Consider the following 288,358-nt stretch of genomic DNA (forward strand, 5'->3'; position numbering starts at 1 on the left):
GTACAGAACAGCGCTGCACTTCTACACAGCCAACACTTCAGTGAAATGCGAGCCGTTAATTTGGACGGAAAGAATTTCAGAGTTGGAAGGAGTCGGCCTTTCTAATTCATAATAATTAACGGTTCTGATTCTTTTTTAGTTTGAAATATTTCAAGTGTGGCACAAAAGAAAGCAGATAAGAGGTCTCAGTCTTCTATAGATGATGAGTTGTGTAAATTGATGACGTTGGTCTATATTGCAACTAAAGTAACAATTTCGATAGGTATAAGGCTAGATGACAGTTTAGTATGTCAAGTCTTAAGTTTGTATGAGATTTCCAAGACAATGTAATGGTTCATAATTAATGACAACAGCACAGAAAATCTTTTGCATGGGCCTATACTAGTTAACCTTAAGCTTCTGTATAGATATCAGAAGAATACTGGCTTCAAATAAATAAATAAGAACCCAGGAGAATCAGATTTTCATTATTTTGTTCTTTCCACTGAAGAATTTAAACTGAGGAAAATCTAAAATATAACTAATTGAGATACTGTGTATTGAATCAGTGCTATTGTTCCAAAACCTAATTTCTTCCTGAGACAGGATCCAATGGAGCTCAGGCTGGCCAGCAGGGATTACAGGCATACATGCACCATAATGTCTGACTTTCAAAATCTCATTGCAATAACTTTTACTGTCAATATGTATGTATGTATTTAGATAGATAAAGTCAGCATTTCCCAGGATCAAACCTAGAGATTCACTTATAGTAAGAAAATACTCCATCACCAAACTCTACACCTACTGCCCCAAATATGTATTTTACACTTAAAATTACCAACATATATTTTAAGATTGATTTATTTTCATGTACATTGGTGTTTTGCCTGCATGTATATTTCTGTGAGAGTGCCAGAACCCCTGGGATTGGAGTTCAGTTATGAGCTGCCTTCTGGGTGCTGGGAGTTGAACTTGGGTCCTCTTGAAGAGGCGCCAATGCTCTTAATTGAGCTATCTCTCCAGTCCCCTTCCCAATGTACATTTTAAAAATAAACTTTCATTGTTATATCCATTTCTCGTGTGTGTGTGTCTGTCTGTCTGTCTGTCTATCTGTCTTTGTGCTTGAGCACAGTGTCATTCCTTAGCTTTATTACATTAATAGATGATTATTACTAGGAGTTTTTATAGAGAGTTACATTTTTGGCTAAAGCATCAAAAATGTTTTTTCTCATTAAATACTGGAACTTACTTTGTGAGAAATTAGGCTGTGCTTCTGCAAGATCAGTAACAACTGTCTTGAGGCAAAAGAAAGAACGGAATACTTGAGAGCGTGTGAAAAGCAACTGATGTTTCCAAGGAATTGCTATTCAAACAAGAGACTCCAAATCCCCACCCCCATAAAATCTTTTGTCTTTTTTTTTTAAATTAATCTTCTGAAATAGGGAAAAACTTTCTAAAATTTTATTTCTTAGAATATTCAAACATGGATCATGGCTTTCTTGGTAAAAAATTAGCAAATGTTTGTGTTAATCATTAAGAGTATGTCCTAACACATCTGGAAAAACCTGTTTTTCTTTCAACTACATTTTATTTGATTATTAAAATAATCTACTTCTTGGCTCTACTTCTTGGCTTTCTGTTATAAACTTTTCAGCTATGTTATATTTTATGTGAGCTGTAAGGCTTGATGGAAAAGACAAGTGCTAGCAGTAGTTATAAATCAGTGTTTTTTTCACTTACATGAAATGAGCATAACAAGAACTATTCAGACATGGGTATAACCATTCCTGTTCCTCCTGCCTTGTGTGATTGTGAAGACCATGTGAAAAATCGTACATGAAAGAGAGTTAAAAGGAATAAACCCTCAGTGAGCCTGAGGGATCCGTCCTCTAATTAGAGTGTATTGAACTAATTACAGGTTCGTTTGACACAAAATGGAGCTGTTGAGGACCTGTGCCTGATTAATCAGGGGTCTAGGATGATGAAATGCGTTCGTGGCCATTTTCATAGCTCTCAAAATGCTTTACATCTAGTTTCTCTTTGCGTGGTCATGTGTTGTGCTTAAATCAGAAGAATGTGTAATGGCTCGGGGCGGGGGGCGGGTTGGGGAAAATTGTTGCTCTCTGAAATCATAAAAAACTATGTTCTTAAATCCAGACATTCAATTGACCGTCACATAGGGAAGTAGGGACATAGCTCAGTGATAGAGCACTTTGCCTAGCAGGTTTGAGGCCCTGGGTTCAATTCCCAGCACTGTAAGAAGAGCAGCAAGCCAGTAGTGACCCTCACATAAGAATTTGGGGGAGTCAAATCACTTTTCTAACATATGATCATGAGAATATGTAAAACATTTAGGCATGATAATTTGTGTCCTCACCGGATTTCTTGATAATTTTCAAAGTGCTTTACCTACTTCGTTTTACAACTTCCCCCTGAAATGAACAGTTATTCATAATTTTGAAAGTAGTGAAAAGGCCACAGGGAAGTTAGGTAACTTGCCTAACTCATGCAGGCAAATAGAGGCAAAGCCACAAGAGCCTTTACTCCTGTTGCATTTATTCATTTATTTCATACCTATGTGGGTGTGCATGCCACAGAAGCCATGTGGATGTCAGAGGACTGCTTGGGGGAATTGGTCTCTACTCCCACCATGTGCGACCCAGGATTTGTACTCAAGTGGTCAAGCTTGGCTACAAGTACCTTTACCCACTGAGTCATCTCAGCCACCCAAGAGCCCTTACTTGGTTACTCTGGTACTCTTAATACCCTGCCATCATGCGTCTCATTTCTTATATTTGCACCATCTATGTAATTTACAGTCGAGGAGCCCTAGACATAGAGGTTACATGACTCACCTAAATCATATGGTGAATCACCAGTCAAGCTGTTCTTATAGGTAGTAAAGCTGTTTCTAGCTAATGTTTGGCATGAATTAGCTAAATCGACTACCTTGCTGTCTGACATGTATGCATTCAAATCCAGGATTTGTTTTTGTTTTTGTTTTTGTTTTTGTTTTGTTTTGTTTTGAGTCGACTGCCTTGTTGTCTGACATGTATGCATCCAAATCCAAGATTTTGGTTTTGTTTTGTTTTTTGGTTTTGTTTTGTTTTCTTTTCTTTTTTTTTCGTGAAAAGACCTGGCTTCATATGATATCAAACCACAAAATTATAGGAGCAAAAATGGGTATGTGGAGTCCTTAATCTGCCTTATTTAATTTAAACCTTCATCCATCTAAGTGATTAAATTTAAATTGATAAGATGACTCTAAAAATCCAAAAGATGTAAGTATATATCTAATTTCAATTGGGAGGGTTGACACTGATGACACCCTTTTGGGGATCAGGAATTCGAGGCCAGACTAGGCTACATAGTGAGACTGTCTAAGAGCAAATAAAAAGAGTTTGGAAATGGAGGCTGAGGGTAAGTAGGTCAGTGGCAAAGGGCTTACCTAATGTGTTTGAGGCACTAAGTTCCATCCCTAGCGACAGAGAAAAAAAGAAAAAGGAACTCTATAATTACATCGATAAGGCAAACATTGGAAGCCAGGATGTTGCTGCTTATCTCTATAGTCTCTGTGTCCCCAGTGCTGAGGACACTACCTAGTCCATTAGTAGGCCATCACTGAACACTGAGTTAATTATTGTTCAGCATGAAGAAAATATGTTGAATGAACATTATGTGAAAGAATGAATGAACACATGAATAAATGAATGGGATGCATGGAAAAGAAATATATTTTCTGAAATCCATACTGATTTTTTCTTTAAAAAATTGTTTTCTTTGGGGAAATTGTATTAGTGACTTTTTTTTGCTGTTGTCAAAAGAAACTTAAGGAAGGGTTTCTTTGGACCACTGGGAGTATTGTCCATTCGGACATAGAGAAGGTAACGTTGATGCTCAATTTGCTATGTCCTATTCTCTGGTTGTATTTAGTCCCAGACCTGAGTCCATGGGATGGTGCCACTCACATTCAGGTTAGGTCTTCGCTCATTAGTTAAGCCCTTTGGAAATACTTTTTATAGACACCCTCAGAGGTGTGTCTCCTAGAGTAGATCATGAAGATTAAACGTCACGGGGGGACACGGTTTCACTGTGTAGCCCTGGCTGGCCTGGAAGTCTCAATCCTGCATCTGCCTCCAGAATTTAGTGATTGCAGGCACTCTGACATATTCGATTTATTCTTTTTAAAACAAACATAAGCCATCTACTGTGTGCCAGTAGGCTGTGTTCTAGACTTCCTGTCATAGAGCAATGAAGGGCAAAAGGTTCAAACAATGTGGGGGAAGGTATGATGGAAGTGTTCCAAGAAGAGATCATTAACGTCCTGGAGGAAAAGAATCCTGGCTGGAGGGAAACGGCAGAGCTCAGAGTCACAAAGCTGGGCTATCCGAAGAACTGAAAAACGGGATGATTTGTCTTGAGACAAGATCTCACTATATGGCCTGTGCAGGCCTCTCCCCACTCTTCTGCCTCCAAGGTAGCTAGCATTACAAGTGCCCAGCCTTAAAAATGGAAGTTCAAAGAGGTCTGAAGGCATTTACTGAGAATTTTCCAGGCTATTTTGAGTTTTCTTTTTGGTAGTACTGGGACTGGGAACCAGTGGTCTTGCATATGTCGGGCAAACACAGTATTCCATTAGCTGTGTCTCCAAGCCTAAGGCTCTTTGTGTACGCTATATCTTTTGGGATATCTGTTTAAGATAAATTTTCTCTGATTCCCTCTTCTCTTGTTGTTGCCACATTCAAGAAACAAAGATTAAATGAGGTATACTGAACTTCAGAGAAACAAACTAGTTATTTTCTCAAGCTGTTTGGGGGATTTATGCTAAAACATAAGGAAAAGAATATTCATTCACTTGGCACCTGTTGTCTAAACCATTTTCGGGGCTGGATGAACTACACAAGCCTGACATAGGTTCCCCTTTATTTGAAATATATCTTTAAATAAAACTACTTTGGGGCTGGAGAGATAGCTCAGTGGTTAAGAACTCTTGTTGCTCTTCCAGAGAACCCAAGTTTGATTTCTATCACCCACATGAGGTGGCTCGCAATCCACTTGCAACTCCAGTTCCAGGAGACGGTGCCCTCTTCCGACCTTTTTGGGCACCTGTGCACATGTGGCACACACGGGGAGGGGAAGAGAGAGAGAGTCACAGATACATGTACACATAAATAAAAATAAATCTCTCTTTTTTAACATAGTCTTATTATGTCACCTTGGTTGGCCTGGAACTCAGTATGTAGAGCAGATAGGCCTCAACCTCACAGAGGTTCAATTGTCTATACATCCTTTGCTGGGATTAGAGACATTAACCCCCATGCCTGACCATTTCCGGGGCTGGATTTTGTCTACTGATCTTTAATGAAACTATGGTTAGTCTTTTAATCTTATTAAATCAAACTATGTATTATGTGCTTGCTGGAAATTCTGGAAAGTAGGATAGAAAAAAGAAGTCTTAGAGGGCTGGGGTAAAGCATGTACTTAGAATTCACAAGGTCCTTGGCTTCATTCTCAGTGTTGTGCAAAAAGAGAAAGAAGGAAGGAAGGAAGGGAAGAAAGAAGAGTCAAAGTTTGTTTGTTTCTTTCTTTCTTTCTTTCTTTTTTGAGACATAGGGTCTTTTTGTATCTTTGGAGCCTGTCCTGGAACTCTCTCTGTAGACCAGGCTGACCTCAGACTCACAGAGATCCACCTGCTTCTGCCTCCCGAGTACTGGGATTAAAGGCACATGCCACTACCGCGCGGTAACCTTAGCTTCTTATACGGTGGGTAACAAGCACATATGGGATCATATAAGTAAATGTGCGAGTCATGAAAAATTTAGCAACAGCAAAACGTTTCTGAATGTTCAACAACAACAGCAAAATTATTTCAAAATGAATGCGCAGTGAATCCAAGTGGGTGGTGTTCACTTGCGTTGCATCACACGACTCCATTGCAGCCGTGCTTCTGAGCATACAACATTTGCGAACAGTTTTGCGCTGTGCAAGTCAATAAGCATTGCATGAAACACCCTGACTCAGATTTGAAACTATTGGGCTATGAATCAGTGTTTTGTGCCGTACATAGAAAGTTTTCTGCTCTTTTAGAAATGTAATGGCATAATTTTATTAAACAAAAAGTATTTTCCTACCATCGCTCCTTATCAAGTAAGTATCAGGTCAGGAGATCATTGTATTGTGTTGTATTGGAATGTTTAATTTGGGTAATTGAAGTGATGACTCATTGGTTAGCTCTTCCAGAAGACTTGAGTTTGATTCTGCCAGCGCCTAGATGGCAGCTCACAGTCATTTGAACTCCAACTTCAGTGGCTTCAAGGCCGTCTTCTGATGGCCTCCAGCACACAGCACACCGGGGGTGCACAGACATGTGGGCAAAACACTCGTTTACATAAAATAAAGATTAATTAATCTTTATAGAAAAACTAATTTTAAAAATTGATGTTAGAGTTGCTGACTTGATATACATAACAAATTGTTCAGGGCGCTGGAGACCTGGCTTTAACAGTGTCTACTGCTCTAGCAAAGAACCTGGGTTCACTCCCCAGTACTCACATCAGGTGTCTTGTAATGCCAGTTCCAGGGGGGATCCGATGCCTCTGGCCTCCAAGGACACCTGAACTAGCATGTACAAACCACACACATGCACATAATTTTAAAAATAAAAAACAAATCTTTTTAAAATGTCATTCAGTGTATGAGGACATGACATTAGGAAAACATTTCTAACAATTTCCAAAATTGCCTTAAACATACTTCTGGTACTTGGTGCTATATATTTATTTGAAGTGTCATTATCAGCAATGAAAGATATAAAATCAAAACACTAATCAACGATGAAAAAGTTAAGTATACATTATGTCCTGCACCATTCAATATTCAGCAAGCTATTTTCTTTTTGTGTAAAAATACAAACACAATCATCTTGGTATGCAAATTTTGTTCAGTGTATATCAAAGAATTATTGTTTAATACATTTTAATGATTTATTATCAATGAAAGTTTTATTTGTGTGCCTCTTTAATATCCTATATTCTCAAGGTTATGTAGAAATTTCCTGCATAAAAAAATTTCATAGGTCATGAGTGGGAAAAGATGATGAAACCTTGGTGTATACGGTCACGACAGAAAAACAAGGCAAATGACTTTGTGGGCCAACGACTGCAGGAAATTTGATAAAAATAATGCCATCAAAGCTAAGGGATCTGAGAACATTCCAACCCTTATAACCTACTATTGTGTGTGTGCTATTTTGTTTTGTTTTCTATGTGAGGTTAATGATGGAAAACAACAAACCCCGTACACGCAGTATAGACTTGTGTATGTGTGCTGGCATGCATCTTCAGTATTTAAAATGCATTTCTATAAATTTCATCTCAGGAAGAATTAAGCCTCCCTTGCTTCCAACCACTACCAACAAACAAAAAAGAAGCCACAATTCACTTAAAGCACAGTTCAAACCACTCCTTCATTTCGAAATGGTTCATTAGTTCAGATGACAAATTGGGAATAGTAGCAACTGAGCAAGTGGAGTGATTCATGATGATGAAGGTTCCTCATAACCTTTCTGTCTCCATGTTCTCATTGGTCTGCAGGGAATAATGGTTTCATGGAAGTGTTATGAAAAATAATTAAGATGGGTAATGCGCTTTGAGATCCATGGATGAATCGTGCTTTCAAAGGGCATAATTACACACGGCAGTGAGTCTCAGACTTGCTTGCTCTTTAATAGGTATTCAAAATAACACGGCTCAGGTAGGTTTTCCTGTTCTCAAGTGACTACTACGTTATTTAGCCACTGATACCAGATATCTTTAAAATAATATGTAGCAGTTTATGGTGTCACGCACTTGCAGCTCTCACACTCAAGAGGCTGAAGGGAGGTGATCACTGCAAATTTGAGGCCAGCCTGAACTACACAGGGTACTCCAGGGCAGCCAAGGGGCTATGTAGTGAGACCTTTCTCAAACACAAACACACACACACACACACACACACACACACACACCATAGAATAAAATGAAGACCACAATAATGGTAAGGATCACTAACTCTTTTGGTTTTCCTTTGGCTGATTATAGTTTTCCAGCTATTCCTCCCATTTCTCAGTTTTTCCACTGAACTTGATTCATCCATCTGCTCTGTGAGAACAGGCTCCAAAGGACGCAAAGATCAGCTCAATCACTCCATTAAACTCTAAGGCTGGGCTTCTTCTTTTGAAAAATTAAATAATTTTTAGCTTTTCAGTGCTAGGGATGCAACTTGGGACCTCATGCTTGCTAAAGAATGGCCTCTACTAGTGACATGGTTCAGCGAGTAAAGGCTATTTGTGACCAAGCCTGAGTACATGAGTTTAATACTCCTGATCAACACAGTGGAAGAACAGAACTAATTCCCACATGCTGACCTCTGACCTCCACACACATACAAATAAATAAATGTAGTTTTTAAACATTTTAAGGAGTCGGGCATGGGTGACTCATGGTTTTAATCCTAGCACTTGGGAGACAGAGAGAGGCGGGTCTGTGTGTTCTAGGCCAACCTATACACTGAAAGCCTGTGTGTTTGTTACTTTCCTATTGCTGTGATAAAGCACCACGACCAAGGCAACGTATAAAACATTTAACTGGAGCTGGGCAGTGGTGGTGCATGCCTTTAATCCCAGCACTCGGGAGGCAGAGGCAGGTGTACCTCTGTGAGTCCGAGGCCAGCCTGGTCTACAAGAGCTAGTTCCAGGACGGGCACCAAAAACTACAGAGAAACCCTGTCTCGAAAAATCCAAAAAACAAACCAAAACAAAATTTAACTGGGTAACAGTTCCAGAAGTGTATGATGGCAGAGCAAAGGCATAGCAGCCAGAAGAGTTGAAAGCTCACATCTCATACCTCAAGCAGGAAGCCGAGAACACACCGGGAATAGCACAAGTCTTTTGAAACCTAAAAACCTGCCCACAGTGACACGCTTCCTCCAGCAAGGCCATACTTCCTAATGTCCCGCCCCCCCCCCCCCCGCCAAAATCACCTGAGGATCAAGTACTCAAATGCCTGAGACTTACAGGGGACATCACTTTGTAGAAGCCACAGGGATCAAGAACACCACAAGAACACAGTCCATAGAGTCAACTACCCGGGATTCACAGGGGCTCAGAGACTGAAACGCCTGTCAGAGAGCATGAGCTAGGTCTGAGGGTCTGAACTAGGTCCTCTCCATGTATGTTATGGTTGTGTGACTTGGTGTTGCTGTGGGACTCCTAACAGTGGGAGCGAGGGCTATCTATGACTCTGTTGCCTGCTTTTGGGACTCTTTACCTCCTACTGCGTTGCCTCAGCTAGGCATGATATGAGGCTTGTGCCTACTCCTGTTGTAACTTGTTACGGCATGTTTGCGTGATAGCCCTGGGAGGCCTGCTCTTTTCAGAAGGGAAACAGGGGAGTAGATCAAGGAGAGATGAAGTGGGAGGGTGGGAAGAGAAGAGGGAGAATAAATGAATAAAATTCAAAACAGATCACCACGCCTTGTTTTTTAAAAACCATTTTTTTTAATTTTTTTGAGATTGTATCATTTCCCCCTTCTGTTTCCTCCTTCCAAATCCTGCTATACATCCCTCTTTGCTCTATTTAAAATTCATGCCTTCTTTCCTTGTTAACTGTTGTTATATGTGTGTGTGTGTGTGTTCAAAATGTATACATTCTCAAATAAATACAGCCTGCATAGTCTGTTAGTTGTAGATATGTTTTCAGGACTATTTGTTAGTGGATAACCAATTGGTGTGCTCTTCCCTGGAGAAGATTATTTCTCCCACTCTCAGCATTCTTTTGTTCACCATAATTCTTTGTGTAGGGTTGATGCCTTTGGAACTTGTCTCTGTCCATTTTAGCAAGTCTATTGTTATCCTTTTCCAACTCATATTTAGGCAATTATGTTGGCAACCTGTGCTCTTTTTTATATACATTTTATTGATATTTATTGAGCTCTACATTTTTCTCTGCTCCCCCTGCCTCTCCCCCAAGTCTCCATGCTCCCGATTTATTCAGGAGATCTTGTCTTTTTCTACTTTCTAATTCCCATGTAGATTAGATCTATGTGAGTCTCTCTTAGTGTCTGCATTGTTGTCTAAGTGCTCTGGGATTATGGATTGTAAGCTGACTTTCTTTGCTTTATGTTTAAAAACCACCTATGAGTGAGTACATGTGATAGTTGTCTTTCTGTGTCTGGGTTACCTCACTCAAAATAATGTTTTCTAGCTCCATCCATTTTCCTGCAAAATTCAAGCTGTTGTTATTTTTTTCTGCTGTGTAGGGTTCCATTGTGTAAATGTACCACTTTTTCTTATCCATTCTTCGATTGAGGGGCATTTAGGTCATTTCCAGGTTCTGGCTATGACAAAGCTGCTATGATCATAGTTGAGCGCATGTCCTTGTGGCAAGATTGAGCATCCTTTGGATATATTCCCAAAAGTGGTATTACTGGGTCTTGAGGAAGGTTGTTTCTTAATTTTCTGAGAAATCGCCACAAAGGGGCTATACTAGCTTGCATTCCCACCAGCAATGCAGTAGTGTTCCCTTTTCCCCCACAACCTCTTCAGCATAAGTTGTCATCAGTGGTTTTGATCTTGGCCATTCTTACAGGTGTAAGATGGAATCTCAGAGTTGTTTTGATTTGCATTTCTCTGATGACTAAGGATGTTGAACATTTTCTTAAGTGTCTTTCAGCCATTTTAGATTCCTCTGTTGAGAGTTCTCTGTTCAGGTCTGTACTCCATTTTTTTTTATTGGCTTATGTGATCTTTTGGTGTCCAATTTCTTGAGTTATTTATATATTTTGGAGATCAGACCTCTGTCTGATGTGGGGTTAGTGAAGATCTTTTCCCATTCTGTAGGCTGTCATTTTGTCTTGTTGACTGTCTCCTTTGTTTTACAGAAGCTTTTCAGTTTCAAGAGTTCCCATTTATTAATTGTTTCTCTCAGTGTCTGTGCTGCTGGGGTTATATTTAGGAAATGGTCTCCTATACCAATGCGTTTAAGTGTACTTCCCACTTTTTCTTCTGTAAGGTTCAGTGTGGCTGGCTTTATGTTGAGGTCTTTGATCCATTTGGACTTGAGTTTTGTGCATGGTGATAGATATGACTCTATTTTCCTTTTTCTACATGTTGATATCCAGTTATGCCAGCACCACTTGTTGAATATGCTTTCTTTTTTCCATTTGATATTTTTTGCTTCTTTATCAAAGGTCAGGTGTTTGAAGATGTGTGGATTGATATCTGGGTCTTCTATTCTGTCCCATTGGTCCTCCTGTCTGTTCTTATGCCAATACCAGGTTGTTTTCAGTACTATAGCTCTGTAGTAGAGTTTGAAGTCAGGGATTGTGATGCCTCCAGAAGTTCTTTTATTGTACAGGATTGTTTTGGCTATTCTGGGTTTTTTGCTTTTCCGTATGAAGTTGAATACCGTTCTTGTGAGTTCTTTGAAGAATTTTGCTGGGATTTTGATGGGCATTGCATTGAATCTGTAGATTGCTTTTGGTAAGATTGCCATTTTTTACTATGTTAGTTCTACCTACCCAAGAGCATGGGAGATCTTTCCACTTTCTGATGTCTTTTTCAATTTCTTTCTTCAAAGGTTTAAATTTCTTGTCATACAAGTCTTCCACTTGTTTGATTAGAGTTACGCCGAGATATTTTATACTATTTGTGGCTATTGTGAAGGATGTTGATTCTCTGATTTCTTCCCCAGCCCTTTTATCATCTGTGTACAGGAGGGCTACTGATTTGAGTTAATCTTATATCCTGCTACATTGCTGAAAGTGTTTATGAGTTGTAGAAGTCCCTTGGTAGAATTTGTGTGATCACTTATGTAAACTATCATATCATCAGCAAACAGTGAGAGTTTGATTTCTTCTTTTCCAATTTGTATCCCCTTGATCTCCCTTTGGTGTCTTATTGCTCTAGCTAGGACCTCAAGAACTATATTGAATAGATATGGAGAGAGTGAACAACCTTGTCTTGTTCCTGATTTCAGTGGATTCGTGAGAGTTTCTCTCCATTTAGTTTGATGTTGGCTGTTGGCCTGCTGTATATTGCCTTAATTATGTTTAGGTATGTTCCTTGTATCCCTGTTCTCTCCAAGACTTTTATCATGAAGGGATGTTATATTTTTGTCAAATGCTTTTTTGGCATCTAATGAGATGATCATGTGGTTTTTATTTTTCAGCTTGTTTATATGGTGGATTACATTGACAGATTTTCATATGTTGAACCATCCCTGCATCTGTGGGATGAAGCCGACTTGGTCATGGTGGATGATGGTTCTGATGTGTTCTTGGTTTCGATTTGCTAGTATTTTATTTAGTATTTTTACATCAATGTTCACGAGTGAGATTGGTCTGTAATTCTCTTTCTTAGTAATGTCTTTCTGTGGTTTGGGTATCAGGGTAATTGTAGCCTCATAAAAAGAGTTTGGCAATGCTCCCCCTGTTTTTATTGTGTGGAATAATTTGTGAAGTATTGGTATTAGTTCTTCTTTGAAAGTCTTGTAGAATTCTGAGCTGAAACCATTTGGTCCTGGGCTTTTTTTTGGTTGGGAGACTTTTGATGACTGTTTCTATTTCTTCATCAGTTCTATGTCTGTTTAATTTGCTTATCTGGTCTTGATTTAATTTTGGTATGTGGGACTTATCCAGAAAGTTGTCCATTTCCTTTAAGTTTTCCAATTTTGTGGAGTACAAGTTTTCAAAATATGACCTGATGATCCTCTGTATTTCCTCCATGTCTGTTGTTATGTCCCCCTTTTCATTTCTGGTTTTGTTAATTTGGATATTCTCTCTCTGCCTTTTGGTTAGTTTGGATAAAAGTTTGTCTATTTTGTTGATTTTCTCGAAGAACCAACTCTTTGTCTCATTGATTCTTTGTATTGTTTTCTTTGTTTCTATTTTGTTGATTTCAGCTCTCAATTTGATTATTTCCTGCCATCTAGTTCTCTTAGATGAGTTTGCTTCTTTTTGTTCTAAAGTTTTCAAATGTTCTGTTAATTCACTAGTGTGGGATTGCTCTACCTTCTTTATGTAGGCGTTTAGTGCTATGAACTTGCCTCTTAACACTGCTTTCATTGTGTCCCATAAATTTGGGTATGTTGTGTGGTCATTTTCATTGAATTTTAGGAAGTCTTTAATTTCCCCCTTTATTTCTTCCTTGACCCATTGATTTTTGGGTATGTTGTGTGGTCATTTTCATTGAATTTTAGGAAGTCTTTAATTTCCCCCTTTATTTCTTCCTTGACCCATTGATGATTCAGATGAGCATTGTTTTAATTTCCATGTGTTTGTGGGCTTTCTGGAATTGGTATTGCTGTTGACTTCTAGTTTTAGACCATGGTAATCTGATATGGTACATTGGGTTATTCCATTTTTTTGTATTTGTTGAGGTTTGTTTTGTTACTGAGTATGTGGTCAATTTTTGAGAAAGTTCCATGAGGTGCTGAGGAGAAGGTATATTCTTTTCTGTTCATTTTTTGTCTTATTGACCTGTCCAGTGGTGAGAGGAGAGTGTTGAAGTCTCCCACTATTAGTATGTGGGGTTTAATGTATGATTTAAGCTTTGGAAGTGTTTCTTTGACATATGAGGGTGCCCTTGTATTTGGGGCATAGATGTTCAGTATTGAAATTTTTTCTTGATAGATTTTTCCTGTGATTAATATGAAATATCCTTCTTTGTTTCTTTTGACTGATTTTAGCTTGAAGTCTATTTTGTTAGATATTAGGATAGCTATACCCCCTTGTTTAGGTTCATTTGATTGGTATATTTTTTTCCCCAACCTTTTACTCTGAGACGATGTCTGTCTTTTAGGTTGAGATACATTTCTTGTATGCAGAAGAATGATAGATTCTGTTTTCTTATCCAATCTGTTAGCCTGTGCCTTTTTATAGGTGAGTTGAGTTCATTTACATTAAGGGCTATTAATGACCAGTGGTTGCTAGCTCCTGCTAATTTAATTTTCATCATTAGTGATGTTAATTTGTGCATTTGTTTCTTCTTCGGGATTTGCTGTAATGAAATCATCAATTGTCTGTGTTTTTGTTGGTGTGGTCATCTTCCTTGGGTTGGAGTTTTCCTTCTAGTATTTTGTGTAGGGCTGGGTTTGTGGCTAGGTATTGGTGAAATCTAGATTTGTCATGGAATATCTTGTTTTGTCCTTCTATGGTGATCAACAGTTTTGCTGGGTATAGTTGTCTGGGCTGGCATCCTTGGTCTCTTAATGTCTGCATAATTTTGACCATGACCTTCTGGCTTTCATTGTCTCCAATGAGAAGTCGGGTGTAATTCTGATAGGTCTACCTTTATATGTTACTTGGCCTTTTTCCTTTGCAGCTCTTAATATTCTTTCTTTACTCTGTATGTTTAGTGTTTTGATTATTATGTGGCGAGAGGACTTTTTTTTTGATCCAGTCTATTTGGTGTTTTGTAAGCTTCTTGTATCTTCATAGGCATATCTTTCTTTAGGTAGGGAAAGTTTTCTTCTATGATTTTGTTAAATTTCTGTGCCTTTGAGTTGAACTTCTTCTCCTTCTTCTATATCTATTATTTCAAGATTTGGCCTTTTTATGGTGTCCCATATTTCATGGATATTTTGGGTTAAGCTTTTGTTAGATTTAATGTTTTCTTTAACTGATGAGTTTATTTCCTCAATTGTATTTTCAGTGCTTGGGAGTCTCTCTTCCATTTCTTGTATTCTGCTGTTCATGCTTGCATTTGTGGTTCCTGATCTTTTTCTCATGATTTCTGTTTCTATAATTCCTTCGGCTTGTGTTTTCTTTATTGCCTCTATCTCAGTTCTCAAGTCCTGAATAGTTTCTTTTATATGTTTGAGTTCTTTTTCTTGTTTTTTTAAAGTGATTTTCTGATATCTTCCAATTTTTGTTTGTTTTTCCTCCATTTCTTTAAAGGAATTTCTCATTTCATCTTTTAGAATTTCAAACATTCTCTTGAGGTTATTTTTTAGGCCATTTTCTTCTGGTTCATCCATATTTGGTTGTTCAGGTCTTGCTTTTGTAGGGTCTTTAGGTTTTACTGGTATTGTGTTGCTCTTTGTGGTGTAGCATGTGATTTTACCTTTTCTACTCATCTTTTCCTCTAATAGGTGTGGTTGGGGCTGTCTGAGATACTGTTGAATAATCTTCTAGGTGCCAGTGAATCCAAAGCTCAGATGGTTGTTCCTCGTGATACAGTCAGTGTCACAGTTCTAGTTACCTCGTTGGTTACTCCTGTTCCTGGAGATAGCTCAGCACTCCTGTGCTTTGGTCTGCTCCCTTGGAGTTTGCTGTCTCAAACCTACTTTGGCCTAGGCTGCTGGCTTTGACCTGTTTCTGTAAATCTTGGTCTGGATCCCCTCTTGCAGAAGTCCCTGGCTTGGAGCTGGACCTGTTCTGGTGGAGATCGCTGACTCTGGATCTGGTCGTTGGCTCAATCCTGGTCTGCCAGTGTCCCAGGACTGTGTTGGCTCCCAAGACTGGATTTGCTCCTGGCTTCTGTTCCTCCCTCCTCCTTCCTTCTGTATTCATTTATCTTCCCCTCCTTAATTTGAGGCCCCACTTTTTCCCATTTTCCCAATTAGATCATGAGTACCTTGCTATTCCCCTCTCCATTGCTCCCCCACCCCCTACCTAGGTAATGGTCCCTTTCCTAGGTTCTGTGTTCATTCCCTGTTGTATATTCATGTCTAAAGATTTGGAACTAGGAAAAAACAAATATTTGGAGCTAGAAACTTTGGTCATGAAAAAAATAAAAAATAAATAAATAATTTTAAAAAAGAATGTAAAATGTCCTCCATGTCTTTGCAGAATACTAGATTTCTTCTTTACTGGGCTGTTTTGTCTGTTTTTTCTTTTTTCTCTGTTCTTGCTTTGTGGAACCCACAGCCAGTGACTTCTTTAGGTTGATAACATCACAGCAGGAGAAGAAAAGAGGTGCTGAAATAAGAATATTGAGATTAAATAAGAATATTAAGTGGGGGAGAGAAAAGGGCTGAGATTCATGAAACAGAAAACAAAAGGGAATACTTAAGGCAATATGAGAGCCTCTATGAAGGGAGACCTGGAACCCTTCTAGTGGAAGGAAAGGAATATTTTGACTTTTAACTCAGGCAGCCTTCCCATGAGCACCTTTTACTATTTTGCCACTTCAGAGAAATGTAAAAGAATAGCATCCCTTCCAAGAACAAGCAAAAATGTTCTGAAGCTTACTCCTCTTAATGTGCTTGGATGCATTCCAGGAAAACATCCTCTCTAAACAGACTCTCCTCCAAATTAGATTGTTTGGTTCCCTCAAAAAAAAATTGAAATAGAATGGGAAATCATGACTTTTCCTTAAGCTAAGTTTCAGCTGTCTGGAATCAATGTGTGTAAACACTTCGATAAAAGAATCCCAGGCAAAACCCAGGCAGTGGTGATGCATGCCTCTAATCCCAGCACCCAGGAGGCAGAGGCATGTAACACCAATTCTAATTGGTCTTAATAATAAAAACCCGGAGTCAGATACCATGGTAAATGCTGAAAGATCAGAGAGACAAAGGAACCAGCCACAGGCACTTCTTAAGTTCGCCAACTCCTCAGCTGAAAAGGGCTCAGCTCCTGTGTCCTGTCACAGCAGCACAGCCTTATCACTTCCTCTCTCTACTCAACCAAATTACTTCCTGTTTCCTTTTCCCACATGCTGGGATTAAAGGTGTGTGCCACCACTGCCTGGCCTCTATAGTTAACTAGTGGCTAGTTCCACACTCTGATCTCCAGGCAAGCTTTGTTTGTTAGAGCACAAACAAAATATCACCTAAGAGGCAGGTGGATCTCTGAGTTTGAGGTCATTCTTCAAAGTGAGGTCCGGAACAGCCAAGGCTACACAAAGAAACCCTGTCTCGAAAAAGAAAAAAAAGGCAAAATACTTTCTTTTCTTTCTCCTCAGCCCAAAATTCTGTGTAAAGTATCGGAGGGAAGGGAGCTGGTGTCCTTTCATAGAGCCTATTGCTTTTCTGTATGTGTGTTTTGAGACATGGTCTCAGGGAGCTTGAATTTGCTATGTAGCTGAGGGTGGACTTGAATTTCTGATCTGTTTGCCTCTATCCTTCAAGTGTTAGGATGACAGATTTGTGATCACGCCTAACTGGAAACCACTGCCCAAATCAGTCCCATTGCTAAAGGGCTCCAGTAGCCATTACCAGCTAGAACTGTGTCTGTGATGGCTAATCTTGGTTTCCAGCTTGAGTACCTCTGAAACCAACTAAAACCCAAGCATCTGGGCACATCTGTGAAGGATTTCCTTGATTGGATCATTTGAGGTAGGGAGACCCACCCTAAAGCTGGACCACACCTCCTGGTGGCAGCCCACATAAAAGGACGTGGCAAAAGGAAACTTGTGGGTTTTTTTTTGCCTGTTTGCCTTCACTCTGGCTGCCAAGTTCTTCTGTTCTGCCACTGAGGCTTTCCTTTTCTGTTATTAGAACCTACATCTTTGGGATTCCAAGGAAGACTGAAGACCAGCTGAGACAACCAACCTCAGGGGCTGAACTACCAGATTCTTGACTTTTCAATCAAGAGACAGGCATTGTTGAAGTGGTCAGACCACAACCTGTAAGGCATTCTAATAAATCATACAGTGCAAGTTCTGTTCCTCCAGGGAATTCTCACTAATACAGCAGCCTGAGTTGGCCAGCTTTACTAAATTGAATTTGTAGCTTAGCTAAGCTGAATTTTCTTTAAAGAAAATATATTGGGGCTGGAGAGATGGCTCTGTGGTTAAAAATGCTTGCTCCTCTTCCAGAGGACCTGAGTTAAGTGCTCAGCACCCACATCAGACAGTTTATAGCTGCCTGTAATTCCATCTCCATGGAGTCCAACACCCTCTCTGGCCACCAGATGTAGCATCCATACACAATACACAGAAATAAAATTAAAACAAAAGAAAACATTTTTCTTCAAATGAAGTAAGTTGGCATTTATCTACTTTAATTGCAATTCTGCATCACTATGTGTGTTTCCCATGTATGAAGAAAACTTCTGAAAGTTTCTTAAGAATAGAAATTAAGAAATGGGGGATTAAGGAAGATTCAAAGGAGGGAGCTGAGTGTAGTTATAAAAAAGCAACAATAAAGGCAGCAGGAAAATTCTCTTTCCTGCCTAAAGATTTTATTGAGTGTGTGTCCATGCATGTGTTTGCATATGGAGGCCATTGGTTGTCTTTGTTATTTTCCTTACATTTTCACATTTTATTTATTTGTTCTGTAGAGGCTTATGTATGGAAGTCAGAGGACAACCTATGGGAGTTGGTGGTCTCCTTCTACCATGTGGGTCCCAGGACTTAAATGCAGGTGATCACATTTGGTGGCAGGTGCCTTTACCCATGGAGCCACCTTGCCAGCCCAACAATCTTTTAAAATAATTCATTTAAGTATATGTGTGTGAGTATATGACTTTGGAGGCCAGAAGAGGGTTCAGATGCCCTGGATCTGGAGTTACAGGTGTTTGTGAGCCACCTAGTGTGGGTGCTCAGACTCAAACTCTGGTCCTCTGGAAAAGCAATAAGCTTTCTTAACTGCTGAGGTATCTCTTCAGCCCCCTAACCATCTTTTTGAGACAAGGTCTCTCCTATCTATCATCTATCTGTCTGTCTGTCTATCTATCTATCTATCTATCTATCTATCTATCTATCTTTCTAATCTGCCTCTCAACCTGGTGCTCACTGATTTGTCTAGGTCAGCTGGCTATTGCAAACCCCAGTGATCTTCCTTTCTGTGCCTTCTCATCTCTGGCATTGCAGATGCATGCCATCATTCCCAGGTCGTATATGGCTTCTGAAAATCCAACCCCAGGTCCTATTGCTTGTGCAGCAAGTACTAAACCGTACCCCTAGCCTCTAAAGGTTTAATTTATAACGCATTATACACACAATGGGTGTGCATGTCATTTCCATAATGTGCACATTGTATTATGATCATATTCACTCGCCTTACACTCTGTTGTCCCCCTCCCACTTCTGCTGATCCCTAAACAAGAAGACTACTTGTGATGCGCAATCTGTACAGATCCCTCCTACATGGAATTCTTGACAGGCAAGAATACATTCTTCTTTGAGCTGCATTATCAGCTCATTTCAAAATCTTGATGGGTGGTAGATATATGAATTGGATGCAAAAATTCACCTGTCTCCACTTTCCCATCACTGGGATCACAAGCACATGCTGTAATGCATAGCTTTTTGATGTGGGTTCTGTGGTCAAACTCAGTTTCTGATCTTACACAGAAGCACTTTATCAACAGAGGTATCTCCTCAGCTCATGATACTATAGTTTTACAAAATATTATTACTGGTGGAAAATTAGACAGAATGTATGCATTTTCCTTGTTGTATCTTACAATTATAGGCTAACTTACAATTATCTCAATAAAGATTTCTATGAAAAATGAACCAGGAGGACTGATCAGATGTTGTGAAATAACTAAACAAAGAGGAGTTACATTTGTTTATGCTGTGTAATATTACTTTAGCTATGTGAAGGTATGTTACATTTGCTTGTGCTGCATTTGTTTAATTATGAAAAGATGTGTTGCTGTTTCACCTTGCCTGCCTAAGGTACCTGATTGGTCTAATAAAAATCTGAACAGTCAATGGCTAGGCAGGAGAGGAATAGGTAAGGCTGGTTGGCAGAGAGAACGAATCAGAGAAGAAAAAGAGAGAAGAGAGGCTACACAGTGGTGGCACACACCTTTAATCCCAGAACTCGGGAGGCAAAGGCAGGCAGACCTATGTGAGGTCAAGGCCAACTGGGTCTACAAAGCATGTTCCAAGACAGCCTGAGCTACACAGAGAAACTCTAAAAAAGAGGGAGGAAGAGAGAGCGAAGTGAGGACGAGGGAGAAGGAGAGGGAAATGCTCAGGGCCAGCCAGGCAGCAGCTAGCCAGCAGACACAGAGTAGGCTGAATATACAGAAAGAAAGGTAGAAAGGCCCAAGGCAAAATATAGGTGAAGAGAAACTGATAAATTTAAGTTAAAGGCAAAAAGCTAGCCAGAAATGAGCATAAGATAAGGCCGGACATTCATAACTAATAAGTTTCCCCATCATAATTTGGCAGCTTGTTGGAACCCAAAAGAAAAAGCCTGGTAGAGTAAGGTGACTCAAAGGGTATAATACTTATCCCTAGGACCCATATGGTAGAAGAAAAGAATTGCTCCTTCCAGTCGGACCTTCATATGTGCACCTTGCCATTTATTCATACACACACGCACACACGCACACACACACGCACTGAAATAAATAATTGCAATTAAAGAATTTTTGAGACAATGTCTCTCTATGTTGAACTCACAGAGATCCACCTATGCTGGAATTAAAGGTGTGGAACACCACGCCTAGCCTAGGAAACAATTTTAAAAAATGAAACAGGAACTGGGGGTGTGATAGAGTGCTTGCCTGGCATTCACGAAGTCCTAATTCTATCCTCAGCATCACAAAAACTAGGCACATACCTATAATCCCACCACTGGGGATTTAGAAGTAGGAGGGTCAGGAGTTCAAGGTCATCCTTGGCTATGTAATGAACTCAGTGTCAGCCTGGGCTACATACAACTCTACTTAAAAATGAAGATATGAGTCTAAAATGTCTCATGTTTAGTGTGTATGTGTGATGTGTGTAGGATGTGCATGAATGGATTATATGAGGAGATCAGAAGAAAACTTGTCTACATTTCTAGCCAACTGAGACCAAGCATGCGATTTAAATCTTGATCCTTCAGCTTCCACTGATGGTATGGTAAGGATTGCATTACAGGCTGCTATGCCTCCACCACTCAATTTTAGGCAGTGCCGGGGACCATCAGCCTGAGGCTTCTGGTATACTAGGGCACACTCTCCCTACTGAGTTACATCCTCGCACAAGTATAGGTTTTGAATACTGTATTGGTTATTTCTGTTGTTGTTGCTATGATCAAATACCTGAGAAGAGGCAACATAATACAAGAAAATGTGGAGGGTTCTTTTGGTGGGGGTTCGTGGTTTAAAAAGAGCTAGACTCCACCATGGTGGGGAAAGCGTGATGACAAGGGCATGAGATCACTAACTGCTCACAGTGTTTCTCTATCAGGAAGCACACAGTAAGTGGGGCCAGGCCAGCAAGCCTTTCTTCCAGCGTGGTTCCACTTGAAGGACCTTCCAAAATACCAGCAGCAGCTGGGGATCAAGTGCTCAAACGCAGGAGCCTCTGAGAAACATTCCGTATTCAGACCATGAATGTACACTTGGTCAATAACAGTCACCAAAGGACCCGTGGATAAGATCAATGGGACAGAAGAAATGTGACTTTTAGCCTTTGATATTCTGTTGGGGAATTATTTTCTTGAGAGAGTAAAAAGAAAAATCTGCTAGCCCATGGTTTAAGTACTGGAACCTTCTCTAATTAAAATATTCTGTGTGAGTCAATAATGAGGTAATTCAAGTCTGATCAAGCTAACACCTTGATATAGAACTGAAAAGAATTGCAGGTCAAAGTCAAATCTGGTTTGTATCCTGCTGGTTTGATATGCAAGAATAGGTGTGGCTGAGTAATGAATAATGTATAAACTGAAAGTCCAACTAATGTGCAGAGATTCCTGTAAACAGTATTTTTTCCTGGAAGAATATGCATTCTTTAAAAAAATATATATTTTTATTCTTTAAGAATTTCGTGCAATGTATTTTGATTGTATTCATCTCCTACTACTCCCCCTAACTCTTCGCAGCTCCACTCTCCCCTCCTCACCACCCCTCACTTTTTAAATTAACCCACCAAGTCCAATTTGTGCAGTATGCTTTTTGAGGGATGGGATAATGCAGGGTCTTTCTATGGAGTCCTGGCAGCCCTGGAGCTTGATATGTAGGTTGGTCTCACTCAGAGATCTGCCTGCCCCTACCTCCCCAGTGCTGGGATTAAAGGTATGTACCACCATTCCTGGCCCTCAGTAGTCTTTTATGCAACACCTTGAAGACCTACAAGATGATATATTCCATCCTACAAAAACTTGAGCGATATTATTCAAGCAAGAAGTAAAATAATTTTCTAGAGTCTTAGAGATCTTAGCACCATCTCGGAATATGAGCGGGCTCATGAATTAGCAAGCCCAGGATTAAGATTACTGAGTGGAGAAACGAGAGAGGGCAAAAGGACTGATCTAGAATGAGGTGGCTTGCTGGATAAAGACACCTGCTGCCAAGCCTGACGACCTATATTTGACCCCAGGACCCACATGGAGGATCTACACAGAGAGGACTAACTCCTGAAAATAAATGAAAGTTAAATATACTAAAACTAAAGTAAAATTATATATCGAAAAGAAAACTATCATGCTAGGTGGTGGTTTATGCCTTTAGTCCCAGCGCTCTGGAGGCAGAGACAGGTGGATCTCTGAATTCGAGGCCAGCCTGGTCTACAGAGGGAGTTCCAGGACAGCCAGGGCTACATGGAGAAACCTTGACTTGAAAAGCCCCACCAAAAATGAATACTATCAAAAATGTAAAGTAAAGGGAAAGTCTGAATGGGAGGTGGTGACTCAGTGGTAGTACGTGTACTTAACTGTAAGCTGGGTCCCTTGCACTGCAGAAACTTGTAAAGGACTATATTTTAGGTGAATGTGCACACACATGCACTGAGTATGGAACCCAGGGCTGCAAACACAAGCTGTACCATTGAGCTACACCCTAGACTAATACTGTAATTTCTACATTTATTTTTTATTTATTTGCATGTTTCTCTGCCTATGTATGCAGATGTGTGCAGGTGTGTGTGTGTGCTAGAGAGAGAGAGAAAGAGAGAGAGAGGTAGAGAGAGAGAGAGAGAGGGGTCAACCTTGGGTGCCTTTTTCAATCACTTCTCACTTTATTTTTTGAGTGTGTCTCAGTGAACCTGGAACTCACAAATCAAGCTATCCTGGCTAGCCAGCAAGCCCCAGGAATCCTTCTGATTCCCCAGCATGGGAATTAAAAGTGCCAGGCTCTTTTTCCATGGCTGCTGGTTATCATATTCAGGTCCTCATGCTTACACAGCAAGCAATCTACTGACTGCACCATCTTCCCAGCCCCTATACTGTAATTACATCTTTAAATTTTTAATGCATGTGAGTGTAAATGTGTGTGTGTGTTAAATATATAAATACAACGTGCTTGATTTGTGTACATTACCTGTAATTATATGGTTTCAGGATTGACCATTTGGTATTGGATAGCCAGCCAGTTCATGCGCTCTTCCCTGAGTAAGGCAATTTTCTCACTCTCTCAGCATTCCCTTGTGCACTGTTGAGGCCCCCTTGAGCTCCCTTCCCCAAATGCATGTTCATATGCGCATAGCATGCTTATCGTTGTTGTCATGTTAAGCTCATGTTTAGGCCATCATGTTAGTGAGACTTCATGGGTGTAGCTTCTGACATTTCTAGGAGACAGAATCTCACAGCAGACTCGCTGATCCTCTGACTCTTACGATCTTTTTGTCTGCTCTTCAGCAATGTTCTTTGACCCTTAGGTGTGGGAGTTGTTTTGCAGATGTATCAGTAAAGACTGGGCTCCACAACTCTGCGTTTTGATAGGCTGTGGTTTTCTGTAATGGCCTCCATCTGCTGCAAAGAGACGTTTCCTTGATGAGGGCAAATACACTTATCTGTGAGTAAAAGAACAAATGTTTATAGATTGTTGCCAGGTCTTATGCTGGTTTAGTAATTAGCAGTTGTAGATTCTCCTCCAGTAACCATGACTTCACTAGCACCAAGTAGTTGACTAAGTTTCTGGTATCAGGCATGATGTCCCTTTGGTTGCGTGAGTTTTATGCCTTATTGGATAACTGTTGGTTACCACCAAGGTATGGTGCCACTAATGCAGTCTCAGGATTATCCTGCTATGATGGTTGCTGTTTACACACTATAATTTTTAATGACCTCAAAGAAATAGTGGGTGAAGAGTACTGAAGAAAATATTAACATTTTAAAAGTGAGGAAAAGTGGGTTTGGTGATGCACACCTATAGTTCCAGCATGTGGGAGGTAGAGGCCGAAGGATTGGGAATTCAAGGTAAGCTTCAGCTACATCGGAACTTTGGGCTCCAATAAATAATAAAAGAAGAAAAAAAGAAAGAAAGAAAGAAAGAAAGAAAGAAAGAAAGAAAGAAAGAAAGGAAGGAAGGAAGGAAGGAAGGAAGGAAGAAAGGAAGGAAGAAAATAAAAATAACAAATTAGGTGGAAAGAAGCAATTACCTTGAGACTCTGAAGCTGACAATTTTTAGCTTGAAATGTACTCCAAGACTTACAAATAGCTGTGAAATTAGACACAAAGCAAAAAAAATGTACAAAACATAAAACTGGTACTGAACTATAAGAAAATGAAAGGAAAATTATAAGAACTCTGAAAGTGAGCTCTTCAAAAGACATTATATAGGAACTTAAAAGGAAGTTTAACCGTGTGTCATGTGACTTTGGGGGAGCAAGGTTTATGCTGATCTTCAAGTACTTCAGGTGATGTCCAACTAAAGTTGGGGAGAGCAAATCAGCCTGTTCAATTAAGAATCCGGAGTTAGCTGGGCGGTGGTGACGCACGCCTTTAATCCCCGTGCTCGGGAGGCAGAAGCAGGTGGATCTCTGTGAGTTTGAAGTCAGCCTGATCTACAGAGTGAGTTCCAGGACAGCCAGGACTGTTTCACAGAGAAACTCTGTTTCAAAAAACCAAAATTTTAAAAAAATGAATCCAGAGTCTATTATTGCAGAAACAGATAAAATTATTCTTCTGCCATGTCCTCCTCCTCTCTTTTGAGAATATCTCAAAATTGTGACCCAGGCTAGCTAGCTTGTTATTCTACGTTTTTTTGCCTCTGCCTCAGAAGTGTTGGGATTACACCTATAAGCCACTACACCTGGCTCCAAAGAGGGATCTTGGTGAACGTTTTTTCAGGAAAGACCTGTTGTCTTATACAATAAGATTTTCTCCTGAAAAAAAATCTCTTCTGGGCTGTGAGGAAAGCTCAGTTGGCAAAGAACTTGCTTTGCAATCATGAAGACCTGAGATTGATTTCCAGAATCAGCTCCTTTTTCAAAGGTTAGGTGGGCTTGTGCTCCCAGTATTGGGGAGGTGGAGACAGGTAGACCCGTGGGGCTTGTTGGCCAGCCAGCCTAGCTTTCTTGGTGAGCACCTGGTACCAAAGAGCCCTTTCCCAAAAAACACTGTAGATGGATGACTCTTGAGGAATGAAACCTGAGGTTGTCCTCCGGCCTTCACACATACACCTTCACCCACCCCCCACTTATGAACAAACACACACATGGAAAGAGGGGGGGGAGGGAGAGAGATCTTTCCTTTTTCTGTGGGGTCAAGCATGCTGCACGTGTCAGTCTCATCAGACCACACCTAAAGTTCTAAAAAGGTAAAAACTGTGGCTTACTTTTTCTGAATACCCAGTGCCTGCCTATAGGTATATTATTTGTGTTTTATGCACACACCTTTTATCCCAGGACTCAGGAGACAGAGGCAGACAGATCTCTTTGAGTTCAAGCCACCCTGGGCTACACAAGTTGAATCTGTCTAAAAGAGGAAAAAGAGAAACAGAGCTCACACAAAGGTGATCCCAGCACTTGGATTCACATGCCTTTAATCCCAGCACTAGGGAGTTGGAGATAGGAGCGATATCGAAAGGTCTCTGTAGTGGTTGGCTCATTTGCTTTTCTGATCTTCAGCTTGAATCCCAATATCTGTGTCTGGGTTTTTATTATTTGCGCTACACCTGGCATATGCTAGGAACTCAATGTTTGAGTCATTCATAAATGAACAGCAAAGAAAAAACAAAAATGAATGCCAACTCTAAGCCACCTTCTGGAAGTTGACTAAATTCTGTACGTGATTCTTAGTGATCTCAACGTAATTAAAATGAAGGGAGCTATATAGGGACCTGATCTGTCCTTTGGAGAAGTTGGAAGAAAGCAGTTTGCAGGTAGAGGAACAGTAAAGGAGAAACGTGCAAATTTCATCACCAAATTACATATTTTCCTCCAGTAACACTTTTCCTCCAGTCTTAGATCCAGCTTACCCTACTTTCTCAGCTCCTCTTCATTCTGCATTATATTTTTTTCTTTAACTGCTCAGTGCAATTTGTCATTGTTGAGAGGTTGCATCCTTGTACATAACATTCTCCAGTCTAGTTCTTTATCCCATTATTTTCCTGGAGAATTCCTATTCGCTTTCCCATGGCCAGCTTGACATCCTTACCTACTACTATGTAACAAAGATCTCCCAAACTGAGTGGATTAAAACAGCTTGCTTTATTTCTCAAGACTCTGTGGTATGGCAGGACAGCTCTGCTGATCTTTCCTGGACTTCATGGCTGCAGCCTGCTACTGCTGGGTAACCTTCAGTTGGGGCTCAGATGGGACTGTCACAGAGAGGCCAATATCTATGCAAGGCCTCCTTTCAGCATGATAGCTTGGACTCGTTTCCATGGCAACTGTATACCAAAGACAAATGCAGAAGCTACTACTTTGCATGAAGCTTTCGTGGTCTCAGAAATTCCAGGGTGTCACATCTATGTTTTATTTGTTATGTTCAGCCAAATTTCAACCGGAGGAAAAATAAACTAAGTCTCTTAACATGAGGAGCAGCACAGTCAGATTTAGAAGGGGTGTAGACATCAAGAGAAGTAATTTGCTTGGGTCCAGTTTTTGAGATAGTGTCTTGACATCGTCCAGTGTAACTTTGAACTTGATGTGGAACAAAGGATGTCTTTGAATTTCTGAGCCTCCCGCCTCTACTCCCTGGGTTCTAGGATTACAGACATAAGTCACCACGCCTGGTTTATGGGACCCATTTCTATCAAACACATAGCTCATTATTACCTCTTTATTCGTCATTTGTGATATGTACAGATATATGTGTACACACACATATTCATCAAACTTTCCTATTGCTTCTTCCTATGTCTGTTTCCCCTGTTACAGTTTGACAATGCTCCTGACATCCGAATGCCCAAAAGGAAGTATAAGATTAGGAAAACAGACCCTGAAAAGGCAACTTTGGGTAGTTTCTTATGAGACGATCTATACTTGGTTTATTTTAAAGATTTTCTATTAAATCTTGTTTATATGTGTATGAGTGGAGATTCACATGCCATAGCACATATATGGAGAGCAGGGAAAACCGCATGAGAGTTGATTCATTCCTTACACAATGTAAGTCCTTAGGATAGAATTCAGGTTATCAGGCTTGGCAGTAAGCATCTTCATCCACTGAGCTATCTCATCAACTAGGAAAATAAAATTTAGGTTATTTAGAAATACAATTTTGAGCTGGGTGGTGGTGGTGCATGCCTTTAATTCCAGCACTTGGGAGGCAGAGGCAGGCAGATTTCTGTGTAGTAGGCTGCTTGTTCATTTCCTGGCCGCCTAGACTCCAAAAATAACCGCATAGAAACTGTATTAATTAAATCACTGCTTGGCCCATTAGTTCTAGCTTCTTACTAGATAACTCTTACATATTCATTTAATTCATTTTATTAATCTTTGTATTGTCACGAGGCTGTGGCTTAGTGGGTAAAAGTTCTGGCATCTGTCTCTGGCAGGGCTACATGGCTTTTCTCAACTCTACCTTCCTTCTCCCAGCATTCAGTTTAGTTTTCCCCACCTAGTTCTATCCTTTTGCCCTATCACAGGCCAAGACAGTTTCTTTATTAACCAATGGTATTCACAGCATACAGAGGGGAATCCCACGTCATCTCTGTGAGTTCAAGGCCAAACCTGATCTACACAGTGAGTTCCAGGACTGGCTCCAAAGCTACAGAGAAACTCTGTCTTGGAAAAAAAATATGTAATTTTGGATCCAGATGTGACTGATAATTCATCTTCACTGTTAAGTTGACTGACTTTAGAGTCACCTAGAAGACACAACTTTTGACATTCTGTGAAGGTATTTCTAGACTTAAGAATTTGAACTGAGGAAAAAAGACCAACCCTAAATGTGGGTAGTACAATCCCATGGGATAGGCATTTGGGATGACTGAAAGGAATCTTAGCATCAACATTAATCTCTCTCTGCTTCCTGACAGCAGGTGCAATATGACCATCAACTTCACACTCCTGTTGTAAATTCTTTCCTGTCATAATGGACTATACCCTTAAACTTGGAGCCAAAATAAACCCTTCCTATCTTAGTTACTTTTCTACTGCCATGAATGGACACCATGACCAAGGTAACTCATACAATAAAGCATTTACTTGGAGGCTGAATTACAGTTTCAGAGGGAGAGTATATGACTGTTGTAACAGGGAGAATGGCAGCAGGCAGGTAGGCATGGTGCTGGAGTAGTAGCTAGGATCTGATCCACAAGCAGGAGACAGACATACAGACAGACAGACTAGGCCTGGCATGGGCTTTAAATCCTCAATGCCCACTCCCAGTGACATACCTCCTCTAACAAGATCATGCTCCTTAATCCTTCCCAAATTGTTCCATCAACTGAGAACCACGCATTCAAACATACAAGCTTACAAGGGTCATTCTCCTTGAAGTCACCACACTTCCTTAAGTCGTTTGGGTCAGGTATTGTGATCACGGCAGTTATCAAAGCAGTGAGAAAAGCAAGTAGTAGTCTGATCATGAAGGATCTTGAAAACTATGCCAAGAAAATTGTATTGTGCCATCAAAAAAGTAAGCCCAGGGGAGGGGGGCTGTGCTATAGTTCACGTCTTAAACTGTTTCCTTAGCATGCTCTAAGGCATGGGTTTGTCCCCCAGCCCCACACACACATGAGCTGTGTGTGACAGCATGCCTCTAATCCCAGCACTTGGAAGTCTGAGGCTGGAGGATCAGGAGGACTGAAAGTTCAAGGTCATTTTCAGTTGAAGAGCAAAAACATGGCCACCTAGAGCTCCATGAGACCCTGTCTGAATAAAGTGCAAAAGAGAACAAAAGTAGGGCAGCGAAACAGGTATAGTGTCCCCCACCTTGAATCCTTGTAAACCGGGGAAGCAGGAGGAGGGCTACAAGCTTGAGGCTGGGCTAGCCTGGGCTGCTTAGTGAGACCCCATGCCAGGTATACACACAAACACACACACACACACACACACACACACACACACACACACACACACGATTTGCAGCTATTCCTCTCGCCTTTAGTCACTTGCTTTCAGCCATATAACATATAACATGTTAGCATCATGTCAAGGGTGAGCCTTTGGGCCATGTCTCTTTTGAGCTATTTGCAATACATACATACATACATACATACATACATACATACGTACGTACAATCCAAAAATAGAAGAAAACATTTGTGCTCTGGTTACTGGAGAAGGATTTGGTTGGAAGGGCTCCTCCTTTCACAGAATCATTCCAGCATTTGTGTTCCAGAGTGGTGATTGTACATGCCATAATGGAACTGGTGGCAAGTTCATCTAAGAGGAGATATTTGAGGACAAGTACTTCATCCTGAAGCTTAAAGGGTCTGCTTTCTCCATTGCAAATGGTGGGCCAAAGGTTCCCAATTTTTTATCTGTATTGCTGATACTGAGTGGTTGAAGGGCAAGCCTGCGGTCTTTGAGAAGGGGAAAGAAGGCATGAACACCATGGAGGCAATGGAGTGTTTTGGGTCCAGGAATACCAAAACTAGCAAGAAGATCATCATTTCTGACTGTAGACAATTCCAATACATTTAATTAATTAATTAGTTAATAATTTTGGGTTTTTTTGAGACAGGGTTTCTCTGTAGTTTTGGAGCCTATTCTGGAACTTCCTCTGTAGACCAGGCTGGCCTCGAACTCACAGACATTTGCCTGTCTCTGCCTCCTGAGTGTTGGGATTAAAGGCATGTGCCACCATGCCCGGCATCTTAGTTCTACCTCAATAGAAATCAAATGTATTTTTGAGGCAGAGACAGGCAAATCTCTGAGTTCGAGATCAGCCTGATGGTCTATAGAGCAAGTTCTAGGACAACCAGAGAAATTATGTCTTAAAAAAATACACAACAAAACAAGTAAAATATTTTCAGATACTCACTGCATTCCTCTCTAGTTTCTCTGCATAATATGTCTCTGTCGTCTCTTATAGTTTTGAGCAGTTGAAGGAAGGAAGTCTCACTGCTATACATTAACTGCCGTATTCCACCATCATATAAGTTTCGTTGATATAATGATTTGCCTTGCATTTTTCAGTTGCTGGCAGTATGTCAATAAACAATAAGTTAATCACTTAGAAACATTCATCTTTTCTTCTCCTTAATATAATTTGAATCTTCATCAAAGAGTGTATATAGTAATGTGAACATTTTTACCCTTAAAAATAGTTTAAAACAAGTTGGGTGGTGGTGGCCCACACCTTTAATCCTAGTACTCAGGAGGCAGAGGCAGACAGATCTCCGTGTGTTGGAGGCCAGTCTGGTCTACAGGGTGAGTTCCAGGACAGCCAAGGCTACACAAAGAAACCCTGACTTGAAACCCCCCCTAAAGTAGTTTAAAGCAACAGAACAATAAAAAAATTACCTATACACTTGGAAATCATTCTATAATTCATCTATGTATCTAGCAATAACACATTTGTTTGATTCTTTTGTTATTCAAGACAGTCTTGGCTTTCCTGGAACTCGCTTTATAGACAGGCTGGCCTCAAACTCAAAGAGATCCACTAGCCTCTGCCTCATGAGTGCTGGGATTAAGGGCAGGAGCCACCACTGCCTGGCTCTGTTTGTTTTGTCATACTCTTTGTTTGGTGTTAGCAATGGAATCCAGGGCCTTGCACATATTAGGTGAGCACGCTACCCTTGAACTACAGACCCAGATTTCAACACACTGTAGAGGGCACCTGTAAGGTTAGGTTCTGAGGATAAAAGATACATGTGGTGCTAGAGTGTAGCTCACAACCCTGTGTTCTATCCTCTGAACATACAGAAGAGGGATGGACACACACACACACACACACACACACACACACACACACACAGAGAGAGAGAGAGAGAGAGAGAGAGAGAGAGAGAGAGGACTATTGAGTGACTCCTATTCTCACTGGTATTCGCAGTAGGTGGAAAAGACCTCAAGCTAAATTGACAGTTACATTATTAAGTAATCAGTGTCATGCCTGAGAGTATAGTACATGTAACAGTTTCTTTTCTTTTCTTTCTTTCTTCAAGACAGGGTTTCTCTGTGTAGCCCTGGCTATCCAGGAACTCCCTCTGTAGACCAGGCTGGCCTCAAACTCAGAGATCAGCCTGCCTCTGCCTTCCAAATGCTGAGATTAGATGTGTGTGGCACCACTGCCTGGCTATAAATAGCAACTGCAATAGTTGGCCCGTGGGTCAAGTACGAAGGTCCAAATCCCAGCCTTGTTATTTAGTATCTGCCACCGTAAACATCTACCTCATGCAGATAGTATGTGATCTGAGTTATCACATGACTGATTAGTAGCCATCATGCTGAGTCAAATATGCAGCCCCCAAAATCACAAAAGTTATGGGATATTGGAAGCAGGTAGGGTGGAGGGCACTCTCTTAAACTACAGAAGGAATGATCTAGTGGTTAAGATTCATACACATAAAATATATTGGGCTGGGTGGTATTAACGGCCAACCTGGTCTATAAAGCATGTTCCAGCACAGCCAGGCATAGTGGTGAACACCTATAAAACCAGTACTTTGGGAGGTGAAGATTAGAATATCAAGAGTTCAAGGTTGTTCAAGGTCATCCTTGGCTACATAGTTAGTTTGAGACCAGGCTGGCCTACATTAGAGCATGTTTTACAAAACCAGAAAAAAAGTATCAATAGCATGTTGAGGAAACTGGTTTTAATTTCCAGTACCTCAAAATGGAAAAATATAAACAATTCGATCTTTTCACTTGATTATCTCTCCAGTGAGAAAGATTTTGAAACCATGATGGTGTGGCGATTTCTCAGAAAATTAGGAAACAACCTTCCTCAAGACCCAGTAATACCACTTTTGGGTATATATCCAAAAGATGCTCAACCATGCCACAAGGACATGCACTCAACTATGTTCATAGCAACTTTATTTGTCATAGTCAGAACCTGGAAACAACCTAAATGCCCCTCGATTGAAGAATGGATAAGGAAAATGTGGTACATTTACACAATGGAATACTACACGACAGAAAAAAGTAGCGACAGCTTGAATTTTGCAGGAAAATGGATGGAGCTAGAAAACATTATTTTGAGTGAGGTAACCCAGACACAGAAAGACAACTATCACATGTACTCACTCATAGGTGGTTTTTAAACATAAAGCAAAGAAAGCCAGCCTATAAACCACAATCCCAGAGAACTTAGACAACAATGCGGACACTAAGAGAGACTTACATAGATCTAATCTACATGGGAAGTAGAAAGTAGAAAAAGACAATATCTCTTGAGTAAATTGGGAGCATGGGGACCTTGGGGGAGGGTTGAAGGGGCAGAGAGGCAGGGAGGGTTGAAGGAGCAGAGAAAAATGTAGAGCTCAATAAATATCAATAAAAAATGTATAAAAAACCCAAACAAGGGGTTTGTCTCTAATGATATGCACCAATCCCCAAAGTGGGTATATAGGGGAAGAAGAACGGAGGATGGCTTAGGGTAGTTGTCAAGAGGATTCTGGTAGTTAACTTTTACATCAGCTCAACTGAGCTAAAGAGGATCATGATTTCTGGCCGAACACTATGTGTGAGGTCTATGAGGATGGTTTTAGATGAGAATATCATTTGAATTGACAGATAAAAGACAGTGGCTGTCCTCCTGTTATGGTTCCACTATGAAATGTCCCTCATGGACTTAAGCTGATAATTTGGGAGGTGCCGCAAATTCCACTCAGTGGTGTGATTGGAGTAGGCTGCTGGGTATGTGTCCTGGGGGCGATTTCTTGTCCCCAGCCCCATTTTGTCCTGCTTCCTGCCACGACGTGAGCGTCTTTACTTCTCCACACCCTTCTGATGTGATGTGTTGTCTTTCTAGCGGCTGAGAAACAAGAAAGCGTGCAGATCATGGAATGAAACCTCTGAATCCATGACCTAAACAAATCACTCCTTCTGTTGCTTCAGGTATTCGCCACAGTGACAAAAAGTCAAGAGTAACTCACCTGCCTAAGGGGGGTGGACCACAGGAATCAGGAAGGCTGACCTCAAGAGGAAAGGTGGAACTCCTATCTGACTGCTGGAGGCAACACACTGGTTCTGGGTCTGGAGCCCATTGATTGTCAGAATGGACTTGTACAACTGGTTTCGTAGGTTTCTAGCTTAGTAGGTAAGGATTTTAAGTGCTCCGTGATCATATGACCCATTGGATACAAGAAATTAAAACCAAACAATATACATCACATTGATTTTCCCCCCTCTGGAGAGCCATGACTAATACAAAGACTTCAGCTTTGTCTTTTTTATATACACATTCTCTAAAAATGTGCTTATTTATTTCCTTTCTAACTTATGTATTTGTGTGTGTTGCAGTGGGCACGCTGCAGCACTCCTTGTGGGCAACATTTAGGAGTAATTTCTTCCCCTCCAGTATGTGCGCCCCCAGATATCAAACACAGGTTGTCAGGTGCAGCAGTAGTACCTTTTACACACTAACCCGTCTCACTACCCATTTTGAACACTCATTTCGTGTGTGTGTGTGTGTGTGTGTGTGTGTGTGTGTGTGTGTGAAGACACAGAACCTGTGTGGAGGTCAGTGGACAACTTTTGGGAGTCTTTTCTTTCCTCTCACCCTGTGGTTTCTGGCCATGAGACTTAGGTTGGGCTTAGCAGAAACATTCTGACCCTCTGGACCTTCTTGCATGAAACAGCTTCCTCTCTTTCATTCATGGTCTGACTTTCTTTTTCAGGGAGAAGATTCATGTAGCCCATATTGGCTTTTAACTGAGGGTGACTTTGAATTCCTTGTCCTCCTTCTTCTACCTCTTGAGTGTTGGCAATATAGGCATTTGCCAACACATATGGTTGTATGTGATGCTGGGCATCAATCCCAGGGCTTTGTACACGGTAGGCAGGTCCTCTATCATCTGACCTCCTTCCTCTCCACGGTCTGCTCTTTGATTATTATTATTTTTTATTTTTATGTGCACTGATGTTTGACCTCCATGTCTTTGTGAGGGAGTCAGATCCCTTGGAACCTGAGTTACAGACGGTTGTGATCTGCCATGTGGGTGCTGGGAACTGAACCCAGGTCGCCTGGAAGAGCAGTCAGTGCTTTTAGCCACCAAACCATCTCTCCAGGCGCGATGTTTTGACATTTTAAAAGGATAGTGGATTCATGTATTAGATATATCATTGACTCTATCTTTAAATAAAACACAAAAAGGAGAAATGAGAACCAAACAAACGAAATCTATCTTCAAAACATAAAACAGTGCATCATGCCTGTATTGTTATTTCCAAATAAAATACAATAAAACTGCTAAGTTACTTCAGTCTTTAATCTTTCACATGTAATACAGGCTAGGAGGAGTAAGAGGAATTCTGCATGATAACATTTTGGAACTGCTAGTCAGGAAGTCTCCTTTAAAGGTATTCTCATTTCTCCCTGCCTCCTCCTCACCTCCTTTTCCCAGATCACCACACCAAAGGGGTGAGCTCACACACATTGAGGAGGAGAGAGGAGGCCAGGAATGTCTTATAAACGTGGTAATTAACTCTATGATACTTCTAAGATTTGGGAATGTGCCCCCCAGTTGTCTGCCCCTGGGAGTGTGGTGTGAATACAATGTTGGAAATCATTAGAAAGTTAATTTCTCAAAGTTGTTTTGATTTGCATTTCCCTGATCGCTAAGGAGGTTGAGCATGACCTTAAGTGCCTTTTGGCCATTTGGAGTTCATCTGTTGTGAATTCTCTGTTCAGTTCAGTACCCCATTTTTTAATTGGGTTAATTAGAGTTTTAGTGTCTAGTTTCTTGAGTTCCTTATATATTTTGGAGATCAGACCTTTGTCTGATGAGGGGTTTGTGAAGATCTTCTCCCAGTCAGAAGGTAGCCTTTTGGTTTTACTGACAGTGTCCTTTGCTTTACAGAAGCTTCTCAGTTTCAGTAGGTCCCATTTATTCATTGCTTCTCTTATTGTCTGCACTCCTGGGGTTCTGCTTAGGAACTGGTCTCCTGTGCCTATATCTTGTAGACTACTTCCCACTTTCTCTTCTATCAGGTTCAAAGTGGTCGGATTAATGTTGATGTCTTTAATCCATTTGGACCTGAGTTTTGTGCATGGTGATAGATATGGATCTATTTTCATTCTTCTACAGGTTGACATCCAGTTATGCCAGCACCATTTGTTAAAGATGCTTTCCTTCTTCCATTGTATACCTTTAGCTCCCTTGTCAAATATCAGGTGTTCATACGTTTGTGGGTTAATACCTGGGTCTTCTATTCGATATCATCTTACACCTGTCAGAATAGCCAAACTCAAAAACACCACTGATAGCCTATGCTGGAGAGGATGTGGAATGAGGGGAACACTCATTCATTGTTGGTGGGAATGCAAACTTGTGCAGCCACTGTGGAAATCAGTGTGGCGGTTTCTCAGGAAACTGGGAGTCAACCTCCCTCAGGACCCAGCAATTCCACTCTTGGGAATATACCCAAGAGATGCCCTATCATACTACAAAAGCATTTGTTCAACTATGTTCATAGCTGCACTATTTGTAATAGCCAGAACCTGGAAACAACCTAGGTGCCCCTCAATAGAAGAATGGTTAATAAAGGTGTGGAACATATACACATTAGAGTTCTACTCAGCGGTAAAAAACAATGACATCTTGAATTTTGCATGCAAATGGATGGAAATAGAAAACGCTTTACTGAGTGAGGTAAGCCAGACCCAAAAAGAGGAATATGGTATGTATTCACTCATATGTGGATTCTAGCCATAATTAAAGGTCTTTGAGCCTATTATTCGTGATCCTAGAGAAGCTAAATAAGAAGGTGAACCTGTTGAAATTCATGTAGCTATCTGCCTAGAGATTGGAAATAGACAAGAGTCCCAGGTAACCTCGGGTGCATGGGGGGCGGTGGGAGGGTTGTTGGAAGGGGAGAGGGTTAGAGAGAAGGGAGTAGGGGAGGAATGGGGAAAGCTAGGTGGACTGGGATGGGGGGAGAGAGGAAGGATGGATATGAGATCAGGGAAGAATATATTTCAACTAAGGGAGTCATTTTAGGGTTTACAGGAGACTTGATTATAAATGGGATCCCAGGTCCAAGGAGAGATCCCCAGACTGTTCTCTAGACAGAGGAGAGGGTGCCTGAACCGGCCTTGGCCTGTAACCATACTGATGGAGATTTTGCTTATCACCATAGATCCTTCATCTGACAATGGATGGCGATACAGACGGAGACCCACATTGGAGCACCGGACTGAGCCCCCCATGGTCCAAATGAGGGGCAGAAGGAGGAAGAACATGAAAAAAACTCAGAACCGCGAGGGGTGCGATCACCCACTGATACAAGGGGACTGATCTAATGAGAGTTCACCAAGGCCAGTTGGATTGGGACTGAAGGAGCATGTGATCCAACCAGATTTTCTGAATATGGCCGGATTCTCTGAATGTGGTTGGCCCGGAGCCTTTCTGAAAAGCCACTGACAATGACACTGGGACTTGTTTCCTCTGCATATACTGGATTTTTGGGATCCAGTCTGTTCGAATACTCACCTTCAGGGACCTGGAAGGAGGGGGGAGGAACTTGAACTTCCCACAGGGCTGGAAGCCCTGACTGCTCTTAGGGATGGAGAGGGAGGAGGAGGGGGAGGAGGGAGTGGGAGGGTGTTGGGAGGAGGGGTGGAAATGGAAACTTTCATAATTTAATAAACTTTGAAAAAAATAAAATAAAATAATTATATTTGATAGAAAAAAAAGAAAGTTAATTTCTGGGCACAGTGGCTACACAGTGGCATTTGAGGTGGCAAATTCCTCCCTGGTTAAAGGCCAGGGAGAATTCTTCTGGACGGGAAACATGCACTGAAACATGTGAGAGGAAAGGGCACAAACTTTAGCAGGACAAACAAGTTTCACAGGAATGTTTACAAAATCCAGAGCTCTTGGGGCTGGAGAGATGGCTCAGAGGTTAAGCGCACTGACTGCTCTTCCCGAGGACCTGGGTTCAATTCCCACCACCCACACGGCAGCTCCTTGCTGTCTAGAACTCCAGTTCCAGGAGACCTGACACTCACACCACACACATACATGCAGACAAAACACCAGTGCACATAAAATAAAAATAAATTTAAAAAAATCCAGCCCTCTCTTGACTGTCTTTCTTAGGAAGGACATATTGACAGCAAATCAATTTGGAGAATTTTCCGTTTTACTTAAGAGAAGTAAAAAGAAGGAATAAAATGTTTTTTTTTTTCTCACTCAGTTGTGAAGAACTATTTTTCTTGTGTCTTTGTCTTCTTTGGGTGCTCAGGTTGGCCTTGCACACGCCAGGCAAGGGCTCTGTTACTGAGTCACACCCCAAGAACTTCAGCAACCCTTTTACAGTCCTCCGGTCTCGAAGTAAAAGAAGAAGCAGTGGTGGCAGCAGCTGTATGTCAGATTTAAGGCCTCTTGTGTAACTACCTGGACGTCTGGACACATAGAGGAAGAACCTGTCTCTCTTTTCACTCAGATTAAATCAATTGTTTTAGGAGAATGGTGCCACTTATGGAAGCTGGGTGTTTGGTAGTGTACTTCCTGGTCTGTTTTCAGAATGCTTCTGTTTCCTCGATACGATTTCCTTTAAGCGATAGAATATACACATATAGAGCAGTAATACTGCAATCAAGTAATTCCAAAATTCCTGGGAAGCCTTCTGGTTTAAATTGGGGCATGGTCTTTCAAGAGACTTTATGTGTAGTACTTACATGAACATATGCTAATAAGATTTTAATGTGAAGTTTTCTTTATTTTTCTCTGTAGGATCTGATTTTTCTCAGGCTCCATCATGGCGCTTTTATTAAATATCCAAGTGCATTCCAACTGAAACACAAAGGTTTTTCTGACTGTCGTTTGCATTTTGATAAATATTTAAGTTACAATCTGAATTATTCATTACATTTGAGATCCAAAACAAATATTCTGGCTTAATATTATACCTTTTAGCCTGGGTGTGTTGGTATACAATTTTAATCCCAACATTTGGTAGGCAGAGGCAGGTAGATGTCTATGAGTTCAAGACCAGCCTGGTCTGTATAGGAAATTTCAGGGATACATAGACCCTGTCTCAACAAACAAACAAAATCATACCTTTTCATTTCTATTTTTATTTTTTCAAAAATCATAAAACATATTGTATGTAAAAAATAAATAATATTATTATTATACATCTCTATATACCTTCCACACAGCATTGTTAGACTTTTAAAATTTTCCATCTTTACAGGAGAACTTTTTCAAAAGGAAATTAAACTTTGGAGATAAGAATCAAAACTTCCTGTTCCCGTTCATTTCCTCTTCTCAGAAGTAGCCACAATAATGACACCTTAGCTTCCATAAATGTTTTCACATTTTACCACAAAAATACTTAACCAAAAATTTTATACGACATGGTTTTAAATAGTCTGACCTTTATATAAATAATATTGTACAATAAAAATTAGAGAGTTAGAACACAAACATTGAAGCCAGACCTGGTCGGTAGTGCATACTGTATCTGTGACTACCTCTATAACTTTATGGAAATTATTTAATCTTTGTGCACTTCGTTTTTCCTGGAAACTGGGAAGACTGAGAAAAACATATAAATTCATTTATCTATACCATTAAAAATTAAATACAATGTGTTAGCCTTTATTTTATACTTTGCTTTTTTAATATTTTGAGTGTTATCCATATTGATACACGTGCCACTGATTTATTTTACAATATTATTGCAGTATAGTCAATCTAGTCATGTTTTTGACAGCACTTAGGTGGTCTCCATGATGAAAGTGCTGAAATGAACATCTTTGAACATGTTCCTATGTGCACACGAGTATAACATTTTTTTTCTAGCTTTCTTTAGATATTGCTAGAAAGACATTAAAAATTATGGCTTTGGTTTTCTTTTTTTAATGTGCAAAGAAACTGGGTCTCCTCTTTTCTAATCTTTCCAAAATCAGTAATGTTTCCAAGTTTTTAAGGTGTACAGCCACCCTCTTGGGCATTAAAATCCCACTTTGAAAGGAGTAATGATGTCTTAACAAACTCTGGTCTTAATAATCTTCGATTGCCTTTTGATTTTCATGTGTTACCACCTGGAGATTGAAGGCTAGAACCTGACCTCCAGTCAATCAGCACACTATTTTTCTATCATGTAGAAAAATACTGATTGATCATTGTACTTCAAAGGCTTGTGAGCACTGTGTCACAACAGCCATAAAAATGAATGCCTTTTCAAATTCTGTTTTGTTGTTTCTTCTTGGAAAATAAGCCTGAGTTTGTCAAGTGGGTGTTTTATTGGTCTTAACTCCCTTTAAATGGTAGGCTATAAACCTTAAGAATGTTTCAGCAACTCATAAAGGAATAAAGACCCCAGTTAAAATGTCTCTGATGATTGAGAACTTAGATAGACTACTAGCTTCATTAAATTTCTTCTGGTAGTTCTTTTGAAATCGTGTCATATTCAAATTTTATAGTTTTCTTAAAGATGTGATGAAAGGGATTATTTATTTATTTTCTTATTAATATTTTGCCACATTGGGGTTCAGTAAGTAGGCACTCCCACTACTGATCTAAACCCCCAGCCCATGAAAATGTCATTTCAAAACCTTTACTGGCATTTATTTATTTTTTTCTAGTGTTGTGCTCACACACATACACAGGCATGTGCTGTCTGTCACAGCATGAACCCGAAGGTCAGAGGGTAACTAGCAGGAATTGGTTTTCTCAGTTCACCCCGTGAGTTTTGGGGATCAAACTCAGCTTGTCAGGCTTGGTGGCAAGTGCCTTTATTCCTGAGTTATCTCTACGGCTCCCAAAATGGTATTTTAAGACAAGGACAAAGCTGGGGACATATCTCGGTGCTAGAGTGCTTGTCTGGAATGTGGGAGGCCTTGGGTTCAGCACTGAAGAAAATAGAGACATCTCCTAGCAGTCTATATGGGTTGTCTCTGTCTGTCTCCTTGTGTTACAGATTCATTTTTTCCTCTAAGTAGAGCTTGCAAAATGTTCCCTAGCCTTATTTGAATCTGAAAGCATGAAATCTCAGTAGGTACTCCAAGGTTGATTGAAGTTTATAATTTGGCACCTAGGCATTTTGGGTGCCGACCGCCCTCTGTGAAACGAACCCTCTACTTCCATTGTTGGTAGCCAGTTCTTTACTTACAACTCGAAGAAAATACAAGGCAGATTTTATAGCTTGGTAAATCAAAAGCATCTTTGAACAAAGAGATTCCAAAGTACTAGTTATAGCAAAAATTTATTGAGTATGGAATTTTATGTTTGTGAGTATCTACTATATTAGATAGATGTTCCTATTTGTTACATTAATAAACATACTAAATTTTGCCAGAGTGCAGAGGAGGATGTTCATGTATCTGAAGTTAGTCCGGAAAATGTGTTCTTTTGTTGTTGTTTGCTTTTTTTTGTTTTGTTTTGTTTTATTTTGTTTTGTTTGAGAGAGGGTTTCTCTGTAGCTTTGGAGCCTGTCCTGGAACTAGCTCTTGTAGACCAGGCTGGCCTTGAACTCACAGAGATCTGCCTGCCTCTGCCTCCCGAGTGCTGGGATTAAAGGCGTGCGCCACCACCGCATGACTCCTTTTTTTTCTAAGACAGGTTATCCCTATGTATCCCTGACTGCCTTGGAGCTCAGTACTCAGAACAGATTCTCTAACTCAGAGATCCACCAGTCCCTGTCTCCTGAGTACTGGGACTAAAGGGGTATGCTACTGTGCCTGGCAACAATCTGTTCTTGAAGGGTTTAGGGAAAACTAAGGGATAAGAAGAAGATGCGATTTCTCTAGCACCATGTCTGCCAGCTGCCACAATGCTCTCTACCATGATGGTAATGGTCTGGAACTCTGAACTGAAAGCCAGCCATCACAATTAAGTTGTTCCTTTATAAAAGTTGTCACGGTCATGGTACCTCTTCACAGTAATAGTAACCCTAACCAAGACAGAAGTTGGTTTCAGGGACTGGGGTATTGCTGTGAGAGGCCTGACCATGTTTTTGTTGGAGGAATTCAGACTGTGATACTTCGGATTTAGAAAGCATTGCTTAATGGGCCATACTGGCAGGAACATGAAAGACATTGGTGCTAAGACTTATTTGAACTACGAGGGGCTCACTCAAGAGGTTTCAGAGGAGAATTTTAGTATGTTCCTGTGATATTTTGGTGAAGAATGTGGCTACCTTTTGTCCTTATTTGAAAAGTTTGCCTGAGGCTAAAGTGAAGAGTTTTGGATTGACTCCCGTGCCAGAGAACTCTAAAAACACCTTAGTATAGGTTCTGTGGTGTGGTTACTAGTGTTAACTCTAATGAAGATGGATAATGAAAAGGAGCAGGCTCAGCAAGGAAAAATCTGTGAGGAGAAAAAGAACACCAGAATAAGGAATGAAGGTGAATTCTGGGTTCAAGGAGATAAACAGATTAAGAAATGGAATATAGGGAGTGGTGACCACAGGGCAAGATCTCACCCAGCTAAGATTCAAACTTATGGAAAGGAATTAAAGAAAAGTTTAGAGCCAGATGTGGTGGGACACACCTTTAATCCTAGCCCTGGGAAGGCCAAGGCTGACAGCTCTCCGAGTTTGAGGCCAGCTTGGTCTAAAGAGCAAGTTCAAGGGTATCCAAGCTTAGGCAGTCAAGGAAAACAGAAAGTTGATGAAGATGTAATTAAACAGCAGGCCAAGTTCCAGGACCAGTAAGCAGCAGAACTTGGCAGCTTTGGTCATGTGGTTTATAGAAGAAATGAGACTGGCAGTGGTGGTGCACGCCTTTAATCCCAGCACTCGGGAGGCAGAGGCAGGCGGATCTCTGTGAGTTTGCAGCCAGCCTGGTCTACAAGAGCTAGTTCCAGGAGAGGCACCAAAGCTACACAGAGAAAACCTGTCTCAAAAAAAAAATAAACAAAAAGAAGAAAAAGTAGAAGAGGAGGAAGAGGAGGAGGAGGAGGAGGAAGAAGAAGAAGAGGAGGAAGAAGAGGAAGAAGAAATAGATTATGCAATTTTTCTCCAACCCTTAAGAAAGCTGCTGAGTCCAGGGGTGTCTCTGAATGGAGGCCTAGTAGCAAGGCCTTTGCACGAAGTTGTGAAGTTGAAGCATGGATTGCCTTGGAGAAGCCAAGCTATGAGAGATTCCAGAGTTGTGGAACACCCACCAAGGATATATGGAGAGCATTTTGACATCAGACATGGAGACACAGAGTTTGGAGTTTGTTCAGATGGTTTTCCGTCTTGCTTTGGTCCAGTATTTCCTTGCTATGCTTCCTTCCCTGTGTTTTTGGAATGTGTATCCTGTGACATTATAAGTTGGAAGTATGTGATCTTTTTGATTTTTACAGGTGATTACAGTTAAGAGATTGTAATGCGTCTCAGAAGATACTCTGGACTTTGAAATAAGTTTGAGACTGTTATAGAGTCTAGGAACTTTTGCAGTTGAACTGAATGCATTTTTGCCTTATGATCTGGCTATAAGCATTTGTAGGCTGTGAGGGCCAGCCATGACAATCTAAGTCTGGGCAGAAAGGAAGTTCTTTACTTCCTCTAACCATTATCACCTGGGACTCTGGCCATTGATAAATTTAAATGGAGTCTAGAGTCTCAAAAGCTTACCCTGAGACAATGCCTGGCAGACTGAGATTACCTGACCCCCACCCAAGAGCAGATCATACAAAGAAAATTCCTGGCATTCCAAGCACTGTAAATAAAAACATCTGCCAGCACAGAGACCCCCTCACCCCCACCTTTACTACTATAAAAACCCAATTCTGATTGAGCTCGGGGGCTCTCCGGATATTCCAATATGTTGGACATGCGGAGAGACCGAGTTTGCAAACTTGATTAAAGGCTCTTTGCTTTTACATATGGGACTTGGTCTCCTTTGTTGGCTTTTGTGGGGACCTATGGATTTGGGCAGAATATGGGCCAGGGAGTGGAATATGGTGATTTGAACAGAAATGGTCCCCAAAGGGAGTGGTACTATTAGGAGGTATGGCCTTGTTGGGGTAGGTGTGGTCTTATTGGAGGAAGTGTGTCACTGTGGGGGTGGGCTTTGAGGTCTTTTTCTCAAGCTTCACTCAGTTTGACAGTCAACTGACTTCCTGTTTCCTGCAAGACGTAGGTTACTTGGCTTTTTCCGTCACTATGCTGCCTGTCTGCCTCCCGCCGTGCTCCGCACCATGATGATAATTGACTGAATCTCTGAACTGTAAGTGAGCCACCACAATTAAATGTTTCCTTTATAATAAGAAAAAAAAAAGAGGGGTGCATTTTCTAAGTGTTATCCAGGACATCATGCTATGTTTGGGAAATTAATTTTTTTTATTATTTGTTGGTTTGTTTGTTTTCTGAGGTAGAGTTTCTTTGTGTTAACAGTCCTGGCTGTCCCGGAACTTGCTCTGCAGACTAGGTTAGCTTCAAATTCACATAGATCCCCTGCCTCCGCCTCCTGAGTGCTGGGATTGAAGGCGAGGCCACCACCGCCCAGTGAGAAGATCATTTCCTGGCTGTTGAATTTCTCTAAAAGCAGAAGGACAACTCTAGATGCTCTTCTATGCATCTTCCATCCAGTTTAAGGGGCTAGAATGAAGGGACAAGAGACAGAAGGCATTCAACAGAGGCCTTCTCAAAGTCCTGTGAAGCAATGGAGGCTTGCAAGGAAAGCAGTATGCTTGAACAAAGCCATTTTTTTTGGTTTTTTGAGACTGTAGTTTTAGAGCCTGTCCTGGAACTAGCTCTTGTAGACTAGGCTGGCCTCGAACTCACAGAGATCCACCTGCCTCTGCCTCCCCAGTGCTGGGATTAAAGGCGTGTGCCACCACTGCCCGGCTGAACAAAGCCATTATAGAATAAACTGTTACAAAGCTAGGATAATGCATATATTTACCTTCTCAGGAAGACACATTTCCAAGTTAATTTCAGATGACTGGAGGATGGCATATTACTATCATTAGTTGCATATTGAGCCGCAGCGGCGGGTTGTTTTGTTTTGAATTTGAAACAGGGTCTCGGGCTGGGTTTTGAACTAGCTCTCCATTCTACTCAGCTTTCTCAGTGCAGAGGCTATCAGCATGTGCCACCAATCAGAACCCAGAGGGATATTTTTATGACTATTTTAATAACTGGCCATGCATAGTGTGCGTAGCATTGATCCACTGTGCTTTCCGATTTCCATGGAGGTCTGTATCAATGTGCAATCATGGAGCCAGACTTCGGAAGACAAGTGCACAATCAGCTCTTCCAAGCTGCTGCTAGCAGGCTTTTGCACTGGTGAGTGCACTACTATAAAGTATACACAAGGATTATATTCATGCTTTCGTTCTGAATAGTTTGTATGTAACTTAAAGAAATAATAATATTTCTTAATAATATAATATTTCTTAATAATAATTAGGCTCCTCTAGCCTTAAATACTCCAGGGTGTATTTCCTCTTTTAAAAATTTTGTTCTGAGAGACTGGAGAGATGGCTCAGAGGGTAAGAGCACTGGCTGCTCTTCCAGAGGTTTCGAGTTCAATTCCCAGCAACCACATGGTGGCTCACAACCATCTGTAATGAGACCTGGTGTCCTCCTTGCCAGCAGTACATTGTATGCTTAATAAATAAATAAATCTTTAAAAAAGGAGGGGGGGATTTTGTTCTGAGCCGGGTGGTGGTGGCACACGCCTTTAATCCCAGCACTTGGGAGGCAGAGCCAGGCGGATCTCTGTGAGTTCGAGGCCAACCTGGTCTACAAGAGCTAGTTCCAGGACAGGCTCCAAAGTTACAGAGAAACCCTGTCTCAAAAAAACCAAAAAAACAAAAAAAAAATTATTCTGAAATGGGGGCTTCCTGTCCATCTACCTCAGGCTCTGAAATGCTGGGAATAGAGGGTTATGTTGTCACTCTTTGTTTTCTTTCCTTTTTGCAACAAGGTTGCCCAGGATTATGTGGGACTATTGAGCTCAAATCGTGACCCTGCCACAACCTCTTGCGTAGTTGAGACTACCGTGTACAGCACCTTGCCCTTGAGTTCATATTTCTGAAGAACAAATACACCAGTTAACATAACCACAAAGACAACCATCAACGGGAATACAATCCACTAGAAGTCACTCAAGTTTGGCCCATTTCCCTAGGAATGTCCCTAGCTGTTAAAAATAAATTGAAGCCAGGCGGTGGCACACGATTTTAGTCCCATCACTTGGGAGGCAGACACAGGCAGATCTCTGTGAGTTCCAGGCCAGCCAGGGCTGTTACATAGAGAAACCCTGTCTTTAAAAACCAACCCCATCCCCTCAACATGCCCCCCCAAGAATAAAATTGAGTATTGTCTGTATTTGGGAAAGAAAATATTTTCTCAGAAGTTTCTATCTCTAGCCGTCTTATACTTGGCAAATACCCAAGTCCTCCTCTCTTCATACCTCTTAATCTTTCCACAACATTAATTTCTAGTGTCTAACATTAGAGGTGTTATCATCAAACAGCAAACATGCTGACAGTGGTTCTGGTGTTTGAACATTTTAGTTAATGTTGGTAGTTAACGTGTAACAAACATTGCTCTTAAATTCAAGTAGTCTTTGTAGCGATTTGGTGTCCCTCGTAGTTATTAATATGACCTTTGATTTGTAAGCTCGTCAATGTGCCAAGAAAATAGAGTCTTTCTGGAGGTTCCTGTGACATGCTAATTTTAAGCAAATCCCTTTCATATTGTGGGGTGACAAGGGCCTTTGCTGCCTAAGAATAACATATGATTTTGCTTTCAAATTGAAAATACTTTCTTTAAAAAATACTTTTCATGTTTTTGTACAATATTGTATATTGAGCACATTTCCCTCCCTCTCTTTTGTCAGCCTTCTCCTTCCCATTATTTCTCTGTCACCCTAGTGGTTTTCCTTCCACTTTCGTGTCCTACGTGCATGTTATTTATGCATCGCTATAAAATCTAGGAACTACAAGTGAGAGAAAATATATCTTTCTGTGCTGCCTTCTTAAATTTAACACGATTGTCTCTAGTTGACCCCCATTTTCCTGCAAGCTACACAACATCATTCTTTCTTATGGCTGAAAAAAGCCCTCCCCAACTTACACACACACACACACACACACACACACACACACACACACACACACACATACACCATACACACACAGTTTTAAATAATAAAATTCTTCCCAGGTTCAGTAGCGATATGTGCTGAGATGGTTTTCAGGTGACCAGATCTTTTAATAACACTGGCCCCTTGCATAGGAGGAAACTGGACTAATGTAGGGAGGGGTTTCTCAGCACCTCTCAGGATGTCGGAGTTCTTTACATAGTTTTTACAAGAGTGTTTTCTCAACCTGTGGGTCGTGACCCCTTCACAGAGATCACATATCAGATCTTTACATTAGGATTCATAACAGTAGCAAAATTACAGTTATGAAAAAAGTAATGAAAATAGTTTCATGACTAGGGGATCCCTACAACACAAGGAACTGTATTTAAAGGGTCCCAGCATTAGGAAGGTTGAGAACCATTGCTCTAATGCCTACAAAATCACTGCTTTAGAAGGTAGGGTTCTGTATGTTCGGAGGATAGGAGTCTCTAAAATTAGCAGATCAGGGAAGTCACTAGCTAGGAAATAAAGCTGTACTTTAGTAAGTTAATCCTATTGACCCACCCTACCTTGGGGGTTGTTACAAACTAGGAGTTTAGCAGTTTCACATAGGTTGTAGCTAGGATATGTAAGGTGCAGCAGATCTCCCTCACAGGGAAGCTTCTTTGATTTAGCATACACCTTTTCTTTATGTATCCTCTTTTGTTGGATACCTACATTGGCTGGATAACCGAGCTATTGTGTATAGTGCTGCAATAGACATTGATTGCAAGAATCTCTAGGACACGCGGGACTTGGGGTCCTTTGAGTAATAATCCACAAGTGAACCACATGGCAGATCTATTTTGAGTTGTTTCAAGAACCCCATATGGGCTTCCAGAGTGGCTGAACTAGACTATATTTCCCTCCCACGGTGTTAAGAGTCCCCTCTTTGCCCACAAACTCACCAGCATGTGTTGTTTTCCTAACAACTGCCATTCTTATTGGAGTGGGATGAAATCTCAATGTAATTTTGATCTGCAATTTCTCTGACAGCTAATAAGGTTGAGTATGTTTTCATTTGTATATTGTGACTGCAATTTCTATAAGAACAAACAGCATAGTTAATTTGAGGCACTCTGGGTTGTACTAGAACCTACTTTGAAAAAAAAAAAGACTGTCAAAATAGTACCTTTAAAGTGGCTGATGAGCTTGAGTTGGTAGGTCTTCCCTTGCTCAGTTTATTGGAAACTGACACTAAAAATAATGCAGACGTAAACCCCATGTTGTGTTTAACTACTTAATACTGCTAAGTAGGATCAGTGACTAAAGTGTAAGGCGTTAATGGGAGTCAATTGTTTATAGTCTTTCTCAGATAATTTAGTCAGAAGTTCTTTTTATTAAATGTCCAGCGGTGAATTAGTTTAGGATGTACTTCTTAGAGACAGGTTCATTTGTTAAAATCTGTACCTCTACTGTACATGAAAAAAAAGATTTTATTTATTTATTTATTTGTGTGTGTGTGTGCGTGTGTGTGTGTGTGTATGTGTGTGTGTGTGTGTGTGTGTGTGTGTGTGTGTGTGAGAGAGAGAGAGAGAGAGAGAGAGAGAGAGAGAGAGAGAGAGAGAGAGAGAGAAAGTTTTGGCTGTATGTGTGTGCACCACATTTGTGCCTGGTCCCTCCCAAGGTATGAAGAGGGTGTGTCAGATCCTCTGGAACTGAATCTGTAGACAGTTGTGTGCCACCACGCGGGTGCTGAATCTTCAGCAACAGAAGCAAACAGATGCTCTTAACCCCTGATCCATCTCTCCAGCCCCCCACCACCTTTTCGTGGTGCTGGGAGTGGAATGGAAAGTTTCCACATGCTGGCCAAATTTTCCACCACTGAACTACATCCTCAACCTCCATAATCTACATTTTATGAAGTATAATATAATATTTAAACTACAACTACATTTTTTATCACGTATTAGTTATTTTTCTGTTGTTGTGAGAAAATACCAGGACCAAGGCAATTTATAGAAAGAGGAGTTTTTTGGGGATTATGGTTCCAGAGGGTTGAGAGTTCATCATGACAGACAGACATGGCAGAAAGAGCAGAAGGCTAAGAGATCACACCTCAGCTACAAGCATGAATCAGAGAGTGAACTGGAAAGCGGGGCGAGGCATTAAGCTCTCAAACGCCACCTCCAATGATTCACTTCCTTCAACAAGGCCATAACTCGTAAACTGCTCCCAACAGCATCACTAACTGGAGATCCAGTGTTGAAATCCCTGCGCCTATGACACTCATTTCTCATTCAAATCCCCTTACAGGGCTACTTACTTCAGTCTCAACTTTCCAAAGCATCACACAGAACCAGCATTCTAAAATGATACCTTAAACATATGACTTCCTGAGCTATTGTTAGGATACCACATTCCTTCCTCAGGGCTGCATATAACCTTGGTGACTGGGCCTCCCGTTGGCCTCTCCTGCTAGTAAGTACAAGGATCTCTGATCTGTTGTTGACTTGGGGTCTTTTCAGTGAACACCCAGGGGTGGTACAGCTGGACCATATGGAGGATCTAATTTTATTTAATTTTTTTTGAGAAATCTACACACTTATTTTGTAGTGGCTGACTAATTTACATTCCCAGCAACAACAAATAAAGCGGTATACATTGCCACTAGTACTGTGAATATGTCCAGTTCTTTTAACAGTGTTCCCTGTCTTCTGATCCCCATTGCCCGAATGAACTATAGGTCTTATACTTCCAGGGGAAGATGGACATTCAGTTTTCACTTTACAGTTTTGTTTGTATGCCTTCCTGGGCAAGTGTTTTATCTTTTGTTTGTTTAATGGATACTATGCCGTCTCAACTCTTACTTTCCTGTGGGACTCTGCCACATTCTCCTTTGCTGCTGTCAATCTTTTCTAACTCTTGTTTGGATTGATTTGAGCCTCATTCCCTTTTCTTAACAGATTCCAAGCTACTTGAGGTCAAGCACCTTCTTCAAGTATTTTTCCTATTAGCAACCCCTAAAGTACTGTGTATCTGGGCTACATGGGGCACTCAGTGAATACTTTTGAATGAAAAATCCAACTGGAATCAGAAATCTTTAGATAGACATCGTCCAATGCAGTAGCCACTAGCCACATGTGACTACTTACATATAAGCCTTAATTAAAACTAATTAAAATAAAAACTCTATTTCCTAGCTGCTCTAGCTACATTTCAAGTATTCAATAGTGACATGTGATTACCACATCAGTGAACATGGTTATACAAATTGTCATCATTACAAAGCATTTTTTAAACAAAGTCTCACTATGTAGCCCTGGTGGTCCTGGAACTCACTATGTGGGCAAGGCTGGCCTTGAACTCACTGAGATCTGCCTGCCTCTGACTACCAAGTGCTGAGTGCTGGGATCAAAGGTATGCACTATTACTGCCAGACGCACATACACATACATTCTTGAATCTAGATTCTCTGAATGAGAGAAAACACATGATAGCTTGATTTCTGAATCTGTCTTATTTTCCTTAACATAATGATTTCAAGTTCCACCCATTTTCCCACAAATTACATAATTTCATACTTATGTATGGTTAAGTAAAACTCCATCATGTACATGTAACACATGTTTTTATCCATTTGTCTGTTGATGGACATCCAGGCTGGTTTCATTTCTTAATTAAAGTGAACAGTGTGCAGCAATAAACATGGATATGCAAGGGTATCTTTAGACTGATGCCTTAATCCTTTGGAAAATGGATGGAACTGGGGATGATTTACACTATGCCCAGAAGTACTATGGTGGGAGCATATGGCAGTTTTACTTTTAATTTTATCAAGAACGTCCATGTTGATTTCCGTAGTTGCGGCACCAGATTTCATCGCCACCAAGCAGTGTGTCAAGCTTCCTCTTTCCTAAGGTCCTCAGTAGCGTTTCAAAACAACGACTTATTTTCTCTAAGTAAAGGGAATAGAACCATGAACAATAGAGAGATATTACTCCATCCGAGTTCACTGTGAGGAGTGATGAAATTTAGATGAGTGTGGAAGGTACCAAAAAGGTACCCGAAAGATTTCATACTTTGTTCTTCAGATTTGCCCTTCTCCCAAAGCCTGAACTACCAGCATAGGTGTGTCCTGGAAGTTTGCTGGAGCTGTAGAACCGCAAGTCTCACAGGAACCCCACACTACTTAAAACAAAATTGGCATTTAAGGAAGATCCCTAGATTTTCTTTTTCTTTTTTTTTGAGATAGGGTCTCAGGAAACCCAGGCTGGCCTCGAGCTCCCAATCTTCCCGCCTCCACTTTTCCAGTACTGGTATTACAGGTATTTGCAACTACACCTGTCCCCTCAGGGAATTCTAGATCACCTAGACGTTGTAGAAGTAGGACTGTAAGCAATGTGGGCCAATAAGAGATGATGTAATTGAGCCGGATGAGGTGGCGCATGCTTTTAATTCCAGTCCTTGGGCAATAGAGGCAGGCGGACAGCTGTAAATTTGAGGGCTGGTCTGTGGATTTACACAGTGAGTTGCAGACCAGCCAGGGGTTACATAGTGAGACCTTGTCTCAAAAAAAAGTGATAGTGCATACCTTTATTCACAGCATCACAGCATTTTATGATAATAATAATGGAATGGGTTAGAGTAAATAAGGGAACAATGAAATGAGCATAAAAGTAAAGTAGTAACCTAGTCAGTATTTCTTGGATGCAAAAGAGACTGGACATGGAACCATTACTGTGATGTAGGTGAGAAATGTTATGTATTGTATACAAGAAATAACCAAGTCTTGGGGTTGGTGAGATGGTCTGGTGGGTAAAAGACTTCTGCTGCCAAGGCTGATGAGTTGAGCTTAAGGGTAAGGGTTATACACGCTAGGAGAAAACTTACTCCTGCCTGCCCCCCCCAACACACACACACACACACACACACACACACGCACGCACGCACGCACGCACGCGCGCGCACACACACAGAGACAGAGAGAGAGAGAGAGAGAGAGAGAGAGAGAGAGAGAGAGAGTGTTAAAAGAAAAAGCCAAGCAAGATGGTATTTACCTTTAATTCCAATACTTAGGAGGCAGAGGCAAGCGGATCTCTGTGAGCTGGAGACCAGCGTGGTGTCTACGAAACAAGTTCCAGGTCAGCTAAAGATAAACAGAGAAACTGTCTCGGAACAAAAAACAAAACAAAACAAACAAAACAAAAAACTAGAGAGATTGACTTAGCCTTTAGTATGTAGATGCGTCTTCGGTTTCATTAACTTATTAGGGTGACTGCATAAAGAATCAGAGAATCCAGTAATATGGTTGACTGGATAAAGAATCAGAAAATCCAGTAATATGGTATTTAAGATGTCTTTAAAAGGTGTAATTTGCTTTAGATCAGGCTTTTTGTTTCTCTGTGTAGTCTTGGAACTCACTCTGCAGACCGGGCTGGTCTGGAACTGAGAGATTTACCTGGCTCTGCCTCCTGAGAGCTGGGATTAAGGTGTGTGCCATCACCGCCCGGTTTAGATCAGGCTTATAGCTATGGCTATTTCCTGTTGATGCCACAGGTCAAAGGTCTGCTCTAAGTATTGCAATATCAGGATCTTAGTCAACAAGGAATGATAGGGATCTTGGAAATTAGTCATATCTAAGGTCATGAAAATAACTGTAACCTAGAAATTTGATGCATTTCTTTGATAAGGATACTTATCTTTCCACTAACAAGAGATTTTTTTCCCTTTTGTTATCACTATGAATTTTTTTTTTGAGACAAAGTCTTCACGTGTTGCTTAGTCTGGACTTGTACTCCTGTGCTTGAGGAATCCTCTATGTCAGGCTCCTGGGTAGACACATGCACCATTGTGTCTGGCTGAATATTTTTATTATATTTAAAAATTTTGAAATAGTGCTCACAAACCCCTGCAAGTATAATACAAAAACATTTCAAGTACCCTTCACACAGCCTTGTTTAATGATAATAGTAACCATAACAACAGTGCCCTGACAAAAGAAGGAAATTAACTTTGATACAATATTGCCAGCACATGTATATATTTGAATTTCACCAATAATTCCATGAAATGTGTGCAGCAACATAAAATTTTATTACATATTTCTTTTTTGGTTTTTTCCAGACAGGGTTTCTCTGTAGCTTTGGGGCCTGCCCTGGAACTAGCTCTTGTAGACCAGGCTGACCTCAAACTCACCAAGATCTACCTGTCTCTGCCTCCTGAGTGCTGGGATTAAAAGCATGCGCCACCACCACCCAGCTTTTTTTTATGTATTTATATTAATCAGCATAATCAAGTTATATAGTTGTTCAATTGCCACAAACCTTTTAATAGGTATACCCATTCCCCAAATCTAATCTGTGCCAACAATGAACCTATTGTGAACTGTAATTTTGCCAGTTTAAGAACATTTTACAATGGTAAAGTACTTGACTTAATTTTTTGCATTGTTTGTGTGTAGATATGGTGTAGCAGAGGCGTGGTGGGGCAGAGGACATCTTGTACTAGGCGGTTCTCTCCTTTTACAATGTGGGCATTGAGAATTGAACTCAGGTCATTAGGCTTGGCAGAAAGCACCTTTACTTGCTGAGTCATCTTTTCCCACCTGGTAGCTGGTAGCTTTATGAAAATGGATTTTCACATTTATACTAAACATAATGCCTATGAGAATCATTTTAATTTCCATGTGAATCAATCATTTCGATTTCCTGAGTAATATTCCATATGTGTGTGCACACTTTGGTTAACCATTTCACCATTCGATGGCTATCTGGGTTGCTTCTTTTGTCTATCTATCACAGACAAAGCCGCTATGAACATCTGCATATGTTTTCATGGAAACAAGTTTTCATTTTTTTAGGATAAGTGCTCAGGAGAAAGTTTGCTGGGCATATGCTAGGACCGTAAGAAAGTGACCAACTGCTGTGTGTGGTGTCATATACCTATAATCCCAGCACTTGGAAAGCTCAGACAACCGGGCGGTGGTGGCACATGCCTTTAATCCCAGCACTTGGGAGGTAGTGGCAGGTGGATCTCTGTGAATTCGAGGCCAGCCTGGTCTACAAATACAAAGTGAGTGCCATGATAGCCAGGGCTACACAAAGAAACCGGTCTTGAAAAACAAAAACCAAACCAAACCAAACCAAAAAAAAAAACCCCACAATAACAAAGATAGTTTTACATCATTAGCATGTGCTGCTAAATATTAGTATAAATTTGCTACAGTTAATTGATATTATAGTTACTAATTTTCAGCAGCATTTACCAGAAAATGAAAGCAAATTTGCAAGAGGAATTTTTAATTTTATTTAAACAACAGAAGTGTTCTAAATAGCTCAATTGGTACACAGCCAAATTAGCACCTAAATGTCTAAAATTTAGGAGAAAGTGTACCATGTGCTATGTGCCGCTTTGAGAACATCGTTTTCAGTTCATACTAAAACAGTAAAAAATAAAACAGGAAACCGTTTCCTTACAACTGACACAAGTGAACTATTAATTACTGTAAAATTATTTGGCACACCATCCAATTTTTCTATTAGTTCAGGTAGAATTCTGTTGTAGCTGTAAAATTTCCACTGCTCCCTATTAATAATCTAGCTGCATCATTCAGAGACTTGAATCTATGAAAAATTGCATCCAGTTCTACCGAAGAAGGTCTAGAAAAGAAATGGAAATTTATTCTTGAATGGCATTCCACTCCCTGATGCTTTACTGGTAAGTAAAAATGTTTAAGGCTTTGTTTCTTTTGATTGGTATCTAGATGCTTCTGTTTAACTTTTATTGTTCATTTGATTAAAGAGACCGTAGTTGCAGGGAAATGAATAATAGGCTCGGTGGCTAGAAGACCTAAGACTCAGATGTGGAAGGAATCTAATGTTAGGAATGCAAGGGGACATCACATCACATTAGGAAAGCCCTAAGATTTGTGACAGTGTGGGGTGGCCACTATTTACTCAGCTTGTAATATTTCTCATTTTTCTTATTACTAAATATGTTTGAAACAACTGAATACTGAGGAAGATATTTTAACTAACATGTAAAAAATGAAAGAGAAACGATTTTTAATCTGCTGCTATTTTAGGTGGCTAGGGACTTCTGCAATAGCAATGGAAACACTGTAATTAATAGTTCTCTTCCTGTCCAAGGAGAAGAGGAGCCTGGCAGGGACAGGCGGCCATTCTTGAGTGTTCCTCACCCCCTCAGAGAGAGTTCTAGGCATTCAAAAGTCCAGTAGGGTGGACTGGAAACGAAGTGACAAAAAGAAAGTCCTCAGAATAAACACCCAAGGGTGATAAAGGGTCAAGCGAGTTGGAAAGAGGGCAAAAGGCTTTTGTGCACTTCAAAATATTTGTAGGAGGGATAAGAGCAGAGATAAGGAACTTATTTGTTAACAATGCGGCAAAGCCACCTCCACAGCAGGCCAGAGTCTGGTAGTCTTTACAGGGCGGATGTTGAGCCTGTCCCTTGCATGTAGATTTCACGCCACTTTGGTCCTGTCTCCTCTTCCACCCCCAAAGTTACCAATAAACTGGTTGAGCGGCCGGACTAGCCTAGTAGCCTAGTTCCCTAAGTCTCCTAGAATTTGAGGATAGAGACCACGTTTTCTTGGAACCTGCAGGAAATGTGTGTGTGTGTGTGTGTGTTTGTGTGTGTGTGTATGACTGTCTCCCAATCTCCCTGGTAAAGAGAATGAGCACCTTTTCTCTCATACTCGAAGCAAAAAAAAAAAAGCAAAATAAAAATGTGAGTCACTGAATCCCGCTGCGATCAGGTGGCAGAGTTGGGCGCGTTGGGTTCTTTGGGTGGGAAGTGTAGTGGGCACTGGGAGGCGTGGGGAAGGGGGAGCTTGCTGGGGTGGGTGTGTTGGAGAGGAGAGCCTCGAAGGGTGCTAGCCTGCCCCTCTGGGGCCGAGCAGGGGCGGAGGAGTGGGGCGATCGGGTCGCCAAGCGTCGGGGTTCCCATGGCCCGGCTCAGGCGGACACCGCTCCTGGCCTCTGGGCGACCTCCTCCCTGGCGCCGGCCGACATTGCCGCCGCGGCCCCGTCCAGTCCGCGCCGGGAGGAAAGCGCGTCCCAACGAATGAGTAAGTGAGGCGCGGGCACGCCGCCTTGTTTACCCCACTCGGCGGCGCGCCCCTGCGGGCGCCTAGTTCACAGGAGGCGTCAGAGACGCCGGAGCCAGCCGGGAGGCGCTCGCTCGCGATTGGTCGCCGCCTGGGAGGAGGATGCCGGGTGGGAGGGGCGGGGGGCGCGCGCTGCCATGGCGTCCCGCTGCCGCTAGATGCCGCTCCCTCCCAACAGGAGCTGGGCGCGGGTTCGTGGCCGACAGATGGCGCCTGCGCGTTCCATTCGCCTCCAAGTCGCCGAAGAGCGAACACCCCAAACAATCCCGAAGCGCCACCAAAAAAAAAAAAAAAAAGAAAGAAAAAAAAAAAGAAAAAAAAAACCCCGCCGGATCCGACCGCCACTTTCAAACCCCCCCCACCGGTCTAGAACCGCGGGAGCTTCCGTCCCCGAGTAGAATTCAAGGGTGTAAAGAAGAGGAAGGGGAAAAAAAAATTCTTGTACCAGCCCAGGGGTGAAGGAGCCCCCGGCCTGAGACAGAAGGAAGGAGTGGGGGAGGCCAACAGTCTCCTGGCTGCCTCTGTAGACGCTGAGGGGGGAGGTAAGTTATAAAATGGCGGAGGCGAACCTTCTAGAAGTTTGGAGGGGCACCCGGAGGGCGCGCGGCCCAGCGTGAGGTGTGTGTGCTTGCGATCGGGCGAAGAGAGCGTGCCGCCGGGGGAGGGAGGCGACAGGCCGGGCGTCCCGTCGCCGTTTCGCGGCCCTCTCCCTCGGCTTCCCTCGGCCCGGCGCGGGGCAGCCATGGAGTGAGCGGCTGTGTCCAGGCGGGGAGCGAGTCCTCGCCTCGCCCCCGCGTCTCCCCCTGCCTCTCTTCTCCGCCCCCAAGTCGCTACCCCAACACTTGCAAGGAACTTCCAGTCTCTCTCCCCCCCTCCCCAACTCTCCCCCACCCCCTTCCTGCCTACCTCCTCCCAGAGCCGCTTTTTAGCGCAGGACGCTTCTTTTCCACTACCTTCTCTGAAGCTTTTCTCCTGCCTCCCTCGCCCCAACTCTCCCTCGGGGCCTCCGCCGAGGACCCCCCTCCCCAATGGGTGGCCCAAAATGGAGAACGCGCAGCGGCGCAAGATGGAGGCTCCGCGCCTCCGCGTAGCGTTCGAGGTGGCTTCCTCTCCTCCGGGGGCCTCTTCATAAGCAGCCTGGGGGGAAGAGAGACCCCTAAACTGGAGGTGGGGTGGGGGTGCCATCCGTGGGGGGAGCGGGAAGGCGAACCTGGGGAGGCCGCGGCCGGGAGTGTGTGTGTGTGTGTGTGTGTCTGTGTGTGTGTGTGTGTGTGTGTATGTGTGTCTGTGTGTGTCGGGGGGGGGAGCGCGTTGTGGTGGTGCGGGGAAGGAAGCGAGCAAAATGGTGGTGCTGGGAACCCGGGGGGGAGGGGAGGGCGAGCAGGCTCGCCTGTGTCTATTTGGGCCTCGGACCGAGGGAGGCGAGGGAAAATCTACTCTGCTCACACCCCTCCCTCGTCCCCCCTCCCTCCTCCCTCCCTTCCCCTCCTTCCTTCCCTCCCCTCCCCTCTCTCCCTCCCTCCCTCCCTCCCTCTCTTCCTCCCTTCCTAGAGAGGGAACAACATTCATGTGACGGGCCCCTCGGCTTCTCTCCCCCGCCCCATCATCTCCAGCGCGTGGTGGGGGAACTGCTTGGGCAAAGCGGTTGGCATCGATCTCTCCATCCTTTCCGAGGCCCCGACTTCGGTCAGTTTTCTTAGGGCACCAATTTTCGAAATAGGCTGGGGTCCGGCGGCGTCGGTACCCTGCGCGTAGACCTTGCCCCGAAGGGGGCCCTGCCTGCCTGGCATGGGCGGAGGGGGGGGGAAGGGCGGGAGTGGAAGGCTGTTTGTTGGGGGGTTTTGGCGCCACTTTTGTTTTAGTTTTAGTGCTGCTTTTTCGTTCCCACCCCCACCCTCGCTGTCTTTCTCAAGGCAGGAACTGAGCTGATCCTTGCCCCAGGTAGGCAGCCTCTGTTTTCCCTCCACACTTTTATTCTTGCTCGAGGGCGACTTTCTCTTTTCTTCTCTTACAGATCGGGAGATCTGTGGACTGCAATTTTAGGAGGAAAAGGGTCGGATGGGCCATGGGAGAGAGAAGGTGTGGGAAACAGCATCAAGTAGTTCCGCAAAACTTTGAGCCCCATTCCCATTTTCTTCTGGCCTAGAATCGTAAACGTATTGTTGATTTCGGCCTTTTTTCCCCTTTCCCTCCCGCCGCGAGAATGTCTTGTTTTGCCTTTAGTTTTTTTTTTTTTTAATAAACCGCTGTACTTTCGACATTTAGTTTCTGCTCCTCCTCGGTGTTATATGTCATTTTATTTTTAATCCTCAACGGTAATGGGTTATCGTGTGATTTTTCGTGCTTTGGTGCTCGACTTGAATTTTTAATATTGCATTAGTAGTTTCATCCGGTCTGGGAGACTTTCTCCTCCGTGGCCTAGAATGTTTTTTATGCTCTTGCCTACCCCCCCTTCCTCTCTCTCCTCCTTTCTTCTAGATGTAGTTTTTAAATTGACGGTCTTGTTTTTTGATTAAATGATTATTTCCAGCTTCTGTGCTATGTCTATCTGAAACTTTTGATCTGTGGGGTTAGGTTTAAGTAAAGGAGACGCATCTGTTGGTTTGCAATGGTTCCTTAAAATGCGCGGGCCGCCTCCTCGACCCCGGTAAAGCCCCCTCTTCCCTTCACACTGGAGTGTAAATTCCGTACCCCCTTTCTCCCACGGACCGCCGTATTTCACAGCAGCCACACCCTGTATATATGTCTCTGTGGATTGGACTCATTATCAGCTTAATTTAGTGACTTAAACCACCATGATGGGACTTGCTTAAGCACGAAGCTTCTTTTCCTGTTTAGTCCTGGTGTTTAGTGTCGAAAGAGGAATAATCGAGGTTTCTTAATGAAACCTGGTGCGGTCCAAGCTTTGCCTTTTTTTTTTCTGTTGTCTTTTTTTTTCTACTCCGGGCTGTTGGCGGTGTCAGCACCGCTGCTGGGGGCGGGGGGTGGAGGGGAGAAAGAGTCGGGTTACCGAAGTGCGTCATTCCTGGCTCTAGCAGGGCCTGCTCGGGAGCTTGCTGGTGTTTGTTACTGTCCTCGCAGCACTTTCCTGCCAACCTTCTCTCTCTGCGTATTGGTTAGGAGCAAAAGCAGGAGGCGGTCTCCTAATTCTGTCTGGAGCCTAGTGCGTTGCGTTTAAGGGTATATGTGAACTTATTATGTTTTTTTTTTTTTTTGGATGGCCCTGGAAAGTGGATACATTTCTGTTAAACGACATACAATTCAGGTAGTTTCGTCTTGCTTTTATATATTTCTCAATGAACGGTGGGGTTAATTTTGTACATTTTAAACCACTTGCGTCAAAATGCCTGGTTTTCTTTCTACGTTGATATCAATCTATAATTAGGGATCAGAAGGACCAGTTAATGCATAAGTGTTCAGCGGTTTTTCAAGTGGTTGAATTGTAATTTCATGACACATTATGTTAAATAGTCTGGTTTTTTTTTCGGTTTTGAGATTAAGTGCTGCGTAGATTCCAGCTAATTGCAAATGTTTAAGTTCATTTTCACTTCATTTCTATTTATCCTTTAAAAATATAATTTAAAATGTATTTATTGGGTTTTATGGGCTTGATTAAAATTCGTAGAGATAATCATTTCTATGTTTTTAACTGAATTCTTAAATTTTGCTAGCTATTAGTTGTGCAGGGTTCTTTTACAGTAACATTGTAAGACGTTTGACTCTTTAACATGTTACTTTGATAGTTTTGTTGCCTTGGGGTTATTCTTGGTGTCATTACTGAGGGCTTGTCTCCTCGTTTTCTGTAAAGATAAGAGTAGGGGGCAGATGAAAAGAGAAGTGGCTGAGCTGATTAGCGTAGCTAGCTGAGGTCAGAGGGCGCATTGCTAACTTGTCTACTTTTGTATGTGCTTGAAAATGTCTGTAGTTGAGGTAGAATTTTGAAGAAAAATTTCCAAGTTTTTACATTTTGATGTGCTGACTTTATATTTACATACCTAAGTTATTTACACGAAGCTTAGGCTTGTGTGTGGATAATTACGTAATGCCTAGCATACCAACTTTCAAAAATATTTACACAAGCAGTATAGGGAAAACAAGGTAAATCCCCACAAGTTAGATAGACTTGAAAGGCAGCTTAGTCTCAGCGAGCTCTGCTTTTACTTTCCTTTTGATTTGTTTTTTTCTTGAAAATAGGAAATTCCATTTGTTGATTTAAACAATTCTTCTTGGTGGGTCTGTTTCATTAAGTTGGAGTTGCAATGAGTCAGTATGAGAGGGATTTACTATTAATAGGAGGGGCTTTGGCAGTTGGAGTCAGCGACAGTGGAAGGGATTGGGGTGCCATAGGGAGCATTCCCAGCAGGAAGATTGACATGGCTGAATACAGTTTCAGTGTTTGGTGTTTAATGACCAGGTAGAGAAGTGGATTGGAAAAGAAATGTACTTATTAGCCATTCCTTCCCACTGTGACGTAACTGTAGTATTATAAGGTATCTGAGACTGACAGGCAGAGTAGAGAGGGTTCTTCTCTTTAAACCAATAGGAAATTGGATGTTTACATATAAAATGATGTACCCTCTCCAACATTCTGCTCTTCTAATTACTTAAAAGTTGATACAAAAGCTATTATCTTGATTTCTTTTAAAAGCATTTTCAATATTGCAATCAGCAATAAAAGTGCAATTAAAACTAAGACCCTTGGTCTCCTTTAAATAGTATATTTGCTCCCAAAGTCCAAGGTGATTGCCTTGGTTTCTGCAATTTGGTATTATTCTATGTCAAGCTTATTCTGTTCCTGTTAGATGCATTTTTGAATAGCTGTTAAGTTCTGAAGGGACTCCAAAGCAATGAATATTTTATTTTTGTGTTTGGTAAAAGTTATTCCCTAATTATTATAGAAAATTTCTCTTCCAGTCTGGGAATAAACCTTTCTGAACTGTTACCATTATTTACAAGGATATTAAGAGAAGGCAGATTCCTGGCTTCAAATTTTTATTCCTATGCAAATATCCTTAAGTAGATGGTGAAGCTGTTGCATCAGATTTGATTTCTTGTGGTGAAGCAGTAGCTAAACTACCAAACCAACCAATTCTGAGTTTTGGCAGTCTTGAAATTAATTCTGAATTTTTAAACTCCAAATATGAAGACAATTTTAATGAAATTAAATTTGACATTTATTTTTATCATTTGTATGAAGTAAAATTGGGGGGCTTGGCCTAGTATCAGGCTCAAATCTCTTTCTTTGGGGATACAAGAGAAATACATATTTTAGAGGTGAAAATATGCCCTGGTCACTTCAGTAATGTTTAATACTCTGCATGCTTATCATAATCAGCGCAGCACTGGAGGAATGTTGTAAACAGTGCTAGCATTTTTATTTTGCTTTCCAGATCTTTATGATAGATGCAGCCCTTCAGTTGTTGTTGAAAGATAATTTTTGAACCTAAGGTTTATATTAAAATGGACAATTTAGAGGGGCACTATTTTGGAGTTGGGATAATAAATAGGAAAGAAAAGGGATAGTCCTAATTAGCAATGCACTGTTAGTGTAGCTCTCGTTAGCTATTAGTGTATATTGAAATGTGATTGTTGGAGAATTAAAAGGAACTATAAAATTAGACACTGTTTAAAAGTACTTTGCATTTTTCCTTTTAGTTTTCTACATTTACTATTTCTGTACAGGGTTTTTTTGTTTGTAGTTCCATACTGTGCCTGTATAGTAATTCTTTATGTAGTTGTCTGTCACAAGTGGTAGATTTTGCATGTTCTGGTGGCAAAGATACGAAGAAATAAAATTGTCAGTTTGCTTTCTCCATCTCCTGAAGTGCATTTTTGCATTTAATTTAACTAAATACATTTATTTTTCTGTGTAAGTAATGTGGCTTTGTGGACTAGGCTTTGTGTGTATTAAAAAAAAAAAGGAACATCTTAGCTTCTTTGCTAATCTGTTACCAGAAAAGTTTCCCCTGAATTAGGGTTATTAATACATGTTTACTGTACTTCTTTAATACTGATTAGTAGATGTTAGGAAATGAGTGTTGCTAGGCATAGTGGCTCACACCTCTAGTTGGAGCACTTGGGAGGCTGAGGTAGAAGGATTGCTGTAAATTTGAGGTCAGTTTGGGATATGGCTAGTGTCAAGACCAGCCCCAGGGCTACTTTTCTGAGATCCTATCTTGAAAGAAGAGAAAGTTGGTTAAGAGGTTAATCAAACTGCTTTGTTCTCCTCTCCAGAGAAGGTGGATACAATGGTCTCTTTGCTTGTTAATTTGTTTATTTTCAGACAGAATCTCCTCTGTATCCCAGGTCTCTCTCAAATTTGTGATCCTCCTACTTGAGCCTTTCTACTGCTGGGATTATGGACATTTGCTGCCATGCTTGTATTTTTTTAATTGAAAAGTACATGATTAGCCTTGACAAGGTAAAGAGATTTCTATTAGCTCTCAATAACTTCTTGTAAAATTCCAAAATAAAATTCCTTTTAGAACTGAACCAGCCTCAAGTAAATTTTTATTCAATGTGTAAGGCTAGAAAGTTGAGCTCTCTTTATATTTTTGCAAGAATAACTTTGCAATAGGGTGTGATTTGTAATTTTTGAAACCTGAAGTAATCTAAAAAATAATTTCAGTGTATCTTGGGCTTCTTTTGGATTATTATTATTAGTATTTTATGTGTCTAGATGTTTTACCTGCATGTAAGTATGTCTCCTACATGTACATGGTGCCTAAGGAGGCCAGTAAAAGTTGTGGGATCCCTTGGAACTGGAGTTACAGAAGGTTGTAAGGTACCATGTGGGTGCTGGGAATTGTACCTGGCTCCTGTACAAGAGCAGCCAGTGCTCTTAACCACTGAGTCATCTCTTTAGCCTCTGGGGTTCCCTTTGAGTGTCAGAAACCATGTTTTAATATGAACTTTCTCATAAACTTTGAAATACATGTTTTTTAAAGAATATTTTACAGATGAGGAAGTTGAGGTTCTAGATAATAGTAAGTGACTTTTCCCAAATCACATCCTGATTAGCTTGACCTCAAGTCCTTCGTGTTTTTTTTTTTTTTTTTTTTTTTGATGGTTAAAACTCAGGTGTTTCTCTTACTGAGTTTAGGTCTGCAATCCTCATTGCTTTAATTTTATTTATAAGACCAAAACTTTTCCATATATGATACAAGACAATCAGAGATCTTTGTTCAGGGTCAGATGAGTTGCTACAAGGCAAAAGTTCTACGATGGGGCCAGTGGGGTCTGGGTGCGTAAGGACAACTTGCTCCCAAGGCTGCTGACTCGTTTTCTGTCTCTGCAGTCCTCATGGTGGAAGGAGAGACTTGGTTGGCTCTTGCAAGTTGTCCTCTGAATTTGTATGCATGCACCATGTGAAGCCCTTTGTGCTCCTTTCCCCCAAGTAGATAAAGGTAAAAAGGTTTTTTTGAGACAGGGTTTCACTATGTATTTCTGGTTGTCCTGGAATTTGTGGGTAGACCAGGTTGGCTTTGAACTCACAGAGACCTACCTGCCTCTGACTCCCATGTACTGCACCATACCTGTTGGTAAAGGTTTAAATAAAAAGATTAAAGAAGTTCCATATTTTATTTTAAGATAATAATCAAAGTAGTTGAAATCTGAGTTTTAATATTGCTTGAGTATGATCACCAAATTTCATGGAATGTTAAAGTCTTGGTATGAGCAATGGTTTCTATTTTCTATGATGCATAGAATAGTTACACATTTTAAAAAATTCTTTGTTATTTATACTGTGTATGTCTAAAGATAGTTTCTGAGTCATTCAGCTTGTTTAGTGGTTAGATTTTAATTAAAAATTTAGGTTAGGGGACTGAAGAAATGGCTCAGAGCACCCATTGCTTTCACCAAGGACCTGGGTTTGGTTCCCAGCACCCACATGGTGCCTCACAACCATTTTTAACTGGGGATTCCAACATTGGCCTCTGACCTCTGAGGGCAGTGGACATGCATGTGGTGAACATGCATCCATACAGGCAAAACACTCAGACACATGCAATAAACATGAATAAATAAAATTTAAAAATGAGAATAATCTAATCTTTTCATAAGCTTGAGAGTTTTTCTTACCTGGAGAAATTAATTATAGATGCTGGGTTTAGTGGAGATGAGGTAAGATTAAATATGTGTGTGTGTGCCAGCACATACATTTCATGACCATGAGTCAAATTTATGCACATCTGTTGATCATTCCCTTAAACTTCATCTTCAGGAAATATTTCTTTTTTGAGGTGACGAGCAGTCTTCTTTGACCGAGACTCTTGCAATATTGAGTATTTTCATCCATACTTTCTCTTTGTATTCCATTAATACCAACAACTAATGTTCCGTGGCCGAATTATAGCCTAAGGTGCCCATTATATGCAATTATTTGTTTCTCCTATTTGTCTTGAAAAAAGATAGTTAGGTACCAGAAATGTTCTTCAGTTTTCTGAATTCTGTAGTTAACCAGAAGAACCGTGGTTACAAATGTTACAAATGTTACTAGGCTTGATTGGACTGAAAGCAGATTTATTTTCATATTATTTGCTTGCTAAGAATTGTGATATAGCCTCTTAAAAACTTATGTGTGATAAAATAAGAGTACAGTTGATGATATTACCATTTTTTTTGGTAAATTGTTTAGTATTTGATTTCAAGCAGTTAGTGCTGCTAAGTTGTTTTAAAGAATTGAATGTGGGCCAGGCGGTGGTGACACACACCTTTAATCCCAGAATTTGGGAGGCAGAGACAGGTGAATCTCTATGAGTTTAAGGCCAGCCTGATCAACAGAGCAAGTTCCAGGACAACTGGGGCAGTTACACAGAGAAACCCTGTTTCAAAAAACAAACAAACAAAAAAAATGGATGTGGAAAGTTAAATGCATAATTTAATTTGTAAGAAGGAATATTGTAGGAGCATTTTCATTATATAATTAAAAAATCTTTTCTAAAAAAGACATTGATAGTAACTAACAGTAACTGAACTCTTCTTATATGCCAGGTACTATTACAAATACTTCATGTGTAATGATAATCATTTTCATTAACCGATGAGGTATTACAACTACATGGTTCTTTCTTGCCTTTCTTTCTTTGTTTCTCTGTGTTCCTCCCTCCTTCCCCCTCTCCCCACCTCCCTCTTTTTTTTTAAGTTGAGGTGGCCCTGGCAGTTCTGGACCTCACTATGTAGCCTGAGGCCTGGAACTTGGAGATCTGCCTGTGTCTGCCTCCCAAGTGTTGGGATTAAAGGTTTGTGTTACTCTATAGTAAAAGGTATTTTATGTAGTCTCCACTAACCTAGAATTTACTGTTTAATCCAGGCTGTCCTTGAACATTGTGCTCTCTCCTCTTCACCACCCTGAGTGCTGGAATTATAGGCACGAGTTACCACACCCTGCCAAACTAGGGTACTTTTGAGAATAAGAGAGGGCATTACTCAGCTTGCTGAGATAAGAGCATTAACTAGGACTGTCCCAGAGAAACTGGGGTATATGATGACCCTTTTACAGAAGAGGAAACCTGAAGGCCTAGTACCTTGCCCAATTACTTATTGGTAAGAAGGGATTCCAAACTCCTATAGAGATTTGTGTGGATATGAAAGTGATTTAAATTACTGTAAATTACTATACTCAGAGAGTTTGCTAATTTTTATTCTTTGGGGTAAGTTTTTGTTGGTACAGGGGTAGTAGTTAAAGACAAGATAGCATTGTTTTTTAAAACCCAGGAGAATTTCTAGCACACTGTTTTGAAGTTATTAGATTAGGGTGATTATATATGTCTTAATGTTAAAAAGCAACTTTTTTGAATTTTACCTAAGTGAAACAAGTCAAACACCAACATAACAGCATCTGAGTTTAATTTCTCTATGTATTATTCATATTTCCTTTATCAGTTTGTATTAACTATTGGTGCTATATTTCATATAGCGTCCTTCTGAGAAAATAGATAAGAGGATGGCAATGTTTAGGACTAGGGAGAAATGGTATTAAAACTAAAGAAAATGCTCTAGTTTAGAGACTTGCCTGAAGTTAACCTGATCCTGTAACATAATTTGAGAGACTTGCAGAGAAGCATGTGTCACTTTAGAAATAAAATAGTTCTCTTTGGGATGGGCTGACTGGTAGAGCTGCTGTCGTTACCATTTCTACCGCATTCAGCACCCAGTCTTCTAGCCCCCTCCTCAACCCTGCCATTCTTTACTTTTGTGATAGTTTTTGCATTGATTTTATATTTCTGGACTGTTCGTGTATGTGGTATCTTCCTGCCAAATAACTAAATATGGATTGAAATGTAGAGAAATGATTTGGGTATAGTTGTGGCCAAGGCATATATTTTGCTGAGTGTGGGTGGTAAATATTTGATATTTCTGCTTTTATTTTGGTCTTTTTTTTTTTCTGAGACAAAGTCTCTCTACATAGCCCTGCCTGTCCTGAAACTCAGTATGTAGACCAGGCTGGCCTCGTATGCAGGGATCCATCCACCTGTCCTGCCTACCAAGTTCTGGGGTTAACGGTATGAGCCTCCATATGAGATCTGATCTAATTTTTCCTCTTTCTGTGTTTGTTTGTCTGTCTTTTGAGACAGGGTTTCTCTGCATATTCCTGCCTGTCCTGGAACACTCTGTACACCAGGTTAACCTCAACTCAGATCTGCCTGTCTCTGCTCCTCAAGTGCAGGGATTAAAGGTGTGTTCTACCACTGCCCCTGAAGGTCGGATCTTAAGAGTTTTCAATTTTGTTTACATAGTTGAATGTTTAATATTTCATTGACTGTTTATTTACCTTAATTAGTTCATTTTTTTTAGATTTTGTTGCAGTCACTATCTTACCAATAAGATTGAGTTACTATTCTGTATACTAATTTGCTTAGTTTGTTGAAATTGTACAAGAAAACAACTGGAAGAAAGATGACATTTCTGATTAGACAAGGAATTTGTTGACTGCGTGGCGACCTTGGGGCAAAGGTTTTTTGTTTATTTGTTTTTGAGACAGGATTACTTTGTGTGATCTTGTCTGTCCTTGAACTAGCTCTGTAGACCAGACTAGTTTCAAACTCACAGAGGTCCCCTTGGCTCTGCCTCCCTAGTGCTGGGATTACATGTGTGCGCCAACGTGTCCAGTTCAAGATAAATATTTAAGGTATCTAAAATAATGCAGCAAAAATGTATTTTAGCTTTTAAACCTTGTGTGTAGCCAGGTGGCGGGGCAATGGTGCACCACCTTTAATTCAAGGATTTAGGAGGAAGAAGCAGGCAGATCTCTCTCTGAGTTTGAGGCCAGTGCAGCCTATAGATTGAGTTCTAGAACAGCCAGGGCTGTTAACACAGAGAAACCCTGTCTAATGAAAACAAAAACAACAAAGAAAACAAACATAAGCCTCAGTGTATGTATAGTACAGTTTCACTAGTACTGGGACATGATGTGTGGTTTTTTTGTGATGTTGAAAATTGAATCCAGGGTCTCCTGCACACAACACAAGATATTATGTGTGCATTTCATCATGTTCTCAAAGATTTGCTATTAAATCGGTGGAGATTTATCCTAATCCCTTAATAATATTATTAGTTGGACTTTGTCACAATAAAATGTATAAAAATGTTATTTATTTGAGATAAAGTTTCACTGTTTATCCCTGACTAGCTTAGAACTACGTAGCACTCAGGGACTCATTTCTGTCTCCTTAGTGCTGGGATTGAAGGTGTGTGCCATCATGCATGGTCAAAGTTCTTTAAAAAAAATTTTCTGTAGAGTATATGGTTATGTAACCCCTTTTGTCCTCAATTTTGTGATCCTCCTGTCTCAGTCCCCCCAAGTGCCAATATTAGAATGTGTTGCCATTCCTTGCTTTTCTCTTGTATTGTAGTGCCTGAGATAGAACTCAGGAACTTGTGTATGTTAGACCACCATTTTGCCACTGAGCTATACTTTCACCCCGTCATCAATATAGTTTTGACAGAGTATCCTTAATTTGAAAGAGTGACAGTTATTTTTAAAATGTGCAGCTTGGTATGAAAATTTTTGGAAGTAACAAGAGGGTGCTCATCTTTGGTGGTTAGTAGATGCCATGATTGTTTCTTATAGCATTTACCATTATTCAAAAGTTTGAGGTCTTCCAATTCGTTTTATGTTTCTGTGTAAAAACAATAAGCAATGAAAATTTTGTTTGTGGGGTGCAATGACTTGGGCCTGCACTTGGGAGGCTGAGTCAAGAGGATTTTAGGAGCCTAGAAGTTTGAGGCTAGTTTTGACAACCGCACCACTATTTTTTTTTTTTTTCAAGACAGGGCTCTCTGTAACAGCTCTGGCTGCCCCAGAGCTCACTCTGTAGACCAGGCTGGCCTCGAACTCAAAGATCTTTCTCTTTCTGCTTCATGAATGCTGGGATTAAAGGTGTGAGCCACTACTTCCCAGCTTAATTTTTTTTTTAAAAGATAGGACATCACAATGTAGACTGGACTTGCACAGAACTCACAGAGAGCGCTGCTTGCCTCAACCTTCTGAGTGCCAGTATTAAGGACATGTGCCACCCTACTTGGCTTTATGTCAGGTTCTTACTGTGTGATTTTAAAATGGAAATTTAATATGTGCTTGTGGTTTCTTTTTTCCCCTTTTCTCCCCAGTTCTGGGAATTGAACATAGGGCTTCAAAGGCACTAGACCTTTAAACGTTCTGCCATTAAGCTGTATCTCCATTTCTGCTCCAGTCTTATTTCATTGTTTTGTAAAATATTATTTTTATTTTACTTTGTTTTTTTTAATTTGTTTTTTGAGATAGGATTTTTTTGTGTGGTCCTGGATGTCCCATAACTTGCTGTGTAGACCATGCTGGCCTCAAACTCAGAGATCCTCCTGCCTCTGTCTCCTGAGTGCTAGGATTTAAAGTGTGTACCGCCACTGCCTGGCCTGTTTTTTGTAAAAAATGAATTCTACTTATTGGGGCTGGAGAAAAGGTGCTTAAGAAGAACACTTGTCTGTCTTGTAGGTTTCTGTTCCCAGCACCAACATGGTGGCTCATAACCAACTTCAACTCCAGTTCCAGGTGTTCCAATACCTTCTTCTCACCTCTGTGGGCACCAGGTACATGGTGCATATTTATCTATGAAGGCAAAACATTCATATACATCAAATAAATATATACGAGTTTTTTACCTGCATGTATGTCTGTGCATTATGTACATGACTGGTGACCATGGAGACCAGAGAACATTGGATCTTCTGGAACTGTAGTTACAGATGGTTGTGAGCTACCATATGGGCTGGGAATTGAACTTGGGTCCTCTGAAAGAGTAGTTAATATTCTTAACTGCTGAGCCATCTCTCTAGCCCCTTGTTCTGTTTTTGAAACATGGTCTTAGTAACTCAGGCTGGCATTGAAATTGCTGTGTAGCTGGTTTCCTGGTTCTCCTGTGTCTCCCTTCCAAGTGCTGGGATTACAGGCATGTCCCCCACACCTGGCTTTTAAAGATGGATGAGTAATGGTTTTAAAAATGGTTTTGAATCATTTTTCAGGATAGAACCTACTAGCTACCACATTCGAGGCAAGTACTTTACTACTGAGAAGTCCTCAGTCCTCTTTGTTTTTTTAGAATGGGTTTCTCTGTGTAACAGCCCTGGCTGTCCTGGAACTAGCTCTGTAGACCAGGCTGGCCTCAAACAGAGATCCCACCTTCCTCTGCCTCCTGAGTGCTGGGATTAAAGGTGTGTGCCACCACCACCTGAGTATTCATTTTGTATTTTCATTTTTCACTTTGGTTTCTTATAATGTTAACTTTGAAATTCCAGTAGAGTATATAATACTAGCTTTGCTTTCAATATATTATAAATACATGTATTTGATAATCTCCTAGGATTCATATATATGTGTGTGTGTGTGTGTGTGTGTGTGTATGTATTTTGCTTGCATGTTTGTACATGTATCACTTGGTGCCTGGTGCCTCAAGGCCAAAAGAGGATATCAGTTCCCATTTAACTGAAGTTACAGCATGTTGTGAGTCACCATGTGGTTGCTGGGAATCAAACCTGTGTCCTCAGAAAAAGCAGCAAATGCTAAGAGTTGAACCATCTTTTTAGCCCTTTAAATCTTTTCATTTTCAAATAGGGATTATGATACCCACCTTTCTTAGATATCTTTTAAACCCCCTCATTTTTTAAAGCAGAGACTTTCACTTACCAATGTGTCTTCTGTTTTGTAGCTGATTTTCAAGCTTTATGGCAGTTAGACTTTGGCTATAAAGAACCCGTTTAATATTCCCTTATTTAAACAGTGTTTCATGTCTTAAAGAAATAGTATTAGAGATAGGGAGGAACATTTGAGAATTTCCATTCTATGTTACAGGAGAGAAAACATAGGAAACATTAGCAAAGCTCTAATATTTTTCCACTGGGTTATGTTCCTTCCTGCTTCCACCACGCATTCAGGCCAGAAGACATTCCTTTACCTATGACAGGAGAATTGAGAAAGTGGTGGTGTAGCCATGGCTCATGGAGAAGTAGAAATATACTGTTACATTTTTGAAAAACTTTTCAGTGACATGGATTTTTTTTTCCTACTGGAGAATATGTACTTTCTTGAGTTTAGACATCAATTAATGCATAAAGTACTTCCATTCATTGAAAAATATTTAGTAGACTCTTAAGATTTGGGTGTTCTAGATGTTCTTGAAAATTGCAGAGAAATGAGTTAGATATGGTGGGATTTTAAAGTTCCTTTAATAGGTAATGAGCTCCTAATCCTTTGAAATGAGTCCGAGGCAATTAACAAAGTACTATAGAAAGAATGCAAATCTAATGAGGTAATTATGTATTGGTAAATATGGCATGTATAAACGTTCAATATTGGTGAATATCCAAGTTTATTTCTTACAAATAGATTGTTTCCTTGGTCAGTTTTTGAGCTATGTTTCTTTTTTTTAAATCTGATTTCAAATACTTGTTTCAATATACAGGGTATGTTATTCAGGTTCTCAGATGGTAATTGAATTAAAATTTTAGGTCTTCTACAAATGTAGTTCTCAGTTCTTGTTATTCGTATCCAATAGCTGTATATTATAAAGGATTTAGTCAATTATCCGTTTCCTCTAAGCTGACTTTTTCTATGATAATTTGTATCTGACAAGATATCATTCACAACATTATCTTAGTACATGGGAGTATATAGTAGGTTCCCTAACATTGGACTTTGGCTTCTTACAATAGCCTGTGAAGTAGTTGATGGCTTTTCACTTACTCAGATTCAGAATGGTTAACATGATTTGCCTAAGATCACTCAGCTAAGAAGTGCTTTTGAGTCCAATTCAGCCAAATTTCAGAACATATCTTCCCATGGTGATACACTGCCTCCCAGTGGGATGATTTATAGATTTCACGGTGATGCCTTCTTTGGGGAAAGATAATAAAAGGAGACAACAGCCCTAAATAGAGGAGAGGTAAACACCTCTGATTAGTTAGACAACTTAGAAGGCTTAGGAAGGAGAAAGGCTTACTTTCTCCTGAGACTTGGTGAGAATAAATTGCGCTTTGTCTAAAGTTGTACATGTATTATATTTTTCATGAAGATGATTGGCATGTAAATAAGAATAAGGAATAGTAGTGATGGTAAAGTTCATGTTTTAGTCCTTAGTAAAATAATAGTTGAACTAATTTTAAGTAACTAACGTTTTTATAACATAAGCTGAAACGAAAGAATTGTTGCATGCAAGTGTGGCTTTCCCACTAAAGGACAGTATTTTTTGACTAACATACATACAAAGTTGTAGGTTTCATCATGACATCTTTATATATTTGTCATCACACTCCCTTCTCCTTTTTATCCCCCTCTGTTTTTGCTTTCTCCAGTACTTCAGGTCCTAACTCAGACTGGTTTCTTCAAGGACAATAATTCTGGAAATAATCTGTTTAGATAAATTGGTCTAAATCAGGTAACACGAAGGTACCAGGTATTGTTTTTGTTTTTTCGTCTTCCCTTAGCCTATCTTTTTCTCCTCTTTTGCTTCTTCTATCCTCTGGCTCAGTATGGGGGAAGAACCCAGGGCTTTGAGCATCCTGGACAAGCACTCTCAGTCCTGCCCCTAGCCCCAGCTCTCTTTGCTGTTCCTTTCCACCTCCAGAGTTTTTTACATTTTCTAAAGTTTTCAAGTATTTTGATGGTGCTTCCCCTATTATATTTTTATGCCTTTAGCACTAGTTATGTTAGCCACTGAAAGTATGGGACATTTAATCTTTTATTTAATTTTAATGTAGGTACTGCTACTATTTCATATTTAGTAGTGATGAACTCAGGTACTGCTGATAAGTGGATGTTCATGTGAATACTTTTCCTGGTTGTATATTTTAAATCCTGTGTTAACTATGAAGACTGGACATCCTTAAAGGAATTGTCTTGTTCTTCATATGCGCATGAGATTTACTTAACTTGCCTTGGAGGTTATTATAGTGGTGAGATAAGAATCCTTGATCTGGCCAGCCAGTGGTGGCACACACTTTCTTAATCCCAGCACTTGGGAAGCAGAGGTCACGGATCGCTGTAAGTTTGAGACCAGCCTGGTCTATAAGAGCTAGTTCCAGGACAGGCTCCAAAGTTACAGATAAACCTTGTTTCAAAAAAAACAAAACAAAACAAACAAAAAGAATCCTTGACCTTTGTGTCAGATAATATGCTGAGGGATTTGTTGGCATAAACCCTGAGACTATGAATATTAATCTCATTTATCCAGTATATTCCTTATATCAGATGCTATTTTGTTATATGATAGAATAATATATTCATCTTATAGTTAAGAAAACAGAGCTAAAACAATTAAGTAATGGGACTGGAGAAATGGCTCAGTGGTAGGAGCACTTGCCTATCTTACAGAAGACCTGAATTAAGTTCCCAGTATCCTGATGGTGGCTCACAACTATCCATAAATTCCAGTTTCAGGGTAGCCAGTGCCCTTTTCTGAACTCAGAAGAGCCCTTTAGTCATAGCATAAAAATTAACGTTCCTTCCTCCTAGCTCTCCACTTTCTCCTTTCTGTACCTCTTGTCAACATCAAACATACATTTACATGGGTTATCTGTTTTCTCACATTAATGCAAACTCTATGATATCAAAGTTATTTGTCAGTTATGTTTGTTGCCTTAACTCTTAACACTTAGAACTGGGTTTTGGACAAAGCAAGTCTTTAGTTGTTGAGTGAATGCTTCATGTAGTTTCCTGAAACACACAGACTATTTTCAAGCCAATCTTGAAGTAAATTAACTGAATCTTTAGTAGGCGTGAGGCAGATACTTGATCCTCTTGAGCTAGAGGTGGGAAGACAGTTAACTCTTACTAATTTTCCTAGTCTCATGAGTTGCAGGAGGAGGATTTGACGTCAGCTCAGTTCTAGGCTCTGTGGAGCCTTTTACTCTTTGTCCAGGTTTGCCTTAAAGCTGCTTCTCTATACCATCATCACTTTAATTCATTCTGTCATTCTGTCTAAAAAGTCTTTGTATAATCATTTATAGTGTATTTGTGATGCGCCTACAATTGAGCTTAATGTGTAACAAGTGGGGTTGGCTTTAAATAGGATGTCTTAGTAGAAAATAGCAACATAGATGTAATTTCATAGATAATTTGAAAATGCATGTACATTATAGAAATATTATATGCTGAAGTTAAAAATGTGTATATTTGATAGCACAGTATACTGATGTCTTTAGAGGATTTTGGGGGTGGCAGGGGCCTTTGAGACAAGATTCTCTATGTAGCCCTGCCTGTCCTGGAATTCACTCTGTAGACCCCGAACTCAGGAGACCCATCTGCCTCTGCCTCCCAAGTGCACGGATTAAAGATGTGCTATCAATGCCTGGTGTCTTTAAAGTCAGGTGTCTCACTGTGTAACCAGCGTGGTCTCTTGAGCCTATAGAGATCTACATGTTTCTGTTGATATACCCTTTTTTGTGTTTGTGCGTCTCAAAACAGTTGTGTGTGTGTGTGTGTGTGTTTTCTAGACAGGGTTTATTTATAGCTTTTGAGCCTGTCCTGGAATTCGCTCTGTAGACCAGGCTGGCCTTGAACTCAACAGAAATCTGTCTGTCTTTGCCTCCTGAGTGCTGGGATTAAAGGCGTGCGCCACCACTGCCTGGCTCAAAACAGTTTTTGTTAAAATTTTTATAGTTTGTACAAGTTAGTAATACTGTGCTGCACTCTGATATCTTAGTATTTATATTTTGGAGGGAAAATGTTAATATGTCAATCTTAAACCGATAGTGTGTGGCAGAATTTCAGTATACATAAGAGGAGATACATAGTAGGGGTTTTACTTTCTGTACAGTACATTGTTTAATAGAGGAGAGAACTTAAAGAACAGAGTGCCAGGGGTGTAAACTTTATAACTGAGCAGGAGAAAGTGAGAAAGTCTAGGATTAATGTAACATACAATCCATAAGCATCTCAGATTTGAATGGACTACAGATGGCATGTTCTTCCATCTGGGAGATGCTTTTAAAATGTATACAGTATAGACTTTTCTTCAAATTATGTCAAGTTAAAATTACTTTTAAAGTTGATATAATTAACAGTTACCCTTATGGAGATTGTTTTCTTTGTGGCATCTAATGGGAGTTGGGTTCTCCCAGACTGAATCCCAGGTTACTGCAAAGAATTATGTTGAAACATGGTCAGGGATAGGAAGGGAAGCTGTATCTGATTTAATGCCTTCTAAATGTCAAGTGGAATTTTGTTGGAATTACCTTGTGTGAAACATTTCTTTTAGTGTGTATAGTCCAAGAATTGATTGTACTTAAAAATACACAAGTGTTATTAGGATAATGCAATGTAATTTGATATCTTCAGATTAGCTCTCACAAATATGATTGAACTTTCTGGAGTCTGTTTTGAAAATGAAAGTCAGTTTTTTTCCCTTTGTAAATACATGTGAAATAATTGTATAGGGAACCACTTTAGTTTTTTGAGAAAAAAAATCTTGAAAGTTTTTGAGGAAGACTTCTTTAGGTTGAAATAAAGCTAGTGATGAGTGCCTTAGGAAATTTTATTTTTCTGTGGCCTAGAGAGATGGCTCATAGGTTAAGAGCACTTGCTGCTCTTGAAGAGCATCTTCAGTTTTCAGCACCCATATCAGGAAGAATGGCTCACAACTACGTGTAACTCCAGCTCCAAGGAATCGCTCATCCTCTTCTGGACTCAGAGGGTGCTACACTCACATGCACTTACCCTACATAAACTTATGTGCAAATTAAACATAAATTTTAGAAAAGCTTATTTTTCTGAAGAAATTATTGTCTGAAAAGTCATTCATAATTCTTTACTTCAAATTTAATAATTTTGTTAAAATATGTATAAGATTGCTAGGGATGTAGCTTAGTGGTAGAACACTTGTCTAGAATCACAAGCTATTACACCTCTTTACTCTGTGTGTGTGTGTGTGTGTACATATGTACATATATGTATGTGCACACACTCTTTACCCACTGAACCATCTTACTGGCTCATTTTCAGCCACTTTAAACATACAATTCCGTACCATGAAGTACATTTGCATTCCTACATAAACGTTACCACCGTCTATGTCCAGACTATATCAGTATCCCATCATAAAAGTATCTGGCAAGGAGTGACAGTGTATGTCTATAGTTCTAGAACTTGAGGTTGGAGGTGCTGAGCCAGGAGTATAATGACTTTGAGATCAGCCAGACTGTCTCAAAGATCAATCCAGAGTTGAAGAGATGGCACAGCACTTGAAATCACTTGTTGCTCTTGCAGAGGACCCAAGTTTGGTTTCCAGTATTCACATGGTGATGCACAAACATCTGTATCTCTAGTTGCAGATCTCTCCAGCCCTATTTTTTTTAAAAAAATATTTATTTATTTATTATGTATATAATATTCTCTACGTGTATACCTACAGGCCAGAACAGGGCACCAGACCTCATTACAGATGGTTGTGAGCCACCATGTGGTTGCTGGGAATTGAACTCAGGACCTTTGGAAGATGAGGCAATGCTCTTAACGACTGAGCCATCTCTCCAGCCCCCTCCAGCCCTATTTTTATTATTTTAAACTATGTGTCTTTTGTGTGTGGATTTCTGCATGGGTTAGTGCACATAAATGCAGTTAATTACAGAGGCTAGAGGCATAGGGTCTCTGTGCAGCTCTAGTTATAGGGAGTTGTGAGCCCACTGATGTTGGTGCTGGGAACCAAACATAGGTCCACTGCAAGAACAGTGCACACTCTTTAAAGAGTTGAGCAATCTCTCTAGCCCTTGGGTTTGTTATTTGTAAACATTGTTGGTTAGTGTACCCCAAAGTTGCTTATATTTCTTTACTAGCTATAATGAGCATTTCTTGGTTTCCAGAAGAGTATTTTGAATGTGACCAACACTTCAATCTAACCTGAGGGCCTCTTAATTATGAGTATATAGTAGTTTTCTGGTTAATTACTGGAGTTGATGTGTTTTAATATTAAGCATGTGTATCTAATTATTTTAAATTGGGATCGCATATCATTTTGTAATATTTGTTCACCTTATTAGTGGTTTTCTCAGTCCATTTCCCTTTAAAGACAGTAGTCTGTTAGAAAACTTGTGATAATCTACCCATTCTTTGGTTTAGTCCACTGATGCCAAATTGCAGTTAGTGGGCAGCCAGTTAGGGAATGAACTGAATTAAAATATTTTATAAATAAAACCTAAGAGAACCAGCATGAATGGGAAAAAACCCCAGATTTTTTTCTTTTTAATGAAATGGTCTTTTTAGTAATGTAGGCTATGGTGAAATGAAGTTGTTGCTAGTAATCTAGTCTGTTTTTTGATGATAATTATTTTCAGTCATGAAGGAGGATATTTAGGAGACGTAACTGCATTATTTATAACATTACTTAAAAATAAGCATGTTACTTATTTTGATATATTGAATTGATCTCTGAACTTTCAACCCTGTCACCTTGTTTTACTTATCCCTTTGTATTTACCAGTGTTTGGTATTTCTTTGTACTTCTGACTTCTCCAGTGTGCCTTAAACTTCTGAACAGGAAGGTTTCTGTTTATTGCTCTAACCTTGGTGTCTCAAACAGTGCCTGGTACATAGCAGTAATTTAATAACTGTTGCTTGAATGACTGAATTGTTTGACCTGTAAATTTATGTGAATAAGAATGAAAATATTCTGAAATAAATTTAGTTCTAGTTATGATATAGCCAAATTTCTGAAGGTTTAGAACTCCCAAAAATTTTAAAAGTCAGTTTGAGAAGCAGAAAAAAAAATGATGAGGAACTTGTTACTAGATAGTGTAAAAAGTTGTGCTAAGGTTAAAAAAGAAAACATCTGGATGAGGTGACCAATATCTCTAATCATAGCACTTGAGAGGAAAAGATGGGGAAAATAATTCTAGTTTAGTGCCAACCTGTGCTACATAGTGAGACTTGCAAAAAGCCAAGGGCTGGGGATGTATCATGATGGCAGAGTGCTTTGCAGTGTTTGCTTAAGGCATTAAGTTTGATCTCCAGTGTGGTCTGGGTATTCCAGACTAACCTTGGCTATATTATGAATTGAAGTCAGCCTGTGCAGCATGAGACCCTGTCTCAAAACAAACAAAATACAAAGAAAAAAATAGCATTACAATCCAGAATTGCTTAAATAAATCTTATTCTTTATTTAACTATGTTTAAACTCATCTGAACTATGGTGATTAGCATTTTTCCTTATGAAAAGATTTTACTCTTATTTTAAGAAACTGATTTAGTGTAGTATTTTCAAACATAGACAAGTTTCTTTTCCAAGTTGAAGAAGTTAGGCTGTTGGAAGGTGGTGAGAAAAGAATAGTTAAAAGTGTGTTGCTTTTTTTGGCCACTATCTTGCAATTCTGGGTGAGGATTTATGTTTGCACTGTATTCTCTAGTGTTGAAGGTAATGCATAATTCAGAAATCTGACTGACTATGCTGCTCATTATGTCTTTTGATCAAATGTAGTAGATCCTACCATAATGTTTAACTTTTTAATTAAATAATGGGTGTGTATGTGTATGTATGTTTACCTGCTATGGTGCATGTATGGAAGTCAGAGGGCATTTGCAGGAATTGGTTCTTCCACTACAGCATGAGTGCGGAATCAAACTCAGGTTTGGGTGCGAATACCTTTACTCACTGTTCTCTCTCCCTGGCCTTCAACTGTAGTTCAATACACTGTGGACTTTACGTAACACTTTTCAATTTGTTTGAATAATAGTCCGTTAGGGAGTGAGGTCTTGATATTCAAAATTGACTCAAGGTTACAGGGTTAGAAATTCTTTTTTTTAAAAAAAAGAAAAGAAAACAAAGTCCTAGACATATATCCAGTGCTTCCTAGGGTCTAGACCTAGTCTTTGAGAACTAGAATTTTAGGATAGGAAAAAAACCTTACAAACTGTTCTAACCTTCTTTTTATGTATAACACACGTGAATTAGAGAAGTTTAATATAGGCTATAATGTGCAGACAGAGCCATGATTCCAACCATTCATTCTTTCTAATCTTTTATGCCTTGATCCTGGATATGATGCTGTGGAATGAATTAAATAAATAATAGCTAAGGTAATTATGGTTCTTAATAGTTTTCTGTTACATGTTTGTGCCTATAATATTGAATAGCTTCCAAACAAGTGAATTTATTTTGAGTAAGTTTGAAATAGTTTAAAGAACTTACGCTCTGGAGCCAAGTAAATTTAAGTTAGAATCCTCAACACTTTACGTACAGCCTCCAGCTATGACATCTTTATCTGTATGACCTTGAGCTAACTTTACTAACTATGAGTTTGTGGAAATGACCTAAAGTACTTGTTTTCTCATCTGAAAAATGAGCAAAGATATCACCTACTCTGGAATAATTACAGATAGTATATTAAGTGTGTCATAATATCTGTGCTTGACATTGTGATTTTATAAAATATTGCAGAGATGAAACGACTGATTACAGTATAGAAAGGGATAAGCGGTGTGAAAACTTTGGGAAAGCAGTTCTAGTTGATATTTTCTTTGCTATAATCAAAATACTTGACATAGCCAACTTATGGGAGGACATTTATGGTTACATTATGGTTACTTATGGTTTCAGACATTTTTGACCATTGTGTGTGGAGGATGTGGCAGGGCAGAGCAGGTAGCAGAGAACAGTTCATGTTGGGTTGCTAGGAAGGAAAGAAAAGGGTACCCTGACATTCAGCTAGCTTTTTCCTCTTTGCTTTTTTATTCTCTTTGGTCTCTTATCCCAGGGAATGTTACCACAGGATTCCTGGTAAGTCTCTTTCCTCAGTCAATCGTCTATGAAGACAACTTCTCAGACATACTCAGGATATGACACTTTAATCTCCTAACTATCCTTAATCTAATCAATTTGGCAGTCATAATTAACACCCCAGCTTTTGCAGCAAATATGATCAAAAGTTTTACAATTCCAGGTTAGTGTTCACAAAAGTGATGAATAACAGTTTGAATGTTAAATGGAATTTTTTAGTACTGTTGCTTCCATTTATTGAGTTAAGTGCCAGGTTAGGTAGGTATGTGATATTTGTCATTTTAAATCCTTAGACAATGATCTTGCAAGTAATCTATTTGGTATTATGATCCAATAGATCATTTAGAACAAATGTGGCTTTATTTTTGATCTAATGAAAATAAGTAATTCATTAAAAAATTTATACAGTATAAGTGATTATAATGTTTGGTAGTATATGAGTAAATTATCACATTTGGTAGCATTTCATAAAATTTCTTTCGAGATTCTTAGGAAAATTGCAGAGATAGTAGAAATCCACATGGATGAAAAAAATACATCCTGTACTCACTTTGTAGCTATAGTTTTTAAGGCTTTGTGCGTTCTAGGTAAGTGCTCTTCTGATGATCTATATCCTTAGCTTGTGTTTACACTTTTGAAAGACAGGTATTAGAGACAAGTGTATACATATATGAGCACAGGCTGGGTGAAAAAATGAAAATAAGAGAAATATTCGGAATATTGGAATGCTCTGTGGTTTGTGTGTGTGTGTATGTGTGTGTGCATATGTGAGAGAGAGAGAGAATATGCATGTGAGCATGCATTTGTGTTTATGTGTGTATTGGGAGTTTAGCCAAGGGCACTGAGCTCTAGTCCCAACCTTTTTTGATTTTCTTTTCCAAATTGATAGTTTTATAATAAAGAAAGGGAAATTAAATTTGATTATTTCTATAGTATACACTGGAAAATATTAAGCACTAAAATATTCAAAGGTTTGATCTAGTTGATGTTGTACACTGTTATTTCTTGTACTTGTGGGGCACTTTAATAGTCTTATGAACTGGCTTTTTCTTTATTGATAAACTCTTAGCACACATTATCATTCCACTCCTATGGTAATGTGGGATTTTATGGTTATTATTGTTCTTAAAAATTATGTCCTTAATAAGTAGACTTATCTATTATGTATTTTTGTGTCAGTATTTTTGCAAAATTTCATTTTTTCAAGTCACTGAAGAAACATATTTTAAGTCCTTGATATATGCCCCACTTAATTATTTTGCAGGGATGCATCCATTATATACTTTCCATTTCCGTTCCTTTTTTGTGTAACCTGTCTCTGTCAATAAGGAAAACAAATTTTTTGCTATTACTTTCCTTTCAAATTCCTCTATGTGTTTTGTTGATCTATTTTTATAGTATTTGTGTTCTTTTCTATGTCATTGCTTCCTTAAATCTTGTTAGTTTGATTGCCTTCCCTATTCATCTGTGAGTGCTATTAGACATAGTATGAACTTGGTTTATTCATCTGTCATTTATTTGTATTCTGTTTTGGTTTTTATTTGAGACAGGGTCTGTTTAACCTTGATGGGCGGGAATTCCCTTTGTGGAACAGACTGCCCTTGAACTCGTGGAGAGTTCTGCCTCTGCCCCCCAAATGCTGTGTGTGCTTCCAAGGTGTGTGTCAGTACTCTCTGCTTTATTTGTATTCTGAATTTGGAAGAAACTTTATTAAAAAGAGTTTGCCTGGGTTTAAGTTCCATGTTTTCTTTGTGGTTTGCAAATTGACCTGTGTATGTTTTCATTGTCCAGTTGAGTTACAGTTAAGCATCTTGTTAAACGGATGAGTTTTTTTTTTTTTATTTAATGTTTGTGTCTGCCCGTTCCTTTGCTTTCTCTTTTCTCTTTCTGTCTCATTTGTTTCCAACAAATATTTTGGAAGTTCTATTGTAGGTGAAGCTATTGAATTCCCTGTAATGGAATTCTTTGAAGTGTTTGTTTTTCTTGAGTTGTGTATTTTATAAAAGAGAGTATCCAGGAAATATAATAGCTTCTGAATCATGGTCTTCATCTCTTTAAAAGATGTTCAAATATTAGAGTATGTTACTTCAGAAAAGGGATAACTAACTGTATTAATACATGTGGATATGTAATAATCGTAGCTCATGTTAAAAATTCAGTATAAAGTGATAAATTCCAGTTCTCCCATTCCAAGCTCTCGCAGGTAGTCACCCTGAGAGAGTTGATTGCGCTTATAAATACAAAAGATGTAGCATAAAAATGTGTTAACATTATAAAAACCTAAGGTAAAATTTCTGGGGTTCAAGCTCTAGTAACATTCTTTCCCTTCCCCACAAAGTTAGTATCTATCATTAAATAAAAAGAAGTAGAAGAGTAGTTAGGAATATATCACCATTTCTTTATTCTTTCTTTTAAGCATCTTTTTTTCCAAAGGAAAAAAGGAGTTTTGTTTTTAATAAAATATGAAATTATTAGATAGAAAGAACATAGTAAGTGACAAAACTTAAGTTTTTTGTTTTGTTCTGTTTTACAAAATATTTTTGAGATAGTGTTTCACACTGTAACCCAGGTTGAATTAGTACTCATGAGTCTCCTGCCTCAGACATGCTGAGTCCTGAGATTATAGGTATCCACTGTCATGCTCAACCTTTTTAATTCTTTAAGTTAGTGTGGGTATTTTTGTTGTAAGGGAAGCTCATGGGCATGTTTCTTAGTGAATGCTTTATGTTAACAATAACTACAACTGTACATGTATAGTTTTAAAGATTGATTTATTTACATATACAAGTACTCTGTCTTCCTGTAGATCTGTGTGATGGAGAACATCAGATACCATTACAGATGGTTCTGAACCACCATGTGATTGTTGGGAATTGAACTCAGGACCTCTGGAAGAGCAACCAGTGCTCTTAACCTCTGAGGCACCTTTCCAGCCCATGGTTTTCATGTAATGACAGGTTTCGCTCTGTAGTCCTGAATGGCATGGAAACTGCAGTGCAGACCAGGCTTGCCTCACATTGACAAAGATCTCTCTCTGCCAATACTGGGGTTAAAGCTGTTTGTCAACATGCCCAGCATCTGAGCATGTATTTTAATTTCAGCATGTCATTTTAGTATTATTAAGTAGTTTTTGACCTCAGGTTCCAGAGTCTTCGAACACACGCAAAATGATTTTTTATTGTTGTTGGTATTATTTTGGACTTTTGAGACAGGGTTTCTCTGTGTAGTTCTGGCTGTTATAGAACTTGCTCTGTAGACCAGGCAAGAGATGATTATCTGACACTTAAGGATGTGTATTTCACAGAGGAGTTAGTGATTTAGGTTTAGTAGGAGTTTATCAGGCCATTTCAAACCAACCATCCTACTTTCTTTCTTCCCCCAGAAATTGTGCTTAGAGACAATTTTAATTCTCTGAAGATGCCAAGATGTTTGTCTATCTCTCTGCCTGTAGTGTTTATAATGCTTCGAATGCTCTTGTACACACTTGACAGCATCACAGTACATGCCTTTCTGTTTTTAGATTGGGGTCACCTGGAACCATTTTTAAGCTCCCCTTTCCCATTAGAGCCACTTCTCTGTAACCTGGGGCATTTTATGCATATTTATGTCTGTGTACTCTATAGTAATTGCTTGTCTAGGACTGTCGCTGTACTCATGGAATTAGAGAAGAATGTTCATATGGCATTGGCTTCTATCATCTTATTTTTTGTTTTGAGACAGTATCTCTCCACTTAGTCCTGCCTGTTCTGAAAATCAGTATGTAGACCAGGCTGACCTCAAACTCATAGAGCTCTGCATGCCTCAGCCTCTTGAGTGCTGGGATTAAAGGCATATACCACTACACCTGGTTTACCATCTATTTCTTTTTAAATGTACTTCATAGTAAGTTGTAAGTTGCTGGCATTAGTGTACTTCATTTCTGAAGACTTCACCATTAAGGTCTTGGTTTATGTTTTTAAATTTATAAGATTGTGGATTTTTAAAAATCCATCTACCAGTGCTTTTATAGAGGGGCTTAATATTTAAATTGAAATACTAATTTTTGTGTATTTGACCATCGTAGTACTTTTGAAAGGAGCAGTAACATGGGGGCCAGAGTAAAGATAGATTCATGAAACAGAGATAATTTTATAATTATTAGAATTACAGCCAGGCAATGGGGTTTGGCATAGGGAAGGGGTTAGCTGTGTTGGGAGAATACCAGGAACTGATCCCATAGCCAAGGTTTTAAATAGACCTTTAAAAATGGAAGTTGGGCATGATGGTACATTTTGTAATCTCAGAACTTGAGAGGAAGATGCAGAGGATTCAAGGTTAGCCTGGCTTACCAAGTGAGACCCTGCTTCAAAGAGAAAAAAGGCTGTGAATTGGGAGGAAGATGCACTGGGGAATACTAGGGTAAGGTGGTTCAAAATGTGATTAATATATGTTGTATAAACATACAAAATGTAGAACAGTTTGGCCTCAGACGCATGGCAGTCCTGTTTCTGCTTCCTGAGTGCTGGGATTGTACATACACCCCTGGGTCTGACAGGAGATTTTCATTTCAGGAAAAGCATCTTTCTATCTTAAAGGAAGAAGAGTGGTTTACTGGCTGTTGGTGGCTTGATCTTTAGGAAGCCTCATAAGGACGTTCTGGGGAAATGCATCATTGAGCTGTGGGTTCCTGGCATTTGAGTGAATAAGGTTCAGATGATTAAGTGGCCCAAGGCAGAAAGGGGGAAGCGTGTTTGCTTCTTTTCCTATTCATGCTTTCAGTGTCTCTAGAACTGGGTCATCCTATATATCATAGGTTGCTGATTCCATGACTTGCAGTACTTTTCTTAATGTGAGAGTTGGATCTATCTATAGTAGGGTGGGCTTTTTAACATCTTCCTACCTGTGACCTCTTTTTACCTGACTGGGTTTGTATGTATGTAAGATAGGTATAAATGTCCAACATTCACTAATAATAAATCATAAAGATTTATTTTGAATCAGTTGTTGGGGTGGGGAGTATGCTGGAGAGATGGCTCACTGGCTAAGAGCACTTGCTGCTTTTGTACAGGACTCAGGATTCCATCTCTAGTACCCACATGTCAGTTCACAGCTATCTATGACTTTAGTTCTAGGGTAGTACTTCTCACCCTTCCTAATGTTGTGTCCCTTTAATATAGTTCCTCATGTTGTGGTGACCCTCAACCATAAAATTATTTTCATTGCTACTTTATAACTTTGATTTTGTTACTGTTCGGAATTGTAATGTAAATATCTGATATACAGGACTTCTGTTATGTGAAAGAGTCAGGACCCACAATCTGAGAACTGCTGTTCTAGGGAATTCCCTGGCCTCTGCTAGAGGCAGGCACACATGTGGTTCATAGATTCATTCAGGCAAAACTAAATAAATCCTACCCCTAACAAATTCTTGTACATGTACCATTTATTAAAGAACACAAAATTAACATACTAATGGGAAGGATATGTTTATTTTTACAAAAGATTTAAATCTTGAATGAATTTTGGTATTTGAGGACAGAAAATCTCCACTGCTTGTCTAAGTTGATCAGTATTTTGATTTTATAATAATCAATACTGAGAGTGCCTGCTTGCATAAATACACACAACAAAGTGCATAAATACATACCACAAAGTGACAGAATTAGAAAATAGTGAAATTTTAGAAATTGTTAGAAATTCCATCCTAATCTCAAGGCAGAATTCACTTAAGTTCTCAAAATGAAAAGCTAGTAACTCCCAACAGCAGTTTTTACAATTAAGCATTGTACCACAGTGAAATCCAAATACATGGTAATTTGATACTTACATGTAGAGGAATAACAGTACATTATATTTCTGTAAAAGTACAGACTGCACTTCATAAGTTGCAGTATCAAATCTAACCTGAGATGTATCAAGTGCTTTGTTGATGTTGCATGACGTAAGTGCATGTGCTGTGCAAAGTGCACATTTCATCTTGAGAACCAAGGCTACCATGAAGTCTTGCATTGTAGCATGGGCAAGTGCTGTCAAACAACTTGGATTCATTATACATTTGACTTTGATTTAAGTTTCCATTGTTAAGTTTTTGAAAATAGCTTATTGTTGCCAACTTTTTCAGGACCTCCACATTCTTTTATGCAGCCCACAGTTGAGGAAGCTGTCCTTCGGGATTTGTGTATAATATAGATGCTGAAATTTACTGATTTACAGAGTGAGTACCTGGATGTGGAGCCTGTGGTTATCTTTTTCGTTTTGTTGTTTTTCGAGACAGGGTTTCTCTGTCAAGACAGTCTTAGCTGTCTTGAAACTCACTTTGTAGACCATGCTGGCCTCAAACTCACAGAAATCTACCTGCCTCTGCCTCCCAAATTCTGGGATTAAAGGCATTTGCTAACACTGCCTGGCTGCTGGTGACTATCTTAACACATATTTCATATGGCTTTTTTATATACTAGAATTTTCAAGAATATCCCTGTCTTATTTACATTTCTAATGCGGTGAGGAGACACCATGACCATGGCAACTTAAAGGAAAACCTTTAACTGGGGTGGCTCACTTAGAGTTTCAGAGGTTCAATAGATTATCATCGTGACAGGGAGCATGGCTGTGTGCAGGCAGACATGGTGCTGTAGTAGCTGAGAGTCCCACATCTTGTAGGCAACAGGAAGTCAGCTGAGACACTGACACTGTGTGGTTTCTTGCGTGTAGGAAATCTCAAAGTAGTGACACACTTCTTCCAACATTCCATATCCACTCCAAAAAACCATACCTTCTAATAGTGCCACTCCCTATGAGATTATGAAGGACAGTTCCATTCACATTACCACAATCCCCCTTTCACCTGTGGAGGGATTTGCATTTAGGGCTTTGTACATATTAGGCAAGTGTTCTACCACTGAGGTAGACATACACCCCAGCCAAAGAGAGCTGTTCTCTTAGAGATATTAATTTTCCTTCCTTTAGTCATTAAAGAGACCTACAGATTGGGAGAGTTACAGATCCACTTCAGTAAGTATAATTACTGAATACAAATTATTACTATACAATAAAATATGGTTAGATAATCTGTTGAGAATCTTTTTGTTCAAGATTTTACTAGAGATTTTTTTTTGTGTATGCAATTTTGAAGAAACTATTGCTTCTTTTGCACTGATACTATGGAATTTTTATTGCATCCGGTGAAGATCTTAATATTTGGGGATTTCTGTGTGGTAATTTCAGAGTCTAAATACAACAGAAGGAAATGGAACCCTTTATAGTTGGACATTGAGTGAGTCATTCAAAGTATTTTACGAGTATAATCCCATTTATGTTTTGAACAGCTATTAATGTGGATTAATTTAATAAGACAGATAAATTTGGGAGAAATGTGCAGAAAATGGTTTTAATCCAGAAATTTGGCTCTTTTTTTCTTTCTGTATCTCTTTTTCTCCATCAAACCATATCACCAAAAACTCCCAAACATTCCCCAAAACTTTTGATTGACACGACTTTGCTATATAGCCTGGGCTGGCTTTATACTTCTTTATCCTCCTATATCATCCCAAGTTCTGGGATTGCAAGAATGTACCACCACACCTGGTAAATTTTGTTTCTGAATATCTGTGTAGCTTTAAACAGAGCTCTTAACCTTTTAAAAATACAGTGTTCATCTTTGAAATTTTTTAAAATTGCATTTTATACTTGGGCATGATATAATATACATTTAATCTCAGCTTTTAGGAGGCAGAGGCTGGTGAATCTCTTCTCTGAGTTGAAGGTAAACCTGATCTGAATAAATAGTTGTAGGCTAGCTGAGGCTACACAGTAAGACTGTCTCCAAAAGGAAACTGCGTTTTCTTTAGTATGTGTGCATGTGCCCACAAGCAGGTTGGTGTCATGGTGTTTCTCTCTGTGTGTAGATCAGATTGAATTCAGGTCCTTCCCCTTTACCTGCTGAGCCATATAGAGTTTCACCCAGGTCAGAACCTACCTCACCCCCTTTGCTTCCCCACAGAAAACATACCAGTAATTGAAATAGTTGCAGTGTAAAAGTGTATGGAGCTGACCCAAATGTTCCAGTATCACGCAAATACTCATTTCACCAGTGTGACTGTGTTTACTTTCTATGCAGTATTTTTGTTTGTTTTTTTCAAGACAGGGTTTTGCTGTAGTTTTTGAGCCTGTTCTGGAACTAGCTCTTGTACACCAGGCTGGCTTCAAACTCAAAGAAACTCAACTCTGCCTCCCAATTGCTGGGATTAAAGGCGTGCGCCACCACTGCCTGGCACAATATTTTTTTATAGTGCTGAATATTTATCCTAGGACCTTGCCTCACCTAGGCAAGTCCTCTTTTCTGAGCTACATTCTGACCACATTTGTATGCAAGTTTGTTACATATGTAGATACCTGATTATGATTTGAGGCACTCATTTATTACAGTCATCTACCTGTCTTTATTTTGCCGTTAGTCCCTGTTAGCCACTGTAATCTGTTCATAATTTGACATTTTTAGGATAGCCAGTTAAGTGGAAATCATTCAACAGACAATCTGACTGTCTTAAAATTCAGTATAATTCCCTTGAGATCTATTGAGATTATTATATTTCAGCAATTTATTTCTTCCACTGCTTAGATATATTCCAGGTGTACCTGTAAAGTATTTGTTTAACCATTCACTTGTTGAAGTGGTTAAATTAGTTTTTAGGGTTGTCATAACAAATTCCTACACATTTACATAGATGACTCAATGTGAGAAATTTATTCTGGAGTACAGAAGTCATGATCAAGGTGTTGGCACAGTTGGTTTCTTCTGAGAGCTGTGTTCATGCCTTCTTTCCTAGTTTTTGGCAGCTTGCTAGTATGCTTTGGTGTTCTAAGTTTATAGAAGCATCACCCGCTTCTTTGCATTTATTTTTCTTTTTTAATTTTTTCCAAAGTGATTATTATTAATGTGAAAGGACCTGCCTTTATTTTCATGTGGTACTTTCTCTGTGTAATTTCTCAATTCCCATTTAGTCAGAACTCTTATTATTCATTGTTTTAAGGCTCACAGTAATGACCTTGTTTTAACTTGGTAATTTTTGTAACCCTTCCCTCCCCCCACTTCAAATGGTTTCACATGCCGAAGTACTGGAAGTTAGGACCTGTGACTTATTTTGAAACAAAGTCTTGTTCTGTAACCTCCTCTCGCCTAGTTCCTCCTCCTTCCTTATAATCCTACCTACCTAAGTGCTGATATTATAGGTTTCCACCAACACTCTTGTCTTCAAGAACTTTTGTGGAACATAATTCAGCCCATTATGATTTCTTTCAAATTTTGCCTAAAACATGGATACAGTTTTGTAAAGCAGCGGGTTTCATTTCTGTGGAAAAAATGCTCTGGAGTAAGATTGCTGGTTGCTATGGTAAATGCATGACCAGTGTTTAAGGAAACTTCTAAGCTCCTTGCAAGAGTGATTACCATTTTATGCTTTCAACAGAAATAATGTTGGGGGCAGTTTCTCTGTATCTATTGCTGGCTTTGATGTCACTTTTTAATTGTGGTAATTATGATAAGCATAGTGATATTCTGTCTTTAATTTGCATTTCTCTCCTCAATTTTAGCATATTTAAACCGTTTCATTGCAAATTGTCTCATACTTAAATTTTGATTATATAATAATGCTTGATGCTAAACTGAAGACTTCCAGCATACTAGGAAAACATCCTACCGCAGAGCTACATCCCCAGCTCAAAACTTTGATTTCTTCATTGTATTACCATAATTATTCGTTTTCTCTTATGGTATAAAGTAAAGTTAGAAGAAGAGAATATTAAAACTATAGCATGAGGCTTAATTTTTTCCTGCTTCTTAGTCTTCCCTATATGTGTGTGTTTGTGTGTGTGTGTGTGTGTGAGAGAGAGAGAGAGAAAGAGAGAGAACCCAAAACCTTAACATGTGTTACATCCCCAACTTTAATTTAATCTCATTTTTTTGGCCTTAGAAATCATACCCCCAAGGATAAAAATGTTAATGTCACTTGACACAATACGTGCTTTCTGTGTGTTCTCATGTAAGATCTAATTTGATACACACGATTAAGTACAGTTTAGTTTCATTTATTGAAGGAAAAATTGATTTTCTTATTTCAAAACTTTTAAAATTATACAGAAAAGTATATATAAAGGGTATAGACACTGTACCCTTCAGTCATGTTATCATTCCCTACAGTGGTCTTTCAGATCACTGTGAAATATTTCTTATTCAATTCTTCTAGTGTTCCTCTCCTCCCTTGCTTGCTTTCTCTCTCTCTTTTTTCTGAAACAAGGTTTTTCTCTCTAAGAGCCCTGCCTGTCCTGGAACTTGCTCTGTATAGCAGGCTGGCCCCAAACTCATAGATTCCCCTACTTCTAACTCCTGAGTGCTGGGATTGAAGGTGTACACCACCAGCACCCAGCTCTCTCTTGCTTTCTTTATAATTTGTCTCTTCTGGGTTGTACTAGTTATCAAATCCAGGGCCTTGTGGCTCTAGTCAAGTTACACTACTGCTGTGTTAAATTTCTAAACATTTAGCATTTGTTTTAAATTGAATTTTTATTAATTGGGTGTGTAGAAGTTCTTGCATGCCCATGCATGCCATGGCCTTTGTTTGAGGTTAAGAGAACAGTTTGCTGGCCTAGGTCCTCCTCTTCCATCATGTTGGTCTTGGGGAATCTGAATTGAACTCAGGTCTTTTGGCTTAGCAGGAGGTGCCATACTGAACCATCTCAGCACCCTCCACTCAGAATTTTATTTAATGCAGATACTTCCATTCATGCACACACATTGTTATTTCACAGCCTTTTCCCTTGTGAATGTTAGTATGTTGATAACACGGCTTCATGAAAACTTGTTGGACCACCTAGCAGAAGATGCAGGAGGTTGATTTTTTTTTTTTAATGATACATGTGTAGAACTCCTGAAAGTAGTTGAATCTACCAAATTGATTTTTGCATTATTTCATGATCTACAAGTTAGAATCACTTATAAAATACTAGATTTTCTGGTAACTAAGTTACAAATGTACATGCTAGTGAATAAATTCTTGTTGCTCTGTAAATTTTGGAAGAGAAATGTACAGATGAGAAGTTGCTAACATGTGTTAGTTACTTTTTCATCTCTGGCAAAATAATATGACATAAACAATGGAGGAAATTTGTTTTTTGTTTGTTTCCAAAATTCAGGACATAATTGTAAGAAGGGCATGAAGAAACATAGGAGCTTACCTTATTGCAACCAGAAAACAGAGATAATGCTCTTGTGCGCTGTAAAAATTTGTTTCTCCTATTAGTTTAGTAAAATGCTGATTGGCCAGTAGCTAGTTAGGGATGTATAGGCAGAGTGACCAGATTAAGAGAATTCTGGGAAAGACGAAAGGCAGAGTCGTCAGTTATCAATGCAGAAGCAGAGGAAGCAAGATGAGAATAAAGACACCAAGCCATATGGCAAAATATAGATAAGAATTGGAGGTTAATTTAAGGTATAAGAGCTATTTAATAATAAGCCTGAGCTAATAGGCCAAAGGGTTAATAATTACTATAAGCTTCTGTATGTTTATCTGGGACAAAATGGCTGTGGGACCAGGTGGAACAGAAACTTCCGTCTACATGGTAGATAGAATGTCTGCTCTAGTGGGCTTCCTTCTTCTTCTTTTATTCCTATTGGACTTGCAGTCTGCATGTTGCCTCCTGCTTCGTGGTGGGTCTCCCCACTCCCTAGTTAATTCTCTCTGGAATGCCCTTACATACACACCTGGAGGCATGATTGCTAATCTTCTTAACATTTTTCTGTCCAATCAACTTGACAATCAAGATTAGCATTCACAGAGTAGTAAATTGTTGTGGTTAGCCAAAGGAGGTTACATGACATTAACCTGTGTGGAGACACAATCAAGCATATTCAAGAAAATGATATTTAAGTGACATATTTGGTAAATGTAAACAGAATAATTTATATGGAGCAGTTGGAGAAGAAAAACTTTTGTTTTTTATTTTTATTGAGAATTATTAATCAGTAGAGCTAAGTACTATCATTGATGGAAGAGAAAGGAGAAGTTATTTTATGGGTTTTCAGCTATGGATTACAACATGTAAAATTGTCTGAAGATATTTCCTTACAATGTAAATAAATTATGCAAGACTGATCAAAGCCACATTAACAAATATAATTCAAAAAGTCAATTCATTAAAAAGGTATTAAAGTATTGTATGTGTATCATGTATTATATAAATGATATATACATCGATATTAAAGTATGTGTATCATGTATTATATATATGATATAGCATATTATATCATGCATTATATATCATGATAAAAGCATTTTGAGTACCTTGACAAAAGTTAGAACCACAGACAGACTTGAACAAGATGAGAAATCCTTACATATGAAGAATCTGCTCATATGTACTTTTACCTTATTTATTTTACATGTATATGTTACCTTATTTAATAACTGTGTGTGCATGTGTAGTAGGATCATTACAACACTTGTTTTGCTGTAGAAGAGTTTCTAATTTAGATGGTTCTTTTCCTGACCAATGACTTAGCAAACAATCCATTTTTCACCGAAGGATGTCATAATATCAGATAACTGAGAATCTTTCTGTGGTTGTAGTTTCGGGCTCACTGTTGTGTGCTTTTAGGTTAATTCAAAGCATAGGCACATTAGTTTTTACTGTATATTTATTTTAAATAATGCGTTCTAAAATATTTAGTGTTTTCTGAGTTGTTATTTTGCTTCCTTTCTTAGAATACAGATAGTCCTTTTGAGGATGTTTTGCAAGATGCTTTAATTAGTTTTTTGTATTATGGTGACTTAGAAATAAGATAGCCTTTTGGTTTTAGATACTCTAGGAAGGTTTTCAAAAGTCCAATCATCTTAGAATCTGAGATTGGGAGTGCTTTGTTTGCATATACAAAAGTGCATGATACATACTCATGGATATAGATAGGAAGTGAAAATGGAATGGGTTTCAAACATAAAATGTAGAGTCTCTGGTAAGGTTTAGAAGCAGTAATCTAAGCACACATATATAATACTTTTATATCTTTTTAATGAATTAACCTTTTTTGAATTATATTAATGTGGCTTTGTGACAATTTTGCATAGTATATTTGCATTGTGAGGAAATACATTTTCAGAAAATTTTACATGTTGTAATCTATAGCTGAAAACCCACAAAGTAACTTCCCTGTTCCTTTTTCCTTTATCATTGGTAACTGCCACTCTACTTTTTGTTTCTGTGGATTTTACTACCTTATGCATGGACTCATGCAGTATTTGTTTTCTTGTGACCGAGACATTTCATTTAACATAATTACGTCCTTAGGGTTCATTCTGGTTGTATGTTGTATGACAGTTTCTTTTTTAAAAAGAGTCTGTTGTATTCATGTAGTACATTTTGTTTTTCCATTCATCTGTGGAAGGACATTTGTGTTACCTCTTGAGTAATGCTAGTAGTATTACAATGAACGTGAGTGTGCAAATACTTATTCAAGCATCTGCTTTCTGTTTGTACTCGGTGAGATTACAGAATCATATGGTAGCTGTTTTCAAATGCTAAGGAAGTTCTATACCTTTTTTTTTTAACAGAGGTTGCAACATTTTGCAGTCCCTGCAGCAGTGCAAGGATTTCTGACTTCTTATCTTTACTAATAAATATTTATTTTTTGTGTGTATTTATGTATTTCATATGTGCTCATACATAGGAAGGTCAGAGGATAGACTCACGTGATATTCTGCAAGTGCTCTTTTTTTGTGAGACAGGGTCCCCAAGTTGTCTGTGTTAACACGACAGGAAGTCTTTGTCATTGCTTCCCATTACTGAGATTATAGGTGCATACCAACATGCCCAGCTTTTTAAAAATTAGAAAATTTATTATTGTATGTGCCACATGTGTTGTGAGAGGTCAGAGGAGACCTCTGTGGAGTTCATTCTTTTTCCTCCCCACCTTTAGATGGGTTCTAACTATAGAACTGGAGTTGTCAGACTGGTACAACCATCCAGCCATCCTCATGCCTAGCTAAAATAATTGTGTGTGTGTGTGTGTGTGTGTCTGAGTATGTATGTATGTGCACTTTGTGTTGCCAGGACCCACAGAGACCAAAAGAAGGTGTTGGCTATCCTGAAACTGGAGCTAGAAACTGTTATAAGCCACCTGATGTTGGTGCTAGGAACTGACCTCAGGTTCTCTGCAAGAGCAAGTATTTTAATCATCAACTTTTCACAGACCCATGTTGGCACTTGAGCTCAGATCCTAATGCTTGTGCAGATACTGACTGAGCTGTCTCCTTAGCCCTTGTTTTTAAATAGTAGCTGTCCTAATTGGTTTGGAATTATATCTCATTCTAGTTTTTCTTTAATTTGGTGATTAGTGATTTCAGCAATTTTGCATATCCTGGTGGCCTTATTATCTTTTTAGAAATATCTATTCAGAAGTCTACCAAAATTTCAAACTTGAGTCCTGTTTTGTATTATTAAGTAGAAGGATTATTTATACATTCTGGAGATTACCCCTTTATCAAAAGCATGATTTGTAATTTTTTTCTATTCTATAGATGGACTTTTCACTCTGGTTGCACAGAAGTTTTAATTTTAAGAAAGTTCTTGTTGCCTAATTTTTTTGTTGATTTTACTTTAGCATCACTAAAAATAATTCTAATTGAGTGCCGTGAAATGTTCTCTTTGTTTTCTAGAAAGAATTTTGCATTTTAAATCTCAATAGGTGTTCCATTCTGAGTTGATTTTTGTTGAATGAGTAAATGTCCAACTGGCTTCTTTTACATATGGTACTTGATTCCCAAGTACTATTTGCTGACTCCCTTACTTTTGTGGAAGATAATTTTATGTCATATATAGGAGTGCTTATTTTAGTCTATATTGTATTCCATGGATTTCTGTTTCTGTGTCAGTACTGCGCAGTTTTGGTTACTGTTGTACAGTATATAAATATAGTGTTGGGTAGTATATTTTTGAAACAAGGTCTCAACTCTGTATCCATGTCTGTCCTGGGACTCTGTTGATCATGCCGACATCAAACTCACAGGGATCTGCCTGCCTCAGCTTCAGAGTGTTGTCATTATAGTTATGCACCCAGTTTGCTAGCATTTTTTGAAATCAAGCACTATGAGCCCCATCCCTTTGTTCTTTTTAAAAATTGGCTTGGCTGCCTGGGGCACTTTGAATTCTGTGTGAATTTTAGGAAAACTATTTCTGTTTTTGTAAAAAGCACTGCTCTGATTTTGATAAGTATTGCATTTAAACTAGACGGGATGGGGGTGGTTTACATCTTTAATCCCAGCACTCAGGAGGCAGAGGCAAGAGGATCTCTGTGAATTCAAGGCCAGCCTGGTCTACATTTTAATTTCTTGGACAATCAGGGCTCTTAAGACATAGAAACCCTGTCTTAACAACAACAGCAATTACAAGCCAAACAAAAAGAATTACATTGTGTTTGTTGCCCCCATTAAATATTATAAATTGTTAGGAATTTTTCCTAACGCGAGCTCTCTGCTGACACAAAATCACAAGCCAAATCAAAACAAGCCATATTAAAAAAAATCCAGGTTTAATGGAATTCCTGTGCTCTTGGGTGGCCCCGAGGGGGAACTGGGAGGCCATTAACACAGAGGAAAGAGACCATGTGTTTCCTCTTTTGGGAGTTCACTTAAATGCCTTGTGGAAATGGTCCTGAACCCCTGCCCCGTGGGGTCAGGACCTGGCATGCTGGGCTTTGGAGTCCAGACCAATACAACTCTCAGGCCTGGGTGCTGGAGGCTACACTTCTAACTTAACATAAATACCTTGACTAAATAACTGACAGCTTCTTTTTGTTACCGAAAATAGATTTTTTCATACAATATATTCTGGTTAGTTTCCCCACCCCTAACGCCTCCCAAAATCTTTCCCACCTTTTTACCCACCCAAGTCTGTACTATTCTATAAAATATGATAAAAACAAACTATAGTAGGACAAATAAACTAACAGAAACAGAAAAAAGAACCAAAGAAAAATACAAGAGGTATATACAGATGCTGAGACACATTTGCATGCACAGAAATCCCGTAAAAACCAAAGGCAGAAACCATAATATTTAAGCAAAAGACCTGTAAGGTTAAGAAAAAAGCCCAGGCAGAGCATTATGAGAGGGATTTGATTGAGACATCCCACTTAGGACTTAATGTTCAAAGGTCTCTCACTTTCTGCACATTTTCCAGTTGTGGGTCTTTGCTCCCATTTACTGCAAGAGGAAATATCTCTGAGTATAATAGAATGTCATTTCATTGCTATATTCCTTTAGCAGAACAGTGGTAGTATTTGGTTTTTCCCTAGGTGTATGGCCCATCTAGGCTCAGGTTTTTGGCTATCCGTGCAGTATCGGGCGTAGGTTTCATCTCGTGGGGTGGGACTTAAATCCAATCAGATAGTGGTTGTAGTCAGATAGTGGTTGGTTGGTTTCACAAAGTTTGTGTCACTGTTGGCACCAGTGCATCTTTTTATGATGTATTTATTATTATTTCATATGCATTAATGTTTTGCCTGCATGTACGTCTGTATGAGGGCATCTGATACCCTGAAACTGTAGTTGCAGACAGTTGTCAGATGCCATGTTGGTGCTGGGAATTCAAGCCTGGGTCTTTTGGAAGAATAGTCAGTGCTCTTAACTGCTGAGCCGTCTCTCCAGCCTCAGCACCAGTATTATCTTGTAGGCAGGTCACCATTGTAGATGGAAGGATAACTGGATTGGTGTTTACCTGTCTTCTCTGATAGCATGCTAATTGACTTCCAGTAGGGGTGAAGGCTCTAGGAAGGCACCAGCTTGACTTGTGTTGAATTAGTTATGTAGGTGTTATGTTCAGCAATAGGGCCTTTTCATTAGTTTGTGGAGACAATCTAATAGCCTTGACAATTGCCTGGGTTGTTTGGGGCTTTCCATAAGACCCCTTTGATCAATAGATGTAACCTATTCCTGCCTCTGAGGGTTTCCTTTGCTGAGATGTCTAAATGGGGCTTTGTGTCCTCCGTTGTTTGGTGATTGATTCCATTTAGATTTCTTTCATTATATATATATATATATATATATATATATATATATATATGTATACACACACACACACACACACATATATATATATATGAAGAGGGCACCGGATCCCATTATAGATGGTTGTGAACCACCATGTGGTTGCTGGGAATTGAACTTAGGACTTCTGGAAGAGCTGTCAGTGCTCTTAACCTCTGAGCCATATATCCAGCCCCAGATACACATATATTTTCAGAAGCGTCTACTATGTTAGGTTTCTGCACAAATTTTCAAATGGCCCTCAGTTTTAGCTTCTTCTTGTGGTGCTAGGGATTGAGTCTATGGACTTGCAGCTGCTAGGTAGATGCTTTCGATGTAATCTATTGGGAATAAGTAAAATAAAACAAATTCTTTGTTTCTGAATTAGCTTACAAAGTCATGGGCTTTATTGTGACATTTTTATACATGCTCTGTTTTTGGCAATCCATCTCCATTTCCTCTCCTCTGGTCCCTTATCTGTAGCCTTCCACTTTCAGTACTCTACTTTTATTCACTTTTTGTGTCACGTTTTCTATTAAACCTTCCACTTCCTTAAAACCTCATCCTCTCTCAGTACATGACCTATCCATACCCACGTATACACATGTAATAATTAAAATCATGTCTGCATATACGAGAGACTATGTTATATTATTTTGTCTTTTTAATTCTGGATTTTACCTAACTAAATATGTAATTTTCAGTCCATCCTTTTTACTGCATATATTCTGTGAAATCAGAATTCAGATTCTGCTTGAAATCTGGGTAAAACTCTTTTTGTCCTCATCTACTGTTGCCTGAAATTTTCTTTCTTCTTCGTCTTTGTCTCCTTCCTTCCTTCCTTCCTTCCTTCCTTCCTTCCTTCCTTCCTCCCTCCCTCCCTCCTCTTCTTTCTCCTTCTTTCTCCTTCTTTCTCTCTTTTCTCTCTCTCTCTCTCTCTCTCTCTCTCTCTCTCTCTCTTTTTCTTTCTTTCTTTCTTTTTTTTTGGTTTTTCAAGACAGGGTTTTTCTGTGGCATTGGAGCCTGTCCTGGAACTCGCTCCTATAGACCAGGCTGGCTTTGAACTCACAGAGATCTACCTGCCTCTGCCTCCTGAGTGCTGGGATTAAAGCTGTGCGCCACCACTTCCCAATGCTTGAAAATTTTCATTTGAACAAGTAGTACCTAGCATGAAATAATTGAAATGCTTGAATAATACTGTATATCCTTTATTAGTGTTAACACCTGAATTTGAAATAACCTTGTTTCAAATATGATGTTTATAGTTTTAGATATCTGTTGTTCTAGCAAATTGAAATGTTGATAATACACACTTCTAGTTGTTGATTTAGAATGTCCTAACATTGGAAATGATGTTAATGTGATACATACTTAAATTAACTAAGTTTAAAAAGATAGATATATGTGATGTTTTAGTGAGATATTTGAGATATTAACAAAATGGAAGAGCAAGTTCTCTCTCTTAACTGCTGAATCTTATTTCCAGCCCCATAAAAGTTAGTTTTGAAGTCTTGGGACCTTTAGTGTGTTTAGTTTGTCTACCTAGTTCTTTTAGAAAGGCTTTTTTCTTTTGGAGTCTTAACTTCTTTGTTTGTATTTTTAAAGATTGTAAGAGGAGATATGGGATTTATTCTTGAGTTAGGAAATGTCTTTGATTCTTTGTGGATTTCTTTAAGGTTTAACCTTCTTCAGATTACCTGTTTCTGTACTCTAGGCCATGAGCTTATGGATTCGTTAGGATTGATCCACTTTGTAGAAAAGAAAATGCATTTGCAAATAATGTATGTGGTAGCTACAATGTGGTATCAAGAAACTTCTAGATACAGAATTTACTGCTGGTCAGAGTACATGTCATCATTGCATAATTTGTCATTCTTTGCAGTCCTATTTACTTAGAAGAATTTGGCACCAATTAGGGAGCCTGCTAGAAGGGAGAAAAAATATTTTGAAATGAATAAAATTTAAATCATTAAATTGACAGTACATTTTTCTCCTTTTGAAGGTATGTAGTTATATCTAATTTAAATGGTTAGCTTTTCATTTCTTATCCCATATGCTCAAAGCTGCTATATGACATTTAACAGAGAATTGGTAGTAGCTTTTCCTGTTTTAATCAACATCAGGTTAATTTACAGAACAGAATATAGCTAGGCTAATATTGTTGAGAAATATTATTTTAATGTGTGTGACTTTTGTTTATGCTGCATCTGTTTAACTCTGAAACTGTACTTCTTTGTCTGTCTAAAACCCATGATAGTCCTAATAAAGAGCTGAATGGCCAATAGTGAGGCAGGAGCAAGGATAGGCGGAGCTGGCCTGCAGAGAATATAAATAGGAGCAGAAATCTGGGGAAAGGGAGGAGCAAGAGATCAAGGAGAGTAGGACATCGGGGGGGGGGGGCAGCCACCAGCTTACACAGCAAATCATGGAGAAAGAAGTAAAGCAAAGTATACAGAAATAGAGAAAGAGAAAAGCCCAGAGGCAAGAGGTAGGCGGGATCAGTTAAGCTGTCAAGAAGCAAGCCAAACTAAAGGCGAGGCATTTATAAGTAATAATAGGCCTTCATGTATTTTATTTGAGAGCTGAGTGGTGGGCTCCCCAAAGAGTGAAAAGAGTTAAAAAACCAACCACAACACAATATGAAGAAACCTTTTGCTCCTGTTAGTCCCTCTGTGAGGAAGTTTCTGTTCCCTGGATTGGAGATAGCAGCTCACTATAGTGCTTGCCTATGATAGCATGTACAGCCCTAAGTTAAACCTCTAAGCACCACCGAAAGAAAAGTTTCTATTCCCTCCTAATCTACACTTTGCAAGTATAAGAAAGAAAAATTTATGATGGGAATCAGTTTTTATATGCTTAACTTTTTATTACTATGAACCTAAAATTAGAATGAATCATATTTTAGCAGCATAGTTTTATAATTCCTCAACTTTAAAATTTTTCCAGCTGGCCTTAAACTTGTGTTCTTTCTTCTGCTTTAGTCTCTCCGATACTAGAATGACAGGCTATGCCACTGTTTGGAACTTGTGGAGTACAATTCTCTTTCAGAATTGAACTTTTCTTGTACTAACCATAAGACTGTAAGTTACAAATTGAAAGGCCACTCACATGTTGGTCAGTCTGATGTTGGCTATTTTTGCCTCTTTTCCTTCTTCCTATTTCCTTTTTTTCTTTTTCTTTACTATTAATATACAGTTTTTAGTGTATTGTTCTCAAATGTATCATATTTATCTACATTGATACAAAATCATAAGTAGTTTCATTGTTAAATGTTTCATTACTTACAGTGATGTACAGCCTCTTAAATCCATGGTTGGACATTTAAGTAATTTGTAGTTTTCAGTGCTTGTATTATAATGTCAATGGCATTTTGGAAGGTATATGCATATCTTAGATATGATATTAATGAGTAGAAGAGTGTGACTTTGGGGAGGAACACTAAGATGATGACATGGTGTGCATGAATTCACCAGCATTTAGCTGCTGAAGAATTTTGGTGATAGAATTAATGCATCAGCTGCTTAGGTGTTCTTTACCAGATTCCCCTGTAATACATGAATTCTGAACAACTGTGTTAGTCATGACTCGGTTCACTCTGTTTCGACTGCTTGCGATTGAATTAAAAGTCATTTCCAACAATTATTCTTCTCAAAGGAAAAATTAAAGGTATTCTTATTTTTTAAACAGCATCACAAAATAACAGGTTTTTTTTACTTGCTTCAATTTTGTGGTACAATTTAAGTTAATTTTACAAATCAGTTTTTGTAGTTAAAAAATGTATTTATTTTTATTTATATACATTTATTTACTTCACTAAAGTTTTTTCATGTGTTCAGAACTGAAAGTCACTTCCCCACCCCGTGTGTGTTGGTTGTTTCAGATGGAATACAAGTTCTCTGATTTGTAGTGCAACCCAGCCCCAGAAGATGTTTTTGTTATTAAATTTAACTTCTAATCTAAGTTGGAATAACAGCCTGAAAATGTACACTAAATATAGGTAACCTTTCAATAAGAAAAAACAGAAGCTAGTTGATGCTGATGGCCCTTCCAAGGAAAATAGTCATGGAGACTTAATACACACTTCATGTCTGTGCTCTATCTTCCCCAGTCGTGGGAATAGCATCTTTTTTATAGTGGTTATGGAGAATCCCTATATGTGATCAAGACCTCAAACTTTTTCTTTGATATTGGGTGAGAGCTCCACCTTGTGATCTTTGAGCATATATATTTTTTAAATTAATAGCCTGCAATAGTCCAGAAATGATTGGCCATTTAATATTTTATGCATTTGTTTAATCATCGTATGTTCTTAAATTCTAATGTAATTAAGTATATTTAAAGACATTTTTGGTGAAGAGGCAGTGTAATGGAGACTGAACATAACACCATGCACTTGCTAGGCAAATGCTCTGCTCTATCCCCAGTCCTCTCTTTTATTTTAAGACAGGTTCTCACTAAGTTTGTCAAGTCTGGACTGCCCTTGAACTTGGGACCCTACTGCCTTGTGCCTTTTAGTACTGGGATTATAGACCTATGCCACCAGACTTGAATGAAAGCATTATTTAGTAAATTTTGTAATCTAAGTTTTTGGGAAAAAGCAAATTGTATTCACATGCAGGTATAGACATTTAAAATAAAGAAACATTCTCAACTTTTTGATTTCTAAAACTTCAATTTTAGAAAACATTCCCAGTGGCAACTTTACCCACTGTGCTCTCTTCTAAATCCCAAAACAACTTTGTGATTTTTGTTAAGTTATGATGCTGTTTGGTTAGCTAATAAGTTAGTCAGGTGATTAAAATAGCAAAAACTCCTGGGCAATGGTGACTCACATCTTTAGTCCCAGTAGTTGGGAAGTAGGAGCAGGTGGATCTCTGTGAGTTCAAGGCTAGTTTGTTCTCTATTGTAATTCCAGGACAGCCAGGGGTATATAGTGAGACCCTGTCTCAAATATATGAGACACTGTCTCAAATATAATATATAATATATATAGTAACATTATATAAATATAACTATATAAACACACTCACACATATATTTGAGACAAGGTATCACTATACATCCTTGGCTTTCCAAAATATATGAAGTTTGGCATTTTTAGGTTTAAGAGGTATATGCTTTCTTAGAAGAAACAATGTCTTTTCATATTTCTTGTACAGGTAGGTTCCATAAGAAAGATCATTGTTCTGTTCAGTGCTATCATTGAACAATACTTCAGGTCCCACAGTCTTTGTTGAGAATGCCCAGAGATGCAGTGGTGACACAGCATAGATGGCTTCCGTATACTTTTAAAATCTTACCACGAAGTGTTGGCAGAATTTGTCTGTGCCTTTACAGTTCCCTTAAAATATCAAATAACATTTTCCTCTTAAACATTATCTAGGATATTAGAAGACAAAGATATTCTATATGTGATGACAAACCTTGGAAATACGGACATTTGTTTAGGATACAGTAATAAAAGCTGGATTACCATTTAAAGGTCTTGTATGGGGAACAGTAATTTAGGGTATAAGGAAGACCATACTAATAGTAGGTATAGTTTAAGATTTTAGAGTATGAGGACCTTATAGATAGAAGGTAAACTGAATGATTTCTCACTGTGAATTTGTTATGTTGCTGTCCACAGAATATTCTTTTTTTTTTTCTGAGACAGAATTTCAGATAGGCAAGTTAGTCTTGAACTTTATGTAGCCATTGATGACCTTGAATTTCAGATCTTGCAGTTCTGTGGTTAGAAGTATACACCACCATTCATGCTGCATAAATACTTGTAAAGGTTTTTTTCTTAAATTTCAGCCCGACAATAGTATAAGCTAGGAAATAGTGTTTTGAACACATTTTTTTTGTCAATTCATGTTTCTTATGGACTTACTCCTTTTCTTGGATCTTATTTTCTTTTCTCTGCCCACCCTTTTCTTTCTGTCTAGGGACCCAGATCTCACTGTGTAGTCTAGACTATCCTGGAACTAGAATATCTCTTGCTTTTGTTTTCTGATTGCTGGAAGTATAGATGTGTAGCACCACACTCAGCTTTTTGTTTCTTGTATCTGTTTTATTGGAAAAGGTCATTAGAATTTCACCAGTATGGTATATTTGAGCTTATTTTATAAGATAATATTCAGCTTTACCTACTTTAAAATTATTTTTATTTTTAATTGTACTTATCTATATGTGTGTGTAGTAAGTAATACATGGGTCTTGGTGTGGGCATACATGTCTTGGCGCATATGTGGAGGTCATTGGGCAGTTTGAGGTAGTCAGTTTTTTTTCCGTGTGTGTCCCAGGAATTGAATTCAGGTCATCATGTTTGGTGGGAGGGACTTTTACCTACTGAATCATCTCATAGGCCTTTATGCACTTTAGGGGACCACCAAATATTTAGGTTCTCTTTTAAAGACAAAATCAAAACTGAAACATAAGACTGAAACCTATGAAAGGCCAAGTCTTCTGCTGTATATCTGTAATCCTAGTACTGGGGAAATGAGTCAGGAGGATCAAGAGTTCAAGGTTGTCCTCAGTTACATAGGGCGTTCAAAGCTAGTATAGGATATGTGAGGTACTGTCTCAAAAAAAAAAAAAAAGCTCGGTTAGATAGGTCAGCAGATATAAGCATTGCTACTCAAATCTGACAACCTGGATTTGATCTCTGGAACCTACATAAATATGGAAGAAGTCAGCACAACAAAGTTCACTGACCTCCACATGTGACACATAGTCATATAATAAATAAGAAAGATTTTATATTTTTTTTATGGTAAGACATTCAGACCTTAGCTTTTAGCCTGTTGCCTCCCCCCCCCCCGTTATACATTAGTCATTCAATACAGATCATTCTTTTGTTTAGGAGGTGTACCTGTGACCTTCAAAGCTAGAAAGCAATTCCTTTCTCATGCTCAGATTTATACTTAATTTGGTATCAAGTGTCATCCTTTTTGTTTGAGATACATTCTTGCTATGTAGACTAGGCTGGCTTCAAACTCATGACTGCTGGGGTTATAGGTGTATGCCACTATAAGTAGCTTTCACTCTCCTTTTTGGTTCTCTTTTGTTGTTTTTGAGATGGTTTCTCTGTGTGACCCTGATTGTCCTGGAACTCACTCTGAAGACCAGACTGGTCTCAAACTCACAAATATCCACCTGCTTCTGCTTCCCAAGTGCTGTGATTAGAGGTGTGAGTCACCACTGCCTGGCAACAAGTAGCATTCTTATGTTTCTGTGACTTTTGTTTTTATTTGTTGTGATGGGGATCAAACTCAAGCATGCTGACCAATGTTATTCACCTTGTTTGTGTAGGCATCATGAGGGGAACAGATCAAAATCTTTTTTTACATTTTTACTCTTTTCAACAGAACATGGTATTAACACAACAGCTGTTTATTAGTAAACCAAACCTTTTGCTGTATCAAGGGTGGAAAAACTTACTCTTTTCAAATTATATCTTAATATGTTTTTAAATGCTCCTTTAGCCATGTCTGAATACTATCGATAAAAAGATTAGGCATATTATATTATGATTTAAAGTTTTCTTAGGTACTTTGACTTCATTAAGAGCAATATTCTATTCCTTTTTAATATGTATTTATTTGTATATACATGATGTTTATGTGTGTTTCATGTTGTATGTATATATACACATGACACTACACATACAAACAAGTGTTGTATACATGTAGATCGATGGATGGAGAGAGAGACAGAGAACAATCACAAGGCTGGAGAGTCATGAGATATTTTAAATAAAACTATGTATGGTATAATCATCTTTGTGTTATTACTGTTGCTCTGTAAGAGTTCTTAACATCTAGCCAAATGGAAGAGAACAAAATACTTATTTACTAAAACACATTAAGAGACATTGGGGAATTTAGCTTTTGAGTGAATATTTCTTGATGTTTATGGTGTATATTTATAATGAATATTTTCTCCTCTTTAAAGGAACCGTCTTTCTTAGAGGAAGCACACTGTTATTTAATTCACATAAATATATGAATATATTTCTGACATTGGGGTGTTCCAGAAGATGATAAAGAAATGATAGCAGCTCCAGAAATACCAACTGATTTTAATCTTCTACAGTAAGTACTTTGTATTGTTGTAATGTTTAAGGATTTGTCTTTTCTCACAAAACTGAAATGGTAATTTTGATTAAATTACTTCTCCTTGATCTTAATATATAAGTTAGCGTATATGTTTTCAAAGTTTATTTTAATTGGTAGTCATTGAATTTTTTTAGTACTTCTGTAGTATTTTGGATCTATTTTTAAAATTTACATATGGTGTATTATACTATCTTTTTGCAAATATTTATTTTATTTTCAGTTTGTGTATGTGCATGTGTCTATGTGTGAGTATGTGTATATATATGCAGTTGCCTGTCAAAGCCAGTAGACAGCATCAGATTTCCTGAAGCTGGAGTTACTGGGAAGTGAACACTGCATGAGCATTACATGCTTTTACCTACTGAGAAATCACTCCAGCCTCTACTATAATTTTTTGATGGGAAGTTTTGAGTCCATTGTTGGTATTGTAGTGTGCCTTAGTTGCTGTGGAGAACACCATGACCGTTATGAAAGAGACACCATGGTTCTTAGAAAGAAAGCATTTAATTGGGGCTAGTTTTAGAGGGTTGGTCCATGATCATCATGGTAGGAAGCAGACTGGTATGACACTGTAGCAGTAGCTGAGAACCTTACATTCTGATCTGTAGGCAGCAGGCAAAGGGAAGAGACTTCTGTTGTGGGCTTTTGGAACCTCAAAGCCCACTTCTCAAATGACACATCTTCTTCAATTAGGCTACATTTCTTAAACCTTCTAAAATATACATTTCTTAAACCTTCTAAAATATTGTCAGTAACTGGGTACCAAGCATATGAGCCTATGGGTGCTATTCTCTTTCAAACCACCACATAGTACTAGTTGCTTTGAGGGAGAATATCAAGATTATTAAAATGTCAAATCTTTTTGTTAATAGGGAATTATACCATACATAAGTATTTAGGTTGTCATATCAAGATTTGTTTTTAAATCAAATGAGGGTAAAACATCTCACTCATTCGTTTCAGAAACAGGTTATGTACATATTGGTCTAAAAATGATTGAATACTTGATAACTCACCCACCTACCTCTCCATTTCCCTATCCTGTCTTTAAAGTTACTTACACTCTTGAAGCTGGAGAGATAGCTAGAGGGTAAGAGAACTTGTTGTGTGCAGAGCCACCAGTTTCATTTCCCAGCACTCACATAGCCTTTCTATGTATAACTCTGGTTCTAGGGGCACCACTGGGCACTAGGCATGCACATAGAGCACTAATACCTATAAAATAAACATTTAAGAACCACTACTTATATCCTTTTGTTTGCTTTTATTGTAATTATCCCTTGTCTTTTTTTTTCCTATTTTCTTTTTTTTGATGGGAAATAGTAGCTCTTGTAGTATTTCCTTTTCACTGAGAGTAAAGTGTATGCCACCATGCCTGGATAACAAGTTCAAGGCTAGCCTGAGCTATATAATGAGATCTAGATCTCTTTGGGTTATACAGTGACCCTTTCTCTTGTCTCTGTAGGAGTCATATTATATGCACATATGTAGATGTGAGTGAATTTTTGAGAAAGGGCCTCACTATGTAGCCGTGGCTGGCCTATAACTGGGAGGGAGGGAGGGAGGGAGAGAGGGAGAGAGAGAGAGAGAGAGAGAGAGAGAGAGAGAGAGAGAGAGAGAGAGCGAGAGAGCGCTATCTACCTCTGCCTTGCAAGTGTTGAGATTAAAGGTACATACCACTATGGCTGGGTATAGTATCTGTTTTTATATAAAATAATGCTTCCTTGGGGTGTCTGAATAAAAATAAGCCTTTAAATTGCCTGTAGATATGCTTAGCTTTATTTTAACATACACACAATTTCTTGTTAGATCATGTTAGATTATGAGACTTGATTTAGAAGAAAAGTTTGGGTAAAAATTTTGACTATATGGATACCATTTTACATACGAGCCAGTTTCTACATTTGTTAATGTGTAGCTTTTCATATTTTTAATAATTTTTGTTTGGTAGAGATTATGAGTATTGGGATTTTGCTAATAGTATGATTTTTTCTTGATGTTCTTGGATTAACACAGGACCTTGTGCATACTAGTATTTGCTATTGAGTTATATAGTCTCCAAAAGTTAGGCTACATATACCCTATGTAGTAGCCTAGGATGACCTTGAACTCATGAAACCCCTGCCTTCTCACGTTCTTGGGTTGCAAGCATATACTACCATGCTCATTTTTATGCATTTCTACTCAAACCTAGGGCATGCTAGCTAAGCATCATGCTGAGTCACATCTCTAGCCCAATCTGTGATATTTTAATCACAGTATATTGTTACTATACATTAAGGTTACTATGGAAAAATAGCATCTAGAGTGAGACTTTCTCCAAGTATTGAATTTTTTTTAAAAAGGAGTTTTTGGGCCACATTTAGTACTGCATATATACCTGTGATTCCAGCACTTGTGAAGTGGAGGCAGGATGATTGAGAGTTTGAGATCAGACTGGGCTACATAATGAGGGCCTGCTTACCAAATTAAAACCATCCCTCAAATAGAAAATTCTTTTCATAAAGATGTATAGGACAGTGTAAGGAATTAAGACCAGGTATGCCTCCTTTTATGAGCTCTTATTTTAAAGTTAAGCAAAAAGTGTGCAATTTCTTATGTACATCAAGATTCAAGATCATTAAAAAGTTTATACTATAGATTATTAATGTAGAATACTTTAATATGGATCTGCAATAGGATAATGGATAATTAGGATTGATGAGCAGAATAAACAGCATTTGCTTGGGCATATGAGATGTAAGGGACAGTGAGAAAAGAAAATTCAGTCCTGTTATTAGTAGATGAGTCCTGTTTCCAACCATTGAAGGGTCATCTCAGTATTTTTGTCAACATATTAATAAATATGTCATTTTACCTATGAAACAATGTAATTTAGACAGACTTGGAGAGAATTTATTTATTTCTGTGTGGGGGTTAATTTAAATTCCCATTTTGATGATTCAGTTTTTATTTCTAGTGACTTATTCTTGTGGTTTAGGTTGTTGGGAGGAATATGAATGTTCCTGAGCCTTTGGCTCTTCTGTGGCCATTAAAGTATTGGGAAAGCTACTGTTCAGATTTTTAGCAGTTACTGAGCCAAGAGTTGGTGCTTCCCAAGTACCTGGGAAGGAAAGAATATGATTTTTGTATGAAAATATTTAAAAAGGTTTTAATTACTTTGCCATACTATGTTTGTAGAAGAATATCAGTGACAGCCATCATTTATTTATTTATTTATCTATCTATCTATTTATTTATTTATTTATTTATTTATTTATTTGAGATGGCGTTCCTCTGTGTAACAGCCTTAGCTGTCCTTGAATTCATTCTTTAGACCAGGCTGACCTCACCCTCAAAGGGATCTCCTTGCCTCTTTCTCCTGAGTGCTGGGATTAAAGGCATGCGCCACCACTGTCCGGCAACAATCATCTTTTAAATTTTATGGTTAAGGTTATAGTAGTTAATTGAATAGTAGATAATACTCAGAACTGGTGTTTATTACATCAACATGATAGGGCACATTTAGATTCACACTATCTTCAGTATATTGTTTTAATTGCTTTGTAGGTAAGTACTATAAATAGTAATTTTTCTTTGTGGTATGCTAACCATTACTTTAGATTTATGAAGTATTCCTACCTCAACAGTGTCTGGACAGCTGGTAATATTACAGGAATAAAAGCAGAAATAGAAGAAATCTAGATAGAAAGGATTTCCTTTATAAAGATAGTCTTTCCCTTTGGTTCCATTTATTTTAAGCGGAACTGACTTATTTTCAATGGCTATACCGTTATCTTTCATGGTGGCTTCATTGCGAAACTCAGTGTTATATAAATACCAATATATATATCTTGCTTTAACTGTCTAAATTGGGTAGGGTTAGTTTGTACACGATCTCTCTCTCTCTCTCTCTTACACACACACACACACACACACACACACACACACACACTATAAAGAACTATGCATGCTACTTAAATTTTAATTTAAAACAGTTTCTTTTGTGTGTATGAGAAAATTCAGGTTATGCAAAGTATTCCTATTCCCACTAAAAACAAGGGACAGTTTTTTTAGGACTGTAGTTTTATCTGTTGGAAGTTGAAGAGACTTGGAAGATTTCATTCTTCCTGTGTATATTGTATATCGTGTTATAGATGAGAAGACGGGGATATTATTTCTGCAAGATCACTGCTGTTTAGTATTAGAACAGAGTCTCCTTATTAGTTTACTGACTGTTTGCTTCATTAAGGTTTTTGAGCATTTAGCATAGTTCTCTATTATGTTTCAGTTTATTTTGTATGAATTTTTTTATGAGATATTCGCTCAGAATTTCATTTTGTTTATAGTGATACATACTTATAGTATATTTTTTGGTTTTATATTATGTGTAAATCTTTTGAATGAAGTAGAAGTCAGAGGATCTGTAGATATTGCTAAGATTCTCTAATGATTTAATATTGAATGACAAAATAGTTTATTTTGTTTTTGTTCGTTTTGTTTGTTTTTGATTTTGGTTTTCTGAGACAGGGTTTCTCTGTATGTTCCCGACTGACCTGGAGCTCACTCTGTACACCAGGCTGGCCTCGAACTCACAGAGATCTGGCTGTCTCTGCTTTCTAAGTGCAGGGATTAAAAGTGTGTACCACAACAGCCACCCGGCCCTACATCCTCCTTTATTTCCTTCCTACTCCTGTCATCCCATTTTCCACATTTATAACTCTTTTATTTGTGACTTGCTGATTTGTTATAATTCAACCATGCCTTTCTTTTTTAGATGTTAAAAAATTGGAAATATCACCTACTTTTGTAAGAAAGGTCTAAAATATTTGCTTATCTTTTTGTCATAGGGAGTCAGAAACACATTTTTCTTCTGACACCGATTTTGAGGACATTGAAGGAAAAAATCAGAAGCAAGGCAAAGGCAAAGTATGTATCATTTATGTGACTATTTTTTAAGGTGTGTGTGTGTGTGTGTGTGTGTGTATGTTTGTGCGTTCACATGCGTGCGTGTGTGTACCTCACTGAAAGAGAATTTTTATCCTTCAAATATGGGTTGTTTTGGGGTCTCAATTGTATTGGAGACCTTCTGAGTGTACATGATTCTTTATGTTTTCAGCCCAAATAGCATAAAGTACAATATGCTAAGCAAAATGTGGTATCCCAACTGGTTTGATTTGCCTGTAAATTGATTCTGATACACCCTACTGATGTAATATATAACCTGAATGTATAACATGTAGCATATACCCATTATGTATATTTTACTAGTGAAAATCACTTTATCCTTTGTCAATGTCAAAGATGAAAACTAGCAAAGTTGAGTTTTTAGTCAGTAGAACACAAATTTAGAGAGTGACTAAGTAGCCAGATAGCTGTCAGTAGCTAAATTATTTTGCTGGAATTTTTGTTTTTGTTTTTGTTTTTTACTACTTAGTATCACTACGTAGCTTAGGCATGCCCAGGCTGGAATGAATTTATGATATTTCTGACTTATCTTCTTCCTAAGTGATGAGATTATACTTGTGTACTACCATGTAGATTGTGATTTTTAAGTAATTTATTTACTTTTATTTCATTTGCATTGGTATTTTGCTTATATGTAAGTCTGTGTGTGGGTGCCAGATCACGGAGTTACAGAAGTTGGGACTGCAGTGTGGGTGCTGGGAATTGAACCTGAGTCCTCTAGAAGAGCAGTCAGTGCTCTTAACCGCTGAGCCATCTCTCCAGCCTTAGATCATGATTTTTCTACTGACATATTTTGAAAATGTCTAAGTTGTATAGAACTGTGCAGTGAACTTTCCTCATAATCCTGGGATCCAGAGTTTATTTATAATTCAGACATTCATAATTCAACTTGAATGTGTATGTGTGTGTATGTGTATTCCATATGGAATTTAATTTAAGTGGAACCATACCATGCAAGCTACTAATAATGTGTACCCCAAACTCAATGAGAATCTTCAACAACTTTTATCAATGAATATAACTGTAATGTTTAGTGATTTCATAACATCACATTTTATACATGGAACATAAATTATTTATCAAGACCTTGGAACATTTCTTACAATGCCCATAATTAATTTGTTACCAAGTTTTGTGCTTAGTTCCTTAGAAAAATAGAAATTTAAAACAGAAACACAAGGATGTGAATGGAAACTGGAACTTGTAAGTGTTGAAAACAAACATTTGTAATTCTACTGAGCAGTATATGATTCTCTGTCACTCTGTCTCTCTCTCTCTCTCTCTCTCTCTCTCTCTCTAGCTATCTATCTATCTAGCTAGCTAGCTATTATGTACAGTGTTCTGCCTGCATGCGTACCTACACCCCAGAAGAGAAGAGGACATCAGATCTCATTATAGATGGTAGTGAGCCACCATGTGGTTGCTGGGAATTGAATTCAGGACCTCTAGCAGAACAGTCAGTGCTCTCAACCACTGAGCCATCTCTCCAGCCCATGGTTATTTATTATTAAACAGTTTTCTATGGTCTACTTTTGTTTATGATTTCATTTATACGTTCAGATTAGAGTCTATCCTCATGGCATCTCAAGAGAGTAAATAACTTTTCTGAGTTTTGTTTTACTTTGTGTTTGGTAGTGCTAGGGATTGAGTCAAGGACTCTCACATATATTGAACATTCTGTCTGTTGTTGTGATATAGCCTAAGTCCCTCTAAAGTTTTTCTTTTTTTGATATAGCTTATTTAACTTTTTAGAGCCAGTGCTGAAGGTGAAGTGTTAGTGGTCAGATCAAGGATTTATTATAATAATAAGAGCAATTACATTTTAACATTTTTTATGTTTTGTGTGCTATGGTAACAATTAGTATATATGTATACATGAGTATAATTATATAATTATAATAACCTAATTTAATATAAAATTAAATTACAAAACCTGAGCCTGGAGAGGTGGTTCAGCTGTTACAACTGTGTATTTCTTTTCTGAAGGACATCAGTTTGATTCCCAGAATCAACATCCTGTGAAACATAGCTACCTGTAAATTTGTCTCAGGGGAATCTGGTTCCTCTGGCCTCAGCAGGCACCTTCACCCATGTTACTTACCTACTTACAGATCTGCATACAATTTAAAAAGAAAGTCTTGAATATAAAACTTGCATATTGTATAAAAAGATAGAAATTGATATCTAGAGACAGTCAATGGTTGAATGATCTGGATCCATTTCTTTAATATGATTCTACCACCAAAGGTCTTTTATTTTTTCTACTTCCTCATCTTCTGCCCATGTCCCATCTTTCTTGGAGACAGGGTCTTAGTGTCATGTAGCCTTGAACTTGCTTTGCAGCCAAGACTGACCTCTGATCTGCCTTTTCAAGTGTTGAGGTTACAAGTATATGTAACTATACCAATCTGTACTTTTTCTGCATTTCCCTTCTTTTACCACGTTTTCCTCAAGCACAGCAGATGGATTGAAATATTGTAACTGTACTAACTTTTCATACTGACCAATTATATTAACACACATGATAAACAATTTAAAATTATATGGCTCTGTGTTAATGTTAACTTTTTAAAACATTTTAATATACTTGTAGTTTTTTAGCCTTATCTGAAATTCTTTTACTTTGTGCAAAATCATTTTATTTTACAATCAGGTATTAATGATTTAGGCTCACAACGATTGATTCCTTTAGCAAAATTAACAGTTAACATCTCAAAATATCATAAAATTATGTATTGAAATAATTATTACGCATAGTATGTGTTTTGCTAAGTGTGGTAACATATGCCTCTAATCTCAGTTACTTAGGAGGCTAAAGCAGGTGGATTACAATTTCATTCCAGGATGGCATGCTTGTTTACTTCAAGCCAGCCTAAAAAATGATTTAGCAAAATTCTGTCTCAAAATAATAATCAAAAGGACTAAAAATGTATTTCACTAATAATTGCTTGCCTTGTGTGGATGAGTCCCTGTATGCATCCCCATTACCACAAAACACCAAAAAGAAAAGCACAGTAACCAAAACCAGAAAGGACTCTGTAAAGTGATATGCAAACATACACAGAGTGTCTTTGGAAATAAATCTATAGGTTGGACTTTTAATCAGAAAATTATAGAAATGGCTTGCTTTTAGACTGTCCATAACACAAGAATATTGCTTTTATTTTTAATGTCTTATAAAAATAAAGAATATGTAGTATGTGACTATGTTGGTTAGATTTAACTGTCAACTTGATGCTTTTTAAAATTACTTGAGGAAAGAGTGTATAATGAATTAGATAAGTTGGCCTATGGCATGTCTGGTGGAATTTTCTTAATTGTTAAATGATGTAGGGGAACCTGGGCGATTGTAGACACTACTATAACCTAAGTGAGTAAAGAGAAAGCCAGCTGAGACAAAGCAAGGATATGTTGGTTTTATTTGCTCTTAACTGTGGGGTGTGACTACTTGAGTTTCCGTCCTGATGTCCCCGAAATGATGGACTTTGACCTGGAATTATAAGCCAAGCAAAACCTTCCTCTCCTAAGTATTTTATCACAGAAATAGAAACAAAGTAGAGCAGTCACTCACAAAGGCAAAGATATTTACTGTAACTTTATAGAAGGTTGACAGACACCTGCTCTCTAGATCACAGGAATGTATATCTCTAAAAGGGATCCTGAAGTCATGAAATGTAAGGGTCTGAAAATTCTTCCTTTGATTTGATTTTTGGCATTGACACTTTAAAAGTGAATTAGAGAGACTGGAAAGATGGTCAGCAGTTAAGAACTCTTGCTTTCTGCTCTTGCAAAGGACCAAGGTTTGATTCCCTAGTATCTGCATAGTGATTTAGGTGCAGACCTTCTTTGGGTCTCCCTAGATACCAGGCACACACATGGTGCACAGACATACTTACAGACAAAATGCTCATACACTTAAAAAAATGAGTTAGGGTAAAATTGTTGATTACTTTTATCCCCTGGTAGCATAGGAAAGACCTGTGCAAGATCAAGCCAGTATGGGTGGAGAAGGGGGCTATGATGTTCCGATCTTATCTGAGGAGCTATTGGCAATTGATGGCTACTGGGAAAGGGAGAATCACTGCGTAAAAATGAAGTTTTTACTTATAAGGAAAGCTTATAAGGAAGCTGTCATGTCTGATTCAGGAAATTCCTACTCTCAATACTGATAGCTTCCTTATAAGTGAACTTCATTTTTACGCAGTGATCATTAATTGAATTCTCATGGTGTTTGAGGGTTGACTCAGGATAAAAACGAATTTCATAGCTTTATTTACACTCTTTATAAACACTTGTTTGAGACTGTAATGATGAGATTGCAGAGATGACTCTGGGTTAACAGCATTGGCTGCTCTTTGAGAGGACTCATGTTTGATTCTTGGAACCTACATGGTGGCTCATGACTTCCTATAATAATAGTTTGAGGAGATCAGTAATCTGTTCTGGCCTCTGTGGGCACACATCCATATGTGTAAGAAAAATACTTATACATAAAATAAAGTTGAAAATTAAAAGAATATTGCAGTGATTTTTTAAAGCTGGCAGCAGGAGTTATGTTAGGTGGTTGAACTAAGTCTGAATTACTTTACAGGAGATTGTTCTAGCTACCTACTCTATTCTGTACCCTAATACAGAATGATAGACTAAGATAAAACTTGAAGAAATGTTTTTTATTTCTGTGGTGTTTTTTCAAACTTTCTCAATATTTTGAATACTTTTAATGCTGTGATATGGCATTGTTTTTCAAAATTAAATCAAATTCAGTAGATTTAATTCTGTTGATTTAGATCTACGTAACATTTTCTGAATTTCTTCTCAAACAGAAGTGATAATAATAGTAATTATTGTTTTACTTTATTATGTGCTGAGTATATTTGTAATAATTATTTTCTGTTTGCATCATCACAGCAGCCCTGTGAGGTAGCCATAGTTTTTATCTTCTGCCTTACAAACTAGAAAATGTTTCTCTTTTCCTTTTAGTTCTCTCTTATTCCTCTTCTCCCCTCATTCTCCTTCTTTCCTTTCTCCACTTTCACAGCAAGGCCTCATACAGTCCAGATTGACCTTGAATTTGTTTCAGTCTCCCTGTTTCAGTCCCTTGAATGCTGGAATTCTAAACATGTGCCACCATGTCAGATGTGGAGTAATGTGTGGATGAGTAACTTGTCAAATCACTCAGCCTAATAGGAGTAGAAATTTCAACCTGCAGTTTGTCATCAAAGACTATGATCTGCTGTAAAATAATATGAGCTTCTGGGCTGGAGAGTTGACTCAGCAGTAAGAACTCTTACAAAGACCCTGGTTCAACTCCCAGCACCTGCATGGTGGCACATAGCTAACTCCAGTCTCAGAGGATCTGAAGCTCTCCTGATCTTCATAGGCTCCAGGCTCAAACGTGGTATACATGCAACCAAGCACAAAAAACACTCAAAATTAAAAATTATAAAATTAAAAAATAATGTGAGCTTAATGGAAAACAAAGAGGTCTTAACTGTCATGTAACTTTCTTATATTTGAATGACATTCTTCTATATATCAAGTTAAAACTTAATCAGCAGCTTTCTTGATATTTTTGTTTTCAGTTTTCAAGGATCGTGAGAGTGATATAAGTTAATCAGCTTGTTTTTTTTTGTTTTTGGTTCAGACTTGTAAAAAAGGCAAAAAGGGTCCAGCAGAAAAGAGTAAAAGTGGAAATGGAGGAGGAAAACCTCCTTCTGGTCCAAACCGAATGAATGGTCATCATCAACAGAATGGAGTGGAAAACATGATGTTGTTTGAAGTTGTTAAAATGGGCAAGAGTGCTATGCAGGTAACAGTTATGATATTCTTTGAAGTATATTTGTGCATTTTTAAACTCTAGCAACATATAAAGTGCTGCCCTGTTTTTTCTTTTCTTTAATTATTTCTTGTGTGTATCCTTCTCCAAGCCTCCTGTGTCATGTGTGTTGCCATTTCTGTGCATGCTTGGTGGGTGTATAGAGTTTAGAACTTGATGAACTCATTCATCTTTAATGGTGACTTGGAAGAGCAACTTAACATGGCCAGACTTTCTTAGCAAGTGCCTCTACCCATTGAGGCATCTTGTTGACCCTCTTTTTAATTTTACTTGTTATTATTGTGTCTAAGTATGGCATGCTTGTGTGACTGTTGGTATGGAAGTCAGAGGAGAGCTTTCAGCAAGCAGTTGGTTCTCTCTCTACTGTGAGTTTCAGGGATTAGACTTAACTTCTTAGGCTTCCATGGCAAGCACTTTTACTCACTGAACTATTTCACTGGCCCCTCCTTTATTTTTCTGATTTTGTTTTAATAAATACAAAACCATGAATATGTTTATAATACCTTTCATTGGGGAGGTTGCTGGGACTCAAACTTAGACTCAAACCTATTCAAGGTAAGTATTCTAATCACTACATCTCTAGGCCTCTGTTTCTGTGTGTGTGTGTGTTTGAATTCAAGGTCTTGTATATACCAGGCATAGTCCTCTACCATTCAGTTACAACCTCAATGCAAAGCTGTGTCTTGAATCATTTTTCTATTACATTTTCTAAGTTTTAATGACATGAGGCAAAAAAATTAAATGATAAGAAAATATGATATTGGGTTTGGCTATGGAGATTCGTGTTTTCCAGGATTTATATAGCTGCAATTAGCAAATGAAGTCTTGCTGGCTGGAGAGATGCTTAGTGTTTAAGGGCATTTACTACTCTTCCAGAGTGTCTCAGTCAATGTTCTATTGCTGTGAAGAGACACGGTGACCATAGCATCTCTTATAAAGGAAAACATTTAATTGGGGCTTGCTTATGGTCTCTGAGGTTTAGTTCATTATTCGCATGGCAGGGAGAGTGAAGAGGCATACAGGCAGGCGTGCTAGCTGAGAGTTCCACATCTGGATCTGAAGGCAGCAGGAAGAGAGAGACACAGAGCCTGACTTGAACATTTGAAACCATCAAAACCCACTTCCGGTGACATACTTCCTCCTACAAGGCCACACCTCCTAACAGTGCCATTCCCTGGTGACCAAATAATTGAATCTATGATCCTATGGTAGCCATTCTTATTAAAACCACCACACAGAGGACCTTGCTTCAATTCACAACACCCACATGTTGATTTACAAATACCTGTAGCTCCACTGTCAGGGGATCGGAAGACCTTTTCTGACCTCTACTGTCACTATATGCACATCAATCATAGACCTATCAGGCCAATTTCTTTAGAACCACCATAGATGGAATTCTTAGTTGAGTGATCTAATATTACTAGCCACTTAGTTAACTGATTCTTAATAAATATGCAAGAAGTGTATACTATCTTTTGTTGTTTTGAGATGAGGTCTCTGTTATATGCTCTTGAAATTTTAAGCTCTAGAAATCTTGCTAAGTCTTCTTAATAGGTAGAAATATAGATAGACATATGCCATCATACACAACCTGAAATATATGTATTTTATAAAAAGTATTAATTTAATGTTAAAGGGAATTAGCTTTATATAATTAATGCCTATCAATATTAGGTGCATAAGGATAGTTTTCTGAGAAGTAGTTACTTGGGTTTTATGTTATTAATAACTTATATGCAAAATTTGCTTGTAATTATGTAAGTATTTGACTATGTAATTAAGATGTAAAATATAAGTTGAGATTAGTAAAAAGTATTGTATGAAAAATAGAAATACTTAGCCATTTGTGCCTTTATATCAACTCAAAGCATTTGAATTTATCTTCCACAATGTAATGTTTCTGTAGTTATGTTGAATACTTAGAAGTTTTGTTGTTTAATGTTTTAAATTATTATTTGAGTTTCTGCTGTATTGGGATAAGTTGTCTGTCATTCATGGCTTATATACTGTGTTTTTTTGTTAGTCTATTAGTTTAAAAAGTACCCATTTCTGTAAAGATCTCCTTTTGCATTAGTTTTATCAAATGAGATGTTTCTCTCAGCTGTACTGTATTTCATTTCATTACTTTGCTTTTTATTTTTGTTATTCTTTTTTAGTTTAGTTTTAGTTGAATACATTAACACACACACACACACACACACACTTTGCTCAGTCCGGACTTTCTGCATGCTTAAGCAAATGCTTTGCCGCTGACTAAGCTACAACTCCAGTCTTTTTGTCTGGTGTCCTTTATTTTTGTAAATTTCAGTATTTTAGTTCGTTTGCATTGCTAAAAATGACCTGGTCTACATAGCATATAAACAACAGAAATTGGTTTCTCAAAGTTATGGATTCTAGAAAGTCTGGGATCAAGGTGCTGGAAGATTCTTAATGTCTGAAGGGCCTTTTAGTTCATAGATAGAGCATCCTCGCATTGTGTCCTTTTCTGGTAGAAGGGGCAAGACAGTTCCCTGGGACCTATTTTCTAAGAACATTGATCCCATTTGTGAATGCTGCATGCTCTAATTGTCTTATAAAGTCTTGCCAAACTTTCCTAAGACTATCACACTGGTGCTAAGGTCTCAACATCACATGCAATGGCAGGAGGTATACAAATTACCAGAAATTTCAACTTACAGTCACAGCAAAGTAGATGCTTCTGTTTTTCTCTAGTCTTCTTGGTTTTTGTTGACTATTTTAGGTTATCAGATGTTTTAGGCTAGTCTAGCTTGCACAGAGACCTGTGTTTGGCCCCCAGCAACGAGATGAGAAAGATGAGTAAAAAGTGAAAAGAAAACCTGGATAAACTCTGTTTCTGCCTGCCCCAAGGGACATTTCTGGTTATCTCCCCAGGGATTGCCCTAAAGCTCTTGTCCACCTCTGAGTTGTTATGTGTATTTTCCTCTTGTCTTACTTTCCTGAGGCCAAATTTGATCAAGGAAACCTGCTTTTTAGAAACTGGGTTTTTCCTTACTCGAAAGTTTCAGCCCAGATTTCCTTATGGCATACTTTCTATTTCTCAGCCACAGTGCTCAGGCCTTCATGTTTCTCTAGGTGCTTGGAATAGTTCCTTTTCTTTCTTCCAAATCAAACAGGGCTGACTGAATAAAAATTCATTCTTTTATAAGCTTACTTTTAATTATGTGTATATATCTGTTTTTGCATGTAGATGTGTTCACTTAAGTGCAGGGCCCAGGTAGTACAGACACATTGGCCCCTTTGGAACTGGAACAGCAGGCAGTTGTGATCTGCCTGAGTGAATATTCAGAATTAAACTCAAGAGTCCTCTGTAAGATCAGTGTGTGTTCTTAATCTCTGATCCATCTCTTCAGCCTCTAAATGTCACTATTTTGAAAAGTGTTCTTAAGGTACCGTCTTCACTTTTCCAATGTAACATTTATTCTTACCTTACTCTTGACATTCCATTAGCACATTTACAATATCACATTATAGTAATGTATGTATATCTGGCTCTGATTCCCCCTCTTTTGTTTCTTTGAGACAGAATATGAAGCTTGACTGGTCCGGGAGTAGTTGACTATCTTGCTTTAGTCTCCTGAATGCTAATATTTTTCGGCTTGTGCCCCTATGCTCAGTTCTAAATATGTTCTTAGTGTACTATTTGGTTAGAAGAAAATTTACCTCTTTGTGATGGTATACACTTATAATCCTAGTCCTTGAGGGAAAATGTCTGAAGGATCTTTTGTTTTGAGCCAAGTTGGGCTACATAATGAATTCCAACTCAGCCTGAGATATATAGCAAGCATCCACCTCCACAGAATTTTTAAACCACTTTTAGTGTAACAGCCTACATTTTTTAAAAATTTTTTAAATTATGAAAGACTTGCATTCCTATTGTAAGTTGTCCTTGAATCTCAAGTATTACTTTGTATTATTCTGGGGTGTTCTTTTAAAAAATTTATTGGACATTTTTGTAATTATATTGTTTAGTATACCCTTATTCTTATTAATATAGTGCTACCTAACCATAGATATGCTTTTAGAATTTATGCAGAGCTGTTTTTGAAAAATTTGTCTTTGCTCCATGCCTTTTGTTGGTACACATTAAATGTCTGGTGTTAACACAGTTAGTTGTACTAATCATCTAAAAGCTTCTTTACTCAGGCATGGTAAATAGTTTGTGAGAACTCAGAGGTTGGAGTTAACCAGAGCTTTACCTATAAATAACTTTTCCATGTGGCTTGTGCTTTTTTACAGTATAGTGTCTGAGTTTAGAGTCTTAAGTAGTATCTTGTCCCCTATCATTCCAAGAAACTAGTGCAGCTGTGTGGCTTCCTATGACCTAATTTTCAACATAACTGCTACACTCTGTTGTATGGAAAGAAAGGCATAGACCCCTTACCTTTTACTGGGGAACAGTTTTTAATCAGGTTGAACTATTACAGTGTATGGTGTATTCTTTCATTCTTTTCTTATATTAATCATTTTGGGAAAATGTTTCAATACTTTTATTAATTGTGCTGATTACCATATATAAGCTGTTTTATTGAAAATGACTTATACGTAGACCCATTACTATAAGAAATATCTGACATGACTAACATAAGAGGAGGAAGAGTTTATTTGAACTCAGTTTGGTTATTTGTTACCACAGCCTCCTCTTTGGGGCTATAATCATGTGTCACGTCATGGTGGGGAGAACCTGGGATAAACTTGTTTACCTCACAGCATTTAGAAAACAAAGGTAGTCCATAATTTACTTTGAGGGCATGCTTCCAACTGTCTCAGGTTCCTATTAGGACCCCAAATGTTAAAGTTTCTACCACCTTCCAGTAAGTCCAAGTTGAGGACTAAGCCTTTAGCATTTAACACATGAATCTTTGCAGAGGGAAGAAGGATTTATGGTCCTGATAGTCCATGTCCACTAGCAATAACTTTGTAAGGTCTTGGCTGCCACTTTGTATATCTTCACCTCTTCTGGACAGTTTGTATAAATGGAATCATAGAACATATGACTCTTTATGAGTGGTTTCTGTTATTTAAACTAACTCTATGAAAAGTTTTATCTGTGTTGTGGCCTGTATTATGACTATTCCTTTTTGCCGGTTTGCTATATTGTATGAACATTCACTGTTATATATTCGTACATTCTCTCACATTTTTTTTGTCAGTACTTTCTTGTTTTGAACAGTGCTGTACAAGTGTTTGGTTAGACATATGTTTTAATTTCTCTTGAGTAATATATACCTGAGTATTAATTTGTAGTGTCATATATAATATTCTATGAACATAGAATACATATAATATTACTGATTTTCCAAAATGACTACCATTTTATATTTTTCCTTGCAGTGTTTTAGTGTTTTATTTTTCTACAGCTTTGCCAATGTGTGTTACTGTAGTTTTTAAAATTATAACCATTTAGTAGGCATGAAGTGGTATCTTTTTCTGTTTTTTTTCTTTGAATTAAACATCTTTTCATGTGTTTATTGGCCATTTGTTATTGTCTTTACAACACTATGTGTTTTGTCCCCCCCCTCTTTCTCACTCCCCCTGACTTTTTGTGTCTGTGTGTGTCTATGGTCTCTATGTATGTAAGTGCACCACATGCATGTTTTGCCCTCTAAGGTTAGAAGAGGGTATTGGATCCCCTAGAGTTTACAGGTGAGTAACTGTGGTTGCTTTTAACCAAACTCAGATCCTCTGGAAGAACAGTAATTACTCTTAGTCTCTGAGCCATCTCTCCAGCTTCCACTTTTGCCTTTTTAAAAATGACTTAATTATGAAAGCTCTTTATATATTTTGTGCACAGATACCTTGTTAGATATGTGACTTAAAAACTTTTTATTCCTTTCTACCTTTTACTTTCTTGATGAAACTTTTGAAATATAAGAATTTTTAATATTTTCTTGTGTTTATACTTTTGAGCTACTCCTTTTTTTCTTCTAGGATTTTATAGTTTTTTCTTTTTTTCAAAAAAAGTTATGATCAAATTGAGTTAAGTAGTATATGTACCATATATAGTATGTATATGTACCGTGTGTGTATGTATATGTATAAGCTTGTGAGGCAGATGTTTTTCCCACTGAGGTATCTCCCCAGGTCAGATATTTTCCTTTTAAAATACTGATTTGGATATTTAATTTCCTTTATAGTTATGAATTTCAGGATTAGCTTTAATTTTTACAAATACATCAACTGGAATTTTGGTAGGAATTACAGTGAGATAAGTTTAGGAGTATTCGGCATCTGATACTATTACCTCTTCAGATCTGTGAATTATCTTACCAATTTATATTTAGCATTTAATTTGCCATTTAAAAAAAAATTAGCATTGTTTTATTAGGGCTCACTGTTGATAAAGTATTTTTTTAAATCTCACTGATTCAGGCTTTTATCTCTTTTTAAAAATATCAATTTTTGTTTCTATTTAAATTTAAAGTTTAACCTTGATTAGCATATGACATATTGTATATAATAGTGGAATTCATTCTGGCATTTGTGTGACAGGTGCCATTCAAATTTTGCTTGTCTTTATACGCCTTAAGTCATTCTTTTCAAATACTGTTGATTACTTTTGTGCATTTTAATTGACTCATTTTATTTATAATATCTTACTAAGCAAAGAGAGAAATGTGGCATTTTTTTTCTTTTGTTCTCCAAACCCTTTAATACTCAATCAGCTGATGCACAAGCAAGAAAACCATTTTTTAATGGTAGAAGAAAATATTTGTTGTGCTGTCAGCGTCATATACCAAATTCCCCATCATTTTTTTGACAGTAACCCTTCATTCTGATGCATAGGTTGATTCAAGGTCATAAAGGCAGGCAGACAATGCTTTAAATACCCGACTTGCTGAAGACAAATGGATCACAACACCTGGGCTTTGCCTAAATATTTATACTACACTATTAAGGACTTTTGCAAGCAGCTCTATTTAATATGTTTTCAGTTAAGTAAAAACAGTGGCACCCAATACTACAATATGCCTTTGCCTGAGGCAGTATGCCAACATGCACAATCCCTCTCCAGATTGCTGTTTTTATCTTGAGTGTTAGTCTGACCTCTGGCATCACTGATCAGTATCAAGGCTTCTTGGTTATCTGTTTAAATTCAGGTGAGAAGAGACAGTGTTCAGCATTTTTTTTTTGTTTTGTGGGGGAAAGTAGTTATCTTTAATCAAATATAACTAGTGTTCAAATGTGACAATGCTGAAGCCCCATATCTATCACTTAAGAAATAAATTTGGCTTAATCAGTCTCAAGGTATTGACAGCATCCCATCGCTTTTAACTTCTACTGCCAGGAGCCAGGCCATTCAGGGCACATTGCAGAATACTGCTCCACTCAGTGTCTGCCATTCACTTTTCTGGGCCTTCTTTCCCAGTCAGTTTCTTCCCTCTCCCTTTGATCCTCTTATCCATATCTGGGCTGATGCAGGGTTTTCTTGACAGTGCAGTCAATCTCTGACTAGTCAACATCATGATGCTTGGGACTGGATAGCCTCCCTGAGAAACTCAGTCAGCATCTTTGTAGCATCATCACCCCCTCCCCAAAACTTACATGCCTGCCAAGAAAAAGCAGTTTTAACGGTTCATGATAAAAGGTCTGGAAAGGGCCTTGGGAAGAGATCTCAGGTGTATGCCTCCAGGTCTAACATTCAACCAGAAAATACTAGAGCCAGGTTCTTACATGAGGGATGTTGTCCAAAACTGTCATCCACATGCCAACTAGAGACAGAAGCTAGCTAAAGCCTCATTCCATGTCTATGGTCATACCACCCTGAACATGCAGAGACATTTTTTTTATACAGAAAATCTTAGGATGATATATTCCCTAGAATATTATTAATGCCACAAAGAAACAATTATACTTTATAAAATTGAGCATTATAACTTAGTTTTTGTTGATAAATTTCTAGATTTTTAAAAGTTTATGTTTTATTTTGCATATGTGCACATACAAAAGCACTTACTTTCGTTATGGTAAAAACACGAAATACTGGTGTGGTACTTGTAAAAAGGAATTTTTTTATATACAAAATATAAGGGTGATTATGTTATCTAGGATATTATTACAATGTATCCATGACATAATTATAGATTCCATTGAATGGTGACATAACTTAGTTTTTGGTTTTTGAAATTTTGAAGTGTTTAAAAATTTGTGTGTGTACTTCTGTGTGTGTATGTGCCACACAAGCATGTATGTATGCCATGACTTGACTGTGGTGGTCATCATACAACTCATGAGGAGTATGCTGGGACTGGTTCTCTCTTAATATTGTTTTGTTCGTGGGAATTGAACTCACGTTTCTAAGCTGAGCAACAAGGTCTATTACCTACCGAGTGATCTCATTGGCCCTGTTTTTTTTTTAATAATTATGAATGACTAGAAGGTAGGTGGTTATTTTATATTGTCAGCCAGTTACTTTATTAAATTTGATTCTGTTAAAATTAAAATCAAACTTTCAATTTAAAAATGAATATATTAAAATTAATGTGGTATTACATCATGTCAAATTTTATGGCTTTCATTAGAGTTAATTGTTTCTTAGACCATCAGTGAAAACTAATGATTTTTTATTTTTTCTCATTCTCTCTAGTCGGTGGTAGATGACTGGATAGAATCATACAAGCATGACCGAGATATAGCACTTCTTGACCTTATCAACTTTTTTATTCAGTGTTCGGGCTGTAAAGGTAAAATATATTTATTTTAGAATCATAAGTTCTTACATAGCCAGTTTTTAAAGATTTTATCCCTTCTCATGAAAAATAATGTCAAGGTAGTGAATTATTTGCATTATATCTGTGCAAAATGTATAAGGGGAAAAGCAAAGAACAAAGCAAGAGAGAAAGTCTGTTGACAAAGGTGTATTCACTATGAAATTTATCTAAAAACTTAGCAATTTATAATGTTTAAGGTATTTTATTAGATTTCCTACTTTTGGCATCTGGTTTAGCAATGAAGAAGTGGAATGAAAAGGGAGAAGGTAAATAATGAAGAGATATAGGCTTAGATGTTATGATATAGAATAGTAGAGTTTAGGGACTAAAACTTATAAATAATAGCCTCTAGTTTTGTTAGAACTTTGAGAATGTTATACATTGTGCTTTGGTTATAACACCTTCCAATTCCTCCCAGATCCTCTTCCTTACCCACCTAACATATTGTTCTTATTTTTTTCTGTTGAAATTCACTAAGTTGTACTGTCAATATATTCTTAAATTTGTGGCTTTCTGCTAGACTGTGGTCAGATTACTAGAGGCTACAATCTTGGAGGAAACCAATTTTCTGGTTTTGTAAATACTTTCTGATACACCGTGAGTGCATATGTGCAGCTAATTTGTGTACAAGAAAACAGTGCTTTCTTGCTGTTATCTACCTCCTTTATTTCATTTTCTTTCTGCCCTTCCACAATGATACCCAGATCTTGGGAGGAGGGAAATCAGTTCAAGACTGAGCATTCTATAGTCTCTTATTGTCTGTATTTTGGCTGGTAGTTCTGTATGTTGGTCACCATCTCCAAATAATCAATCTGTGGGTATAATGAGAAGTCATTAGAAGTTACATTAAGACTCTGTCCATGTACCAGAATGACAGTAGTAGGTTCTCCCCTAAGTCCTATGACCTGTCTTGCCATCAGTTCCTTTTCCATAATGGTGCCAGGTATTGGTTTTATATTTTGCCTGGTAGGACTGATGATTGTTTTTTTTTCCTTCAATAGTATACATACATACCACCTTGTAGCACTCTGAAAACTAGGCAGTAGGGTTGAATCTTCCAGGTTCACAATGGTATACACAATGGTATAAATGTATACACAGTATATACACAATGATATGAAGGATTAGAAGGTAATAGGATAAAAAGGATTAAATTGGGTGGGGAAGGGGAGGGCAGGATAAAGGAGAGGATACAGGAAAGAATAAATGACACTAAAGGCTTTTAGAAAAAAATAATAATGGAAACCTACTTTGTAGAATCTTCTTAATTTTACATGCACTCACACTCACAGGGTGAGAAAGAGAGAGGGAGGGAGGGAGAGGGAGTGAGTAAGAGAGAGAGGCCTTCTTCAATTCTTTCACAAGTATATAAAAAGAGTTAAAATGGAGATCCTTTACAATGGGGCAACAATTCCTCTCATGAACAACCAACATAGGCTCCGTAGGCTAAGAAATAAAATGGCCATTGTTAGGAATAGGTTAGTTCTTTTGGTGTTGTTGACCAGCAGCACCCACAAACCCCCAGTATTACAGGTGCCAATGCTCCCAGTTATCTTCTAGAACTTAACAGTGGAACCATATTACTGAAGATACCTTTACATATTTCAACAACCACTAGATTATTAGACCTATAACTTCCAACCCTTGTCTCTGTATAGCCTGATTAGAAGATGTCAGTATATAGTGGTTTTGTGCCCAGTATTGGAACATGGTCAAAATGAACTGTGCTTTTCCTCATCTTCACATTCATCCTCAAATTTTCAAATGTTATCATTGTTTATGTTAAAGAGGGAAAAACTAATATAGTCATCCTTTTATAGAGAGCAGATATAACATCTAGATATTGGCCTGTACCAAATAAGTACAGAATTTTTTCTTGTCCTTATTGCCTAAACAATGATACAGTATCATAGCTTCAGTGTACTTACTATATATGTGTGTGTGTGTGTGTGTGTGTGTGTTGTATTCATATATGGCACAATTTTACATGAGAAACTTGGGTACCCAAGAATTGTGATATCCTCTTCCCCGTGGATACAGAGGGATGTATTGTATTATAGTATATCATCGTATGAGTAAAGTAATACAGGTAGTAGTGTTCAAAAGTGATCATGCTAGAAGAACCATACCTGTCAGCTTAAGAAGTATGCTTTTATTGTGAGTGTAGACATAGATAGGCTATTTTATGTTCTCTGTAGTTTTTTTTCCTCCTTATTAACTTCTAATACATGGAAATTTCAGGAGTTGTCACAGCAGAGATGTTTAGACATATGCAGAACTCTGAGATAATTCGAAAAATGACTGAAGAATTTGATGAGGTAACATTCTAAATGTTTTAATAATTTTATTCATGTTAATTGTGGCTTAACATGTACATATTTTTAAGTGCTTATATTGTAGATATTGCTTATGGTATTCATCAGATGATAGCTATGCAACCTCAGGTGAGTTGTCTTAGCATCAGTCTCATCTGTAAATGGGGATAATAGTTTTGTTATAAGGCTGCTCTGAAGATGTTTGACAATTGCATAGCATTTTAAAATTCTATGCATATAGCAAGAAAATAACTTATTATAAAAATAAAAATCAGGAACAAAAATAATTGAGAATATAACATTCTGAAATATTGGAAAAGGAAGATTTGTTCAAGTATTTGAGTAGGTAGTTTAGATGAAGAATATATAGATTATTACATAAAACCCTTATATTTCAACTCTATGAACAAAAAATAGTGATATATTGGAATTGATTATTCCAGTAATGTCATTGAAGTATTGTTACCAATAAATCACTGGTAAATTTACTAAAGTGAAAACTTCTCCAGGACAGAAATTTGTGTGGTTTTTTTTTAATTCATAGCTGTATTCCAGCACCAGGAGTTTTATGCTTTCAAAATGACTCCCATGTTCAAATAGAAACACTTGTCTCACTTGTTTTATTTGGTCGTTTTTTTCTTGCTCTGTCTAATGAAAAAGCTTTCAACTCTCATTCTAAGAGATAGATGAGTTGTTAAAATGGTTTTGATGCCACTAAGTGCTATTAATCAGTCCCTTAGTAGCAGGAAGGTATTTATGAGCAATGGTATTTTTTAATCTTTCAATAATAAATGTTTTAATGAGAACCTTCTTAGTAAAAGAAAACAAGGGTTTGAGTTAATCATCTTGAAATATGATTAAAAAAATCTCAGCAAACCAATTTGCTCGCAACTATATTTCAATATAATCAACTAAATGAGCTCATCAGTAGCTCAGTGTCAAGAGTGTGCATTTAACGCGATCTAGACCCTGGGTTTAATCTTCATTCGTCCAAAAAATAAACAGAAGGCAGTCCTTTTATGGAGTATTCCAGGGCCTTATTCTCAAGCACAGTTGAGCATCTATATAGCATGAGTTAAATAAATATGAGGTTAAATATTAAAAACAATAAACAGAATGATCAAATTGTTTTTTAAATCGTTTTTTCTTGTCAGAAGCCCTTTTGCAGTTTTTATAAATTATTGGTATCTGTTTTAACTATTCACTTAAATATATTTACGTGTACATACATATCATGGATGAAACCCAGAGTCTTACTCTTGACATGTGCTCTACTTCTAAGCTAAACACTCAGTCTAGGACTTATTTTTAATGATTTCTAGCTCCCCATTTTTATACAGAAGAAAACCTGAGTGCTAACTTTGGGTGATTGTAGTAGTTACATTTCCTTTTCTCTTATTTATTTAATTTTGTTTTATTATTTTGTGCTTGTGGTCAAATTAAAGCCCTTACTCATTCTAGCCAGTGTTCTACTGCTGAGCTATATTCCTGGTTTTGCCTTTGTTAAATTATGTGGTTGCTTATTATGCATGTTGACTATCTGGTGTCTTGAATCTAATAAAAAAATTTAACTGATTCTATTTGACTGGGTGAGAATACAATTTTGTTATTTCAGAACAGAAGGTATAATTTTTGTTTAGTCTAAAGAAATTTAGTAGGTATATTTGTGCTTTTCAGAAGAATATTCTAATTTGATGAGGGAATACTGATGTCAGGAATTAATATTTAATTTCATTGATTAAAGTAAGGTCTATTAAAATCTCTACTTTGATCTTAAGTAAAAGGTCAATGTTCAAAGATGAATACATCTATCTTTACATATTCTTTTGCTTTCTTTGAGAATTCATTGTTGAAAAAGAAAGCAAGATAAGATAGTATTTTCATGCTTTTGCCTGGGGTATATTAAAAGTAAATGAACTAAAAAAAAACGTAAATGAACTAAGCCATGAACTTGAAATGAATTTCTGTTTTAAACTTTTTTTTTAGGATAGTGGAGATTATCCACTCACCATGGCTGGCCCTCAGTGGAAGAAGTTCAAGTCCAGTTTTTGTGAGTTCATTGGTGTATTAGTACGGCAATGTCAATATAGTATCATATATGATGAGTACATGATGGACACTGTCATTTCACTTCTTACTGGATTGTCTGATTCACAAGTCAGAGCATTTCGACACACAAGCACCCTGGCAGGTTGGTATTTTGAAATATTTTATGAACATTTCTTTTGCTTATAGACAAGGAAGATTACCATCAACGAGGAAACCAGTAATAATACTGTGAATTTATTTTAAGTATATTTGAGACAACATCTCACTGTGTAGTTCTGTCTGGCTTGGAATTCACTCTCCAGAGCTGGCCTCGAGCTCAAAGACAACTTGCCTGCTTCTGTATCCTGAGTGCTGCTTTAAAGAAACTAAATATATATAGTGACCCCCTAAGTCAATATTTCTTTTCTTCTGAACTATTGGGAGTCGATTGGCATTTTTAGTTTTGATTTTTTTTTCTCTAGGTATTAAATAACTTACAACAGAAAAATGCCCAATTACCATAAATAAAATTATACTGTTGCTTTGTTATTTCATTTAATGTACTGTATGGCAGGTGGTCTGGAATATGGTAAAGAAAGGACAGAATTAGATTTTTGTATTAAAGATTAATACATTAAAAATACCAGACAAAAGTAGCCTTGTCTCTAGTTAGTAACAAAAAGTAGAGATCTAGAGGACATTTCATTAAAAAAGCTTTTTTTTAATTGTCATTTCATTGTATGTGATGCATGCATATGTACATATCTATGTCTCTTGACAATTTTATTATTGTCTTTGTCATGATATCCACCGGGAAAACTAAAAATGGATACTTCAGAAACTCTTTTCACCCAAAATGATTTGTTGTGAGGCAGTTAAATTTGAGAATGGTGGCTTGTGTCTATAATCTTTGTACCCAGAGGCTGGCACTGGAGGATTGTCATTAGGTAGTGACTAGAGACCAGACTGGACTATATAGTCAGTCCTAGGCTAGTCTGGGCAATTGTGTTAAGAGCCCATCTCAAACATTCTTTTAAAAATAGAATTTGATTCTTCCTACTTTAGGCAGAGGGATGGTAAAATGAATATTATATAACCTTTAATTTTCTTAAAAGATAAAACACAATATTTAAAGATCATTGTAAGAAATATTTTCTAAAATACTGGCAGGTAAATATGTTCTGTATTTAGTGTATATATTGTTTTGAATTCCAGTTGAACATGAAATATGTAACATAGGACAGATTTCTTTGTTTTTTTTAAAATATATTTTATGTGTATGTATGTTTTTTTTCCATCTATGTCTGTATACCATGTGTGCCTGTTGCTTGGGGAGGGCATAATAGTGCTTTGGATTCCCTACAACTGGAGTTATAGATGGCTATGAGCTGCCATGTAGGTGCTGGTAGTTGAAATTGGGTTGTCTGGAAGAGCAGCCAGTGCTTATAACTGCTGAACCAACTTTTCAGTTCAAGGCCAGATTTCTTAATGTCTTTGAGTTTCAATTTCCTTAGCTCTTTTTTTGGTGGGATTTTTTGAGAATTAGTAGATAATCCAATTCATGATAGCTACTAAGGTAGGAAGTTTACTGACCCATAATATTCCAGACATTATGTGCTGCTTTCAGCTATGAAAAAACTTGTATGCTTTATTTCAGTCAAAAAGCAGAATATTGCTCAATTTCTCATAATTTGATGTTGTTAATACAAGTTTGCATCTATTATACTAATTTCAACATTTTCTCCTTTAAACTCTAGCTATGAAGTTGATGACTGCTTTGGTAAATGTGGCACTAAATCTTAGCATTAATATGGATAACACACAAAGACAGTATGAGGCTGAACGGAATAAAATGATTGGAAAACGAGCCAACGAGAGGCTTGAACTTCTGCTGCAAAAGCGTAAAGAGGTAAACTCTAGTATTAAATATTTAGGCTACATATATACAACTAACTTAGTTACCATTAATTGTAACTTTCTAGTTTCAGATAATTTTTAGAGTTTTTTTTTTTTATTGGTGGTGAGGATAGAACCTCGGACCTTATTAATACCATGTATATGCTTTACCACTGAGCTACAGCACCCGAGTTCCAAGAAAGATTTAAACATTGCTTATGCACCTGACTCCAAATTTTATTAAATATCCATGTCAACAATACCTCATTGTACATTTTCTGTGTAGGCTACTCTTGAGTATTGTGTTTGAGTAAGATGACTTGGATTTGTCTGGAAAGTTATCTAAGACCAAGAATTATTTGTGTTACTGACAGTTTTTGTCCTGACTGTCTTCCTCAACTTATTGATAGGATTAAACAAGATTTCATAGTTAATGTGAATTCCATTTGTAAAATGACTTAAAGCTTCTTATTGGAATTTGCTAACCAAATTTAGTTTCAAATGAAATTCAGTTCTAGTTTTATCCTAAACATTGATAAATGAAATCTCTTGATGCTTCATTTGTAACTTAAGTTTTTTCTTCAATATTGGTAAAATGTTTTTCTATTTTACAATGGGACTTTAAATTTTGCATGATCAAAAAATTAATGTAGTTGATTTCAGTTTTCATGATAATCTACAGATTATTTACTTGACCCTTTAGATTTTTTTTGAAGTAGAAACTAAAATTTTAAATTCTTTATTTCTTAATTTTTCAAATAATTTGATTTGATAAAGCTAAGAAAAGTGAAGACAAGCTAGTCAGTAGGAGTGTATGCCTCTAATCCCAGCACTTGGGAGGCAGAGGTAGGGTGGATCTCTGTGAGTTCGAGGCCTCGCTGGGCTATAGAGTGAGTTCCAGAGAAAGCCTTTTTTTTTTTTTCCTTCTTTTTTCCAGGGGAGTGGGGAGAAGAATAATAAAGAAAAGATATGACAACTACTTACTTAAATTTTTATATTGGTGTGTACATATAGTTGAGTCATGAAACTAGAAAGAGTAATTAGGTTAACAGAGTACACATGAATGAAAAGGAAACTCTGGGGGTGAGAATGTGTACGTACAGGGGCAAATTGTGGGATAATTATGGGTAAAAATGCCATAATGAAACCTATTACTGAGGTTAATAATTTCAAAAAAGTAACAAAAGATTTATGGATGGCAAAGTTATTTTTATGTCCCACATTTTTTCATGTAATTTGAAATGAAGAATTGTTGCATCTGTACCTTAATTTTTCTTGATAGGTTCATTGCAAATAAGAAGTAAATTTTATCTCTTGAAATTATGCCTGTAGTCTTGGATAAATTATTGACATAGAATGAACGGAAAAAATACTTGAAATTAAAATTTTAGTACATATATTCCAAAGGGTACACAGATAACTCATTGATGAATGCCTTTGTTACATGTGGGAAGCCTTGGACTCAGTCACAAATTACCCCCTTTTCTAGATTAGCATTGTTATGTTTTGTTTCATCTTTTTACTGTCTTCTCTTTGCTTTCTTTTTTCACCTCCTTCACTTCCCTCTTTTTCCTCTCCCCGTCCCTCCTACTTCCCTTTTACTTACACGGCTGTCCTCTTTCCCTTTTTTTGTTTGCTTTGTCACGTAAGAGCTGGTATGGTAGGTAAATATTGTGTTGCTAATGTACATCCTTAGTCTATTGCCAAAATTTTAAACAAATTGAAAATGACAGCTTGACTATATTAATGAATATAAATACATGCCCATTTTAACATCATTTGGAAATGCAAGATATTACTTATACAGTGCGAAATACTTTTTATAAAATCACATGAAATAATATAAAACTTAATTTTATAATATGACTATAAAACATTCCTTAGATTATAAATTTATATTTTTATATTTTAAATTTCATTTTATGTTATGTTTATGAAATAATATTCCTTAGATTATAAAACAGTATTCTGTTAATTCTAAAACTATAAAATAATACTGTATGTGAGTGAATATGTATATTTTGAATAAACTAATCAAGAATTGAAATGTTAGTTATTATTTCAGGTCAGTATCTCTTTCCTGAAAACAATTTATTAACAATACAGTTTTTATATTTACTTATTTTACCTTTTTTGTGTTTTGAGCAAGCATAGTTCACATGACACTTCTTTTCATAAGACTAAGAATGAAAATTTCTTACCTGTTTTTGTTGTGATTACTCATTATATGGTAGAAATATATAAACCTTTATTGCACAATGGAGATTCATATGCAGTAGAAAAAATAATCTACAAGCCATATTTTAGATGTTAAGTCATATATTTCAGGAATCAAGGGATTTTATTTGCTTGATATTTAATTTTTTTCTCTGTGGTTGCTTAAGTCCAATAGAACAACAACAACAAAAATGTAGTACCAATTACTGGTAGAATCTGTATACTTTGTTACTTACAGTAGCCTTTAAGTGTTCTTTTGGTTGTGTTTCTTTGTAATTCAGAAGAAATGGTATGTTCTTCTTTATAGCTTCAGGAAAATCAAGATGAAATAGAAAATATGATGAATGCAATATTTAAAGGAGTATTTGTACATAGATACCGGTAAGTGAAGACTGTTTGTTTGTTTGTGGTTTAGACATTACAAATTAGGGAGAGTAGTACAGTATGATAAATGTTGGAAACTAAGTTCTGCCACTGAGAAAGTCTAGAAAATTCATTTTACTGCTCTGACATTGATATTTCTTATCTGAGTAAGTGGCAATACTCTGCCTGACTTGTCATAGTCCACTATTTTTTGGTAAGGGTACAAAATTGCTTTAGGGTATATTGTATTGCTTGATTGCATGTGCTAATTCCTTATTCTTCTATTTAATTTTGCTGGGCAAATTTGGATAGATTAATGTAAGATGCTTCATTTTGTTATTTTGTTTTAGCAGATGAGAAAGGTAATTTTAGCACAGTTCATAACATATTTACAAATATTGGTTCCATTTTTATTCAGCCTCATTTCCTCAACTGGTACTTACTGAATCCATTTAATACTTATTTAAAATAATATTCCCATATTACCGCTTGTGTTTTTGTATCTTTGGCTGCTGTTCTCTTACATTATATTCCCTTATCTTAATCATTTATTGATCATTACAATTTTCTAAAACATTCTTCTTTGAGTTAATCCTTTGCTTTCAATGACTGGCCATTAATAAAAAGTGAACTCAAAATGCTTTAGTAAAAGACAAGTAGGGCAATATATACTTGTAATCAAGGGTAGGAAGGAATAGGATCACTTGAGCCCAGAGTTGGAGACCAGCCTGGGCATCATAAGTGAGACTTTATCTTTAAAAACAAGAATCATGAACTAAAATCAGTTAGTCTTGGCCTAAATTTTATAGTTAGTTTTATAGTTTTACAGTAATTATGCTTGGAAGATTATGATCTTGCTTAATTACTTTCCCTCATTTCTTCTGAAATCAAGCCTTTTCATAGTTATCACCTAAGACCATCGGAAAACACAGATATTTATATTATGATTCATAAAAGTAGCAAAATTATAGTTATGAAGTAGCAATGAGATAATTTTTTTTGTTTGCTGCTCGCCACAAGATGAGAAACTGTATTAAAGGATATGCAGCATAAGGAAGGTTGAGAATCACTAGTCTACAGGAAAGGTAAAGGTTTTGTTTATGAGACAGGTTTTTTAACCAGTTGTGCTATTAAGCAATTTTGTTTAATTTAAAATTTTTACGTTTATTGTTCTTTGCCAGTTAGACTGTATGTTAATATTTGAAGCTATGATTCAGATCTTTTTAATCCTCAACAAAGGTTAACATGGTGTCATATTAATAGTTGATGAGAAATAATGACATCTTTTGAATTCACTATTTCCCTGGTAGTATAGTAGCACTGATTAAATTACTTGCCCTTCCTCCATTTAGGGATGCAATAGCTGAAATCAGAGCTATATGCATTGAGGAGATTGGCATTTGGATGAAGATGTATAGTGATGCCTTTCTTAATGACAGCTATTTAAAATATGTTGGTTGGACTATGCATGATAAGGTAAGATGCCCCATTGACTCTTCTGTCTATACACTGGTCTTATTGCCTTCAATTCTCATTTATAAATTCAGTATCTGAGCCACACACACCTTAAAGTCCCAACACTCTGAAGGTAGAGGCAGGAGGCTTTCTCTGAGGCCAGCATTATCCACAAAGTGAACTTCAATACTGCCAGGACTATAAAGAGACATCCAGTCTAAAAAAAAAAATAGATGTCTATATATGCATACTTTAGGCCACATCCCGTGAATTCCCCACCCCTTTTATTCGTTTCTATCTGCTCTGACAAAATTTGGTCTCTAACCCAAAGTTCCCTGGCTTATTGAGCCTGGACACTGCTTTCATCCTCAGTATCAACTTTATGTTTGTGCTGAAACAATTAGGAGCATGTAAGTGCTGATGCTGATACATTCTATAGAGCACTAAGAAAATCTCTTTGTTATGTGAGTTTTACGTATTTACATCTTTTTTTTTACAGATGATAAAATTTATTTGGTACTAAAAATTCCAGATTTTATGACAATATATAAATAAATTTCTATTATAATAAACTGATACTCTGATACAAAATTTTACTTATTCACAAACTTGAAGCTGTGTGTTTTGTTTAGGGCTGGTCAATTTTGATGCAGAGACAGAGTCAGCCAAGTGTATAGGCGCTTAGTTATGTCCAAGCTCTGCCTGTTAAATTACGTTCCTAGGCAGATGCCTGTAATCTCAGCACTCAAGGGCTGAGGCAGGATTACTAGTTTGAAGCCAACCTGGGATACATACAGTCTGCTTCAAACACACACACACGTATTTACATCTTTTTTTTTTTTTTAAGTTTTGTTTTACAGTACTGAGGGTGAAACCCCAGAGCTCTGTTCTAACTGAGCAAGTATTCTGCCACAGGCTTACAGTTCAGTTTCTCTTTAATTTTTATTGTCTTTCATAAATATGTATCTTACTTAAATTGGGCCTTACAATTTGACTTCTGATCTTTAGTACATATTTTTCCCTTAAACTATAATTCTTAAGCCACCTCATTAACCTTGGAGAAGTTTCTTGTATGTAATTCTTCTAAATATTACTTGCTGTGAAATAGGCTGCTTATTTTGCTATGATAAATTTTGAAAAAATATTATCAACTGACCTATAGAAATATCAGTCTTATCACTGCTTAATCTTTTGTACTGATTTATATTTTTCATTAGCAAATATTTCTGAGTAAATGCTGCTTGAATTTTAAACTAGAAAATATATCCTGCAGTTTTGAACTTGGAAGTATATAGTTTGAATATATTGTTTCCTCTTCCAGCAAGGTGAAGTAAGGCTCAAATGTCTTACTGCTCTACAAGGACTTTATTATAACAAAGAACTCAATTCCAAACTGGAACTATTTACCAGTCGGTTCAAGGTTAGTAGTCTCCAAAGTATTTAAAAATATTTGTACTTTGAAATACTTTTCTTTTCCTATAAAAATACTTTACTTTTTTTGTTCTTAGGATAGAATTGTGTCTATGACTCTTGACAAAGAATATGATGTTGCTGTACAAGCAATAAAGTTACTCACTCTTGTTTTACAGTAAGTATATATTTATTATATATTATTAATGTACAGATATTTAGATAATACATTAGTATATACTTGATTCACATACATTTAAAAGCTTAAGTCATAATATTATAAGGTAATCAATCAACTAGAGGTAGAGGTTTTATGTTGCCTGAGTGGACTTAGACTCCTGGGCTCAAATGTGTCTTCTGTTTTACACTCCCAACTAACTAGCCGAGTCTACAGGTGGGAACTACTCTAAACCCACCCCAGCTAGAAATTTAGTTTCCTCATGTAAAGTTCAGAAGACAGAGGGATAAAAAATTGTTTTCTTTATTTTAAAAACAAATGCAGTAAAATATATAGAACATAGAAGTTATCATTTTGACTATTTTAAGCATAAAGATCAGTGACAGTAGGTATTATATTGTTAGGCAGCTGTTACTTGTGTCCATTTGTAGAATTTTTTATCATTTTATATTGGAACTAAATATATAATTCCTCATTCTTCTCCTGCCATATACTCACAACAACTCTTCTGTTTTCCACTCAAATGAATTTTCCTCTCATTGACATTCATGGAAGTAGACTCATATTTGTCCTTTTATCATGTTACACAAAAACATGTATCAGGAATTGCTTCTCCTGTTGTTGAATACCATTTTATTGTATGCATATAGCTTGTTGCATTTTTCCATTCATGTGTTGGTGGAACCGTGAGCTGTTTCCAATTTTTGACTGTTCAGGTATCTATGAACATAGTTGTTTAACTGTCTGGGAACTTGCTTTTAGTTCTTTTGCATGTACTGAGAAAAGAAATTGCTAAATGGTATAGTAATTCTCTGGGACTTTGTGGGGAGGAGGTTGCTGGGAAGCGAATACCTTGTACTGTCACATGACAAGCCATATACTGTATTATCAGGCTACATTTTCAGTTCATTGTTTAATTTTCTGCTGAAGTGTCATAGTGTTTATGCAGTGGTTATGCTAATCTACACTTCCTGTATCTTGTACAAGTACTTGTATAGTATGTTGGTATGCTTAAAATCAATGTGCTTTCTTGATAATAGGAGAAACAGTTTATAAATAAATACGTAGAAATGAATAAGAAACTCATTATACACACAGATAGCATATGTCTAATTTAAATTTTGTGCACCACTAATTGCAGATATTTCCTAGGCTGAAGTAGGAAGTATTTCTTGAACCTGAGTTGAAAGCCAGCTTGGGCAACATCAGGAGATTGACCTATCTCAGAAAAAAAAAATTAGTTGAATTCCATAAGGGACATAATAATTTCAGCTGGAAAGCCTTTTAAACAAAACAATATTTAAAGATCTATAGTCTCCTTAAATATTTGTAGTTTAAATTATCTTAATAGAAATGGCAAACATTTCTTAATAAGAAAATCAATATAATTGAGTTTTGAAAATTTATTAACAGTAGACAATGGTGCTGGGTTGAGTCCAATGGAGGATCTTGAGCATTTATTCAGTATATGCAAGATTGCGAGCTCCATTCTTATGTCTGTGGGCGGGGGCTGTAAGCAGAATTCTAATAAATAAATAGGGAGTAGCTGAACAGAATTGCCTTCTAATGCTATAGTAACTTAAAAATTCTGATGTTGTCGCTTGAATAAACAAAATAAAAATATAGACTATATATGTGTCAGGATTCTATTGTAGGATGAGGGGTTTCTTGATAAAAAATAGAGTCAGTAAATGGGTTTTGTTTTGTGGTTTTTTGTGACAAGTATGCTATATCAAGGGATGGCGGAACCTAGTAAGCTTGGTGTGGTAGTGCAGACCTGTAATTTTTGGGATGTTGAGTAAGACAGGGTGGAGCAATTGTCTGCCATCTCTGAGTAGAAAGAGGCTGAGAATGTTGCTCCATAGTATATGCTTACCCAGTATGTTATGTACTTACTTCAGTTCCCAAAACAGCTTAGTTATTCAGCTTATTTAAAAAACTAAGAATATTTTTTGTAAGGAACCAAGAAAGCAAATGTTAGATTAGAACATTAGATATTTACATCCTGGTAATTAATTTCTATGTATGAACTAAAGGTATAGAAATTTAATAGGAAATTTGTCAAGAAAAACTTTATCCATATAAAAATATATTTTGCATTTTGCAGAGAGCACATTTATAGACCCAGATGTCCTGGAACTTGGTCTGTAGACCAGGTTGGCTTTGAACTCAGAGATATTCCTACCTCTACCTCCTAAGTGTGGATATCACCACCTCCCGGCTCTCCACTTTGGGTTTTTCGAGATAGAGTTTTTCTGTCTATCTGTGACTATCCTAGAACTAGCTCTGTAGGCCAGGGTGGCCTTGAAATCAGTGAGACCCACCTGCCTCTGCCTCCCCAGTGCTGCTGTGATTAAAGGCATGCACCACAATGCCCAACCTCCCCACTTTTTAAAAATATCATTGGGGAAGATTTTAAAAATTGTAATGCCCATCATATGTAGAAATAAGTTCATTTACATTGTTGGAAGAGAATAAATGAGTCTGTGGTGATTATTTTTTTAGAGAGAAAACTTGGACAGGTGTAAATTCCTCAAAGAATATCTTTGCAAAATCTATCAAAATTTGAAATGCCCACATTCTGTAATATATATTCTTTGTGGTAGAGTTTAAGTATTAATAGAAAGATACTGAATTAGCATATCAAAAGTAACCATCATTAATATTTAATTTAGATTAACTCATTGACTATAATAGTATCGAAATGGTGATGCTTATTACCCCAATTTATTTGAAATGTACATTGCACTTATTATAAAGAAGGTAATTTTAGATACAGCTACAAAAATCTAACCAAGATGCAATGTTCATTTAAATTCTATTTAAAGAAAAAAGAGTCAAACAAAATCTTAGTAAATCATGGGTTAGGATTTGCACCATGGGTAAAGCATAAAAGCATAAGTCTGACAACCTAAGTTCATTGTCTAGAATCCACATCCACAAAAAAAATGTGTGTGTTATGTATCTACTTCTATGGTGAGGTGGGAAGCAGAAACAGGAAAATCAACCAGAAGCTTACAGACCAGCTAGCCTTGAATATGTAATGAAACAGAAGGAGCAAGAGATATCTTTTTTAAATACAGAGAACTGACTTTCATAAGTTGTTCTCTGATGACCACACATTTACTGTGATACACAGGTTTATACGTAGAAGAGAGTGTGTGTACACTATTAACCATTTAAAGTTTTCATTTCGTTTATTCACTCTTATTTTTGCTTTGTGTGCTTGCCATCTTCTTTCCTCCCTCTTTTCTTCCCCACCTCTTTTCATGTAACACAGGCTGACCTTGAACTTCCTGTGTAGCTGAGGATGTCATCCTCCTGCCTGTCCTTCTCAAGTGCTGGGATAGCAAACAAAGGCCAATACGCCTATATTCATTCTTAGTTGTTTATCATGGCAGTTATGTGTGATCTTAATGACACACTCGGCATTTTTGTTGGGACAAAGTTTTACCAAATGATAATACTCAAATAAATTCTATTTATGTTAATATAAATTTGTGAAATTAAGTTAATAAAATTTTGACAGAGTCATGATATTACTAAAATCTCTATTGTTTTTATTATTAGGAGTAGTGAAGAAGTTCTTACTGCAGAAGATTGTGAAAATGTCTATCATCTGGTTTATTCAGCTCACCGACCAGTAGCAGTAGCAGCTGGAGAATTTCTCTACAAAAAGTAAATGTTCCTATTACTCTCTTACTTTTATGGTATTATTTAACATTTCAGATAAATCTCTGGATATATGATCACAGAAACCATTAAGCAAATATTTTATAGTGACTTTTAAAGAAAACATGTTTAATCATACAAACTAGGCTAACATCTTTGTTAAAATTTTATTATTTTATTTGGGTTATAGTAACTAATAGGATATTTACTTGGTATGAAATAAATACACTAGTTTTATCTTAATTGTTATCTAACATTAGTTCTCCCTTGTTGTTTCTAAAGAAAAAGAGCCACACTATCTGTTATGGTCATTGTGTTAAAATAATGTTCCCGGAAGAAAAGGGAATGATATGTTCCATTTTGGTGAAAAATAATATCATTATGGTGTATAAATATTTTAGGTCAGTAATTGTATTACTTCCATGAAAGGAAGAAATTGTATAAAATAATGTATGGCTTCCAAAAAGAATTTGTAATTCAGTATGACTGATTTGAGAAGCCAAAGAACTTAAAAGGACTATCAAAACTGAAATTGATTATTTGCTTGATACTTTAATTCTTAACTTACCCAGGTTTACATTATTTTCTTATTAAGTACTTAAGTATGGAATATGCAGTTAATTTCTGTGCTTATTAAATAGTTTTCTAATAAGTATTTCTCTTTGCCTATAGGCTCTTCAGCCGTAGAGACCCAGAAGAAGATGGAATAATGAAAAGAAGGGGAAGACAAGGTCCAAATGCCAACCTTGTTAAGACTTTGGTTTTTTTCTTCTTAGAAAGTGAGGTTAGTTGCTGTTTATTTTATACTTAATTTCAAGCCTTTGAAAGATATTAAAATGATGTGTATCTAAAATCTTTCAGTTACCCAAATACTGAATGCAGCAGAGGTCTGTTTCAATTTTTTAAAGTGCTTTCTAATTTAATATGATAGATATTCAACAATTAAGACGTATATTACGGAACTTATTACAACTGTATTCCTCTCATTACTGATTGTGTAATCTTGGTTAAGTTACTCAGTCTTTTTTAAAAAATAAATTTTTATATTATGTGTGTTTATGTTTTGTCTTGGCTGTCAGGTCCCCTGGAATTGGGATTATAGACAGTTGTGAACCGCCATGGGAATTGAATCTGCTACCTTTGGAACAGCAGTCAGTGCTCTTAACCCCTGAGCCATCTCTAGAGAGCCCCAAGTTACTTAGTCCTTTTTAGCCTTTCTTTCTGATTTAAAAAAGTATGTAATTTTTTAAAAATTAATGCTAAGATAGTCCCTGTAAAAGAAAGACTTAGAACATTCTAAGTTTTCAAATGTTCTTGTTTGTTATTGTTGTTTGAGACAGGATCTCACTAGCTTAGAGAAACCATGATCTCATTCAAATCCATATTCCTTTGCCTCAACTAGGATTTTTTTTTTTTCAAGACAGCATTTCTTTGTGTATCCCTGGCTGTCCTGGGATTCATGCTGTTTCCGAACTCACAGAAATCACCTGCTTCTGCCTCTGAATGAAGTTATTATAAAGGCATGCACCACCACCACCCAGCAGTCCCTTAGCCTGCTGAGTGTGAGTCTCAACGCCCAGCTTCATGTCTTGTATTAATATTAATGTGCAAACTGATTTATATTAGTCTTCATTAAGTTAGCATTTGTTTGCTTAATGTTTTATAAGGGTTCAAAATTCAGATTTACTTAGGGTTCATGTTTGTTTGGTTTAGTCTTTCTTTTTATAAATGTGTAGAATTGTATTTTTTATAGTATCAATCAGATCTGGTTATCCCATGATTGTTTTTGTATATTACTAAATCCAGTTTGGTAATTATTGAGAATATTTACTTAGAAAGATATTTGTCTTTAAAGTTTGAAAAATAATGTTTTCCATTGATTAACTTCAACCCTTAAAACAAGCTGGAAAATTATAATCTTTTACTTTCAGAATGAAGAGAATGATAAATTGAATCAAGAAACAAAATGTATTTTATTGTTTTAATTGACCATTATTACTCCCACTCAGTTAAAATAAAAATCATACTATAAGAGTTAAGAAAAGTTATCTGATGTAATATTGGATTCAAATAAGCAATAAATACATATTTTATTGCCAAATAAGCAATAAGTATATGTCTAATCTTTTTGTAAAATAATGTTTATATTAATAAGTTAAGAGGTACTAATGATTAACGGGATATGGAATACAGCAAACTACAGTAGTTCTCTATTCTTTCATTCATTTGATCTCAAGAACTAGATTGCTTTTTAAGAATTTTAACATGGTATTGACAACGCATCTGTTCTTTTGTCCTAAGTCTGGTATGCTATTTGTCTAAGAACATGCTGTTTTTAAATTTTAGTTACATGAGCATGCAGCATACCTTGTGGATAGCATGTGGGACTGTGCTACTGAGCTACTGAAAGACTGGGAATGTATGAATAGTTTGTTGCTAGAAGAACCACTTAGTGGAGAGGAAGGTAAGGATAATTATGTTGTTTGTCAATTCTGTTTGGGAAATAGATTTTCCTCATTATGTTAGTTTTTGTTAGTGTTATAACTTTGCGTAATTGTTTTTATCAATGCTGGGAATAATTTCAAGGCTTTGTACATGGTTGAATAAGCACCTACTCTAAAACACATTCCCTGCCTCATATTCATATATATGAATATTATGTAATGTACAAAGATGTAATTGCTATCAAAATTTAGTACTTTTAGCCAGGTATGGTGATACATTCTTGGAGGAATGAGGCAGGAGGATCATGAATTCTATTCCTGCCTGGACTACATAAGAAATTCTTTGCTAGTGTGGGCTATATTTTGAAACAATTTCTCAATATATACTTGGAAAATATATGTTAAAATTTGTGTGTGATGGTTGGATTCATACTTTCTTTTACCTATGTTTATAAACAGTGAATTTACTTAGAATTCTGAAGTTTAGGAAGGTAAGATTTTAACTTTTTCTGATCTTTTCTGTGATTATAATGGGATTTTCTTTAGTACATTAGGTCAGTTCCTGTTCATAGGCAGAAGAAACTTATATAAGAGTTACAGGAGGCATATATGGAAAAGAAATAGGTTAACTCTTTCTGATTTTATTTTTTTTATAGCTCTAACAGACAGACAAGAGAGTGCTTTGATTGAAATAATGCTTTGTACTATTAGACAAGCAGCTGAATGTCATCCTCCTGTGGGAAGAGGGACAGGAAAAAGGGTATGCCAATATGTTTTTGTTATTTTAAACCTATTTTCTCTGTATTCAGTAGCTTTTTTTTTTTAAAGGCCATTTTTACCATGAAACCAAAATGTTTGAAGCTCGGTTTTACTTTTCTAATTACTTTACACATTTTTTAATGTACACATGCTATACATATGCATATATTTTATAAGTAAATTCTAAGGTAGTAGCAATTGGAGAAATTTGATCTTTCTGTAAGATTTTTTTGTTGTTGTTGTTTTTGTTGTTGATAGGTGAGATGACAGTGAATGACATTGTCTTCCAGACCAAATGAAGTGTCTATATGTAGAGGACTGTATTTGTGCATTTTAGTATATTTATAGATTCACATTTTATTCTAATATGAAATTAGTAATAAAGCAGAGGTTATTAATCACGATGGTGAACTAATTCCTATTTCCAGGGATCAGATTTTAATCCTTTATTTAGAACTTCACAAATGTCTACAAATCTATTAAATTTCAAATGTTTTATTTAAACCACCAAAATGCATTTTTATATTATGACATACAAATATATGTGTATCTATATGTTTCAATATTTCATGAAATAATAATGAAACAGGGTATAATGTAGTCTGTGTATTTTGTTCTATTACTGTTTTCTTTAATTATTTGACCATCTTTTTTGCAGTGCTGTGGAATGAACCCAGGGCATTTTGCATGCTAGGAAAGTGCTCCACACTGAGCTATACCCCTAGCCCCTATTTCTATTTTTTTTTTCATTTTGTTTTATTTATTTATTTATTATTTCTTTTTTTATTGTTTTTAACTGAGCTATATTTTTTTCTCAACTTCTCTCCTTAGCTCTCCTCTCCCCTTCTACCCTCTCCCATGAGCCATGCTTCTAATTTACTCAGGAGATCTTGTCTTTTTCTTCTTCACATATAGATTAGATTCATGTGTATATAGAGTCCTCATTGTTGTCTAGGGTCTTTGGAATTGTGAATTGTAGTCTTTCTTTTCTTCATGTCTTAAAAGCCACTTATGAGTGAGTACATATGATATTTGTCTTTCTGGGTCTGGGTTACTTCACTTAATATGATGTTTTCTAGATCCATCCATTTCCCTGCAAGTTTCAAGATGTCATTTTTTTTCCTTCTGTGTAGTACTCCATTGTGTAAATGTTCTACATTTTTTTTTTAATCCATTCTTTGTTCGAGTGGCATTTAGGTTGTTTTCAGGTCCTATGTGTTTTGTCTTAGTTTTATGTTTTATTTCTGTTTTTCTAATTATGAGTAGCAAATTAGAATTCTAAACTGGTTACCTGTGTCTCATGACTCACAACCTGGAGTAAGTTGAAATAGTGTTTGATATCATTATTGCCTAAGTTCCAAAAGTCATGTTTCATGTTCCTAACTATCTATCTATAAGTAGATTTGAATAATTGTATTTACTAGTTTTTATAGATGTGTTTTCATACAAGTATCCAAATGCTTTGGCATATCCCTTGATCTACTTCAACTTCGATTATTCCCATCAATTCCCCCAGATGTTGTTGCTAATTGTTTTTTATAGTGATGGCTGTTTTGACTAGGATGAAATAGATTCTCTATATTGTTTTAATTTGTCTTTGTTTGATGGCCAAGGGTACTAAACATTTTTTCATATTTATTGGCTATTTGTACTTCATAATTTGAGAACTGTCTGTTCTTCAAGTTAACCTGTTTATTGCTCATACTTTTAACATAATCTTTTGAATGATTTATGTTTCTAGATATTAGTCTTCTGTTAAATTTTTAGCTAGTAAAGCTTTTCTCCCATTCTTAGGTTGTCACTTCACTCAGTTGTTCCCTTTGCGTTGAAATTTTTAATTTTACACAATTTGCTAATTCTTGAATTTATATTTAGCTATTGGAGTCCTTTTCAGAAAGTCCTTGCCATACTTCGAGCTCTTTTCTCTTGTTTTCCTTTAATAGCAGCAGGCTTTGGGATCTGAAATTAATGGTTTTGATTCATTTTGAACTAATTTTTATACTGAGAGATACAGATTTAGCTTCATTCATTTACATATCTGCTTCTCTCAGTGCCATTTATTGAAGATGCTGTCTCTTCTCCAGGCATCTTTATCAAAAATCAAAACAGTTGATAGGTGTGTTTTTGTGTTATAGGTTTGTTTTTCTCTCGAGTACTCAATTCCACACCATTTTCTGTTTTGTTCTAATACTGTGCTGTCTTTGTTACTATGCCTCTATAGTATAGCTTGAAATTAGATGTATTGATAATTCTGGAATTGTTTGCTTTGGCTATTAGATGTCATTTTTGCTTTCATGTGAATTTTAAGTTGGATTTCTTTAGTTTCTGTGAAGAATGTCATTCTAATCTTTGGAAATTAAATTGAATTTGTAGATTACTTTGGCTAATAAAGCTATTTTCACAATGTTAATTCTGGCTATTCATGAGCATAGGAAGTCTTTCTATCTTGTGTCTTTTTCAATTCTCTCCATCCCTTCCTTTCTTTTTTTTTAAAAAAATATTTATTTACTTATTTTTGTATACAATATTCTGTCTGCGTGTATGCCTGAAGGCCAGAAGAGGGCACCAGACCTCATTACAGATGGTTGTGAGCCACCATGTGGTTGCTGGGAATTGAACTCAGGACCTCTGGAAGAGCAGGCAGTGCTCTTAACCGCTGAGCCATCTCCCCAGCCCCATCCCTTCCTTTCTTGAGACAGAATCTCACTGTGTAGCCCTGCCTGTTCTGGAACTTGCTTTGTAGACTGTGGACTCTAACTGTGTAGACTCTAACACAAAGGGATCGTCTTTCCTCTGATTCCCAATGCTAGGATTAAGCATGCCCTAATTTATTAGAATAGTAATTCATATACATTAAGGAAAAATAACACATATAAATGCACAGATCATGTCAAAAATCCAATCATTTTCACATTGGATTTATTTCCTTTTGAGTTTCCTACATGCTTTCTGGGCACCATTGTCCTAATTACACATTTTGAATCTCCTTTTTTTTTCCACCATTACATCTTAGAATTCTTGAAATACATCATTATCTATTCCTTTTTAAATTAGTGAGTGTATAATTTCTGCCTTTTCACTCGAACTTATAAATACTTGTCATTGTATTATATTGTGAACAGTTATTCTGATTGTTCATTTAAATGCAGCTAAATGTTATCTTCTAAAAATTATTCTTTATTATTTTCATGTACATATATTCATATCAAGTCCTCTTTTGGTGAACTTCATTTCAGTGATCCCTCCTCTTTTCAATAAACTCTCTTTCTCTTTCACGTCTTTTATACTAATTTTTTGTCGATCATTTTATTCATTAGGCTTTCCTGTATCAATATGAATGGGGGTTATTTCATTAAGTGACTGGTTATATCACCCCATCTTCTTTAGCAACTCTTTACCCTGAGTAGTTCCCCTGGGAGGAAGTGGGCTTTATGAGCCCTTCCTCAATCCCTGATGGAATGTCGAGGGACCTAGTCTTTGTATGCATAGCTGATATGAGGTCACTGACCTTGCCATGCTGAGGAAACACAATTTCCAGCATCCCTCCTCATCCTCCATCTTATTGTTCTCTTTTCTCTTCTACAATGTTCTCTGAACCTTAAGGGGAATGATATAGATACCCTGTTTCAGTCTGAAAATTTAACAGTTATTTATTCTTAGCTCTTTTATTTTCTGTCAAAACAAATTTCATCGTAGAAGTCTCTGACATCCTTTGCTAGGTTTATTACAGGTACTTTTTTGAATCTATGAAGAACAGGACTGTTTTATTTCTTTTCTTTTGTTTTTTGTTTGTTTTTTTGAGACTTGATTTCTCCATGTAGCCCTGGCCGTCAAAGAACTTGCTCTGTGGACCAGTATGGCCTGGATTTCAGAGAGATCTGCCTGCCTCTGCCTCCCCAGTGCTGGGATCAATACCTGTATCACCACTTCTTGGGGGTGATTGTTTTCTTGATTTCTTTCTCAAATGTGTTTGTTACAGGTATGTATGATGGCTGTTGATTTTTTTTTTGAATACTGCTATATTGCTGAGTGTATTTATCAATTCTAAAAGATTTTTTGGGTGAAGTCTAGGGTTCTTTACAGATCATATCATATACAAATACAAATCATTGACTGATTTATTTTCTATTTGTATCCTCTTTATTTCTTTCTCTTTTTTTATTGCTTTAAGACTTAAAGCATTATCTTTAATGAGAGTAGAGGAAGTATACACACTTGACTCATTGTTTGCTTTTTTTTTAAATAGAAATTCTTTGTGATTTTCTCAGTTTAATGCACTGCTGGTTGTCACTTTTCAAGTTTTATTTTATTATTGTTCTTGTGTATTGGTTGGGGCATATGCCATGATGATTGGAGTTCAGAGGACAACTTTGTAGAATCAGTTATGTCTTTCTACCTTTACGTGGATTACAGGGAATGAACTCAGGTTTTATGGTTTTGTGTGACAAGCAACTTTACCTTCTGAGCCTCTCTAGCCTGAACTGTAGGCTTGGTGTATTTGCCTTTATTATGTTGAGATGTGTTCTTAGAGTCTTCGATTCTTCAGAGTTTTTATCATGAAACGATATTGAGCTTTGTTTGCATCTGTTTATATGATCATGTAATTTATGTTCTTAAGTCTATTTATGTGACAGAGCTTTACTTTTATTTATTTGTACATATCACATTATCCTTTCACCTGTGAAATGAATCCTCGTCATCTTTACATGCATGTCCATCAGTATAACTGACTTTTAGGTGTTTTTTTTTTGCATATGTATCTTTCTGTGGTTTTGATATTGGAGTAAGAGTGGTTTTATAAAATGAGTTTGGCATGTTCACATTGATCCACAATATATATAGTGATGCTTTTCACTGTGTTTTCTACTTCAAAGTTTTCATTTCCAACATTACCATTTGATGTTTTCATTGTTTTTATCTTTATTGAATTCTTTTCTTATTTCTTGTCGTCTTTATTTCATTCATTTGCTTATTTTCTTTGAATTCATTGAAGAATTGATAGTCATCTTCTTGGATTTTAAAATGTATTTGGAAGCCGTTGCTGTAGGATCAGTGACTTCAGGGAGTCATGTTCCCTGGATTTTCATGGATACTGTGTTTCTGCATTGGGGTTTATATATTTGAATTAGGTTGTTGGTGAGATCATCTTTATTCTTTCAGTTTACATTTTAAAAAATCTTCTAATAAGATGCTGGGCAGTGGTGGCGTGCACCTTTAATCTCAGCACTTGGGAGGCAGGGGCAGGTGGATCTCTGTGAGTTCGAGGTCAACCTGGTCTACAAGAGCTAGTGCCAGGACAGGATCCAACGCTACACAGAGAAACCCTGTCTTGATAAACCAAAAAAAAAAATCATCTAGCAGGACTACATTGTACCATTTGGCTCACATGCTCAGGACACAGGGCATTCATGACCTGAAGCACTATTCCAAGAGAACACTAACTGCAATAGACACTCAGTCTAATGACAGCAGGCCTGGTGTAAACATAAATAGTTGAAAGCAATTGCTCTTTTAAACTCAATAACTTTTGTAGAATACAGGAATGATGATAGAATAGTGTGCAGTTGGGTATTAGTTACTGAAAATAAGCTTTGTAAGACCAGAAATTAGTTTAATGGAAACAAAAATATACTGGAGTTGGGACAAGTAACTAGAAGAAGGGAGTTGAGAAATCGTTTGGATAAATGAATTTTAAAGATCATTAAAATTATAAGAAAATTATGATTAAGTCTATGGAAGAGTAAGATGTATTATGCACTTAACCCTGCCAGTGTGAGAGTAATCAGCCTGTGTGTGTTGTCTAGGTGGAACCTGCTCAATGTGATAGATCCATTTGGATATATTTCAGTGGATTTCAAACAGGTTGCCCATAGGGTTTGAACTTCTACCCTGGACTCAGCCTTTACCAAGAAGGGTGTCACCTCATAGTCTGAGCCTCCCATTTCCTTTTATATTTTGAGGTTACCATTGCAGTTGGAAATTTCTTCTTATGAAGACTTGAGCCACTATTGTCTACAGACTTGCGTTCTGTTTGCATTTTGCACTGGGTTTCAGTTAAAATTAGTTTCTGTGGAGTGTTTACCTGTTTCGTTGGTTCCAGTCTTTTCTGTTGGAGTGAGGGGTGTCTTTGAACTTTGGAGACATGATTGTTCAGTATTTTCTGCTTTCTAGCCAAATAAATAGATTGATTACAGAGATTTGGTACCTGCTCCTTTACTGTCCAGTTTCATAGGTACATTGTAGAAGATAATGCACTTGATAATTTCTGCAGCCTTTCTTCCCTCCTTGCTACTGGAGCTTTATTTTCTCTCGTTTATTGGATCTAGTGGTTTATAGGGGTGGATTTTGCCTTTTTATTCTATTCATGTCCTGTAATACTTTTTTATGAATGTAGTGTTCATTAATTCCGTATTTTACCTAGTCTCTCATAAGTCTATTGTTCACATATATCCTCCCTTCCCATTCTGTAATTGTCACCTGTTTTTAAAAAGTCACAGGTGTAAAGCTTTCCAGATTTATGAGGGATTTTGGAGTGTGCTAGTTATTCTTATTCCACCATTTTTTTTCTAATTGAATTTTTGTCTTTATTCTAGGAGTATTTGATTTTTTTGTGGTTGTAGTTACTTATTTTACACGGCTTTCCACTCAATTTAGTTACTTTTTCTCTACAGTATCTTGTATGTAGCCCTGGCTAGCTGGCTAGGTATTCACTAGTTAGCCTTAAAATAGTCTTGAACTTATTTCCTCCTACCTCAGCCTCCTGAGTTCTCTGTACCATTGCACCCAATTGTTACCCCCATTAAATTATGGTTAAGTATTAGGGCTGATGTTTTATATTAGGGAATTTTTGATTACGCATGGTGACACTAATTGATAATTTCACCATTTGAAAGGCTTAAAAAATGAACTGAGGTCAATGTGAGCTATAGTAATGCAAGATTCTGTCTCAAAATTTTTGTATCCACCATTATTATTATATTTGTCTTAATTAAAAATTGAGGATTTAACAGTGTTATTGAGCATTGTAGATGTTTATCGAACATCTTTGTGTTGTTTAGGTGCTAACAGCAAAGGAGAAGAAGACACAGTTGGATGACAGAACAAAAATCACGGAACTTTTTGCTGTGGCCCTTCCACAGTTATTAGCAAAAGTAAGATTACATTAATTACTTAGTGTCACTCCTAAATCACAGATTCTTTCAAAATGGCACAGCACATTCTTACTTAGTGTTATTAAATGTTTTTAACATGATCTTTTCCCCCCCAAAAAGTACTCTGTAGATGCAGAAAAGGTGACCAATTTGCTGCAGTTACCTCAGTACTTTGATTTAGAGATATATACCACTGGACGATTAGAAAAGGTAAGATGTTTTCTGTGTATAAAATCTTAGAGGAGAAAATGCTGTTTTAATCTACATGATTATGCAGCTTTCTTACATTGTAAATATGTTTTTGTAGTATTTTGTGTGAACCCGTTTCTACTAAGTCTTTCTATATTTTAGACCAATTGGATTTAGAGAATGGTATAAATGGGAAATTATTTTGCTTTATGCTATACTTTCATTCTCATACATTATATGACTATTTCACTGATCATTTGTGGATATTTGCCGTGAGTTATTAGACAGTAACAATTGCAAAGCAAATTTATTTAGCATTTATGTAATACTTTTTGTATGTTCCTATAATCATTGAAAGTTCTTCACAGTTGTTAACAGTCTTACCAAATGTCTATGAGATAGGTAATTTTTTCTATTAAAGTTGCAGAAATAAATATGGGCCAATCAATTCGTTTCCCAAACTATAAAAGTGTCTGAAAATACATGTCTTATACTTCACATTTAGTATATTTGACAACTTACAGTTGGTGGTATGGTCACACTATGCCTACTGTATATTGTTAATAGACCTTGCACAAAATGGGCATACCTTCTACCACTAAGCTATATTCTTCTCTCTGTACCTTATTAGTTTTTAATGAAATAAATCTTATTTTGCAGCATTTGGATGCCTTATTGCGCCAGATCCGAAATATTGTAGAGAAGCACACAGATACTGATGTTTTAGAAGCATGTTCTAAAACTTATCATGCATTATGTAATGAAGAATTCACAATCTTCAACAGAGTAGATATTTCAAGAAGTCAGCTGATAGATGAATTGGCAGATAAATTTAACCGGCTTCTTGAAGATTTTCTGCAAGAGGTATATATTACAAGTATTTTGGACCCTTCCCTTCCAGTAACTGAGTCACTCAGTATTAGTCCTGATGATAATCTAGTGGTGTGTTAGTGAATCTTTTTAGTTATGTGAATCATCAAACTGCTATTATTCTTCCACTAAAATTTGAAAATGACAATGATATGCAACTTTGAAAAGATGAAGACAAAACTAGAATTTTTTTGCCTTTTGTTCTAAAGAAACTGGGTAGTTACCTGATTTTAGTGTAAACAGTGTCTATTAATGTATAGATAATAGAATTCTACTGAGGGCAAAGCCATTGTAGTCTTCATAGCCCCTTTATAAGTCGTCACTATGGTCACTGTAGTTTGGAGTTTCTTATGTTGTACTTTCAAAGAGGATTGATTATTGCATTGATACTCAAATAAACATAAATTTTTGTGTGATTTTTCTAGATATACATACATATGTGTTTTAATTTATTTGAATCAAGTCATAATTGTCAAATTATTTTCTTTAGCCTTTTTTGTTTATTTTGTTTTTCAAGATGTTGTTTCTTTCTGTAGCCTTGACTATCCTGGAACTAGCTCTGTAGACCAGGTTGGCCTTGAACTGACAAAGATCGCCTGACTCTGCCTCTCAAGTGCTGGGTTAAAGGTGTGTGCCAATATGCCCAGCTGTCTTTAGCCTTTTTTATTGAGACAGTCTCTCGCTATGTAGAAGCTGGCTTTCAATTCACAGATATCTGCTTGCCTTTGCCTCTGGAGTGCTAATATTAAAGGTATGCCCAGAAGACATTTACTCTTGATACTGTTCACAGCAATTAGAAATTGTGAACATTTTTATATCCAGCAACAATGGTAGATGAAGTAGCTAACAATTATAATCCAGCACTCTAGAACCTGAGACAGAAGGGTTATTTTTAGTTTGAGACAAGTTCAAATTTCATAGTGTATATGAGGCCATTCAGAACTTTATTCAAAGACTCTTTGCATACCACCAGTTTTATTAATGGCCAATCATTAAGGTATAATTTCCTGTTTTATAAAATTATTTAGCACTTTTTGTGTAACATTCTAGGTTTTAAGGTTTACTTGTTTGAGGATTATATAAATATGTTCACCTATATATATATATATATAGGTTCACATATATAAGTAGGCAGTTACCACTTGTAAAGATTTTAGTTGTTCTGCTCTTGACTGAGTAGACTGTAGTTAAGGCAAGTTAGTGTAAAATCGACAGTAGTTTGTTAACTAAATTCTGTTACCTAAAAAGAAATTAAGTATAAAATGGTATAATTGAGGAACATGGATGTCAGTACCATAAATGATAGGGTTCATACAAATTCTCCAAAATGTGAGCAATCAGGACTAGTATATTTCATAGAATTTTTCCCATTTATATGTGATTTCAATCTCTCCCACCTCTCCCTCTCTTCCCCCCACCTTTTCTGGTTTCTCTATGTAGCCCTGGCTGTCCTGGAACTCACTCTGTAGACAGGCCAGCCTTGAACTCAGAGATCCACCTGCCTCTGCCTCCTGAGTAGTGGGATTAAACGAGTGAGCCACCATCACTGGGCTTATTATTTTAGTCTTTCTTAACGCGTGATTAATATTCATAGGGAGAAGAACCTGATGAAGATGACGCATATCAGGTATTATCAACGTTGAAGAGGATCACTGCTTTTCATAAGTAAGTTATATCTTTGACTTTCTGATTTTTTAAAATTATAGCAAATAACTTTGCATAATTTATAGGTTATTATGTTTTCAAATTCTTTGTTTTTTTTTCTTTTTAGAAGAAATCATTTGATAGGGGCATGCTATAATATTCTGAAACAATTATGGTCAATCTTAATTTCTTTCTAAATATAGCTTTATTTGTTTTTTTGTTTTGTTTTTAACAGTGCCCATGATCTTTCAAAGTGGGATTTGTTTGCTTGTAATTACAAACTCTTGAAAACCGGAATTGAAAATGGAGATATGCCTGAGCAGGTTTTTATTTATTTATATATTACGTACTGAAGTTTGACAAGTGAAAGTTGATGAGATATATTTGGCCTCTGATCTTCTATTTCTGTATTATAGATTGTTATTCATGCGCTGCAGTGTACTCACTATGTAATCCTTTGGCAGCTTGCTAAGATAACTGAAAGCAGTTCTACAAAGGTATGTGGTAGTTCAGCAGTCTTAACTAAATAGTATTCACTATTTTCAGCAGATTTGTACTTTTTAGTAAGAGCAAATTAATTCAGTGAAGTCATACTTATTTCTGATTTATATGTAAAGTCATTTCTAGTTTGTATATTCAATGAAAGAACATATCAAGGTATTATTTTTAATTAAAAATAATCCACATATAATGATGATATAATTTGACTTTTCACATTCTCAAAATTGCTTGCCAGATATAGCAAAGTAGTTTTATTTACTTATGTATGTGGATGTTTTGTCTGTATGTATGTCTGTACACCAGAAGCGGGTATCAGATCCCATAGAACTAAAGTTACAAATTGTTATTAGCTTCTATGTGGGTGCTAAGAACTGAACTCAGAACCTCTGGAAGAACAGCTGCTCATAACTGCTCTTTCATCACACCAGTCCTAGGCAGATACATTTTGCAAAACGTGATTGAGCGCCTTCCACCAAGAACCTTTAAATTAATTGTACAAAGTGATTGGGTTATATTTACTGAAGATAATGAACCAACTTTCTTTATACTGTCTTGTTTTCTGATTATGTCCTGAGATCTATCACTTTATTGGTGTCTTCAAGGTTTCTCTAACTCATGTTTTTTAAGGTTTTTTATTTTTTGTAGTTATGTGCATCAATGTGTTACCTGTGTGCATATATACACATCACTTGCTGGAACTGGGGTTTTGGATGGTTGTGAGAAACCATGGTAATCGAATCATGGTCCTCTGAAAGAACAACAAGTGCTTTTAGCTACTTTGCCATGTCTCTAGTTCCCAAGATGAAGTTTCATGTTTTAATTGAGGGTAATAATATTAATTGGGATCATTTTTCTAAATATTAAGTTTCTGGGAGTTATGAATTAGGCTGTACATAAGTATTTCCTGAAGAAGGAATTTTTCTGTTTTCAATTTTCTTCCACTTATTCTTTTATTATGTGTTCATTTAAGGGACATTTTGAAGTTTGTTAACATCATGAAATGGAGTTTTCAAGATCTATAACCATTATCTTTCAAAAAAGAAATACAAGATATCATTCCATTTATTTTCCGTGAATTGACCACTTTCAAATAATAAATGAGCATGAATCGTAAATATTTGCCCTAAACATTCTGAGTTGCTATTTTTCTTAAAGTTAGCCATATCTAATTATGAAAGTTTCCCTAGACCATTAAGGATATTATCTATTAATGTACCAATTAATTTTTAAGTTTTTCTATTCTTTGATTTTTGTTAACCTTTCTTTCATGTACATGATAATGAATTTTCTTGTCACATTTTCATTCATGTATATCATTGTTGTGGTTTGTTTTTGTTTCTTTTATAAAAACTATAATCAAAAGCTGCTTGTGGGAGGAAGGGGTTTATTTTATCTTATACAACCAGGTCATAATTCATCATTGAAGGAAATCAGGACAGAAAGCTAAGGTAGAAACCACAGAGGAATACTTCTCACTAGCTTATTACTTTCTAGTTCTTTGCTCAATTAGCTTTATCTTTCTTTCTTTTTTTTAAATACAGCTCTGGACAGCCTGCCAAAGGGTAGTACCCCCCACAGTTCTGGGCTAGGCCCTCCCATATCAATTTTAGTGAAGACAGTTCTTCACTGAAATGGCTTTACGTCATTCTTATTTGAACAGTTCCCCAATTGTGTCTGCTTGACAGCTACAGCAAACTAGGACAATTGTACTTTCTTATACCCTCATTCCCAGTCTCACTCTATCTAGTTCCCTTCATTTCCCCAAATATTCCTAATTTTCTTCATGACTTTGTGTGTATATGTCTGTGTGTGCATGTATGAGTGTGTATAGATTGTGTATTTAATCTATATTTTGTATATGAAAAAGCACATAAATTTTCCTAATTCTTTTCCCTTGTATTATCTTTTTTTCTTCACTGTTCTTTTCTTTAGAACTATTTATCCCCCATCAGAATTGCAGTTAGTTGTATTTAAGCATAGATGTATGAATATCCATATATTAGTATTTCAGTATAGAGTTTATAATTTCATTATAGATAACCTTTGTATTGTAGTTGTTCTGTGTCACTGTTATTTTTGATACTCATAATAAATCCAGTTATACAAATTATATATGTATAAAATTATACAAGTACTTAATCAAAAGCAATATAACTGTAACAAGTATAGATGCTGCATATAAGAGAAAACTAGATATTTGTCTTTTTGAACATGGCTTATTTCCTTTAACACAATGATCTCCACTTCCTCCCATTTTCCTATAAATGATATAATATAGCTTCCTTATCTAGTCATCTGATCTTGGGCATCTAGGGTTCCATTGCTTAATCATGGGAATAGTGTATCAGTAAACATAGATATGCAATTCTCTTTGTAGTATGCTCACTTAAAGTCCTCTGAGTGATACTTATACATTGAAATTGGATAGTTTGATGTGTACCTTGTGGAGATTTGACAAAAAAAGAGAAATGATTCATCTTCCTTTGTAATAAATCATGAAGAATAAATTTAAGTTGAAATTTATAGTAGAGCTGATATAGTTATCCATAATAATGTTTATGTTAGCAGGCATTTCAAAAAATACTGAATTGTTTACACAATATTTTAAAACATTCATTATAAATTTGTTTTCAAGGAGGATTTACTGCGTTTAAAGAAACAAATGAGGGTATTTTGTCAGATATGTCAGCATTACTTGACCAACGTGAATACTACTGTTAAGGAACAGGTTAGTAATTGTTACATTTTGTTTTCTAAGCAGCTTATTTAACATAAAAATTAGTATCTGTATATATGTTGTGCATTAAAAAACAATAAGTTGGACTTATACATAATAAAATGAATATAATTTAATAAGAGTTTATATTGCATGTCCATATGCCCATGTGTGTATATGACATATATAGCCAATTAATGTTGCTAAAAATGAAGAACATGTGAAATTGTTGCTTGTATCAGTAGTCATTATTTATGAAATAAGCTTTTCAGCTTTAATTCTTTTTGTTTTTGAGACAGGGTTTTGTTGATCGAGGTTTCTGTCCCGCCCAATTCCACATCTGTTCAGTCCCAAAGAAACACACAGAGGCTTACATTAATTATAAACTGGTTGGCTTATTAGCTCAGGCTTCTTATTAATTCTGATAATCATACCCCATAATTATTGTCTGTGTTAGCTACATGGCTTGGTAACTTTTATCAGCGAGGCATTCTTATCTTACTTCCTCTGCATCTGGATGAAGACTTAAGACTCAGCCTTTCCTCTTCCCAGAATTGTCCTGTTCTTGTTGCCTAGCCTCTACTTCCTACCCGGTTGCCCCGCCTTTACTTCTTGCCTGGCTACTGACCAATCAGTGTTTATTAAAACAATACAAGTGACAGGGTACAAGACCATTGTCCAACAGCAGGGTTTCTCTATTTGTAGTCCTGACTGCCCTGGAACTCACTCTGTACATCAGACTAGCCTCAAAACTCATAGAGATCTACCTGCCTCTGTTGCTCGAGTGTTGGGATTAATGGCATGTGCCACCACTGCTCATTCAGCTTTAAAATGTTAAGAAAACAACTAACTGAATTAATGAATTAATGATTAAAGATGCAGAAAATTAGATTTTCCCCTAAACTAAATATATCTTTTTTTATTTATAACATTTGCTAAGTACCTGGATAACATTTTCTCCCCTTTCTAAACAGGCCTTCACTATTCTGTGTGATATTTTGATGATCTTCAGTCATCAGATTATGTCTGGAGGGCGTGACATGTTAGAACCATTAGTTTATACTCCTGATTCTTCGTTGCAGTCTGAGTTGCTCAGCTTTATTTTGGATCATGTCTTCATTGAACAGGATGATGATAGTAATAGTGCAGGTAATGTTATTCTTATCATCTCATTCTGTGTATGTATTTACTAACACTGTAAAGTTCAATAGGAAAACAGATTTGCATTCTATATCAGTGTACTATAAAGATGATATGGTGTTGCAGATAGATATGTGCTTCTTAACTAGTGCTAACTTAATATTTCTAGTTTGAATCTCCTTAACTGTTGTGAGTGAATTGATTAAAATTCATAAGGCCCATATTCAGATAATTTGAGGATAATAAGACATTTATGTGATTTGTTGTATATCTATATATTGTAGGCTTTCATATTTTTGTGATCATAGGATTTTTGAATGTTGGAAGTGATCTTTGAAACTTTTTTCTTGGTAATCCAGAATAATCATAATTCAATAATTAAACCGATCAGCCTTTTTTTAAAGTTATCTTCGTATTTCTTTTTCTCCATATTGCACTGCCAGGTCCCTTACTTGAATATGAAGTCATGGAAAACCAAATAATATATTGTGTGTTATGCTTTTTTTATTTTTAAGAAACATTTAAAGGGAAATAAAACCTTTCTATCCATACATTAATTAGTACCCTTTAATAATGATGAGATTGACAAATTATGGGAAGAAAATCAACTCAGGCAAAGAGTTTATAGTAACTTGGGAAGAGTTTAGCAACAATTATACCAAAAGCAATAGAATTCAACTTACAGAGAGAACTAAACTGGATCTTTTTTTTTTTTGCATTATATGGGACACACCAATAACTGGAGCTCCTGCATTCTATACTGATGCAGGAAAGGCAGGGTATAAATCAGAAAATTTAAGCCCCTATCAAACCCCTTATGATTCTGACCAAAAGTCAGAATTATGTGCTATTCTAATGGTACTAAAGGTTTTTAAACAACCCCTCAGCATAGTTACTGATTCACAATACACAGAAAGAGTTGTTTTACATATTGAAACCTCTAAATTTATACCAGGTGATACAGAATTGACTATATTATTTATTCAATTACATGTTACAGTCAGGAATAGGAATCATCCCATATACATAACACACATCTGATCCCATATGGGTCTGCCAGGTCCTCTATCATAAGGTAATGTAGAAATGTGCTGAAGGCCTCAGAATTTGATAAAAAAAAATCATGTCAATAATAAATGTTTAAAAAAGTTTTTGCCCATCATGTGTCAACTAGCCAAGGAAATTATAAGGAAATGCCCTACTTGTTCTTTATACAACTAAACACCACTACCTGCAGCAAGTAACCCAAAGGGTACACTAAGGAATGAAATCTGGCAGATGGTGTGCTCCATTTTGTAGAATTTTGTTCCTAAATTAATGTAAAATTTAGATTTGTCTTGAGGCCCATTTTTAAGCGATATAATGATTTGTGCTCACAAAATGAAAACATACCTAGAATACAACTGGGAAGCAAAGAGTAGCCAAATCTATGATTAAAAATCCTTCTAGTAATGTTTATCAAGTATGTCTTACCCTTTGATATTCTAGTTGTGTGTATCCCAGGATAGTTATGAATGTGCACGTATGTGCATGACAGTGACAGAAGTTACATACCCTGAACATTTATGCTTCCACTTTCTCACCTTTCACTTGCAGCTGTTGGTATAGCTATATTTCTTACTATTCATTAAACAAAGACGTATTGATCAGCAGGTTGCTAGATGCCTTGGACAGGGGAAAAAAATGAGGCTGTCTTTTCACTCAGGAATTAAAATCCAAAACATCTAAAATCAAATAGTTGAATGTATTTTGTAGGTAGAGGAAGTTCAGCTGATTGGCAACTTTAATATGAAAGTCTCTAAAATTTGTATGCAAAAGCATAGTTGCACTCTTAAAATATCATGGGAAAGTTTTGCTCTATAACTTTTGTTGCTATTTTCACTTCTTTGAGACCATTGCAAATCAAATGAAACTGAGCTTCAGTTTTGTAGCAACTTCTTAGAATTAAGTTTTCTGTCTTCTGTGCTTGGACTGCTTTTTTCTGTTAAGCTATTTAAATGAAGTATACTCTACTCCTTTGGAAAAAATTATTACACATCTGTACACAACCATCTGTCTTTCTCAAATTTAGCTGTATTCGTAGTGTATGTTGGAAAGACAAATTTACCTCAATGCATGTCCCTTCAACAATAAATTTATTTCCCTTTACCTAGAAATAACCACTGTCATAAATTTGGCATTTATCATATATTTTGATTTTACTTGGAAGTTTTCTGTTAAGTAATTTTCTGTTGTTAACTTCCTTATAAATGTTGTTATATTTACAGTTTTACAACATACTTTTAAATTTTTGATATTGTTTTTAGTATTGACATGTAATCATATTTCATTTGTCTCAACTACTGAGCATCGTAAGAATTGACTACTATACATTTACATTTCTTAATGTTAGGGCATTTTGATTGTTTCTACTTTCCCCTAATTATAGATTGTTACAACAAATATGCTTATTTACTTGAAAAGGAGTATAAGTTCTTTTACTATATATAAACATAACAGTGAAGTTTGATTGTATACTGTTTTGTGTAGTGTAATTTTAGCCACAGGTTGTCACATTGTTCATTTGCTTAATCAGCCCACTACCAACATACTACTTCCATTGCTATACACTTGTCATATAATACTTGTGTTATAAATTATTACGTATTTGATTTGAAATTCATATCACATTAAACAGTTGTGTTTTTCCGTCCCATCCCGTGTCTCCCCCACTCCCCACCAAGATAGGGTTTTTCTGTATAGCCCTGGCTGTCTTGGAAATCACACTGTAGACCAGGCTGGCCTCAAACTCACTCTTCCTGCATCTGCCTGTTGAGTGCTGGAACTGAAGATGTGTGCCACCACTGTCTGGTTAAAAATTTGGGAGGGGGGAGCAGAATTTTAGTATATAGGAAGAAATCCATACTTAAAGTTCTTAAGAACATCACTAATAACTGAAAATTATATTATGTAAAAATGATCTACTATAATGGAACCAAGTTAATTTAAAACATTCCGTAAAATGCAAACGATAACAGTTTTTAAGTTGCTGGGCTTTGACATTGAAGCATATCCTGAGGATAAAACTTTTGCTGATGTTCTATCTAAAATTGAAACTTGGTGTTAGGGTTTTTCAATTGTAACTCAGTGAAGGAACGTGGGTTTAGCATTCTTTATGCTGTGCTTTAAGTCATTAGCACCCGAAATAATTGAGGTAGATAATTTCTTATTGGTTGTCAGGATTCCTGTAGGTGTTTTTCAGATATTGGGAATCTTGTCTTGAAAGGGTAGCTAGATATAGACTAAATAATTGTTCACAAAATATAAATGGCTTATTAAAGATATTAAAAAGCTTTTTAAATTAAGAACTAATAACCAACCAAAACTGAAATAGTAGGGTTCTTCTAGATTTCTTTTGTCTGTCATAGTTTTGTTCATAATTAATTTCAGATTTGAAATCTGTTCATAGGGAAATTCTTTGAATGTATTTGCCTATATTACTGTATCTGTGTTAATTTGGGCACACACGCACATACTATATCTGTCAGTCCTCACACCTTGAAACAAGGTATCCGTGTTCATCTTTGCAGTGTTAGGCTAGCTGGCATCTGTTCTCTTTGTCTCCACCTCTAAGAGATGCACTTGAGTCAGAGGATGATCTGAGTTTGAGTCCTTCCTGGTCTACTTAGGAAGTTCTAGACCATTCATATCTGTATAGTGACAGCCTGTTTAAATAGATAAGAATGTATAAGAATGAATCAAAGGTAACGGGGGGGTGAAATCATCTTTGGAAATGAAAGGTTTTCTCAGATTAATTTGCCTTCAATGAAGGAGACTTTACCAACAGGTTCCGAATGTACAGGTCTTTTTGACAAATCCTCCTGTTGGAAAAGTCCAGGAACGAGTAAGATGAGCTTAACTTGACTAATCAATTACTTTTACTTGCTGCATCTGTTCCTTTTCCATGACAACTTTTTGATATCTAAAAAAAAATGTAGTGTATTGGGATTTTTGAGTAGTTTGTGACATTTAATTTTTGTTATACTTCTTTTTCCCTTTTCAAACTCACCAATAAGAGGGTCAGTATAACGTTATATTTTAAATAATATAATTGGAATAAAATACAAGATTGACTGATTATTTGGAATGCTCTTCTCCCGCCCCCCAGATGGTCAGCAAGAGGATGAAGCCAGTAAAATTGAAGCTTTACACAAGAGGAGAAATTTACTTGCAGCATTTTGTAAGCTAATTGTATATACTGTGGTGGAGATGAATACAGCTGCAGATATTTTCAAGCAGTATATGAAGGTGAGGTTGAAATATACCATAGATATGTATTTTATGTTTAAAAGAAATTTTAATAATGACTTGACTATGTGGGACCATTGCAAGTCTTTAAATACTTAATTGCTTTTGTGTAGTATAAATATTTATCTTAAACCTGTTACCATTTTGAGTAACGTTTTCTCATATCTGTACTAATTCAGTTAATGGATATTTTGGTTTGTGATCATAACTTCCAAAAATTCATGTGAGATACCCTCATTTTGAAGCAGGACTCAAAAGGATATTGTTAATTATACTAAAAGAATATGGCTCAGGGCAAGCAATGCTCTAAGTATTTTCTCAAGTAAAAATATTTTTAATTTAAAAAATTTATTTTGAAATCTTTGCCCCGCCCCCCCCCCCCCTTTCAGGGTTTTATCATGTAGCTCTTCCTGTCCTGAACTCACTGTGTAGACCAGGCTGGGCTGCCTTTTAATCCACCAGTATCTGCCTCCTGACTGTGGGATTTAAGACCTGATCCACTGCACCCTTTGTTTTTACAAATAAAAATGCAGTAATTTATAAAAGCCAATTCATTTTTCTGTTTTGAATATTTTACTGTATGAGAGAGGTTTAGCATCACTTAAATGTTTGGAAGTTATATCATTTGTCATGATGAATGAATTTTACATCAAATTTTTCAAACAAATTTGAAAATTTTAGATTAGATATTCTGAATTGAGGGCAATATTTTTCCATCATGGAAAATATTTACTATCTCTATTTGTCCTCTTCTCAACTTTATTAAAAAGTAGAACTGACAAATCATATATATATATATATATATATATATATATATATATATATAAAATTTGGGTGTGTTGTTAGATTTTTTTTATTTATTTTGCATACCAGCCACAATTTCTCCTCCCTCCTCTCCTCCTATTCTCCCACTTTCCTTCTACACCCCCTCAATCCATTCCTCAGAAAGGGTAAGACCTCCTATAGGAGTCAACAAAGCCTGGCACATCAAGTTGAGGCAGGACCAAGCTCATCTCCCCTATATCAAGACTGAGCAAGACACCCACTGTAGGGAATAGGTTCCAAAAAGCCAACTCTTACACCAGGTCCCACTGTTGGAAGAAGCCTCTTGTTGATTCCCGACTGCTCAGCCCTGAAATAATCACACAGAAACTGTATTAATTAAATGACTGCTTGGCCCATTAGCTTTAACTTTTTATTGTCTAACTCTTACATCTTAGTTTAACCCATTTCTAGTAATCTGTGTATTGCCACGAGGCTGTGGCTTACTGGATAAAGTTTTCAGCGCTGTCTCCCGAGGCTTCATGGCTTCTCTCTGACTCTGCCCTTTCTTCTCCCAGCATTCAGTCCAGTCCTCCCTGCCTAGGTCTGCTCCACCCTGCCCTGCTCTGCTATAGGCACAAAGCAGTTGTTTAGTCATTAACTAATGGTAATCACAGCATACAGAGGGAAATCCTACATCAGTCCCAGTGCTTGGGGCACTACAAATAGACCATGCCACACAGCTGTCACGCACATGTAGTGGGCCTGTGCTGGTCTCATGTCAGTTCCCTAGCTGTTGATCTAGAGTCTTGAGCCTGCATAAGCTTGAGTCAGCTGTGTCTGTGGCTTTCCCTGTCATGATATCGGCCACCCTCCTTGCTTATATAGTCCCTTCTTCCTCTCTTCAGCTGGACTCCCAGAGCTCTGCCCAGTTATAGATATTTTTATAGGTGTTAAAACCTCTATTTTAAATTAGAAAATGCACATATGTAGTATGTAATGCAAATTTTAGTCATAGTACTTTTGTTTTATATGTTTTTCATAGGCTATTTGTTCAGTAAACCAAATCTATTAATTGGCTTACATCTCATTAACAATGAGAGTAACTCTGGAACTCAATTTAACCTAGTTACTGCTTTATTTCATGCCCTCTTTGTTTAAATAGTTTGGGGTTTCCAAATGATTTTTTAAGTTAAAGATGATGTCTTATTTCTGACCTTAAATCTTTAGTACTGTTATAAATTTCCAATCTTTGGAATTACAAACGCATAATTTGTTTTGTGTTTACAGAATTAACATAAATGTAGTCTTATTGTCAGAGAGTAAACTCTAATTTGCATTAATTTTTTCTAGTATTATAATGATTATGGTGATATCATCAAAGAAACAATGAGTAAAACGAGGCAAATTGACAAAATTCAGTGTGCTAAGACCCTTATTCTCAGTTTGCAGCAGGTAAGACTGAGTATCAGCTTTACTTAACATAATTAACTGTCATACATCAAAAATGTAATAATTGAGACTGAGCAGAGGACATAAAAGATAATTCTTAAAAGTAGCAATATAAAATATTCACAAAATATAGCATATGAAATTTATATACATATGTGAAATGATTGAGTCTGGCTGTTTGGATGCAGTCATTACCTCATAACTTGAAGTAAGATCATTTAAGTATTTTTTCTTCTTAGTATATGTTTGTGTGAAGTGTGTGTGCATGAATATGTATGCATGTATATACCTTTATGCAGTTATAAATGTGGAGGCCTGAAATTGACTCTTGAGTATTGTCTTTGATTGTTTTCCTTTACTGAGGTGGGATCTCTCACTGAACCAAGAGCTTGCTTAATGTAATATTATAGGCAGGCTCCACATCCACCTGGCTTTCTATGGATGCTAGGATTTGAACTTTGATCCTTGTGTTTGCATGGTAAGCACTTTATCTACTATGCCATCTTCCCAACCTCCTTTTCCTCTGTGTGTTTGTGCATGTGCACAAATGTGCCAAATTGTACATGTGCAGGCCACAGGACAAATTGGGATCATTGGTTCTCTTCGCCTACACTGTGAGAGTATCAAATTAGATCATCAAATGTGGTGTCAAGACCTTTACCCATTAAAATATCTTGCTGTTGTCTCAGTGTGTAGCCCAGGCTATCCTGATCTGAAATTCATTTTGCCTCATCCTTCTTAGGGCTGGAGTTAGATATATGTACCACTGCACCTGAATGGCAATGTTTAAATATACAATATTTTTGTGGAACAAAGAATGTGTGTGTGTAGTTTCTTTTGAGTTGGTCGCAGGGCCTTTTGCATGTTTGGAAGATCCTCTACCATTCAACTTCATCCCGGTCCCTATAATATCTATTTCATTGTTAACTCTACCCACTATATTGTAAAGTTATTCTTTGGAACCCAATCGTCCACTGCCCTAGTTTCTGGCACTAATTATTTTAGTTTCCATATCTTTGGCCTCAACTTTGTTTTGTTCCATTAATCGATATTTGGTTTTCTATGCCTGCCTTATTTCACTTAAAAAATTGTGTTCCGGGTTCATCCACTCTTTTGCAAATGACATAAATTTCCACCTTTTAAAGGCTAAATAATACTCACTTTTGTGTGTTTGCATGCATTATGTGGTACGTGACATATTTCTTTATGTGTGGACAAGTTAGTTAAGTTAGTTCAATCCTATGATTGTCATTGTTAATGATATTATACAGTGAGCATAGTAATGTTGGTATCTCTTTGATATAATGATTTTATTTTCCCTAGTATCTAGATTTATTTGTCATTTCATAGTTGTATAATACTCCATTTTATAGATGGATTATAACTTTTAGACAGATATTGAGGCCTTCATAACTTTATTATAAATAACACCAAAATATGTGCATAGTATATAAATATTTCTTTTGAATAAAGTCTTAGAATTTCTAAGTTACAGGATCTCAAAGTTTAAAAGCTTTTGCTACTTTATGCTGAAAGTTCATGATATGAAAATTTACCCTTGGAGATGAACAGTATAGTTACTAGCGTTCATGAGACCCTGGATTTCAGCACCATCTCCACAAAAGCAGAGTATAGCTCACAATGATTTTCCTTTCTTTATGTTGTTATATGTGTTTGTACCCAATTAATACCAAGTGATTGGTATTTTGACCAAATTAACCTAAAGAGTTTGGAGTATAAATAATGATATCTATTTTAAATATGTGATGTGACACAGTTGTGCTCATTTTTGTATCATAACTTTTTAAAATCCATGTTTTAGGTATTATCACTTATATTTTAATTGAAAAATATGTTTAAAATATATTAATCCATATTTATCAAAAATACTGATGTTGCATTTTTTTTTACAAACAGCTTTTTAATGAGATGATACAAGAGAATGGCTATAATTTTGATAGATCATCTTCAACATTTAGTGGCATAAAAGAACTTGCTCGACGTTTTGCTTTAACTTTTGGACTTGACCAATTGAAAACAAGAGAAGCCATTGCCATGCTACACAAGTAATCAATCTCCTAATACTTAGTGTTTGTAGTTTCATAAATCTTATTTGTGTCTATCCTTTGCTTGTTTTGAATTTCTAGTTAGTCTTGTTTTATTATTGGTTTATAAACTTTTTAACTTTAAGAACCCATGTGGGATCTCCTCTTCTTTTATAAATGCACACATGTACACGCATGGGCACACTTGTTCTTAAGAAAGTCAGAAGAAACCGAGCTCAGATATCATCCTTCAGAATGCTACCCACCTCCTTTGAAATAAGTTCTGTACAATAAGCCCTGAGATTTCTTGTGTACTGTCATATGAATTGCACACAACTTACTTCTTTTATTTATTTTATCTATCCTTCTCCAACATTGTTGTATGCCTTTTAATGTATTAGTGATAATTTTAGGTAAAATTTAAGAAACAGAGTAATTTTAAGAAATAAATTTTTTCATGTGATTAATTTCATCTACTTTGTTTTTAAAAAAGTTTTTTTTTTGTTGCATCCTGACTTCAGTCTTCTGACCTCATTTTACTCACCTTCTATTCTTCCCATTCTCTCTAATCTCCCCTCTCCACCATATACTCTCCTCCTTCATTTCCTTTCAGAATGCAGGCCTCCCAGGGATATCTATCGAGCATAACATTATAAGATAGAATAAAACAAGGCATATCATATCAAGGCTGGACGAGACAGACCAGTAGGAGAAAAGGGGCCAAGAGCAGGCGAAAGAATCAAGAGACACCCCCCACCCCCACTGTTAGTAGTCCTACAAAATCATCAATAAAAAACACCAACTATAATATATGCAGAGGACCTAGAGCAGGCCCAAGCATACCCTGCTTTCTTTCCCAGTTTCATCTTCATTGTTTTTCTACCCTTTTACATTTTGATAGAGCACAAAGGTGGTTGTTATCTTGATCATTTGGGATATTTAAGTTGTGTTACTAATGTGGTTAAATTGGGCCCTGATTAGAGTTTAATCTAATTTTTTAATCAGCCCTGGTTAGAGTTTAATTTTTTATTTTTTTAAAAAAAGTTTTAAGCAAATCATTATAGGTGGGGTAGTACTATATGCTAGAGTAGTATGACTTTCATAGTCTGAAAAAAATGGGTAAAATGTTGATTACAGTATATAAGAATTTGTACTATTTTTGTGGGAAAGAGTATTCGAGTAAAGAATACATGTTGAGCTTTTTAACACAATTGTCTAATCTCAGAATTTGGGAGGTCTAAGCAGAAGAATCACAAGTTCAAGGAAAACCTATGTTATAAAAGGAAACCATGTCAAAAAAACAGAAAAGAATGTAGGTTAGACCACACCACATTTAGCTGATGGCTAGCTAACTGGTGTGTGTGTTATTTTGTATTAGAATGACATGATAGTCTCTTTGATTTTAAAATTATTTTTAATTTTTAAAATGTTTGGTAATATGCATTATAATATTTATTTTGTTATTTTATTTTCTTTACAGAGATGGCATAGAGTTTGCTTTTAAGGAGCCTAATCCACAAGGGGAGAGCCATCCACCTTTAAATTTGGCATTTCTTGATATTCTCAGTGAATTTTCTTCTAAACTGCTCCGACAAGATAAAAGAACAGTGTATGTATTTTCTAGATATATCTAGCTTAACTTCATTTTGAAGTTTTCAAGAACATTTGCTACACTTGATTTTTCTTTCCAACACACATCTGTAACATTATATTAATATATAAAGCTTTCTACTTCACTTCATGGTTTTATAATGTCTATATTCTTTGAACAATACTGCACTGTAGTATTGGGAGTTCTACTCCCAGTATTTGTGTACCTTTTGAGGGATAACTGCAATACTTTGTGAATTCTTTGCTGAATACTCGCTGTAGCCCAACTAAGGAGGCAGCATTTAAAGGACTGTAATATTGAAAATCCATCAGACTTACCCTCTTTTGTCTGTATCCTGAAATGTGGCTGTTATAGAAAACAAAACTACGTATTTTTTCCTTTAATTAACTGTTTCTGTCCTCAATTTAATATTTAAAGAAATTTCTGTGTATTAATTTCCTTAAATGGTGATTTACGGAAAGAGTTTCTAGTGCCCGCCCTCTACCCCAGATCCTTGAAGTATATGGGGATAAAAAATTAGAAATACTACATAGTTGAATGTCTTCTGAAAACTCACTGATTTTTTCAAAATTCTAAAGAAGACAAAACTAAATGTTTACTTAGAGACTTGGATTTATTGAATGGGAAGAGAAACACTAAGTTTCTTCCAAGGGCTATTGGGATATTTTGTATTGTTGACTACATAGATTCCATGAGTACATTCATTTGTAATAGAGATCCAAGTGTATAATTGGTTTCTGTGTACTTTATTGTATATGAATTTATTGTAGCAAATTTTGCAGTGCTTGGACAAAGTCCTATGTACCTGTTGTTCTAGCTCTTTGGGACACAGACAGAAAGATTCAAGGGCGGCCTAAGCAACACAGTGAGAGTATCTCTCCACTTTTATAAACGTTTTAAAAAATAGATTTATTTATTGTATGTGTATACACATGCATGTGGGCCACAGAACACATGTGGAGGTCATAATACAACTTGTGAATGATCTTTTTTTTTTTTTTTACTCTCCTGTCCACTATCATTGAACTCAGATCATCTCAGCCTTGGCAACAAGTTTCTTTACCTGATGGTCTATGTCACCACCCTAGACTTTGATCTATAAACCAAATTCTTAGACCATGAATTAGAGAAATGCTGATTGAACAATGGCATTTCTTATGTAGCAGATGAACAAGAATAAATAGCTCTGGTAATGTTATATTTTTAAGGATGTAGAGCAGTAGAACTGTTTATACATTATTTGTGACCTAAATTGATACATGATTAGTTTTGGAATGATCTGACATTATTTAGTAAAGTTTAGGTTTCTTTCCATCAATCTCCAGGCCTAGTCAGTTCATTTATATGTAATACTCTACAAAATCTTTGAACTGTGAATATAATAAGAACTATTAAGAAACCGTGAATGTTATATTGTTTGAATGTGGAAAATGTCAAAATAACTTCTCCTTTACCTAGAATATGTACCAATATGGTTCAGGTTATGAAATATAGTCAAAATTGATTTAAAAAATATAATATTGAGTACAAACAAAAAAACTTACAGACCAGTATATGTATTCACAAAATGTGTACATGGGGTTTATATATAAAATAGTAAGCTTAGTAGAAACCCAGTGACAGAGAAGCAAAGAAACAGGAATGGCTTCCACAAAGGCTACTTATTTGTTTCTCTTTCTTTCTTCCCTGAGACAAAGTTTCTCAGCCCCGTTGTCCACCAGTCTCTAAAAATCCACGTGTTTCTACTCCATAGTGCTGGAGTTATGGCATTTGCAACAATGCCCAGCTTTATATGTAAGTGAGTTCTGGGCATTTGAACTCAGCTCCACATGATTGCTGGCCAAGTACTATTACCTACTGAGCCATGTCCCTTGCCTGGATTCTCCTTATTGTTAATATTCTGTTAGGGATATAGTGGGCATGGAGCTCTAATTTTTCTACCAAGTAGTTTATTTTGGCTCAAATTTTGAGTCTTGTCTCAGACTGGTATTGATTTCCAGACTGGCAGCCAGTTCATAGGCTAGTGTGAAGTATACTGTAGTATGGCTGAAGTATGTTTTAACCAGAAAGATATCTTTAATGGTTACTACAAAGCAGTATGATTTCCCCCCCTGATTTTTCTTATGCTGATAAATCTGAATTGATTGGAATTATTTATTTCAAGTACTTCAAATATTTTAATTTTACAATATAGTTGATCAGTTTAAGCATAATGTATGTAGATTTTTTAAATTTTGTTGCATACATACCCTGAGATCCAAATGAGTCATGACATTGTCCGTTTCATGATTATAATCACATTATTTTATGTCTTTATTTCTTCATCTAAAATGGAGAGAATGTTTTCTTTACAAAATTGTAAGAAATTTAAGAAAAATGCTTGGCACCTAGTCATCATGTGAATATTAAATTTTGATGTCAGAATTGTATATAAAAACTTTATGATAATTTGGATTCTTGTGTAGATGCATGTTTTCCACCAAACTGAAGTTTTGAAGATAAGAGATGTATATACTTATTTAGTACCAAGTATATAGTAGATGTTCAACAAATGTTAAGCTGGAATTGTTGTAAGGAAGCCGCTGTTTTGTTTTCCAACTGCCCAGACACCTGAAATAATCACACAGAAACTATATTATTTAAATCACTGTTTGGCCCATTAGTTCTAGCTTCTTATTTGCTAACTCTTACATCTTAGTTTAACCCATCTCTATTAATCTCTGCATCACCACGAGGTCGTGGCCTACCATCAAAGTTTCAGCATGTCAGTTCCTGGCCTCGGCTCCATGACTTCTCTCTAACTTCTCCCTTATTTCTCCCAGCATTCAGTTTAGTTTTTCCCACCTAGCTCTGTTCTATCCTATCAGACCAAGCCAGTTTCTTTCTTCATTAACCAATAAAAACAACACATAGACAGAAGAACCTCCCACACCATGGAATACTCTCAAATATTTCATTTAATTTGAGGTTTCTGATAGACATTTTCTCTTCATTGTGCTGCTGGAGTTGAGATTAAGTAATGAAGTTCTAGATTCGGGTTCTTACAAGGAAGGGTTGTTTTGAACTAGTAGCTCTGCATCCAGCTTAATAATTTCTACTTCTTTTTAAAGGTATGTTTATTTGGAAAAGTTCATGACCTTCCAGATGTCACTCCGAAGAGAAGATGTATGGCTTCCTCTGATGTCTTACCGAAATTCTTTGCTAGCTGGTGGTGATGATGATACCATGTCAGTCATTAGTGGAATGAGCAGTCGGGGGTCAACTGTACGGAGTAAAAAGTCAAAACCATCTACAGGAAAACGGAAAGTGGTTGAAGGCATGCAACTTGCACTCCGTAAGGACATAGTTAATGTTGTTGACATTTATTCTTACTGTTGACCAACTGAATTGTCATTAAGAGTCTCCTTGCTTTTCATGTGATATATGATACTCAGTTGTAGCTTGTACAATGTATCAGTTATGCATGAGTGTGCTGTTTTAACCATTTTACATACATGGCAGTCAGTCTGTCAACTCTTTGAGGCATATTCTCCCTTTTATATGAGAAGTAATAGAGACAGATTGTTACTTTTTAATCACTATTCTGTACTCTATATGAAAATGGTTCCAATATGAGATAAGACCATTTTGTTGCAGCAAAACATGTTTTAAAAAGCATTAATGTATAACCTCTGAATTTCTATTCAGAAATAAATAATTGTGAAGAACATAATAGAAATTAAAAGTGATGTTTGTCATAGGCAGGAATGCATTATGCTTTATGGTTTTGATCTAGCATCCCAAAAGTGGCTCAGTATGGGCCTAGGGAAATTTTTCCTCTTTTCTCAGTTGCTCTTAAACAATTTAGTGCAATTGTCAAGATCTGTTGTAGTTATCGTTGCTGAGAAAGAAATTATCTTAAGACTTGATGTAGTAAGGTGTGGTGCCTAAGCTAGAAAGGCCTAAAGACTGGTGGCTGCATTTATATGGAAGCATCTTCACCTACATATCCTACATCACCTGAGTTGTCTCTCAAAAACCCTTTTATAATGTCTCCATATCAGCATCTCACGAAGGTCCAAGAATATTATTCTAAAAGAGGATGTGGAAGCTACCAGTGTAAGGCCTCAGCCTGGAAACTTCTTTAGTATTCTGTTGGCCAGGAAATCAGTAGAGGGTGTGCTTCCTCAACTCATGGTTTGTTTGGTTTTCATGAGACAGAGCCTTGTGATATATCCCAAGCTGGTCTTGAACTCATGAATCTCTTGTCCACTTTTCTAAGCTATGGGACTAGAGACGTGTCCAATTTTAGACTTGGCTGTAAAGGCCCAACATCACTGCAACTAAGGATAGTACCCTGAAATTGAAATGTGATGCTTTATAAGAAGCATCATTTTAATAGATAAGTCAGCAAATTAAAAGGATGTTTCTTCAATATGATTATAAATCTTAAGCTTTTCTTTGAGTAGCTAATAATAATGAGTCACCAAGTTACTCCTTTATCTGACAAGTAGATTATTAAATTAGATGAAATTTTTGCAAACAATATAAGTGACCTTTTTAGGTATTTGGATAGCTGTATATAAATTGCCATTAATCAATGCATGAAAGAGCTGGACAGTGATTGAGATCAGCCTGGTCTACAATGCTAGTTCCAGGACAGTCAACGTGTTTACACAGAGAAATCCTGGCTCAAAAAGCAGAACAGAGAGTGAATAAATAAATTAGTAGAAGGAAAGATAAATTCCAGATCAATGGAAAATGATCTTGAGCATAATAGAACTCAAAATAATCTTAACTATATTATATAATGTGAAGTTTTGTCTAATCCCTTGAGTACTTGGACATTAGTACATTTATCCTCAAAACTCTTTTCTTTAAAACAGTGTACATGTACACAAAGTGCGTATGTGCCCACTCTTAGTCTTGTAGTAAAATACCTCACAGTAACTAGTTTTACCTTACTATTAACTCAGTGACATGTGACATTGTCATTTGTATTCATGGGGACACCTATATATGTTTGGGGAGATAGATTTTGCAGATGTAACTTTTTAATAGTCCACTACTTAATGTACATATAGACTTGTATTTTCTTTGACTTTAAGGTAAGACTTTAAGGTTCACCCACCCACAGCCTGTAGACTGAAAATCACCCTTCATACTAATCCCCATCGCTAGTACTAAGTTTGACTTCCCTGAGCCACGTACTTAACTCTGTTTGGCCTGTTACTCATTAACCTTCCTATTAAGCCCACCGTCCATACTACTACCACATTGACTAAAGCATGTAACTTACCAAGTTAATTCTCTTTCTTCAAACTGTTAGGAGCAGTTTCTTGTCACCTTAACTGAGATCACAATATGTTCCACAAATTAATTCTTTTTTTTTTTTTTGATTACATTGGTTTTTAAGACAGACTCTCACTGTGAACTACTCTTTCCACCTCATCCTGAATATTGCACCTTACCTACCATGTACTTGACTACATACTGAATTCTGCTTCTTTATTCAGTCTCATCTTTTCTTGCTGTTTTAATCTTCACATTCCTATAGTAGCAAGGTTTTGGGTTTAACCATCTGAAATTAGCATTTTTGTAGGTCAGATATCAACACATTAATATGATTTGGTCATTGCTGTTTTGTGCTTCATTGCTCTTATGATCAATATAGAAACTCTTTCCTAGTGCAGATGCTACCTGCTCTTACTATTACTTCTGTGTAGCTGTCTCTAATCTATCACTACTCCTATGCCCTCTGTCTTGCTTTTCTTGTAGCACTTACAATACTGTGTTGTAATTTGCTTGCCTGTTCTTTCTTCACAAGCAGACTGTACGGCCAGGGAGAAACATAGACCTTTGTGTGATCCAGTATACTCTAGTATATGGAAAACCCAGATGTTTGTTGTTTTAAATGAGCTATATTAGACTCCAGATAAGTTACAATTAGTAGCCAAACTTCATTGTTGTAAATGTTCTCTTTCAGCTGAAGAAAGCAGTAGTAGTGACAGTATGTGGTTAAGCAGAGAGCAAACACTGCATACCCCTGTTATGATGCAGACACCACAGCTCACCTCTACTATTATGAGAGAACCTAAAAGATTACGGCCTGAGGATAGCTTCATGAGTGTCTATCCAATGCAGACAGAACACCATCAAACTCCTCTTGATTATAAGTAAGTATATTTGATCAATTTCTTTACTAGAACTTTATTAATTACATAGAAAAAGTTAAGTTAAAAGAAGAATAAAATTCTCCTTGAAGCACGCAGGTAACATGGATGTTAGCTCAAAGACAACAAGAGGAAGCAAGGCAGCAGCAGGAGAGAGCAGCAATGAGCTATGTTAAACTGCGAACTAATCTTCAGCATGCCATGTAAGTGAGAGTGCCTTATTGTCTGAGTCTAGGAAGTTCACTAATTCATTTTAACATACTTTAATGTGTGCCGTATCTACAATTTCAGCAAACTCTCTAGAGTAACTATGCTGAAATAATCAAGGAACTAGATTTTGGTCTTTCCAACAGAAAAATAAAATGTTTCAAGTCAAATACTAACTAGTTAGCCAAAGGACCAATCATACCTAGACTGATCTGTTGGAAAAATATAAATATGAATCCTTGTTTATTTTGGTACACAGAATTAAAAGTACATTTGTGTTGCATCTTAATTATATTCCCATCTTAGTTCAGGTCCTCATCTTTCACCTGAACTATTATAATTAGCTTTCTAACTGGTTTTCTTCCTTTAAACCCCCATTTATCCGCTCACCAAACCTCTCCCTTCACACTTTCCACCACTCCATCATTCACACTACCATCCAGAATTATAATTTTAGAATAAAACCTTACCATGTAACTTTCTTACTTAGAACTTTTCCATGGCTTCCCATTGCCTGCTGGATAAAGTTCAATTTCTTTACTTAGTTCATGGCATGCAAGATCTTTCAAAATTTGCCTCCTGCCTCCATTTTAGTGTACCACATCTCATTACCTTGAAACTGATAGAACATAGTGAAAACAGGCTTAAGTGTCACCTTAAGTGAAACTGTAGTCATCTATGATCCCATAACTGTTATATTTGTATTTCCTACAGCATTTGCCATAATGTGTTGTAATTATTTATGTATTGCAATTTTGTCCATTTCTCTAGACTGTGAGCTCCTCAAGAGCAAGGACCTCATTTATTGCTTGTTAGAACTTGACACATAGAAAACATTAAGCAAATGTTCGTGGAATAAGTAAATGTTCATTGTTAAAAATTGTTATTGCTTTGTTTTTACTGGATTCTGTATGGGAACTTGATTAATACTTCAGAAATTTTGATTAGAAATTTTCATGAAATTGCTGATGAGTAGACTTGAGATCATGCTTTATATACATGGCAAAAATGTTATTCTAATTATTTTAAGTTTGAAAGCATTGTAACATAATGTATTTTTTTAAACTTGAGAGATAGTGGTTGTTACGCTTTTAAAGTTTATATTTTGTTTTATTTTGTGGACTTTAAGAATTCACCACACAAATGGTGGCATGTAAATATTCACCTTATCTCTGTAGTGGTTTTAAGAACCTCTATGGATGCACTAAATATGCACCATTATGGCTTGTCCCCTGTGCTCATTGTCTGCACTAGCACTTGGTTTGTCCTGTTTCTCTTGCTATATTGTTCTTATTTTGTATTATACTTATGCTTGATTGATTCTACAACCAATTCTTTAGCTTCTAAAGACCATCCAAACAGTTCAGAGTTCTGCCATATAATTGTTTGGTTTATATTTGTCCTCTACAAACTTGGTACCAGTCACCAGGACCTTTGCGGTCTAGAATATCTCATTATTTATTTCAGTACCATGTTCATTATTCTTTTTGTTTTCAATGTGGTTTGGTTCTTGATTGTAGGCAATCGCTAGAAAGCTAAAAGGGATTATCTGAGTTGAACAGCTATCACCAGAGGATTCTTTTGGTGGTTGTACTAAATGGTTGATTGCCGGAAACATTAAAGTGCTTTTGCTTTACAATGATTTTTCTTTCATTAATGATACCTATCCTGTAACTAAAATAATTTCTGAATTTTATTTTACTCCATAGTCTATATCGTATATACCTTCAGTGTATACTGTAAAGGGAATACAAAATGGATTTCTGGTTTTTGATTATATGATATGCAAAACAGAAAGATTGCCTTTGCCTTTATTTTCACAAAAGAATAATAAAATTGTCTTTTATTATCCAGAATTATTATGCCTGACATATCATATTTGTTCATAAAGCCTGAATCAGATATTGTGATCCACTGTAGTATTGTGTACATTGAAACTACCTAATTAAATAATTTAGGCTTTGGTGAGTTGTTTTGGGGATCTGAGGGATCTTTGGAAACGAAAAGACAGTAATGTCAACCAAACTGGAAAGCAAGAAGTGACATGCAAATTCACCACTGGTCTACCTACTTTATGCTGATCTTTGCTAATTTGTGAACTTAGTTTATTTTACCTGTGATTATGTGAAAAAAACAGCTTTTGATCGTGATGTGATTTTTCATTTTTATATAAGTTCTTGACTGAATTTTACAATGGAGGAAATCAGCTTTGAGCATTAAGTGTTCATTTTTATATGAGGCAGATTTAATTTTCTTAGTGTACCCTTAAAGCATTTGATGCATATATTGTAATGTGTATCAAGTTGTCCAGTTTGTCTGTTTTCCCTTAGTATATTGTAAGCTCCTTGAGGGCAGGATTGTTGTTTTACTCACTTTTTTTTCATCCTTAGGATACAATGGAAGCCTGTCATGGAGTAGGCATCATGTGATGTGTGAGTGAATGTGTGACTGGTGTACACATTTGGCATTGAATGAATGAGTACCTAATGATTAACATCAGCGCTATGTATAATCAGAATATATGCATTCTAAAAATGTCATTTCTTTGGTCTGTTTTATGTTTCTTTATTAATTTGTGTCCTGCCTACTTTCAAAAAGGATTTGAGGTATCTGCTATGTTCACATGTGGAAATTTCTCATTGAATATTGTATATGGCATATCAGAAGTAACAAACTAACTGTATTGAAGTAATGTAGAATAAACAGATTCTTAGTATTTTTAAACAAGTGAACATTGGAATTTTGACACCATTGATGACATGAGCAATGTCTAACCATTCTCCCTGACCTTTAATTCCATCATTTTCCATTATACTCGAATATAGAAAGCTACATACTTGCCACCCATATGTCAGTTGTCATGATATTGGTTCAGATCTTTACCTTGTTTTATATTTCCCTAGTCGGCGTGGTACAAGCCTAATGGAAGATGATGAAGAGCCAATTGTTGAAGATGTTATGATGTCCTCAGAAGGAAGGATTGAAGATCTTAATGAGGGAATGGACTTTGACACCATGGATATAGACTTGGTAAGAAACATCTAGAAATAAGAATTTGTTTTCCGATTTAAATCCTTTGAAAATAAAGTTGATATTTCTTAGAGAAAGATTAAAAGAATAAGTTCTACAAATATGTTCAGGGATTTAAGTATATGAGATGGGATTGAAGCATGTGTGTTAAACAGGCTGAATACACAGTAGGGGAACAATTGAGCTGGATAGTGGTGAAACATAGCTTTTAGTCCCAGTACTTAGGAGACAGAGGAAGGAAGACCTTGGAGTTCAAGGCCAGCCTGGTCTGCAGAGCAAGTTCCAGTTCAGCCAGGGCTACAGAGAGAAAACAAAGAAAAATATATTTATTTTGAATTGTCTTAAGGCATATTATTAACTTGGTTGCAAAGTTGATCAAAAGTTTAAGTTTCTGAAGGCAAGAAGTATTTTTTAAAATATTCTCACATTTTGAAATAATAAAATTAGTGCTTTTATATTAGAAATTAATTTAATAATGTATAGGATAACAAAGGACTTTCTTTTGTTTATTTTCACTACAAAAATCAAATAATGCTTAATGTTTACATACTAAGTTTTAAAAAGTATTATGAGTATGTTAAGTATCATCACTTTCTAATATAGTATATTAGAAATAATATACTTCAAATGTAGTATATTACAATCTTGGTAGAAACCTTTTGCTGAGGCAGACTCATGTTAAAAGTAAAGTTAAATTACTGGAAACACAAGACGGTAAATACATAAAGATTTTTAAAAAGTAAGTTACATATGGTTAAAGTGTATGTAGTATGCTTATACATTTTGACAAGATTCTCATTCAGCTTTGTGAGATAGACTGAGATGATAAAAGACATTAAAGTATAAAAAAGTTAACTTACCCAAGGAGAAGAGATCTATAATTGGTAAAGCTGAATTTATAACAAACCAAGTTTCTGTGGTCCTGGTATTTAATGTACTACTGAGTATTCTCCTTGAAAAAAAATACTATATCACTTTAGAGGAATGTTATATGGTGTCTTTCAAGGAAAATGACATTATAAGGGTGATTGTGTATGTATGTGGTTTTTTTTTTGTTTTGTTTTGTTTTTTGGGGAAACAGAACTTCTCTGTGTAACAGCTCGCGCTGTCATGGAACTTGCTTTGTAGACCAAGTTGGTCTTGAACTCACAGAAATCTGCCTACCTCTGCCTCTCGAGTGCTGGGATTAAAAACATGCTTCACCATGACTGGCTGATTATTTTTAAGAGTAAAGTGAAAAATATGTTTGTTTTTACTTTAAGACTATTTTTCTAATGAAGTTCTTTGTACTTATAACCATTCTTGTTTTAGGGGGCATGGGAGGTTGGCAAGCAATGATTGAATTATTTTGAGGTACATCTGAAAATCACATAGACCAGAGAACTAATGACATTAATATGTATGGATATTTTCATTTACTATCTGGTATATAGGTATAGAGAAGCATCAACTTTCTCTTTTCTTTCCTTAGCCACCATCAAAGAATAGACGAGAGAGAACAGAACTGAAGCCTGATTTCTTTGATCCAGCCTCAATTATGGATGAATCAGTAGGTTTAATTTAAATATATCCCAGGATTTTTAAATCAAAACTTTAGGCAATGACCTGATGTGCAGTAGTGATAAAAGGTTAAAAGTAGTTTTGGAATTCTTGACCAATGGGATTTGAATGTTGCCTTTAGACCTTTCTTGTAGGTTTGGGTTGCCTGTTGAAGGTTTTCAAATGATTGGATGCTATAAATCAGAATTGTATCTCAAGAATTCTTTGGTATTTATGAGTGGACAGAATAGGGGAATAATTATAGTATAAAGGCATGGTGAAAACTGATGGCTTATAACTGAGACTAGTAGCACACACCTGTTACTGCTGCACTGGACACCATGTGGACAGTTTTCACCATGCCCTTATACTATAAAAGAGGATCATGAGATCAAGGCCAATGTTGACCACATTGTTTCAAAAAGAAAAAATAAATACCCAAACAAGAGTTTTGATAATGAAAAGTGATATTGATCTATCTACGATATGATGTCACCAGATAAGTATTTTATTCTCTGTTCCTTTAATACTTCATTCTTACTTTCATTGAGATAATTACCACACTGGAATAGTAAGATAGGTTAGTATATGTTCTGGCTTTAATAAACTGCAGTCTTTGATGCAGTGGCAATTCTCTTCGTTTTGAATTCTGCCTAACATAATTATTTAGTTTTGTCAAAAAATTTGCATATCTGCATATCTCATTCATGCTACTTCCTCCCTATTCCTAACTTGGGTAACTATTGTTCTATTCTCTGAGGAAGTATCTTTTATTTACCGATTTTCTTGCCCTGATTGACCTTACAATCTGCTCTCAGACAGATCTTGGAAATTTTTTGACAAACCAAGTCATGTAGTATACTCATATTTGGTTATTTGACATGAAAGCTTTACACAGAAAGCTTTGAACATAACATCTTATGCATTTTTAGTATGTGGTGCTGTGAGTTGAAGTTGGGCCTCACACATGCTAGGCAAGTGCCTTGCCACTGAGCTATATTCTCAGCCCTTTGAGAGAGACCTTCTTAAAATCATTCATTCTCAATTTCTAATGTGCAGTTGAGTCATCCAGAGAACTTTTAAAAATACAACTAGATATTTTTCTTTGGAGGTCTGGAATGTGGCCTGATGTTATGCATCCTTAACAAGTGCTATTGATGCTTCAGGACTTTGGCCATTCTTTGAGTACATGATTCTATAGCAAGAGAAAACCTTACACATAATTCTTTAGATGTATATTGAATTATGTGGTATTTAAATGTATTTAAAAGCACCAGTTTTAATTTGACTGATTACTGTCATATCTACTTAACTAAAGCTGAAATCAGTTCTTATTTGTGTTAAATACCAAAAAATGTGATTAGGAAGTTGAAATGATAAATTATAGTCAAAAGCTAGAGCTTTCCAATTTTTATGAATTTATATAGTGCCATTTGTTTCCTTCATAACATGATGGATACAAAAAGATGTTTGTCAGAGTACTAAAATAATGAAACAGCCATAGAAACTGTACCCATTTTGACATTTAACACGCAGAGAAAAGTACAATTTGATGATATAAAAAGAAATGGGGAAACAATATTTGTATTAATACAATTATCACATTCTAATATATATTGAATACTGAAAGTAAGTAGTAGACTTTGTTAATTTTATAATGTTTTAGATTCCTGTGATATGAAATAAGGAAGTGAGCACGTGTACCCACATATATGTAATTTTATAGCATTACCACATGATGGCAGCAGTCACATAACTGAGTGCTAAGTAATCTTTAAAGGTTTGGGTACCTTTAGAAGTCTTCGACTCCTTATTTTAAATTTCCATGACTTTAAAAAGTATCTTTTTAGTGAATAGTGTCTTAAACATAACATAAGAAACAGGATTAATAGAAGATACTAAATGCAAAATAAAATCTGCCTTATAGTAAATACAGAATAATCTTACCTATGGTAAATGTGATCAAAATAGTAAAACTGGAATTTGAATTCCTTAATGCCTGGTTCCAAGATTCTATAGTTCTAAATGACATGTACTCAAAGCACTTAATATTTATAAATACAGCAGGCTACTCTAAACAAACCCTAATTATCTTTGGGATGTGAGTTTCACATAGTCTAGTAATGGTAGGATATGACTATGAGAACATCACTTTGGAGTTGCATACGCATAGGATTCTAATTTAATAATATGGTTGATTTTACACCCGGAAATAAAATTGGTTTATCTCCTGTGATATGGTCATTTTCCTGCCAGTATTTGCATAACACTCCAAAGTTTAATATTTGTACTTTGAAATACATGCTTGAGTATTTATTAATGCTGACATCAGAAATAGGTAGAATGTTTTAACTCAGAAAACCATGTCAGTAGTATTAAGCTTCTCTTACTAGAATTATCTGTAGCGTAAAAATAGAAAAGGAGAGCTCAATATAATGAAGCTAATTTAATATTCTAGTTGGGTAATCTTGTTGTAAGCCAGAGTGTATAAACCAAAATGAATGTCAGCTGTTTGTGTGATTTCAGATTATCCATTATGTTATAAAAATACATGAGATTATTTTAGTACCACCCTCTATATTAAAAACTGACTACTGGGCTCAGTGGGTAAGAGCATTTGCCGTTTTTTCAGTGCACCTGGGTTCCATTCCCAGCACACATATAGTGGTCTACAACTGCCTATATTACTGTGGTTTCAGGGAATTTCAAGCCTTCTACTGGTCTTCACAAACATGGCATTCATGTGGTACACATACATGTAGGCAAAACACAGCAACAACTATTTTATCCTTTCTTACATTACTTGGAACTCTTTACTCAAAGTCATGAGTATTTTGGCTCTAAGAAACTTGTAAACGTGTAAAGTCTAGGGCTATTTAATTAAAATATTTTAACCACCCAACTCGTGGCTAACCAACAAGAGAAGAGAACCCTGAGACTTCTTAGAGAAGCAAGAAGGAAAAGGGATGAGAAGTGCAGTACTTGTGATTAATGAAGAAATGTGTGACTCTTTTTTGTTTTAATTACTAGAGAGTCCACACACTTTACTTGATAATTTGCTACAAGAAGACATTAATTTCCTTTTGCTTAAAAATAACCAACATCTTCAGTTGAAAATAATCATAAGGTTCTGACTTCTATTCAAGTGAGAAGTCTGAACTCTTCCTTTGTGATCTCGCTCCTCACTTTCTTCTGGGTTTGCTAGCCAGTGTCGCTTGCTAATTTACAGTATAAAGTTTACTGTATATTACTTAGTAGTCTAATACTGTATATTATATATACATATATGTATTGCACTATGTGTGTATGTATGTATATACATACACAGTAAAAGTTATGTGCCATTTTAGCTAAAAGGGTAGAGTTATTTCATTTTAGTGACTGGTTATTATCAGATTTTGCTTATCGTTATTTTTTCTAACTGGAATTCCTAAGAAGAAAAAGCACCAGTATAATTCACTTTCCCAGATTTTACCTTAATTGATTTCTTAAAATTTATACTTCTTGTCACTAATTCAGAACAGATTTTTCTAAAGAAAGCTTTCCATATTTTACATAGCCCTATTGTTTTTGGATTTTTCTTTGGGTCATTATGTTCAGATGGATGCCTGTTAAGAAAAACAAAAGCTACTCACTTGAGAGTGCAAATGGCTAAGTTCCTAAGACTTTCTTAAATTCTTTCCAGTGAACCCTTGCTAGAAGGATATGCATGGAAGTACATTCATTTGTTCATTAAACAAATCTTGAGTTCAGAATTCAGGGGATTATATAACAATCATGCCAGAGTTCCTCTTCCTTAGTTATGTTTATGAGTTAATTGACATCTTAATGAATACTAGTGTTATTTTATTATTTATCAATAATAATTTTATTTTTGTAATTATGTGTCTGAAAAGACATTTTCAGAGTTGTTTTATTAATATTTTATTTAATATAACAATTATAAAGTATAATTTTTATAGATTTTTTAAAGCGATGAATGACTATATTAACGAAAATTTTTTTTCCCTCTCTCATTAGGTTCTTGGGGTGTCAATGTTTTAATACCAGTACACATTTAAATCTGTGGTGAAGTCATTTTCTAAGTGGAAGAGGAAATTTATTAAAGTGTGGTAGATACAGTGAAATTCTGTGCAGATTTTTCTCTAAGGAGAATATAACATGCTTATGCTTACCAAGATGAAGTGCATTGAGGGGCAGTTTTGTTTGCCTGAAAAAAAGTAAAGGACAAGTAAACAATTTGATGATAAGCTACAGTTTTTCTTAGAAAGTAAATATTTTATTTATGCGCTGTTAGTTGGCTTTTAAATGAATTATTTCATGCTTTTTTAAAAAATATATAACAATCTGAAGAAGTATTTGGTACAGATAAGAATCTTCTCACATTTATTTACTGGTTGTACTAAATAATGATGACCTCTGCTGGATTTCTGTTTACATCCATGAAACAAAAGTTAAGGATGGATTTATTCCCTGACCCCGAAATTGTAGGATAGAATTGTTTTTAGCATTCACAATTTAAATGCTTAAAACATCAATCAACAAAACTTTGTTTTAAATGTTGTAATTGTGGAAAAAAGTTAAACTTATAAGCAGAACTTTTACAATTTTTTCATCTAAAATGTATTTTAAGATATTTTTAAAATCCAAGAGCTTCTGTATACTTTTCAGAAATACCCAGATGCAGTGAACTGCCAGAAGGTATCCAGTCTCAAACATGCTTATCCTATATCAGCCCTGAAAGTTTGCTTGTCCTTTAAGATAAAAATGTAATGTTGTGATATTCCTTCCAGTAGTGCCACTGTATTTTGTCTCCAAATAAAAGAAGCTTATTGTAGTATGTTTGCAGAAAAATTCTAAACAAAAATTATACAGCTTATTAGAGTGTGGGAATAGGGATCTAAATTTTAAATAAAATTATATATATATATAAATTGGTGCTGATTTTATAATTGCGCAGTTTGTTTAGTTTTTTCTTACTTTTAAATTCCAACTTAAAATTATGAGGTTTCAGAAATATATTGAAAGTTTAACAATGTTTAAAAATAGAAAAGCATGACTGTTCATGCTTTAAAATGATTTTTAAATTTGTATTTTATATTGTTTTATCTATCTGTCTTTGCAAGCAGTCTTCAGGTTAAAGATACTTCTAACAGGTTACAGTACATTTCCTCTGTATGTAAATTAGATGGGATAATAGAATTCATAACCCATAATATTCTTTGAAAGCTAAGCTTTAAACTTCATTTTATGTCCTTTCACAAATGAATTAGTTTAAAACAGAAAGTGGCCACTTGCCATTTTGATATCAACTCATTTTGCGAGGCTTAGGCAGCTAGACATCGTTTAAAACAAAATATTAACTTATATTACATGTATATCTATCTTTTGTCAGTCGTCTCTCAGTTCTTGAGGTATATTGTTTTAATCATTCCATGCCTTAATATGCTTGCAATACAAGAATATCTTCAAATGTGTGAATACCAAAAGGCTTCTGGTTTTTCGAGTCAGGAAATCAACACACATTGGGCTGTGGTAGCCAAAAAACCATAGGTTAGCTGAAAGACCACAAAATACACTTAATTTTATTAATTCATGGTTAACGAATAAAACCAGACTTGTCTAACATATTTTCCATCTACAAACATTGTTGTGTGCAGACGTATTGCATATGTTCTTTGACACACCACTGCATTTCCTAGAACTGCTGAGAGGACTGTATATATGATTTTAAACCTAAGTTGATTTTTGTTCTCACTCTTGAAAGGAATACTTCTTTGTGAAAGCAGTTCTTACAGCTTTGTTTTCAACCAGCTAAAAATGTTTTATATATTACTCTAACCTGTTGTCCTCCACATTCTATTGTCCTAATTGTACTGTTTTCTGATTTGTATTTATGTCTTGAGACAGTAACTTTTTGAATAAAAATAAACCTACAGTATGTTGTATGCTTTATCTCTTGTAATCAAAAGGGGAGGGTAATTCTAAATGCTTTACAAATTATATCTATTATCACACATTGATGTGTTTGAGTGGGGCTATTTATAGAACACATCACCAGATTATATTTTTAATAAATCACATATGTTTTTAAATGTGACTAAATCCCTAGTTGGGTTGTTTGAAATAGAAACGTTTTCTTTTTTCTTTGCTTTTGTTTTTATCTGGTATAGGTTAAACAGACTTTGAAATGCTTGCATTGTTCATTCAGGATATATTTGAATTCCTACTGTGCCTGATGTGTGAAAAAGTTTTTTCCCCTCACAGTTAAATGTAAAAAATAGTCATTAAGTTTGAAACAGTTGCTAGGACAAAAATCTAGCAAGGATTCCTGTTTTAAAGAAATCTGTTTTGGATAATGGGCTCATGATGTGGCAGTACAAGTCAGCATTTGAAAAAGAATTTATTATTGAAAATTGTGTCTTCTTTGTGAAAAATTTGCATTGTACTCTTTTAAAAGTTATTACTGTCAGTGTACATTGTTCATTTTCATTGATTTGTAAATCATACAAGGAGTCTTGTATCATCAATGCTTAACTAAACTTAGACAATGGTAGGTAATATTGCTGACCATTGTTTTAAGGAATTTATTTGTAATGACTCACAAGCCGTCATGACATGAGACATGTTATTTTCCCCCACTTCCTTATTTTTACAGATCAAGAGGAGGTGGAAAAAAAATGAGTCACAGTAAAGTTAGCAAATCCTAAGGATGAGCCGGTAGTAAGTGATGGGGCTGGTATTCAGACCCAGGCGATCAGGCTGTGTTTTATCTCACATGCTGGTGAAACTCTGATGTTGAAGTATGTGCAACCAGGTGTGCTGGCTAATGCCTGCTTCTAATCCCAGCATTTCAGCTGCTGAGACAGGAGGGTCATTGCAAGTTCAAGAACATCCTGGCCTACATAGCAGGTTTCAGGCTTAAACTGGAAAACACACACACAAAATCACATAAAGGTAAAATGGTATAGAATTCATTATGCCCTACATGGTGGTTCTTTGAGGAATCTACTTCTCTATAAAATTGAGTAGTGTGAGCAAACATTGCCTTTATTTAATGTGCTCTTCAGCTGGCTTCCATAACTGATATAGTATAAACATGAACACTGAGCTTTCAAAAAGTCCTTACAATAGTTGGGATACTGGAATAAAAAGGCTAATTTAACAGATTTCTTTAGTGTCTTCCCAAAAAGGAAATTGTAAAAAAAAAAAAAAAAAAGTCATAGGGTGAGCCAACAAGATGGCTTAGTGAGTGAAGACCATTGCAGCCAAGCCTGATAGTAGGTTTGACCTGAACCCACATGGTAGACGGACAGAATAAACTCTGCAAGTGTTCTCTGATTGACACATATGTATATGAATGCATGCAAGTATAAACACAGTAAATAAATTTAAAAATTTTAAGGGGGTACCTGCTCAGATAGATTATTATGGTCACTGTAATGATTCAGCAAAATTGAGTCACTAAAGCATAAGACAGTAAAGTAGAATTGGTTTTGAAATTTTTTTTTACAGTTCTTAGGAGTTAGAATGCAGATGTAATGCTTTTTGCAAAGTGGATCGAGTATATCGTGCAGAGTGTTATTGGAGGCTCTCATTGTTAATGTGCTCGGGAAGACTTTTTGTAAGACTTTCATCTAACATTTTATCATAAAAACTTTAGAACATACAACAATGTTGGAAAAAGTTAATGATGAACACATTTTGTACTTGGCATTAGTACAGATCCACCTTCAAAAAAGTGGTCTCTATTTCAAAGCAAGGGGCAAACATGTACACTGCCTCTCAGATACTACTGCTGCCTATGTGTCCTTAAGCACTTAATACTTGATTTTTATTTGGCACAAAATTATATGTGGTAAATATGCAAAGTAGGTTCATATTTGCTGTTTTGACAAATGCTTGACATGTTTGTGCAAAATCCCCACTAAAGATTGAGCATCTCTATCAATTCAGAAGCATCCCTTTATACAGGTAGTATCTGTTAGGTTTTTTCTTCATCATAGATTAGATTTGACTGTCATAGAATGTCATATAAATGAAGTCATCCAGTATTGTATTTATGTATAAAATTATTAGCTTGAAATAGTTCTCATTTATGCACATTTTGTGTGAACAGTTCATTCTACTTTTGGGTAATATTCCATTACAGAACAGTTTATCACTAGCATTTGTTTGTGTCTACTTTTTGCCAATTTTGAACAAGAAACACTGCTACTTTAGTTGAATCTTGAAAGTTGACAGGTGGGCCAGATGCAGTGGAAGTAAAGTAACTAAGGCTGATAATTTCAGGTCAGGAGGACAGTGTAAATGGCCCTATTGTATGTAACAGCTAAGTGGGTTGGATGAGACAGGGAAAGAGTTGCCTAGCTAATAAATTCTAATATTTAAAAATAAAAGCAACTGCTTACTTGAATCTTACACGTTTTTACTTTTCAAATCCTTACAAATGTGGTGGCATATGCTTTTTAATCACAGGACTTGGGAGACAAAAGGCTGATCTCTATGTTCGTGAATAACCTATATCTAATAATTTGGATGTCAGTCACTTTTCATAATATCTTGGTGTTTGAAGTGTTCACACATTGTGGAATTTGTAAGCCAAACGAATAGGCTCTTTTGTGGGGAGGGGGCAAGACATCTCTCTAGGCCAGTTCATACATTTATTTTTATATAGTGTGAGGTAAGGGTTTAGTTTCATTTTCAAGGAGAGAATATCCAGGCTTTCCAACATTGTTTACTACAATGACTGTTCTAGTGTGTGTTCTTGGCAGCTAACTACAAGTGTGCATTTATTTCTGGGCAGGCTCTCCATTGTTTTCATGCCTGTTTTATGTTATTTTGAATACTATGGTTTGTTGCTTTTTAATCAGCTAGTGTACTGTTTTTTGCTTAAGATTGCGTTGACTATTTGGAGTCTCTTGTTATTCTATACAAATGTCAGAGTTCTTTCATTCATTTATGTGAAAAATGTCATGAACATTTTCATATGGTTTATGTTGTTGCTTTGGGGCAGTATGGGCATTTAAATAATAATATTTCAAATCCATGGGCACAAGATACCTTTATACTTATGTCTTCACTTTCTTTCATCTGTCTTGCATTGTTTTCAGTTTACAGGTCATTTACCTCTTTTGTTAAATGTGCTCTTTATATTTTTAATTCAAAGTTAATTAGTGGGTGAGATATAGGTTTTGTGTGTGTGAGAGATGGGGAAGGAGGAAATGAGATACTTTTTATTTGTTTGTTTTTCTTCCTACCCTGTCCCTCTGGCTGGGTAATTAGGGCTTAGCTAATGAGGGCTTTCAGAGCTGGGTATTGAACCTGTAGCCTATGTATGTAAGTGGTGTACTACGGAGCTACAGATACATATTTTAAATGGTTATAGCCTTTTGATGACCAGATCTCTTTATATAGTAACTTCTCTTGTCTCTTTATTTTATGAAATGCCTATTCTACCTAATAAAAGAGTATTCAGGTGTCCCTTGCATGAAATGTGTGATTCATCCCTTCACTTTGAATCTGTCTATGTCTTTATAGGTGAAGAGAATCATTTATAGGAAATGTCTTATATACTTTTTTATTGCTGTGATAAAATAATCATGACCAAGGCAATGAAGAAGAGCGAGTTTCTAGGGGTTTACAGTTTCATAGGACAAGTCCATGAGCATCATGGCGGGGAGCATGACAGCAGGAAGACAGATAGGCATGACATTGGAACGTAAACTGAGAGCTTACATCTTGATTGGTAAGTAGAATGAGGCAGTGAGAACTATCTCGAAATGATTTGGGCTTTTGAAACCTCAAAGCCATACTTCCTAATCCTTCCCAAACATTTCCACCAACTGGGAGTCCTAAATGAGCCTATGAGAGCCATTCTCATTGAAAACACAAGCAGCATATGGATTGGGTCTTTTAAAAACCCATTAAGTCTCTCTATGTCTTAGTTAGAAAATGAAACCCATTTGCTGTCAGTGTAATTATTGATAGTAAGGACTTAGTACTGTCATTTTGTTTTCTGATGGTTTTGTAGATCCCTTTTTTTTCTTACCAATTTTTTGTTAAGGAATTTTTATCTAGTATCTTTTGACTCATTACTTTTTATCTTTTGGCTATCTACTGCAGTTTTATCTTGAAGGTTTGGTTCTTTGATTGTGGCAATAAAGTGAATATCACAGTAAAAAAAAAATCAAATAGCTTACTTGATTTCCCTGTTCACCTAATGTTACCTCTGCACTCTTACTGTAGTCTAAACTATGCATTATACCTTTTTAAAGAGCTGATTTTTGTCTGTACATGTGAGGAGGTTAGAGGAAAATTAACAGAAGTTTATTATCTCCATAATGTGTCAAAGCTGATCAAATGCAATCAGGATTTCAGCTTTTACAGTAAAACTTTACCCACTGGGTCATCTCACTAGCCCACTTTTTGCACCTTTAAAAAGATACGTCATTATTGAAAATACTGATAAAATACTAATAATCATAGCCATTGAAAGAATGGCAAGATTGATATACTTGAAACCTGACTGCCACAGACCTTCAATTTGTATAAACTATATTTGTGAAGTGTGGTCTCTTTGTCTTGTGGCTACAATGAGGCCTACATAAAGTAGATGTGTAACAGACTGGTACTGTTTACTTTGGATTACATAAATGAGTCTAGTTTTATTCTACCGTTGTATTGTTGGTTGTTATAATTTACATGTTTTATATTGTGTCTCAGAAGATTATTTTTGATATCACAGTTAAATTATTTTTTCTTGAAATTTTTCTTGGGCTGGTGAGATGCCAAGCTTGGTTTTAAGATTTTTGAACTCTGGGACCAACATGGGTAGAAGGAGAGAACTGATTTTTGCAAATTGTCCGTCCTGTGACTTCCACATGGACAGTGGGTACTCGTGTACAATGTGACACTCATGTCCACACAACATATACTCAGAATAAATAAATACAATAAACACTCAAATATCCCTTGTTCTCTTACATACATGAAGTGCTGGGGAGAGAAACATCAAAGTAGAAGAATGAGATTTTGAAAAATTCTGTGTAGTCAGAGATACCAGTCTTTTAAATTACATCTAGTTTTTGAGTAATGATTTAAGTTTCTTACTCTTAGGTTACACAGGAATTTCTGAGTCATCTTTCGGGATTTAAGTGGTTTAGATTGATGCAAGTCTCTGTTCCATTTGAAATTTATGCTTGTGTATGGTGTGATCTACATGTATAATTTCATCTTTTTTCAAATGACTACACTGTACTATTAAAAAGGCCACCTTTACCCATTGATCATAAATGTCATATTTATTACTCACTAATGTTCCCTATGTACTTGCTGTGTTTGCAGACTTTTTTCTCTGTTTCACAAATCTGTTTGTGCAGTACCACTTTAACTGAAAGAGTAGGAAAACAAATGGAGAATTGACTTTCTTCAAGGATAAGGCCCTTGAGAGTTATCCATGTTCCAATAGATTTTCACCCATGCACACACTGGCGGTGCCAAATGGACTCAGTGGCTTAAGAAAGAAACACTTGAAATTGAAAGTAAGAAGTGGGGATTAGAGGCAAGGGAGTAGGGGTGGATTTTATTAAAATACATTATATATGTTTGATGAAATTCTCAAACCATTATAAAAGAAGTAGGGGAAATAAAAGTCTTCAATTGATGAGGATCAAAGTAGGATGTCTATTAGGAGCCTAAAGGCCTGTTTCTGAATATTAACCTCTACGGAAACAGTAGAGAAACACAAAAAGACTAGGTGTCAGACCTATAAATGGTCATATCATAGGTTCATCTTAAGTCCTTTATGTTATTGACAAGACTAATCACAAAGGGTATACACTATATTCTCTACCTATAACTCAGTTGCCTTATTTGCTAGAACAATCCTACTCTTGAGAGATTTACAAAAGAGTAGGGCTGTTTCGGCACAATATGTGCTATGTTGAAACAAAGTAACACAAAAAACTACTACAAAATCTAACTGGAATTATGTCATTACAGCCTTGTCCTTTCAAAGGCTCTAATAAGATGGAGTAACCAATTTCAAGGGTAATGAAGGTGATTGTAATGGTTTGAATGAGATGCCCCTATATTTTTGAACACTTAAATTCTTGATCCTTAGTTGGTGGCTCTATTTGGGGGAGTCTTAGGTATGGCTGTGTTGGAGGAACTATGTCACTGGTGGTTGACTTCTAAAATTTAAACTCACCATTCCTAGTTCACTCTGCTTCCTGCTTGCAGTTGAAAATGTGAGCTTTCAGTTTGCTGCTCTAGCCAACATGCTTGCTGTTCCCTCACAATGGTGAGCTGTTTTTTTTTGTGTGTGTGTGTGTGGTGGTGGTGGTGGTTTTTTTTTAAATTCTTTCATGTATTACATCCCGACCACAGCTCTGCCCCCATCTTCTCCTTTCAGTCTTCCCATACCTCCCTCCTCTCCCAGATCCACTTCCATTTCTCTTAAAAAAAAAAAAAAAGCAGGCCTCCCAGGGATATCAACTGAACATGTCATAAATTATAAGAAGACTAAGCACATACTCTCATCAAGGCTGCATGAGGTAACCCAGTAGGAGGAAAAGGGTCCCAAAAGCAGGCAAAAGAGACAGCCCCCACTCCCATTGTAGAGGAGTCCCACAAAACACCAAGTTATACAACCATAATGTAATGTGGAGGACATATGTCAGGCCCATACAGGCTCCCTGATTGTTACTTCAGTCTCTGAGCCCCATGAGCTTTGGTTAGTTGATTCTATGGGCAGTTTCCTTGTGGTGTCCTTGACCCCACTAGCTCCTACAATCCTTCCATACCCTCTTCTGCAGGACTCCACAAACTCTGTCTAATGTTTGACTGTGGGTCTCTGCATCTGCTCCTGACTATGAGTGTAGTAGCATATCATTGGGAATCATTTCATTGACTTTTTTGCCAGTTGTGAGTGGTTCTATCCTAGGTCTCTGTCCAGGCAGTGTCTGGCATGGACTCTCTCTTTATGGAGTGTGTCTCAAATTGGATCATTCACTGGTTGACCACCTTCACCCTGCTATATAAAAGAAACAGCAGGCCGCTTCCCACCGCCCGCCTGGCTAGCTTTACCCCCGAAATAGTTACACAGAAACTGTATTCATTTAAACACTGCCTGGCCCATTGTCTTCAGCCCCTTATTAGCTAACTCTCACATATTAATTAACCCATTTCTAATAATCTGTATATCACCACGAGGTCGTGGCTTACCGGGAAGATTCTAACCCATCTCCATCTCAGAGAGGAGAGCCATGGTGTCTGCCTGCCTCTGCTTTCTTTCTCCCATAATTCTGTTCTGTCTACTCCATCCACCTAAGGGCTGGCCTATCAAAAAGGCCAAGGCAGTCTCTTTATTAACCAATGAAAGTAACACATAGACAGAAGACCCTCCTCCATCACTACTATATCTTGCAGGCAGAACAAATTGTTGGTCACCGGTTTTGTGGCTTGGTTGATGTCCCAGTCCCTTCACTAGAAGTCTTGCCTGGTTATAGAAGATGGCCAGTTCAGGCTCCGAATCTCCCATTACTAAGTCTTCACTAGGGTTACTCTTGTGAATTCCAGGGAGTTTCCATTGTACTAGGTTTCTGCCTTGTCCCTGAAATGTCCCTCAGCTCCAGTTGTCTCTCCCAGTACTGTCTCCATCCATCCCCCCAACCTGATCCCTCCTGTTTCCATCCCCACCCAGGGAGATATATGCATCCCACCATTTCCTCGTTGCTTAGCATCACTGGATCTCTGGTTTGTAACATGATTATCCTTTCCTTTACAGCTAATATGATATACTCTTATCCCTCTGGAACCATATACCCAAGTAAACCTTTCTTTCTATAATTCGCCTTGGTTTAATAACAACAAAAATTAATAATAGGCATAAAATTTGGATGAAGAATCTGAAAGATCGGACTGGAGGATTGGCTCAGCGATTGAAAACATTTGCTGCTCTTGCAAAGGATTAGAATTTGGTTCCTAGCATTTGCAACTGCCTGCATCTCCAGTGGAATCCAGCACTGTTTTAAAAGAAGATTCAGATATGGTGGCACACACTAAATTCTCAGCAGTAGGTAGGTGGAATCAGGAGAATTAGTAGTTCAGTTTCTGCCACATAGTGAGTTTAGGACCAACTTAGGCTACTTGAGACTGTCTCAAATCCTTCCTGTAAATTTCAAAGCAATATTTTCTTTCAATGATCAGTTAATTCCAAGACAATACAGAGAAATAGGCAAATTGAGGAAGACCTTTTACTAAAGGTGTGAATGAAAAAGACAGGACATATTTTCAAAGTAACCAGTTTTAAGTCTTGGAAATGGAAAACTCAGACAGTCAAGTAAGCTCCAATAGATTACATCAAATAGAAGGTTGGAAGACGAGGTCCATGAATTAGAACATTTTCTCTATTAGTCAGCATCTTCTATGAAAGTAATGGATGGCAGGGGAAATGGCTTGGTGACTGATAGCACTTGTGCAAGCATTAGGGCCTCCCCGAGTTTTGATCCCAGCACCACATAAAAAGCTGTAACTCTGGATGGATTCCAGGAGTTAGCTGGCTAGACAACTTAGCCTGAATGGTCAGCTTTCCGTTCAGATATCTTGTCTTGAAGACATGAGGCAGAGAGTGGTACAGGAAGAATGAAACAACTTCCTCTTGTCTCTACTTGTGCAGGTGCTTGTACCTGCATACTTACGTTGCATACCGCATATACACATACCAAAACAAAAAGTAAAAGTAATGGGACATGAATATGATAAAAATATATTACATGTATCTATGAAAATGTTGAAAAGGAATCCATTATATTGTACAAATAAATAGATGCAATAATAAATTGAGCTATAAAACCATGAAAAGATACAAAGAAATTTTAATTGCACATAAATAAGAGAAAAAAGTCACTCTTCCAGAATATGTCCATTGCAAAAGGATGGCTGCACGATTTCCAACTATTTGACATTCTGGGAGAAAGCAAAGCTATAAAGACAGAAGGATGACTTGATACCAAGGGATAGGGAGAAGAAAGTGACGAAGGAGAGCACTTGAGACATTTAAGGCAGCAAGATTAGTTTATATAATATTCTGATGGTAGGTACATGTCATTGGTCATTTGTTGGAAACCATGTGGTAGCCCTTTTACAGTGGGCTTACTCCAGAAGACTGACTTGGAATACACAATCCCCAAAATGGACTCTATGTAATTATAGGCTTTGGGTGATAAGGTTCCATAGCACTATGTTCCTAATTGCAACAGATACACCATCTGGTGAGGAGTACTGATGGTTCTTGTGTCTGTGAACTTGTGAATACAATGACCATGTTATGTCCAGAATACAGCAGCTTATAACACACTTCCCTGACTATCAGTTCATTTACCCCTCTCCCAAAATCTTTCCTGAGTCTTGGGTGTTTGTGTGTGATATAGTTGTTCCGTATCACTCAATAGTCACTTAGTCTCAGCATTTTGACCAGTTAGGAATCTCTTCATTGACTGCTACCATGTCAAAAAGAAGCATCTCTGACCAGAGTTGGAACCAACATGAATCTATGGGTATAAAATATAATATTTTGAAGGCAATTTGAGAACCTATCCATGTAGCAAGACCTCAATATTAAGTTCTACCCTAGGGACTCTGAGCGTCCCAGTCATTGACTTTTGACAAGGTTTACAGTATTAGGCATGAATATTTTGTGGAGCAGGCTTTAAAGCCAGTCAGAAAGTGGTTGATTACCCCATAACAGCCATGCCACTATTGCAGCGGTGGACATACCTGGTGACTGATATTCTAACTTGCATGGTCCATAGCTTGGTAAGTTCTCTGATGATGCTTCTTTCCTAGCAGCCTTTGATCACCGTGAAAGCCAGTAGACTTTTAAAATATATCTAAGTTTTTTCTTTAGAATTTCATACACGAGAAGTGTATTTACATAATACATTTCCACCCTTTGCTCGCTGTCCAACCCCTCCTGTGTTCTCCCCCACTTCTCAAATTCACAATTTCTTTAACTACACACACACACACACACACACACACACACACACACACACACAACTGCTGAGTCCAGTTAATGTTTAGGACCACTTGGGATTGGATAACATATCAGGGCTGATACCTAGAGAAGGCAGGTTTTACTTCTCTCATCAGCCATTAACTGTAGGTCTTCATCTGGAAGTTAGGTCTTGTGGAATTCGCTGTTGATGTTGACACACCTACTGGTGTTGACATTAACAGGTCTTGTTTAGGCAGCCATATTGCTTCGATTTCATGGGTGCATCTTCCATGTCATATAGAAGACACAATCAATCTCACAGCAGACCCTCTGGCTTTTAAAATGTTTCTACCCCACCTTCTTCAGTGTTCTTTGAGCCATTGCTCATCTAGTGCTGAACACCCCATAGTCAGCTGTTCTCATTTTTGCCAGTTGGGGATTTCCGCAATGGTTTCTGCTGTGAAGCACAACTAATAAAAACTCAGAGACAGATATTTGGGTTCAACCCGAAGACCAGAAAATCTAAGCAGTCAGCCACTAGCTCTTACCTTGACCACAGTCCAAAAATGGCAGTACTACTTCCAGGAAACCTCCGAATGAGCCTGAGAGCTGTCTCCTCCTGTTTTATAATCCTCTCTAATTCTGGGATTAAGGGCATACACCACTACTGCCTGGTTTCTGTGACAAGCTAGTGTGGTTACTGGGATTAAAGGTGACTGTCATTGCTGCCTGGTCTGTAAGACTGGCCAGTGTGGCTATTTTACTTTTCTGATCTTTAGGCAAGCTTTATTTATTAAAATGCAAATGAAATACCACCACACTGCTGCAAAAAGATACTTCTTTGTAAAGGGCAAGAGCTACACTTATCAGTCAAGACTGGTGCATGAGCTGCATTTCTCTGCAAATTTTTAAGGCAGTAACCAAATCTGAGCCATACAGTGTCAGGAAAAGTGGGCTCTGAACAATGACTATTTCCTGCTGAGCTATCCATGAATCAAAAACTAGGTATAAATGTTATGTCTTTTTAAACACATGAATTGACTTACTGAATTGGATTGTTACCACTGAACTTGACAGATGCTTGAGAATATGTACACAGATTGGTAACTTTAATCAAAACTTCTTTTGTGTGCAGGGGTGCACACGTATAATCATGTGCATGTACAGGTCAGAGGGCACTTACTGGAGTTAGTTTTTCATCATGTAGGTTCTGGGGATCCAACTTAGCTTGTCAGTCTTGACAGCAAGCACTTTTACCCACTGAACCCTCTCATGGTCTTGTGACTTTGAATTTTAAAAGATTGTTTTGAAGCCCCTCTGTTAGGTATTACTCATAGATCGGCAGAAACATGTGTGTTTGTATGTGTGCGTCTTTGTACTTCAAAGTGGTATTAAGTTGTAAAAACATTGGTGTAAGTTAGGAAGAGCCAAGATGCATGACTACCGGAAGAACAAGAGATTTCTGTAGATTCTGCTCTTCTTTAATGACTAGAAATGACAGCAAACACTTACAGGCCAGACATTAAATGTCCAAGTACTAAATTCACTATTTACTAGTGATTTTCTGAGAAAGGAAAATAAATCTACATTTCTATTGAAAAAAAAAACATGTATTGTAAAAAATGAGGTTTCTTATTAAAATCTTGTGAATGTTAGTTTAATTGATAATCACACATTTTAATTTGCAGTGTCATTTGCTGTGTGTATAATGGTAATGTACAATTGTTAAATCTAGTTAATCGGCATTGCCTTCCAGGAGCACACACTGCTTAGCTCTCTCAAGTTTGTGGACTGTTTTAAGAAAACAATTTTTGAATTCTCTCAGAGGAACTTTTAAGATTCTATCTGTCAGTACAGGACTGTTTATTAAAGCTAATTTTGGCCGGACAGTGGTGGCGCACGTCTTTAATCCCAGCACTCGGGAGGCAGAGGCAGGCAGATCTCTGTGAGTTCGAGGCCTGCATGGTCAACAAGAGCTAGTTCCAGGACAGGCACCAAAGCTACAGAGAAACCTTGTCTCAAAAAAACAAAAACAAAAACAAAAAAACCCCAAACTTTGTGATACTTGAAAATATTTCTGTTTTATCTACTTTCTTCAAGCTTTTGTATATGTCTTGTGTGAAACACACATTATATTGTGAGCAAATCTCCCCTCATACTCCTAATGCTCCTTTTTCTAGCCCTTCTCCCCTCTTATTTGTTTGGTTTATCTTCCTAGACTGTTTTATTACTATTTTGGGGACATGACATATGTGCATATACACATATGATTTTATGTATTTACATAAAATCTGAGAATCATAATTGAGATAGCACATCTGAGATTTGTCTTCTGTGATTTGCTTAATTTGACTAATACAGTTATCTTCAGTTACATCTATTTTTTGTAAGCAACATAACTTTGTACTTTTGAACAAAGAAAAAAAGAGTCCTCATATATCCATTTCATTCATTGTATCTATATCTTACAGTTGCCTTTGGTGGGAGAGACATGGTAGTGGTTTCTACATCATTACCGAAACAAACTTAGTTTTTTAACAATTTATCTTTAAACTATAGAAAAGAAGCTGTGATAATGTAGTAATTTGATAGACACCTTTTCAAAATGTAATAGACTCTGCTGTTTCTTGTGGCATGGCCTCTGGCCTCTCATAGTCCACTCTGGCCTTGAACTGGCTTTGTAGCTGCCTCTGGCCTTGAACTCCTGATCCTCTTGTCTTTATCTTCAGTGTTCTGGGGTTAAGGATATTTGACACCATACTCACTTAAAAGACAATGGATTCCTAAATACAAAAGCCATCTGTGAATTTCCAACTGTAATTTGACATTCATTGCATGCATATATTTAGTCAATCATTAAAAGCACAGTTGCCTAAATGGCCCATAATTCAATATAGACACATGAGGGATCACACAAGAACCCAGAAGAATCTTCCAACTTTGCTATGTTCAAGAGTACTTTTCAACATAGCAATAGATAACTGTAAGCAACTAAAACCAATACATTGATTCACTGTGCTGTGTAATATTTTTTAAGTTTTCTGGTTGTTTCTATGTGTCAAATTGTCCAATTCACATTTTTTAAATAAGTAGCACATCTGATAGTATGAGTAATGAAAAAATTTAAAAATCAGACAATATTTTCCAGTAATTTAATTTTTAAAAGGAGCTCTACTTGGATTCCATAGTTTTGGTAAATATAAAAACTTCCATCAATTTCAGCTACTTACAATTGTTTGTGGAATCACTTCAAGTTTTGTTTAGATCTTTAGAAACAAATCAATAAAGTCTGTTGTTTTGATGTTTATTTAAATGACAAGCACACAAACTTAGACTCCCTTGCTTGTCTTTTTGCTTTTGTATAGTCAGTTACCTTTGTTGTTAACTAAATTCAGATGGAGCATGATTTATTATGGCTTTTGTGGATGCTTTAGGAGTTTTTACTCTTCATGAAATTCTTTACTAGAAAAGTTGACATTTATATGTTATTTCATTTTCATAAGCTACAAAAGATATCCAAGTAAGGCATTTTTCCTTAAAACACTCCTACTGTTATAATTAAATAATTAAAAATTAAGCACAGTTACTAAAGGTTATTCATTTTTACAAATGCAAATGTAAAAACAGTTGTAAGGAAAATAATAAAAAGTTATCAACTTTTAATTTTATTTTTCGTTTAATTAAAAGAATAGTTTCCTCCACCAGACATGGTGGACATCCCTATATCTCACCCAGGAGGTTGGCAACTATGTATTATAGAACAGTCTAAGCTATAGTACATGATCCTTTTTCCAAAATTAAGAATTCAGTTAACAAAGAGTTCTGATTATCTGGTCACTAAACATGGGCTGTATATTTATATTAACCACTTAATTCTTAGTTGACTTTTAAATATCTGAATAATTATGCTTATACAAAAATACAGAACTGTCATTATCAACTTTGAAGATTATACCATACTTCCACAAAATATGCATCTGGTTGTCTGTTGTAGATTAAAAGGAAGGCTAACTTTATTAGTTCCTTTTAGTTGGTGTGGAAAAATGCCATGAGCAAAAGCGACTTATGGAAGAAAGAGCTTATTTTGGCTGATGATTCCAGAGGGGAAGTACATAATGGTGGGGAAGGCACGGCAGCAGGTGACTGGAGCGCAAAGCTGGGAGATGGCATCTTTATCCACATGCAGGAAGCAGAGAGTGAACTGAAAATGGGGTGAGGTTATAAATTCTCAAAGCCTACTGTCAGTGACATGTTCCATCTTCTAAAGTCTGCATAACCTTCCCTAACAGTGCTACCACCTGGGGACCAAGTATTCAAAGATGCCTACCTATGGGGGACATTTCTCATTTCTGGTCAAACCACCAGATGAGCTATATCCAATATAATGTCCTTGTTTAGATTCTAGAACAAGGAAAAGACACTCGTGGGAAAACTGGTGAATCTTAAGTAAGTATTCTCCTTAATAGTAATATTACCAATGTTGGTTTCTTAGTTTTAACAAATGTGCCATGGAACTAGAAGTTCCATGGACAAAACTGTGCAAAGGTATATGAGAATTCTCTATAGTATCTTACGTTTTTTTAAAAATCTAAAGTCATTCCAAATAAAAAGCACCCAGACTGAAGAAAACTTAAATGCCAGAATTTAAAGGTAGACTAGTAAGCATTTGTAATGAATCATTGTTCTCAGGACAAGATAGAACCAAAAAGAGAGAATGATGAACTGTGTGCAAGGACTATTAGAAACATGCACCAGAAAGGGTGATGATGGTGCATAACCGAAAGCACAGAAACAGGGTGGAATGAACCACTTCAGGATACTAAATTTTGAAAAATGATCTTAGTACAAACACATATTACAATGAAATAGCACTGTTCAAATACAAACTCATTCTCTAGCACAGCTTATCCTTTAATCTTGAGCCATTTGCTTATTTAGTTCACATGGAGTTCACGTCAGCCATCTTTGATAGGAATGACAATGAACCTTATGTGCCTTTCTCTATACAAGCATGAACTGCGGCCATTTCTTCATTGACACATTTCATAGTTTCAAATCAGCATTTAAAAATTAAATAGCTTCAAAAACAAGTTCTCTTGTATCAAATATATAGCTTATGCACAGTAAAGGAAGCAATCAACAAAATTTTTAAAAAAAAACAATCTGCAAAACAAGAGGGCAAACACTTAAACAATATATCTTATAAGGGATGCTATGATCTGAATCCTTACATTCCCCTCCCCAACCAGTTTTATATTGAAACATATGCCTCAGGGTGATAGTATGAGATCAGATGTTTTGGAGGAAGTGGTTAGCTTATGAAGGAAGGGCCATCATGAAAAATATTAAATGTCCATATGAAAGGGACCAATGGGAGTTTGTTTGCCCATGCAGTATCTATCACCTATGAGAAATAGACTCTCACTAAACACATCTGTCTGTTCCTTCATCTTGGAACAGTGGCTCTAGAACTATGACAAATACATTTCTGTTGTTCAGAAATCATGCAGTCTAATGTATTTTATTTTGATGCCGAGAACTGACTGAAATAATATTCCAAAATATACAAATGTGACCAGATGTGGTAGTGCAGACCTTTAATCCCAGCATTGGGGAGACAGAGGCAGGCAGATTCCTGTGAGTTCGAGGCCAACCTGGTTTACATAGTGAGTTCCAGGCCAGCGAGGGCTACATATATATAAAAAGACCCCCATCACAAACAAACAAACAGAAAAAAACACCAAAATATAGAAGTGTGGAGAGCCAACTTGACCATGAGTTGTGATTGCCATGCTTTCCCTGGTTTAATTCTTGTCTGTCTGTAGATAAATAAAAGTATTAGACTAGCGTGTGGGGTTTTACAATTGGACCTTAGAACCAGGGATATGTCTTATGTCTTTTATGTTAACTTGACATAAAACCAAAGTTTTCAAGTTGAATTCAAACCACCTTTGTTCAAGTCATTATACAACCCCACTTCCTCTGACCTGAATTTTAAGTATCCAATGGTCTTGCTGCTATCCTGGACTGTGGTTCTGTCAGTAAGTCTCCAATAAACTGTATTCTCTGCAATCCTGAATCTATGTAAATCTTCTGTTGGTCTCGCTGTATCTGACAGTCAATCTTCTTATACCTTATTTTTTCCATTACAACAAGGAACATATACAATCAAGTAATAGAAAAAACAAATGTCACTTAAATATAGGCAAAGGAATTAAATAGACACTCTAAGAAGACTAATGACCAAGAAGTCTATGTAAAAATGTACATCGCCACTAAATGAGGTAAATACAAATTTAAAAAAAAAACACACAAGGTATTTCTTCACACTCACTATGGTGGCTCTTATCTATAAGACAAAAGATAAAAAGCATTGGAGATGATGTAGAGGAAAGAGTATCGTAAATTGTTGAAGGAAATATACATTAGTATGGCCATTATAGAAAACACTGCAGAGGTGTATTGGCATTTCAATTGTATTTTAATAAATAAAGCTTGCCTGAAGATCTTAGAGTAAAATAGCCCCAGTGGTTAGCTTTATAGACCAGGTAATAGTAATGCACACCCTTAATCCCAGTAACCATACTAGTTGCATGCCTTTAATCCAAGTGGTGCACACCTAATCCTAGCCCTTGAGAGGGTTATAAAATGGGAGGAAACAGCTCTCAGCCCTTCTGAGATTCCTGGAGGTAGGATCGCCATTTTCAGACTTAGGTTGAGGTAAGAGCCAATGACTGGCTGCTTTACTTTTCAGATCTTAAGGTTGAACCTCTATTTCTCTCTCTAAGTTTCTATTAATCTTGCTTCACAAAGGTGACTCAAAAATTAAAAATAGAAATATCGTATGTTCCAGCCATACTCACGTCTCAGTATATATCCAGACAAACCTGAACCAGGATCATTAAGAGATATGTGTGCCTTATATTCATTGTAGCATTACTCATTATAACCAAGACATGGGAAGAATACAAATGTATACTAAATGACGACTAGGAAAGAAAATTTATGATGCATATATACAATGGAGGAAGGAAATTCTACCACTGGTAGCAACACAGATAAATGTAGACAGATATTACATTAAGCGGAATGAGCCAGACATTTAATATCATCCATATGGTGAGAGGTTTTTTTTTTTTAAAAAAAAAATTCAACTCAGAGAACTAGACAGAATGGTGGTAAAACACCAGGAGGTTAAAGGGTATAGAGATTTAGTTTTGCAGTATAAACAAATATTGGAGTTCTACTATACAATATAGTATTTATAGTATAATAAAAGATTATTTATTTTTTATTTACTATTTAGTTATAGCTCTCTTTATTATATACAATGTATCATATAATTTAAAATTTCCAAGAATAGAGCTTGCCTTAGTATTCTATTGCTATGAAGAGACACCATGGGTATGGCAAGATACACTAAGACAAGGCACAAACCCTCATATCAAGGATGAGTGAAGCCGCCCAGTAAGAGGGAAAGGGTCCCAAGAGCAGGCAAAGGGGTCACAGACACCCCCACTCCCACTGTTAGGAGTCCCACAGCAACACCAAGCTACACAACCATAACATACATGGGGAGGACCTAGCTCAGATCCATACAGGCTTCCTCATTGCACTTCAGTCTCTGCGAGCCCTATGAGCTCTACATCCAGATCTGCAGGCAGCAAGAAGAGAGACTCGGCTTGGCATGGGCTTTTGAAACTTCCAAGTCCACCTCCAGTGACACAACTCCTAATCCTTTCAAATAGTGCCGTTTCCTGGTGACCAAGCTTATAAATCTATATGCGTGTGGGAGTCCTTCTTATTCAAACAACTACAGATTTTTCAATCATTTTTCTTAATATGTGCACATACACATATGCATATCCCAAGATGAATCATAATAATAAAAGGGACAATACGCTTTAAAAGATGATAGAAATGTATATGGTCTTGATAATCATGATGCTTTTGTGAATGTACACTGATCTCCAAATACATCAATGTATAAATATTAATATCTACTTTAGGATTTTTGTTTTGAAGTGCTCGAGATGACCAAGGCCATCATGGATATTAAACAATATTCAAGCTTTCTATCTTAAGTTACTTCCATAGCCTATATTTTAAAAAGTGTATAATACAAAAAGTATGCTTTGGTTATGGCCTTCATTCCTCTGAGTCTGTAAATGATGACAGGGCCTTAGATCACAACTTTGATGTTTGAGTTACTACTAATATGTAACAAGTCATAGACCATTCCATCACCTTGACTACTTTCCAGTGGATCAGCCTGTCAGCTTTGTTAACTCACTTCCTCTTTGGTAGACTTCGGTATAGTGAGAGGTGGATTAGTAAGATTCTTCTTTTAAGTAGCAAGTGGTAACTGGAAAAACTTAAGACAAAGCAAACAGCAACAACAAGAAAATCCACAATACAAAACCAGTTCACAAAAAGGAACTGTTAAATGTTACATGGTATCTAAAAGGATGAATATAGCTCAACTTTAGAATAAATTGAAATAGAATCAGAAAGCTAGCACAGAATTTGAACCAGTGGTTCTCAACCTTGCTAATGTTCTGACCCTTTAATACAGTTCATGTTGTGGTGACCCCAAACATAAAGTTACTTTCATTGCTACTTCGTAAGTGTAATTTTGCTACTATTATGAATTGTAATATAAATATTTGATATACAAGATATCTGATATATGACCCCAAAGAGGTCGAGACCCACAGGTTGAAAACCACTGACCTAGGAGGCATCATTCTCTTTTAACTTTTTAAAGTTATCTTTGCATTTCCTTTTCTGTGTAATGACTTTCTTTGCTTTTCTTTGAATATAGAGGCCAGTTATCTTATTCTATGACCTAATGAAAAATTTCTAGGGTAGTAAATTGAATTGGCTAAAGTCTAGTCAGGTTCTCCATCAACTACAAAAATAGGGCCAGAGTCACATAGTACACATGTAGCACTTATCTATAAAGGAAAAAGGGTGGAACTAAGAAAATCAAGAAATACTATGTAGATATCGTAAAGGCATCTTTTCTCTTGCTGTCACAAATGACAGAAAGCAACATAGAGAAGAATGGCCTTATTTGGCTTGCAATTTTAAATTATAGTTAACAGCTTAGAAAAGTCAAGGCAGGAACTCAAGTAGCTAGTCACATTACATCCTATAGCCAAGAGTAAAGAGTTAAAAAATGAATCTTTGCTTGCTTGCTACTGTTAATGCTCAACTGGTTTCTCTATCTTTATACTGTCTTGGATCTCCTACCCAGAGAATGGTGCCACCCTCAGTGGTCTGAGTCAATTAATAATCAAGACAGTCACCCTAGACATACCTACAGACCAGCCTGATCTAGATAATTTTTCAACTGAGACTCTTTCCAGGTGATTCTACGCAAGTTGGCATTTAAAATGAATGGTTTTAGTTTGGTTTCTATAGCTGTACTAAAGCAATATGACCAAAAGCAACTTGGAGAAGAAAGAGTTTATTTGAGCTTCCATAAGGGTGAGAGTTTATTACCATCAGAGCAGGGAAATGTGGCAGCAGGGAAGCATGGGGGTTAGAGCCAGTAACTAAGAGCTTACATCTTAAACCACAAGCAGAAAGCAGGGAGAGAGAACTGGGAATGTCATTTGACTTTCAAACCTCAAAGCCCACCCAACTAGTGACATACTTCCTCCAGCAAGATCTCCTAAGCCTCCCTAAACACCAATAACAACTGAGGACCAAATATTAAATATTCAAATGCCCCTGTGAGGTGGGCATTGCCATTTAAACCACCACATTAATCATCACAGTTATCTATTACAAAATATGGTGATAATTAGGGGAAAAGAAAGAGATTTTATTGGATTGTGAAATTTACATATCCAAACGATATGACACTAAATATGCTCTTAGGTTCTATCCATCAGATATTGAAAATTCCTAACTAATATTGACTACTTACTCCATGCATGGGTTCAGCTATGTATATGGACAGCAAAAAAGAAGTATGGTCTCGGATCTCACTTGAGTTAAGGAGATGGGCCAATGAGAAAGAATACTAATATTTCAAGGGACTACAGAATATAAGGCGTTAAAGTCTATCAGTCCATCTCTATACTTAAAACCTACTATTTATCTTTTCTTCCAAGGTCCATTTTATTAATGACACAACTACATATTTATGTTTGTTTTACCTCATCTAGTATGAAGGCAGATAATATTGATATTTTCATGGACATATACTGATCTCAAAATGATCATGATATATATACTAAATATATACAGCCTTTTTGTTTTAATCATATCTCAGAAAAGTAGCTTTTTGTTTGTTTGTTTTGTTTTGTTTTGTTTTGTTTTGTTTATCGAGACAGGGTTTCTTTGTAGCTTCTTAGCCTGTCCTGGAACTAGCTCTTGTAGACCAGGCTGACCTTAAACTCACAGAGATCCACCTGCCTCTGTCTGTAGAATGCTGAGATCAGATGAGTAGTTTCAAATATGATAATTCACACCCACAAGGAGGATTTTGTTTTGTTTTTGTTTTCTTTTTTATGGTACTGAGTGTGGAATCCAGGGCATCACACATGCTAGGTGCATTTTCTTGGGAAAATGCTTAAAATGCCAACTGATGGGTGTAGTGAGAGGTTGTTGGTTCCCGGCCACCTGGCTAGCTTAGACCTGAAATAATCACACAGAAACTGTATCAATTATATCACTGCTTAGCCCATTAGCTCTAGCTTTTTATTGGCTAATCTCTTACATATTAATTTAACATATCTCCATTAATCTGTGTATCTCCATGTGGCAGTGGTTTACCAACAAAATTTCAGCATGTCTGTTTCTGGTGGTGGCTTCATAACTTCTCCCTGACTCTGCCTCCTTTCTCCCAGCATTCAGCTTAGGTTTCCCCACCTAACTCTGTTCCCCTATAGCTCTGCTATAGACCCAGAGCAGTTCCTTTATTCATTAACCAATAAAAGCAACACATAGACAGAAGGACATCCCACACCAGATGGGTATTGGCCAGGAAGTTGCTTGAAGAAACTCATACTGTGAGTCTCGAGAGTCATTTAACTATGAATGAGCCTGAACCTCTTAAATGAGGATTGACCATCATATGAACCATGGTTTGGGAAACAAATGCCAGGCTTTGTCTTAATCTTTCACCAGAGTTTTACAAGGAAGTTGTGTTGCTTTCAACATTTATTGTTAGTTACACATTGTTTTCAACATAGTTGTTTTCAGCAGTGATATTAAATTTAATTACCACAAAATACAGACAGACAGACAGACAGACAGACACACACACACACACAGAGTCTGTATCAGGAGGATAGATGGGTCACAAGGGAGATATAGGAAATATAATTTAAGATTTAAGCAGTGCATACAGCTTAGTGTGTAGAAGTTGATTACAAGGTGAGTCCAAGGTATAATAAGATAAATTACATTGTTTTTCCTAAAGGTAAGTTTAATTTAGACAAACTGTGTACACAGGGCGTTATGATTAACTTGGTTAAAAGGTTAGGTAAAAGTTTAATTTGTGAAGGCGGGGTACAAGAGGCACTTCCCAGAAAATCGTACAACAGTTACCTAAATAAGGCCAGTATCTTCAGAGCCTCTTGCACCTGTAGGTGAACTGAGATATATAATGTCATTGTCCCTGGTCATTTTTGTGTAATTTATTCCACAGATACCTTTTGCACATGCACCATATGCTTTCTGCAATTGAGAATGTACTGAAGAAAATAGGAACCTCACAATACTCCAGTTGTCAGAAAAGTCAGTCATCTGTGTAGTCTCACCCTCCCACCCACAAAATAGCAAAGTCTGGTATGTAGATGGTGTTCCATGGTTTTGTTATAAGATACAGTGAGGCCATCAGGATTTACATTAATATATGTCAGAGTGATGAGATCAGTTTTACTATATGAAAAAGGCTGGGTGAAGGCAGGTAAAGTATATAGGTCATAGTTCTATCCTGTGACACTGTAAGTTAATAGGTTACAAAAATGAGCTACAAAACAAGAAACTATGAACAGTTCACCATGCAGAGGCCTGATATTACTACATCACACAGTTTCCACTCTAATCTGTTACATTTCCAGGCCCCAGCCCATCTTGCTGGATAACTCTGTGAGGATAAAATATACAAAGCCACTGCTCTTCTCAGCTGCTCAAAACAGTGTCAGAGGATGGGAATAACCTGAAGGTGAAGTTTTCTGGGATTGATTGTTACAAACTTATCCAGATAAGCCTTCCCTTCTAAGAAAAACATTCAGGAGAAACACAGCGAATTTGTGGAGTTTTATTGTTGGTTTGAGCATCAACCAACCACATCTTTATTATTTGCTTATATGCTTTTGTTTTTATAAAATTAGATGGTAGTTACAGCTAGGAGACCATATGCTAGAGGTAAACTTTTGAGCTCAGTGTGGTGACATACCCTGTAATCCTAACACTCAGGAAACAGAGGAAGAAGTATTACTACATGTTCAAGGCCTGCCTGGTATTCATACCAAGTTCCAGGCCAGATATAGCAACATAGTAAGACCCTATCTCAAAAGATAAAAAGAAATTTATAAGAAAAGAAATTTTAAGATTATGAAGAAATGAATCCTGTGGGACAATGGTCTTGTACCTTGTAAAGATTTGTTGCTTTTATTGGTTTAATAAAACTCTGATTGGCCAGTAGCCAGACAGGAAGTAGAAGCAGGGCAATCAGAACAGAAGAATTCTGGGAAGAGGAAAGATTCAGTCTGCAGTCATCACCCAGACACAGAGGAAGCCAGACACAGAGCATGCAGGATGTAACTGCCTCACCAAAAAGCTACCAAGCCTTGTGGCTAACACAGACAAGAATTATGGGCTAACATAAATTATAAGAGTTAATAAGAAGCCTGAGCTAATAGGCCAATCAGTTTATAATTAATGTAGGCATCTGTGTGTTTATTTGGGACTGGACAGATGTGGGATCTGGTGGAGCAGAAACCACTGTCAATGCTCATGTGGTCAGAAAGAGAGATATACAGTAAAGATAGATTAAGATGGACAAAAAAATCTTTAAACAGTTAACAGTGTGTTTAAAAACATATGTAGGCTTGGGAGAGAAAAGAAAAAGATAAGGTCCTTAAAATAAAGTAAGAAAGAAAATGAGTAGTTGGGTATGGTGACACACACCTGTAATCCCAGCACTTGGAAGGTTGAGGTAGGCAGACCTCTGTGAGTTCAAGGACAGCCTAGTCTACAGAGTGAGTTGCAAGACAACCAAAGATACACAGAGAAACCCTGTCTCAAAAAATTAAAAATAAAAGAAAATAAATGGAGTTTAAAATAAAGCCACATAAAGATGGAAAATACACAGGGACTATGGATACTGTATGTTATTGTGTTGTCTTTAATTGTTTGACAGCTGAAGAAGCAACAACTGCTAAAAGACATTTGATTATAAATGCTGCTGGATTAATCCAACATATATATTTTGAAAATACCTTGACTTCAAAATGTAAGTCAAAAGATATGTTACTTTGGAGAAGAAGTTTTGCTTGTGTTTCCACAGGAAATGAGGGACTGTGTGGATTCATTCTGCATTAAGAAAAATCAGATTTGATCAAGGAAGTACCCTGAAAAAAATCTCTGATAGGAGTGGATGGCCCAGATGAACCAACATTTCAGAGGATCTCTGTTGGAGTTTCCTCTGAGATCAAGAACATCAAGAGCAGTTACCTGAGATGATCAAGCCCCACAGAATATTCCAGTCAGGACTTGACCATAACCCTAAATTTTCTTTAGGTCCCCATAAGATTATCAACACCCCTAATCAGCAGGAAATATCCTACAAAATTATGCCCACATTCCCTAAAAATGGATTATGTATGTTTTTCTTTGTTTAAGGTGTTGGTTACAAATTGTTATGGATAATGGTTAGGAAAAAAAGCTAAATAAAGGAGATTAGAATCAGAGTTTCTGTTTTGAAAAAAAAATGGATGGAAGAGCTGTGGGACAATAGCCTTGTACCCTGTAGAGATTTGTCGCTTGTATTAGTTTAATAAAACTCTGATTGGTCAGTAGCCAAGCAGGAAGTAGAGGCAGGAAACCAGAACAGGAGAATTCTGGGAAGAAGAAAGGCTCAATCTGCAGTCATCACTCAGATGTAAAGAAAGCAAGATGAGAATGCCTCAGTGATAAAAGGTACCAAGCCATGTGGCTAACACAGACAGGAATTATGAGTTAATGTAAGATATAAGAGTTAATAAGAAGCCTGAGCTAATATGCCAACCAGTTTATAAATAACGTAGATCTCTATGTGTTTCTTTGGGACTGAATGGCTGCCAGACTGGGTGGGACAGACGCCTCTGTCAACAAATAAATGCATTGCTTACTTGGATAAAACTTTGATAGAATTCAATCAAAGTGTGTCCTTTATAATGAACCTCAATCCAATAATTGTATGTGATAAGCAAAATAACAAGCTCTGAGGGGGGGCGGGGACAAAAAGATCTGTGTACATAAGATCTTTTCTAACCACCATGTTTTTAGTACACATTTTTTATTTGCTAAAAAAAATACATTATTTTTATAACTGTAGTTCATATAAATAAGGATCTCCTTGGGCCCTCCTGTAACATTCTTTTACATGACAAGCAGTCTCCATTTACGTATGTAGAAATCTCTTACCAACAGCAAGTATTGACTGCTAGAACATCTATCTTCTGTAGTCCACAGTTACTCATTTTTAGGTTTCATTGATTGTATTTCTATGCAATATTAGAAAATTGGTTCTGATCCAAATTGGTTCTGGTTTACCAATTTACCTTCCAGGAACATTTGACCACAAAAGTATTGGGTTTTTAAACTTCAGTTATTTTGTTATTTCTATATTTGATTTGGGTCCTTTTGACATTTTCTATGTCACTTCTCACAGTTTCCTATTTTCTTCAGATTTCATCATGCTTATTTTAAATTCTGTTATAGTAAGTATATTTATAACTAGTCCATAGTCTATATCTAGTTAAGAATTCCAGTATCTGAAATATCTGAAGGTCATTTCTTGTTGTTGGTTATTGCTACTGCATCTTCCTTTCAGAATCAAGTTTCCTTGAGTGCTAGAATCAGCTTTGACCATGTGTTTCTCACTATATTCAAACAACATTTTGAAGGACACTTTGGGGTCAAGGATAAAGGTATGTTCATCTGAAAAGGTCATATACTTGTTTATGCTAGACACTCAAAGGCACCAGAGATGTGGCATTGCTTTACTCTCAGCTCAAGGCTTACAGTTTTCCAAATGTCCCAAAGAATCCCACCCAGACTCTACCCGTATGTGATGACTCTCTCTATTCTGGTTCTCCCTTTTCCTGAAGGTATAATATTTGGAGATTTTATTCAGGGGAGGCTCTCCTATAAGTGAGAACTCCAGCTTTGACTTCTAGCCTCTTGTCAATTGTGAATTATTCTTAATTAAAATTCAAAAAGGAACTATTTTTTAAAAATCCTCAAAAAGGTAATTTAGATCTATTTGGCTTTCTGGTAAATAGTTATCTTGTGGGCTCAGCAGATAAAAGCACTTGCCACACAAACCTGTCAACCTGAGTTGGATCCCCAGATCCCGTAATGGAAAGAAAAAAAGAAGGGACTCCAGAAAATTGTCCTCTGATCTCTACACACATATTGTAGCATGTACTTAAACACACACACACACACACACACACACACAAATTACCTTGTAATATTGTCTTACTAAGTCTTGTCAGGACTTTCATTCTTTTAAGATGATGGATGACTTTGGAGGCAGAAGAGATGGCTCAGTGGTTAGGAGCACTTCCTGCTCTTGCAAGATACCTGAGTTCTGTTCCCAGCATCCACATACTAGCTAATAACTGCCTATAACTACAGTTCCATGGGATCCATTTAATTCTTCTCATCTTCACAGGTGTAAGGTTCACACATATACACTCAGCACTCTGAAACACAAAACAGACATACTCATTAAAAAAATAAGTCTTTTTAAAAGATAGTGATTTTTATGTTTTATTCAACTTTTTTTAGTTTAATAGGAGTGTCCGAATAATTTAGCCCTCAGTTACTAGAATCGGGAAGCTTGTATTTAATTCAGTCTCTACTGCTTAACATGAACACCATTCCTTCATTCTGTTCCTAGTTCAATTCATCATTTTCTCTGTGTGATCAGTCAAATTGGGCAAGACATTTCTCTAAAGAATAAGCAGTAGTTATAAAACATGACAGAGTTCCCTAGGGCAAAAAGTTCTTCAAAAACATAAGGCAATTTTATTTGAACTATGCAAAATGAATTTTGCAACAAATTATATTACCAAAAGAGAACTTAGTTCATCAATCTAAAGGCATTTCATTCACTTTCCATCAAGAAGAAAGGAGAGATATTTGCTTTGCATATATGAAATTGAAAGATCCATTCAGGGCCCAATCAAAGCTTTTTGCCATAGAGGAGTAGTTGACACTAAGTCAAGTTATATTTCCACAGTCTAAGCTTGGTGCTTGTAGTTTGTCAAGCACATCTTTCTCAACTTTTATTAACAAAAATTTTAAATATTTTAGGCTTTACAGCTTATCATAGACACCTTTTTAATGTTTTATCTAAATAGCTGATTTCAGTATCTGAGCACACACACACACACACACATATGTATATCAGTGGTAGAGTTATATGCTCATATGGTAGAACCTACCATGTTCGAGGCCTTGAGTTCAATACTCAATGCCACATACAAAAATCAAATCAAAACAAAACTAAATGAAAGATTCTATGTGATTAAAAAATTAACCCACCTGAATAAAGGTAACTATAATGTGCTAGTAGTCACTGTTCAAGCCAGAGACTTGAAAGTAAGCAATGGCCTCTTCTCATGTAATCAATGGCCAAGTCCTAAAAAATTCCACTCCAAAAAATACATCCTCTATTTATCTAATTTACTCAGTCTTTTAGGACACCTAGCATCCTCTCTGAAGTTCTCATTGCCTCTTGCTTAAATCAGCCATGGTGGACTCTAAGTTCCCTTTCCTTTCACACTTGCCTTTCGATTATCCCTTTTTCTTCATGAAATTAGACTCATGTCTCTAAAATGTCAAACTCTCTGATGTTTGATGCCTCTCTGCTTAAAACTCTTATTGCCTTAAAGATAAAGTCCAAATTCCAAATCTGTCATTTGTTTTATAATTTGGATCAGGAATGTTCCCCCAGAGACCCATGTGGCCTTCAGTTTGGCACTATTAGGAGATAGTGGGAATCTTTAAAAGATGGGGATTAGTGGAGGTTTTAGGTCACTTGGATGCATGACATCAAAGGAACTAGTGATAATATAGTACCTTTTCTCTCCTTTCTGATCTGGTCATGATGTGGGCACTTGCTCCATCAACCAACACACTACCACTATGATGTGCTGACTTTATGTAAATCCAGAAGATTGACTGAAATCTTGAAAACTGTGAGACAAAATAAACCTTTTCTTATCTTACGATGTGAGAAGAAATATCTGAAGAGACAGCTACATTTAAGGGGCCTTTGAGGGGGTAGGATAGACACCTAATACAGTAGAAACCTCCTAAAATATATACATATGTGAAGGTAATCTAAATGAAATCAACAAATAATAGAGAGAGAGTTGCATCTGGCCATCTATTGTCACCAAACTAAGCTTCTGATATTGGGACATTTAATTGAGTTGTTGCCTAAAGGGGTCCCATAGGAATCCCCAAACAACCTAGGATGTTGGCAAGACTATAGATTGCTTTCCCCAAAGTGACATACAGGCCCCATTGCTGAAGACATAAGCTATACAACCCGTTGAACATAGAGAGGCTGAGCTGCTGCCTAAATAGATCCTTCACTCCAGTATCTTTGTTAAAGGAAGGTACTCTGCAGAGTGTCCAAAGAGAAAAATAAACATCAAGGCAGCCACAAAGTCCTTATCTACAATGATATACTACTTGCCAAATATGCTAGGGCAATGGTGACACAAAACTTGTGGGAGTCACCTCTCTCACTAGAATGTGAGCTCCGTCATGAGGAGGAGACTATCTGCTTTGTCCAGTGCCCAGCTCATGGCATGCTAAAATGTTTAGCATGTGAAGGAATGATTGAAGGCGTGAATAGACCTCTAGGTCCTGGAATCAGAATTGTCCTGATGCTGGTGAATTTTTCTGTTTTTCTGGGGTGTAACTTGCATCATCTTACTGTTTTCTTACTTGGATTACCCTAGGAAAGCAGCTTATTTGTACATAAACACTTCAGGCAGAGCAGACAACTGAAGGGGTTGGACCTGTTGAACCTGATGGATTAGTGATATTGCCTGTGTAGTTAAAGTTTGTTTATTTTAACTTACCATTGGCAGCAGAGTCTTGCTATATTGCACAGGCTGACCTTTAATTTACCATGTAGGCCAGACTGAACAGGAGCATGCAATCCTCCTCTGCCTCCTGGGTGCTGAGATTATAGGCATCAAAAACCACACCTGGTTGTAGACTGTTTTGTTTTTAAAATTATTTTATGTGTGTAGGTGTTTTTTGTCAGTGTGTCTGTGCACCACTTGCATGCCTGGTGTCTGCGGAGTCCAGAAGAGGGTATAAGATCCCCTGAAACTAGTTTCACATGGTTGTGAGTCACCATGTGGCTTCTTGGAATTAAATCTGGGTCCTATGGAAGAGCAGCAGTGCTCTTAACTCCTGAGACATCTCTTCAGTCACAAAGCTGTTTCACTCTTAAATAGATTTTCCATGTGTTGCATTGGCTGACCTTAAACTCCTGGAATCAAGTGATTCTTCCATTTAAAAATATCTCCTGCTGGTCCAGTGAGATGGCTCGGTGAATAAAGGCAACTACTACTGATCCTGATGATCAGAGTTTAACCCCAGAAACCCACATGATTGTGAGAGATAACTGACTTCTGCAAGTTGTCTTCTGACCTCCATACATATGATGTGTCACATGTGCCCCACATAAATAAATAAATAATCATGTTACGAATGGATCCTGCTTAATTGGGACTATCCACACATACTGCTGTACCCAGGTCAAAGGTTTATTTTTCTTCATATTTGTAATTACAATTTTCTATCTATCTATCTGTCTGTCTGTCTGTCTGTCTGTCTATCTATCTATCTATCATCTATCTATCTACATGAGACAGGATCTCATGTAGCCCAGGCTGGCCCTGATCGCAGTAAATAGCTGATAATAGCTTTGATATTCTAAGCCCCCTGTGTCTACCTTCCAAGTGCAGGGATTACAAGCATGGACCACTGTGCCTGGTTATATTCAGGGCTTGAGACAAAACCCAGGGCTTTTGTGCATGCAAGGATAGCACACTGAGCTATATTCCCCAAGTTTTGCAGTTTTTCTTTATATCAATTTTTTGTTTTTCAAATGAAGGATAATTTCCATGAGGATTGGCGCCATGTTTGCAATCACTTTTGAAGACCTCCAAGTTCTTTGGCTTAGTGCTTAACATTTGGTCAGCAGCTGCCCTAGGAACTGATTGAGGATCATTGTCAGGGAGATGGAGGGCAGAGGTTTGCCTGTGCATTGATTATTGAACGTTTTGAGACTTACTGGAAAGTGACAGAAATGTAGTCTTACCTTCAGTTATAGAGGTGGGTTTGTTTGACCATAGGTAAAAGCATTGCCATAGTCGAATACTGGATTTGGTTTTACAAAAATATTTCTTTAAGAATAATTGTTTTTTCTAGGCCACAGTTATTATTTTTGTGGTATAAACATGCCAGCTGTTAAGTTTTGTAGAAAAAAAATGCCACCATCAACTTCTAAACTTTAGAATCTAAAGGAAAATGAGGAAATTTACTTCTGGGGTAAGAGATTGTTCTCACTTTGTCCTTGAGGGAAGATTTATAATTTGAATTAATGTGATGTTGAGATTTATTCTAATTAATTCCCTGTCTCTGTTTCTTTCTCCTATCATAAGGCTTCATTTCATAGCCCAGGCTGGCTTTGAACTTGTGATACCCCTTTCTGCTTCAACCTTTGGAGTCCTGATGTTTCCGGGATGCCTCATCACTTTCAGCTGCTTTACTGTACATTGGCATCTTCTATTTAAGGGGTGTGTCTAGCAATAAACCATTTAGAACTGGGCCTACTGGTCATATCAATTAGTTTGTATATTGTACCTTAAAACACTGAGATTGGTATGGTGTAGAGAAAGCTCAAAATGTTTGCGCTAAGACCCTACCCAAGGTTCCATGCAAGGGTTCCAGAATTCTTTGGTAAATCGTGTTCAAGTTGGTGCGGGAGAATTGTCTGTATTCTGTCAATCATGTTTTAAATAAATGCTGATTGGCCAGGCAGGAAGTATAGGCGGGAAAACCAGACAGGAAATAGAGGTGATTCAATGAGAACAGGAGAATTCTGGGAAGGAGGAAGCTGATTGCTCCCACTCCTGCCCAGATCACCAAAGAAGCAGGATGTGATCTGCCAGCTGGAAAAGGTACTGAGCCATATGGCTAAAATAGATCAGAAAAATGAGTTAATCAAGATATGAAATTTAGCTAATAAGAAGCTAGAGCTAATGGGCCAATCAGCTTTATAACTTATAGAGATCTCTGTGTGATTTTCTTTTGGGGCTAAACAGCTCTGGGAACCGGGTGGGACAGAAAACCCCAAATAGCCAGCCCATCATGTTACATCAAGTAAACATTAACTGTTTAAGGAAAATTTAGAGTTCTAAAGAAATTCTAAATAGAATACTTTCTTAAATTAATTTACTCATGCATTTTGAATAATTACCTCATACTTGGCATGATGGTTGTTGTTGAATGAAAACTGGATTACATTAAGATGTGCCTGCGGGGCCAGGCAGCTGGCTCTATGGATAAAAGTGCTTGCCACAGAATCCTTATGACTTGAATACACTTTCTGGAACCCAAGTTGAAAGGCAAATGTAGTGGCACACATCTGTAATCTCAGCTCCTATAGTGAGATGTGAGGTGGAGATAGGACAATTGCCCCAAAAGCTTGTGGGCCAGTTCACTTGTAATATGTACTACAGAAACAGAATCAATAAGATTGTGCTGGCTAGTTTCATGTTAACTTTACAGAGGCCAGAATCATTTGGGAAGGGCAGACTTCAATGGAGAAAATGAAGGTGACCAGTAGGCAAGCCTGTGGTACATTTTCTTGAATGATAGTTGATGTGCAATAGCACAGATTACTGCGGGTGGTGCCACCCTTGGGCTGGTGATCCTGGCACACTAGGAAAGCAGGCTGAGCAAGTCACAAAGAGCAAGCCAGTAAGCAGCACTCCTTCATGACCTCTGTTCCCACCTCCAGGATCTTGACTAACTCACTCAACCCTCATCAGAGAAACTGCTGCTTTCAGTAGAAGGAAATTGTCATGAAGACTCAAAACTGGACAGTGCAGAATGTGAGAGACTTTGGAGTACATAGGCATAAATATTATGTCTTCATCAAACTCCTCCCCCTCGAGGTTCAGGGATCTGAGGAAGAGGAGGCAGAAAGATTTAAGAGCCAGAGGTGGTGTATGACTCCAAGGAAATGGTGTCTTCCAGGCACAACAGAACTGATACTTGTGTGAGCTCACAAAGACAGCGACAGCACACACAAGACCTGCACAGGCTCAAACTGGACAAAATCCCAGCGCTGAGAAGGGGACGTGGACACATAAATTCCCACCTCTAACCAAGAAGCTCTTTACAATTGATACCTGCTGGGAAAAGGAAAATCATTTTTCTCTAGTGGAGCAACACTGGGTAAATCAAACATACTCTAGGGCAAGCCCCATGCCTAGGAGTAGCTGGGCAACATAAAATAGACACCATGTTTTTTTTTTCTGTGTGAGCTTTTGGTTTTTCTTTGTTTTGATATTTTCTTGTCCTGTTAGTTTTTTGTTATTTTGATTTTTGTTTTTGGACACACACAAAGAGAGAGGGGGGACAGGGAGAGAGGGAGGGAGGGAAAGAGAGAGAACATAAAGTTCGGTGGTAGGGAGTAGGGAGGTGGGGAGGAGTTGGGAAGAGTTGGGGGAAGGAAAAGAAGAATGTGATCAAAATGCATTGAATGAAAAAATTGAATAAAAAAGGAAGGAACTTGTGGGTGTATATATTAAACTTAATGATGAGATGCATTTTTAATAATAAATTAAAAATATTTTAAAAGCTGTTAAAATTTTGCATTGTGTTTATAAGTAAAATACTTTTGTTTATTGAGCATCTTGAGCTTGCTTTCTTCAGTGTGCTTTTTGTGTCATTTGTTGAGCTTGAAATGATTACATGCTATACCCCATCAAGACAGCAGTGATGGTCTTTGAATGTTATGTTGTCACTATTTATTAAAAAAAAAACAACAAAACGTTTGGGTTGGAGAGATGGCTCAGTGGTTAAGAGCATTGTCTGCTCTTCCAAAGGTCCTGGGTTCAATTCCCGGCAACCACATGGTGGCTCACAATCATCTGTAATGCGGTCTGGTGCCCTCTTCTGGTCTGCAGACATACACACAGACAGACTATTGTATACATAATAAATAAATAAATAACGCAACAAAAACCAAATATCTTTTAAAAAAATCTTTGTCATAAATAGTTGATAAAAATAAATTTAAAACATGTTTTATAATTACTTAAAAATAAATACCAATTTAAATTGTATTTATATATGTATGCAGTGCTGAGGATCAAACCCAGGGATTTGTTCATCCTAGGCAAATACTCTACCATTGAGATATATACCCAGTATAAAATTATGTTTAAAGAATGTAGGGCAGTTGCACCTTACCTGGACAACACAATAGAGCTGGCCCTGACATACAAGTGTGGGAGAACCAACCCTGAGGGTGTGAAACAGAACTGGCCCCACCCCTTGCTTGCTGCCAGGGGTGAACTAACCCAGGCAATGCAGGAGAGTTCTCTCTGGTGGTGAGGACAAGGGAGAACTGGCTGGCTGACCAACCCTGCAACTACCCAGGCCCAGAGTCAGGGTTATGAGTTGGCTCAACCCAACATCCATACTATCTGTGATCTGCAGGAGCACATGAAGGGACTGGTTCTGCAGATCCAAAGCTACAGGATCTCCATGACACAGGATAGCAACAGGCTCTCCAAGTGAGTTCCAGTGAAGGCCCAGCATCCATAGTGTAGCAGAAACCAGAGGCCTCGATCCAGACTAATGATTCTGCAATGAACACTTTACAAGTAAAGATATATGGACAAAAGGATTTTGTGTCACACTGCAACTTCCATGACAAATTTTTTTCTTTTTTTTCTCTTGAGGGTGGATACAAAGGGACTGGAAAATGAATGGGATTGTGATGCAAGATGTGAAAAACACAAAGAATAAATAAAAGGAAAGTTAAAAAAAAGAATATAGGGCTGAAGTTGAATCTCCATATTAGAACACTTACCTAACATGCACAAAGCCCTGGGTTTGCTTTCCAGCACCACACGCAAAATAATTTAAAAATATCTAATAATACCCCATTGTTTTTCATTGATAAGTACTGTGATGAAATGTCTTTTGAGAAAATAGATGGATTCCAATCCAGCTGAATTTTCATGTTGGGCACAGTATTCTAAGATGCTGCTGCTGCTGTTGCTGCTACAATTAATCTGCAAAGCATACATGTAGGCCACCATGTGGCTAGCTTGGATACTGTTATCAGCAGCAAATAGATGGAAATAGATAACACGTGTGAAGACACGGATTGGGAGATGGTACCCAGATTGCATATTAGCAGTTCCTCTCTTCCCTCTTCCCTTACTTGTCTTAGAGTAGATATTCTGCTTTCTGGTCATTTCCTTGTACATAATTGGCATGTTGGGTAGTAAGGGCCAATGGTGCAGAATTCAGATATGTATTACTATGGAGAAAGGAAGGCAAAATGGCTGACTGTGTCCTCCATGATCACCCCTGCGGATATATAATAGACTGCAAACAGCACGTAGTAGCTGGTATGCAGACTGTGTCCCTTGACCTCTGACTATGCCAAACCCTGAGGAAAGTGATGATTATTGCCCTCTTTAGAATCCATGGACTCTCTCCCCTGTGCTAAAGCTCACAATTTGGGAAGCTCAGCTTTTCCCCTTAAATCCCTCACACTAAAGCTACACAAGTCATTTTGGGCTTTCACAAGAAGTCAGTCTTCTTTGCATTTTATATATGCTGTCAAACTCCGTCCACAGGCTTACTTTTGTCTTTGGAAAATAACATGACGGTGAGATGGAAGGAGACAGCGGGTGGGTCTGGTTTCTCTATCTGGATGCCAATGGAAATCTGCTGCTGCTGCCTTGGCAGGCTTGCTGAGCTGAAGTTACAGATGGTGTGGCCTGCCTTCCCTTACATGGTCGCCCTTGACACCCCGACATGCTTGTGTTATGCTCAGGCAAGCCTCACCCATCAGCATCAGGGAAGGGGCTGGATTCCAGACTCCTGGCAATGTTGTTGTAGCAACAGTGACAACAGCTGAGGAAAATGCAGTTTCTCTGAGCACTAACCAAGTGTTTTCTTTCTCCTTAAGGCCACAGACTGCAGTCCTGGCCTTTCCATGGAAGCGTACACCTCTTTGTTCATGGAACGCTCAAAAGAAGCATATTCTAATGAAAACTAAAATGAGGGGCTAGAGAAATGTTAATTAGAAATGTAATAAAAATGTAATTGTTTTACCCCAAGCCAGATTATATGCATATTTATTATACTTAATATATTTGTATATTTCAAATTTGTTCTTTTCCTGAATGTAATAGGCTCAAATTATTATTGACTTTTAACACAACTGGGCTTACGATAGATGTGACGATACATTAGTGGATCAAAGTGGGCTGTGCATACTCATAATCTGGTCTGTTGTGTGCCTCAACTCACAGCAAACCTCACTGAGGAAGTGTGCTGCTAACCTGTTCTGGCAGCTTCTTTAATCCTCGATGTCCTTGGTAAAACAGAAGAAAGTTCCTCAATTTTCTGTGTGCTTCCATGTTCAAATTTATAGGGTTCAATCCGCCAGTTGTCAGTGAGCTCATGGAAGTGTTTCTCTTCTGCTGTTTCTGCTCTGCCTGGGAATGTGGAGAAAAGAGCCAAGTATAAAGGAATGTTGGAACTAAGGTCATGGCCCTGGGAGCTGCCTTCCTTTCTTCTCCTTGGAATTATAAATATCATTTAGGTCATGAAGCTGCTGTTTGGGTTAACAGCCAAGTCACTTTCTCTCTTCAGCTGTGCTGGCATTTCAGCTTAGAGTCTGGCTGTTCATTTCCTCTTAACTCTCTTGGGTCTTCTATATTTCCCAAAGCAATTTGAGCCCCTCCTCCACATTCATGTCACTTAAAACACCCCAACTTGTTCTGTGACTTTCTCATTATGTTAAAATGTCAAGAAAGGCAGGGCTTATGTCCGCCTTGGTTGTCCATTGTGTTCCCAACATCCCACTCAGAGTCTGACTGGCATAGTCCACAGTCAATAAGTATTTGTTGCATGAGTGAACTATTTGGCTTCATGACTTGGGCATTTTTATTCATTTTGTTAAGCCTCAGTTTCTTATAAAAGAAAAAAAGAACAAATGAATGAACAAGAGAAAGGAAGGAAAGAAGGAAGGAAGGAAGGAAGGACGGAAGGAAGGAAGGAAAGAAAAAAGGAAGGAAGAAAGAAAGGTTTGGGGATCAGAGAGATGGCTCAGTGGTTAAGAGCATGAGTTGCTTTTCCAGAGGAGCTGAACACCCACACCCACATGCTGGTTCTGGACACCCACATGGTGATTCACAATTATTCCTAACTCCAATTCCATGAAAGCTGATGACCTCTTCTGGTCTTCTCAGGCATTGCATGCAGGTGGTGCACATGTTTTATATTATATTATATGTGTGCGTGTTTATGTGTGTATATATATATATATATATATACATTCATACGCACAAAATAATAATAAATCTTTAAAGAATAAAATTGAAATTAAAAATGAGTATAACTTCACCTTTCACTTTGATGATACCAAATTACCCAAAGTGAGATCTTGTCCATTTCTAAATTATTTTACATAAGCACTTCACCCTTCATTATCTTTTATTCAAAGAAGGAAGATTCCTCCTTCCTTGTCAAGCTGTACCTTCTTCCATCCACTCTCATATCACACTCCTCTGGCATCTAACATTCATTCATTCTACAAACATTTGATGAACACTTATGTACCAGACACTGTGAGAGACATGGAAGACAGAACTAGAAGCAAATCTAATACCTACTTAGAAGAGTTTATAATCTTCTTCAACCCTATCTCTGCAGGTGCTCTCAAATTGTTGTCTTCAGTATGGATACTTTCCAAGGTTTCATATATTAATATTTCTTCTACTGTCTCTGCTCAATGGAATAGTGGCTTCTCTGAAGAGATGTACATCCACAACTCTAAAACCTGTGACTATTGTCAGGCAGTGGTGCACACCTTTAATCCCGGCACTTATGAGGCAGAGGCTGGATGTATGAGTCTGAGGCCAGCCTGATCAACAGAATGAGTTCCAGGACAGCCAGAGCTACATAAAGAAACTTGTCTCAAAAACACCAAAAAAGCAAGCAAACAAACAAACAAAATCCTGTGAATATTACTTTATATGGAAAATGGATGGTTCCAGATGTGACTTATCTTGAGACAGAATACTGTTCTGAATTTACCTGAGTGGGCTTGATACAAGTGTCACAAAAGACAAGGAAATACGACCATCGAGACAGATGGTTGTATCAAGTGGCAAAAGTGGCTTGTTCACTATGTCTGGTAGCATAGCAAGGTTCCACTAACTTCAACATAACTCACAGTTCAATTAGTCTCAATTATTTGCATCCTATCAGTAGAAAGAATAGCTAAATTCCACAGGGTTGGCTCCCCACTGCTGTTTGTGAAGTATGTTTTTCTGTGTTCTCAGGCTATGAATTATTCTGCCATTTTGAACAGACAGAATAAATCAAGTCTTCTAAATTATTCAAATTTTAAAAATTTAGAAATAGTTTCCGAGTCTGCTGGACTCCTTTCTCCTCCTCCACTTTAGAGCCATTTATCCTTCAAGCTTAGATGATATTTTACAGTTTCCTTAGCTGTCCCTTGTGCTCTATGATCTACTTGAAGCAGCCTTTTAGGTCAGGCATTGTATGTTAAAACATGGCACACAAGTAGATGCTCAGTAACTGATGCAAACACATGGGTCCTGTGTGAGTCACTATCTTTGTCCTATGGTTCTGGATGCAATCAAACAGCCACAGTGCGCAGTTGTGCTTAAGAGCAGGTGAAGGAAAGGGAGGGCTGTTTATGCTGCCTGGGGATGCTCTGCTTAACCGGATGTGGGCTAGAGAGCTCAGATCAGATTTAGGAATGTGGTAGTAATTTGAATTTGAATTGGTTGAATGACGGCCATGGAATTCATTTCTGCCTAGAAGCTCACCCCATTCCCGAATTCAGAAGCTTGGTTTTATTTAGATTTATTTTCTTTCATATGTATGAGTGATTTCCCTGCATGTTTGTATGTGCCACCTGTGGGCCTGATGCCCGCAGAAGCCAGATAAAGGCATTAAATCCCGGGAACTGAAGTTAAGGATGACTGTGAGTCACTATGTGAGTGCTGAGAATCCAACTCAGGTTCTCTGAAAGTGAAGTAAATGCTTGAGCCACCAGAAGCTTGTTTAAATGGGCTTTCTTAAAAAACAAAAAACAAACAACTTAGTGTGTAAGTGTAGGCACATATGTGCCTTGGTATATGTGTGGAGGTCAGAGGACAATGTCAAGTTCAGTCTTCACCTTCTTTTTTTGAATTTGTCTAGTATTTTATTTTTAAAAGAATACACGTCTACTTTTTACATGTTTGCACATGTGACTGTGTGTGAGTGTGTACACGTAAATGCTGATGTCCACAGATGGCATCAGATCTCCTGGAGCTGGAGTTACAGGCAGTCGTGGGCCCCGATGTGGGTTCTAGGAACTGAGCTCGGGTCCTCGGCAAGGTCAGTGTAGTACACACTGGTCACCCTTGAGCCATCTTTCCTGTCTCCACTGCTGTTTTGAGGACAGAGTTTCTTTGTTGTTACCTACTCTATACTGGTGTGGAGGGATTTTCCTGTTGCAGCATCCTATTGGAGTGCTGACATTACTGGCATGTACAAACACATTCAGATTTATGTGGGTTCTGGGGATCAGAACTAAAGTTGTCATAGTTGTATGAGAAATACTTTGTCACAGAGCCATATCTCTCCAGTTCCTGAAATGTTTTTTTTTTCTTGAAACAATTTCAGAAGATGCAATAGGAACAAATCCACTGAGCCTGAGAAGAAAAAACATCACATATCCTGTCAGTACATCTGCAGGGACATGTTGTCTCAGATTTTTTAATGATAGAGTAGAAAAACTAAGCAAAAAGAAGATAGAGGCAACCACTGGAAATGTTTTATCTTTAACAGAGTTTAATATCCTTTCGAGTTTGAATGCTGGCTCTGCTAATCTAGGAGGGATGTTCCGAAGATCTGATGAGATCATGTTTATAACCCATGAGTCAAAAGCAAGCTTTGCTTACTCATAACTGATTATCTGAGCTAGTGGGTCATAGTGACAGGATTCTTTTTAACACAGTTACACTGAGAACAAGTGATGTTGGAGGAGAGCCTCTTGTTGGTTCCCGGCTGCCCAGCTAGCTTAGATCCAAAATAATCACACAGAAACTGTATTAATTAAATCACTGCTTGGCCCATTAGCTCTAGCTTCTTATTGGCTAACTCTTACATATTAATTTAACACATTTCTATTAATCTGTGCATCACCACATGACAGTGGCTTACCAGTTAAAGTCTCGGCATGTCTGTCTTGGGCAGCTCCATGGCATCTCTCTAACTCCACCTTCCTCCTCCTATTCTATAGGCCAAGCCAGTTCTTTACTCATTAACCAATAAAAGCAACACATAGACAGAAGGACCTCCCACACCAAAGTGACCAGCCACAGTTAGAGTATCTAAATGATGAAAATCAACAAATATCCTGGGAAGTGGTGGCACACACCTTTCATTTGAGCACTTTGGAGGCAGAGGCAGGTGGATCTCTGTGAGTTTGAGGCCAGCCTGGTCTACATATTGAGTTCCAGGACAGCCAAGACTACATATATATATATATATATATATATATATATATATATATATATATATATATATATATATATATATATAAATATAAAGATCCCCATCTCAAAGCAAAAACAAAAACAGAACAAAATCCAGAAATGAAGAGAGTCAACCTGACCATGAGTTGTGACTGCCATGCTTTCCCTACATGGAGAAACCCTGTCTTGAAAAAAATTAACAAATGCTATACATTACACATAATATGATTTTAGTTATGAAGAGCTAATTATTAAACATTTACAGTTTTCCACTTACTATGCCACTCCTATACATCTCCCTTTTTTAACTCAATTAGACCTAGGTAGATTCTGTTCTAGTTTCTTCAAGTTAAACAATGTTATTCCTCACAGACTGACAATTTTTCACTGCTTCTTCCATTTGTCAAATGTGGCATGGGGGTCTTTAAAAGTCATTAACTCCATAAACATTTACAGTGTTCTATTTCCTATTCTCATTGTAGAACTGATGAGGGTGGGGGGAATCTAAGTGGCAGGTGACAGTCCTGGAAATCTCAGAGAAAAGCCAAATTGTCACAGTCTCTTCCTGATCATGTCAGGAACTCCTTGAGAGACCCTAACCTTCTCTGTGTTTACTTAGATGGTAGACTGGATGAGCTGTGACTGACCTTCTGGATGTTTTTCAGATTTCGTTGCTGTCTCAAGCTTTCTTCTGGTTTGGAATCCACTTTTATTATGGCATTAAAACACCTAAATTGAATCCCTAAACTACTCACTATATAACCATGGGCAAATTTCATTTTTTACAATTGTGACACATAAATTCACTCAGCGCTCTTAACTGCAGAACCATCTCTCCATCCCCAGAAAGGGAATTTCACAGCGAGACAAAAAGCATAAATAAAAGTTCATCGCTAACATTATAGTATATTCAATGATGAAAGGCTGAGAGAAATATTCAGAAAGATATGGTGCCTGTTTTTGTTAATAGTATTTAACATTTTATAGGACACTCTAGCCAGGATAATTAGGTAAGAAACAAAGTCATATCAGAAAGAAAGAAGAGTAAAACTGTTGATTGAGTTTTCTGTCCTGTCCAGTTCCTGCAATTGTTAAGTCCCAAAGAAATCACACAGAAGTCTACATTAGTTATAAACTGTTTGGCCCATTAGCTTGGGCTTCTTATTAACTCTTGTAACTTATATAGCCCATTATTAGCCCATTATTCTTGTGGCTCAGTATCTTATTCAGCAGGACAGTCACATCTTGCTTCTTCTGTGATGGGGCCACAACTGCAGAAAGAGCTTCCTTCTTCCCAGAATACTCCTGTTTTCATTGACCCGCCACTACTTCCTGTCTGATTGTCCCACCTATATGTCCTGCCTGGCTACTGACCAATCAGTGATTATTTAAAATATAATTGACAGAATATAATTGTCCCACACCACAAAACTATCTCTAGTCAAAGTTCATGTGATTTCACATGTGGTGACCATAAGGAACAAACACACACAAGCATATGCTCATACAGATATTAACGATAATTAAAAAGCTTCAGAAAATAATCAAGAAAAAGAAATTATAGTGAAGACTAAAGATGCTACCTGAAAAACCAAATAGAAAGATTCTGTATTTATGAAGTAAAAGCATAGTTTGTCAAAGAAGCAATTACTGATGAAAATTGTCTACAGTTTCAATTCTATCCCTAGCAAAATATTCTGGTCAGTTTTTGTCAGCTTGGCACAAATTATAGTCTCCTGGTGAAAAGGGAACCTCAGCTGAGGGACTGCTCCCAATAGATTGACCTGTGGTCATGTCTGTAGGACATTTTCTTAATGAATGATCGATGTGGGAGGGTCCAGCCCATTGTAACTGGTTCTATTCCTGAACAGTGGATCATATAAAAAAGCAGGATAAGCAAGCCACGAGGAACAAGCCAGTAGGAAATAGTATCCCTCCATGGTCTCTACTTCACTTCCTACTGCTAGGTTCCTGCTTTAGTTTCTGCCCTGACTTCTCTAGATAATGGACTGTAACAATTCCACTGAGCTCCGCTTGCAGTCCAGAACCTTTTAGGCACTTTGCTGTCTAGGCCTTAGAAAAAGAGTCTCTGTTCCCCTTCTTCTCTTCCTTCTTCTACATTTATTCTAGCTTCTTCTTTGGCAATGGCACCCACCTCAATATGGTTTTGCAAAGTTCTTTCTCTGTCCTGGCAGCAACAATTAAGACACCTGTCTTCTTTCAGTTTAGGGGGAGGTCATTTCAGAACTTTCTCTCAAATTGGATTCATAAATGGAGTGATAAGTTGATACAGAGGGAGCATGAGGAAGCTCTAGTTTGAAGCCTTCTGGAACTTCTGGTGTCTGCTCTGGTTCCTGAGGAACTGGGCTTGCCCATCTTATCTAAAACCCTTCATCTAAAGTAGCCTTTCTTTCACTAGTGAGTGAGAATTGGGTTTTGTTTGTCACAATCAAAGAACCTCAGTCATATGAAGCTTTCATTAAATCACTGAGAAAATATGTATTAACATTCTTACATTTTCCCCAGGAGTATGCTAGCCACTCGGTATTACTAAGTGCCTAATTGGGTTTCTTGTCAATAAGAGGAAATTGGGAGTAAACTCTGTACACCTTCATTGTAGGTGCCAGGAAGGGACGAGACTCCAGGAAACTCCCTGTGGTTCACAGAATGTATATCTGCTATTGGATGAGGCTTCCTAGAGACAATAAAGACACTAATGCTGCTATTGCAGTAATCCTCTGTAGTTGAAATATTAATTCTGAACTGTGGTATATTTGACTCTGTTGTACTTGTGCTTTGGAGCACATTTGTATAAATCCCTTTTGCTCTCCCCTTGGGAACACATTACATGGTGTTGCTTATGTGAGAAGTGGCTATCTCTCAAACCAGTGCCAATTATTTGAGGCATCTACACTTGAGATTTATTAATAGCTGTGATGGATCAGAAGATGCTCGCTCGGTATTTTGGGCATGTAAAAGATGAAGGGCAGCTTGAGAAATCTACTGGGTTCCCTTTTACATCCCTTCACTGAAATATACCGCTTAAGCTCTGGTAGCAGTTCAGACTTGCTGAGATTGTGGGTGCCATGCCGTGAATAGTGGAGCTGAGCATTTTTGGCAGCTTAGACCTTTCCATTGGAACTCTTAGGCACCCTTTGAAGATTCCACGCCTAGAAGTGGTGGAAATTCTGTGGTATGGTTGAGTTACAGCTCAAATTTAAAGGCACAGCTTTCTCAGAAGCATCTAGAATTTTAGGTCTAGATGTGACTTATCTCTTGATCAGCAGCCAAATGTCTCTTTGAAGCAGACTTGGGTTTCAGCTGCCTGTGGAAGACCGTTTTTTCTCATGCTTTTACACCAAGCATTCTTTTCATAGCATTATCATTCACCCTTGAAAGAGACTGACTTTCCCACCAGCCCTTGCGAGCCTGTTCTTTTCAAACTGCGTTTCCTTTTCTGTTAAATTTCTCACTGAAAAAAAAATGTGTTGGTGATTTAAAACCAAGATTTATTCATCCTTGGGGTGAATTGTGTGGCATTTAGTAAGTTCATTATGTAGGAAAAAGAAAAAAAAATCAATCATTTTTGAAAAGTCTGAATGTCGGGCTGCAGAGATGGCTCGGCAGTAAAGAGTGCTATTTCTCTTGCAGAGCACTCATCTTTGGTCCTTAGTACCTGCACTGGGTGGCTCAGACTGCCTATAATTTCAGCTTTAGGGGATCTGGCGCCCTCTCCAGGATTCTGCAGGCACCTGCAACCACGCGTGCATTAAATACATGCAATTTTAAAAACTACATAGACTCATACACAGAATTTTAAAAATATGCATGTTCTCTTCAGTCTGTGACTTTTTTAAAAAAAGATTTATTTATTTATTATGTATACAGTGTTCTGTCTGCATGACAGAAGAGGGCACCAGATCTCCTTATAGGTGGTTGTGAGCCACCATGTGGTTTCTGGGAATTGAACTCAGGATCTCTGTGAGAACAGCAAGTTCCCTTAACCTCTGAGTCATCTCTCCAGCCTCAGTCTGTGACATTTTAGAAAAATATCAAAAGGCATATTTGGGGTGGGGGTCTTAGGCTGCAGTTAAGTGGTAGTGTGTTTCTCTAGTACTCAGCAAAGCCCAAGTACACTTTCCAACACTGAGCAGAGAAATTTCTTAACTCATACAGATCTGTAATGAGATTAGGATCCCAAACCCAAAATGAAAAGAAAATTAAAGTCACTTGAAGTGTTCTCCAAGGGCATTCAGCTAATATGTGTTAAGTCAGATCATCATCTCAAACCTAACTTCCAAATTTGATGGAAATCCATCTAGCAATTCTACAGCATAGAGAAACAGGCAAAATTCAATGTGGATTTCATACTTATCACTAACACATAGGTAGGCTGTTTAGCTCAGGATGGCTCTTGCAGCTTATTACTACTTCCACCAGAGGGCAGACAAAAGAGAAAAAAACAATAGGAAAGGAAGTGAGACGCAAGCATCTCAACAAGGAACTTGTAGGTACTGCAATCCATCTCTAAAGCCATTAGTTCCCTGAAGTCCCAGTAGGCCTAGCTTCTGTGAACAATGACACTGAATTAAATCATGACTCAGTCGTTTCTTGTAGGCAAGAGTTATTTATTGAGTGCTCTATATGAGGCACTGTTCTAGACACTGGAGATCTAGTAGCAAGCAAGACATGACAACGTTGCCATGTGGAACGAATGCTCTAATGCTGTGTTATAATCCCCGCGAGCCTCAGTTTCCTTATCTGTACCATGTGAACAATAGCACTTGAATTTCTGTGAGCATTTAAATTGGATACTTAAACCCTGAGCAGAGTTTTGTTATGATTTGATTTGGAGCCTGCCCATTACTGTTGCATGGTATCTATAAAATTTTAATTTTATTGTATTTTATGGTCCATATATGATTTTGTTTATTATATTACTGTTATAATTTACAGTCTGTACATAGTCTTACATTGTGCCTGTAACAGTTCACATTTTACTTGATATATAAACAGTTTCTGGAGTGCTTCTACTCAGAGTTTCAATGCTTGTGCAACATTATGTTGTCAATTTTTCACAGGACTTATACATAACTCTATTCTAGCACATGCATGGTTTGTACTAAGTTCTCAGCAAGAGCCAGTTGAGAGAACGCATGAAAATTGCACATTTTATTTGTATTTTTAATATTACATCAACACTGTCTTGTGAATGTTTCTGGTAAAAGTTCCAAAAGTACAATAATTACATCAAAATACATGATACATTTCATAAATATGTTCCTGACTCTCATTCTATACTGGTAGCACTAATTTAAAATTAAAATGGCTACTACACTGTGGTTTTGCTTGTATTCTTTATTTATTAATAATGTTGAATTTCCTCCATTTAGTTACTTACTCTTTGAATTTCATTGTTGTCAAACTCGTTTGTGGACTAGAACAATTTGAAAGAAACACGGGAGGCTCTCCATGTGCTCTATTAGTTGGGAAAGCAAGCCTCAGAATAACTGCCTGAGCCATCAGGACATGTGGGGGCAGGGAATGAGGCAACTGAAGGAAGAATAACACTGAAGACAAGATAGAAAAGCACTGAATTCCACACATTATACTTTTATAAATGTAACATTTTGTTTTATGTGCTTGACTGTTTGGCCTGCTTGTGTGTCTGTTCACCACGTTCATGCCTTGTGCATTTGGAGACCAAAGGAATATGATACATTTCCTGGAATTAGAGATGGTTGTGAACCACTATGTGGGTGCTGGGAATTGAACCACTAGTCCTCCAAAACAGCAGCCAGTAGCACTCTTAACTGGCTGAGCCATCTCTCCAGTTCTCATCTGTTATAGCTCTGCCAGTACAATAGATGACAAATAAAGACTATTACTGCAACGGAGTACCTTTTGTTATATCATATGAGGCATAGGGTTGTTTGGTGCAACGAGCACCTGCAGCTCATTGGAAGTGAACACAGCAAAACCTGGAGTGGTTGGGTTGGAGTTGAGAGTGCTGATGCAGCAGCAGGCATGGAAATGTTGATGAATTAGTATCACTTGAAGCCTGGTTTGCGATGTGATTTGCATATCTGTGGTTTGGGGTTATGCCTACCCGTATTTACCCCTTTGCTCTGAAGAAGAAAATTGGTTGAATGGTTAAAATTAAGCAATGAACACTTGATCTGAAATGATTTGATAAAATGAGTGATTGCGTGGTTTTTAAAAAGAATGTTTTGAAATACTTTAGAACCACCAGAGAAATCGGCAGTATAGTATACACAATGTCCACAATCCCATTATCATGTCTCTACTTTTGCAGTGAACCAATTGAGAGGAGCTGAAGAGATGATGTCCCTTCATTACTAAATGTTCTTATGCATGTCTCTTCAAGCTATGTCCATTCTCCAATCTTACCAGCATACAGCTCTGCAGCCCAGGAATTCTGCAATGATAAAATAGTACCATTTAATCTGTAGACTTCTTTTTTTTTATTTTAGATTTTTCCTTTTTTTTAAAATTGTTTTTATTGAGCTATATATTTTTCTCTGCTTCTCTTCCTTCCTCCCCCCTCCCCATCTACCTTCTCCCATGAACCCCACACTCCCAATTCTCTAATAAGTAGAAAAAGGAGAGCTTGTCTTTTTCTACTTCCCATGTAGATTAGGTCCATGTATGTCTCTCTTAGGGCCCTCACTGTATCTAGGTTCTCTGGGATTATGAATTCTAGGCTGGTTTTTCTTTGATTTATTTCTAAAAGACACTTATGAGTAAGTACATATTATATTTGTCTTTCTGGGTCCGGGTTACCTCACTCAATATGATGTTTTCCAAATCCATCCATTTGTAACCTGCAGACTTCTTAACAATGTTACTATTCTTGAATAATACCTCCCCTTTGGTTCAGGATTCCATCCAGGAATATTTAGCTGTCAGCAGTCAATGTTAGCACGGTCCATCCAGCAATTAACTGCTATAGTAACTCTATAAGCTCCTTCACTAGAAGATAGTTTTGTGGCCTTTTATTATCTTTCATTTTCTCAGCCGCTTTAGAAATTACTATGTGTAAGGGCCGGGGAGATGATTCAGTCAGCAAAATGTTTGGTATGCAAGCGTGAGCCTGTGGAAGTGTGAGACCCTGAGTTTGGATCCCAAGTGCCCATGTAAAAGCCAAGTGTTCTTGTGCACCTGTAACCCTAGTTCTGGGGAGATGGAGACAGGATTTCCCCAAAGCTCACTGGCCAGTTAGGTTAAGCTAACTGGTGAGCTATGGGTTCAATGAGAGATCCCACCTCTAAAACAAGGTGAAGAGCAATAGAAGACACTTGACATTATCTTCTGGCTTCCATACACATATACTCACATACTCATGGTCAAATACAATAACATTAAATAAAAAGGTACTGTGTTTAAATTTTGTAGAAGGAGCAGTATATTTCCTGACTAGATCCAGACCATGTTTTATTGGAAGGAAAATGCTAGAAATGATGCTGTGCTCTTTTCAGTGCTAAATGTCAGAGGACTAAATGTCATGCCCACCAGTACTGTTACTAGTGATATAAACTTTCATCGCCTACTGTATTGCTATCTGCAGGTTTCTCCACCACAAACACACAAATTTCACTCCTTGTAATAGATTAAAATTTGGGGGAGATATTTATTTGCAAATCATGCCAACATCCTGTTCCTTGGCAACCACTCACCTATTACCCTTAGCTTCCTGAATCAATTGCTTCTGTCATGGTAGCCAAATTTTTTTTTTCCATCAACCTTTCTACATGACTGTAGAGAGATCTCTTACTGTAGAGAAGAGACAAGACTATCCTCGGTTCCAGCTATTTATTGTTATATAGGCAACCAGCATTCATTTAGTGCCTTATAACAATAATTGGTGAACCAGCTTATAAATCTGTGACTTCAGCAAGGTGATATATCAGCTGGGACAGCTGGACTGACAGATACACTTTCAACATGGCTTCCTCACATAACTAACTGATGCTGGTTCATGGCTAGGACCTCACCTTGGGCTGTTAGCCAGAGCCTTTCCATAAAGCCTCTTCTCCACGTGACCACTGGATTTCCTCCTAGAGTTGTGGCTGAGAGTCAACAGCGTTAGAAGAGAACAAAGTGGAAGTTCAGTAGCTCTTTTGTGACATAACCTCAGAAGTAAAGCTTTTTCTTCCGCTGTAACTGTTGGCTAAGGGAGTCACAAATACCAATATAGGTTTAGAGGGAGGGAATAGAGCCCACTGGGACAATTATTAACAACACACTGTAAAAACAGCCTTGACAATACAATATGTTGGTGTAGACATCTTTATAGACCACAACCTGCCTTCTGTTCCATTTACTTATTTATCTCACTATATGCACATGGATTCCTATGTTACACAATCGATCATTCTCTACCACTATCGTTTATTTAATGTCAAAACTGTTGCAGATTTTACCAGTGGAGGCCTTTTGTTCAAGTTGGATTTTTTTGTGTCCTTTTGACATTTTCTATTACTTTATTGGAGAACGGTAAATAGAAACTAAGATTTAATAAGTTGGTGTGTTCTTTGTGGAATATTGTTTCATGTCTGTCTTCTTAGCAAACAGAGCTAGGAAGTCTTTGTATTGACAGTTTCTGACTTACCGTGGCTTAGTTTACAGTTTTCTTCTTTATGATGGTAAAAAGTAATATAAAGTATTGTTTCTACCATAAGATTACTTCCTACCATCTGTTCCTTGTTTTTTAGTATCTTCTTCAAAATCGAGAATCCTGGCATTTATCAGTTTTGATGTAGTCCTCACTGTGCGCAATTTAAGAAGCCAGTCTCCCCTTGAACACCAGTCTTCATCCTCTGCCACTGTTGGACACCATCACTGCTGACCTAGATTCCTTTTTCTTTGTTTAGACACTATGTCACGTACCCCAGGCTGGCCTCAGACTAGCTACATAGCTAAGAATGGTCTTGAACACCTGATCCATTTACCTTATGCTGGAATTGCAGGCATGTGCCACTACTCTCGGTTTATGAGATGCTTGTGACAAAACCAGGACATCATGCTGTTAGGTAAATACTCTGGTGTGATGGCTAAGCTTGGTTGTCAGCTTTGACACATCTGGAAAAGGGACCCTCCTCCGTTAGGGTGGTCTGTAGGCATGTTTGTAGGATATTTTCTTGGTCGCTGATTGATGGATGAGGATCCAGACACCATGGGTGGTGCCATTCCCTAGGCAGGTGGGCTTTCTAAGAAAAGTGGCTAACTGAGAATCTGGGGTCAAATCACTAAACAGCATTCCTCAATGTGTTTTTACCTCAGTTTCGGCTTCCAGGTTCCATACTGCCTTGAGTTACTGCCCTGACTTCCCTCAATGAAGAACTGTTATCTGAATGTGTAAAATGAAATAAAGCCTCTCCTCTCCAAGTTGTTTTTGGTCGCGTTTTATCATAGCAACAGAAAACTGGAACACTCATTGACTGAACTGCACACCCCGCCTCAGTGATCTATATTCTTATCAGTAGGCGCCCTTGCCAATCTGCTTCCATGTGGCACTCTACAGTGCCTCAGGACCTTATGTCTTTGGGCACCAAAATCTGCACACTTCCACTTGATCTCTGTGTGGCTCCCCTTTGCCCCCTATTACTAGCCCATGGCCCTGGGTTGCCTGTCTGCCTCCCCAGCACTCCATAAACCCTGCTACTCCCAGGGATACCAATGATAGGCCCGCATATGGCCCTCCCCTGTGTGACTCCTCCATGTTTGGAGAGAAAAGTAGAAAGAGATCAGGAGTTATTGTGTTTTGATAGGATTAAACGTGCTGCAAATGTGATTGAGAGTCATTTCTGTTTCAACAAAGGATATACTAGCTCCTTTAATTATACAAATGAATATGCTATGCAAATACATTTGCTAGCTCCTTTAATATACACATGGATATACTAGCTCCTTTTGGTAATCTTTATTTTTGTTTTTTGAGACAGGGTTTCTCTGTGTAGCCCCGGCTGTCCTGGAAATTGCTTTGTAGACCCAGCTGACCTCAAACTCAGAGGGTGACCTGCCTCTGCCTCCCAAGTATTGGGATTAAAGGTGTGCGCCCAAACCACAGCTCTGCTCAATAATCATTTTAAGGGTGCACTCTTGGTCGTGTCCTACTGTTTAAAACCCCTGGGTGATTTCTGATCTGGGGGCTCAAATCCAAAACTTCCTCATACGGCCTAAAAACTTGAACATAATTTGATTCCTGCTTGCTTCTCCGATATGGTCTTTGGTTTATCTCTCTGTGTCTCATCATCTTCCCAGAGCAGAGCCCTTCCAACTTCCTACTTGGTATAGGTAAGCCTGGCTCCAGTATGTGGGGAGCTGAGCCAAGGAAGGGAACTGGAGGTCATAAGCTTCAGAATGATGACAGCAACTTACAACCCAATTCCAACATGGCATCAGTGGTTCCTGAGCTGTGCTTGCCTTAAGTGTCCCCCCCCCCTCCCATTAGGGTAGGGGAAGCAATCTGGGAACTAACTACTTCTTCTAAAAATGGTCAATAAATCTTTTGGATTTCAACACCATGCCCAAACTCTTACTTACAGAGATATATGGGATCTTCAAATCTTAAGTTATTTGGGATACAAAGTATCGATAACATTCTTGGGTTTTTTTTTTTTTAGCTTTCTTGGATGTATCGTCAGCTGTTACTTGTTTATCCATTTTCTAGCCTTTATATTTTGTACAAATATGTATGAATGTTAGTGCCTTGCCCTGCCCATACTAGCCTCTCCTGTTTCCTTTGTAATTACAAAATTTGACCTTTTAATTCCTTTACCATTTCTGAAATGTCTTAGGAAGGAGTTAAGTCCATGAATTTGATCTACCAGACTAAACGTGGAAGCAGAATTGTTTTAAATAACAAACACTGGGTTCATTTTAAAGCCTATTCCACGAACAGAAATTGGATTTCATGGAAGCATGAAATATGACTAGAAATGTTCACTCAGCCCCAATGCTTCTTGTTTTTTCACTACCAGTTACTGCTTTTATTGTATCTCCATCACCGCCCCCCTCCCCAACACCTTAACTCTAAACCTGAAAACATTTTGACTCCAAACCTCAGTTTGGTCAACTTTGGCCAAGTCATTTTCCAGACAAGGAAATTGAAGACAGAGTAGAGGCATGTGCCAACACTTCATAATCAGTCAAGAGCCAAGGTAGGGTGGCCATCCAGGTTTCTGGCTTCTGTTTGTCGAGGGAAGCCATGAGGTTTCCGTTCATTTTCCTCTTACATTCATTTTTTGTCTTTGACAATTTCACACTTGTACATAATGCATGTTGATCATCGTCACACACCGCGTTCCACTCTTTCTTTTCCTGCTAGAACCCTTCTTCTCCTCAACAGCCGCCCCCCCCATGTCTCTTTTTGGGACACACGGAGATTAGTGTTGCTTGCATGATCATGGCTAAGGAGTTATTTATTGCAGCATCAGCCATCTATCAGAGGCTTTGCTCCTGAGGAAAACACCCCATCCCTAGCAGCCACTAATTGCCAATAGTCTTTAAGGAGGAATAGGACATGGGGTTTCTGACTTCCCAGAACTGATGGGCAAATGAGGGAGACATTTCCTTCGAATTTTTCTGTCGCTTTTCTCATCAGCTTCATTAATGACATTGAAACGTGACTTTTTGTGCCCGGGAGGTCAGTGCCTCCCTCCCTAACCTTGAAATTCAAACGTTCGGTGAATCACTGGAATTTTCTCAGGGGCACTGGGAGAGGAAACTGCTTCTTTGAAACTGTAATGAATCTTCTTTGATGCCAAGCATTGAAGAAAATTAGCACTGGGTACGTTTCAGAGGCAGCGCGGGACCTTGCTTAAGCAGCCAATCAGGAAGGCTAGACTAGGCACTTACCCTGAGCACTTTGCTATGCTGGAAGCTACCAGGGACACAGAGGCTTGGCCTTGATGCAGGCCGGCTTGTGCCCTCTGTAAAGGCGGGGGCCTTTGTTTATCCCAATTCTTGTGGACTTTTAGTGCACCTTGTCTCCTACTGCCCGCACATTAGCTATCTACGGTTCAATTAAAGCTCCTTTGTTGTATTCTTTCTTTCCCCCAAAGGGGAAATAAGGAGCAAGTTCTGAGTTGTTGCAAACAGGTTAAACCCCTCTCCAGATAAAATGGCTGCGAACGTTTGACTTGAAACTCACTACCTTCTGTAAAATTCTTTCATACTGGCAAAGGTTAAACTTTGCTCTTTTGAAAATATCTTCTACAAACGAGCAGGCCACCAATAAACCTCCTACTGTTTGTACAGACTTTGTAGTTCACCATGATCTTGTCTAATCTCCTATCTTGTCGTTTCCTCGGCTCTTTGTACACAAATGCTATTGATTCCCTCCAGAGGCAGCCATGTGTGGCCGGATAAACAGCCTGAAAGAGAAGTTTCAACACCCATGTCTTCAGCTAACTATGTGAGTGCTCTTAGGCAAGTTGCTTCCCCTCTCTGGGCCTCAATTTACCTGCCGAGAGGAGGCAAGGGTTCTGATTCCACAGAATCTCAGTCTCCCCTTTAAGTTTCTACTTGGGATGGAGTGTTATTGTGTGGTTTGTGCTGTGGGCGTGATTGTTCCAAACCAAAGGGCACCGGCAGGATGCAGTCTGCTGATCACGGACAGAGGAGGAGTGGTCTAGCCATTGTGCACATTTATGAGTTCCTATCTCCCTGCCCTTAGATTCCCCCCTCCCCAGCTGTTTAAGTTCATGATCCCAGGATACTGCATGTCCACCCCCTACCACACACCATTTCATTCAGGTCCCCCACCCCCACCCCTATCCCCACCCGAGGGTCGGTTTGAAAGCCCCGTGGAAGATTTTCTAGAGGTCTCAGATCTTCTCGCCCTCTTGACATCTAAGGGCTGAAAAGAACTCGGGGTGCCTTCCTAGTCAGGCTTCCGGAGGCCTCAGCCTTCTGTCTTCCTGCGACTGGGGGCAGGAGGGTGGCTGAGCGCTGGCAGTCATTGTTTGGGTATTGACTCAAAGGAGTCGGAGCCACAATGCACAGGAAAAAGGATGAGCTCATGACAGCTAAATGAAAAGATTTTTATCTTGGAAACAGCGGTTTCTTATGCAAAACAGGGGGTGGCAATGTGCCCCACAGAGTACATTCAACAACAGGGATTTCAAACAAGAAGCTATTTTGCATACCTACGGGAGCAGTAATGGGCCAGATTGTTCATTAATTAAAAGGGGGGGGGGCAGGCAGTGAAAAACCCATGCTCACACTTGCTGCAGAACTGAAATAATTCTTTTGCCTTCCCCTCAGTCCCAGTTGTTCAGCTGAGAGACAAATGTTCTTCCTTTCCAGCCACCTCTGGAGAAAGGAGGGGAGGGTTGAGGTTGAGGGAAGGGCTGGATAGGGAGACACTAGAAGTCACAGATAAATAGAACAGACTTGATCTCTCAGCCATTTCTATTTGGTGTTGAAATGTATTGTATGGAGGTCATGGAGTTTTTTTTCCCCCCACCCAGGAGATTTACCTTCCAGTTCTGTTTGATTTTGTATGAAAGAACTCTGAACAAATCCCTCACTGATGGGAAAGAGAGAAGAGAAATGGAGGGGGTAAGGTTAGGAAAATGTCCTTTGACTGAGGTTCCTCTATTTCCTCCAACTTTGACATGTATTCCCGTGGGAGGAAGGACTAGTATTATGGCTGTCCTGGAAGTTCCAGCATGTAGGTCACCCACTAAATGGGTGAGGCGGTAAGTGGGGCATAGCGTTGAATGGTTGCATGTGGGAGGTGCCAATGGCACTCACGCATCCTTCCTACCAGTCAGACTGCTTTCCTTCCACCCTTCACCTTTTGATTCAGGAATCGGAATGGCTATGACTTACCAAGTACTTCCCTTTACCTCGTCTCTTCCCTTCTCTCCTCTCCTGTGCGGGAGCTGTGTGCCAGGCACGCTCACTAATGTTCACATGTTTGAGCATCTCAAAGATGGGTGGGCGATTTTGCTGCTGTTTTAGAAATACGGGAACTGAGCGGCTTGAGAAATGCTGTTTTATTAGAGTACCGGAGGAAGAGGATACTAATAGATACTAACACAGGGTCAGGAAGAAGACGGCTGACTAGGCAATACTGCCTGCAACTCTGAAGCAAATTAGCAGGATATGTCCACAGAAAGAAGAGGGATGCCGTGGAATGCATTGGAATGCAGCAAAAGTCAACAACTATGGGGAAGCCAGAAACATTGGTCTTTAGAAATATAAGAGAAAGAGTGAGTCCCAATAGCACAGCAGGGAAATGAGATGATGCCTCACAATGGTGCTATGGGCAAAAGAGGGAAGGCATCTCCCTGAACCTCCCCACATGCATACTATTTGCAAGACTACTTGCAAAGCCATAGTAACAAAAACAGCATGGCATTGCACATGTAGACCAATGGAATAGAAAAGAGGACCCAGAAATAAATCTGTGCAACTACAACCATCCAATTCTTTGAAATAGTGCCATATGTGGTGGTGTGAATGAGAATGTCCCACTATAGGCTCATACATTTGAATGCTGGGAATCCAGTTGGTTAAACTATTTAATAAGGATCAGGAGGTGTGGCCTTCTTGGAGGAGGTGTGTAACTGGGTGATGGTTGGCTTTGAGGTTTCAAAGGACTCTCCATTCCCAGGTGATTTTCTCTGTCTCCTGCTTGTGGCTCAGGGTATAAGCTCTCAGCTACTGCTCCAGTGCTATTCCTGTCTGCCTGCTGCTGTGCCCCACTCCAGAATGGTCATGAGCTTTAACCCTCTTAAAATGTAAGCTCCCAATGATCTCTTTGTTATGACGCCTTATTACAGCAATGAAAAAAACAACTTAGACACCATATGTGAAAGAAGAAACAGCTTTTGAGAAATGAAAATTGTGCTGAGAACACTGGAAGAGTAAAACTGGATCTTTATATCACCTTGTACAAAGAAATCACCTCATACTGGAGCAAAGACCTTAATGTAAGACTTGAAACCTCAAAACTTCTGGGGAAAACATTTTAAGGAATAGGAACAGAAAATGCCTTTCTGGAGGTGCTGGGATGGATGTGGGTCTCATGATGTGATGCCACAAGACCACCATCATCACAGATGCCAAGAAGGGCATCCTCAAGCTGTTGCTCATTGAGCATCAGCTGTAAAAGCACGACCAATCGATCCTTGAGGGTAGAAAAACTCCGAGTCACTGTGACTGGGTCACCAGCCATAGGCCTGTGCCACAGTGGGTCTGCTCTTCTGAGCAGACAATGTCTCTGAAGCCATGCATGTTGAAGCCTTCTCCAGTGTTGGGATTAATGAGTCCTGGCCTTCAGCTGGATGTTGGGACTAATGAGTTCTGACCTTCAGCTGTTCCTTCCTCCTAGAACCTTCTAATTAAAGTTACTAGAAGCTGTGCCTAGTTTAGAGGATCAGAGGATGGGATTATCACCTGTTGACCATTGACTGCAGTGTATTTAAGCCTACATGGCGTTAATAAAGGGGGCTTTCTGAGGTCCGTGTGTCTGTCTGTCTGTGTATGTTGGTTTGTCTCTGTGTGTATATTCTCAACCTCCAGCCCCTTGCCCAAAGCTTGCAAACTGGGTTCTTGTGCACAGAGCACAGACATGGGGGCGTGGTACGCGGTACTCCAGCCTCCTGGGACTTCTAGATGTGAGGACCTCTGGAGGCAGAACCAATGAACAAGCCATGCAGTGAGGGTCCCAGGTCTGCCCTGAAGGTCCATTCCCCCCAATAAAAAAAATGTGATTGTTTCCAGGCGATGGTGGTGCACGCCTTTAATGTCAGCATGGCAGAGGCAGGTGGATTTCAGTGATTTTGAGGTCTACAAAGTGAGTACAGTCAAGACTGTACACAAAGAAACTCTGTCTCAAAAAACCAAACCAAACCACCAACAAAAAAATTGAGTGCTTACTTAGTTTGTTTTTTACTGCTGTGACCATGACTAAAAAGCAACCTTGGGAAGAGCTTATTTCTACTTACACATCCACTTGACAGTCCATCGTTGAGGGAAGTCAAGGCAGGCACTAAAGCAGAAAACTGAAGACAGGACCTGAAGCAGAGCCCATGGAAGAATGCTATTTACTGGTTCGCTTCTTTTGCCTTGCTCAGCCTGCTTTTGTAAATATACCCCAGGACCACCTACCTGGCCAGGGATGGCATTGTCCACAGTGGGTGGAGCCCTTCCATATCTATCATTAATCAAGAAAAACTCCTCAGACTTCCTTTAAGTCAATCTGATGTAGAAATTTTCTCAAAGTTTCCTCCTCCTAGTTGACTCTGGCGTGTGTTAAGTGGACAGAAAAACTAACCAATACTACTTAAGCCAGGGGGGTTGCCCTAGAACTCCAGCTATAGCAACTGAGATTGTGTATAACTAAAAACCTTTAACACATCAAACGGAACAATCAGCAGGGTGAAGAGATAGCCTAGACAGGGAGAAAAAAACTTTACTGCTTGATCATTGAATAAGAAATTAAAATCCAGAATAGATGAAGAACCAAGAAAATTAAACACCCAATAATCCAATCAATTAGTGGACAAAGGCATTCAACTTTTCCAGAGAGGGACATAAGTGGACAAAAAGTGTATGAAAAAATGTTTAGCATCTATGGCAATTAGGGAAATGCAAAGCAAAACTAGACTAAGTTTCCATCCCATCCTAGTCAGAATTACTGCCAGCAACAAAACACAAAACAACAAATGCTGGAGGAGATATAGGAAAAATACAGCTTCATACAACGGTGGTGGGATTGAGAAGCAGTACAGATGCCAACGGGTGGGAGGTCCAGAAGGGATACACAACATTGGTAGCAGCAGCATGAAGATCCTCTTCTTGCTTAGGAACCTATGTTCGTTCGTTCTTCCTTCCTTTCTCTTTCTTTCTTTCTTTCTTTCTTTCTTTCTTTCTTTCTTTCTTCCTCTCTTTCTTTCTTTTTTTGAATTATGTTTTAGTTATGGAGATTGCCAGCAGGTTCAGTATGCGATGAGTTAACACTGCACCACATTCTCACATGGTGTAAAAAGGAAAGACAAAAGGACCTAGTCAGATCCGGTGGTGGTGGTGCACACCTTTAATCCCAGCACTTGGAAGGCAGAGACTGGTGGGTCTCTGTGAGTTCAAGGCTAGTCTGGTCTACAAAGCTAATTCCAGGACAGCCAGGGCTGTTACACAGAGAACTCCTGTCTCTAAAAAGCAAAACAAAACAGAAGGACCTAGTTCGTTTTTTACATGTTCTGGATACACATCCCTTACACCAGTCTGTGGATCATTTTTTCCTTCTTTTTTCCCCTCCCTCCCTGTCTTCTTTCCCCCTCCCTCCCCTTCTTCCTTCCTTCCTTCTTTCTTTTCTTTCTTTCATACTTCAAGACCAAAGAATGCTAGGTAAGCACTCTACCACTGAGATATGACCCTAGCACAACTAGTCAATTTCTACAAAAGCTCTCTGGCAATTTCACTGAGAGTATGTTGAATCTATAGACTAGATTAGGCACAATTATCATCTTAAGTCCATCGAAACTACTATTTATAAACATAGTATTCGTCTCCATTTGTTTAACTCTTCTTTATTTTATCAATACCTTGTAGTTTTCTGCATTTACATCTTGAACATACTTTGTTAGATTTATTGCTAAATATTTCAGTTGAATTATATATAATTGAAAAGAATACCATTTGTTGACTTCAACTTCTAATTGATACATAATTAAGATTTGTATATTGACCTTGTATCTTATGACTTTGCTAGCTTATTTGCCAGTCGTAGTGCTATTTTTTTTTCTTTTGGTTTTAGGGACTGAACCCATAGCATTGCACAAGCTAGACAAACACTCCACCATACCTTTGATGACATTTTATGTAGGTGATCTTGATGTTTATGAATAAGGACAACCTTATTTCTCCTGCATCAATTCAAATCTCTTATCCCTTCTTTTGTTGCTTACTTGCCCCTATTAGAACTACCAGTACAATGTTAAAATTGAGATGGCAAGATCTGACACCCTTGTCCTTTCTCTGACCTTAGAGGAGATAGGTTTGAATCTTTTACCATTAATTGTGATATTAACTGTGGGTGTTCAGAGATGTTCTTTGTCTAGTTGAGGACAATTCTTCAATTCTTAATTTTTTGAGAGTCTTTGAAAAATAGCACCAATTAATCTTTATTTTGTCAAGTGTATTTTCTGCTCCTTTTGAGATGAATATTTTTAAAAATTTTATCAAAAACACTTTACTTAAAGGAAACGGATAAATGATACATTAGTTATGAAAAGAACTTCATAGCAAAATAGGCATTTAGCACACAAATAGAAGCATAGCACTCAGGAAGCCAGAGTTTGACCTGAACCCAGGGCCTACCTAGGCTACATATGTAAATATAGGTCAATATAGGGATATATTTATATAATTATTTTGTATATCACAAAAACTTAGTCAACTAAATGGGGGAAGTACCTGAAGAATTGATAATTGCTGCCCAAATTCCAGTCAGCACATCTATTTCTAGTATTTAAGAGACAAAGGAGAGTTCACAAAAAATGTTGGGCCATCTTGGCAACAGAGTTGTAAGCACTGTCAAGAAAGCAAACTAATCCAGATGGGCTGCTGGCTAGTACCTGTAACCCCTACAGTCTGGAAAGGGGACTGAGAAGTGCCAGGAGCCTCAGGACAGCACTTTTGATAAGAAGAAAAAAACTAAAGAAATAAAAGCTCAGCCAGAGCACATTAACTTGGCAGTGGAACTAACTCTATTGCTCCAGCGAGCTGTTGAACTCTGCAAACCAACCCCAGGCTATGACGTGCAGTCCTTAGGAAACAGAAGCAACCATTACCCCACCACCACACATATAAAAACGCATGGCTCTTCTCTGAAATGCCACTTCTTTATTGTGATCACAATTCCCTGGCCTAGGTCAAGGGTTCTTGGTTCAGATGTGAAAGGGTTTGTGTGGACCTGGGATGTAACTCCAAACCTGCAAGTCCTCCAATGCATTCAAGTCCTCAAGGACTCCTTTCCAGAGGTCCTCAAAAGATAGACCTGAGTCTTGAGCACCCTGTGGTTCTTGGGCTGCAGCTACCATGGGAAGTGAGTGTCAGCTGAGGATGCACCTTCTGCTACTGCTGGGTCAGCTGGGGTTTCTTTTGCTTTGGGTTGGCCAGGATTGGCAGCTGCATCTGGAGACATGGACTCTCCATTAGCCAATAAGTGACCATGGGATCCCGTTGACCCACAAACAGCTTTAGAGCTTCCAATTCTCTAGGACTCCTTCTGGAACATTCTGGAGATTCTTCTGTTTGTACTTAGCCCGATGGTTCTTAAACAAGGTCTGGATCTGGTGCTCTGTCAATGCCAATCCTTTGTGCAGGCTCCACGTGTTTCTCCCAGCTTGGGGAATTGCACTGGTTAAAATATTCTTGAAGCAGGAGCTTTTGTTCCTTGGAATACACAATGAGTATCTTCTTCTGTATCTCTGGAGAATTGGTGGTAGTTTCCTGGTCATTGTATGTATTTGTGGGCTCCAGAGAGCCTATGGAATCCTTGAGCCCAGAGCTCCCTGGCGAACGTGAGGGTAACTGGGTACTTGGGTTGATCGGGTGTAGCGCACCGCCTGCACTACACGCTACTGTTTGCAAGCTGGGCAAGGGGCTGGAGATTGAAACACTCACAGACACAGAGACAGAGACACGGGTCATCCTTGAGGCAAGAATGGCCCAAGAATGTCCATTTTATTGTGTTCCAGGGCAGCATATATAGGGCTCTCCTTTGACTAATGGCCACGCTCTAGCTCTCGGGAGTTTTCAGCTGCAAGCCCACCAGAAACCACACCCTGCCCATCAGGAACTCATGAGGGTCTCGTGCTCAGAGCAGCTGCAAGCATAGAAAAACAAGTTATTTACTCCAGCAGGCAAGGGGTCATAGAAAATTCAGGGTCTGGGGGTATATAGTCATCAACAATCGGGTGGGTCTCCAGTGGTCGGTACATCAGGAGGCCTGGATACTTACAGGGACTGGTTTTCATCGATGGTCCTGGGGACACTTGGGGACCTAGGTAACTTTCAGGATCTGGGTGCCATTGGAGACTTGATTGCATTGGGGTTCCAGTAGGAACTAGGGGACTTTGAGGTATTTGGTGACATAGTTTGCTCATAGGGATGGGAAAACTTTGGAGACTTGATTGCATTGGAATTCCTGGGGGCACTAGGTGACTTTGAGACCTTTGGAGACATAAGTTTCCTGCAGGTTCCCGAGGCATTTGGAAACTGGATTCTCTGAGCACAAACGAAGATATTTGGATGAGTTTGGATGCAAGGGGGGACCTTGTGTATGCCTATGTTTGTCGGGTATTCTGTATCTATTGGAGGCTCTCTGGGCACCGGTGGCTATGAGAGCATGCTGTGATGTGATCCTACTGGAGTATGGTCCTGTACCAGATAACCGTGGATAACAGCAGGCTTTCCCATCTTGACCGGATCGTTGCTGGTGATTCAACTATATAGTTTCTAATTTCAAAGTTTGTTGACATGGAAAATTGTACTGAGTAATGCTTAAATTTTAGCCAGGCTTGTGTTCTTAGGATATTTGACCATGAGATAATGTCCTTTTACATGTATTGCTAGATGTGACATTGTCAATATTTCCGGGGGTGGGTGTTGTCTGTTGTATATTCACTAAGGATTTCTACCTGCAGCTTTTTTAGAATGTCATTGTTGGGATGTTGAACTTTTGAGTTGGAAATGCCTTTCAAATAGTGAGGCTAAATTAATGATAGAAGAATGTAAAGTGTTTCTTTGACTTGAGTTTGCTTGGCTTTATCCTGTAAAAGCACATTTGTGACCTTTCTTTGTACAACTGAAGATGGCGCTTTTCTCAACTGCTAAGCATTCTGGATTTTTCTTTCCCTTTCTCTACCCTACTTGCAAGCCAACCATACAATGCATAACAGAGGCTTGCTTTCTGCGCATGACAGTCAGCTCATTAGATATGCTAGAGAACCTATGCTATGGTCACAGTTTTTGTATAGTTGAGGTTCACTTGATTGAGTTTCAGAATGCCTGTGTACACTGTCACCAGGGTTGAAGGCTTGTTGAGGGAGAGTGAATGGGAGCATTTCTCAGTCGTCACCTTTGCTTAGTAAAGATCTGAGTTCTCTATAGTACCCTGAGTATTTAACAAGCACTCTGATGCTGAGTAATGATTACAGCTGTACATAAAACAGAAAGATTAGAGTCTCAGTTGCCTGATTAATATGTAAATGTATCCAGTTATGTGTGAGTGCTTTTAATGAAGTAACTTGCACGTCTGTTTCCTACATTGAGAGTGATTGATGAAAAAATACTTTACAATCCCAACAGAAACTAGCAACCTGCAGGCCATTTTAAAGAGCCTATGGTACTGCCTGGCCTAGGGCTAGGAGGCAGTAGGCCTTGGTTTTAGCTCCGGCTTCACAGCTAGTTTCTCCTTCCCTGGGCATTAGGAAGTAGATTTCCTTATTCACATCTGAGCTTAAATCGTTGTTGGTGAAGGCTTGTGAAGGAAATCCACTCACTGACATACCTACAATTGGTTCTTCTTCCAACATACAGATATGGATGATAAAAAAACAGCAGCCCCCAACTTCTGTGTGGAATTCTTGGCTTTTATTATTTTCTTGATTATGCACAACAGTCTTGAAAGAGAGAATTTTACATATCATTGCTTTACAGTGGGAGAAACAGGACAAGAGCTGAGAAGTCCTGTGCCCAATCTTGCTCTTTCACTTATGGGTTAGACTTGTATTCAAATCCAGACCGCCATGGTTAGTTTACTGTAAGCTATTATCATGGCACCTCACTGATAAGGATGATGAATTCTATCTACCATAATTCTCTCCTTCATCTGTAACCACGTAAATTTAAAAAGATGAACAGTGACACACACACACACACACACACACACACACACACACACACACGCACATCTTCATAGTAAAGTGCTAGATGCAAATAGAGACTTGAGCACCTCTTTCTGGATACACACACATGGAAGGAGAGGGCGAGAGAGTTCTATAAAGAACAATGATTTCAATGTCATCTCTCCTGAAGTCTGGCTTAAGAAGAGCTTTTGACTTCTTTCTGTTGTCTCTGGAATGAGGGGCTTCAATTCCTTGGCAAATGAGTGTTGTTCTACTGGAAAGAAGCACACCTTGAATCATCACACACACACACACACACACACACACACACACACACACACCCCTCACTGGTGTCTGGAGAGTGACCTACTATTTCCATTTGGCAGATAAATAAACAGGCACAGAAAGGTCAGCTAGGTTAAGACTCCTAGCAAAAAGTGAAGCTGAGATCTTAATGTACAGTGTAACTGTGGTGTTGTGGAATATTATTTTAACTGGGCAAAGATGGGTTGCATTTGTTTATGCTGTGGAATAGTACTTTAGCTGTGTAAAGGGGTGTTACTTTTGTTTATGCTGCATTTGCTTAATTATGTAAAGATGTGTTGCTGTTTCACCTTGTCTGTGTAAGAAACCTGACTGGGCTAATAAAGAGCTGACTGGTCAATGGCTGGCCAGAGAGGATAGGCAGGGTTGGCAGGGAGAGAATAAATAGGAGGAGAACTCTAGGCTGAGGGAGAATCAAAGAAGCAGGAGAGAGGGAGACACCAGCCACTGAGCCACCCAGCCACCCAGCCAGCCACAGAGGAAGCAGGAAAGTAGGACATATAGAAAGAAGGAAAGAAAGGAAAAAAGCCCCAAAGCAAAACATAAATAAAGAGAAACGATAGAATTTAAGTTAAGATGAGCTGGCCTAAACCGAAGCCACGCATTTGTAACAAAGAATAAGAAGTCTTCATTTTTTTTTTTATTTGGGAGCTGGGTGGTGGCTCCCTAAAAGAAAAAGCCCAGTACATCCTGACCTGTGCTTTTTGAGCACTGACCACATGTGTTTATGAACGAAATGAAATTCATTATTAAAATGCACTATCTAGTTTAGACTAGCCACGTTTCAAGTGCTCAAATGTCACATGTGGGAAGTGGCTGCTGTGTGGGATGATGACTATGTAAAATATGACCATCATCATAGAGAGCTCTGTTGTACAGTCCTAGGCCAATTTCTGTGCTTTTAAAAAATTAAGTGGCCCCTGCAAATTGTAGCCAGCTCCTTCCTCTCTGATGACTCAAGCTTGTGTCAAGTTGACACGCAGACCCAGGTGTACACTCTCCTATGCCCTTTTGTTCATTTCTAGCTTTCTTTTTCCCCGGAGTGAATGTTCATTTCCTTTTGAGTTTGATTTATGTGCAAGATACATTTTTGGTCTCTTAGTAACTAGGTTGTGGGGGTGCTGGAGAGATAGATTAGCCTTTAAAGAGTGAACTGCTCTTGCCAAGGTCCCGATTTCGATTCTCATCATCCACATTGAGCAGTTTATAACCACACTGGATCTGATATCCTCTTTTGAACTCTGAGGGCACCTGTACTTATATGCACATACCCACACATTTATATACATAATGAAGAAAATAATAAAAAATAAATCTTAAAAACAACGACAACAACAACAGCAACATCAAACCACAGGTAAGAAAGCTTGTGACCAAAGCTGACAACCTGAGTTTAGTTTTTCATACCCATGTGAAAGAAGGAAAGAACCATTTCTGGCAAAGTATCCTCTGACCTCCACATGCATGCCATGCCATATGTGTATTTGTATGTATGCATACACAAAAAATAAATAAGTGTAAAAATTCAAACTAAGCTAAGCTAAACATGTCATCTTTACTTTGAAAATTTACACACAAGCATCATTTGCAAATACACTCAATTGTGGAGAAATTATACCAAATATTGAATGTTTTATTAGGCAAAGACATCTGTGACCATTTTCCTGAAAATAAATTTGCAATTCTTTTTTTGTTTTGTTTTGGATGTTTTTGTTTTTGTTTTGAGACAGGGTTTCTCTGTGTAGCCCTGGCTGTTCTAGAACTCGCTTTGTAGACCAGGCTGGCCTCAGACTCAGAGATCTGCCTGCCTCTCCTCCCATGTGGTAGAATTAAAGGTGTGTGTCACCATTACTCAGCAGTTTTTTTAACTTTTGAAAAAGGATTTAATATTTCTGCAGTCCATGTTGGCTTTGAATGCATATTGTAACCCAGACTGTTCTCACATTTATGATATTCCTCCAGTCTCCTGATTGCTGAGATTAGAGACCTGCATCACTGCATCCAGTCATACAGTTCTTTAATTTGTGAATATTTCTAGTAAGACATCCAAATTTTTATATATCAGAAATAAGTGGTGTAAAATGTCAGTTTATCAGCTAGGATGTTAATTTTTCAAATGGAGTAGGTTAGTATACTAGAAATTAAAATATTCAACTGTATTTCAATAAAGAAACACGATAATAAAAAAGGAAATCTAAGTGATTAATCTACTCCAAGCTTAATTACTAATCCTGCCAATCACCATTCACTCTGACCTCAAACTTCGACATTGTCATTAAAAATATTTTTTAGATTTGTTTATTTTATGTGTACATTGATATTTTGCCTGCATGTATGTATGTATGTGCACAACACATATGCTAGTGCCTGTGGAGATCAGAAGAGGGCATCAGATCCCTGGAACTGGGCTTACAGATGGTTGTGAGCCCCCATGGGGATGGATAAAACCAGGTCTTCTATAGGAACAAGTTTTCTTTTTTTTTAAATTTTTTTTTAATTTACCTTTTTATAAAAATTTCCACTTTCTCCCCTCCTCCCAATACCCTCCCATTCCCCCCCACTCCCTCTCCTCCTCCCTCTCCAGTCCTAAGAGCAGTCAGGGTTTCTTGCCCTGTGGGAAGTTCAAGTTCCTCCCACCTCCCTCCAGGTCTAGGAAGGTGAGCATCCAAACAGACTAGGATCCCAAAAAGCCAGTACATGCAGACGAAACAAGACCCAGTGCCATTGACAATGGCTTCTCAGTCAGCCCCATGTCAGCCACATTCAGAGAATCCGGTTTGATCACATGCTCGTTCAATCCCAGTCCAGCTGGCCTTGGTGAGCTCTCATTAGATCAGTCCCCATGTATCAGTGGGTGAACGCACCCCTCGCGGTTCTGACTTTCTTTTTCATGTTCTCCCTCCTTCTGCTCCTCATTTGAACCTTGGGGGCTCAGTCCAGTGTTCCAATGTGGTTCTCCGTCTCTATCTCCATCCATCGTCGGATGAGGGTTCCCTCTGATCCTGCCTTCCTTGCTCACGTTCTCCCTCCATCTGCTTCTCATTTGGACCTAGGGAGTTAAGTCCAGTGTTCCAATGTGTGTCTCTGTCTCTATCTCCATCCATCGCCAGATGAAGGTTCTATGGTGATATGCAAAATATTCATCAGTATGGTTATGGACCAAGGCCAGTTCAGGCACCCTCTCCTCTGCTGTCCAGGGAACAATCTGGGGACCTCTCCTTGGGCCTGGGAACCCCTCCAGAATCAAGTCTCATGCAAACCCTAAAATGGCTCCCTTAGTTGAGATATATACCTCCCTGCTCCCATAACCATCCTTCCTCCCCCCATCCCATTCCCCCAAATTCCATTCCCCCAAGCTATCCCCAATCCTCCCCCTCTCCCTTCCCTCTAGCCCTCTCCCCTTACTTCCACCCCTTCACCCGCCGTGCACCCAAGTTTGCCTGGCAATCTTGTCTACTTCCAATATCCAGGAGGATAACTATATGATTTTCTTCAGGTTCACCTTCTTATTTAGCTTCTCTAGGATCACGAATTATAGGCTCAAAGACCTTTAACTATGGCTAGAAACCACTTATGAGTGAGTACATACCATATTCCTCTTTTTGGGTCTGGGTTACCTCACTCAGTAAAACGTTTTCTATTTACATCCATTTGCATGCAAAATTCAAGATGTCATTGTTTTCACCGCTGAGTAAAACTCTAATGTGTATATGTTCCACACCTTCTTTAACCATTCTTCTATTAGGAACAAGTTTTCTGAACCACTGAGGTATCTTTGCAACCTCCTCAGCATTGGTTTTGAAGAGAGATTTGAAGAGATACTACTTTGGGATAGTGCTCTTGATGTGGAATGTCTTTCTGTATATGCATTACTTTTATTGGATAATGAATAAAGCTGTTTCAGCCAATGGCTTAGCAGAGTAAAGCGAGGCAAGAAATCCAAACAGAGATATATATAGAGAGAGTAGGTGGAGTTAAAGAGACATCATGTCACTGCTGAAGGAGAAAAATGCAGTCAGAACCTTTCTGGTAAGCCACAGCCTTGTGGTGATACATAGATTAATTTAAGATGTAAGAGGTAGCTAGGAATATGCCTAAGCCATTGGCCAAACTGTGTTGTAATTAATATAATTTCTGTGTGATTGTTCATGTCTGGGTGGCCAGCAAATGAATGAGAAGTCTCCTTCTCCAACTCTTGTATACTGTAAAGAATTGTCACTTGTATTGTTCAGTAGCCAGGCAGGAAGTATAGGCAGGGCAACCGGACGAGGAGAATTCTGGGAAGAGGAAAGGCAGAGAGAGCCAGACATCAGTCAGACACAGAGGAAGCAAGATGAGAATGCCATACTGAGAAAACTTACTAAGTCACCTGGCTAAACACAGATAAGAATTATGTGTTAATTTAAGTTGTAAGAACTAGATAGTAATAAGTCTGAGTAATAGGTCAAACATTTTGTAATTAATATAAGCCTCTGTGTGTTTGTTTGGGACTAAACTGTTGCAGGACCAGGTGGGACAGAAACCTGTCTACAAGATACAGCTTATGCTCAGAATTTTAAAAGATTTTTTAAAAATGACATTTATTTTGTGTGTGAGTGTGTGTATGTGTGTGTGTGTGTGTGTATGTGTGTGTGTGCAAGCCATAGCATATATGTGGAAGTCAGAGGACAACTTTCAGGAGTTGGTTCTCTCCTTTCACTATGTGGGTCCTGGGTATTGAACTCAGATCATCAGGCTAGGTGGTGAGAATCTTTTCTGCTGAACTGTCTCACAGACCATCTGCTCAGGACGTTGTGCCTGGTCCACAGGTGCCCCAGGAAGCCTCAAATCATGGCAGGCAAGGGGAAATATACTAAGAGCTTTTGCTCCTTCTTCTTTCAGACTCTGGATTTTATTAGCTCAATCCAATATATTGCTCAAAGAGGGAGGGAAAACAAAAAAAAAAATGAGCTTCCAAATAAGTGCCACATGGGAAGTGTCCAGCAACCTTCCTGCACTACTGATTTATAGGTATTACCAGAATTCTCTCAGGTTGAAGCAAGGGGACGTGTGATTGACAGTGACCACTAAAAGAGATGTAGATTCTCAAAGAAGGCTCCAAACAAACGGCATCCTTCTCAGCACATGGCTACAGAGTGGGTTTTTGTAGGAAGCTGACCAAATTTTGTGTTCCTACTCTTAAAGTTTCCCTCCAGGCTTTCCCAGTAGTTCGTGGTGCTTCCTTCCCTTCATAGGGAAGACATGCTATTTACTTCTCATCTTACAAATTACACCAGGGAGGTGTTGTCTGAGGTTTCTGTCCTGCCTGGTTCCCGCAATCGTTAAGTCCCAAAAAAATCACACAGAGGTCTACATTAGTTATAGACTGATTGGCCCATTAGCTCAGGCTTCTTATTAACTCTTATAACTTATATTAGCCCAGTATTCTTGTCTATGTTAGCCATGTGGCTTGGTACCTTTTTAAGCGAGGCAGTCACATCTTGCTTGTTCTGTGTCTGGGTAACGACTGCAGAAAAAGCTTCCCTCTTCCCAGAATTCTTATTGCCCCACCTCTACTTCCTGTCTGGTTGTCCTGCCTATACTTCCTGCCTGGCTACTGTCCAATCAGCGTTTATTAAAAATGTGATTGACAGAATACAGACCATTGTCCCATAGGAGGGAGTCATGGTTTCCATATCTTCCCCATAGAGTCCATCAGAAAAGCAGAGTGGGGATATTTGAATGAAGGGATGCATAGTTTGCTGAAAAGATACAGATGGCCAGACACATTTCACTTAGTTTTTACCTTAGTCTGTACCCTCATGTTTGGGTTGAGAATCAGGAAGGAAGGTTTGAAAAATCCTCTATCCAGAATAATGCCCCATTTATATAAAGTTTTCTCAAGGCACATTGGGATGAGGGGTTCAAGAAGGATATTAAGCAAGACTTCAGAAAGATAATAAGAGAAGCTGAGTGGTTGACCTAGTTAAGTCTTGTCTTCTGTGGTGTTTGACTGCCATATTGCCCAAGTGATGGAGGGTGCTGGCAAAAGATATTTATCCAACCAAGCATTTAGACCCTGGGTGGGAGACAAGCTGGACAATGTATTTGAGAGTCAATGTTGTTTCTTTGCTTTTGTCCCTAGTTTCAGAGGCAACCTGCCACCTTCAAATGTGTTATCAGATTTTTTAAATATGCCTGGCTGGGACCATCAAAAATGTAATATTCGGTTGTGGTTTTTTGTTTGTTTGTTTTTGTTTGTTTGTTTGTTTTTTGCCCCAAAGGTCAGTTGCAACTGCTTTAGGGAACATCTTCAAAACCTGGATCCCACTTCAGTCTCCACCAATTTCTATGAGGTTGGAAGGACAGCAGAGTCATCTCTATTGAAATGGTGGAAAGATGGAGGCTGAGAGGGACCTTGATGTTTCTTTATAAGCACATGGTTGCATGTGACACCTGACTGGAATCCTAGATAGTTGGCTATCCTTCTGCTTTTGGAAGCTTCTAGTAGTTCATCTTCTTTGTCCATTGTTTGGCCTTTGGGAGGAGGTAGCAATGTTCAGTTGTTAGGTGGGAGACACCAGAGATGCTACAATGAGCTCTTTCCTAGAGGTAAGTCAGATGGAGGGTCGACATTACTTGGCTTCTGTCTTGCTTTTGTTTTAAAGACTCACTTCTGAGTTTAGTGTCTCTTTTCTGGAAGCAGAAAGGCTCTCTGGCATTTCTTTATGTTACTGACCAAGGAACATATATGTAGACAGTATTAACAAAGAATTCAAGGGTATGTTCTACACTGCCCTGTGTTCTAACTTCCTGAGCTAGATGTCCAGCTAGCCTTCTTGATTGGTGATACTTATGACAGAGTCATCCTTTTAGGACCATGACATACCTGAAGCAGGTTAAGTCTGGGCACTAGCTTTTAGGCAGAGTTTAACTATGCAAAGGTTGGTGTGGAGGTTGGTTAGGAGGAGACCCTGGGAAGAAGATGTGCTGTTGTCCAAGGGTAAGTAGGAAGCAGAAAGAGCTCACAGAGTAACCAAGTTGAATGGATCACCTTAGAGATATGGTTCAAGGATGTTGTAGGTTTTCTGAACACAGAAATGAGATACCAAGTTTCTTCTGCAGAAATCAATTTATTGTGTACTAGTACAGAGTGTGCAAGATTTTTCTTAAAGGCAGAGTCCTGACTTTAATGAAGCAGACCTTGTAATCTGACCTTTCTGTCTTCTGTACATGGTGACTTCCATGCTAATTGGATGCTTTAAAGTTCTGGGCAGTGACCCTAAGCATGGCTGGAATGTAGAGGAACAGAAAGCAGCATGCAGGAGAGACATGTGGCGTTGCTGTTACACAAAGGACCCTAACCAATATGTGTAGCTGTATCCTATTTTTCCTCCCCTTCTCTCTAGGGCCATCTGTCACAATGAAATATTTATTCTGCCAATTAATTGATAAATGCTTCTTCCCTTTACAGCAAATGGTTAAAATAAGCTGGTCTCAGCCCCAAATCGATTGTAACTGTCTGTCTGCTTTTCTGTGAGTCCTGAGGCAGCAGGTCACCCCCTCCCAGTTCCTCCCACAGAGAAAGACCTAGAGCAAACACTGAGTTCATGCTTTGTTCAGTGATGAGACCTTTAGAATCTTGCTGTCAGAAATTTCCTGAGAACAAAGTCCTCAAAAGGAGGGCTAGTTCTTAGGAAAGACTCCCGCTTATTTATTAAGCCCTTGGATGGAGCCACCAGCAACCTGGTTAGTATGCTGGGACAGACCTGGACTAGTTCAGAAGTTGGCTAAATGAAACCCTAGTCTGGCAGAGGTAACTTCTCCCAGGGGTCCATTGAAAAGAAAATATTCTGACACTTGTAAACAAGCTAGTAAGAAAGATTTGATTCAAGATTGCTGTATAGGAGGAGACTGAACTCAACTTGGACTAGTTTGAGGACAAGTGGAGATGTATAGCAAGCAGACGATCATTTCCAATATGAATTTGATGAGACATTGAGCGCTGGGGGATTTATGATTCTCAGTAAATGTGGCCTTCCTCCTCCTCCTCCTCCTCCTCCTCCTCCTCTTCTTCTTCTTCTTCTTCTTTTTCTTCTTCTTCCCCCTCCTCCTTCTACTTCTCCTTCCTCTTCCTCTTCTTCCTCTCTCTCTCTCTCTCTCTCTCTCTCTCTCTCTCTGCATTGAGAGTTGAGTGCAGCGCTTTAAGATCTTTTAATACTTAGGAATTAACGATGGGGGATTGAGAAAGTTAATCAGAACTGTCATTAGTTGCATGGAAGGAAATAGCTTATATAGTGACCCAACCAAACCAAGAGTAGACTGCTCCAAAATGGAAAGTGCCAGGGTTTGTTCTTATGAATAGTTTTATTATTGCTTTATTTACTGAATCCCTTGTAATATACTAAGGAAGGTTGATAAAACCTGCTTGTTTGCCGCTTAGCTGTAAAGTAAATTTCTCTGTAGCATAAATAATACAAACCCAGAGACAGATATTGGGGTTCAAGCTGAAGAACAGAAAAGCAAAGCTACCAAGCCACTAGAGAACTCTTACCTCTAAGAAATCTTCATATGGAAAGAAAATGAGTTTCTGTCTCATCCCTGCTTATATTCCTCTCTAGTGCTGGGATTAAAGGTGTGAGCCACCACCACCTAGATCTGTGCAGCATTGATTGTGTGTAGCCCGGGGCGGCCTTGAACTCACAGAGATCCACGTGCCTCTGTCTCCCAAATCCTGGGATAAAAGGGGTGTGCCACCACTGCCTGACCTCTAGTGGCTTAGTTTAACCTTCTGGTCTTCAGGCAAGCTTTATTTATGAAATGTAAATAAAATATCACTATATTACTGTTTTACGCATAGGGATGCATGTTTGGTTGGGAATCAGAGCAGGTGCCTGGTGGAGCTATTGATTAAAGTCCTTCTGAACTTTTAAAGCTCTAGGCTTGATCCTTCCTAAGCCCTCATCATTGAAGAAGGAATGAGATAACTATATGTTTAACAAGATTTCCTGGTGATTCTTATTTGCAGCTTGGCAGGGGACCATAGAATTACTGACTAAAGGCAGTGCTGGCTTGTTGGAGAGGTAAGAGGTGGAGGGAAGGTTGGAGGGGATTCTTTGACCCCTTTCTCCAACATGAGGCTCCTGCCATATTTGGAGGGCTCAAGGTTTGTGTGCTTACAAAAATGGCAAATTAAGTGAAGACAGCAAAATCTGCTACATTGGCTTTTTAAACCTCCCCTTTGGAGTTTCCGTTGTCCCTGAGACATCTGAACCTTCTCTTTTGGTCTATTCTCTTCTGAATTAAATAAAGTTTGCTCTCTTAAAAGAGGAGGTTAACGAAGATCCCAGCACTGTAATGTAGAGTGGACACAAGGTCCCACCACTAACCAGGAAGCGCTTCACAACTGATGCCTGTTGGGCAAGAGAAAATCGGTTGACGTGTCACTGGGCATATCAGCTACAGTCTAGGGCAGGGCCCATGTCCTGGACTGTTAAGCCAGCACAAAACAGACTCATGTTTTATTGTATGTGTATCTGTTCTGTTTGGTTTGGGTATTTTTTTGTCTTACTGATTTTCTTTTGTTTTCTCAGGTTCTTTTCGTTTTTGACAGAACGAGGGAGAGAGGAAGGGAAAGGACAAAGTTGGGTGGGGAGGGAGGTGGGGAAGAGATCTGAACTGGGGAGGTGAAAGCATATGATGAAAATATATTGTATAAAAAAATTTAAATACTTTTAAAAATTAAAACGAGGTTGATTAAGGGCTGGGGGAAATATTGCAGTGGAAGCTCGTTTGCCTAGCATGCACTAGGACCTGGGTTAAATTCCAAAGAGTAGACAATAAATAAATAACCTGGCTAAGTATTGCTCATTTAAGGTTTGCATTGTTGATAAAGGAAGACTGGAGCATAGACAATCAGATGTTTCAGACACTCGTGAGAAGGCTGCAAGGTGTCACATGGATGTTCAGATGGGCGCAGAGGCAGGAGCCATGGTTTGCTTTTTTCCTTACCCTTGCCATATATTTTGGCTGTGCCCCCGGTTTACAGGACTTTCTGAGCGCTATCTGTCAGTATTCTATCTTTTTTTTCTGAAAGGTTCAAAGCTAAACCCTGCCTCGCAGGTAAGATGCAATCCTTACTGAAATAGCACAGTGTCAGCAGAACACGGTCTTATTGGCTCATTATCAGGCAAGGTCAGGATATTATTTCTGGAAGCTTCTGAAAGCCACAGCCTGTTAGGAAAAAAAAATCTGCCCGAGGATTTCCTACAGCTTGCTCTCTCGTTCTCATGAGCGCTCCTGTTGGATGTGCTCCTTTTCTCTCTTTTCTTGGGCCTCCTTTTAAAATGCTAATGAAATTTGCTTGATCTCTGCTTCCACCCTTCCCCCAGCTAATTTGGGAGATCAAGAAAGGGAGCTGCTCTCTATAAAAGATGTGCTTGTCTTTCCACCTGAGCTACCTTTATATATCATCCTCCTTTTTAGTAAGAAATGGTGTCAGGCCCTAAACACCAACATATATAACGTTGATTGTATTCTGCATAACAAATTGGATTAGGATAATTACCACACAGATGTTAAAAAACCCTGAATGCAAATCAATGCAATTAGTCATGACTTAATATACTATAATTCACACATTGGAAAGTCTTATTGTGATTATACTATTTTAGAACTAAATGCTTTAACAGAAAGGGGGAAAGAAAAGAATTCTTTTGCTCTGGTGATGCACGTGCTCTGAAAAAGAAACCGTCTTATGCTAATCTGGAATTTCACTACTCGGAATTCTTATTAACTAATCAGATCCTTCCATTTCTCTTGCCCCCTTTTATATAGAGAATGCAGCTTCTTTAGCAAGATGATTTCATGCGCAATTCAACTTGAATGCCACCATTATGAACAAAAGGATCTACACACGGATGCTTTTTGACAAACATGGTTTTAGAAAACCCGAGTCTTGGGTGGTGGGGAGCAGGCTCTCCCCACCCTGATGGACTCTGAAACAAAGCCAAGTGTAAGCAATTAGAATGAGTCCAAGTAGCCCCGAAGTAAGGAGGCCTGTCACAAGGGCAGGGGGCTCTGATCTGTCTCAAAGGATCAAGCAGTTTGAGGGGGTGAGCAGGGGGCTAAACTGCTGCTTAGGATCCTTCTTTCAGGCTGTGCATTCAAGTGCAATGCTGCAGCAACCCAAGGGAAGGTGCCTTTATCTAGTTCACACGAGTCGCCTTATAAGGATCGGGCAGTAGTCTAATCACAGAGAAAAAAATAAAATAAGTATTACTGCTGGAAACAATAGTAGTTGGGGCCCCTTAAGTTAGAACAGTGAATATAGGTCCAGCTTGCCAGGGCCACATAGTGAGAAATAGCTAAATAAAACTTGTATCTCAGGATATATAAACAGCTGCTTTTTATGGGGAGTATACTGGGGATTGAACCCGGAGCCTTTGCATGCCAGGCATGTATGTACTCTACCAGTACACTATATCTTGGGTCTTTTTTTTTTCTTTTACTTTGAGACCGGATCTCACTAAATTACTCAGTCTGGCCTTGGATTTACTCTGCATTTCAGATGAACTTTGAACTTGTGGTTCTTCTGCCTTAGCCTCCCCAGTAGACAGGGTTGGCCTGGAATTCTCTTTGTAGCTGAGTATGACCTTGTGCCGATCCTTCTGCCTCACCATACCAGGCCTGCAGTTTGCTTCTTAATATAAGCACATACTGTGCAATAAAATTGTTGTTCAGCTGAAATTAATGTTGCTAAGTGTTCTGTGTCTTTTTAAATTTTTCATAGTTTTAAACTTGTACATCTCAAACTTTTCTGGTCTCAGCCTTGTGAGCAGTCCTCCTGCCTTGGCCTCCTGAGTATTGGGATTAGAGGAGTCACATTTGTCACATTGTCACATCTGATTTTGAGCCTCATATCTTATTTGGCCACTCTGATCTCTTCTCTGGCACTCGGCAGGGAACTCGACGATTACAATAGAACTAAGGCTGTCATTGGTCCTCACAGTGGAACATGCAATCAGAATCACCTGAGGTGATTAAGACTGATGATGCTACCCCCTCTCCCCCCAGCCCTTGAGTTTCGGATTCCGCCACTCAGGATAGGGGCTGAAGATCTGCATAGCTAACAAGTTTCCAGGGGACTATTCTGTTGCTCTAGGGGCCACAATTTGGGAACCCTGGTTGTAGGATGGCAGAGTGGTAGCGCATGGAGTAAGAGGTACCAATATCAGTACATCCACCAATGATGAAAAAGTCTGAACCTATCCCGCAGGGCTGCATGTAAGGGACAGAGCATGTGGGTGAAAAGCCCCCATACACAAATATGAAAGAAACCTGGTGCTATGTAAAATATCCATAAAGGGTCATGACTGGCCTGGTGACATTGAACCTCTAATGTTTCCCGGCTCTCTGGCCTACTTCCATCCTCTGAAGTGCTCTCTTAATAAACAAACTCTATTCCTACCGCTCTCCATGTGGCCCTCATCTAATTGTTTGTCCTGGACCAGAAGAGCCTGGAAATCCCAGCAAATGTTCTCCAGATTCCCACTCATGCCTGTATCAGCAGTGCAAGCTCAGTAAACAGGGTCAGTGGAAAGTAGGTGTGTGTTGATAGACTGATCCTAAGCAAACAGAAAGTGCTGATGCCCTCTCGCAGCAGGGCATGTGGGTTCCCTGATAAAGCTCCCTCAACAGTCTTATCTATTGGGCTCTGCCCATTTCAGCTACCTCAAAGCATAATTCCCCCTTGGCTGCAATCATTGCAAAGTTGTTCACGTGGATTGCTTGTACCAACTTTAAGTCTGCTTTCTTTTTTTTCTTTAGGTGCCCATGTCTTGGTGTGGGACAATGGTCTGTATTCTGTCAATTATATTTTAAATAAATGCTGATTGGCCAGTAGCCAGGCAGGAAGTATAGGTGGGGCAACCAGGCAGGAAGTAGAGGCACGGCGACAAGAACAGGTTAATTCTGGGAAAAGGAAAGCTTGGTCCTCAGTCCTGACCCAGCCACAGAAGAAGCAAGATGTGACTGCCTCGCCAAATAAGGTACTGAGCCACATGGCAAATATAGACAAGAATAATGGGCTAATATAAGTTATAAGAGTTAATAAGAAGCCTGAGCTAATGGGCCAAACAGTTTATAGTTAATGTAGACCTCTGTGTGATTTTTTTTGGGACTTAACGACTGCGGGAACCAGGCAGGACAGAAAACTCAGTCAACAATGTCTTTTCATTATCTAAGCCAGGGACAACAAGCTAATGGCCTAGGAATACCATGGGGGGCAAGACTGTAACCATTTCCTAAACAGGGAAGGAAACATTTTGAAGTTGCTGGAAATTTTTGTGAAACCATTGCTTCCTTTTGAAGCTTTCATTCTTTGTTCTGAACGAGTTATCAAAATGATCTTTACATTACCTAAATCTAAGGCACTATATCCTCATCACAATAGGAGACCCTGCCATTGTCAGGAATAGGAATGTGGAGCATTTGCTTAAGGAATAGTAGGGATTCACCAGTAGAATGAAATTAAGATATTAAAGTTTAGACTGAAGTTATATTTGAGGTCCAAATATATTGTAACAAGATTGGATAGACTAGGTTGTCCAGGCCAATTTCTGGAGTCAGAACAGGCTGACAAAATTGTTGAGCTAGAAGGAGACAGGAGAATGTGGCTGTCTCTGTCATGCAGGCTGTGAGGTGAAGTATGGGCAGTTTTCTATGAAGTCTTTGTCGCTGCTTAGACAAAACACTGTTTCAACCCAGCAAATCAGGTTGGGGTGTGGCAAGGTTGGGGAGGAGGAAGTGGTGTGAAGTCAAAACAAAGAATCGTGTATGAAAGATTTGGAAGGGTCTCAATCTACTTTATCTTGAAACATTTATCTGGAGTAACTGAGCCCCAGAGATCCTGTGGTTGACAATATAGGCTGTGGAATGGGGTCAGGAAATGGGTTTGAAACTCTTTTCTAAAGGACTTCAACCGAAAGAGTGGATTTCCTGTCAATACAGTTATATAGGATCACATTCACAAGAATTTGAACATTAATTGAAATGTTACAGCTTGTTTTGCGTTGGAGAAGTGGGATAAACTCAGTACATGTGATGCAGATGTGGTGTTTCCTCTTCATTTTGTATGCATGGCTGACACTGTTATTGTTCATGGCATTACCAGGGAAATTGGGATCTCTCTTGGAATTTTTAGTTTCTTTAGTAAAAAATTTTAAGAACAGACACAGAAGAAAATTTGAAGAATTTTTTAAATTAGAGTTTCTAAAAACGAAACAAAACAAGACAAAACTGCAGGGCAGGCAAGCTGTAAAATTGTGGAAGCTGCATGGAGGAGGGAGATGAAGAGGAAGACAGAAAGCCATGCTGGTTGTAAGTACCATGTAGACATCTGAGGCTGACCCTAGAGATTTCTTTAATCAATTACAGATTGCTGTAATCTACCTACTGATATTTCCACCAATATATTTGGAAGGAGTCCTGACTTATGACTTTCTTTGTTCTGTTACCATAAAAACTTCATGAAATTGTTACCACTTAGAACATAGTCTTAGGCATGACCTACATCTGTATTCCTGGGCGTTGCTCACTCATGTTTGGCTTTAGAATAAATGATTATTTTCTTTGAGGTAAGAACTGTGGGTTTTTATTTCTTCCCCACCAACACTTCAGTAATAAATTAACACAAACACAGCACAAATTTGTTTCATGGATCTGTATTTAACAGTTCTAAAATCAAGGTATTAGCAGAGATATATTCTTCCTGTAGCCTTCATGGGACAATCATTCTTTACTCTTTCCAACTGTAAGAAATCACCCACATTTTGAGGTCATAGCCCTTCCTTTCATCTTCAAAGTCAGCAACACATCTTCAAATTTTTCAAGCCTTTGTCACATCTTCTGACTCTGATCTTGCTGATTCCCTTTCATAGGGAATCTTGTGATAATATCCAGTCTATCTAGATAGTTAAGGTTAATATCACCACTGAATGATTTCTGATTTAGTCACAGCTATCAAGACTTTCTTGCCACATATTGTTGCATTTATATATGCTTCAGGGATTAATAGGAGGAGAAACTATTACCTTATCTACCAGGGGAAGCATCAGAGAACATAGTATTAAACATGGGAACATAGTAATACTTTCTGAGATTATGCCAGGGTCAAATATGACCTAATTTGGGGAGTTCCAACTGCTCCTAAATTTTTGGGAACCTCTAGATCTCACGGGACTCCTAAATGGCACACTACATACAGCATCTAATGCTCTTTCCTGGTGACTCAGTGGCACACGCTCTAGGATGGAGGAGCAAGGGCTTGGGTACTGGTGGATTTCCCCCAAGGCTCCTTCTCAGAAACATACCATTTTCACAGGTGTCAAAGGCATGGCAGTGGGTTGCAGTTACTTGTTTAATCAAAGACAGAGATTACCTACCATTTGAAATGGAAACAAAGACTCCAGAATGTCTTAAATGAGAGTGTTACCTTCCTGGGAAAGCCCCTGTTAATTTATGAGCAAGAAAGTAAAGTTGCAAGCAGCTGACCTTTTCATGTTGTTCAGTTTATTTGGGGCAGGTGCTAATCCTATATACTTGAAGAAACTGACAAGCAATATTTTGACTTTTTTAGAAGAGAAAATGGCATTCCTTCTTTCTTCCTCTAAGGATATTTAACTACAGCTCTTGATGATGACGATGACTCTTGACTTTGATCTAGTCCCTGTAATATGTGGGGTCCTGACTGAAGGTGAACTGAAAGCCACATTGGGTAACTAAAATTCTATTAAATGGTGCACTGGTTAAGAATGGCAATTTCAGTTTAATTACTTGAATTAGGTTTTCAAGTGATAATTTATCATGTGGGCTAAAAAAAAATTGAATTCTCAGTAGTATTTTCTTCCCTTCCGTGTTTTTCTTGTCTCCATGGATGCTAATATCCATACTTTATTTTTTATATATTAGATATATAAAGTAATGTTTTTATTTGTGACATTTCTATACACGAATATAATGTATATTGATCTTATTCACCCTGTTTGCCTTCTCTCATCCCTCTTTCTTTGCTATTTTTTTATATATTTCTAACAATCTTCCTTTTTCTATCTTCCTAGGTTCCAGTTATGACAGAAAACAAAATCCTTGCGGTGGGAACGGTCTGTTTCACTTAACACGATGATCTCCAGTTCTGCTCATTTTCATGCAAATCATTTCATTTTGAACTTTTGAAAAACCCTGAAAAATTAATGCATATTGTACGAAATGATGGGTTTCATTGTGATATTCACACATCCTAATAATGTAGTTTTATCATATTCACTTTCTATTACTCCGCTATGCATCTCCTTTCTCCCTCCTATTTTCATGTTTTATATGTGTGGGTCTGTACCTAGATTTCACATATGGGAGAAAATGTGATATTTATATTTGAGTCTGCATTTGCCCATTAAAAATTTTTTAAAAGTTTTAAAATTATGTGTAGGTATATGAGTACGTACATGTTAAGAACAGCCTGGCATGGGGGCTGGGAACTGAACTCTGGTCCTCTACCAGGCTGCACATGCTCTTAACCACTAGCCATCTCTCCAGACCCTGCATTTGTCCATTTTTAATTTGGATTATTTTTGTTGTTTAGTTTTTTTAAAAACTTCTTACTTTTTAATATATATTCTGTATATATTAATCTTTTGTCAGATAAATAGCTGGCAAAGAATTTTTTCCATTGTGTGAACTGTGTCTTTACTCTGTTTCTGTTTTGAACATTTATTTATTTATTGTGTGCGTGTACATGAACATGCCAATGGGGCCTGCTATGTCAGAGGACAGTTCGCAGGAGTTCTCACCCATCACATGGGTTCTGGGTATAAAATCAGGTTGTCTGATATTTGTCCACTCATCTTTCTTACTAGTCCTGAGTGCTTTATTTGTTGTACAGAAGATTATTAACTTGATGTAATCTCATTTGTCATATTTTGCCTCCATTTCCTACACTTTGAGTTTTTTTTGAAGAAAATTGTTGCCTGGGTCAACATCTTGAAGTATTGCTCTTGTATTTCAGTTTAGTAGTTTTGGAATTATAGGTCAGAAACTAGGGTCTTTGATCCAATTTGAGTTGATTTTTGTACAGAATGAGAAACAGGTATCTCATGTCAGTCTTTTACAGGTGGTGATCAAGTTTTTCCAGAACCATTTGTTATAGAGACTGTATTTTTATCAATAAAATTTTTGATACTTTCTTCTCGATACAGTTTTGGTAAGTCATATTTGTTCAGAAACATATCAATTTCTCCTAGATTTTCCCATTTGTTACTATATAGTTATCTTTTCTCACCTTCAATTTCTCTTTCTCATTCTGGCTAAAGGTTTGTTGCTGGAGAATATTACTTTAATCGTGTAAAGATGTGCTACATTTGTTTACGTTGCAGACTATTATTTTAACTATGTAAAGGTGTGTTGCATTTGTTTATGCTGCATTTGTTTAACTATGTAAAGATGGGTTGTTTTGCTTGCATAAGGCAGTCGATTGGTCTAATAAAAAGATGAATGGCCAATCGCTAGGTTGTAGAGGGACAGGTAGGGCTAGAAGACAAAGACTAGTAGGAAGAGGAATCTAGGCTCAAGAAAAGAGAAAGAGGGAGAAAGAAAGGGAGATGCCCGGAGCCAGGCAGTCACCAGCCAGACAGAGAAGAAGCAGGGAAAATAGGACATACAGAATGAAAGAAAGGTAAAAAGTCCTAAGGCAAAATGTAGATAAAGAAAAAACAGTTTAAATTAAGTTATAAGAGCTAATGGAACAAGCATAAGATAAGGCCAAGCATTCATAATTAATAATAAGTGTTCATGTGTCATGACTTGGGGCCTGGAGTCTAAGAGAAAGCCTATTACAATTTGCTAATTTTGTTTACTTTTTTTCAAAGAGCCAATGCTGAGTCATTGATTCTTTGAATTATTCTTTAGTCTCTATGTGATTGGTTGAATGAGAAGGGATACTATGGGATAATATATTTGACTGCTTGATCCTCATTGGTTAGTACCATTTGGGAAGGATTAGGAGCTATGGCCTTGTTGGAGGAGGTGGATCACTGATCACTGGCAGTGGGCTTTGTTGTTCCAAAGGCCTTTTAATCATTCCCAGTTAATTTTCTCTGCTTTCTCCTACTTTTGGATAAGGATATGAACTGTCTGCGCTGCTCCTGTGCCATGCCTGCTTGCCTGCTGCCATGCTTCTGTCCATGATGGTCATGGACTCTAACCTTCTGGAACTATGAACCCCAAATTAAATATTTCCTTCTATAACTTGCCTTGGTCATGTTTTGTCATAGCAATAGAGAAATAGTTAAGGCACTCCATTTCATTTCTTTACGATATGTTTATTGCTTAAAAATGTTTTTTTGATGTAACTTCTCTTTGCTATGAATTTCCTTCTTAGTACTCTTTTGGCTTTATCTCACTGATTTTGCTATGTGTGTTTATAGGTTTACTTGATTTAAGGAATTTTAAAATTCCTCCTGTATTTCAGTCATTTATGACTGAAAATGTGTGTTATTCAGGGCTGAGTCTACGGCTCAGTTGGTAGAGTGCTTTATACAACTAACCACTTTATGGTTAGATTTGATACTTATTCCATAGTATAGAATTTACATCTGGTATAGGTGATCAAAATAACATGACTGGAGAGGCTATTACTATTGTTTTACTAAGTGGACATGATATCACATTGCCTTCTAAATAACTATACTTATATCCATAGATTAGTGCTGCTGTCAGCTTTCGTCAGAGAAGCTTCTTTTTGGAGTAGTAGTAGTGCCTGCTGACTCATAACTGTCTAAAATAATGAGAATAAATGGTAGGTTTCTCAAAAAGAACAGAACTGATAGAATGAATGAGTGTATGTATGTTAAAAGGGGATTTATTAGAGTGGTTTTTAGTCTGTGGTCTGGATGGTCCCTCAGTGTCTGTCCACTAATACAAAGGCCAAGAAGTTGTTTAGTTTGGTAGCAGTCTGGTAGTTGTAGTTGTTCAGTCTGGTAGCAGTTTCAATTAGGTGCTTGAGTCCCATGGAAGTCCTAGAGCGCTGCTGGTCTTCAATCTATATTGAAATTCAAAAGAAGTAAATTGTAATACTAGCAAATAAATGTCTCAGCAACAATGACAGATGAACTTGCCAGGGAGTGAAACATGAAGGGGCCTGCTTGTTGGGGTTTCTGTCCCCACCCAGTACCCCAAAGAAAATCACACAGACTCTACATTAGGTTTTAAACTGATTGGCCCACTAGCTCAGTCTTCTTATTATCTCTTGTAGCTTATATTAACCCATTATTCTCATCTATGTTAGCCACATGGCTTGGTACCTTTCACAACTGGGCAGGTTACATCTTGCTTAATGGTGGTCTGGGCAGGAATGGGAGGAATGGGCTTCCTCATTCCTAGCCTTCTGCTGTTCTCATCGCTCTGCCTCTACTTCCTGTCTGGTTGACCCGCCTATACTTCCTGCCTGACCAATCAACGTTTATTCAAAACATGATTGACAGAATACAGACAATTCTCCCACACCAAGTGAGAGTGAGGACAATCAGGTAAAAATTCAAACGCCTCTTCCTCTCATGTTCTTCTATGTGTGCTGCCATCAGAAGGCATGGCCACAATTTAATGTGGGTCTTCTAATCTCAAATGACCTGTTCAAGAAAATTCACAAGTGTGCCCAGCTGTTTGAGTTTTAGTTAATTCCAGATGTAATCAAGTTGACAACCAAGATTAACCATCTTGACTACCAGCCCAGAAAAAGGAGATCTGTATGACCTTCTCTAAGGCTCAGGAAATGTTCCAGAAGAAAAGGCAGAATGAACAAGAGAACTTCAAAAATGCTGTGAAATTCTGACTTTTTCACATGGATGGTCACTGCACTCTTAAACTCCACAGTAGCTGTGATTCCCTGTATAAGATCTGTACTAGGTTGGGCCCAAAAATACCCTTTCCTGGAAGGGGGATACAGTTGTGGGATCCTGGCCTCCATGAGGATTTATACGTGGTTAATGGGTGATTGGGGAGGGAGAGACATTTTTTTCAGTGATGTAGTCACTGGTAAAGAGCCCATGTTTCTGTAAACAATCTTAATGAATCATCTAGTCTCTCTCTCTCTCTCTCTCTCTCTCTCTCTCACACACACACACACACACACACACACACACACACACACACACAATGAAACAGAAGGGGAGCAAGTTGGGAAGAGGAAGAGGATTAATGGGAGTAGAGGGCATGAGAGAAGACAATATTATGCACACAATCCCTGACCTTCAGTTCCAGCCTCTGGGAAGTAGGGGCAAAAGGATCAGACTGAACCTGAATTAAGAACCCTCTTGTCATAGCCTCCTAACTTCTGGGATTACAGGTGTGTACCATAAAGCTTGTCACCACTATTTCTTAAGCTGAAATACTTGCTAAAGTTTGAGTAATTGTAAGAGGAGGGCCTGCTTGTTCATCCCGGCCACCAGGCTAGCTTAGCCCCGAAATAACCACACAGAAACTGTATTAATTAAATCACTGCTTGGCCCATTAGTTCTAGTTTCTTATTGGCTAATTCTTACATCTTAATTTAACCCATTTCTATTAATCTGTATATCACCCTGAGGTCATGGCCTACCAGAAAAGTTTCAGCAAGTCTACCTCCACCCACAGACCCATGGCATCCCTCTGTCTCTGCTTTCTTCCTCCCAGAATTCAGTTCCATCTTCCCCACCTACCTAAGTTCTGCCCTATCAGGCCAAGGCAGTCTTTATTCATTAACCAATACAAGCAATACATAGAAAAAAGGACCTTCTATACCATTTCCCCTTTTCTGTTTAAACAAAAAGGAAGGCTTTCACATATTAAAATTCTAGCAAGAATTACAGTTACAATATTTATATCTACTTTATCTTTTATCATAACAAAGGAAAACTATATAACTATAAATTCTTCAACTCCATCAAAGACTCCAGAAGAATATAATATTACAATGTAAATTGGAAGTGCATTGTAAGCAACTTCTAAAATTCTAGAATTGACAGTGACATCTTGCTGTCTGGACAGTCACCCAACATTCTGTACTGTTGGGGCATCCATCTTCAGCCTACAAGCCCATAGTATCCAGCAGACTTTTTCATGAAACAAGAAATTTCAAAAACAGTTCAATCACTTTCTTCTGTGTCCTGCAGAATGTCTCACAGACTCTTTTATGAAGTAGGAACCCCGAAGGACCATCTCACCTTTAGGCAAGTTCAGCAGTCATCTCTCTGTTGGCACTGCATGTCCAGTTCAGCAGTTCAGACAAATGCAGTTTCTTGTCCAAATGGCTAAGGAGCCTCTTTGATGTCTATCTTCTTCTCAAAGTAATTGGTGCTTCCAGGAGCAGATGTGTCTCACTGTCATGAGAAGTCCTAAATTTTTAAAACATTTAAATGCCATATTCTGAAGGTTTCTGAAAGATTTGAAGAATACCTAACTAACGGAAATATGTCTCTATACATCTAGACAATCTAACTAGCGTGACTACAAACTTGACTATTATAGAGGATTATCTATTAACCTATATTTCTTAATTATACATTACATTTTTAAATGAACTACACAATCACAATACCTTAATCAAGAACAGAAATATACATATAACAAAATTGACCATAAATTTATATCAATAAACCAAGACCTATACCAAAGCAAGTTATTTATATCTAGTAAGACTGGATTTTTGGCTGGAGTTTGGCACAGTTCCACTCAGCTAGGCTACTGGTGTAGCTCACAGGCATTTGTAAAGGCCCTGGTATTGTTACCCTGTACAAACCCCAAAATAAAATAGTGAAACACTAAGGGAATAAACAAAACCCCAAACAACAAATAGTTTCTTTTTGCAGTAGAAGACAACACCAAAACCTCTAAGTTCAACCCAGACAAAATCCCAGCATGAAGGAGGGAAGGTAGGCTCAGAGCCCTACAGCTGGTTGAAGAGCTATTGACATTTGATTACTGCCAGGAGAGGGCAAGTCAATGTTCTTCAGTGGAGTGACACCTGGTGTATCAGCCACACTTCAGGACAGGCTCTACACCTAGGAGCAGTTGGCCAACACAAGCTGGGTACATTTTTTTTTGTTTTGTTGTTATTGTTTTTTTTAAATTTTTTTTTGAGATAGTATTTCTCTGGCTGTCGTGGAATTTGCTTTGTGGAACAGGCTGACCTTGGACTCACTGACTTCTTTCTGCCTCTGCTTCCCGAGTGCTGGGATTAAAGTTGTATACCACTACTGCCTGACCTTCTTGCTTTTTTTTTTTTTTTAAATAGGATCTCATTATGTAGTTCTAGTAGACCTGGAATTCACTCTGTAGAGCAAGCTAAACTCAAACTCATAGAGATCCACTGCCTCTGCCTCCTGAATGCTGGAATTAAAGTATGGAGCTATTATACTCAACTTTTTAAACGCGAGATGGGGGGGAGTTGGATGCATGGGTAGGGGGTCATGAAGGATCTGGAAAAAGTTAGGGGAAGAAGGATGGGTATTATAAAACTATATTGTATGACGTTCTCAAAGGATAGCTAAAACATTTTAAAAGAGAAAAGGGAGGGAGGGAGGGAGGGAGGGAGGGAGGGAGAGAGAGAGAGAGAGAGAGAAAGAGAAAATTTCTTGCCAGCTAAAGCAATCCTCAGAGGAGTAAGCATAGGTAATGATTTGGGCCTATGCTGAACAGAGCTGCTTTCTGGGTCATTTTAGTTGGTATACTGTGACGCAGGGTATTGATCAACGGCTCTTTACCCTTCCATTCATCCTTACAGACATCAAGTGAAGATGTCTAGACCGAAGCTATTTGAAATTGAGTTGCATGTCAGAAAAGAGCTAGCAGGGAATACACAGGGCACCAGACGAAGACTCTCTTTGGAGCTTCTCAGGCTCTGTGCCTCGGAAGCACAACAAAAGCTGGTACTCCTCCCAGATATCTTTTCGCGGGTGATAGTGGGGCAAGAACTGTGAGAACCTCATGTTCTACTGCCCCTAATCCTTGCATCTCAGTTTCTGTACCTACGTAAACCCAAGGCAAGAGGACATACACAAGATTTGGTGTGTTTCCTGTTCTGCCTTTACTAAAGGGTAGCACCTTCTGCTCGGTCCTGCATCACAACCTATGTTCTTTACAGGATAGATTTCTTAGGCCAGTGCTTCTCAATCTTCCTGATGATGTGACACTTTAATTGTTCCTCATGTTGTGGTGGCACTAATCATAAAATTATTCCATTGCTACTTCATAACTGCAATTCTACTAATCTTATGCATTGTAATATCTCATCCCCAAAGAGATCATGACCCAGGTTGAGAACCTCTGCCTTAGGTAATTTGAGTCAGTCTCTTACATGAGCTAATGTTGTCTTTAGTTGCCTGCAGAGCTAGTACAGCGGGATGTCTCTGGAGATGCAAACATTCAGGGCTTTCTGATATTCTGAGCAGCACACATTCAGACAACAGTACAGCTGTCAAGGTGGCTCCCTGATGCAGCACCCTAAAAGTTCATTAGGAGACAATGTAGACTCCCTCTAAATCCAGCCCACTCTGCAGAACCCAGAAACTGTCAGCTTCCCCACCAATACAACTTGCCAAGACCGCTTATCTACCCTTGCAGATGGACAGCTTTCCTTCCCCTGGCCATGGTGCTGTTGGACAGGGGCTGGGATGCTCCATTCCTGTTTCCACACACTTGTCCTGAGTTTCACCAGACCTCCAGGCTCTCTCCTGGTGAGTTCCGGTGCTCTCCTTCCTGTATCCACTCACCTCAGCACATGGAGTAGGTGAGTCCTTGATGCTTCTGTTCCGCCATATTTCCTGAGTCCAAGGCGTTTTGTGTATAGAAATCCCCAGTATAGAAATCACCTCAGTCTATTCTTAGGATTTCCCAGCTGAGGAATTTTATTCTCCTCCACTGTATCTACTTCAACTGTGGGTCAGGGTGCTATGGAACACTGCATATTTACATTCTGGTAGAGTTTTCTAGAATTTCTGCCTTAAACTTAGAAGAGTTTTTGTTTGTTTATTGTTCTGTGTGTGCTTGCGTGTGTGGATGCAGACGCTCATGTGCTACAGTGCATGTGGAGTCAGAGAACAACCTTTGGGAATCTGTTCTCTGCTGTTTCCTTGTGGGATCTATGGATAAAGCTTGGGACATCAAGCACGCATGTCAGTGCCACTACCCGCGGAGGCGTCTGTCTCACCTCAGCCTTAAATATTTTCTGGTTATTCTGCTTATCACTGTAGCTTTTTGGTAGGTTTTTGTTTCATTCAAATCAAGCACTTTTTTTTGAGGTTAAAGGCTGAATGTTATTTTTCCATCTCTTTCTTCCTGTATGGCAGATAAAGCTGACTGTTCTGGGTGTAGACTTACCTGTTAACCTTTGCGCAGGGAAGAGGATTTAGAAAAAGGAGAAGTAACGAAAGGACGGAATGAGACTATATGCTCAATTGCACATTGCTATTTGTCTCGCTGTGATCGTTGGCTGCATGACCTGTTTTCCCAGGCCTATAGAGCTTTACTTTCGAGTAGCCTTTTCGAATGTGTTCAAATGTTCCACAACAATGGCACGTTGGCTCATTAGCATGATCATAGTCATACTATGAGTTAGCTCAGTTTGCCACAGTGAAGCGCTCTCTTGGGCGTCTCCTACTCTTTGACAGGGTGACCATCTCTACTGTTTACTGTCAATTTGACACAATCTAGTCATCTGGGAAGAGGGAACCTCAATTGAAGAATTGTCTAGATCGGATTAGTCTGTGGCTGTGCCTACAAGAGATTATCTCGATTGGTGATTGATGTGAGAAGGCCCAGCCCACACTGGACAACTTCATCCCTAGGCAGGTGTTAAGGAAAGTATAAGAAATCTAGCTGAACCTGGCATAATCCCAGCACTTGGGAGTCAGAGGCAGGCAGGTCTCTGTGAGTTTTAGGTAAGCCTGGTCTACATAGTGAGTTCCAAGACAGTCAGTGCTGTTATGCAGAGAAACCCTGTGTCAAACAAACAAACAAACAAACAAACAAACAAAAAACCCCTAAACAAACCAAAAAGGAAAAGCAAAAGAAAGAGAGCCAGTTGAACATGGCTATGTGAGTGACTAGCAAACAGCATTCCTCCATGGTTTTTGATCAAGTTCCTGCCCTGACTTTCTTCAGTGATGGACCGTGACCCGAATGCACAAGCAGAAATAAACCCTTTCCTTCCCAAGTTGCAGTGTTCTCTCACAGTAACAGAAAGTCAAACTAGAACAAGTGGCCATCTCCTGAAGATCACAATCCTTGGCAATACATGCAGATTCAACACAGTGATGATATATGTCTGGAAGTGACGAGAGAACATCCTGGAAACCTCTGTCGTGGCTTCTCATGCAATGCCCCTGGCCTCTGTCAACAGTGGGACATTGTCCAGTGACCAGAAAATGTGCACTTGAAGCATTTGTTGTTGCAGTCAGAGATTTCACATCTGAGCAGCCTGCTGTACTGGAGACTTGGATGCAAGCCTGGGGAAGCAACTTCCCAGGCAGCAGCTGTCTACTTTCAGAGTCCTTGCCTGGGACACATGTGGGATGAGCACAGTCCCACACAAGCTGTTGAAGACAAATTTCAAAATTTTAAGATACGACTTTCGATATTCCATTTTGAGCATTGTTTTTAAGAACTTTTTTGTCTCTTATTCTCACTCTTCAACTGGACTTTAGTAGCACAGACCAGTGCTCCACTATGAGCAAAGAGGACAAGACCATGATGGGGACACCCAGTGAAACAATTTCCCTGACCTAATGGGAACTCACCAACTCTGGACTGACAGTGGGGAAACCAGCATAGGACTAAACTAGACCTTCTGAATGTGGGTGACAGTTGTATGGCTGGGACAGACTGAGGGGTCACTGGCAGTGGCACCAGGATTTATCCCTACTGCTTGTACTGGCTTTTTGGGAACCTACTCTCTTTGGATGGATACCTTGCTCAGCCTGGATATAGTAGGCAGGGCCTTGGACCTTCCCCAAAACAATGTGTTTTACCCTCTCTGAGAAGTGGATGGGGGAGTGGGGTTGGGGGATAGGTGGAGGGAATGAGAGGAGGGGAGAGAGTGGGATCTGGGATTGGTATATAAAATGCAAAATGATAGTTTGCTTTCTTTTTAAAAAATAAAATAATAAAAAAATCTGCTATATAAAATAAAACCTTTTTAACATATATATATATATATATATATATTTGCTTTTAATCATTTTACTACCCATTATCCCCTCTCTTCCCCCTCCTTTTCCTACCAAAAATCTTTCTTCTTCCCCTTAACTACATTTATTTTTTTCTTTTTTGGTGACTCAATGAATTTAATTAGAGTTGGTTACATGAACATGGGTGTGGGGTTATGTATTGAAGGTAACTGAATGAATGGGTAACTTACCAGGGACCTACACCATTGCAGAGAAAGACTCCTCTTACCCTAGCAACCAGTAACTGCCAGTAGTCCCTTGGGGAGGGTGGAATCTCATGAGTTTCTACCCTTTCATGGTGAAATGTTGGTGAGTCCAATCTTGGGTCAGTAGTGTACAGGTGAACACAGCTGTGGTGAGTTCTAATACAGCAGTGGGGCTGGAGAGTTAGCTCAGAGGTGAAGAGCACTTGTTACTTTTCCAGAGGACTGGAGTTCAGTTCCCAGCACCCACATGGCAGCTCATGCTGTCTGTTACAAGGGATCCAGTGCCACCTTCTGGTCTTTGTGGGGACGGCTTGCATTGCTTGCGCATGGTGCACTACCATATATACAAACAAAACACTCATAAACATACACATAAAAATAAATAATTCTGCTGGTAGAGCATGGCACTCTTAATCTCAGGGTTGTGGGTTTGAGCCTCACATTGGGCACCAGATGTAGCACAAATTCTAATTCGTCTTAATAAATCAAACCTGAAGTCAGATATTAGGGGGTGAAGGCTGAAGGATCAGAGACACAGGGAGGCCAGCCACTAGAGAGACCTTTACCTCTACCGAAGGTAGATCCTGTCGTCAGATTGTCTCCTCAGATTGTAACCTCAGACTGCAGGAGCAATCTGCAGTCTGCACTGGGTCTCCACCAAACTTTAGACTGCACTGAGTTCCTGTCTCCTCCCCTTATATTCCTCTCTCCATCCAGCCATATCACTCACTCCTGTCTCAACCTCCCTAGTGCTGGGATTAAAGGCATGTGATCCCAAGTGCTGGGAGCACCTTTGTGTGAGCTCTATTTCTCTTTTAGACAGATTTAGTCGTGCTTAGCTCAGGGTGGCCTTGAACTTACAGAGATCCCTCTGCCTCAGTCTCCCGACTCCTGGGATTAAAGGTACGTGCTACCACTCCCTGGCCTCTAATGTCCTTATCTCTGCACTTTAATCTTCAGGCAAGCTTTATTTGTTAAAACACAGATAAAATATCACTACAGGACTTGGTGATATACAACATTAATTCCTGCATATGAGAGGAAGAGGCAGGTAGATATCTGTAAGTGTGATACCAGCCTGGTCTACATAGTGAATTCTAGGCCAACCAAGGTTATACAGTAAGACCCTGCCTCAAAAATGACACATCTGCATGTCATATCAAAATCCAATCAAGATCCTTGAAATGCCAGGGCTTTTCATTGTTGTAAGGCCTTTTCCAAGTTCTAGTTCCTGTGGAAATCATTCTCTAGTTAATATGGTCCTCTTGGATGCAGACAGATCTTGTTGCACCTCATGGAGCTCACCTGACTATCTGTTTCCTTGACAACATACATATGCTCTCTGAATTTGTTTACCTACCTGTAAAGTGTAAACAATACTAGCTTCTATTTCCTAAGGAAGTTTCCATGATTAAATGAATTTCTTTCATCCTAGCACCTTTACATTTTTATTGTGTTTTAATTTATGCATGTGGGTACTCATTTTTAGGGGTCAGAGGACAAGTGGCCTGGATTGGGTTTCTGCTTCTACCATTGGTTCCAGAAATTAAACTCAGGTATAATACTGTGGGTTTACCACATTTTCATGCTTGGCAACAAGTGTGTTTGTCCATGGAATCATCTCAATGGCTCAATTATGTTTTTTTTTTCTAAGACAGGATTTCTGTGTGTAGCTATGACTGTCCTGGAACTCACTCTGTAAACCAGGCTGGCCTTGAACTCACAGAGATCTGCCCCACCTCTGTCTCCTGTGTGCTGGGACTAAAACGAACCACCGCCTGGTTCTTTTGTGATATCTTCTATTGTTTTAAGACTGCAAACATATATTTTGTCTCTCTTGACTAGACTTTTTAAGAGCACAGGTTTTTAAAAAGATGTATTTGTTTATGGATATGGGCATTTTGTCTGCATATCAAAAGAGAACATTGGATTCTATGGGACTAGTTATATATATATTATATATAACATATAATATACAATATATATATATATGTGTACAGTTGTGAGTCACCATGTGGATGTTGGGAACTACACTCAAGACCTCTATAACTGTCAGTACTCTTAACCACTGAGCCATCTCTTCAGCTCAGGGCAGAGTTTTGAAGGCTACTTTTCTTGTTTGTCTTCTGATTTCTCCTATCAACGTCTGTTGAGTCAATATAAAAATTTTCTTGCAACAATTGCCAACCAAATAAGTATTAAGCAATGCAAACTAAAAGCATTATAGGAGCTGAATTGATCTGAGGTTGGGCAGTGGTGGTGTGTGCCTTTAATCCCAGCACTCCAGGCGGCAGAGGTAGGCGGATCTCTGTGAGTTCAAGGCCAGCCTGGTCTACAAGAGCTAGTTCTAGGACAGGCTTCAAAGTTACAGAGAGACCCTGTCTCAAAAAACCAAAAATATAAAAAACGAAAAAGTAAAATGAAAAATAATCTAAATTTCTGTCCAGTTACTTCCAGTTTGTAGCTTCCATGCTGGGCTCTTGTACTGCATTTCACGTACTTCATTTGGATGGAAGAATTTCCATCTCAGAGCTTGCGGTTCGAAAAGTTCATGCATTGAAACTTAATACCCCAAATCACACATTAATTGTATTTGGAGGTGGGACTTTGGGGGGCAACTAGGGTTAGATGAATTCCTGAAGGTGGGGCAATTGTGACTTTATACAACTCCATCAGTGTTACTGCTGATGTCATCAAGCTAGGCTAGTATGCAGCAGGAATGTTCTCAGCAATTGCAGATAAGGTTCTGATGTCATAACCTTGGGATTTCTTAGCTACCAGAAGTGTAGACCAAATATATTCCTATTCTTCATAATTTACCTGGTCTCAGGTGTTTTTTTTTTAACAAATAAAGCAGACTAAAGCTCTCAGTTTCCATTGTTTCGCAACTTTTTTGTGGTTCTGAGGTTGTTCAACCCATAAATAAAGGATTTGGGTAGGGTAGAGAGTGATGTTCTGGGATGACATGGTTTTCTCATTATAGATCTTATTTGTTCTCTGCATGATCTATATTCTCACCACACTGCTACATTTGGGGGATTTGTATGCAAAGAGATGGATTTTATTGTGACATTTTTTTCTCCCATCTCTCTTTCTCCTTTTTTCTTATCTCCCATCTTTCCTTTTTCTTTCCCCCTTTTCGCTTTTCTTTCTTTCTCTCTCTCCCTCCCTCCCTTCTTCCCTTTTCTTTCCTTCCTTCCTTTCTTCCTTCAGCAGTGTCTCAAGTGTCCTGGGTTGGCCTTAAATTCTCTATGCAGCCAAAGATGACCTTGAATTTCTAATCCTTCTATCCCCACTCCTGAATGATAGGATTATAGTTATGTACTGCCACACCACTTTATGTGATGATGGAAATTGAGCTCAGGGCTTAGTACATACTAAATAATCACTCAATGAACTGAACTACAGCTCTCGACCTTTGTTTGGTTCTTATTGTCTGTGCTTATTTTTATTGCTATTTATGTGTATATGTTTGTGTGTCTATGTGAGTGTATGTCATGTGTACAAGAGTTGATTAGCAAGGCCTTAAGAGGATGTTGAACCCCTTGATCTTGGAATTATAGCTCACAGTTGTGAACTGCCTGATATGGGAGCTAAGTAGTGAACTCAGGTCCTCTGGAAGTACTAGTGTACTTAACTGCTGAGTCATGTCTCCAGGCCCCTGCCCTCCTTGTTTTGACCCTATTTGAATCAGAATCTACATCATCGGGTGTTGAGTCAAAATAAAAAGGTTAATTATTTTAACCTAATTCTCTTTAATTTCTAAAGAGAATTAGAAAACCTCAGTCTGTATGTATCTTTAGCCAAAGCCAAGTTATTTAACTCTCTCTCTCTCTCTCTCTCTCTCTCTCTCTCTCTCTCTCTCTCTCTCTCTCTCTCCTCCCCTCCCTTTCTCTCCCTCTTGCTCTCTCCCTCCCTCCCTCCCTCCTTCTCTCCCTTCCCTTTCTTCCTTCCTTCCTTTGCTTTGTACCTCTGTTTTTCTTCCTCTACAAAATACGCATAATGCCTTCATACTGATCTCATAGTGCAAAGAGAATAATTTATCATCTATGTGGATATTCTTAGGAAAGTGAAAGCATTTCCTAATGGAAGGTTGACTCCCTCGAAAATTTATGAACTCTTCTTAATTATTGTTATATGCAGTGATATTTCATTTGTATTTTAATAAACAAAGCTTGCCTGAAGATCAGAGAGTTTCTTTTTTTGTTTTAGACAAAAAGGGGAAATGTTTTACTCTGTGATCTTCAGACAAGCTTTATTAAAATACAAATGAAATATAATTACAGTAATTTGTAAATAACTTGCTGAATCCATTTAGTGTTGCTTGTATGTGTATTTGTTTAGAGTCGCCCACTTGGAATTAGATCATCTATCATGAGATTTGTCTGTGGAGTAGACTGACTTTCCCTCTCAGCAGTCATCCATTGCCTATAGCTCTTTATCTAAGGGTGGGGTCTTCTGAGACTTTCCCTATCCATGTTGGAATGTTAATTGTTGTCCAAATGACCATATTATTGAGACTTTATGGGTGTAGCTTCCTTGTCATATTTAGATGCTACTATATCACAACAGATGTTCTAGTCATTTTGTAGTAGGAGTGGTGGGCCACTTCCCGCCGCCCGCCTCCCACCTCCCAGCTAGCTTTACCCCTGAAATAATTACACGGAAACTGTATTCTTTTAAACACTGTTTGGCCCATTATCTGTAGCCTCTTATTAGCTAACTCTTACATATTGATCTAACCCATTTCTAATAGTCTGTGTAGCACCACGAGGTGGTGGCTTACCAGGAGGATTCTAACCTGCAGCTGTCTCGGAGAGGAGAGTCATGGCGACTGCCTCATTGCCTTCTTCCTCCCAGCATTCTGTTCTGTCTACTCCACCTATCTATGCTGCTGTCCTATCAAAAGCCAAGGCAGTTTCTTTATTAACCAATGAAAGTAACACATAGACAGCTAATCCTCCTCCATCATCATTTGGCTCTTACACTTTTTCCACCCTCTCTTCTGTGATGTTTCCTGAGCCATAGGTGCAGGGGTTATATTGAAGGTGTTCCTATTGGACACCTGATGGTCAGTTTTTCTCTGCATTTTGACTGGTTGAGAATTTCTATGTTATTCATATTCTGCAAAAGTAACTTCTTTGATGAGAGGTGAGAGCTACACTTAGTAGATATAAGGGTGAGTATTTAGAATGCAGTTAGAATTTTACTGGTTTAGAAAAATAGTAGTAGTAGGTTCTCCTCTAGTGTTCATGACCTCACCAACTACAGGTAGCCAGCTAGGTTTACAGTACCAGGTATGAATTTCCTCCTGTGGAGGAGGCCTTAAGTCAAACTAGAGGACTGTTTGATGCCTCTATCTGGGTCTTATTTTTTCTGTCATCTTTTATAACATAGACATTTCTGTATATAGAATTTTTGGCTTATGTCACTTCACTTTCAAAAAACTTAAATATGGAAGCAGTGGTTTGGAAGAAAATGGCCTAAAGGGAGTGGCATTATTAGGAGGTGTGGCCTTGTTAGGGTAGGTGTGGCCTTATTGGAGAAAGCATGCCATTGTGGGGGTGGGCTTTGAAGCTTCAAATGCTCACGCTATGCCCAGTGTTTCAGTTCACTTCCTGTTGCCTGTAGATCAAGATATAGAATTCTCATCTCCTTCTCCAGTACCACATCTGCCTGCATGCCGCCATATCCTACCTGGATGATAATGAACTGAACTCTGAACTGTAAGCCACCCCAATTAATTCTTTTCTTTTATAAGAGTTACTGTGGTCATGGTGTCTCTTTACAACAATAGAAACCCTAATACACTGTCATTTTATGCCATATTTAAAAAAACTTAACTATTACCCCCAGGATTCTGCAAATAAATTGCAGGTTATTACATTAAAGAGTCCTCATGTGAGGAGTTGTTTCTCGTTTCACTTGAGATTTTCTCTTTGTCTTGGTTAGGGTTTCTATTGCTGCAACAAAACATCATGATTAAATAGCAAGTTGGGCAGAAAGAATTTATTCAATTTATACTTCCATATTGCTGTTTATCACCAAAAGAAGTCAGGACAGAAACTCAAACATGGCAGAATCCTAGAGGCAGGAGCTGATGCAGAGGCCATGGAGGAGTGCTGCTTATTGGCTCTTTTCCCATGGCTTGCTTAGACTGCTTTCTTATAGAATGTAGGACAGTCGTCTTAGGGATGGCACCACCCACAATGAGCTGGGCCTTCTCCCATCAATTTCTAATTAAGAAAATGCCTTACAGCCAAATCTTAAGGAGACATTTCACAATTTCCTCTTTGATGACTCTGTCTTGTGTCAAGTAGACATAAAACTAGCCAGTACAGTCTTTTTTGATAATTTGGCTATTATGTGTCTTCCTTGAGTTTATCATGCCTGTTTGTTTGTTTCTTTTATCTAATTTGTAAAGTTTTGGTCATTTTTCCCCCTAACATTTCTTTTCCCCCCTCTCTCCTCTCTTCTGGGGAATTTATTTATGTGCATACACATGTATACTTGACATCTTAGTGCTTTACATGCTCCAGCTTATGTTTAAGCTTTCTTGATTTTTATTTCTTTTGACTCCTCTGAAAAATTTCAAGTGATATATCTGCACACTGCTGATTCTTTATTTTGCTTACTCAATCAACTGCTAAGCCCATTTAGTAAATTTGATCTTTCATTTTGGTATGTTTTAAATTATTCTTATCTGTTGAGGCACTATTTTTTCTGAGTTTTTTAGATTTTGCCATGTTTCCTTTAGGTTTTTGAATATGTTTTTTTGAATATATATATTTTTTAGAATTTTGTTTTTACTATGTTTGTTTATGTGTATGTCTATGTGCCATGTGTGTTCAAGTGCCTAGGGATGGCAGAAGAGGGCATCAGCTGATATTATAGGCAGTTGCAAGCTGACTAATGTGAGTTTAAGAATTGAACTTGGATTGTCTAGACAAGACATGAGTAGGCAACCACCAAGCCATCCCCCCAGTCCTGGATTTGAATATTTAATAGTTCATATAAAGTCTTTGGTAATTCCAATGGCAGAGCATCTCAAATAGCTGATTTAATTATTTATTTTTTCTCTGTAGATGAGACATGCATCATTGAATCTTCACATTCTTTGTATTTTGAATATTAGTTTGATGGTTCTAGAAACTGGAGTATCCACCTTAACCAAAATTTATTAGTTCTTATTGTGGTAATTATTACTTATTTTGGCTGCTACTCTTGGTTTGGTGGCTTTTCTATACTTTTTAAAATTAAGTTTGTATTCTTAGTCACATGGGACCCTCAAATTTGCATCTTAATGTATGTATGGTCAGCTAGTAATTTTATAGTTACCTTAAATGCTTGGAACCAACCAAAGATAAAAAGGAGAGAGGGAAAAAGGAACTAAACATAAAAAAGAAGGGAGACAATAACTTCTGTCCTCCTGACCTACAGACTGGCTTCCTGTTAGGGTACTTCTTCAATACCTAGCTGCACTGTTTACAACTTTCTCAGCTTTCGCATGGGGACAGAAGGCTTGCTAAAATGTTAGACTGTAGAGTCTTTTAGAGTTCCTTTCTCTTCTTCTTTCCTCTCTCTATCTTTCTTTCATTTATTGCAGTGGTTCTCACCCTTCTTAATGCCGCAACCCTTTAATACAGTTCACCATGTGGTTGGTGACCCCCAACCATAAAATTATTTTCATTTCTACTTTATAACTGTAATTTTGCTACTTTTATGAGTCATAATGTAAATATCCATGTTTTTTGATGATCTTAGGTGACCTTTGTGAAAGGGTTCCTTGATCCCCAAGGTGTCTTGACCCATAGGTTGAGAACCACTGACTTGTTTGACATTTCCTCCATGTATATAAGAAACTCTGATTAGTCTCTTCCCCTACTCTTTACTATTTCCTGCCCATATCAATCAACCTCTCCATTCTCCTGTGAGGTTTAAGACTTTTGGTCTTGTTTTGTAATCTATTTCATCTAACTAGGGGCGTCTGCGTCAACACTGGATCATCACTATTCACCAGAGTATGGTGTGTGTCAGTGGGCACACAACTGAAGACAATGATTTCCTCTCTCCCAGAATCTGTCAGCAGCAAATATTTCAGGAGTCAGTGTTAGGGCCTGCCATCTTCTTTTCCACTTATGCCTAACTGGATGCCTCTTGTATACCCAGGCCCTTTTCCTTTTTCCTTATTTGAGTGTTGGGTATGGAACCCAAAGTCATGTACATGGTGGGCAAGTGCTCTACATCACTGAGTCCCAACTCATAGCCTTTCTTGAGCTTTTTTTTTTTTTTGAGTGTGCATCCCTCACAGTGCATGTGTGTGCCTTCCCAATTTCCCAATAGACATAGGAACTTTTTGTTTTAGGTAAAACTTGCCTATATTGTCCATTTTGGCCTTGAACTCTCGGGACCAAGAAAATCTTCTCTGATGTAACTGGGACTACATGCTCTGTTCCTTGAGGAAAATAACAGAACAGGTTGAGAGTCAATTCTTTAAGGATAGGGTGCATATTGCCTCCTCTGGCTATCTGTGCCAAAGTACAAGTTGTAGTTCAGATGACTACTGCCAGTCTGTGGGTGGAGGATGGGTCTTGACCTGCCTTGTCATTTTCTCTCAAACAAGTCAAAGACCATCTTATGACACCAAATAAAACCTCTTGTACTAGGAATAGGTTGTATGTTGTTGAGACATTAGGTAAAAGGGTCCCATAGAATTCCTAAACATCACAAGCTATTTCCAAAGTGATTGGATATGTTCCAGAACTTGAAATTAAGGTTCTATTATTAATTATACCACTGAGTTATGTCATCAAATGTAGTGATGAGCTGCAGGCAGGCCTGCTTTTCATCCCGCCCAGCTCCCGAACGGCTAGCTTAGCCCCGAAAATAACAACACACAAATTGTATTCATTCAAACACTGTCTGACCCATTATCTCTAGAGAGTTAGTTACCGACTAACTCTCACATCTTGATTAACCCATTTCTAATAATCTGTGTAGCACCACGAGGTGGTGGCTTACCAGAAAAGATTCAGCATGTCTGACCTGGTGGCTGGCTCCATGGAGTCTGCCTCATTGCCCTCTTCCCAGCATTCTGTTCTGTTTACTCAGCCTACCTAATTTTCTGTCCTATCAGAGGGCCAAGGTAGTCTCTTTATTAACCAATGAAAATAACACATAAGAGAAGGCCCACCTACATCAATCAAACATGTGGAAATTGAGCTGTTGTGCTACCAGAAGCTTCATCCCTACTGACAAGTATTTGCTGGGGGACAATTGTCTATATTCTTTCAATTATATCTTAAATAAACACTGATTGGCCAGTAGCCAGGCAGGAAGTATAGGCGGGACAACCAGACAGAAAGTAGAGGTGGGTCAAGGAGAACAGCAGTATTCTGGGAAAAAGGAACCTCTTTCTGCAGTTGTGACCCACCACAGAAGAAGCAAGATGTGACTGTCCTGCTGAAAAAGGCTAACATAGATAAGAATAATGGGTTAATATAAGTTATAAGAGTTAATAAGAAGCCTGAGCTAATGGGCCAATCAGTTTATAACTAATGTAGACTCTCTGTGTGATTTCTTTGGGACTAAATGGCTGTGGGATCTGGTGGGAGGACAGAAACCAGGCAGGACAGAAACCCCAAAAAGCAGGCCCTCATGTTACAAGTATTTATGGTATTTGAGAGTACTTTGCATACTACTTGAGGAAAAAAGTAATCATTATCATTCAACTACAAATCCTGTGACCTACAAAAAAAGAACTGCCTGCAAGATTTACTGATACAACTGTAGCACAAATATTCTGCGAGTAACCAAGTACTTCTTGATTGAATTTAAGGCCCACTCCATGAGATGGAACCCATACTTTACAGTGCTAAAGTAGCCAAGAACCTGAGTCTAAGGGAAAACTACCTTCTCCTTTTCTCCTCCTCCTTCCCTTCTCATTTCTCCTTCTCCTGATGCTCCTGCTGCTCCTGCTCCTGCTACTACTACTACTACTACTAAAGGAACACAGCAATAAAATGACTCCTAATGACAGACTCACATACTCATAGATTAGCGAATCACTCAACCCTCATCAAAGAAGTTTCTACTTGTAGTAGATAGTAATTGACAAAGAGATCCACAACTGGACAATGTCCAGAGATTGAGAGACTTTGGGGTACTCAGTCCTAGATGGGATATCTTTATCAAACCATATCCTCAAAGCCCAGGGATCTATATAGACAAGGAGGTAGAAAGATTATAAGAGCCAGAGGTTATAATTGAACCTAAGGAAATAGTGTCTTCCATACAAAACAGGGCTGATATACATATGAACTCAAAGAGACCATAACAGCATGTACGAGACCTTCATAAATTTAAAACAGACAAAAATCTCAGCACAGAGTAAAGTAGATATGAAGTATCACTCCTAAAACCAAGAGGTTATTTGCAATTGGTACCCTCTGGAAAAGGAAAAACAAGTTTTTCTTCTAATGGAATGTTACTAAATGTATCAACCATATTCTAGGGCAGGTCCCATGCCAATGAGTAGTTGTCCAGAACAAAATGGAATCCATATTTTTTGTTTGCTTCTTTTTTGTTTGTTTTGATATTTTCTCTTTTATTTTTGTTTGTTTTGAATTATTCTTTAATTTTTTGAGAGATATAGGGGAAGCAGATATAAATCATAAATTTGGATCAGTAGGGATGTGGAGAAACTTAAGTGGAGTTGGTGAGGGCAAAGGATATGATCAAAATACATTGTATGTAAAAAATTAAAGAAACAAATAAAAAACTGCCTTTTATTTTTTCAACTCTGGGACTTGCCAGTTTTATTCCAGTTTCTGAAATAAAAGCATATAAGAATATGAGTACTAGCTGTCCTAGTCCGTGACAAGGGAAAATGCCTGGAACCATAGACAAACTAAGAATCTTTGAGAGGAAGAAGCTGAAGAAGCTACACAAGTGAAAGATGGGTTCAACACAAGTTCTCTAATGGGCAGGGTGTAGCCAGTGAGCAACGGAAGGCACTATTGTGCTCTCCTACCATAAGAACATTTGTTCTTCAAGTCTTCCCCTGTTCTTATTGGGTGTTCTGTGTTTTTAATTTCAGGGTTCTTCGAGCTGCATAGAGTGGCCCATGGTCATAATCTTAACACTCAAGAGACCCAGGTAGGAGGATTGCTTCAAGTTTGATAGCAGTCTAGACTACATAATGTTACTTACTCTGTCTCTAACGAAACAAAACCCATAAAAACACTCAACAACATTCCCTTCCCAGACAGGTCTTCAAGAGTTGATTCTGGCAGATTTCTTTTTTTTTTATTCAAAGTTTATTAAATTATAAAAGTTTCCATTTCCGCTTCTCCTCCCAACACCCTCCCACTCCCCCCACTCCCTCTCCTCCTTCCTCTCCATCCCAAAGAGCAGTCAGGGTTTCCTGCCCTGTGGGACGTTCAAGTTCCTCCCCCCTCCCTCCAGGTCCAGGAAGGTGAGTGTCCAAACAGACTGGATCCCAAAAATCCAGTATATGCAGAGGAAACAAGTCCCAGTGTCATTGTCAATGGCTTTTCAGAAAGACTCCGGGCCAGCCACATTCCGAGAATCCGGCCACATTCAGAGAATCTGGTTGGATCACTTCCTCATTCAGTCCCAGTCCTACTGGCCTTGGTGAACTCTCATTAGATCAGTCCCCTTGTATCAGTGGGTGATCGCACCCCTCGCGGGCTGATTTCATTTTTCATGTTCTTCCTCCTTCTGCTCCTCATTTGGACCTTGGGGGGGCTCAGTCCGGTGTTCCAATGTGGGTCTCTGTCTCTATCTCCATCCATTTCTGGCAGATTTCTATAGACAAGATCAATAGTTGCATTTTAATAAAGAACAGATCTCTGTTGTTTTCTACTTGTCTGTTCTCAAGGATGGCATTCCTGGTAGCCATGCTGTTAGTCTTTGTAGTAGATATTTAATATTAAAAAGTACTGAGAAAAAAGCAAACCAGTGAATAGAATAGAGCTTTTCAGATGCCTAGCTTCACCTTTCCCTAAGAGTATAGGCAAGCTACAAGTTACCCTAGATTTGTATACCCTGTTTATACAAGGGCGGTAAGAGTATACATAAAGTTGTTGAGACATTTTTTAATCAGTAAAAGCCCATTTTAAAACAGTTATCATGTAAGTTAAGAAGTCAGGAAATAAAAGCAACTTTTGACATTCACGGTACAATTTAGCAAAGAGGAAGTAGTATCCTGTGCTTGAGAGACAGGTATCTGACATCAGTATCTCATCTGAATCAGCTGATTCATCATATGTATCTTCAATATAGTCTTTTTTGGCTCCTGTTACTACCTATGCATCCTAATGAGAGTACCTGAATTCCTCTAAAAAGAAAATAAAAATACATTGGAATAGAAATGGTATCAGTAGTTCTGCTGAAGTATCATGAAGGTGCCAGATATTGCAATCCATATTTTATGTCATTTAATACAATACTCCAATGAAATAGTACTATGATGATTTCCAAGCTACAGATGATAAAATAGAAATTCAAGGAGAAGTAGTTGCTTTCTTAGTAGTAGATATCTAGGTTGTCAGTACTAAAGCTTGAGTCCCAACCCAATCTAAATCTCTAACTCTTACTTTATGATCAAACATATCTACTTTCTAGTTCTTTTGGGTCATGTGACTAGAACATCTGGGTAGAGGATTCAGATGATGAAATGCTTACAATGTAAGCAGGAGGACTCGAGTTTGGATTCCCAGTGCCATGTAAAAGATTGCTGTGGTAATACATGTCTGTAACTCTCGTACTGCAGCCAGGACGTGGTGTGGGGCTAGGGGATGGGAGTAGCTGAGTCAGGTAGCTCTTCAGAGCTCGTTAGTCAGGCCGTGTGTGAGCTCTGGGCTCATTGAGAAAAATAAGGGAGAGAGTGATTGTAGAAGACAATGTCAACCTCTGACCTCCACATACACAGACACACAGAGGCACATACATATGCCTGTGCATATACCAGAACACGCACAAATACTGACAATTGCATTACACATAGAGAAGAACTATTGAAACTCTGCTTATGAAATTGTTATGGGAAGAATATAATTAGATAATCTTGCTACCTGCTCTTGGCCCTCTTAGAAATCTTCTATATAACAAATACCAAGTTCAAAGAGACATTATGGCAAATGTCATAGTGATCCCATGGTGTTCCATATTGGGAGTATTAGAAAGTTGTAGTGGTCATTTTAGTACTTGGATGATCTGGGAATGAGCCGGAGATGGAGTTCGACTCTCTTTTCCTTTCTCCCCTATCTCTAGATGATGTGGGAGGTCCTTCTGTCTATGTGTTGCTTTTATTGGTTAATGAATATAGAAACTGGTTTGGCCTATAGCATGGGAGAAGTAAGGCAAAGTCAGGGAGAAGCCATGGAGCTGCTGCCAGAGACAGACACTGGAAACTTTACCTAGTAAGCCACAGCCACATGGCGATACACAGACTAATAGAAATGGGTTAAATTAATATGTAAGAGTTAGCCAATAAGAAGCTAGAGATAATGGGCCAAGCAGTGATTTACTTAATGCAGTATCTGAGTGGTTATCTTGGGGCTAAGCAGTCGGGAACCAACAAGCAGCTTTTCTACTACATCTAGAGCACAGCAATGCCTGCTCAGAATTTTAGGTTTTTCTTAATGCAAGGCCCTAAGAATGAATATATATTATGAGATGCACTGTGTTTGATAGAATTGAAAAAGTGAAAAACAGACAGCCCTTAAATAAGGCAAATAGTGTTAACTGGAAATTGGCAACCTACTACATAATGATTTGTCAGTAAATGACAGATGGTGATGTCAGTAAATGACATGATGGTGGTTCCATAAGATTACATAGTTCAGTAACATTGTAGCTATCTTATTTATGTAAGTATATTTTGTGATTGTACAAGTAGGTCTAGTGATGTATTTCTCAGGCTGTATCTATTTTTATTGTGTATAAATATTTTTTGCTGGGGTGTGTGTGTGTGTGTGTGTGTGTGTGTGTGTGTGTGTGTGTGTGTGGTCCATGCCTGCAATGAGCCACACGTATATGCAGAGGCCAGAGAAGGATGCCAAGTATCTTTATAACTTTCCATTTTATTCCCTTGAGACAGGGTCTCTCACCGAACTGGAAACTCACTGTTTTAGCTAGACTGGCTGACTGGCCAGTGAGCTCCATGATCTACTTGTCCCTGCTTCTGAGTACTGGTGTCATAGGCCAGCACAACACATGCTAGATATTCTAACTTGGGTCCTCGAGCTTGCAGAGCTAGTGCTCTTACCCACAGAGCCATCTCCTCAGCAGCTCAGCGTGTAAATATGTCATCGAGCAATGAATGCATGACTGTAGTTGGAAACATGCGTTCAATTTTTCCCTTGCTGTATACAATAGGCATATGGTCCCACTGTGACTCTCAGGACAGATCATTCACAGATTGTGGAAACCATTCGGCTCGGTAGCAGCATCTTCCAGTTAACTGTGACAGAGTTAGATTGAAGAGGTGCTGGGAGATGCACTCATCCGAAGAATGAGATTTGAAAGAGCAACTGACAGGGCACAACTGCAAAGCCAATGGCCAGTTATTTCTCAATTTCTTTGTCCATCCCAGAAAATTCTACTAGGAGTTCTACGCAAGTCTTTTTAGAGAAGAATCTCCTTTATGGCGACTTCCTTTCCTTTCTGTCAGCTTTCAGAGGGCAGACAACAGCATGGGAACCAGAAAACTTACCCTGGGGAAAATGAGGATGTCAGAAACTTTTTCCAGATGGCTTGAAATGAATGCAGGTGTGCCTGTAATTCTGCCACTGCTCCTCATTCTGAAATGGTAGAGAGTAAATGCACCCCTGGTAAACAATTCCAATTTTAAATGTGCCAGAGGAATATGCTAGCTCAAGAAATCCAGCAATGAATCTGTTCATTCAGCAAATAAGTGTCCCTGGTTTTGAAGTTTGCATTTTTATCAAGGTTTCTTGGATTCTCGGAGCGGTTTCAGAAACTGTCATCATAAAAAGTATTTAAAATAAGTATAAGTGCTTATTTAGATGGCGTGAGTTGGACGTCTGTGTGAATAAGGGTGTGGGGGAGAAGGAGTTGTATGTCAAGGGTTGTGCTGTGTGGCCCTGTGAACGTGTCTGGCGGGGACAGATAACCAGTGTTTCTTGATGCTCTCTAGTACCAGGCGTGGGGCTGAGTGTTTCTCATGCATTGTTGCATTTAACTCTCAGGTCAGCTCTGCAGCAGATACTGTTTTGTTCCTCTTACTGTGTAGAGAGGTTAAGTAATTTGCTCAGGGTCGCAGTAGAGTGGAGATTGGTTTCTAGGTAGCAGGAAACCCATATCTAACTGTGTGACCTTAGGCAACTCACTTTTCTCTGAGCTTCAGTGTCTTCACCTATCAAATGAAAGGTTATCTTTAACGTTCTTCTGCCTCTGACAGTCTGGGATTCTAAGGGTTTGAGCGGCTCCCTGTCTTTATAGTGTTGTGTCCTAAGGAGATAAAGACCAGAAGTCATCAATGTCTAACTTGCAAGATAGGATAGTCTACAAAATAGCAGTAGCTTACAAGTGTCACAAGTTAGGATAGTTCGCAAACTAGCAGTATTCTACAAGCGTCACAGATAGCAGGTTAGAGACAAAACATTTTTTGTGTTGTCATTGAGTTTTCATTTCAATGATCTAAGTTATTGACAATTTCTAAGCCTCTCCTGGTTTCTACTAGCTTTTTAAGATGGCAAAACATTCCTTGTAATTGTCCTTGATTAAGTTTTGATTCCTTTAGTGTTTCTACTTTTAGTGTTTCTAAGTTCTGTGATTAACTGCATGATTTATTTCTGCTCATTCACTAACAAATATTGAACATCTGTTAGGAGTAAAATGTTTTCCTAGACACTGGGGATCAGTGTTCCGAATAAGCATACACTTGTGCCTCATGGGGCTTACGTTTTCATCATGTATTTAGGCACTGAGCACAATAGAATAGTTTGGTATATGAATTTTGTGTGTTAAACGGTCATAAATTCTGTGGCAGAAAATAAAGCAAGGTATAGGCTTGGTAGCATTAGTACAAATGTTTAACATCTTCCTAGGAAAATTACTACTGTGTCTCATCAGAACTTATGTGGATACATACATACATACATTATACATAAAACAGCTTCCTGAGAAAGTTACTACTGCTTCTCATCAGAACTTATGTGGATACATACACACATGCTTACATATATATTTAAGTATGGACTTTGAGTCAGGTACACTTATTTTGATTTATAATTCTGCCTCTTAGTTATGTGATGCTCAGCAAATAATCTCACTTCATTGAGTCTTGTGTCAGCCAGTAAGTATTCAGTAACAGAAACAGATCCATTAGGAGTGCTGTGATGCAATAGACTTGTTACAGGGACCCGACCTTACACAGAGGTGGGAGTAGGTTAAACAGTTAACACACACACACACACACACACACACACACACACACACACACACACACACACACGGGTTCTATATCTGGCCTAAGCTTTAGTCAGCAGGGTAAATAGCAAAGCTGGTTGCAAACTAGGGGACATCAAGGTCAAACTAGACCTTATGAGTACCTGTTAGAACATGTGAGAACTGATATCCCTATCAATACACCAGTCTCCAAGCTTCTAACTTCAAAGGTAGAAATATCCTGCAGAACAATTAGCTACATTTCCTTATAGAGCTAAGCCCATACCTGGTCCACGAGCCACAGAAGCTGAAAGGACACATCTCTGAGGTGTTAGAAAACTTGTAGCCTGCACATGTTCTCTTGGAATTCAGAGAAACTGAAGGAAGAGGCTTAGTAGGTCTGGGCAGTCATAACTGAGCGAGAAAAGAAGGGAAAACACGCATGAGATGCAGTAACAGCTGGTGCTCACACCCATTTTCTCTATATAAATAAGATGCTGCCTGCTGCTTCATATCCATCTTTTATTCTAAGTCAAGTTCAAAGTCTTTCTTGCCACCTGTGGTTAACTTGAACCACTACGAAAAGCGGAGAGAACTGTGATTACAGTTGCAGCTTAGCTAGGCTGACTGTATAAACCACAGCTTCTTTCTTAGTGGAGTCTGTGGTGCCTGACTCAGAAATGTTCTGAAAAATAAATGGGCTAATTCATATAAAAGTATCTACTACAGAACAGGTAGTCAATACAGTTTTTGTATTCCTCTCTTACCCTTTGGCCTAGGAATGGAACAATTTCGGTGCCTCTCTGTCAAGAAGGTTTCACTGCCCATTTGCAGGTTTTATTTATTTCCTTTAGAGAGTGATGTGAGGTCTGTGAGGAAACCTTTAAAATTCATTAAATAATTAGATCAGGTTACAAGTTGTCTGTTACTAAATTTGTGCTTGAGGTTGTCTACATATGAAGATGTAGAAGAGAAAGT

General features: G+C 37.9%; 1 protein-coding gene across 8 annotated transcripts; it reads left to right on the top strand.

Annotated features, from left to right (window-relative positions):
- Positions 1–55,583: 55,583 nt before the first annotated feature.
- Positions 55,584–183,152, top strand: Stag2 (STAG2 cohesin complex component). 8 transcript variants are annotated; one of them, XM_087903083.1, is made up of 35 exons: positions 56,827–56,961; positions 65,853–65,953; positions 103,499–103,638; positions 108,492–108,570; positions 114,254–114,418; positions 123,054–123,150; positions 125,419–125,495; positions 127,479–127,683; positions 129,278–129,429; positions 131,941–132,014; positions 133,349–133,472; positions 134,773–134,871; positions 134,960–135,039; positions 138,610–138,717; positions 139,384–139,495; positions 141,058–141,175; positions 141,812–141,915; positions 148,973–149,065; positions 149,186–149,275; positions 149,915–150,118; positions 151,719–151,789; positions 152,004–152,091; positions 152,185–152,265; positions 154,905–154,997; positions 155,960–156,134; positions 160,273–160,412; positions 162,528–162,629; positions 164,544–164,692; positions 166,152–166,280; positions 169,394–169,617; positions 172,249–172,438; positions 172,528–172,638; positions 175,546–175,672; positions 177,144–177,221; positions 181,232–183,152. In XM_087903083.1, the coding sequence occupies exons 3-35, from the start codon at positions 103,595–103,597 to the stop codon at positions 181,253–181,255; spliced, it is 3,807 nt and encodes a 1,268-aa protein (XP_087759209.1). In that variant the 5' UTR covers positions 56,827–56,961; positions 65,853–65,953; positions 103,499–103,594; the 3' UTR covers positions 181,256–183,152. The 8 variants fall into 8 exon arrangements, with proteins under 8 accessions (XP_087759208.1, XP_087759210.1, XP_087759212.1 ...); XM_087903082.1 differs by lacking the exons at positions 56,827–56,961; positions 65,853–65,953 and adding an exon at positions 55,584–55,817; XM_087903084.1 differs by lacking the exons at positions 56,827–56,961; positions 65,853–65,953 and adding an exon at positions 55,871–55,893.
- Positions 183,153–288,358: the final 105,206 nt, after the last annotated feature.

This window comes from Myodes glareolus, chromosome X (assembly GCF_982192425.1).
Source record: "Myodes glareolus chromosome X, mMyoGla1.1, whole genome shotgun sequence".
Taxonomy (NCBI): Eukaryota; Metazoa; Chordata; class Mammalia; order Rodentia; family Cricetidae; genus Myodes; species Myodes glareolus.

Bases quoted from the DNA above. Each gene is read 5' to 3' on its own strand.
- Stag2 (XM_087903082.1), top strand. From the start codon at position 103,595: ATGATAGCAGCTCCAGAAATACCAACTGATTTTAATCTTCTACA. The intron at 108,571-114,253 runs GTATGTATCATT...TTTTTGGTTCAG, and splicing joins AGAAGCAAGGCAAAGGCAAA to ACTTGTAAAAAAGGCAAAAA. The intron at 162,630-164,543 runs GTAAGACTGAGT...TTTTACAAACAG, and splicing joins TTATTCTCAGTTTGCAGCAG to CTTTTTAATGAGATGATACA.